At 41.9% G+C, this 258663-nt stretch overlaps 9 protein-coding genes across 9 annotated transcripts in view; 5 read left to right on the top strand and 4 right to left on the bottom strand.

Moving 5' to 3' along the window:
- Positions 1 to 28399: 28399 nt before the first annotated feature.
- Positions 28400 to 36578, bottom strand: pwwp2b (PWWP domain containing 2B). Its single transcript, XM_083922932.1, has 3 exons — positions 36424 to 36578; positions 32446 to 34174; positions 28400 to 29343 (listed from the first exon to the last, which is right to left on the bottom strand). The coding sequence occupies exons 1-2, from the start codon at positions 36561 to 36563 to the stop codon at positions 32446 to 32448; spliced, it is 1869 nt and encodes a 622-aa protein (XP_083779058.1). The 5' UTR covers positions 36564 to 36578; the 3' UTR covers positions 28400 to 29343.
- Positions 36579 to 37573: 995 nt separating this feature from the next.
- On the bottom strand, positions 37574 to 44168 carry LOC310953938 (leucine-rich repeat-containing protein 27-like; the record flags this gene model as incomplete). The annotated part of the gene is made up of 11 exons (XM_083923203.1): positions 44099 to 44168; positions 43676 to 43991; positions 43401 to 43531; positions 43070 to 43128; positions 41592 to 41744; positions 40524 to 40725; positions 39712 to 39852; positions 39300 to 39405; positions 38611 to 38708; positions 37781 to 37901; positions 37574 to 37687 (listed from the first exon to the last, which is right to left on the bottom strand). The coding sequence occupies exons 2-11, from the start codon at positions 43898 to 43900 to the stop codon at positions 37574 to 37576; spliced, it is 1350 nt and encodes a 449-aa protein (XP_083779329.1). The 5' UTR covers positions 43901 to 43991; positions 44099 to 44168.
- Positions 44169 to 45906: 1738 nt separating this feature from the next.
- On the top strand, positions 45907 to 124771 carry stk32c (serine/threonine kinase 32C; the record flags this gene model as incomplete). The annotated part of the gene is made up of 12 exons (XM_083922646.1): positions 45907 to 46005; positions 74430 to 74485; positions 96063 to 96214; positions 106084 to 106257; positions 113315 to 113352; positions 114389 to 114478; positions 115048 to 115151; positions 115246 to 115362; positions 118887 to 119012; positions 119360 to 119488; positions 122824 to 122891; positions 124582 to 124771. The coding sequence occupies exons 1-12, from the start codon at positions 45924 to 45926 to the stop codon at positions 124769 to 124771; spliced, it is 1326 nt and encodes a 441-aa protein (XP_083778772.1). The 5' UTR covers positions 45907 to 45923.
- Positions 124772 to 129282: 4511 nt separating this feature from the next.
- Positions 129283 to 136976, bottom strand: LOC310953573 (placenta-specific protein 9-like). Its single transcript, XM_083922647.1, is given in 5 exon segments — positions 129283 to 129578; positions 129580 to 129585; positions 129989 to 130080; positions 136691 to 136789; positions 136889 to 136976. Coding segments are annotated over 5 exon segments (414 nt in total). The 5' UTR covers positions 136968 to 136976; the 3' UTR covers positions 129283 to 129440.
- Positions 136977 to 143255: 6279 nt separating this feature from the next.
- On the top strand, positions 143256 to 158475 carry LOC310954134 (L-threonine ammonia-lyase; the record flags this gene model as incomplete). The annotated part of the gene is made up of 11 exons (XM_083923454.1): positions 143256 to 143371; positions 149027 to 149354; positions 150548 to 150664; positions 152046 to 152287; positions 153932 to 154097; positions 155355 to 155454; positions 155604 to 155679; positions 155908 to 156033; positions 156374 to 156541; positions 156671 to 156728; positions 158364 to 158475. 11 exons carry the CDS (start codon positions 143256 to 143258, stop codon positions 158460 to 158462), a joined length of 1596 nt encoding a protein of 531 aa, XP_083779580.1. The 3' UTR covers positions 158463 to 158475.
- A 2105-nt stretch (positions 158476 to 160580) lies between these two features.
- tmem254 (transmembrane protein 254) lies at positions 160581 to 166266 on the bottom strand. Its single transcript, XM_083923580.1, has 4 exons — positions 166126 to 166266; positions 162913 to 163016; positions 162194 to 162253; positions 160581 to 161314 (listed from the first exon to the last, which is right to left on the bottom strand). The coding sequence occupies exons 1-4, from the start codon at positions 166210 to 166212 to the stop codon at positions 161194 to 161196; spliced, it is 372 nt and encodes a 123-aa protein (XP_083779706.1). The 5' UTR covers positions 166213 to 166266; the 3' UTR covers positions 160581 to 161193.
- A 17531-nt stretch (positions 166267 to 183797) lies between these two features.
- LOC310953801 (rho-related GTP-binding protein RhoQ) lies at positions 183798 to 203191 on the top strand. Its single transcript, XM_083923005.1, has 5 exons — positions 183798 to 184333; positions 184703 to 184761; positions 194282 to 194446; positions 197418 to 197513; positions 199325 to 203191. Exons 1-5 carry the CDS (start codon positions 184192 to 184194, stop codon positions 199484 to 199486), a joined length of 624 nt encoding a protein of 207 aa, XP_083779131.1. The 5' UTR covers positions 183798 to 184191; the 3' UTR covers positions 199487 to 203191.
- A 6610-nt stretch (positions 203192 to 209801) lies between these two features.
- On the top strand, positions 209802 to 228072 carry socs5b (suppressor of cytokine signaling 5b). The gene is made up of 2 exons (XM_083923480.1): positions 209802 to 210045; positions 222214 to 228072. Exon 2 carries the CDS (start codon positions 222233 to 222235, stop codon positions 223922 to 223924), a length of 1692 nt encoding a protein of 563 aa, XP_083779606.1. The 5' UTR covers positions 209802 to 210045; positions 222214 to 222232; the 3' UTR covers positions 223925 to 228072.
- Positions 228073 to 258488: 30416 nt separating this feature from the next.
- Positions 258489 to 258663, top strand: part of prop1 (PROP paired-like homeobox 1) — a gene marked incomplete at its 3' end in the record, with an annotated part of 3352 nt that continues 3177 nt past the window's right edge. The window contains exon 1 of the mRNA XM_083922809.1: positions 258489 to 258591. Coding sequence (XP_083778935.1) covers positions 258498 to 258591 — 94 coding nt within the window. The 5' untranslated portion in view covers positions 258489 to 258497. The remainder of the gene's footprint in view (positions 258592 to 258663) is intronic.

Below are 258663 nucleotides of genomic sequence, written 5' to 3'. Positions count from 1 at the left end.
GTTTTATCACAGCTAAAAAGTTGGCGAATAGTAGCACAAAATGAATGCTATTGTTGCTCCGTGTTTGCTGAATGTGTAAATAATAATTTTTAGTGGTAATAGTCTGTCAGCGATGTGTTTACAGCTTGCTCACAAGAACGATTGCGTCTTCAACTGATGGTGTTTTCTGTATGACCTTTCTTAACATTGGTTGGCTTCCCTTCTGTTTAGCTGTGTAATACTACGTGGGTTGTTTATTAAGTTAGTTAGCTCTGAATAATGGTTTATTTCTCCATTTCAACTGACTGCGTAACTGAACCTCTCTTTCCTCGCCTTTATTTGCAATTTAAATCTTATCTGCCCTTTCCACCAATCAAATGATGTCACACGCTGATGTGACATGTTAGACCCAAATCTGTCAACCCTGGAACCATTATTACAGGATGATTCTGTCTGTAACTGCCATCTACAGGTGACTCACTGAGCCTACACAAAGTTTCATACTGTGTCTTTCTTTTACTAACTAGCAAAACTTCAAAAAACTACAAAGGAGCTTTGTATCAAAGCCAGGCGTTTTCAGGTCTACTCAGAAATAGTTGTGCGTCACAGGCCTGAAGCCCTTTACCCAACCAGAAACAACAGCCATTTCAGCAACAGCAGCCCATCCAAAACACATGAGGTTGTCCTGCTCAGTGCTAAGAGCACCTCTCCCACTCATTCCTCCATTCATTCAAACCATATCTGGCAATATGTCAAGCCAACGACCCCAAGATTCAGACTACTTGTACTAAATATAAACCGGGGGGGGGGGGGGGATTAGGCCCTTTTTTTATGCTGCTTGTCAAACACAAAGCTCCTGAAGGTGCTGAAAACAGGCCTGTGTGTATCTAGGAAACGGCCGCTGCCAAAATGGGAAACAAACCACGCTCTGTGCTGCTCTCCGGAGCCTTATGTAAATGTCCCGGCAGAGCGGGGCTTAATTGACATCAACTGGTGCCCCTGGCCGGTCTAGAAATGATGAGATTGTTCCACCTTGTGAACAGCAGATGTTTCCTTTCAAGATCATAACTGAGCTTCCTTGTCTAAGCCTTTCACCCAGTCGAGTAATGTCAACTATTTATGGGAAACGAAGATTTCTGTTGAGTAGCAACACACTTCCACTGCTCCTATATAATATCCAGAGAGGGAGCTGAAATGATTAAATCCTCCTTTTAAATGCAGAAACATGGGAACATGATGACGATAGAAGAAAGACAAGGAATAACAATATCAATGCAACGCTCGCATTCTCGTATTCTTCCAGGAGATGGCAGCAGAGAACAACGCTTTTAAAACAGTTCGTCGCATTGATCCAACTCCAAAATGTACATCTTGAAAGCGGATGTGGGAAAATAAATGTGTCAGTGTTTCAATCCCTGCCATCGGTACATTAAACAGATACCTGTAACAGAGGGAAATGGCACTATTAAGAACTATTAAAGGACACTACATGTTGTACGGGATGTGTGCCTACAATGTTACCTGTCATTCTATTTACAGATAGCCTTGTGTCATTTTTGTTTTGTCTACCTTTTCTTTTGTGGAGTAATATGGTACTCATCCCCAGAGATGTGACTTGGACTTGGGTTGACTCACTGTTTTGATGCGTGCAACTTCACTTGACACAAAACTTAAATGACATGATATTCAATTTAAACTTGGAATTTAAAGACTTGTGACTTGACTTGACCTGACGATGACCCGATTGATGTTAGCTTACATTAGCCTGACAACAACTGATATCACTAATCGACCCAATGACTAGGATAAAACGTTGGCATTTCGCTTGAGAAGAAATTATTAAATAAATAGGCTAATGTTTTTTTTTTTTTATTACACTGTAGACTAGCTGTCAGTATTTCACAGTTTAAAAGTCATGGGGGGGGGGGGGTCATTGAGACTAATCAAATCAAATCTGGACACAAAAGGTGGCTAATACAAATGAAATACAACTAGTAAACATAATAAAAGTGCACATAAAATAAAATCTTATTTCCCATTACATTTTGTACTTTACATTAAAAAAAATAATAATAATAAAAAAAGGATATCCCTTATTATTTATCCTTACAATCCGAGATAAAAGCAACAAGCAAACAAAAAAAATACTTTTTTAAAACTCCGGGTGTGTCTGACTCTTCCAATCCTTGTCAATCCAAGTGCTAATCCATGTTTTGATATATCCGTTGGTAGGAGAGATCTTTTTCAATTATAGACAGCTAAGGAGATTCTGGCAGTGGTTTTTGCATCACTCTCGTATACCCCAATACGTGTAACAGTCCACACGTCTCATTTTTTTAAGCTTAACATGTTTTTTAATAACAGTGTGTCATTTTGCAGTTTGTAAATGTGCTCACTGCATTTCTAAGTGACCACCAGACATCACCCACCTTCCCATATATCCCCTCTAAAGTGTGAGATAAGATCCATTTCAAGATCTTTATTACTTTACAGACTATTTGCTATAATTCCGTAAAATACTGAGTGTGCGCTCCGAGGCATATTAAAGGGATAGTTCAGAATTTTTGAAGTACGGCTGTATGAGATACTTGTCCTCACTCAGTGTATTTTCTACAGTGGATGCCGACTGCAGTTTGGAGAAACAGACATAAGTTTTGACACAGAAGCTAAGAAATGTACCGCTGTAAACAGGAGCAGCTGCTTAACATACCTTTGACACCTAAAAATTTCACCTCATCTTTTGTCCATCCTCACGTTTCATGTTTTGCGTTTACTGGTTTATTTGAGTCACTGGTGTTGTCTGGTTTCAGGTTCCTTCACTTCCTGCCTTCCTGTGTTTCCTGCCTGTGTAATAACCTGCCCGGCCCTAACCTATTACACCTGTGTCTTATTGTCTCCCCTTCCCTATTTAGTCTCTGTGCTCCCCTCCCTCAATGTTGTTTCGATCCTACAGCTGTCCAGTCATTCGCTTTGTGCACCTTTTGCCTAGAGAATTTTGTTATCGACCTTAAGACAACAAGTGCTTCTTGCAAGTACTTCCTGGTTTTAAGGCCTTACAAGCCGACTTAAAGGGAGGCTGCAAACAGCACAGAATACATTAACGAGAGTCATTCTGAACTTGGGCCATAGGTCTCGTATAGGGAGGTCAAAATTTGCTGAGCTCAACTGGCTCCCTGCTGAGTCTTGTGTTATTATATCAAGGCTGAATATGATCCATAAAATTAGTTTGGTAGTGTCCAACATGTTTTTGTCGTGTCTTATTACTAAGGTAAAGGACACACCCAATACTTGCACTCGTGGCAGTATATCAGATCTGTGTCCTAAACTTAAGACGTCGTCAGGGAAAGGAACCTTTGGGGCAGTTCAGTGGAACAATTAAGATGGGCAAATTAAAGTTATTTACGGCCTGAACTCTTTTTAAAAGAGAATCAAGTCCTGGTTACTAGAGAGAGGAGCTGAATAGAGCATGGGGCCAGTTCCGGTTTCCATTTTTATTTTATTATTTAAGATAAACGTCTCATTTTTTATTGATTACCATACACTCTGTGAGTGTCTTGTCTGTCTTGTCTGGATGTTTTGTGTTGAGGACCACAATGGAAATAAGTCCCGGACTTTATCGTGTTTTTTATCCTCAGTTGTATTTTATGTTTTTTCATGTGTGAGACATTTGTGATACAATTTAATAAATCAAATCAAACCAAACCTTAGCCTGTGTTTGACCTGCCTTGCCTGCTGCTTTCTACCTCTTCCTTATCTGGTTGCCTGCCAGTGTTCCTACTCAGCTTTATTAAACCCACAACGTTTTGAACTGCATCTGTGTGTTGACTCTGCATTAGATTCCTCATCCTGGTATGGCAGAAATCATTAATATTAGTGAATAGATTAAGTCATTTTCTTATCAAAGCCACCAGACTCCCTTTACAAAAACGGTAATTTTAGGGAGTTACTCATCTAACGCTGCCTCGACCGGTTAGTTGTTTGTGGTATTGTGTGACGTTGGTGTTTTAAAGGGTTAGGAACTAACAAACTAACAGATTTATTAGTAGTTACACACTGAAACATGGGGTAAATGAACATCAGAATCAGAATCAGAAATACTTCGTTGTGTGTATGTTTTGTGTCATGTTTTTATTATTTTGGTGTTCATCCCAAAGTCTCATAAAATCAAACAACAAAGCAGCTTAAAACCCTTCACAGTAACACCCTTGAGCCCTCCTGAACCTTTTGTTTGACTACATTTCACTGATGAAGTTGGCTGATCATGTTAAAGTGCTTTGTGGAATCAGGTCAGTTACCTCTGAAGTACCACTGGGTGGCAGTGTTGGACCTATTTTGCCTTTGTTCGTTGGACAATAAAGGACTTTTATGTTGTAACTGTGAAGCCACTCATTTAATCAAATGCTACTGTGCCAGCTTGTGTTGTTTGGATAACTTAGCCAGCCATGCATTATTTGACCTTGTAATCCAACAATCAGGACAGACGCACTATCAAGTGTTGAAAATCATTCACTTGTCTATGAATCACAAATTAATCCCAAAACACCTCCAATCTGTAGTATTTGGTGAATTTTGGCGCAATCTAAGCCAAACAGCCATTAAAGGCCGTTTCTTCAGAGTTGTGGGTGGTATCCAGGAGTCACTGTGGAGATGTCCGGCTAATGCCCACACTGACCAGAAGCCCGTTATCCAGTCCAGATGAGGGGGCACGATAACATCCTGAGTGACAGGTCTGTGGCAGCTGTGTGGTGAGGGAGGTATCCCCCACCCCACCCCTCATCTCAGAGTGTCCGTTCACAGAGGGAGGCGTTTGTTACTGTGAGACAGCTGTCACGGCCCCCTCTCGCCCTCACCCCTTCCTCCAGCACAGCTTTCCACATCATTACCCCTTCACCATAACCTGCAGTCCCTTCAAACATGTCAATAAAAGGAGAAATCCATGCATGTGAAGAAGGGATTCAGTGCAGTGATTAAAGTCAGTCAGTTTGTGTCCCTGTAATAAATTGAAGCTTTCAAATTTAAAACACTTTGTTTGGGGTAAACGGTAAAGGAGCAAGCATGAATTGTAATGGGTGCCAGAGAGACAAAGAAAAAAGCAACACATACAGAAGTTCAAAGCTTTTCAACGGGAAAATCCAAGAAACAAGATGTCACTTTGCACACACTTAGACGGTTAGACTGACAGGTGGCATTTGGGGAGTGGAGTGCGAAAAGACCCCAGCAACGAGCACTTAGCAGCAAACATGTGGCAAAAAAAAACCCTTAAAGCATGGAGGTGTGCAGAAAAAACAAAATAGGTTTATGTGGATATCAAAAAGTACACGTTCCTACAGAGCTTTGAATAAGAAAAACAGTGAGCGGTGCTTCCAAACCGTACTCTCAATGATTAATAAGTCTACAGCCATGTTAGCAGCTCTGTGGTGCTTTGTGCTAAATGCTAACTTTAGCGAGGTGAAAATGACAACTTTATCATAATGTTTACCAGGTATAATGTTTTTTTTCATGTGCTGGTGTCGCTACATGGAAAACCAAGGAATCAACAAAGTCATATATAAGTATTCATCCTCTACAATCGTCATTGCAATCCATCAAATATTTTTGTATATATTTCAGTGTGGACCAAAGTGGCCGACCGACATTGCTAACCCCAGAGCAACAACCCATTTTTACCTTTCAACTCACATATGACCTCTTGATCAGGACATATTGGCATCATGATTTTGGGAGCGTACCTCTGTTCCCCAGGTCCCTTGTACCCGGGGTCCTATGTTCCTTGCTTTTTACAGAAAGGGTCCCACATTCCCCCGGTCTGTTGTTTTTCCACAATCAGTGCCGAATTTCATGCCAAATAGGCCTATGTCGACCCTAACACTACCCCCTAACCCTGACCCTAAACGTAACAAAATGCTAAACTAAATCAGCGAAGGCATAGGCTAATGCGACCGGGAAACATAGGACCCGGGGACCGTAGGGATGACCCCATGGTTTTAATTCTCTGGGTACCCCTTTTGCGATATTTAATGTGCAGGGTAGAGTTAGGCAACAATACTACCTGGTTGGGTTTAGAAAAAAGTTCTGTGGTTTGGGTTGAAATAAGTGTTTGTTACGTAACTTATGTACAGTATGTGACATTTAAGTACGATAGATGACTTACATATGTTATGTACATTATGTAAGTTAAAATAAGTCAAGGTTAACCGGAGGCTTCACACAGGACATAAGCAGCAGCCTCCTGGGTGAAAGTCCTGCGTCTGATCCATCCATCCACCATAACCCCCTCCCTATGCAGACTTGACACTTTTTATAATATGTTGTATGTCATCTCACCACGCCAAGGCTGAGCAGTTGAAACCACGGTGCATCTAATACAGATGGTAAAGGATGCCTGGTTCTTGTTGGGAGTGAGAATAGGTTGGATATAACTAGCATGGCTAAGATACTGTATTTTTTGAACCTCTTCAGGCTGCTAAACTCTGCAGGCTCCTCCGTAAGGCTAATCTGTGGTTAGGGGTCATAAGTACATGTACACATTGCTAAATTCTAAGATGTCACAAGCCAGAAAAGTTAGAAAACCACTGCTAAAGGTTTGAGTTGTATTGTCATGTATTCTTTACACAGTTGGGCAGCTAAATACTTAACCTATGAGAAGGCATGGTCATCCTTGAGGCCTTATCTGAAGAATGTATTAAATTGCATCCATGTGGAGTTTTGTGGAGACATCTGCAGAGAAGAAGATCACTGAGGTGGTGTTGAGGAAGGGTTGAGCTGGCAACTTTCAAAGAACGCAGATGGGTTTTTTTTTATTACAGGATGAGTCATAAACAAGCTCATAGACATTCTGCATACAAAGAGCATTGCACCATGGCTAGATTTCATAACGGGCTATTCAGGGTTGGGCAGTATTGGCCTGGACTTCAATCCCAAACTGAACATCTTCTTTTTATTGTCATACCCACAATGTGATGATTATGAAACAGCAGGGTTTTGTAACATTGGAACCAGTTCACTTTATCTGGATTGGTTCTATTGTCCAGATTGTTCTAAAGCCAATTCAATAATGAATAGGAGCATAAAAATACCCTATTTGTAATTAAATGCGCGGAATGGTTTAATCTTTAATTTGAATGAAGTCAGCACTGAGATAGTAACAGTAATAGTCGCCACCCAAGGTTGTAAATGCTGTGTGGGATTCGTTGCTGTAAAGGTATGCAATAACTTTCTGATTGCTAACAGAGACTGCACTGTGCTTCACCGCTCTATTGTACTGTACAATGCCGGACAATACTGTACTGTATACTACGGAATAGACTGTGAATCACAACCTTGATTCAGTGATTCAGCACAGAACATCATATAATCAGATATAGAAGCTGCAAAACGCTGTGCCTCCCCTTTAATAACCATGTCAGCTATGCCAACTCATGACATAAGTTCAGTTATACGCGCTATATGAGAACCGTAGCCTGCAAAACTCCACGGTGGACTTGGTTCTCTGTTTGCGCGAAACCCTGAGCAGATTCATCACTGACTGTACGAAGGAGGATTTAAAGCTTTTAAAAGTTTTTGATTAATTCTATCTTGAATAGTAGAGAAGAATTCAGCCCATCTGTCGGATGAGTCACAGGTTGAGTGATGACGATGACACAGAACTTCCTGTCCGTACCACCGTCCTGTTGATTCATGGCCTGCTTTCCACTAAGTCCCTGGAACCTTTTAACACAAACACACACACGCACACACACACACACACACACACACACACACACACACACACACACACACACACACACACACACACACACACACACACACACACACACACACACACACACACACACACACGTAAAACTGTGCTGAGTCTCAGATTACTATATGGACAAAAATGTAGGTCCACTGTATTTTATGTTCTGTCAAAAGAATTTCAGGAATCGACTTCTAAAAAATGTGTTAAATCACTACTGAATCAGACAAAAAGAAAACTCACAAATGTAGCTTAGTTAACATTAACCAAAAAGCCATCTATCAAGCTAGCCTTCTTGCGTTTGTCAAGGTCAAGCTAGTTTTTTAAACTAAAAAAAAACTAATTACACAGATATTAATTTTTAGAAATACTTGAGCTCCACTCAACTTTTACTTGAAAGGACTTCAGCAAGAGTCATTGTGTTTCCACATTACACCACTACATAAGGAATATTTGTTGTCTTTATCCCTCACCCGCAAGCTAATTGTTAGCTTACATAGCCAAATGTCACTCTAGAGCACTTTCCTTGTTCTTTTTACTTGTCAGGAACATTACCTTAGACTAAACAAAGACACACACTTCCTTAGAAAACAATTTTATGTGGGTTCATTTAAAGATAGAAGTGAAAATAGGAACAGTGAAAGATAAAAGGGTAGATGACAGTAGCCTACAGAGAGGTCATATAGTTGAGTTTCTCTCTTTTCCTCCCGCACCGATAAGTCCACGCATGACTCACCAAGATGGCATAAAGGTAGTCAGGCTCTGATTCTGTCCAAAAGGTCACACCATTGTGATTCAGAGTGTGTGTATGTGTGTACACATTCTTTGTGTATTGTGAGAGCAGCAGCCCGCGCACCAAGGGGCATTATATTAAGGTATTCTATTTCACCTCAGCTGTGGAGGGAAAACATGGATGATAATTATTTCAGATCTGATATCAAATTAAACCCAAATTGTGCCAGATTGAATTGGGGGGTAATTAATTGCTGCTCTGACTAAGGGTGAATCACAGTTACATTCATTCTGGCTTATTCATTTAAACAGTCGAATGGTCTTACTGGATGGCTTTAGCAGAGATGCAGTGCAGTGCTCTTTTCCTTCAGAGAGCCATTGATTTCTTCCCCACTGATAACTCTGTGGTGTATGTGTCTGTGTATGTGTATGTGAGTCATTCATCTCATCTCTGCTGGAGCTAGGAGCTATAGATGAGATGAGTGGGAAACCTGTCAAAGAGTGAGGTGGCAGTTAGATACCACCACAGCCCAGGGGAATTGTGGGATAGAAATGTGTTGCCTCTCTTCTGGTTTTCACCGTCCTCCTCCAACCACAATGAAGTGTAAAAGGCCGGTTTATATTTGTTCGAGCTGATTTCTGTTACACTCAGCTTCATTCATGTATTTTACTATAGGTTATATTATTTCTGAGAAGTGGAAACATGATAGTCGTTTTTTTCTCTCCATTAAGTTAAATGTGTATTCAGTGCTGGATATTAACCAACCAAGAGAAAACAACCACCACAGCCTCCTAGCTACACACGCTATCAAAACCCCAACAGTGCTGTAGGCTAGCTGTTGAATGTCAGTAAAAGTTTTACTTAAAATATCACATATCAAGTATCATAGTGGTATTTCAGGTTATTGACTACTGAAAGGAACCCTGCATGACAAAAACAAAAGGCCAAAGCTAGCAGAACAGAGAAGCTAGCTTAGAGCGTGGATTGGCTTTCTATAAGCCAGTGTTGCTCCAGACTCTGTAGCTCATATATTCTGTTTCAAGAAGAGAAATAGTTTCTATATTAACACTGCAAAAGTTCATACTTACATTCTGTCACATATATTATTTTGATAGGTGTTACCAAAAATGCTACCTTCGTAGTATTTACTTGCCACAAATATTGCTAGCTGTGATAGCATAACGGTTTTATTTATAGTGCAACACCTCAACACTCAACAATATTAGATTTTTTCAGACAGTTGATTCTCTCTAGTGTCACAGTCAGAATCTAATGCGTCACAGATTTCGACATGTTGAAATTCAATTTTTCTTATCCTATTTGCTGTGGCTACATTGCTGAAATTCCTAATCAGTTCACAGATTCCAGAGATTGATGGTGCTTGGTTTAGGCGAGGGGTAGCTTCTTGGTAAAGCAGACGTGGCCACGCAGCAGCTTTGTAATTTGGCCATAAACACCAGAGTCTCTTGCTTTTCTTTGAATTTGTCTGATGATTTCAGTGTTTGCCCTTAACGACGGAAGTTTCTGAATCTCATCATCTCCCCAGTTAGATATTTATGTTGCCATATTTGTGTAAATGACCATTCAGTCGGACATTACTGAGACTTTGTACTAGGGAGCTGGCAGGATTCGGTCAGACTGATTCAGACATTTGCGTTCTCATACGTCCTTTAATGTGACCTAATGTGATTCTATCTAAGCTTGCCCGTGTATTTGAAGGCCGTAATTGTGAGTACCCATGGATGCAACTGAATTTCAAGAATTATGTATGTGATTTAATGCAAAGTATTTCTCACCTTTTTCTGCAAATTGACTGCACATAGTTAGTTTCATTGCTGTAATATCACACCTGACTTTCATCCAAAGTGACTGTAAACATTCCTAGAATGCACCAGGGGGAACTGAAAACCTAAAATTAACTTAATCTGACGCCCTGAGGCACAGAGCAGCAATTACAGTAGTACACTTCGCCTTTCCTTTGCCTTGATTTATGTTGATGTTTCACACAAATGAGAGAGTTCTTGATGAGGCAGTGATACAGAACCCTCTCTAAAATGCCTGTGCGTTTCACATGGAGAGGCAGAGATAATCACTGTACAGCTATGGCTATGAACGCACCCATAGGCATTTCCTCCCTCCGGAAACAGCCAGCAATCAAGGCCTAAAACACTGACTCATCAAGACACATACTGCAGGGAGACAGGAAAGAACCGAAGAGACAGAACTTGTAATTTGTTCTGCACATTTATCAATTTGTCAGTGTCAGATGTTACCGTAATGAGAGCGTGTGGAACATTTCTAGATGTTTAACGTGATCCCTGGTGCAGATGTCAGCATGCTTTTCCAGCTGTGGGACCCAATCCAAATGAGAGTAGTGGAATGATATGAGCGGCTTCTTTCACCCACTGTGGAGAGGGCAGTGGTGTACAGGAGACTTAGCTAGCTGCAGTTATTATTCTCCTCTGGAGCGCCAGCTGATGCTGATCTGCCATACAAGGCCAAAGAATGTCAAATATGAGGGAGGGAAGGGGGTGTATGAAGCAAGCTCGCTCGCTTTCACATCTCAGGATGCACGCGTTTACTTTACGTGCACGGTCATGAGACTGCACGGAGGCAAACGCAGAAAACCACATGTGCACACGCACACAGAAATATTGAAGAATCAACAGTTCTCAGGCCTCAGAGGTGAAATCTATGCAAACTCAGCTGCTCTGACTTACAGTAAGCAAGTAAGCTCCTTGGCTTAACCACAACCTGAGTACAGATCTGTTTTCTTTTCTTCCGCGGAGCTGAGCTAAGGCCGTTTGCACAGACCCCCAAGCACTGGAGGAAAATTCTCTTGTGCTTGTATAATGTCTTATGATGTGATTTTTATCTACATGGACTATTTGTGTGTGCACCAAGGCCGTAGTCATACCACAGGTCTTTAGGGGAAGCTGTTCATACCAACACCAATATAAAGTGAGATCCCTAGGAGAACAGTGGATGCAGAATGAAGGGTTTGTTTTTTTGTCTGAACTTTGACATGCCCATTGTGTGACCATTTGGAAAACGCTTTGGCGGTGCAGACCTCTGAGGAATCCACGAGACCTTGAGAGTCAAAATATGAAGGAAGCTATCATATGTGCTGTGTCACACAATCCATTTTTAGATGACCCTGTTCTGCTGCAGTATAAACCGCTCCAGAAACTGATGCGTCATGGTTTGTGACCGTGAGAAAAGACAACTATGTTCCCTTGAATTAAAGGGCAGGTCCACATTTTTTCAAGTTCATCTTAATACAACACTAACATGCCCATATGTACATTGCAACAAATTTTGGTTGCTGTAGTGAGTCTTCCTGCCACAGCTGGCCATGAAGAGACCCCTCTAAAATGAAGTGGGTATCTTCTAAAGTTGTTTGTTTATTCTCCTTTGTGTCCCCAGAAACTTTTTTGCCAGTCCAATCTGATTTGACTGTTCAATACTAATATTAGACCATTAGTTCTGTGGCATATATCTGTTTTATTTGACAGTTAACCTAAAAGATGTTGACAAATCTCGTTGTTTCTCCAGTTAAACATTTTCATTGGTGTCCCGTTGTTAACATAAAGTGTAAAGTGTGTGACTGCAGTCGATGTTGGAAGGGAACAAAAAGAGAACTTGGACATTTGGTGATCCAGGCTGTGGCCATTTTTATTTTGGCACCTGTAGGCAGCTCAGCCTCACCCCATTATCAGAAGCCACTAATCCACTGGATCCCGTTAACCACAAACACACACTCGCGCACACACACACACACACACACACACACACTAGAACCCTTCACTCCCCTCCTCCTCTTCCGAGTTAATTAGATTGCAGTCTGTTCAGAGGAGAGAGTTTTGGGAGCCATCCGGAGCTCCAGTAAGCGCCTGTTGTGGTGCTGCAATGTTAATAGTCCTGGATTAGTGAGACAATGGAGGTGGTGTTGGGATCAAGCTGTGAGGAGGCAGGGTTCACAGATGGGATCAGCATAGCTGCCGGGTCGGCCTGCAGACACACACACACACACACACACACACACACACACACACACACACACAAGTGCGACAAGGGAGTCAGTGCAAGTGTGCAAAAATCTACAAAAGAACACATGTACACACTGCTGTTTTGCACATTTACGCCACCGTTAAGGATCACATTATCACATCGAGTCACAGATCAACACATCCCAGCCTCAAGTTCGAACAGACACACACACAAATGACCTAATCCATTTTTTACAGACATCATCTACTTTGTCACGTATCACATTATCACATTGAACCAATCACAGAGACATTTCTGATTTAAGATCCGTAAGTGAAACAGATTCCAATCGCTAATCTGAGTTTAGGGTTCACAGAGGAGTACACAATCTTTGTGTGTTTGTGTGTTTGACTCACTGTAAGTGAGTCGACGATCTTGGAATGTCCTTTTCCATTGTGCCTGGCGCTTTTGATGTTTTTCAAATCATAGGCAGATAAAGAAGTAAGAGAGCAGCCAGAGGCTGGAGGATAACTTTGAAAAGCCAAACAGAAGATACCAGCAGATAAGCAATGTAGTAAACACCACCATATGAAAGGAATGCATGTGTGTGTGTGTGTGTGTGTGTGTGTGTGTGTGTGTGTGTGTGTGTGTGTGTGTGTGTGTGTGTGTGTGTGTGTGACTGTAGATGGAGAGAATTCCAGCAAGACGAGACATGTGAGATGACAGATGGTGTGAAAGGTTACATATTAAGATAGTAACACACCCTGATCAGAGCGTGTGCCAAGAACACCCCCCCGCCCAATGTACACAGCAGACACTTTTCTGGTTAATATGTGTCAATCGAGTACAAAGCTGATAGATCTCCAGAGAACCGTTTGATTGGCAAACACACATCTGAGAAGGTTTGGGGGAATATTAAATGTCACCTTATTAAGACGTGAATGCATAATCAACTGTTGACCTGGGTTAAAATGTGTTTACATGTGCTGCCCACATTGGGTGGATTAGGGGTTAGGTTTAGCTCATTACAAAATGCCACAAAAGGAAGAGCTGAAAAGAGCAATTTTACTTGTTATTTCTGTGATTGGCACCTCACATTTTATTTCAAATAAAGTATTGTCAGTGACGGAGGTAGACTAAAGTCCATTCCACCTAGAAAGTGTTTATGGAACGGATACACTTCCATTGTATCAACTGTATCCACAGGAGTCACCCCAGGACCCCCTTTCATAGTTGCAAGAACACAGTTCTAAGAGCCCCCCTTTTATTGTATACACACCGCAACAACCACAGCACGAATGTAGTTCTTAGATCGTCATTTTTAGCTCCTACTTCAGAGTTTGTATCTTTCAGCACGAGAGGAGCTACGAGCTAGCTGACCGTTCTATAGGCAGATTCACCACAGGCAGGTGTTCGGCTGTATAAAATAAATCAGCCTGCTCAATGAATAAAAACCACGCTGATTTAAGATTAAAATGTTCTGCCAAAGTCTGTTAATGCTTTAAAAGCTCATCGTCTCACAGAATTCCCATGTCTCCACTTAGCAGTTGAGCGTCAAAGAAGGGTATTTGCTTGTTGGCTTGCTTCCTAAATGTTAAAAAAGGTGAAGTAGTAAAACAAAAGGTGTTTTTGTTAATCGATTAAATATTAATCGATTAAAGATTAAGATTCTGAAGTTCAGTGGAGTCAGTATGGACTGGCCTCTCTCTACGTTTCAATAGTGCTTACATCTCGTGCTACTTTGAGTTCATGCAAATAGTACAGAATTTCACGGCACTATAGACCCTTAACACCACCCCCTAACCCTGACCATAACCGTAACCCCTAACCCTAACAAAATGCTGAACATAGGACCCCTTTTTCCCCAAAAGGGTCCTGTGTTCCCCGTTTGCAATGACAAGGCTAACATACTGATGTTTAGCACTTATAATGTTTACCATTTCAGTTTAGCATGTTAGCATGCTAACGTTTGCTTACAAAGATTACAGCGGACACGTTTTCATTCTGAAATGGCGTTTCCAAACTAAAACCATCTTCATAAACACAAGCCTTTTTGCTCCGTATTAGGAATAATCTCTGTCCGTATTAACACACCTCAAAATGGACATTACATGACCATTCACGTGACATGTCACTCAAAACCACAAACCTGTGGCGCTAGAGGAAAATTCAGGGGATTACTCAGTAGTCAGTAGTCGTCCGCTAGGGAAGATGAATGTCTACACAAAATTTCATGGCAATCCAAATCGTTGCTGATATATTTCCCACATAGTGCCACGCCACAAAAAACACAAAATGTTTTTTCAAGGTAATTTACAACTTGTTTGAACAATCTCACGTAGCATTGTGTTTACAATGAGCCACAAAATGAGCCACCCAACCGTCACGTGTGTATAATCAGTGTTGAATAAAAACATTATTCCGCGGTGATATGACTCTCTTTATTACTCCCTCAGTGAGACAGTTATGGCTCTTGGCGACATGGGAGCTGAGCAAACACAGAGGTGCGGTAAATTATGTCTCCTTTAATTTCCTGTTCTGAGAACACACTCATGTAACGTTCAAGTGTGTTTCTATGTCGACCATGGCGAAACCACATGATTTACGAGAGAACAAATGGCAAGAAATTGTCACACTGGCAGAGGTTTTATATACTGTAATTAGAATTTTAATAGAAGCAGTCTGGTGGCTCTGTATTTCATATATGTGCATCTTCAGTAAGGCTTTAGATTTCTTACAGTGTAAATCCGAGGAGAGGCTTAGGCAATAAACTACACTGTGAGTATTAGTACATATTTCATGATTAAAGGCTAACCCAATATGTCATTTTATATTATCTATGGCATGAAGAAGTTAAACTGTATGCACTGGTGGAATGTAGTTACTCCAGTACAAATTTGAGGTTCTTGTACTCACAAATACTACTCCACCCCAATTCAGTAGAACACAATGTTCTTTTCACTCCCTCATAATTATTTGACAGCTTTAGTTACCATTATCACTTTACAAGTTAAGATTTTGCATACAAAACATCCGAGGGGCTCATAAAATATGATGCTTCGTTTAAATTAACTGGCAACTATTTTGATAATTAAGTCATATTTTCATATAGAGAGGCACCATTTGTGTGGTTCCAGCTTCTCAGATTAAAGGAGTTTCTGTTTTTCCTTTGATTTATTTTTACATATTTAAATTTTCAAAAAACAATTTAGAGGTTTGATTGTCAGATAGATCTTGATTTGATCAGACTTTAAATACATTTTAAAAACCATAACCATAGCTGTTTTATAGCTGCAGCTGTACAGGTACACTCTGCTCCCCAGGCCTAATGACACATTGTATTCTCCAGCAATAATAACTTAGACTTTATCATCTATTATAATCGTGTCACAATGTATTTTTCCCAAAGCATATTTTGCAAGCATTATATATATATATATATATATATATATATATATATATATATATATATATATATATATATATATATATATTTCTAGCTGTACCAAGTTTGTTTTTTTACATTCAGTTAAAGCTTTGGATGTCTGTTGTCATATTATAGGACATCATCATCATCTTAAAAAAATAAAATAAAATCCTCAAACAAAATCCTCAATTTAAATAAAGTGATTCATCTAATTTCATCTTTTAAAAAAAATATTCAATCAACTTTCTCCTAATGGATAGGCCTCATCTGTTTTTTTGACATGAATACATGTAGGCAGGTTCATCAGGGTCCGTTCCCTCAACTTGATCCAATCGTCCTCACCTACGGGAGTCGCCATCTTGTCAGACTTTTGACTCCGCCTCATTTCCTCTGACCAAAAAAGGGCATGTATGTGACGTTGGGGGGAGGGAGATACATCCATCTGGCTGACGTTTACCTCCAAGGAGCAGTGAGGGTCAGCAGCTAGCTGCACTCAAGAGGCCACGCCCCTAATTATTCATAAACTTTAACCTCCAATAAATAAAAACTAGCCTGGTATAAAAAATGTCACCCCCCTCAGTGTTGTCATGGAGATATGACCGATGTTTTTTGTACCAGACCTTAAATAGGTTTAATGATGCTGTGAAAACGGCCTTTTTAACATGGGAACTGCTCTATTATGACACCTACCCCTATTGGACACTCAGAGAACTACAGTTTTTAGCACTCCCTTATCAGATCTTTTAGGAAGTCGCTGTGGTGGGGGCTTGGTTTCAATAAGGGCATAAAATAATAAGCAACATTATGCTACAACAGAAAGAATAGACATGCAAAGCTAAAGCTATTTAGAATTTGAATGTCAACATTATGAATGTAGCTTCAAACTATTAGTATTTGGCAGTTTTCCAGGCCTTTATTTTATAGGACAGACAGGTCGGAGTCGAACCTGCGGCCGCTGCCTAGAGGACCTTCAGCCTCTTTACATAGGGCAACTGCTCCAACCCCTGTGCCGCCCCATGGCCTGATATGTTTAATTTTAATATATTAGTATTTTTACCCCATTTTACCCACGTATTCAGTCTGTCTAACAGTAACAACAATATGACTGTACCCTATACATTTCTAGGTAAAATAGGTGCTCAGTAATTTAAATAATAAATAATGACAGTGTCAAAGTTGTTACTCCCTTATTTGCAAACCTCTTGGCTTCTTTCCTTATACTCATTTGCCCCAGTGCCCAGTAGGTTATTTATCCATACCCCATATGCACTGGATACATTTACACTGTAATATGTGGGTGTTACTGTGTCTTCACTTCAGATGTGACTCATTACCACCTCTTTCCTCACCTTGTTCCACCTTTTCCCGGTCTCGTCACCTCGGCTTCTCTCTAACAAAGCCGACCTTATGAAAAGCAGCCTTAAATAAACAAATCCTACACAGACAGATTTGCCAAGGACCATTTAGAGCGGCAAACACAAAGACTTTCAATAAAAAAGATTTCAGGTGGAAGCTTCTAAAGTCATTGATAGTACATTCTTATTTCTGCTAGTTATCCAAGGTCAAACTTCCCTCGAGCGTTTTAACATTTAAGATGCGGCCAGCTCTCTATAAATCCAGCATGACCTTTTCACTTCTCCGCTTTTTCATACTGCATTTCTTTGACAAAATACGCGAGCCTTCTCAGTGGATGCAGCTGCCACAATGGCGCTGTTAGGCAATCATTAGTCGGCCTGGTCTACATTATCCTGTCATTTTGTTTTTCTTTAACACAGACACCACAGACTCTCTCACTTCCTATGGTAACACTGGCACACTGCTGGTTTAAAACCCTGGAGGATGTCTCGCCTGGCTGTGGCCAGCGGACAATGGCGGAGGTGGTAAACAGGAGGTTGAGAAAGAGAAGGCCAGATGGGAAGACGCATAGGACTGAGACAAAGGCTTTAATGAAACATCTCCTGTTCAATCCGTTTGTGAAAAGACAATAAATCATCACTATGATACATAGTCCGATGTCCACATCTTTAAAACTCATTTCACAAGGAGATGCTGAGAATCCGCTCATGATTTTTCCATGTTATATGTCTCTGTATGAGCGCCCATCCCCCTTTAGTCCCTGCAGTGAGAACAGGCAGGCTGGTAAAGTTGGGGGCAGGGCGACTCTCTCTCTCTCTCTCTCTCTCTCCTCTCTCTCTCTCTCTCTCTCTCTCTCTCTCTCTCTCTCTCTCTCTCTCTCTCTCTCTCTCTCTCTTTCTTTCAGTCTCTAGAGCCTGCTGACAGCTGTTCGGTGAGGCCTGGGGCTGCTGCGTTCTGCCGGGTAGAACCACGGCCACATCCTGGAAGATTCCATGAAGAGCTCATGCGTGCTCACGGCCGCGACCGGCCACAAACCGGAGCGGCTTGAAATAAAGACGGCCTTGACAAAGAAATCCTAATGTTTACTCAATCTGTCCACTTGTGTTAATATTTGAGGAATCCCTGTGTGGCTGCACGGACTGGGAGAGAGACATGAAACGCAAACACACTGTTTAAAGGCTTAAAGTCCATCATAACTGACTGCTGCTTCCTGTCAGAGCTCAGACTGTGATTACCCAGGTCACGTAGCTTGACCTGTAGGCTGTCATGTAAACTGTCAAGCGGAACCGCGCCCAGATCCTTGAGAAATGTATCTAGTCTTTTCCTGGAATCGCGTGGGGTAAGTTTGGAAAAGGCTGCCTATTTGGCAACCAGATGAGAAGAGAAATTCAAAAATTGCGCAATGTGGCTTTTGCTAAGGAACATCTTAATGCTGTAATGTCCTTAATCAGATTTAGAATCACCTCGATGGCTGGCATGGACATTTCCAATACTTCTTCTTCTTCTTTTCACCATCAAGATAAAACAATTAAATAAATGAAAAAAAATGACCCATAAATTAACTGTTTATCGTCCTTATTACATTGTTAAGGCAAAGATAAAGAGGGGGAAGCAAGATGCTATTGGATGTAAATGAGAAACTGAAGTGATCAACCCCCAATGATTAACTTGGATCAATAATCGACCTGATTTAAAAAAAAAAAAAAAAAGCCTGGCCAGCAAACTGAGATTGTCAATACAAATGACGGGTGATAAATGATTCTGAGGCATCAAGGACAAAGGAGGAGGAAGCTTTCCCATGCACGGCTCTGGACATGCGCCATGGCATTTGCCTGGAACTCTAGTGACAGGTGGAACACGTCGAATAAACAAAAACACGTCCGGCTGAATGGTTTTCATTTCCCCCATGAAAATAAAGCTTAGAGGAGCACATTTTACTAAGAGCAAAGGAATCCTCTGTGCTATATTAACCATGTCCTTGTGTGTGCAATTCAGGTTTTTTCATGTCTAATTAGTCCGGGTGACGCGTGTATTGTGCATCATTGTTTCTGTAGGTCTCTTCTGCAGAAACCCATTAATAAGTAATAATTTTCACAATAAAATAAGTCCTCTTGTGCTGGCTGCCTGCACATACAGTACCTAGGAGGTTTGTTCCTTTGGTTCCTGTGACCAACCCTGCATTCACACCAAAAGTGATGGAGGCGATGAAAGCGTCAAGCCGCCATTCAAAACCAATGTAAATGACGAGATGACGCTCCTGGTGACGTGATTCTGCAGATAAGAGTGACGCGACAAAGCGTTCATCGCATCCATCGCATCCATCGCATCCTTCGCATCCTTCGCATCCATCGCATCCATAGCATCCATCGCCTTATCGCGTAGGCCACTTGAAGTTGAAAAATTTGACCTTTAAAGCGATATCGTGTGACTCTGTGCCACAACAGCCAATCAGCGTTGAGATTGCGGTAAGTGTCATCGAAAATGACATAATGACTGTTTTTGTTAAAGCAGTCTGGTGGCTTTGAAGAGAACATATATAACATCTTTAGTTCACTGTCATGAAGGGCAGTCTGACGGCAAGGTAACGTTCTTTTCTTAGACGCAGAGTGATGGGGAATTAGATGTCATGATTATACCAGTGCTATGAAACAGTCAGATTTCTCCACTACCTGTTTTATGTCAAATATTCTCATGCTGAGTCAAAAATTGGACTAATTATTTAGACGTCATGATGAAAGATATTCCGCTTCATGGTCGAAGTTATAAAATAAGTGTACATTGTGACTTATTATTTCATAACTTTGCCTTTACGAAAAGATGTTTTCTTACTATATAGTATATTTTATGATGACTCAGTTTTGCTAACATTTTTTTTTTACTTTTCCTGGCAGAATTGGGCTTCCATACGTTGGAACTATATCCAGGTATACAGTAACTTGCTGACCTTCAGTTCAGCCAGCCTGCTTCACCACACCTTCTTGAGTAAAACCCAACTTTTAACTATGTTGTATTACCATCTGCATCATGTTACTCTTAACACAGGACCACCCAAAGGGCCTAATCTGGGGCAGCAGACATGTCGTCTGAACATTGTCAAGGCAGGTTTGCTTTCTTAGCCTTGGCTCCCAGTTCTGTGCCTGTTCCTGTGAGCATCCCCTCACACAGGCAGGACAGGCTTCCTCCAAAGTTAATTACGGCCACAGCTTGCATGGAGGCATATCATTAGCAGTAATTGCACACAGCATCCCACTGCCATGTGCCTCCCTTTTTTGTCCCAGATTTACGCTGCACTGATCCATGAAGGAGCAGTGCACCCCTCCACACGCTGCGAATGGGAGTGTGGTGGATGGAAGGGAAGGAGTGATGCAACTCCAAGCCCTCAGTATGCGAGCACATGCTCACATCTATCAATCTAAGTCTGGGTTTCAGAGGGTGGGGTAAAAAAAACGGCACTTGTGTATGGTGCGGTTCTATGTTAATTTAAGGAAATACAGGGATTACTGGGAGTCAAAGCGTGTTTGTTGTGTAAGCATGTGCGTGTGTATAGGTGCATGTGTTTTCATGTCAACAGAGGGACGGTTGTTCCCTCCTGCTTGGTTGTGGAACTGGTTGGTACACGTTGAACTGAGAACTGTACATTTTCAAATCTAAATGCAATTAGCCTGCTTCCTGTCAACAGCCTGGGCAGGCAGATGGCTGAGGCCCACTTGTAAAGTAGGCTGCTGCAGTGCGCCACCACACTCCACCTGTATGGAGATGGAGCTCTTGACTTACATAACATCTAGTGGGTAAAGAATTACGCAGGGTACTCTACGGGGGCCCTGAGAGCTGCGTGCACCCCCATTTAAGAAACCATTTGCAAATAGACAAAAGCCAAGCAAATGAGGAAAATATCTTCAACATCTTGACAACACCATGTGCAGCTTTTAGAAAAATACACAGCAAAGACAAACTGAGAGCAAATACAGAAAGACATTCAGCAATATGCTTGCCGCATACACAGAACACAACCAAATACAGAAACACGTTGACTGCCTGTCAACAGAGTTGGAAAAGGAGTGAATCATTTTATCGTTTTTGGTTTTAACATTCATTCAAATGTTTATTCAAATACACGCCTAATGAACAAAGTGTACACATGTGCTTAGTCATAGAGTGAGTAACTGTATGAATCCCCAACCCTGTTCCCAAAAAAATGACATTCTCATACGACAAAACTGCATTTGGAGACAGGACTTTCACCCAGGAGGCCTGCTTTTCAGGTCCCGCGTGAAACATACTCAACTTACGTACGTAACTTAAATGACATATTATAACCCAAACAATATCTTTTCCTAAACCTTAAGTATTTTTGTTTCAATTCACGACATTAACCACATATTTAAAACGTCTGTCTCACAACGTGCTGCGGACACTGACAATGCGTTACCCTCGGAAACGTAATTGAGATTGTAATTTGGTTATATTGGAATCAGAAGCATGGTTAAGACTGCACGCCTGGGCACATTTTGTTAGGCTGCATATGTGTTTTCTTCATATGACTGCGTGACGTATATTTGCATGGTTGTTTTGTTTTTGTTGCATTGCGCTGAGTTTTCAGGATGGAAGCTCACAATTAAGTTAAGATCATATGTTGGAGGAAGGGTTTGTATGCATGCACTTTCATAAATATTCAAATGAATAATTAATAACAATGGAATCTGGTCTCAGATCATTTTGAGATGAATGCCAGCATGCTTGTTGTGAATAAATTGGAGCAGTCACCGCCGCTAGCTGGGGGGATCCGCAGTGGAAGGCCATGTTGGCTCCACTTCAGTGAAAACGGCCCCCAGCATGATAAATCTCTCCACAGGTCACTGCTGTCCTGCCTGCGGCTCTCCCAGCAAACACAGTTGCTTTGTTTCACACACCTTGTCCATAAGTGTATGTGTTTACTTGTGTGTGGCACAGTTATGTTTAAAAATGCGGCGTGCCTGCCTGCCTGCCTCCCGCAGCCTCACCTGCACAGCGTGGCGGATCGACACTAAGCAACAGCGTGGCTGAGCCAAACACAGACACACAGACTCAGATGGCGAGGACTTGCCTGCAGGAAGAAGAGACTTATCACACAGTAGAAAAACCAACATAGCTGTAATAAACCTAGAGACAAAACCAGATGGGTTTATCCAAACAGTAAATCAGCGTTCTATTTCCACTGGGCCCACGCTAACCTTTTATATGTGAATGTGTAAACGTGAAAATACAATCAGCTATGATATGAGGGAGGTTCTTTCACAGCTAGCGAGTGTTGTACATAATAATATCAATGCTCTCTTAAGCTGGGACCCAACAGGGCTTCAGATCGGATGAAGTCCAGTATTACTGCGCTCCCTTTCCTTCATGTGGCTAAATTAAGCTGTCATCTCTTACAATTTCTGGAGAATCAGGTGCGGATAATGGCTTAGTTTCCCTTTCACATATGTAGCACGCAACAGGAGACATGTCAGACACGTTCTCCCTCACTGGAAATACTAGACAGTTTGTATGAGGCGAGGGGTGGCTCCTAGGTAGAGCATGTAGGAGGCAGGATAGTTCATAACCTGGTCATAAACAACAGGGTGTCTTGCCGTTCCTTGATTTCAGCGTCGGCCCTCGCTCCAGTCCAACAGACTCACCCTCCTCCTTCACTCTCAGGTGTTTTCTTCTGGTTTCGCATCAGCCTCACGATAGAAACGTCATCAGCACGCCCACTCGCTCGCTTTGAATTCTCCCCGTTTAATGTCCGAGTCAACCGTGTCATTCAGCTCCACAAGGTTATGTCTACATAATTTCAATGTTTTTCGCAGTGCATGTATAAATGTGAGAGGGCTTTCATTCTCTTTTTGTTAAACAATGGACCATCAATGCAACAGCTTCTAATTAGGGCTTCAGACCTCCAAAGGGCTGTGAAAAAGACAATACAGTTGTGATCCAAAGGTGTGATCCTTTGAAGGGGAATTATCGCTGACTTTCAACCTGAAAAGTGCACTCATTGTGATCAGTAATCCTGGTTTGCAGATATACAGTATTGATCATTTTGTGGATCGGCATGACTCAAAGCATAGATTCACTAGCATTGTCAAGGCAGACTGCATTACAACGTTGTTTCCTATCATTATTCATAACAGTCCCGATTGTACAGTCTCACTGATAACTTCAAGTTAGCAGCCTCACTAAAACTGGCACAATTGTCACTCCCACACATATGAACGCTTGGTCAGGACCCATTTGGCGTGCGTGGTATGGTTAGGATTAGGCACAAAAACCACTTGGTCAGGTTTAGAAAAAGATTGTGGTTTGGGTTAAAATATATACAGTAGTTAAGTATATTATGTAAGTTATAGTGTAATTCTGGCGCAAAATCATCCCATGGTCTTTTTCTGCACATCAAATTAGCCACGGAGACAGTTTTTTTTGTGTATGAACTATTATCGGAGAAATCCATTAGAGTTTCTAACGGTCGGACGTGGCTAACATTGATGAGCCTGCATCATTACGGTGAAGGCATTAAACTTGTTTTTTTAACCACTAATACTGCTCAAAATAACACCAAACGCCTGCAGTAGCATGAGAAGAGTCCTTACACAGAAAACGAAGCATCAACAACGTAGTTAGTGAACCCAGAGTTTATTAAAAGAGTGTTTTAAGGACTTACCAACTGGCCCCTGTACCAGCTCCTCTCATAGTAAAGTCCATTCAGTTAAAAAGGAAGGAGCCCATTGGTGCTTTGTTTTCTGTGTAGGGACTCTTCTCATGCTGCTGCAGAGGTTTGGTGTTATTTTAAGCAGTATTAGTGGTTAAAAAAAGACGTTTGAATGCCCTCACCGTATTGCCCCGAGCTAAAACTGTCAACATGGCTTATTTGATGTATGTAAATGCCAAAAAAGACTGTGGGATGATTTTGCCCGGAATTACACTTTAATATGCATAACACAAGTCAGCGCTGACTTCTGCTCACACATGGTATACGAACAGCGGTCTCCTGGTTTATAGTCCTGTTATTTATTTAATCCATCCATCCACCGTGGCCTCCTCCATATGCAGACTTGCCGCTCTTTATACAACTACATCATGTCACAAGGTGTGGGCAGGGCCCAGTGCAAAGGGTGCATTGTACGTTGGTATCAGATGCTGAGGGCCACTGACCAAGATGACGCATTTGACGATGTCGGACTGAGAACGAGTTGCTAAAACTCAGTCCAGCTTGTCATATAGGCCTTCAAAAACCATGGGAAATGCCCTAGTCAGACATGTGTTCTTACATTTTAAGGAAAAGGGTCACAAAGCACAAGTTCAAGACTTGTTTGACTTTATTAGCCAATCATAGTTCGAATGTAAGAGCGATGTCACTCTCAGATCTGTACGCTACATTTGAAGCTACAGCCAGGAGACGGATAACTTAGCTGTGTGTAACTGAAGATACAGCTTCTTTAGACGTGCTGGTAGGAAACCAACAGAGCCAGGCCAGCTGTCTCCCCCTGCTCCCAGTCTTTATGCTGAGCTTAGCTAACCATTTCCTGGCAGAAGCACTGTATTTAAAGGACACGTGGGAGACTCTTATTCTGCTCCTCTAAGGATGTATCTGAGAGAGCCAGAGTCAATAAAAGTAAATAAGTATAGAGTCATAGAGCGTGGTCTTTACCTACTGAGATAGCTCTTGTTATGAATTGGCACCGTAAATTAAACTGAATAGAATTGAAAATCATGTTTGTGACGCTCACTTTATCAGAGAGCAGAGGCATGTCTGGTGATTGTGTGAAGTGTCCATTTCTTTAAAGGACTGAACTCCTTTTCAGAGCTGATTCCTTGTCGTGAAATTCTGCAGCAGAATGCTAAATCATCTAAAAACTGGATCTATCGGTGCAGCTGTGCTAGTATTGAACTCTTCAGGTACCGCCGGCCTTCATCATCCAAACTAGTTTATTTCTAGAGTATCTGTTCAATTTCACACACTCTTTTTTTTGTCATACCCCTGTTGAATCAGTCAATTTACTTTGGGACAGCTGTGGTTTAAGGGAAACAGAGTGGAGAGTTATGAAATGTGTGACAGCAGACGAAGTCAGGTCAGTGGTATGAAATGAGATCAGAAGGAGGGGGGGGGGGGGGGGGGGGGGCATACAGCTGAGCCTCTATAGCGAAATTATCTGATCAGGAGATAGCCAGACGAGGGTCACCTCACCTTGACCGGCCTATCCACTCAGTTATGCAACAGACATACTGAACCACTCCTATTGGCCACAAGTCAACACACATGGCCACGGCTGAAGGAAGAGCCTGAAGGATGGGTGAGGAGGGCTGAAGGGAAGGTAGACACAGGGAGAGTCTATCGTGCAAGAAACTACATAATGGATTTTTTTTTTGAGAGCATGTGCCAATAACCTCGCTATATTTAGCTCGATTTCCACTCAAAGACGCAGAGGTGCAGCCATAGCACTGTAGGGTTCGTCTGATAAAAGCCTCCAAACTTTTAGGGTCTAAATGGCTTTTAAAATGGTCCTTACTTGAAATAAGAACAGAAAGGACAAAAAGCAGCAGCACCATTTTAGCAGTACGGATCCCCCCCGAAGGTCCAGGTTGTTACCGAACCCAAGCGCATGAAACAGGATGACAGTAAGCATGTGACCACAGAGAAATCCAGGACCGGCGGTTGAGTTGCAACCTGAAACGACCACGTCTACACACAACTTAAGGCTTGGAGAGATTAAAGAAATAGTTTAAGATTTTTGGAAATATTCGCTTCTAGCAGAGACTTTGATGAGAAGACAGAAACCTCTCTCACCCCTGTTCCTTAAATGTGGATTTACAGCCATGAGGGGGTTAGCTTAGCTTAGCAAAAGGACTTTAAGCAGGTGGGAACAGCTTGTATGTCGCCTAGCTGACGTGACCATGTGCTGGGTGTAGTATTCACCATACAGATATGAGAGTGGTATTGATCTTCTCATCTAAGGGCTGTTAATCAGGCTCCTGGGATATTGATAGATAAAAGAAACACATTCATCAAACCCCTTTCAAAGTGGTAATGACATGGAAAATCTGTATTTTCTATATTATTATAATATTAAAGGACTACTCCAGCTATTTCAGATTACACTTCAAGAAAGCTGGAGGACTTATGAGAGACAGATTAAAAAAGAAAAAGAATCAACACTGAAGCAACAGAGGCCGAGATATCCTGAATTTTAGTCCCCAGTGTGAGGTCAAATCCCAACACGTCAGATACTACATTCCCCATAATGCAACTGTTAATCTTCCTGGGATGGTGCATTAGATTCCTCCACATTTCTTTAAAACTCCACACCGAAGGTTTTCACACTTTCAGTAAAATATATATAAATAAATAACCCTGATGACATCACAATGGTGATGGTATTTTTTCCCCCTAGTTTTGGAAAAGCTCCCTCCAGAGTCGCAGATGACATTATAAAACAGCTAGTTAAAATCAAGCAATCTGATTGGTTCATAGCCGTGAAGCGTCTATAAGAGCTATGATGTGAAAATTCCTTTGCACAATAAGCAGAATCCCAGATTAAAAAAAAAAAGTATTTGTTTTTTACTTTTGTTTTGAAAGTGTGTCGTTTTCTTTTGCTATGTGGACAGAAAATATAAAACTTAACTAGCTTCAGTGGCACATAGACTTGAAATTATATATAGCACCTTTTTAATCTTCTGACCACACCCATGGCAGGATGCTTCAGTATGGCTCAAGGACACTTGGAGCCTGGCGTCGAACCGCCAACCTTCTTAACTATGGGACGAGCGATTATACGACAGCCAAGAGGGTCGTGTCGGGCCGAACAACGCTTCTTTAATGCAATATCATCACAGCGTACCACTGTGTCATTAATTATTGCTTAATCACACAACTGGCTGAACAGTACGCCTCATGGTGAGTAAACTGAAGTATCAGTTACAGGGGCATTTTGCTAACTTTACAAATGTTGATTCATGTGTAACATTGGTAACAAACTCCAGCGTTTCAACTTCAAACAACAATCCATAAACGAATCCTGATACCTCTCTCTCTTCTCGTCCTCTGTGACAAAGTGACCCATCCACAACAGCACATGTATTGCTTTATATTTTATTTTATGTACAGTACATGTAAAAAAGAAAACAAAAAAAAAGTAGCCAATAACATTGACCGACGTGGGCAACAGTAGATAGCCATGTTGCTCATACACGGGAAAATCCTGACGACCGTTTCCCCTCTCAGGCATACATACATTTAGACTCTCCCACTGCTCGTTGTGTAAGGCTGCCTGGAAACTAGCGGGGCTTGACAGCAAACACTCAAACCACAGATTATCAAGGTGGGAGGAGCGTGTTACCTGCTCTGCTAATAAACGCGCTCCTCTCTCTGACAATCGGTGAGCTCGTTTTTCAGCCTCGATGTGAACAAAGTGTTCCCAGACAGGCAGGAGGGAGACGGGCTGGTTGGCTGAGTGTGACTGTGTGCAATCTTCGGTAAGTTTCTGATACAGACGGGGCTGTGCTCGACAGCCGCAGTCTCTTGCCTTCGCTGCCCCCTCCCCTCCCTATTCCAACTGTGCTGCTTTCAACACAAAGGTCGCTAAAGGTCAGCGTTGCAGTCTGCTTCTGCCAGATGACTCAATAACTGCAGGCCCTGACCGGTAGAGAGCTTTTCTTCAGCACACTCAGCAGTTGAATTCACAGTATTCTTACAGCATGTTATTATTTTTCTATATTCCCAAAGTCACTCATAAAGCTTTAACTGATTATGCATAGGGGGCTTTGACACATCTGTTCACCCATGTTTCTCCAGTGGAAATGTTAAAACGTGGATGTTTGTTGTGTGTGTGTGTGTGTGTGTGTGTGTGTGTGTGTGTGTGTGTGTGTGTGTGTGTGTGTGTGTGTGTGTGTGTGTGTGTGTGTGTGTGTGTGTGTGTGTGTGTGTGTGTGTGTGTGTGTGTGTGTGTGTGTGTGTGTGTGTGTGTGTGTGTGTGTGTGTGTGTGTGTGTGGCAGATAAGCTGAGAGAAACGCGCCCAAGTCAAAAGCAAGAATACAGTGTACACAACCAATTCATGTCTGGTGTCCCCAAAATCGTACGCTAAAATAAAATAATAAAAAAAAGGATTTCGTTGTTTTTTTTTGTATCTCCAAGGCCATGGATAGTCAACCACAAAGACTCCTGCTGCCTCTCAGGGCTGTATCTTGCAATAGTGTCACTGTCTGAGAAGTGAGCTTACAGCAGGCCACCAAGGTACAGATAAAGTGCTTTTTTTTTTCTTAAACATGACGCTTTAAATAATTAAAGTGATGTAAAAATGGTTCTCGGGAACAGCGAGTTTGGAGGGGGACGTTTGCTGACACTTCTAAAGTTATAAATGAAATGGAAGGGAGACACGACATGATTCTGGAGAGGGAGAAAAATAAGAGTACAGCATAAATACATCCACAAATCCAACTAATGTGGCAGAAGGCTACGAGGATGGAACATCGATCGCTAGAAGAGCTGGAACAGTCACTACTGTCTCTGGATGGAGCCGTTCACATTTTCAGAAGTAGAAGGAGGATTCGAGGGAGGGGTAAGACTTTGTAAACCGTGCTCAAACAGCTCGTCGTGGTGTGTGTGTGTGTGTGTGGGGGGGGGTTCCTTTGAAGACGCCGCAGGCTTCCTCTGGCCGGACGAGTTGGACCTCGCAGTGAACACATCAGCGGCGAGGGCCGTGATAATGACAGCAGCAGACTGGGAGGTTTTTTTCCGCGAGATCAGAGTAGAAGGGTGGATCATAATAAAACATTACAGATAATAAATACATTTTGGGTCCTTGTAGTGTCGTTTTTCGGCTCTATCGGAAAAATGATTAAATCTAGAAAATAACAAAAAAAGGAGGAATAGTTCATAGTGGACCATGAGATGCCTTATTTTGTTTGCATCCTTATCCAGTCTTAACAACACTCCACTTTGGCGGCCATTTTTCAACCAGCCTGATGAGTAGAAAGAAAAAAAAAAAAACCAAAAAGAACCCGGCATATAAATAGTAGCCGTGGCAACCGCACGTATTCCCTCCTGGGTCTTGATGACACAGTCTGAGAATTCAGAAAAAAAACCTTGGAGACCTCTCTTCAGTCCTCAGCCTCTACACAAGAGAAAAAGAAGGGAGAAGGAGAGAGAGAGCACAAAAGAAAGACAATGAGCAAACACGGCAGGTCGTATAACCGGTGCGAAGAATTCTTAACACAGTACGCAAGGCTCAGCGGTGGGAGACATGTGGTTCTCGACATGTCACGTTAGTCATCTGAAGATTATGGAGCGCTGTGAAGTGAACATGAGCTACTTTCTGACCTGCTGAAACCTCCGTGTCACTGGCGGGGCAAGAAAAAACTTTTATGAGCTCTGGGGAACAAAAAGTACCAAATAAAGGCTTGTCTCAACTCCTTACTGTGTATATTGTCAACGATCTCTTCTTGAGCCAATAACAGAGTAGACAAAGGGTTGGAAGTAGCCTGTCCGTCTCTCATATCACTCAAAAGACAATATTTAACCTTGAGAGTGTGTGTGTGTGTGTGTGTGTGTGTGTGTGTGTGTGTGTGTGTGTGTGTGTGTGTGTGTGTGTGTGTGTGTGTGTGTGTGTGTGTGTGTGTGAGCGCTTGTGTGTTATACACATGCAGGGAACATGCACTAGAGAAGCAGGGGAACAATCCTGGTATAGCTACAGATGACAGCATGCCTTTAAGATCTAATAGAAAGCCTATTTTGATGCACTTGCAGCAATACCTTTGCATTACTTTCACTGAATTACAAAAGCGGTACCTTCTATATTGTGCGGACCCAAAAGTCATTTTAACAGGTTCTTCCTGTCGCAGCCTTTGCCTGCATTAAAGCTGCTATGAATGTTTGTTATGCTGCTTTGAGCACAGCAACTCATTCATGACATTAATGTGGCTGGTGTCCCCGGGCTGGCACGGCACAACTAAATATTTGTTCAAATAAGCAGGTTGCTGCAGAATCACTCGGCTTACACCCCCCCCCCCCCCCCCCCCCCTTAAAGAAGATTTAAGGATGAGGCCTGGGCAATATGACCTGAAATGTATTCACAATTCATTTATGATAATGACACCTTTACAAATACTGTCGTCCTTGAAGTTAATGTCTTACTGAAGCTTTGCAGTGAGGATTAGGACTCTTTGCGTCTGCTGAAGTGAGGAGCATTTTGAATACAAGTGAATGACACCTTAAGGGCGTCTCATTACATCTGCAGGATATTTTAGGGTGTGGACCGTCATCAGGATAACAGCGTTCTACAGTGCAAATATCTCAACTCTGTAACTCTGACTTCTGACACCGAGGCTGGCGAAATACAGATTCACTAAAGTCAAATGTTAGAGCCTGGTCTCCCAAAAACTACGTTCTCAACTAGACTGCATCTGCAAACTTTCTTCTCTCGGATCACGTTTGTTTTTGGACGTATTACAGGAACGTTTCAAGTCCACACGCTGAGGAGGTCGAGATGGACGGGTCGCAAAACCATCACTGTTCTAGTCTAGTCTAGTTATATTTTCTCATATTACAAAAGAACGTATTTGAACACAAAGCAAGATCTTCCCTAAACCCAAGTAGTAGTTTTATAGTAATTCACATTAAAGCTAAAATTCACAACTTTCTGTATAAAATGTTTTTTTCCCCATGATTGTTGAAACTGTCACTATATCCTGACAGCACAATGACAGAGGAGATCTGCCATGTATCTCTACCTCTCTCTGTGTGCTCATCATGGCATCTGCGCCTGACAGACAACCAATCGGAGCCCAGGAGTCTCTGACGCAGTGTCAACGACTGCTCATGACCTCCAATCAAACTGAGAAGAGTCTGTACTGCATATGTGGCTTATTTTTACATTTTGGCTTGCTATTTTACAGCTAAGCAGTAAACTAAAATACAGTATGTTCCTGAAGGACTTTATTGCGAGAAATAAGCAATACAGTAACAGAATATTGATTCATATTTGATCAGGGCTGCCTAGTTTCACAGTTTGATCGGGGTTCGGAGCAGTCATTGACAGAGAGTCCTCGGCTCTGAATGGTTGTTGCAGGTCGGGCCTATTTGAATCTAACAGGTGCCATTAGGAGCAGACAGGGAGGACCCTGGGAGACTGACAAGAACAGAAGATGGAGGGAGAGATACAAATGACTTTTTCCACAGATCTCATTATGTTGTCAGGATATAGTGACAGTCTCAGCAAAAATGAACAAAAATAAATAAATGCATGGTAAGTTACCGACTTTAGCTTTAACAAGGGGTTTCAAAATATAATGGAGAATGCAGGTTAGTTGTCAGTGTTATGTGTTCAATCTTTTTTTCCCCCTCTCTGCTTACTCTTATTAGCAAAGATAAGTGTATAAACATTCAGGTAGCAGCTTCTCATTTGTGGCTGGCTTTATCACTTTCACTGGTTAAAATGAAAAACGGTGGTATGACCAGCTGCCTTATTAATGTTCATTCAGTGAGTAACTTGATAACAGGACATAATGAAACTTGTGTGTAGTGTGATTAGAGGGCCGGTGATGTAAAACGATCAGGAGTCAGAATCTCCCAGTTAAACGTTCAGTCACATCATCATTGAAGCTGATCGACGACATAGTTTCAGTAGCTCCATATGCTCTTTATATACAATGTTATTTCAATGTATGTACTGCTACATCGAAAAAGATTCACTCGTGGGATTTGAATAGAATCAGATTCAAAAAGCTGATTTGATACTGGGTTCAGAATGAATAACATGCGGTCAAATCTCAACCCCAACTGCAAGCCTCAAAAGAATTAGCAGCTCATCCTTTGTTAGCTTCAAAGTACATCCTAATTTGCAGAACTCTGTAGAAATCTCTTAGTTAAGTCACTTTGACACTTATGCATACTGTATGTTCAAAGATTATTGGCACGCACAGAATATATATATATATATATTATTCTTAAAAGGGGATTTTTTAACCTTAAAATGAATGCAAGTATAGCCCTCTGCAAATGCCTTTCTGTCTTTCAGTTGATGGAACAAATTGCTAGTGCTTTCCTTTGTCCTTTTGTGCCAGCTCTTTGATATATGACCTGTTTCAATTTTTTCCAACATTTGAGTAGTTTTCTCTGAGTTAGATTGGGCACTCATTGTTAACAGTTTTACAAAGCACTTAGCTAATAAAGTAGAAGTGATACAAACACATGTAACATCTAGGTGTTGTTAACTCACCTACGTGTCACCGTGGGAAAGCAGCGACGTAATCTCTGGGCTCATGTGGCCCACGGCCTTGGCTGCCTCCAGGATGGCTCTCCGGTACATCCCTTTCTTCTTGCGGTTGAAGCGGGACCTAAAGAGCTCCCTGAAGGGCGACAGTTTGGCAACGGACAGCTGGGAGGTGGTGGGTGAACCAAACCACGCCACCTTTGCCTGGGGCCACTGGGCCTCGCAATTGGCCGTCTCCTGTTTGCGGGTGCCGCTGATGCTGAGGACACGTGCTGGCCACCAGGGGAAGCCGTGAATCTTCCCCCACACGATGTCGCCCACCGCCACGGCGTGACCCTCTTCTGTTACGCACTTTGTCATGCTGCGGGTGTGAAGCCGCACCGTGAGCGGCGGCACAGTCTTGCAGTCTTCCCGTGAGGGTACGGAAGATGAGGTTACAGACAGGTCTTCGCCTGGGGCCAGATCACACAGCTCTGGTGAGGTGCCGTCAGAGCTGAAAGACTTGGACTCGTCTAGACTGTCGCTGCTGCAGACTGACAGGCTAGACGAATCCGCTTTACGCTTACGGAAATTGATGAGAAGAGTGAGGTCGCTGTGGCCGCGCTCGGCCTCCTCTCCCGAACTCCCGGACCACAACTCCAGAGAGTTTTTACCTTCCCCCGAGTCTTCAGAGTGGGGGAGGCAGGGACCGGGCATTCTGGGACTTCGTCTCCTGGGGCCTCCTACAAGTTCTGCCTCATACTCGACCACGCTCTCCTCACCCTCCCTCTGAGGGGGTCTCAAGTGGATCTTTGGGGAAGGCAAGTCCTGACCCACGGTTGTAAAAGGCCTGGTCAGTTTGAGTTTGGGAATGGACACGGTGAGGCCAGACCTTGTGGCATCTAAAATGTGCCGTTGCTCCTTGGTGGGATCAGAAGGCGCCTTACCATTTTCTCCTACGCCATTCTGCACGAGCTGTTTGGGACAGAATGGCTTGACTGAACCGTGGACTCTAGCGGGGATCTTCATGACCTCCCCCTTACCCTGAGGAGTGCTGTAGGAGATCTTTATGACAGGACTGTGGGGAATAACGTCACCTCCAGGGAACTTCTCCCCTTCGGCTTCCCCCCTTTTGTCCTTCCTGAGACGCTTGTTGTCAAGGCTGGTGCCGTTTTCACGTCTCTTAGTGTCCTTGGTTGCAACTACATCCTCTTTTCTCTGCAGCTTAGAGGGGATGTCCTTGTCATCTCCATCATCGTCGCTCTGTAGTGAATTCTCTTTTCTAGAAGTCTTAGTGTTGCTCATGCCATCTTTGCTGTCCTCGTCACTATTAAGCGTGTTCTTGCACTTTTCACACAGTACCTGCCGTGGCCGCAGACGGATAGTACTCATGGTCATACGTCCAGGCTCTCGCGTTCGCCTCTTCTTTCTCTTGATTGGTCGCGGTGGGGGTTGAGGTACCCATTGGCTGTAGCTGTGGCGCACCCATAAGGGCTGAGGGAAGGGGGCTCCTTCAAAATAAGGAGGGTAAGGAGTCTGTCCAGCTGGCACTGGTGTCGGTATAGGGCAGGGAAGAGGTGCAGTAGTTGTGCTGCTTTCTGGGAGAGTGTTTTCATCCTTTGGTCTGTGTGAAGCCTGGCTGGGAGATTTGGAAACCGGCTCCTCACTCAGAACTTCTGGGACTTCACAAGCCGGTGTAGATATCGGGCAGTCCCCAGGTTTTGCCGTGAAATCTGGTAGACCGAATAGCCCAGTCCTACAATGAAGAAGAGAAGAAAACAAATGAATGCATCTTATGGAGTTCATTAGATTGCTACAGTGAAGTTAATGCGAGCCAACACGAATATTCTTGTTGCCAATGACAAGCATTTCTGGAATTTTTCTAGTTAAGCAATTTCCTCCACAAGAGCGATACTGTAATGTCGTGCTTGTATTTCACCACGTCAGATAACGGAAGGCAAGTGGGACAGCACAAATCTAATACCTTGAGCCAAAAGAAAAAAAAAAACTCACCCAAATGTGTTTAAAGCCTGCACTATAAGTGGCCTACCATAGGCTTAAGGTAGAAAACCCCATTTTACCATTTTGTTTAGCTTTGTCTGGACACACTGACACTACTCTCCCTGTCACCTGTATGCTGAAAATTCTTTGCATGTGGGGGTTGGGGTCCGCAAACAACCAGGCGGTTGTCTGTCCTGCTGCCTTAAGCCACAGAAATGGAGCAAGAGTATCACTGACTCTATTTGAGTGATTTTATGTGTTCTTTTTCATACTCCAGCACCAGCAAACATGTCCAAAGAAGGCCCAACTGCCAAGAAGTCTTGAGAGGTGGCTGGCAGGCAACAGTAACATGGCTGTGCTGCTTTAGTCAGGAGACAGCAGACAAAGAGACTACAGGATGCCCAGGAACCCCCCCTCCCCAACATCTGACTGAACAAAAACAATCCCATGAATCACTCGGGATTCAGGGATGTAGGGAAGGAGCCAGGAGATTTCAGTTTGTTTTTGCATTTGTGTCTATTTGGGGCTTATGTGTGTTGAGATTATTAATTAGTGCACATTTGGGGAGCCTGTTTTCTTCCCCAGGAGAAGTAACTGGCAGGCATTTCCGAATAACAGTCTCTCGGTGCAGCTTGTTCCTCTCACCTTTGTATATGCTCCCCTAAGCAGTCGAATATTAGCCTTCACAGTGATTGACACGGCACAAACAGGGCGGCCTGTGACAGGGAACAGGCAGTGCTGGTTAAGCACAGTACAAGGACGCAGCATATGACCAGCCATGATTCACTGCGCTGTTGCCATTTCATGTTGTGTACAGTGTAACTAGATGCTGAGATCTGCCTGAATAATAGGCCTAGATGATGACATAAAAAAAATGGTGGGGGACAATGACAGGAAATGTATTTCCATGAGCTGAAAAGGAAGAAGAAGTCAAATTTTGTCAGTGACAAGGCCTGAAATACAGGCCTATTTTAAGTTATTCCAAGGCCTGCCTTTTCCCATTTGGGTGGGTTATTTTCAGGACAGCTTGAGCTCTCACATGAAAAACCATCTAAGCATACTAAAGGGGCAAAGCTGGTCAGATTCTGATTCTGCTAGACTATAAATAGTCTAAAGCCAGTGGCTTTTGAGGTGCACAGAACCTAGAGCAACACAAGGCTTATACATGTGACACAAAAAACCAAGAGAGGCAGATAAGACATGACACTGATACCCGTCAATTGTTATTTTGACCTATAAGGTTTTCTCATTTGAACAGCATTGTGTTTTCTTGATAACTGGTAAGAGTGGGCCTTTTATTCAAGAACAGAGCCTCATATGGTCACTGGATCTTATCAGAACCAGTTTGAGAGAAAAGGCATCACAGATCCATCAAATCCCACTTGTGTCTTTATTGCCATTTTCCATTGTTTCTGCAGATCCAAAGTGACTGGTTATGAAGAGCTATTTCTCAGAAGAGCAACTGTATTTCACATTATTGTATACTTATATCACTCCAGAAAACTATCACACAATGCAATGCCATCTGTATGTATGAACACAGCAAAACACTACTGAAATAGTACAGAATAGTGTTAAGCCAGGGCCTACCCTTTTACTGGAACCGTTTGAGCTGCTCTGTGTTTGATGGGGCTAACAATAAGCTACAGTTGAAGCCATTGACTTTAGTTATTGTTTAAAACAAGTAATGAACAATGTCTGTGGATGGGGACACTTTCTTCACATACAGCATTTGACCGCAGTCAATGAATGTATGTGACCGTGTCATTATGAGCTGAAATTAAAGGAGTTTGCCATTAGCCGAGCAGCTAGCATTTAGCTCCCCCATCAGCTACAATAACCTGCGAGCCTTACGTATAGAGGCCCAGTTAGCTCACAGCTAGCTCACAGCTAATGTGCTAGCCCTGACCCGTTAGCACCGAAGCTACATTAGCCGTTACCTGAGTTCAGCAAATCAATTTCAAAGATAAATGTATGAGAAAGAATAAACGAAACAACACTCACTTTTTGTTGCAGTCAAGTAATATCCCCGTATAGATCCTTTCTCGGTAAGTCAGCGTCACCACCAATGTGTCGTTAACTATTTGATCGATAGTGACAGGTACCCGAGAGCCGGCCCGCAGCTCCTCGGCCACAGCCTCCATGTTTCCCGGCGTCAAGTGTCCGGCTCGGCGGTGCTCGATCCCGGCCAAGGGAGCCACGGTCGCGTCGGCTAAAGATCCGTCTCCCCTTCACTGTTTGGAGCAGGAGGCTACACCAGGGCATAAAATGACGCCATCACCCCCACCAAGTCAATTACAACAGTGCTGCCACCGCTGACATCACGCTCCCTGTGCTGGAGGAGCAGAAATCTCTCCAGACGAGGCCTCCCCTCTCTCCCTGTCTCACTTTGACTTGTTTCATGCCATTCTCAAGTACGGACTTTTACCAAGGGGATGCCTCCTGTTTTCATAGCGAGATGCTAATGGCGTTTTGCTCCAACCCTATCACAGTACAAGCACATAGTGGGGAAAGGATCAAACATGGATGCATTGTTGTAAGCGATAGCGTGGTGATATTGGACAATTGCGAGAGAAACATGACCTCTAAATATAAATCACAACACACAGCCATCATTTTAAACTAGGATCAGTTCCAGGGGACTTGGATACACACAGCAGCATTACATGTGCCATCTGCTGAAATGCCCTTTAAATCTTTTAACTGGAAGCTTGAAATGTACCCTGCAAATCTACCCACTCTTGATTCAAATCCTATCATTTATGATAAGGTTTGAATGAAAATAAATCATTGGGGAATTGATGTCAGGTCTCTCTAGTTCTAGTGCCTTGTTTCATTTACACTGTGTGGTGGTATTTCAGTTTTCCTTTCAATAATTGACAGGAAATATGATGCCTATGCCGTTATGCCTGGCAATTCAATGTATATTTAATAACTGAATAGCTTCTAGTGATGATAATATGGTGTGGTAAATAGGAAACATGACTAGTTTGTATGATGTTGCATAAATCGAAGAGAAAGAACATTATATAACACTGACTCACATGCCCAGTGTAGCTCTGTGGTCTTTATTTTTACGATATGAGCGTTACAAAGGCCGTTTATAAAGGTATTACTCTTTACAATGCATTGTGAAAGACATTATAATCCCTGTTTAATTGTCGATGAAAGTTGGCAAGCTGTCTCCGGTGAAGATGGTGAAACAATTTTTAAGATCTTTCCCCAGAATCCTCTTCCTCTCCAGAAGCCGAGCCTGCAGCTTCCTCATCTGTCATTCAAAGTGGGGTGAAACAAATCAGGATCAATAACCTATAAATTCAATATAGATGAGTTGTGTGAATAATGAAGTAATTTGTCTGACCTCCTCCACATCTTGCTCTGCCGCTGCCATCTGCTCGCTGGTTGTGCCCCTGGGGTTCCTGCGTCTCTCCTGCATCTTCTCAACACAGGAGCGGATCTGCCGCTCCAGTTTACGGACAGATCTAGAGGAGAATACAGGTCAAAGGTCAACATTTCATACTGAAACACTGAATATTTAGATGCCAAAGCATGGCTAGTGGTATCATGGACTTTCTATCTGGTAGACAACTGATTGTGAGTTGTGTTGTATTATATCAATGAAAACAGAAAAGTCTAAAGTGTACTATCTGATCTGGTTGAACTGTTTTTGGGGCATAATGTTGCTCAAGAAGAACAAAAGAAACTGCTGATGTCCTGTGGTGGGTGTACAGTCTCTCTTTGTCCACCAGGTGTCGCTAACCTTCCACCTGCATCTGCGTGGCCCACCAATGGAGACAATGCAAAGTGCCATTTGGTGGATTGTTTAAGACCTGTTGTCCCTGTATCCCTATGGCTCAGGGTGCTCTGTATCACAGTTTAAGTCGTATACCCTAAATGTCACAAATACGACAAATACAATATGCACAGTAGTCTTTTCATCAGGTACAGTAATGAGAGGAACCTATTTTGCCTGATTGATCCCCTTTATTGTATCTGTGCCCACCACTGTGGAGATTTAGCATTTAGGATTTTAAAACCTTGAGATATTGATTGCTCAAACAAGGCCGCGACTGAAAACTTTGCTGGCCAAAGCGGCAGGTCTGATTCTGATTCTTATAATGTCTAAGGTTTAAGGTTGTCAAGTACTACATTTTTGTTCTGGAGCAGAGAGTCTTTTGCTCATCCATTTACCTGGACTCCTCATACTCTGTGATGGACATGCAGGACGTCTGACTCTGACGAGTATCCCTGCTGTCCTCCACACCAGGTTTTGAATCTGTTTCTGCTTCCTGTAACAGAGAGAGGCGCTGTTCATTATCATGTACACCAGTATTTATGCAGTAGAGTGCAGAGCTTGTTTACACATAGGATGATGCAGCTGTTGCGACGCATCCTACAAACACAATCTACAGCTACAGTTGCTTAACGGCCTCATTGTGTAAAACATTACCCTCCAAATATTCTCCAATGAATATTTACTGTACACTGATGTTGCTGGTTGAACGCAAACGTTCACTGCTACACTTTAGCTGTATACATGGAAATGCAGCAGACAATCACATGACTCAAAACCATCTATCTGCATCGTCTGCTGTTCCTGCACGCCTGCATGTATACATCAGTTCTGATACGTAGCTGTATGCTGCTGCTGTGGGATCACTGATGCAGCACCCTCCATCACAGGCACTGCCATCCGTTGCTGCCTTTCAACAGCAAAACCCTCAATACCATCATTCGGGATCACTGACTTTGACTTTGATTGTGCTACTACCTGAAAACTCATTCATGTTATAGTCCTCCACCCAGTATGACAGAGGTGGCGCTCTATTGCCCCCCTGTGGTTGACAGGTGGACGTTTGGGGGATTTATTCCACTCATACCTCTTGGTTTCTTTGTTCTGCATGCTTCTTCTGCTTGTGCTCAGACAGTTTCTTCTTCTGTGTGATCCTGGCTTGTGTACGCCACTTCTGAAGAGCCTCTTGGCTTCTGTGAGAGAGCCAGATAACAATGCACGAATATAGATCTGTGTCAAGGAAAATTAATCCCAAGTTGCTGTTTCTATATAGTTGCAAAGGTGATTATTCTTTCTGTCTTAACATTGTGGATATAGTATGGATTTCCTACTGCTGGTCACTGGGGCAAACGCCAATTAGGGACACTATAGCCCTTCTTTATGAAACAGTATTCTGTCTTATCTTTGGTATTACCAGGCCTGGATATTCTGTGCAATTCATCCAATGTGGATGGTCAAAGTCTAGTGCAGTAGGATACTTTACATAGAGATAGACATACTTTTTTCTCTGCTCAAGAATTGCCTGTTTCTCCTTCAGCTCTTTCATCGCAGCCTGTCTCCTCTCCTCCGGTCTCTTCCAATGCTGAGAATCAAACAGCGGGAGCTCGGGAACTAAGCCGGTCTTGGTAGTTGCCTTTTTTCTGACAAATAAATTGAAACAAAATGCTTTATTTTTTATTGCTCTCTTGAGGTCCGAATCCCAGCGGAGACAGCCCGAGATATTGTTATCACTTGGTCTCCTCTGCAGAGAATGTCATTAAGAAGTGTTGTCCTATCATTTTCCAAGGCACCATGCCATACACAACTCCAAAACTCAGCAAAGAAAGTTCTGCTTCTCATCTACTGAAACAAAACAATCTCACCTCCTGTGTCCTACTATCAGATAATAACACTTTCAAATTTCATCGCACAGTAAATGTGAACCGATGGAAAAAGAGTGAATGTATTGCTGCCTGGATACATGGCACCACAACAAAGGCAGAAACATTTAAATAAGTAATTGTTTTGTTCACTCCTTAACCAGTAAAAATATTCTACATGTATTCGGCTACTGTGTAGCCTTTTCTTGATTTTAAAGGAATCGTTTGGCATTTTGGGAATATACTTATTGGCTTTCCGGCAGAGACAAGAGGATCAATACTACTCTCATATCTGCCCCGTAAATGTGAAGCCACAACGTACGGATAAGAGTGCTGTCAGTTTCTCCTCTAACTCTTGTGAGAAAAAAAAGAAGCTCATGAGCATATATACTTGAATGTTACACTGTAACAGGGATTTCACTTCTAAAATCTCTCTAAGTACCTTTACTTACCTTTTGATGACAGGTAGAAGGTGTAACTTTGTCTCTCTATCACCTTGTGCTACTGAGCCCAGCTCAGCTTTGTCCAGAAGGATCATCTTGTCTTTGAGTTCCCTGAACCTCTGCAGCTCGTCCTCATCCACTGACTCATCCTGCTCCTCCATACTGGACCCCATCAGCTCTGACAGCTGGAGCTTCTCCACCACTGGCAACTCTACCAATGAAACAACCATGGCAGCTACTAAAAGTTTATTGTGGGGGCAGCCAATACTGGCAACATACATTGCTGGCTTCGGCTTTAGTGGCTGGTAGAATTACTGATGGAAAACAAGAGTTCTTTTTCCAACTGCAGCAAAGATATTCCAGCTTTTTACCAATTATTTCACATGACTAGTAATAACAGGTACAACTTTACCTTCTTATTGCGTAACAGCAGATACGGCATGCACATTTGTTTTATGTTTTTTTAACTGTTACCCACATTTTTTTACTTTTACCTACATGTAGGATGATTAGACTGAGGCTACATATGTCATGTTAGCACAGCTGAAAAGGGTTGATGACTGCAGTATTAAAATGAATTGTGTACATCCATATTTGATGAACTTAAACTCTGAACCTATTAACTGAAAGGAGATTTACCCTGGCAACCTGGAGCCCTGTCTTCATTAATAACCTTGCAGGCAGGGACATAAATCGAATGATTGAAGGGTTTGGTTCTGCTCATTGTGCAGCAGCAGCCTCTCCTGTGGGGGGCTGTCTTGGGCTTCTCACAGTGATTACCTCCAGACACTGCTTAGTGACAGAGAGCTCCTGTTTAGAGCCCAAAGGTTATCGATCATTTTCATCTGGCTAAAAATATTTCAGAGATGGAGCGGGGTGGGGGGGTGGGAGTCAGCCGAGTGGCACAGGCCGTCTCCAAGGGAACAGAAGTCACACCAGTGAATTGGTACCAGGGCAAGGAGCTATTTTTGTGATCGGTCGTCCTATCTTTGACAAAAAGAGCAGATGGCTAGAATGCATGTGCATACTGAACACCTTGCTGCTGCATTGTTCAAAGTTAAGGTGCCTTTGATTCACCTGGGGGACTCTTTCTCATGCTAACTGGCCGCTTAGCCATAGCACTCCTGAGGTACTGGAGGATGCTCTGGAGCCCCTGGTTCACAATATCTTGTGGAGGGAAACTGATGGGGCAGTTTCTCAGGTTCAGACCTTTGAGGGTAATCACATTTCCTGGGAAAAATGGACAAATAAAGAATCCCTTAAAACCATGTTTACAGATAGTTGACATTCTAATCAAGATTAATTTGCAATGAGAACATCAATGGAAAAATCTTATATACTGTATATTCATGATTACCAACATTGATTAACATGGAATTTACATGGAAGCAACAGTGTATTTGCAGCAGTTTTAAATTGAAATTCTGGCGTAAAATCATCCCAGGATCTTTTTTGGCAAATACACTCATCAAATAAGCCATTGACAAAGTTTTTTTTCACGCAACAACTGTTAACGGAGAAATCCCAGAGAGTATCTAACAGCCGAATGCGGCTTACAGTGATTAGCTCGGGGCAGCGCGGTGAAGGCATTAAAACAGCTTTTCAACCACTAATACTGCTCAAAATAACAGCAAACCTCTGCAGTAGCATGAGAAGAGTCCCTACACAGAAAACGAAGAACCAACAACGTAGTTAGTGAACACAGAGTTTATTAAAAGAGTGTTTTAAAGACTTACCAACTGGACCTGGTAACAGCTCCTCTCATAGTAAAGTCCATTCAAGTCAATTACCAAAGTCAATCCAAAAGGAAGGAGCCCATTGGTGCTTTGTTTTCTGTGTAAGGACTCTTCTCATGCTGCTGCAGAGGTCTGGTGTTATTTTGAGCAGTGTTAATGGTTAAGAAAGACGTTTGAATGCCTTCACTGTACTGCCCCGGGCTTATCAGTGTTAGCTGCATTCGGCTTTTAGCGACTCTCCCGAATTTCTCTGTTAATAGTTGTTACACGAAAAAAATTGTCTCAATGGCTTATTTGATGAGTGTATTTGCTGAAAAAGACCCTGGGATGATTTTATGCCAGAATTTCAATTTAATGACAACAGCGGAAACAAGAGGAAACTCTATTGTGTATAATTTAGAGCCAGACCATTATATCCAGCAGCCGATAAATATTATATTACAGACATATCAATATTATAGTATCGGTAACCGTTTGCATCTTTTTCTCCGATGTGAGCGATATGAAAACCTTTTAAACAGAATATATAATGCAGAAAACCAATGTATGGTCTATTTCCATTCCAGCGAAAACATTACTAAACCAGGCTCCATATCAGTAATCAGTGAATATTTCCTCTCTACAGTTGGTCTCAAAAATCCCATATCAGTGGAGCCCTAGTATTTATCTGTTAATAACAACTAGTTATTCCTTGCATGTAAGCTAGCTCTACATATGCTTCCAGTGAGGCTCCTTGAAACTGATGAAAAAGGACGACAGATCATTATTTCAAAGACCAGAGACATTGTTTGCTAGAAAAGCTTAATGGGCTAAACTCACCCAACTCTAGTGGTAGTTCTGAGATGGGGTTTCCTTCCAGAAGAACTGTTTTCAGAGATCTACATGGACAGAATCACAGATCGTGGGTTGATTGACACGTGTTTATGCCTAAACTGAACACGAGGAAGTTGAACAAAATAATAAATCACAAAGAATCTAACAGTGAAACACTTTTGGAATATGCTGCTGAACATAACTCTAAAATAGAAAAAAACCTATCTAAGAAACGCTCTGAAATGTGACAAAGAAACATACTGTACTCCCATAGTCGCCGAGGGGCTTGGAATCTATCTGCATATATTTCAAAGAGCAGGTTGCATAAGTAACCTACCTGTGCGAGCCAATTCCAGCAGGGAGCGATGGGATTTGGTTATTTCTGAGGTCCAGCCACAGAAGGTTAGGCAAGCTGATGAACATGGAATCTGGAATACTGGATATCTGGTTGCCTTCAAGATATAAGTACTGAAGGTGGTACAATGAGTAGTTAGAATTAATGCAGAAAAAAACAAATTATACCGAGACGTGGAATTGTTGGTTGAAAACCACTGTGGCATTTGTAGCCACATGGTTAGAGGTTGACAAATGCACAGTGAAGTGCAAACTGACCTTTAGTGTGCTATTTCTCAAAATACTTTCTGCGACATGTTTCAGCTGAGTTCTGCTGAGACTTAATGTCTCTGCTGAAAGATGCTCGGGGAGCTCCTGTGCCCCTGCGTCCCGGGGCGGATTGCGTGGGGTCTGTGGTTTCACGACACCGTTCCCAAAGACAAAACTCAGCTGCCGGTCAGGCCCTTCCTCCTCCTCCTCCTCCCTCTCTGGGGAAGAAGACATTGTAGAAGAGATGCTGGGGTGTTTAGGATACAGACACCATTGTCACGGGGCGTTCAAGTGCCGTTATGCATTTGCATTGCCCTCCCGGTGTCTGGAAAATGAGAATGCTCACGTGAGTTTAGGTTTAACGTTAGAGAACAAGTTTCGTCTACACACAAGGCTGTACCGCCGCCATGTTTACTAATGCTGTTCACTTACCGGGGACTTCAATAAACATACTCGTAGCCTATAAAGCGCCTTCTTTACAATAAACACTTTATGAAACGCGGGGAAGTGTCACGCTAACTTTTAGATAGCGCCTCATGAGTTCGACGTTGTAACCATGGCAACGACATCAACACAGACTACGGCAGCCGTTCACGTGCAAACAAGGCGAACTCACGGACCGTATAGAAAAGGGCGAACTGTGTTCATACTACAGATACGTACATTAAGACTTTGTTAATGTGAACAGGCCACAGACCGAAGCTACATTAAACAGTATTAGAAATACTTGCTAATGCGCGGCGTAATAGATAATATGAACCGAGTGTGTGTGAAGAGAAAGCGTTAAATCCTTTTTTCCCCCTCATTGGTCCGGCACCACCCATCCATCTCCTAATGAGATTGTGGACTAATTTACTGGTGTTTATTTGGGCTGAAGGATAGAAGCAGTTTTTGTTGGTAAAGGAACGACGGGAGAGCCCCAGTTTGTGCTTAACTCTGCTGGCTTCTCCCACGGAGGCTGGTTCTTAAGTTAATATGCACAACAGTCTGTGATACAGGGCTACGTCGACTACAGTCACTGTCACACACTACTCTCACACGCGTCAAGGTAATCAGAGCATTAGTGGGTGACTTCTGGTTAGGACTTTCACAATAAAGGTCATTATAACGTCTTCAATAAAGGTCCCCTAGGCGTTTGATTACAGTAAAAGATAAGAAAGGCAGTAGTACTTTTAATGCTATTGTGTCCATAGTGGAAAACATTTGTACATACCATTACTCAGTACGTTACTTCTTAACACCTCATTGTGTATATTCTACATATTCATATATGTATCTTGATTTTCATTTTTTTATATTTTTGCTATTCATACTGTCAAGGCTTGAAAGCTGCTAAACTGTGTTTTGTTGTCCTAAAAACAACAAAACACAGATTTAGCAGATCGAAAAGATTTCCGATTTACTTGCTTTGCATATATATATATATATATATATATATATATAGAGAGAGAGAGAGAGAGAGAGAGAGAGAGAGAGAGAGAGAGAGAGAGAGAGAGAGACATTTTTTTACATACAGTTTTTTGGTCAAGCTGGCATTTTTATCACTGATAAATTAATTTTGTATATCAGATTGGTTCGATGTAGATTTACGATCTCAATTGACTGAACTGGATTTCTTTAATGTCATTTATGAACCTAAATGTATCCATTTATAGTTTATATATAGCCGCACTTACGGTGGCCCTGAAGGGCAGAAGCAGGGTAATTCACAAAACACAACCATTGACGATTGAACACATGTAACACGTTCTGTATACACTTTAAGTTCACAAATAAAAACCGTTTGAGGCGGCGGAGGTGCCTCTGCAATATTTATTTACAAAGCTTTTATTTTTGAGGCAACACCGCTTGACTTCCTGTTTCCCTTCATCCAACCGTGTGTAACTCGACGTAGCTCTCCCTCTCAGCCCCGACCAAACACAAGTGTCTTGGTGTGGCTGGCATGCTACGGAAGACAACCGAACACTACCAGTGGCGTTACCGAGTGGTTGTATTCACCTCCAACTGTAACTAAGCTGACAGGCTTTTTAAAAAAACACCTTTCACACTCCGTCGGCACTTGCTCCACTCTCATTTAAAGACACTTTAAAGTCGCGGCGCTCACATTTTCGGTAGAATAAATACCGGATAACATTAAATAAAGCGAAATAACGGACCCGGTTTTTGGGGTGAAATGTACGGTTAGTATCGCTGTCTTTTGAGGAGGGTGTGCGCTGTAGTTTCTCCTCAAGAGGCGAGGAATGCAAGCTGAGCATCAATGTTTCACTGGGGCAAGTGGAAGAAGAGGATGGGAGCCAACAGTTCTTCAAAGAGACCCGTTTTCGATGAGAAGGAAGATGGTAAGTGATGGAAAAGTAACCCCCCCCCCCACACACAAAGAGCACTACTTTAGAAGTAAGGGTCACGGTTGTGTTTGTCATTATCTGATGTACAGTGTCATTCTACGGTATCGTTCAAGTCGGTAGGTGCCCGTGATATTGACAGAGTTGGGCTGTGATAGAGAAGTTGTCAAAGTTTCTACTGGGGATGTAAATGGGAACCGAAGAGGACTGTTGCTGTTGCTCTGCCGGAGGGGACGGAAATGACCATGGATAGGATAACAAAGGCTGTTTTTGTCTTTTGGAAATGCTGGAGGCGTAAAGTCTAAATATGTACAACACAGCTTTTTATTATTCACTTTGTTGGAGCTATGCCGGGAAATGTAGGGCTTCAGTGTCTTGGTCAAGGAGGAGCCGAGAATCGAACCTCCAACCTTGCGGTCCAAAGTAGGGATGTACGTCAATATTGGCAATATCGGTATCGTCCGATATTCAATTCAATTCAATTCATCTTCAACCGCTTATCCCGGGGTCGGGGTCGCGGGGGCGCTGGAGCCGATCCCAGCTGACATCGGGCGTGAGGCGGGGTACACCCTGGACAGGACGCCAGTCTATTACAGGGCACATAGAGACGAACAGAGACAGACAACCATTCACACCTACGGGCAATTTTAGACTCATCAATTAAATTAAAGTCAATAAGAAATTATAATTTGGATATCGGATAACAGGATGATATAATAATAAGAAGATAAATAAATAGGTCGCCACCTCCTTGGTTAAAACAGGTGAAATACCCCAGCGGTGCAGCACGACGTGACACGTTTTAAGTAGGGTGTATCTTTCTTGTTTTGTTTAAAAGCAATTGTCATAAATAAATACGTATAGCATGTTTTACATAACGTCAGTCCAAGTACTTTTTCTTATTTTGAACAAGGAATGAACGTGTCATAGAGACTTGACGATCCCTGCAAATAAAATAGAATAAAAAGACGAGTATATTTTTATACATTTTTGGATCGATATTGGTTATCGGCCAAATAAGTTCTAATATATCGGCATATCGGATGTCTGCGAAAAAAATCCAATATTGTGCATCCTTAGTCTTAAGCACGGCCGCTCTTCCTCCTGCGCCACAGTTGCTCCCATTACACTATGTGTCAGTGTTTTTATCCAATAACAAAAGATGCTAAAGTAAGCTTAAATTTGTATTTTCATCACACACAATAACGCCCACGTAACGTACACCGACAGCATGAAAAGTTTCCACTTCAAATGTGCAGATAAACGAGAGGCAGAAAGTGTAGCTGGTACCACTCCGTCACAGGAGAAATAGCTGCTGCTCAGACTGTGAGAAAAATATGTTCATGCCCGAGTGAACTCTTTGAAATATGGACTGTTTGAAGACACACAGTTAATTGCATAATTAAGACAAGATTAGTGTCATGCATGTAAGTAATGTTAATTCACGATCGCTTGTCAGTGTATGGGAAATAAGCTTGTGGAAAGTGCGCCCAATAAGCCCAGCACAGATTCCCTGCATCTCTACCATTAGACTAGAGAAATCCACTGTTGCTGCAGAGCTATCATCAATGTGCTGGCCAAGATACAGGCACAACTTGACGAAATTAGGTCATTTCACTGCAGGATATGGTCATATGGTGTGTGTGTGTGTGTATGTGTGTGTGTGTGAGTGTGTGTGCATCCCTATATACAAGGATAACCCAAATAAGGTTCGGGCTTTTAGTCAACAGCCTTCTAAAGAAAGTGACCATCTCTAATTCGTATAACTATCAAAGGAGTGGTTGTTGAAAATAATACTAGTGGCCCTTTGTTGTCACTCTTACAGTAGTTGATCGGTGGCCACGTCAGTTAATAACTAAAGGTTCAGAGTGACGTTTGTGAAAGCTGTTCTGTGTGGAGCAACCTTGAGGCACAGGACTGAACCCATCAAGGCTGAGATGGTGTGTTTCTCCACTTTGTTTGTTGCTGAGAGAGAGAGAGGAGAGAGAGAGAGAGAGAGAGAGAGGAGAGAGAGAGGAGAGGAGAGAGAAGAGATGAGGAGAGAGAGAGAGAGAGAGAGAGAGAGAGAGAGAGAAGAGAGAGAGAGAGAGAGAGAGAGAGAGAGAGAGAGAGAGAGAGAGAGAGAGAGAGAGAGAGAGAGAGAGAGAGAGAGAGAGAGAGAGAGAGAGTGAGAGAGAGAGAGAGAGAGAGAGATGAGAGAGAGAGAGAGGGAGAGAGAGAGAGAGAGAGAGAGAGACCTCTATTATCGGACAGAAGTCAGTTTCTTACTCCTGTCATCAATAAGCAGCTGGGGCTCAGAAGGTAGATTACAAGTTCAGCGGTTCGATCCTGCCTGCACGCTGAAGTGTCCTTGAGCTACACACTGAACCCCTTGTTGCACAGAATGGCCAGTGCTTTTGCTAGCTCAACACCCATTTGAAGAAATGTCCAAATTCTCTGTTTTCAGCTTCCCAAATGTGAGTATTTCCTCATTTCTTTGGTCTTGTAGGACTTAATTGAATATCTTTAACTTTGGGAAAACACTGATCGACTTTTTTCACCATTTTCTGATATTTTATGGACCAAACATCAATCGATTAAACGAGAAAAAGACAGATGAATTAATAATGAAAATAATCGCTGGCTGCAACCCTTATATTAATGCAGCCCATTTACCATTTATCACCCCATGACCCACAAAAAACTAATACCGCTTCAATTTCAATTTCGGTCTGCTGTGTCAAGAGCCAGTGTAGTTGCATCATCAGCATCAGCATGGCGTCATACCTGCCTTTGTCATAACCACTATCATGCTGCATAGATGCATAGATTGAGTCTCTGTTCTTTGGTATTGGTTATGATATAATGTTGCTTATTGCAAGGATGCACGCTCAAGTGTATCCCTTTATGCAGCAATAAAACACTGCTGCTGAACATGGCGAACAGTATGTGAGGTGAAGTGGATGGATGGCACATACGCGTTAAAAAGAAGCCACTGTTAATGGCCATTTGATCACCTTGAACACTTGTGAAGAAAAGATTTGTTCGCAGTCTTAAAGCAGCTCTTGTACCCTGTTCATCTTTCAAAGTGCTGCTGGCTCTGATAGTCGTAGCAAACCGTGGCGCAGTGCATTGTGGATGCTGACTTAGACTCTGGATGTCTCTTACTGCCTGTCAGGTCTCTTAGAAACAGTATCTCTTGGCTTCTTGGAAAACAGCATACAGTATGGCCTACATTAGGCGGTAATATTAGAGCGAGGTTTGGCTCAAAAGGCTGCAGACCTAATCAGGCGGTCAGGTTGATGTCCAAGCGTAGCTGCCTAAAGGGCTTTTTTGGCAGATAGTTTGATTAGCAAAGGAAGGCTGTGGAATTGATTGAGGGGCACATCCTGCTAGTTTCTGCATTGTTTTTCTCACTGAAACTATTTGAGAACAGCACTCATGCCAGTCTTCTGAGTCTGTTATCATTTGAGAGAAGTCTCTTCTTATTCTCTTTTCCCTGCTATATAGCATAGTTTATTTAGTTTCAGATGTGTTGGATTGTTTCTTGTAGGGATCGACCAATAAGGATTTTTAGGGGCGATTCAGATTTTTTTCATCAGCCTCAGCCGATGATGGACATGGACTGCCGATTTTCTTGATCCAATATTGTTTAGTGCATGATAAATGTTAACACGAATTAATATTCAACTACGTATAAAACATCTCATTGTTAAAGCTCTTATGATATCACTGCGATGGCAAGGGAACTCTGCCTTGCTCCAAGTAGGGAGAGAAACACACACACACCCGGGTCCAAACCTCCAGTCAAGTGGAAGAATAAAACTCCCACAACACCGCGGAACAACGTCAGCATTACTTAATGCTGTGACCAGTGTTCGTAACAGCTACCGTATGAATACAGTACATATAGCAGCAATGGCAAGCAGTTTTATAGATGAGGCATTCTCCTTTACCATTTGGACCCAAAAACTTGCTTAGCTATAGTTTCTAGCAAAACACATATATAGAGCATGCATTTGACATTCGTGTTTCCACTTTAAAAGTGCACGGCAATATTTCATCCAAATTAAACAGTCATAAGATGCTTTGAAAGTTTAAAACTAACTATTGTCATGAAGAGCAGGGGTAATGTCCCTACCACTTTAGGCCCCCTGGCCCGATTTGGGGTTTTGGCTTCATCCCATTGCAAGATAGTCTCTAGTTTATACAATTTTGTACAGATAAGAAAACGAGCTATATTGTGATATCAGTGAACCTTAGAGGGCACTTGTTGATAGATTTTTATCAGAGCCAGGCTAGCAGTTTCTCCCGGATTATATGCTTGGTTCAAGCTAAGCTAATTGGCCGCTGGTGGCAGCTTCATATTTACTCCACAGACATGAGAGTAGTTTGAACAGTGTTTGGATCAAGCCTCCCTCCTCTTGCTCCCCTTCTGCTGTCTGCATGTATCTTTGCCCAAGACGACTGTGATTGGTTTCAAGAAATCCAAACTGGAACCCTGTGACAGCAGGTTGTCCAGATGAAGGCCAAAGGGATGACCCTCTCAGCCATCAGAGAGAGGTTGGGCGTTCACAGTCTGTTATTTCAAGAATATTGAAACTTTACAAGGACACAGATTCATTAAAGTCCCTCAAAAAGGCCGCTCGTCCACGCAAAACAAGTGCACGAGAGGACAGGATTATGAGAAGACTCTCAATGTGGAATTGGTTCAACACTGCAGCTGGAGTATCTCGCCAGTTCAGTGCTGAACAGGGCAAGGATCTGTCTCGGCACACAGTGTTTCGTCGTTGAAGACAAATTGGTATGAAAGCCATTCTGTGGTGACCAAACCTCTCATCAGCAGAAACAATAAAAAGGCAAAACTTTGCTGAGGAGCATGTTGTGTGGAAGAGACTGAGTCAGAATGGACCAAGATCAAACCAGAGCAGAGTGAGGAACTAGTGATGTCCTGTGGGTGCAGATGTGCTGAAGTCATTCAAAGCTGTCTCCTCTACACTTCCTATTTGTCTTTGAATCCTATAGAAGAAATTATTGTTGAAATCTTCTCTTCTGACACAATGAACACTGTTCTCTAATTTTTTCAAAATAAAGGTTTTTGTTGAAGAGCCTCGGTTATTTAAAAAACAACAACATGCTAGTACAGCAGTACCACAGTGGATATTCTATCAAATTCTGAACCATAAAAAATAGCCTAGCATGACCCTACTCTAGTGTTGTATTAGGGCGTGAGAAAGCAAGAATAACATAAGACTGATCTTGATCTTCTCATCTATTTCTTAGCAAGAAAGTGAGTACCCAAAATGTTGAATTAATTCAAAATGATGCAATGGATAGTTGGGGTCTTTCATCATCAGTTGTATATGTTAATGAACTTAAAGACTTAAAAGTGAACATACTCCCCTTTAAGATGATTTAAAATGTATGACATTTCAAAAACCTTTGAAGAAATAAATTTAATCTTGAGTAGCAGTTTTATTTTTCTCGTTGTCCCTCACATGACGCCTCAGATTTAGGTTTAGGTTGATCTTAGTGAATAATAATGAATAAGTACGAGCAGCTGTGTGTCCAGAATCCAACTGTGGATTCAGAATTTAACTGTTTGCTTAAGACATTTCTCAAGCAGAAATGTCAAACAGCAGCTCCCTTCTTAAATGGAAAATTTGGATTCCTGGCTGCTGGTCGAAGTACAATCAGAAGCAAACACATGTGGGGTTTGGTAATGTCTAGTCAATATTTTTTTCAATTTTGTAGACAGAATCGGTAGTGGGTACGATCAGTAAATTAATTTGTACAGAAAACAATCATTAATTGCAGCCCTCGTGTAAATAAGTTTCACTGCACAAAGTTGTTAGCACAGTCGGAGCTGACTAAATGAGTGCAGTTGCTTTAGTTTAACTATTAACCAGGCTCCAAACAAAGCAGCGCTTCACTCTCTCCAAGTCTTCCTCCAAACTTGGAACAGCACCAGCTCGTCGTTTTTTGAAGGAGGGCACTTGTTGTGAATGTGCTACAGTGTTCAGGAGAGAGGGCAGAATTGACAAATGTCTGCGTTAATGAAGGCCATCTCATGTTTGGTGTACTTGTTATTTTTGCTCCAAACGATTTACAAAGTATTCAGAATGTGAGTGATTGTGTATGCCGACGATGCTGTTAATTGTGTCGTCTGTTTATTGTGTTGTATGCATTTGATCATCCTTGTTAAGCCAAAGGCAAATTTCCACTTCTGTGAACGATAAACTTCTATTCTGCGCGTAGGCGTGTGTGTATCTGCCTTAATGTCTGAGTGTGTACTCTTCCCGTCAAGGATAAGTGTGTGAGGCATTGAAAGCAGATTTGGTTGAGGATAAAGATAGACGCAGAGAGAGATAGCTGATTACTTGCACTGAATACTGAGGCGCTCACTTTCTTTCATCTCTGTTACAGACTCTCAATTTCTTTCACTGTCTTTATTCATTTTAACTTCATGGCTGCCTGCAGCTACTGGCCTCTTGACACAGCAGAGGGCCGCCATAATATGCCATAGCAGTGATGCTCAGTAGGTGGCGAATACCATATTGCAGTCAACTGATCACAGTTCAGATGTGTGCAGTTCAGTATTTTCATTGGAGAAATGCTTGCACTCATTAAACAGTTTTTTTCCAAAGTACCAAATTATGAGATATCTAATTTCTCCATGTCTAAAATAAGATAAATTTAGATTTTCTAAAGACACGTTGCAGTTGAACAGCTGAACGTCGTAACTGCTGAAATATTGAACAAGTTGTGGTCGAAGGGGCATTTAAATTAGAATTACTGAAAGGAGGAATTGAAGTGTCACTTCGAACGTCCAACGTTGAAGTATCGGTTGAAGCTGTGAGCACTCTTCAGTTCATTTCAGCCCTCAAGACTGATGGGAATTTAAGAGCACACACAGCTCCTCATCTAGTTGAAGACCCAGAACTAATATGGGCTCGCACGCCAAAAAAAAAACAAACATCAAATCTTTTGCATCCAAAAGTTGTTGCAGCACTTGGATGTGAAACTTTGAATTAGGGCTGTCGCTGTAACCGCAATTTTGCCATACCATGCTATTAACAAGCCAACCACAGGGAATGACAATCAACCAACACAACTGCTCTGTTCCCATTTTTTGTCTTGTTTTCATAAAGCCCTTCTTGTTTTGTGTGCACTGAATGTTAAATAAATTCATAATCAACAAGAGTTAAGAGTGATATGTATGAGCCATGGTGTCGGGTGAACAAAGGGGCCAATTAACAAACAAATGAATCACTCCATCTAATCATCTAATCCAATGTGCATTTACATGTTGGATGCGTTTCCATTCACGTACCCAACAACAGTGGAGCATCGGCAACACGCCATCCTCGTCTTATACACAGCTCTCTCTCTGTTGCTGCCGTAGCTGACCGAGAACCTTCCAGCTCCAACGTTATATTTGCGCTCACCATAGTGTGACCGACTCGCCGATGTGCTTGTTGTACTATCCTCATCACCTGTCGCTAACGGCCAACAGCTAAACGTTTCTGACTCTGAGGAGCGGCTCATCATTACAATGTGACTAAAGTGGCGTTTAACAAAAGTCGGAGGAGCGGTTCACTCAATTGAAAATAGCCCTTACATAAAAAAGGTTGGCCCATCATAGTGAGCTTAAGCTGAAGTTGTTGTTAGCTTTGGGGCTAACTCCCTTCACTTTAATCAGTACGTAGTAAGAAAATAAGCATGGACTCAATAAACTGTACACACACTGCTCTGCTACGTACATTTATCATCACCACGTATAAAGTAACTTACTACTTTCCGTCACATACATGATTGTTGTTGCTGATAGTGTGTGTGTGTGTGTGTTTGTGTGTGTCTGAGTGTGAGCATGTAACTCCGACAAAGACCAAGAGAGGACAGTTAGGTAGTGCAAGCAGATATGACAGCAAAACTTTTCTCAGCATGTTTTTTTCTCTCTCTCACAAATAATAAAAGAGTTATTCCTTAAAGGAGTTCTTCTCAGACCTTTGTCAAAAAAAGAACCCTGGCATGAACAACAGGTTGAGCATAAACGTCTGTACATGCTCGTAGCTCGCACACCGTCTGCCGTGTCTCGATCAAAGCTTTACGTGCCACTCTTGCTCCCTGCTTACGTCTCCCTTCCAGTGGTGATTCCCAGTGAGTCAAGTGTGTTACTTACAGCGTTTCCCTCCAAGGTAAACTCGTTTCCTACACAAATTTGAATGTTCTTATTTAGCTCGCATTCAGACATGTTACATTTAAACTTGAAATTTCTGAAAAATATTCCATTGGACTATTTCATTTAAAAGTGGTGTTGTATGTATATTCAACCGCTGCATAATTGGTAGCTTATGATAATAACCAATTCCTGGTAACTCAGATCTGACAGTGATTTTACATCTGAATGACTGCACCTTCTGCTAGCAGCAGCTTTTCTGTTGGCTCTATTTCAGAGTAGACATTTTGACTTGTGATTGTAAGAGATGCGCAGGTGTTGCTAATAACATCAGCGACGGCTCTGTATATTCAGTTGTCCCAGTAAGCCATGATGATGTGACAGTGAGCCAGCATGGCAGGATCCTGACACTGAAGTAGCTAAACAGAATTCATCTTTTATTCATCTGATTATTTACACCTGTGCTTTTTCTACTGTTGCATGTCAAAGCGGCCTCCGTGAAGAAGCCCTTCTGTCTCATCAATCATAGTGTACCGGTTGCCTTTTCAGTTTGGAACAATTCCTTTCCTTCAACAACAAGCTACAACGCCTCATAAAAGCCGTTGACAGTCCCTCATGTACTTTCCGTCCATTTCTCAAGTCTTATGTAACCTTGTTTGCTTCAGGTGATGTACAGGTGATGAGAGTCGTTGCACCTCTAGTGTCAGAGCGTCTTCAAAGACAAAAGCTCAGCTTGATGCCGAGGTGACAACAGAGGGAAGAAAGGTCACTCCTACTTGTTGAGGTGTGTGCCTCTGTGCCTGTTTCTGTGCAGGGAGGAATGGATTAAGACAAGGGCAATGCCATTAAAATGGGGTTATATGGTGGAGGAGTATCTGTGTGGATTCTCTCACACCTGCTGATTGTTTTGTCTTTTCTTTCTGCTGTTTGTGTCACTGCGTTCACACTTTTCCAACCTTTCCAGACGATTATTGTTGACCATAAATCTGCTTGACTTTTTCATGGCAACTTAAAGACCATTATTGACTAGAGGAGCATTTAATAAAGGAAACACATCTGTTATCTTTAGTCAGCCTTGCAGAAGAAGTCAGGTTAGTTCAATATTTGGCTCTCGGGTCGTGCAGTTCTTTTATTGAGAAACACATTCAGCCTGCATTCAGTTAATTCCCACTGCTTCGATTACTGAACTAGATTCATGACAGAGGGAAGAAGAGAAGCAGCGCTCTCGCCTTGCCAATTCCTGCGGGAAACGTGAATGAAACTTTAAGTACTTTTTCACTGTGCCCGTTTATATGCTCAGGCAACCTCGTAGCAAATGAGGAGGATAAAGACTAGGGTCGCAAACCACAAAGTCGAATGAAGTTACTTGACAGACTGACAGATGTAAACTCTCTGTAGTTTGTAATCCCATTTATTACGGTGTGTTTGTGTGTGTTTGTGTGTGTAGTATCTGTTTGTGCAGAGGCCTTTGTGCAGTGTTGTGAGAAACCCTCAGCTCCTGCATTGAATATAGCAGCCAACCCAGACATTATATCCCATGGAAACCAATTAAAACCAGCCCTGCATTGTTCCTTTATCAAAATTGTTTACATTTTTAAAGACTACCTCCCATGAATAGCAGGTTTTTAAACTCTTTTTTTTTAACAGGTCCATATGGTGTTTTTTATGTGCAACAAGATATATCGAAATTAGCAGTCAATGCCATGGCTGAGCACTGATAAAGTTAGAGGAGGACTGACCATTCATTCTCAATAACAATTGCTATGCCTGTCAAGATTTTTACGCATGGCATAAATACAGTTTACATGATATACAGTGGAAGATTTAACCCTCAAAATTCAGTAAGCCCTTGATTTCGGAAAGACGCAGACATTTTACCGGCTTAAATGACAAGAGATGATGGCAGATCTCATCAGCTGTAGCTGGCTAATTAATTAAGCTAACGTTAGCTCCATGAATTTGGTAACAATGTAATCTTTGCTGACTTGTTAGTGTTTCAAGCTCAAACTAAACTTCCAAAACCTTACTGTATGGACTTGCTGACTGCATGACATCCACATGACATTGAAATAAAGAAACAGTTGAAATCATTCCTTACACTTTTACTTCTTTTGGTTTTAGAAGAATGCAGAGAAATCTTGACAGACTTGTTGTGCCTAGTTACAGTTGCTGTGCTATGATTGGACAACCAACAGTTAATTCCAATAATTTATTGATCTATGATGTTGTGGTGTAGTGACAACTCCTTCAAATGGTAAAATCCATAGTAATATATTCTTAACTTAACAAAAGCAACATAGTAAACTGTCTCACAATTTTACATTTATGTGTCTATGATCGTGGCAATAGGCAAACTTTTAAACTGCTAATGAAATTATATTTTTTTATGGCCATCCATCTGAGATTAGATCTTTTCAGGGGGCTGTTTCTAACAGAGAGAATGAGGTCAGAGGAAGGTGACTCCCACCCCCACTGCACATCTTTATGTAGGGCTTTGAGCTCACTTGTGTTGCCAGAGGGTTCGTCACACATAATGGTGACATGCTCACAAGAAACAAGATTATTAGGATAAATGGGGTTACGGTTGGAATTCAGAGCGTGTTACTGTAAAACCCCTGTTTACATGCAATTGGTCAGTAATCTGATTTCTCCCCTACCCCCAACCATATTTTTTTTAACCAAGGGCTTTTGGATTTAATTATTTTGGACAGTAGGATGCACCACTACAAGTAATAATCTCCTCTTTCATCCAGCTGCACAAAACATCCCATCTGAAGTCTACGTCATGCATAAGTGCTTTTGTAAAAACCCAGTAAGAAACCCAGTCAATGTTAAATGTACACATGGCTTAATCCTTTACTCCTAATTAAGGAAACTGAGTTTCTAATTAACATGACCTTCAAGATCTCAGATTACTGTAGACAGCCAACAGTAACCCGTTTACTTCTGCTCATGCAAACACACTGACTAACTGGTGGCACACAAACGCAAACACACACATCCATATTGTCATTCTTGAAATGCTCTACAGTGAATGGCCACAGAAATGTGACACTATTAAATCTGACAGAAGCTCCTCCTTTCCAGCTGCCCGTTACACCCCGGGGGAGTGTGTATGCAAACAAGCCTCTTTCACTCCATAGATCGGAGGACTATAAAAACACTCGCACTGCTACTTACAGGTGTCGAAAGAGATGTGTCTCAGTCGATTTTAGAAGAGTTCTAAAAAGGTGTTGTGTAATATTTTAAAGGAATTGAAAGGTAGGTTTGGGCTGAGGCATCATGTGAGCACACATCTGACTGCTGGACTGAATATACAGCTATGGTGCTTGTCCTAAATACCTGTGAGGACTAACAGGAGTCATGCGTATCTGGGCCAGAACACATTGTTTCCTGCCTGTGCTTTAACTTGGTACTGCTAAGGGGAAAGAACTAGGCCACAGTTTTTTCTCACCTTAAATACACTCCTAAAGGAAGTGTCGGACATGCCAGGCTTCAGCTTTTTAGCGCATTCTGTCTCTTCCTAAGCTGTTTTCTCAGATGAACTGCGGGCAATGCCCAACGGATCAGGTCCGGACATTGTCCGAAGTTGACTTGTCACACATGTAGCACGCAACGGGAGATTGTTTGTTTTAGGCGAGGGTTGGCGCCTGGGTAGAGCGTGCAGGGGGTAGGACCTGATTCTCATTACAATGTGTTCAGGTAGATGGTTCAATTTGTTCATAAACAACCAAGTCTCTTGCCATTTTCTGAATTTGCATGACAATTACAGCATTTGTCATCTCTCCCCTTTTGTTGGCATTTTCGTGTAAATCACCCTTCTTCTTCCAGTTTCACGTGTGCTGCATGACTGAATCATCATTAACACTCTGCTCCCTAGCTGTCATTTCTCTCTCTTTGGGCTCAATCGGACTTTACACAGACTTTGTACTAGGGCGCTGGCAGGGTAAATGTCTGTTTAATGTCCGATCCAGCACCTCCACGTAATGCTTTTCAGAAAACTATGGTGTTGTCTCTGTCACTCCTGTTCAGGAAAATATCACAACAAAGACAGAAAAGCCCATTTGTGGGAGCCGATCGGCCGAACGCTGAATGTTGCTGGTGAGTGTTGTGCTTTTATCACCGCAGGAGTTGTAAGCTGTTGTTAGCTGTAGTGAACCCACAGGCAGTGCTTCAAAACGCCCTGCCAGTGCCTTTCTGCCAGAGAAAAAGGCTTTATGAACACAGGACCTAAATGAAGCTTTTTGTCTTGCACTTAAAAAACATCGTCTTTGTTCTGATTAATGCATGGAACAACATACTGAATGTTTGTACATTTCCCTGAAAATGATGAGGTGAATAACTTGTGTTACATCAGCACCATCCCGCTGAAGCACACACTGCCCTTTTGTGTTCTGTGTTCATCTGAGGACAGCTGGTGTTGGAAGTGAAGATGCATTATTTAGCCCTCAGTGTAATTTTCACCTTTGAGGCGCTGAAAATAGAGTTTTCCAAAACTCATTACCTGAGCAGTATATACATTGAGAGTAAAGAATTCTTTTTACAGTTTGCTATCACAATCTTTCTTTTCTATAAGACTGTTTGTGACCACTACTCCTCCTCCTCCTGTCCCTCTACTGCATTCCCTCCCACCACCTCTCACCAGGCTCTAAATAGATCCCTAATGTATCCCTCTGTGAACAGTCGAAAGGTTACTATGACATTTTAACCCTGTAGCGTGGTCTATTTCTTCACCTCAGTGTGTAGCGGCCCAGTGGTTTGTGAAGCCAGGTCCTGGAGATGCACAAGGATAGTGTGAGCAGTTACGGTTGGGTGTTGGGATTCAGTTTTTAATTAGAAGAACAGGTTTGAAACATATTTGAGGAAGAACATTTGGATCCACTGAACAGCTGTCTACGTACTGTAAGTGGTTATGCATGAGTCAGTGTGTAGTGTTAACCATACGGTGGAAGGTTTAACCAAACTTCACATTTCCTGCATCATTTTATAAGAATCCAATATATTTCATAATGCACTAGAATAAAGCTAGGCAATTAAAAAATAAGCATATAACAGGGAACCCTGTCAGTACCCCCAAATAATAAGCTACATATTTCCCTCTTACCTGTGGTTCTATTTATGACTCTAGATTGTTTTAGTGTGAGTTGTGCTGATTGGAGATACCAGCCGTACAGATGTCTGTCTTCTCTCCAATATACTGGAACAAGATGGCTTGCGGTGCTCAAAGCTGCTAAAAAATACATTTGAAAAACTCAAGAGCAACGTCTTTTTCCAGAAATCATGGCCTGTTTACTCAAAATAATCCACAGATGTGGAGGTGAACAGTTTCATGTATGCATAGGACCCAGAAGGAAGCCTGCTCATGGACGAGAGGCTCATCCTCCTCCAGCTCAGCTGAGGAGGACGCCAGTTATGTTTACATCTCTTTATCACTTTAAATAATTATGCAGGGGCTGACTTGGTTTCAGGGTGCTGGTGTGGGATGATGACCTTCGAGGAGTCACGCTGGGCTGTCCAATAAGTCCATTGCTTATTCACTGGAGATCACACTGTGCTGCAGGAGTAACTTAAACTAACATTGGCTTGCAGTGTAGACTGTCCATCTGTATGTATCATCTGACTTCAGATATGATTATAAAACATAGGTAGTTCACCTTAAGTCCAGCACAATGCCTTGCCCGGGAATGAATACACAATGTGCCGGTGCTGGCCCAGCAGTTGTGAATCACAGTGAATTAATTATGCCAATGCAGGGACTAGGAGATGCTGTGGCAGCTCTGTAACATAACATAGAGAGAATTACACACACACACACACACATTGCTATGGTAACCTCAGAAGTTTTCACACGGTCCAGATGATGTTTCTTTGTGACAGTGCTGTGCATGCGAGAGTCCCCATGCTGCAGTGCAGAATTATCCTCTGAAGTGCTCTCGTCTTGCTCCCCCTCCGTCTTGACAGCCTTTAGATGTACGATACAGCCTCCCGTAGTGATTTCTCTGTGTGCAGAGGTCCAATTTCACATCTCCTCTTTCATTCTCAGTGACACGGCACCCTGTTTGTGAAGATTTACCTGACATCTGTGCAGCCTCTTCATACCTCATCCCACTTTACAACTACACAGTACAGTGCATACACATATCATACACATATTGTACACACTTGTTTTTGTCTAAATGCATGAGGGGAATGTTTTCAAAACATACATATAAATATAGTTATCACTTTGTTATCTTTTTTTGTTTCCTTTGTATTGTGTTATTGATTGGAATACGTCATACTGTTTTTGCATAGGGAGTGTTGGAAAAATTGATTCATGAAAGAATCAAAATTCTTCCCTTCTAAGAATCTGAATCGATTTAACACTGTTGTTACCATGTTACAGTGAAAATCATTTATACCATACCGCAGCCATACTCCATCCATTTTCCTCACCAAAATGTACATTGGCGAGGAAAATTTAGCGTAGTGATAGCCGATTAGGAGTTAGCTTTAGCCTAGCCAGTAACCCTTCTCCCTTCACCCGTCTTTGTATACGCTCTTGACCCGGCCTGATAGCACTTCTGTGTCGGTAGCCTCCTGTCAGTGTTGTAGTACTCATTTTTACTTGGTCTTGTCCTCCTGCACGCACTACCCAGCACCACCCCTTGCCCAAACCAAACAGAGTATTTACAAGAAGTGAGAACTTACTGTATCTCACACGGACAACCTCCTGACTCCAAACAATGCCTGCATGACCTGTTTCTCTTGTAATTGTCCAGAGTTCGTATGAGAAAACGGCTTCAGAGAGCAGAATTAAACAGACAAGGGAAAGAGAGTCCGTGGTGAAGTGCTAGGTGAATGATTGATGTTAAAATAAACAGGCATTACTGGTCAAGGAGAAAATCAGTAATTGATATCGGTTGGCAATGAAACATCCAATAAAACTTTGACAGTTGATTTGTGCATCCCCGATCTATACCCTCTATTGATCTGTAGGAGCACCGGTTGTTCAAGTTCATTCTAATTTGGTGAGTAACCTTAGCAACAAGGTATGGTGTATGAATCACATGCCCCACTAGTTGTTTTTGAATAGAGTTTCATCACATTAGCGAGGCACACAAACAGCCAGGGGAGAAAAAAAACCCATCCAGATCAAGCCTTAATGGCTGCTTTTAATTTTCCAGCGGTATGACTCTTTTGTGTCATCATAAAAGCTGTCCAGCAGATGAAGATCAAAAAAACACTCTCAGGGTAATTAATGCACATGCTAGCAAACTCAAAGACAGTGTGACCACATGAAAGTCCGCCCGTGGGGATCGTCTCACCACTGGAATTGAAGACGGAGTTGCACGGGCACACCCTCTGTGCGCATCTCCCTATCCTTGTCCAATTATCAGTTGAGATCCATAGCTGAAATCGTCACGCCTGTAAAGACAATGAGCTCTGTAGTGTTCATGAATATTCAAGAGATGCTCTGTTTAGAGACTGCAATTAGGCTGTATTAGCGCTCTAGTGTACACAGATGAAGATGATGATGATGGCTGCTCAATGATGATAGTGATTTAAGTAAACAGATTCATCAAATGTGTCCTTCAGAGGCGCTCTGCTTTTGTGACGGTTTGAAATAGAAGACAGTGAGCATTTGCTCTTTGTTATAGAATAAACCATGGTCTAGCTCCACCACCTTTACAAAAATATATTAAAAGGAACATAAACAGCCCAACCAGAGCAGGCTCCAGAGGCAACTGCACTGTTCCCTTCAGGAGAATTTCTGTTGGCTAAGCAATTTTTTCCTACAGAGCAACCAATACCTGGAACTCTATACCAAGTGCAAAACGCGATCTACTCATTTTCCAAACATCTTAAAACAAACATCTTTGTCCACTGCTGCTGATCTGTTGTAGTTTGGTATTATCTATTGTGTCTATTATAATGTTTTACTCTGATTTGTTTTATTGTATTATCTACCTGGAAATTAGCCTTTGGCTATAATCCTGTATATTTACATTTTTTAATTTTTTTAAATTTTTCATCAATATACTTTGTCCCTTTAGGAAAATAAATATACCTCAAACTTCATAGCTCCATACAAATCTCTTAGGTAAACAGGGAAGCACCGTGTTTCAACGAGGCAGTAGTTCTGTCTCTGCCATAAACAAGCAATGCATTTGTTCATTTGTGCAAGAAGTACCTCCTCCAAGAGCATGGTCTTAAACGTGAACTACTTGATATGAAACGCCCTGCTAACACAAGATAACTCAAGCCACCATATTCTCTTTATTGCCGTCCAAGGCACATGCAGCCTTCCTTATGCTGATCAAAAGCACATGTGAGTATTTTCCACCATGTTGTAATGAAATTCCCATCAATAAAGATCGAAGATGATCAGGGCAAGGTAGAGATCATCGTGGCCCTAAGCAGGGCTCACTCTCTATGATGGCTTGAGAGATGGGGAATGCCAATAGCAAAATGTCTTGGATTTACAACTAGTTTAATCGCACAGTAAGCCTTCCTGCATCGGCCTCTCAATGCATTCAATTGGATGCTCAATATCAAAGACCCTAGTGTGTCCCAGTAGCAGCTCGACTACTACAGACCGTGAAATATGGCTTTACTACTGCAATAAAATATTCAGTAATCACGTGGGAGAAGAAGCCGCTGTAAAGCAAACAGTTTTTTTAGAGCACTTCTTACACGGTGTAGTGTCACATGCACATTCAAGTGTCACATGCACTCAGACTCTGATCCCTCTGCCAGCGTCTGTGTAGAGATATTAAACTTCCGCCACTAGAACTTGAGCAAAGTGCGTCGCCCTCATCATATCCAGCATTGCCTGATGGCAAAAAGCTTCCACGCATATGGCACAGCGGCGACGTGCACAAATGGAAACCTGTCAGCAAAATCTGAGAAATGGCTCGTACACAGGCTGATCACACAGTACAGAGGCAGACAGCATTGGATCGGATTAGAAGCAGAGGCGTATTCTCCAAAGACAGAGCAGGAAGGGATCGATGCTAGGAGGTTTTTTGATCCCTGTCCAGTGGGCTTATCCACACAGGGTGCAGTCACTCAGTGTGATTTGATGGCCGGGTCGTACTCTAAATGTACTCTGCATTAACATTTCAGAGTCCACTTTCTGTGTTCCGTGTCAAACTACTTTACATTTAGAAAGGATTGTCTTACTTAAATATTCATCAATTATTACATTTCAATATTCAGATAGTTATTTTACCATTACTGAAATAATGATTCATTGGGGGCCAGTTTTGATGGGCTTTGTGCAAACTGTGTATCTATGTACCACATTATCATAGGTAGAAACTATATATAGTGCAAAAGCACTGTTAAAGCCAGCAGTCAATAATCAGGACAGTCAGTGTTACTCCTGTTTACGTCTCTGCCATTGTGTACATTGGGTTTTTGGATTCATTTATATTAATTATTATTATTATATTGTTTATATTTGGTTTATCTGCACTCTATATATGTGCACTCTTCCCCACTTTGTATATCAGACAGAATTATCAACTAGTTAAACTCCATTTCCATCTTCAGCACTGTAAGATTTCCAACCCTGTCCACGTTGGATAACTTGAAAAGAGTTAATATAATTCATTTGAAAAGCACTTCTAGACTTTTCCAAATCTAGAAACCAAATGAGCATGTTTTTCTGACAGTTCTGTTTGGGAATGTTCAAATGGAAGGCGTATATTTACATATCTTTATTTTTCATGTACGATGTATTCCTACGCCTCAGTGAAACGAATCAATCACCCCCATCTTCTATGACAGTGCACCAGCTATTCAGCCTTTTGGCAAGTGCAGTCCAGACTTTACTGCACGTGTGTTATACCTTAATAAGTCACATCTCCTCATTTTACCCTCCTTGCTTGAAACATTTTGGCTTCAATTTTGTAAAGTGGGAGGAAGTCCATCTTAAAATGCAGTCTATGGTTTAAATATGTACATGTATATATTTGTAATGGAGCCTTAATCATACAAAGTAAGCTGTTTGTGTTTTCGCTCAAAATAAGTATCCATAAAGAGCATTTTAAGTAAATAATATATGCATTTTCAGTGTTTGCTAATACTCAAGATTACCCTTTAAACCGAGCGTAAACAGTCAAGTGTGAGGAGATCAGTCACTCAGGTTTTTAAATGCAGGCGTTTCTCCATGTTATGGTGACAGAACTTCAATCTCTGGCTTCCGTAATTCTGCCCTCTCAGCACAACGCTTTGTGAATGGAATGTGGCGTGAACCATGGCTCCGTCGTATTAAGCGGTATCTGAATGATCAATGTACTCAAGCTTTACTGATTTCAAAAGTATTAGCCCCTCGCCCCATTAGCATAGTGCTTTGCCTCCTCCTCGTTCCTCGGCAGCATCCTCACCTAGATGCATTGATTTCAGCCGACAGACGAACAGTATCATTGGTCCAGTTTATTGATTGGGTTGGGATTCTCTTTCAGTCAGGTATAGCCTCTTTGGGGAACCCAGGGTGAAACTGGACGCTGCATAGTAAAGAACGAGATGTTGCATATGGTGTCTTGATTTTCCGAGGGAATGCATCAATACTTAATCTTCCGCTCTCTGAGTGGTTTTTAAATTAAACCCAATTGAAGTTATTTTCTCTACCAGATAACTGTGGTGTGTTCTCAAAGGACGTTTTGGGGTTGGAAGGAAAATGGGAGAATGATGTATCTCGAAAATGACAGAATAGAAATGAGGGAGCTTCGTCAGATGTTTACTCATCCATTAAAATGACGCTAATTATTTAAAAAGGGCGCTACAGTAAAAAGTCAAAACAAAGGTTGACGTATGAATGCACATCCTGCTTGTAATTTGTGTGCTTGATCCCCATTGCATCTACTGTCTTGCGTCACATCTCACAAAAGCATAAAACAGTGAGTCCGTCGAACTTTTCTCAAGCGAGGGACATTGCATAAATAACATAACCTCTCAACCTTGACGCGCCGAGCATGTGTTTGTCGTGAATCATACCAGAGCTATCAAAGCTGTAGGTACTTGTAACTCCTAATTCGTCAGCATCTGCGCTCTTGATACACTGCCACTCCTCCTCCCCTCACACAACCCTCTCTGTGCCGCGAGCTCTGACTGATGGTGATTAATAAAGAACGTCTCATGAAAGTTGCATTATCTTAGGATTCATAATTAATGCCAAAATATGACTATAGAAACTGACGCACACTAAATTCACATTCATTTTCATACGTTTATTGTCTGTGTGTGTGTGTGTGTGTGTGTGTGTGTGTGCGTGTGTGCGTGCGTGTGCGTGTGCGTGTATGTGCGCGCCATTATGTCCTACCTCTGTGTGGTCCCAGCTGCTAATTGCAGTCTTCTTGTTACGTTGACTCTGGCGTATAATACTGCAGTTTCCTTACATCTTTTTTTTTTTACAGGCTTACAGATTTGTTTTGTCTTTGTTTTTTAAAACTCATCATGTTGAGAGTTGCTTTGAAAGGTTGTCTCTCTGGACCACTCTGCAATGCTGTATTTCCCAGGGTCTAATTAGCAAGGTTGATGATCTCGATGCATAATGTATGTATTGTTCATGGTCTTGAAGGTGTCCTCCACATGGTTCACCTTGTCTTGCCTCTGTTCTCTTTTATCATATAAATTACAATTCATTGTACTATTTCTTACCTTTCATGATCCCATACTATGCTATTATATTATGGTATGCTGTAATGTGTCACTACATTATATTTCTATTATATTGCTAAATTAATGCACACAATTGTGCCATTATTTAATAACATTGTCTTTAGTTTTAGTGTAATTGCTGATTGTGCTATTAATCAAATGATTGTCACTTTACTTCACTTTTAAACATTTCTCCCTGGGATTATTAAAGTATTCCTGATTTCACATTCTGATTATCTTGTAACTTTGTCTTGCTCTTACTTCTATTGTTATTTTACCTTTATATACCTCTTGTTTATTTTTTTGACTTTCTCTATTCATCCGTATTTATCTGTCTTTGTGCTGCTGCAACAACTGAATTTCTTCATATAAACTGCGATCATCACAGCATAAGCTGTGCTTCTCATCAGTTTGTATGCACTGTACCACCACCAAGGTTATTGTCTTGTTGTTGCTGTTGTTAAGCTGCTCCTGAACTAGAGAGATATGAGATATATAACGGGTCCATCTCCCTTTGTACCACACCTATAGCCCCTATAGCGAGTAGGGCTGAGACAAGTAGTCAGTTTATAAATGATAGAACATTAATCAACTCTGTCAACTATTAAATTTAATTAAGTTCTTTATCAGGAAAAATGCCAGACTGACATAACAAGTTTTTTTTTCTGATAATGAAAATAATAGTTAATTGCAGCCCTACCCCTCCAGAGCATTGTGCTGCAAAGCTGTCTCTCGTGCTCGTGACACTGTGAGCAGCCCTCAGATATTGTTACAATCAGACATATCTGGATTGAAATATTTACAATAGTGACGTGGTAGGAGTTATTTGGGTCACCCCTTGTTTATTTGTCCATAGACAATTTGAGGTGACAGTTGGAGAGCTTTCAGAGCTTTGATGAAGCCCTGTTCCCACAGACCAAAAAAACACCCGCTAGCATCTGGCTTTTGTCTTCAGTGAGAAAGGTTACCTGTCAGGTTATTGGCATTCATTACCTGGACAAATGACCCCGCAGTCTTGATCAGGCCTACTCACAGACTGGCAATTGGAAAAAGAAAATCTTATCTTATTTTTAGCCTGTCTTTAAAAAAACACATGCATATATACACAACACGGATATTAGTGAGGGCTGAATTGTGACTTTGGCTCCTGAAAGTTTTTAAGCGCTTGGACACACACATACAGAGCCTCTCCATGCCCCTTGACATGGGCGTTGTGCCAATATAAGCTCCTCCACAGGACCCAATCACCCGTTGAGGACCCCTGTAGAGCCTACTCAGCATATCACCCTGGTGTGTCAGCAGCTTCCAGCCCGTACAGGGGAAAAGATATTGTCGTTTCCCCCACTGTCTCCATGGTAGATCAAATTCACACACACACACACACACACACACACACTACTTGGTGCACTTGACTGGAGTGTTTGGCCATAGTCTTTTTTTTTTTTTTGCAGCATCCACTGAAACCTGAGAGCTGAGGGAGCCAGCAATGACTGCAGTATAGACACTTTTTTTCACCATCCAACCTCACTTACCATCAATGTGCTGGTTTTCACGGGTACCGCTTGACAGTGAAACGACACAAATTACAAACACCATCAGCAGCATCATTTGTTGACTGTAGTTTATCCAATGGATGCCCACTGTCCCTTAATCATTTGACTCAACAATGGCCGCAGCAACTGTGTAGAAACCACTAAAAAGCTGGAAAAGAAAAGGGCTCATTTTCAGCACTGGAAAAATATTCTTGAAATGCTGAGGAATAGGAAGATGTGTTATTAGAGGTAAAGAGTACTAACATCAGCTCTCAAATGATAACTGTCAAGGCCCGGACGAAACAATAAACCATTTTATGCTGCTGTGAACCCATTGATTGACTGAACGGCAAACACTTCACCTCTGCTGCTTGACTTTACTGGTCTGCTAGTGCACAATTCTTCCTCCCAGCACGGGGAGGGGTGCGCTCTGATGCTGAAGCGATGGCTACAGGAAACACAGCTTACGCTCTAATTATCCCCTCAGAATGGAACAAGGCCCAAATCTCTTTTACCCCTGATTGTAAAGAGCGGCTCCTTTCACCAGGCCAGTTAAAAAGGGAGGGGAGGGCTTTTGTTTTGCTTCCCATTACCCGATGACTCATACTTCGCGGAAGCACTGTGGGGACATCGATCGATGGGTTTAAAAAAAAAAGTTGCGGTGGATGTTGGATCGTGCTTTCTGACATGTAGAATCATATTCCAAGTCTTTAGTGGACCATTTACATTTACATACCTTTTTTAATATCCGCGTAGGCCTAGATTTATACCATCTGACACATCTGCAGTGACTGTCTGTGCTGTTTGTGCACATTCAAGTCAGATTCGGGGAGTTCAAGTCTTTGTGAAAACCTTATAAGTACTAAACCCTGTCAGAAATGTAACCATAAGGATATATATATATACATTTTTTTTTATACAATCCTGCTGATTAATATAAGGTATTCTTGCTTCCTATTTAGGCTTAATCTATAACATATATCTTTCACAATTGGTTAAAAAAGACACTTAATGAAGTGAGACACCATAGTCACAGTGTGCACTTATTCTTATTTTTAAGAGGATCGATTGAGTGTTTCTCCTTTTTTGTCTGGGGGTTGAGTGTTTCTGCTGCACAATGGGATTTCTAAATGTTTGAACACTCGTGAAACGTGTCCCGCATGTCAGAAGTGGCAAAAAGTCTTGCAATGTTCTGCAGTGATTAGGCTCGGTCGTGGCCAGCAGGCTCCATATCGCCAGCAAAAGAAGCACCTTTGATGTTCAGGAATTTGGTTCAGCCATCTTGGATTTTGTGCGTTAATCAGGACTCCAGGATGTACGAAATCTCACTACACTTTGCACCCATGTTCAATCTAGTAATTATTTTGATGTGATCGCAATTTTCCTTGGGCATAGCACATAGCCTCTATAGAGTCCCCAATTACTTTTAGTCTTAAATGCGTTTTTAATGGACTTGGTATATTCAAAAACGTATGAAATGTGGTGCACACATCACAGCCTGTGAACATTGCGAGAATATACCACGATTGGGTTCATATGTGTTTAGCAGGCTCCATATTGCCCCCTAATGCGTGGAAGGACTTAGTTGTGACAAAGTTGCTTTTACTAAATTTACTAAGAAAAACCCACATAGCTATCCTCCTCTCATCCGCCCAACGGGGAGTTGTTAATTTTGAATTTTGTGTGTTTATGCAAACTTTTCAAACTCCTCTGAGAGTGTTTATTTGACTTTTTTCATATTTGGCTGGAGTGCGTTCCATTTACCTCGGAACTGGGAATGACGTCACACCCGAGTTATCAACATTAGGCGTAGCTGTGGCTCAGAGCCAGATCGGGTCGTCTTCCATTCGAGAGATTGGCGGTTCGATCCTCCTGCGGTCTGCATGTCGAAGTGTCCTTGGGCAAGACACTGAAGCTTGAATTGCTCGCCGTGCTGTGCATGGGTGTGTGAATGTGATGTGAATGGTTAGATTAGATGGTATGTAGATCCACTACCATCAGTGTGAATCTCTCTGTGAATGGGTGAATGTGACAAGTAGTGTGAAAGCGCCTTGAGTAGTCAGAAGACTAGAAAGGTGCTAGATAAGTACAAGTCCATTTACCATTTACTATCATATCAGCGTTATAGTTCCATTCGGAAAAAAGTAGCCAACAGCCAAAAAAAGGAAGAGGAAACAAGATGGATACATCTACAAGAGGTCATTCACTACATCGCAGGCTACTATTTATAACCCTTCTCGCATAAACAGGTCACTGAAAAAACAAAATAAAAAAAAACACCAGCTGAATCTACCAGGCTATGGTTAGCCGTATTACAGGGGCTTCTACGTACTGTTTACAACCAGGGCAGCCATCTTGAAATGTCAACTCGGTGGTTGTGTGGATCATCTGAATTTTCCAAGTCGGCAAGAAGATCCAACTCAGAGCTCAGAAATTTGAAATGTCTCCAAACTTAACAATTCCAAATTGTGAAGTTTTTGAGTTTTTGTTGAACAGCATTGCTGTGGTGAAGCGGACACAGTTGTAACTTGACTTTAAATAGTAAAATCTGTCCCAAATTTTACAGGCTGGATAAGTGAAGGCCTGAAGACATCTAGATGCCCGCATTAAGTCGTACTCTTTGCACCACATACTGCTAACCGGATGTCAGCCTTATGTGACAAACATCATCTGATTTATATGAAATTTACATGGTGGGGTCTACACATGATGCAGCAACATAACATATAATCATTGTGTATTCTCAAGTGTATATATAATAGTGGACACAGAAAGTGGTACAAAATGTGCAATATGTAATTTTCACTGCCACGCACTCCACATAGTTGCTGAAATGTCAAGTGGTGTCCTGCCACTACCTGTCACAGTGCTGTTTGCGGTTTGAATTTGTTTTATTATTAGTTCCACTTTTTCACTCTTGCTCCTGTTGGCTTTGCACGTACCACTGCTGGTCTTAAAGCTAGCACATGCTGCCGTCTAATCTTAAATAGGAACCACTGAATCTATGAACCCACACTACTGTATAGAATTGCTCTTCACATTTCTCTTCAACCCTTTTTTTGTACAGCACAGACCGCTATATTCATGGTACAGTGTCTGTATGTTGGCACCGGGTTGCAGTCAGAGCAATGCCATATGAGAGGATTACGCATGTTCAAAAGACTGAGAAGGGAGAATCCACACTGGATTAATCTATCTTCCAGACAAAACATGCAAGCCGCACCTTGTGTCTTTAGCCTGGAAGCAAAAACCATCATTCAGCCGGGCGTGCATAGGTCAGCTGGCAGTGGGTCTGCCTGGAGGAGCCCAGCATGTGCTGTCATCTCTTTTGATCGCTCCTTGTATACACAGACAGGGGGCCAGGCGGATCAGGATGTGAGCTTTAGGAGCTGACTGACTTTTAAGGAGGAGCTGCATAAGTTACCGTTGTGTCTGCTGTGCTCACATCTGCCTGTGCCTAACCATTGACACAGAGCACTAGGACGAGGTCGATCATCAGCTCATCAGTCCACATTCGTACATGCAGTAAATAGTGACATGGTTACTGGTTGTCTGGCTTAAATCAGTAAGAATTCGCAAAAAAATACTTTATCATATCAATCTTAACATTTGCACACACTGGGAAATAAAATATTACAAAACAACATACTTCCTCTGCAATTTTAATTATAACGTATGGAATTAACAGTGCCTTAAACCATTAATTGTAGATTGCACCAACTATGATGACAGCTACTTTACTCAGCTGTAGCTAATCACAGTGGGCTATGTCTTTTAGTTGTTGTAGGAGACTAAAGAGATTGGAAAGCCTTTTATTTCTTCCAGGGCTGTGTCCAAAATCATTCATTACTCTTACCGACCAACAGGTTTCTCTATAATAGTGAACAGTAAGTTAAGATTTACTGAAGACTAACTATTCATCATCATTTTGGATTAGGCTTGCTCAAGGGTAGATCATTTTACATGCAAAGAGTTCTGACACTAAAATAAAACAGTCAATGTAGTGCACTAAAATAGTAAATAGGGAGTGATTTCAGACTGGTAGCGAGCAGCTAATTACCTTGAAATTCATTTAGTGTCTGTCGGAATTTCGCGGAAAAACTTTTCAGCTCATAATATAAAAATAACATTGGAAAAAAAGTGCGCTGAGTTTGCCTCCATTTAGCTCTCACCCCATTACGTTAAATAACAAAAACTTTCCATAGCCACATGCACTAATAGCCACGGTGGGACGGTCTATCACCGACAGAGAAGCTCACATTACAACACACACAGACGGAGAGTGACCTCATTCTCTGCTCAGGACGCCAATACTCCACTATTTCTCTCCATTGAAGAACTACATTGGTTGTTTGCTGCTATATTTATGTTCTAAATATAGAATGCAACTCCTTTAAGGATATAGTCTAAAACTTTAACCCTAAGCTGTCAGTCTGTGAAGCTAATGCTAGCTAACGCCAGCAGCTACAGTGCAGAGCTTAACAGTTGTTGCACTTTTAAATTTAATAATAATATTTACATATTACTGATTAATATTAAGTTTACAAGTAATAATACATGTAATACAATGCAATAGCATTATTTTGTGTGATTCTATTAATATAGAAACCAGATAAATATGTGGTAATGTAAACTTATCTTCTGTTATCTTGTTTGGTATTATGCACAGCACAAGACACAGGCCTGTATTATTATTATTTTACATTAGAATCAATTGCATTTTAAATTGGAGTCGCAGGGTTAGGGTCAGAAAAATTACAATTTGATGTTTTCCTCTAATTATTCAGTTGACTTAACACAAAAATAAAACTGATTGTAAAATCTGTTACATTACATTACACAGGGCTTTTCCCTCTTTACAAGGACTTTTCTCCTGACTCCTCCCATCCAACAAACACCGAGTTTAAACTCTGTACCACACACAGGACAATCTATCAGTCAGCAGAACACACATCCACCGAAGGAGGCAATGAGCCAAAACATCTAAGTGCACCATTACACATATTGATATAACAAAATAAAGTAAGATAAATGATTGCAGTGCAGTGAGCTGGGTGCTTTTCTGGAATGAGACTCCTGACTTTGCCTTCGCTCTGATGTTCCCGCTAGATACACTGGAAATCCAAATGGAACATTTTCCTTAACAGATGTTTTTTTATTAACTTTATTTGGACAAATTAAAGCATGCAGTCGTTGTTCCTGATCAGAATATCCGTGTCTTTATTAAAAGTGTCCAATTATCTGTGACACAGCTATAAGAAGTTTGAATAATCTTCTACACGCTGAATGTTTTTGTGTTTTTATGTTCTGATGTAAAGATAAGACAGAGATTGTCTCCTCCAAAAGTTTTTCAAATGTCATTAGTTCAACAGAGCCTTTATAAAGTTATGAGAAGACAGAACCATGCGGCAGGCATGATCAGAAAAACAAAATCTGTTGCAATTCCCTTGCTGAGACATGGTAGTGTGTTGAAGCTACACTATTCCGATCTTGATAGAAAATACATGCTTCATGTTGTGACTGTTCAAAATGTCATTGTTTTTCAATTCTTCAGACTTTCCACAATCCAGTTTTTCTCCCTCCCACAGTGTTCATTCTGATGGAAAATAGCCTTTATGTTCTATTGATTGCAAAGCTACGACTTGGCAGTACCAATCCAATATACAGTACAGCCAGAAAGTATTAGGACAGTAATTTGTTTTTTATTGATATGGCTCTGTACTCCAGCCCATTGGATTTAAAATGAAACAGTCCATTGGGTTGAATACGTGCTGACTTTCGGCTCGACAAGGACTCAAATCTGTCTGTGAGCACTATTTGACTCACTTTTGGACCATGTTAGCGACATGGCTCTAAAGATGGCAATGACAATTTTTTTGGTGCACCACTTTGGTCTGACTATCGGATAGATCGTTGTTACATTTTCGTTCAGACATTCAAAGTCCAGTGATCCCTCGACTCCATGAGGATGACATTTGTGGTTTTAAGCAAAATGTGTCATCATCTATTGGATGGATTGTCATGAAATCAGCAACAGACATTCATATTACGCTGAAGATGAATTGTCATAACTTAGGTTTCATCTTGCGCCATCATTGTGTTAAATAGTTTTTTTGGTCCAATTTAGGTAATGACCAAAAACCTTCAAAACTAATGACACTCATTGGCGTCAGCTGTGCTTTGTTTCGTGGTAAGTAGCAAATGTTAACATTATTAGTAGTAGACATACTATCGCAATATCATGTTGGCATTGGCATTGTGAGCATGTTAGCATTTGTGTACAGTACGTCAGTATATTTTTTTGTTATGTTTGAGTGCTTTCACACAGCAACGCAAGTATTATGCAGCGATAAAGGGATCTTAGTTTTTTTCCGGGACAAGGTCAATTTCAAGCTTTTGCACCTCGAACAAAGGCATCAACCATGAGGATTATAAAACAACATAGAAGCTCTGTAGACAGAACTAAAACAGCATTCTTTACACCTTTCAACCTTGACAAAGGAAGCACATACTAGATCCTCTCCTTACGTTCCTACCTTTCACAATAAAAGCCCTAGCCCCTGCTGTTTGAAGGCCTTTGTTCCTGTTATTTAGGACTACGCAGAAGGAAAGCATTCATATACCTCCAGACAAGACGAGGACTGTTTTGAGTACACACATAATGTTCTTAACTCTGACCTCAATCAAAATGAGCATGTGTTGCTAAGACAAAAAGCCCTCAGAGCAAGAAGTAAAGATGTTGCCTTATGTTGCCTTGCCGGGCAGAGCATCACTAGGGAATCGTCTAAAATGTTTATGTTAACTTGTCCAATTACTTTCTGTCCCCTAAGAGTGGGGGACTGTGCAGATTCAATTCCTCCATCTTTTATCTGATGTAGACGTGAACACATTCAAATTCATGCTTGAAGTCAGCACTTTGACCTCATTATGATTTGAAATCGAATGTGCTGGTGTACAGAGCCGCAACAACAGCTAAGGTGTCCCTGCGCTAAGACTTTATGATTGTACACCATGTCCTTCTCCGTTTTGTAGCTGAACTCATGCTGATGAATTATATCTTTCTCATCCTCTCCTTTTCTTCACAGTGAACTTTGACCACTTCCAGATATTGCGGGCCATTGGCAAAGGCAGCTTTGGAAAGGTAATGTAATCAACATTTTTCATTCAGTGGATGTGTGTGTTCTGTACTTTCACTTACCCGGCACCGGTCGTTATCACCGCTAAACAATCAGAGAAGGCCAGGCAGTGAGAGATTAGACCTAAACTCTCATGATATTATGGTGCTTAAAAGATAAATAATGGTTTATTAATCATAGTTATAAACACGCCGTATTGTTCCTGTAAAGTCACCAAGAGCCAATTTACTTTTCATCTCACGCCCGCCAACCTGTTGGGAGTTTTGACCCCAAGTCTCCATTTAATTACAGAGTTGCACAATTGCGTGGTTGCATTTGTCATGGTGCTCAATGGTTGGACAGAATACAGCAGGGAGGAATACTTGGTGTGTATGTGTGTGTGTGTGTGTGTGTGCTGCATGTTGTGAAACCAAATTACCGCAGTTCTTTGCAACCCTGTTTCAGGTGCCAATACCATTATTGGTGGTCATTGTTGATAAAACAAGACATTTTGGATTAAGTTTTTGACATTTGTTGAACAATTCCTTTGTGTTCGTATTAAAGATCCGCATGAGACTTCAGTAATGAATTCAGGGCATAGCGGGTGTGTGTCTGTGTGTGTGTCGACACACAGTTGGGCTCCAGAGATCGGAATAGTTTCTCTTCATTTTAAATCTCAAATATTACGCCTAATATTTGTTCATTATACTCATGTGTGTGCAAATTCTTCCTGCTTTGCTCTTCTGAAAACACAATCTTTTTTCAAAAACATGTCCCTCTGTTATAGGGAAAGTCATTGCCCAATGCTGAATACATTACCATGTGAATTTATGTAAATTTTTACTTATTGCTTTGTTCCCTCAAGCTGCTGCCACTTCCCTTATGATACAGAAGGGAATCTGCAGTAAGCCGGGAAATACTCTGCATGCAGGCCTAGTTTTAGAGACTGTAGCAGGCCAACCCAGTTTTTTTTACACATTAGATTATTTACACAACATTTAACTTTTTTTTTTTTAGATAATTGCCACATGGAAATAAGTGTTCATTCATGTTTTTGGCTGTTAAATTATGCACAACAACAAACACGCTTGAAATAAGCCGCTCTACTGGCTAAGATAGATGCCCTAAAAATGTCACAGTGACAGGTCTTTTTGGACACTTCCCCCTCTTTTGCATCAGACAAGAGAAGTCAAGAAGCTCTCTTGTCTAAGAGCTGGCCTTCACAGAGTCAAGTTCGCCCACCCTTTTATGGAGACATGTGCGTGCACACACAGACAACCTACACTCACACAGTCAGACAGATGCTCACGGAGTCATCCAGATAAAGTTTGTCCTTGTTGGAGGTCATACTGTCTGTTTTTTGGCCCACTGTGGCCACACTCTGTGTTCCTGCTGCTTCTGAATACTTAACAGCATGAGTCTTTTGCTCTTCACTGAACACAACTGAGGCCAGTGTTGGTATGTGTAAGCGGGGATGTAGTAAAGAGTATGAGTAAACCATCAGTTCCAGATGGCATTAAGATGAGACAAAATAAACTATAATTAGAAAAGATAATACATATTTTAACGTTTGCATTCATTTTGACTTTTTTCACCAAAACATGTAGCATCAACTTTATATTATAATATTGTTTACTCAATCAAATGAGACTTGAGGTTTATTTTAGTTTAAATTGGTGTGTAAACAAACTAAACCACAGCATAAAGACATTGGTGTGTGTGAGATTTAAAGAGAGAAGGACACAATCAGGCACAAACATAGAGAGAGTATTTACCTCACACTGTAGCACTGTGAAACATAATCTGTATATTCCATCTTGCGTAGGTGCTCCAGGAAAATGGGGTTTTTGGTGTGCAGTACTGTCGTTGAGCCTCTGTGTATGTCACATTTGTGAGAGTGAGAGAATGCGTGTTGCGTGGTTTGTTTTTGCGTAGTGGGGACTTGTGAGGCAGGTTGGAGCTGAGAAAGAAGAGGCTGTCAGAGGGGAAACCTCTTCCAAAAGCCATCTGCTTTTCAATCCTCATATGCAACTGTCCCTTACAATACGCCAATTTGGGCTGTCCCATAAACCAGTTACATTTCCAGTTTATTATTACAGGTGGTGTTTCAGCTACAACTCCACCATATGACATGCCTCAAAGTCAGACCCATCTCATAGTATGACATACAATGTGAGATTATTGTTTTGACACAGTGTATAGGCACATTCAGTAGGCCTGTCGCAATAAGCAATAAATCAATAAATCAATAAATCAATGAATCACATGATAACTTTGAATGAGCTCGATAACTAACTTTTAATGAGCTCTATAACTTTACCATTTCCATTTCTCGTTTTTTCTGATGTCCCTCTATCAAAGAGACCGGAGGACAAGAGGACCCCTGGCGTTACCCAGAGTGCAGCAGGAGAGCCCTGTGAGGAGCAAGTTAGAGGACGTGCTAGTTGAGATTTGGAGGTATAGAAACAAAGATGGTTGGTTTCAAAGCCGAACGCCATAGCTGCCATGTAGAAGCACTTCTGGTTCAAACCGAATGAGCGCGGTGGACAACTTCACTTGAGCGAGCCGCTGTGTCGCATTTGTTGTATAACAGTAGGAACTAAACCACCAATGTGTTAAAACAGACGATTTTATTTATTGTGTTTGGTTGTTTTGTTTATTTTTTTGGGATATGTCTTCCACTTCTAGTGTTAAATATTCTTTAGAAATAAACGTTTATTGATCTTTGAAAAGGTGTACTTGCATTAGTATGCCATTATCATTATATCAGTTCAAAATGGTCTCAAAACGGCTAAATTATCGCTTATCGCAATTATTTCTGGGACAATTTGTCGCCCAGAAAAAATTTGTTATCGTGACAGGCCTAGCATTCAGATAAATTGTACTGATTACAGGATTATTGCAGGTGGAGTTTCCCCCAGTTGCCACTCCCATTGCATGCTGCTCATCCCCTGTATCTGCATATGTCTGAGACAGATCATCTCAAGGTCCTGACAAATCTCAACATCACTCGAACTAGATGGCCTGTGACAGGTGGAAGCCTTCCGACTCAAGGATTTTTGTATTAGAAATACAAAATCTGCCCAAAAAGAGAACTCATGGTGGTGAAAGTTATGTAGACTGCCCTAGGCTTTACACATTCTCCTTTGCCTAGAATCGTTTTCTATTTCCCCCTTGTCTTGGGGGAAATCATTCCTCCCGTTCCTTCTTCTATAATATATATGCACAGGTACCTCTCTTCCTCCTTCCCTCTCATTTTAATATATCCGATTCAAGCCTAGTTTTTCTCTCTATCCCCAACCGTTCCTCTCATAATTCAATTCAAGGGTGTTTTATGGGCTTGACGGTAAAGAAACCTGTGTTGGCAAAGCAATATAGTATTATTAAGTATAAAATATGGCATTAATATGGTTTCAATTCCCACTCTAAGCGCAGTCTCTCTTTACTTCTCCCTTTAATGTTTTGGAGCATCTGTCCTCTACCAGGTGGGGGTAAAGAGTTATGGTGGCTGGGTGTGATTATTTCCACAGCGGTGGAGGATATAGCTCATTTGTAACGTGTCTGCTCGGGGGCTGGATGGCCATATACAGCACCAGAGTCGGGATAATTGCTTGCTCCCCTGTTGCTCTCTCCTCACCACAAGCTTTTCCCCGGGAGCGTCACACTTTTGCCCCCCTTTGTCATTCCATCTTGCCGTTTTCGCCACAGGGCTCATTAAGGCATGCGCCGAGAGAGCTCGAGGGGGGAGTTGACACTTGAAACAGAAATGACAGTCATTGGCACTGACAGTAGTTTAGTGACAGCGCCTTATTGCCAACTGTTGGATGGACAGGTGAACATCTGAACAGAGAGAAGACAGAGGGAAGGGAGGCGGATAGAGAGAGACAAGGAAGGTCAGAGGTAGTGCAGGAGCTCAGCTGGTGGGCTCTATATCCTCATACCATTTACCACACACACACTTCAGGGCGAAGAAACCCTCATTAGGAGTGTGATGGAAGTAGACAAACAGACATAAACAGAGACAGGCGCTTGAAATAAGTGGAAGACAGGAGAGGATACAGCGAGGGGAAAGGACAGCAAGAGAGGCTGTGACACCCTCATCATATCGTGGAAGGTATCAATGTCTGTGGAAAGGTCAGAATATAATAATGCCTTTGTTACAGTTTTCTCTCCATCAGAGCTGCAGGCCTCCCAGGCAGCACACTGACAGGTGAATCCACACAAGGGTTGTGTGGCTTTTGTCACAAAAGAAACTGTTTAATTCTCGACCCACAAAGGGTAAAATGCGTCTTGAGGCTCCTTTGCTATTTGTACGTATTTAAATTAGGTAATATGCATAAATTTGACTCAAAATTGGCCCCTTTCCATGCAAAGGAACCTTGATGCGAAAACCATTAAATTCACAAAAATCAGCGCTAACAGACACACACAGTTACAGTCAAATTATTAGCATCTTCAGAGAGTTAGTGCTAATGAAGTGCATTTATATGGAGAGTCCTCAACTTCAAATCTCGCCATCTTCTTTTAAGGTCTGAGTGGGGATATTAAATTCCCACAACAGTTTCTCTCTGTCATGTTTAAATTCTGTGCCTGAAGCTGTGAGGAATGCCTCTGCACCTCAGTGGTAAGGACCTGTAGCTCGTCTTTCTTTTTCTCTCTGCAATTGTTCTGCCTACTGTGTTCTTGGTGCAAAGGCAGCATTTATACTTTGCCACATGGATAATTGCAATCAGATGCAAAAAAAAAAAAGTAAATTGCACTGGGCTGCAAAACTTTACGTGTGTTTGCACTGTTATATCGTAAGCACAATATCTTTCGCGCATTGGACCTTGAGACGGGTGCAGATAGTGGTTGCAAGTGATGCGCAATTCATGGTGCTATCGGCGTCCAGTGTCAGAGTCCTGCCTATAAAGAAGGACAGTTGAACCTCATCCCTCCTCTTAACAGTCTAGCTGCAGGTGTGAAAAGCTCAGATGAGAGATGGCTTTGCAGATTGCAGCTTTGCAGCATGACCCAGCTGCAGTGTAGCCCTCGGCAACCTATTAGCCTAGAAATGTATGCTCTTCTTAACACTACACTCGGGCTTCACAGTGCAAAGCTCGACTGCATAGCAGGCTGTATGGATAAAATGGCTTCAGGACTCAAAAAGCTGCTTGAACGCAAAATATACAGAGAGCTCTGAAATGTAGAGATGTTCTCTGTTCCGTTGTTGTGTTTTAATGTATAATTTTATCCATCTCTTCTTGTTCATTGACAAAATGCCTGGGCAAATTCAGAATCCAGAAAAAGCAGGGCATTCGGAGGCGTTGATATTAACATGTGTGCCAACAAAATTAAAATGTACATGGTAGAAAATGAGAATGGTAGTGTGAGCCAGAGAGCTGTCATGACCTCTGAAACTTTTCACTGCAGTCTGCGTCTTATCAGCATCCAAGTATGCCACAGAACATCTTTGTACATTTACTACACACATTAATAAGCTATGCATCCACAATACAGTATCGTAGCTTTCAATACTAATAATAATAGGGTTAACGTCTTGTTTGTATTCATTATCATTCCAACCATTCTTACCCAGAGAATACCACAGAATGTCAGGCTTAGTCTACATGTGCTGTGTCATTATTTAACTTCACTGCCTGTGTAAGCCAGAAACGGGACAGTTTTGTTCCACCTCCACATTTTTTATATCTGCTCAGCTCCATGGAGAATGAATTGCAAAAGTGTGACAGTACCCAGCATTTTTCTAAGGATACTGTTACATTTTCCGATTAAAATCTGATACAGAAATGCCTCTCATTTAGCTTTAAAAGTTCAGATAAGAATTCCATCAACCTGCAGAACCAATCATTAATTAATGCAACCGCTCTAGATATCAGGGTTGATCAGAGACTTTAAGATATTTGATTTATCCTTTGAAGATACTATAGCTACATTTCACCAGCATTATTAACTGCTGTCCGATAGAAAGGAGGCAACAGTCCATTAGCAACATTTGTCCTACAGCAATTGTCCAGCCATAGCTTACCTAACTGAAGCAGTGTGCGTAGGGTTGTTGTAAGAGCACAACTCGTTTGGAGGGTGGTGTTTTTCCTTGAGAATTTCCCCAAAACAAATTCAAGAGCAAGATTTAGAGCAAAATAGGAATGATTAAAAAGTGTGCTTCACTAAGCTGCACTTCTTGCATTTGCATGTCTGGCTTACTAGCTAACTACCTATAGTAAGGTAGCATTACTTCCTAGGCTAAGAGTTAGCATATATCAACTAACTACATCAGTTTGTGTGGTTACAAGGTTACGTCACATCAAGCGCATCTACTGTGTAGTATTTCTGTGTGTAAGCTGGTCCAGGATGCTCAAAGAGTTTGTAGATTTGTCCTTCTCTTAACTGAATTTGGGAAAGTTTACACTCCAGCAAACCCAGCCAACTTTACCTGAGTTAGCATGACATTTGCCAAATACATCAGTTAGTCCTCATCCTGAAATAGAAGAAGAATGTTGTTTATTTCCATGTCTCCTATGGATCATGGACTGGTCAGGATGCTCACTTTTTGCCTGATACATGTAGTTTTAGCCTCAGTTGCTTAGTATGATATTATGTATGTAGCCATCAAGTGAATAGTTCTCATTTTAATACGAATCAGCATGACATTAAAAAGTCAGTCAGGTGGTCAGTAAGCTACCGCTGATAAAATTGACGGCCACCAACTAAAAAAGAAGCTGTTTGTGTCTACCTCTAATGGAAATCAAGGAACCAGGTTTAAACAAATTCCAAGAAATTTGGTAAATCTTCTACCCTTTATACATGTACTGTACGAGAACAGAAAGCTCAGCAATAACTACTGGGGGTAGGGCTTAGGGTCTTTCACACCAAACACGTCAACCAAACCAGTCTGAAACTCATTATTTCGGAACTTCGATCCTGAAAGGCGCAACAGTGAATCAATCAATCAGCCGTTATAGTTAGTGTGTTCTTACGGAGCGGTTCTTACGGATGTAGCAAATATACATAACTGTCAGTATTATGGTCAGTCCCACAGGTATATGAATGGTGAACTGAGTGATGTTTCATTTAACGGAGAGCTCAAAGAATGAAACCTCTAAGCAGAAAAAGGAGCAAGCTGTCAGACACGTGAACTAAAACACCGTGTCAAATCTGTGTAGTTAACAAGACAGGGATCAAGGTAACAGGCAGGGTGTCAATCATTCAGTCAGTTCTATCCCTCACTGATTCGTTTTGCAAGATGACATGCTATATTATACAGTATCTGTTATCAAACAGCATGTATCTCCATCATGGGGATATGGGAATAGGTATCTATCATGTTGATGAATATGCATGAGATATCCCACCTTTAATGAAACATGCTCTGACACCTCCAAGTCCTTCTGTAAACTAAAGAGAATATACTTGAGATAAGCCTCCAGGCGCTTTTTGTGCATCTTGAGTCTCCTTTACATTCTGTGATGCATGTAATCCTCATTATGCCGTCCTTATATTTTCCAACCTTCATCCACAAACAACTTCAAAGGTTGTTTGGTTTTGAGTGTGTGTTTTATATAAACTGGAGGTAAGTGCACACTTGAGGCGAGCTTGAACAATTTTCTGCAATTTGTGTATTTTCCCAAGGGGCATTTTACATCAGTCGAAATCACGTGTCAGTTTTTCTTTTGTTGACAATTTTATGCGGACATAGCAAACAATAGTTCAAATTGAAAATCAATTATGTAATATTAATAAGGGATGCACCAATCGGATACACTGGATCAGCACCAGGGTCCACACTGACCCTATGCATTAAATAGCTTGGTTATCAGCCATGACATGACATTGAATATGGTTTCTTTGCCAATGATAAATTCAATGTTTTACCATTACATTACGTTCATTTAGCTGATGCTTTTATCCAATGAGACTTGCAATAAGTGCATCAAACCATGGAGATACTACTCAAAAAGTGTTAGAATCATGCAAGTACATACAAATGATCAAAATGGCTTCAAGTGCTCCATTTCAGAAAGTTTTTCTGCTTTTTTACATGTGTTTTAATGATTCATGGACCAAGGTGCAGTCTGAACAGCTGAAGGTATATAAAATATACAAGATTTCAGCTGTCCTGAAATCAGTCACAGTAGTCTGCAATAATCACCAACAATTTTCAAGCAAATAAGCCTGGCTCTCAGATGTGAGGATTTGCTGCTGTTTCTTTGTCATATATGACAGTTAACTGAACATCTTCAGTTTTTGGACTGTTGGTTGGACAAAGTAAAACATTTGAAGATGTCACCTTGTACTCGACAGGTATTTGAAACTATTTTATAGACAAAATAAGTAATTTATCAAGAAAATGATTGTAAAACTGCTATACCATGAAAATACGTGTTGCTGCTCCAGTAACATCAATACCGGGCATTATGTTACCTGACAAACGTATGACCCCGTTGAGTTTAATACAGTGAAGACTACATATTCTAAATTTTGGAAAAAGAGATTATTGGTTTGGCTCGATACTCCTAGTTAAGGTATCTGAATGGGTATTGACAGAAGATAAAGTTGGATTGGTGCATCCTTACTATTAGTTATTTTATTTTGAAATGTTTAAACATGGAATCATCCCTCATACTCGTTTGGCTTTTCCCATAGTGACATCAAATCCCTGTATGATTTTCATTGATTTTCAGAGGAGACTGCTTCAAAGACTGAAGCACTCCCAGGCTGTTAGAGGAATGTCTATTGGAGGTCCTGACGTGCTTGCTTTTTGTGCCTGCATGTAATGTAGTCTAACGTCATTTGTATTCATCTGTACTCAAAAGAAGTCTCATTCTTTTTCTGATGTACTACAAAGCATCACTTTGCTCAGTCTCAGAGAATTCTGATCCATGACTGCTTATTAATGGTCCTGCTTTAATGGTGCATCCTGGAGCTGTGGGAAAGGGATGGCCAAGCTTAGTCAACACTTTAATTTCCTGCAGGCTGACAGCAGCAGCTTTGGAGCAGAAGGCATCCAGTGGAATGAACCAAATGAAAGAGCAAATTATTCCTTCTTCTCCCTGGATGACATGTTCATCAGACCCTGAAAGTGCGTTTGCCTCGCTTGCCTCTCTCAAAGCACTCTTGCCCAAATGCAACGTTGGCAAGAGAGTGTATGTGTGCGTGCAGGGTGCGTGCTTGCATGTTTTCAGGTTATCCTGCACTTGTATAACTCTTTTACAATCAGTGCTCGCAGACGGTGCGTGTTATATCATCGTACCGACAACAAACACAAGCTGAAAGTTAGTCTGAGGAACTGATGGATGTCAGCACTTAATGCACATTATATTTCTGCTAACTTTAAGAGACACAAGATGCCCTCCCTCTGTCTCCCCTCAGGCAGTGGTCTTCTATCTGTTCATTTTTCCCCATGTGTCCCAGTCAGATGCTTCTGGCCGACATGGCACATACCTGACCTAGAAAACAGAAAATCTGCAGCTTCCATCCTAACTGAGTCCACTATATTTAACACCCAACCCCTTTCTCCTCTCCTCGCAAGCCTTGTTGTCCCAGGAGTTTTAGACCTTCTGACAACAATTAATAGGGCTGCTAACTGTAGCAGGGCAGTGGAGTGGATGGGGAGTAAGAAAGAAGAGTTATTCTAAAGACAAACAACATGCAGCCATCCCTGGGATGTCACAGCAATGCTCCGCTTTGAAGCACAACATGAGAGAGCTTTTTAATACGTGTGAGTGATAGGTTCAGCTCATAAGCATTTAAAACTAGCATTTGTTCAAGGAGGGGGTAACATTGAGATTAACCGAAGGGGGGTCTGGGTAGATAAAGAAGAGGTGGAGGCTGAGGCAAAGTTCTGTGGTGCAGACTTAGATCACTTTCTTTCCAGATATGAAAGATTTAGAGCAGCAGAAAGGGAATTTAGACTTGTTGAGATTCTCCCCCGCCCAGAGGCCGGGCACACAAGGACAGACTGTGATACCTAATAGAAGTAGGATTCCTAGAGATCTATCAACACACTACCTGATACCACATGAAGGCTGCCCAAGTGGTAAGAGAGTCTCTACCAAGACCTTATGTCAACCTTTTGATCTCAATCATTGTCTAAGTGGGGTACTCTAAATACGCAACATAGGAGTTTGTGACCATTTGAGGTGTTTGGCTAGTGGACCTTTATCACAGCAAACAATTTGACTTGTCACAGCAGAAAAAGCATAGGTGTTGCTACTAACATTAATGATTGCTCTGTTCTATTCACTTGTCCCAGTGAACCATGACAGGGCTTCCCCCAATTAGTCGACCAAGCACTGGTCCACCAAAAAATCATTAGCGTTCCTCTGTTCTTGTCAAATTTAAGTGAAAATCTGTGACTGGCAGCCAGCCTTAAAGGCTTTTAATTTGAAGGGCCAGATACAGGAAGTAGTGACACTCACTCACTGTCAGTTTTTTTTTTTTTTAACACGGTAGGCAGGTCCCTACAGGACATCGTGGTAAGACAGTTAATAATTAATAGCCAATCATGTTGAGAAAAACGTCTAAAATATGAGATCACTTTACAAAAGAACAAGGATGACCCCCAAGAAAGTCACATGCAAACTTTGCAATTAAAACTTTGCCTATCACTTGTCCACGGCAAACATGACCTGCCAACTTAAACATGTAAATAACGTTAGCTTAGCTACCTGCCCATGGCGGGCCGAAGTTTGAAATCAGAGATAAATACATTTTATTATTGTCTGAAATAATTTGGCAGTGTCATTAACAGACGGCAGACTGATAGCGCACAGCTGTGCGCACTTGTAAAATAATGGTTACTAATTATGTTGATCAGTCGCTGAGGCTATTCTGGAGGGGGGTATATATATTTATATATGCGGCGATTAGTCGATTAATCGCTCTAAATGACGACCACTGGTTAACCAAGGAAATCCTTGGTTGGGGGCAGATCTACAAAACACAAGTATGTTTTTTTTTTTCATCTACACTTTTGGTCACACACAACCTTCCTGCGTTGATTTGAATTGTCTTTACCAGTTATAGCACGCCAAGCCACACCCGAGATAGGCCTTCGCCGAAGTAGTCAGGCCACTAGTTTTTCCGTAATCTTGCTGACGGACAGTTCCTTGGCGGAGGTAATAATGTATGGTCGGTCACCCAGCTCTGTTATTAGATACCATGAATACTCTTTCAGTGCCTCTCAAATCATCATGAGCCCCTGTGGGTGTTGGTGCCATATATTAGGTGCACTTGTTATGATATGTCGCATCAAAGTGTCCTTTGACAAGCATTGCACTTTGACCCATTATCTTATCATAAGATCTATTGTCTAACTGTGAGATTAATGGAAATGGGACTTGTACTTATATAGTGCCTTTTTAGACTACGCAAGGCGTTCACTCAAGCATTCATACAATGATGGCATCATCTAATCTAATCATTTAAACAGACATTTAAACACCGATGGCACAGCCTCTGGAAGCAATTTGATGTTCAGTGAATTGCAAAAGGACACTTCACTTCAACATGAAGACTGGAGGAGCCGGGAATTGAACTTCCGATCAGCCGATTAAAGGACGACCTCCTCTACCTCTGATCCAATATCTAAAATATATATATATATATATATTGTAAAGGCAGGAGTGAGATTGTAGTGGTACTTTAGATAGGATTTAATACCTCTTCTGTGATGGATGAAACACTTCAATAAAATCCTGTAATGAACTTAATGGCTTCCTATTCTGAGTGTAGTTTAAGGCTCTTGCCCATAGGCCTGTCACTCTGCTCCAATATTTTCCACTCTTCTTCTTTTCATAACTCTGGAAGCATAATAACCAATTGTTGCAGTCGGTGTCCCTCCGTTAAGAAAGGGGTATTGAAGTAGCTGTTCATCTTTTTTTCGCATTAGAACCATTGGCCCCTCAAGTCCAGATAAAGTTTAAATAAAAGTAACGGAGAAAGCTCCTCTGGGGTTTAATTGCGCTGAGCTAAAATATTACCTGCATGACTTAATGGCATGCTTTTTTTTTTTTTAATCACTATGCTTCAGTCGTATTGGTCAATTTCAGAAACAATTTCTCTTACCCCAACTAAATAGGATTATTTTTAGTCAAGAGAATGCATTCCCTGTGGAATCATTATCCACTGAACTCCAATATTAACCTCATCTGTTGGCTGGAGTCAGAGCAGGAGTCAGAGCAGGAGTCAGAGCAGGAGTCAGAGCAGGAGTCAGAGCAGGAGTCAGAGCAGGAGTCAGAGCTGGAGTCAGAGCAGGAGTCAGAGCTGGAGTCAGAGCTGGAGTCAGAGCTGGAGTCAGAGCAGGAGACAGAGCTGGAGTCAGAGCAGGAGTCAGAGCTGGAGTCAGAGCTGGAGTCAGAGCTGGAGTCAGAGCAGGAGTCAGAGCTGGAGTCAGAGCAGGAGACAGAGCTGGAGTCAGAGCAGGAGTCAGAGCTGGAGTCAGAGCAGGAGTCAGAGCAGGAGTCAGAGCTGGAGTCAGAGCAGGAGTCAGAGCAGGAGTCAGAGCAGGAGTCAGAGCTGGAGTCAGAGCAGGAGACAGAGCTGGAGTCAGAGCAGGAGTCAGAGCTGGAGTCAGAGCTGGAGTCAGAGCAGGAGACAGAGCAGGAGTCAGAGCAGGAGTCAGAGCAGGAGTCAGAGCTGGAGTCAGAGCTAGAGTCAGAGCAGGAGACATAGCAGGAGTCAGAGCAGGAGTCAGAGCTGGAGTCAGAGCTGGAGTCAGAGCTGGAGTCAGAGCTGGAGTCAGAGCAGGAGTCAGAGCTGGAGTCAGAGCTGGAGTCAGAGCTGGAGTCAGAGCTGGAGTCAGAGCTGGAGTCAGAGCTGTAGTCAGAGCAGGAGTCAGAGCTGGAGTCAGAGCAGGAGTCAGAGCAGGAGTCAGAGCAGGAGTCAGAGCAGGAGACAGAGCAGGAGTCAGAGCAGGAGTCAGAGCTGGAGTCAGAGCAGGAGTCAGAGCTGTAGTCAGAGCAGGAGTCAGAGCTGGAGTCAGAGCAGGAGTCAGAGCAGGAGTCAGAGCAGGAGTCAGAGCTGGAGTCAGAGCTGGAGTCAGAGCAGGAGACAGAGCTGGAGTCAGAGCTGGAGTCAGAGCAGGAGTCAGAGCTGGAGTCAGAGCAGGAGTCAGAGCTGGAGTCAGAGCTGGAGTCAGAGCAGGAGTCAGAGCAGGAGTCAGAGCTGGAGTCAGAGCAGGAGTCAGAGCTGGAGTCAGAGCGGGAGTCAGAGCAGGAGACAGAGCAGGAGTCAGAGCTGGAGTCAGAGCAGGAGTCAGAGCAGGAGTCAGAGCAGGAGTCAGAGCAGGAGTCAGAGCAGGAGTCAGAGCGTATTGGTGGAATATATAATTAGTCTCATGATCTTCACTAGATAGGTCATATAAACAAATAGGTCACACTGAGCCTCAGTGGAACTTTTCAAGCAAATTTAGAAAGACTCATGCTTTATGAAGGCTGTTGTTTGAAACATTATATACCGTATTATGGTGGTTACATACATTTGGACAATAATATAGCTCCTGGATCGCTGCTTTTTTTTGCAACAATATAGATTAAAGTATAATTGTCTTTACCCTTTCATCAGGCTGTATGCAATCTGCATGGTTTACCATGCAATCTCTGATGGCCCGTTGAATATGACTCACTGAATTATTAATGAATTACTGGTGCTTTTTTTAATGGAGTTACTGTTGCTTTCAAACCTGAGTTTACAAGTAGCTACTCTGATCCCAAGCCATGGAATACTTACCATTGTTATCCTGTAATTGCTGTTCGTATTGCCTCATTAGTGAAGTTTTTAGAACATATGGGTGAATGAATGTGGTGGCTTTATTTAGAATGGTGGATCTTTTAGTGTGTTGTTCAATCGCAGAAACGTGTTTCTGTGCCTGCCAGGCGCCCCCGGCTGACCCAATGGAGATCAACTCCAGGAAGCAGCCTGCCGAGCTCCTCCTTATTAGTGCCGTTCTCTTTCTTAGCACAGATTAAATAATGATTGTGCTGCAGAAAAAACAAAGTCAGTTTCATGCTCCAGAGCTCAAAACAATTTAAAGTGGAGCATCAAATGCAAAGGATGTGTCACCGAGGAGGGTATCTATGGGCGTCTGACTGTCTTTGAGGATGAGACGGGCAGGTGCTCTCATCCGTAGCGTCCCTCCTCGTACGTAGTCCTTGCCTTTGAATCACTCCACATCAAATGACTCCACACTTCTAACACTGTCCACAGAGAAACGTCGTGTGTGTGTGTGTGTGTGTGTGTGTGTGTGTGTGTGTGTGTGTGTGTGTGTGTGTGTGTGTGTGTGTGTGTGTGTGTGTGTGTGTGTGTGTGTGTGTGTGTGTGTGTGTGTGTGTGTGTGTGTGTGTGTGTGTGTGTGTGTGTGTGTGTGTGTGTGTGTGTGTGTGTGTGTGTGTGTGTGTGTGTGTGTGTGTGTGTGTGTGTGTCCACCTCTAAAACGCTCTCTTCAGGAGAGATAAACAGGTGCTATGCGCAGGTGGTGGTCAGAGATTACAGCCAACGTAGGGACAGCATCTCACCCAGCGCCAGCCCTGTCGTCCATCCCGCTGCTTGGAGACGTTTAATCTGGACATAGCCCATGTGAATGGCCTGTTTTCCTCCTTCAAATGTATTTGCTCATTAACCGCGACACCATTCAAGTTCCCTGTTGCACGAGACTAGGGCGGCCTGACAGCTGCCTTTCTGAATTCACTGTCCCCTGGACTGTGACAGCAAGTTTTACTCAAGCGCTGTATGTAAATACAGCTGGTCAAAACACTGGTGTACATTCAGTGTAAAGTAAGGCCCCTTTTGAATTCAGTTTGTTGTAAGCAAGTGAAAAGTCAGAGCAGCACAGTAAAGGATATGTCTGGTGATAATCAAATGTATGTTACTGGCAAATATTGTCCTTGTGTCGACACTGTTGCACTGGGTGACGTGTTCTGTCATGAACACAGGCAATGAAGTGTGTTCCACTTCCACATACACTGTCTTGCTGCCCCAAATTCTCACTGGCCCATCAAATTTATGGCTGGAAATAGTTCCCAAAAAAATAAACTATTTACTCCTGTCTGGATAAAGCCGATTAGATGGGTTTTTGAGTGTTAAACGCCTAATTAATAATACCTAAAGATTATAAGCTTAATTAGTCCTAAACGTATAATGTTGTAAAGAAACGTTTATTTAGTATGATTTGTAGCCATGTTGTCCAGTGGACAGAGCCTCTTGTTGGATGACTGATGGTGGCTCTAGGCTAGAAAATCCAGAGCCTGGTCTTGTGAATGTGCCAGTTCTTTAGCCAGCTTCTGGCTCAGACAGCCGGCGGAGACATTTGGCACCATCCTTGGACTCACCTCTTGCTTCCACCCTGCCTTTTCGAAAACAAAATGACCTTTATCTGTGACAAAATTCAAAGGCAATCTAAATAGCAGGTGTTCCTAAATTAGAATTGAACAGTGAAACGGTCAGTCTGATATCAGGTTGGCTCATGCTGACCATTAGCATTTTGGAGATAATGTTGCAGAATTAATTAGGAACACTTTAGTGTCCATTACTGCTTGGAGAGAAATGGTCTCTGTAGCCATCACTCTGTCGGTGCCTCAGTCCTGAACCGTCATGTCACAGCCATAGCTGGAATCTTCCATCTCAACGGATTTCAGTCTAGGTGAAAATGTCTCCATTCATATGCAAATAGCTTGCAAAACATTCCGCCTCACACCTTTCGCCTCAAAATTGTTACTTTCATCTGCTCCACACTAAACTGGTCTAATGCATTGAATTGCTAATATGCCCAATGAATATATGAATAAATCCTTTTAAAAGTCATCATTTCACTCCACTGACCGACTCCTGAGGATTCCAGATAAGATTGGGCTGGTGGGAGATAACTGATTGGTTGAGAAACTCTGGGTTTTACATTCTACACAGCTGTAACAATAGAGAAAATCTAAAAATAGCTGTACGTAATGCCATGGTCTTTACTTAGCAACAGAGAATATGGTCAACACAGAAAACTATATGATCAGGAAAACATGAAACCATGGAAAATGGAAAGGGGTTTCATGTATAAAGTCTGACAAAATACAGTAAATAACGTACTGAGGTACACTTGAACTGGGACATGCACAGACTTTTGAGGTGTAGTGGCAGTAATTCCAAACAAAGAAATAATAGGGCTGGGCAAAGCCGAGCAAATTGAGTCCTGTTCAAGACCATAATAGGCAATTTTGTCTTTCCGATGCTAATCTAGTAAGATTGATCTACCTTTTAACATCAAACTAATCAATGCATAGCATTTAGGCATTGATCTGTACAACTGATCCTGAATTAGCAGCCAGGAACAACTTGACTCAAGTTCTCAATAGCCGAGTTCAAGACAATTCTGAGTCCAACAAGGTACGAGGCCAAGACGAGTGGGAGACTCCAAAAAATTGGTCTCAAGACGAACTCAAGTACTACATTCCTGATCTTTGGTAACCACAGTCAACAATTAGCCTTTAACAGTGCTAAGCAACAAGCTTAAAGCTCCAAGATATCTAATGCTACACAATCAAGTCAGTAACATGCAGTCTCTCTAGCATTCGGCACCTGCAATAATCGGAAACAAAATGGCTGAACCTTAGATTTTAAGGCAAAAAGAGGCCTGTTCACGATACTGCAGCAGGACCATGCGTGAATACGTACATTTGTTGATGACTGGAACATGGAACTTCCATGGGTGCAGCATAAAGTAGAAGATGGTGTTTTCCTGTGCAAAGTTTGCAGTACATGTTGGTTTAATGTGGTCAGGATGAGACTGGTAAGGAGTGTTTAAGTGTAAGAGACATCTCTTGAAGGTATAATTCAATTATACTCATTGTTTAACTGGCTTTTGTTTTTATTCGGGCAATTGAACATGACATTCGGGCAAATAGATTATGCCCGAAGGGCAATGTATTCTGAAGTTAGTTCCAACATGACATGGCTGTTTCTTACTTGCACAAGGTATTTTGAAGTTACATGTAAAGATCAAAGTGGAGGTCTATTGTGATCGACTCACTGGTCTATCAGAGAATATTACTGCTTTTACTCCCAACAGAGCTGTAAGCCAAATTGGTCCTGAGCCAGAGAATGTCTCTGATTCTTGTTCCCAGATGATGCAGACATGGAAAATTACTTTTAATATAAATGGGTTAAGGTGCATATGGGAAAGACGCTTATTTGCCTTGACAATAGAATGATGAAAATGTGGAGGTAACCATTTGGATTCTTGTTTGTGGGATTTCAAGGAGTTTATTTAGTCTACCTTCTAGCATAGTGCAGATGGTACAGACTGGCCTGGCTAAGAGTAAAAAGAAACTGGGTCTGTGCTGTGCTCAGTGAGGGAGATGCAAAAAAAGAAGGGCTTGGGGCTATGTGTTATTATGCTGAGGGCTAAAAGAAAATGTCTAAAAGGAGCAATAGGGTATGGTTGAAATGATAGTGAGACATGAAATCCAATAGTAGGATTTTAAAATTTAAACTGACAATAAGCAATAATTTAAGCATTTTAAAATGTTTAAATGTTTGGCTTTTCCCCAGAATTATATCTTTCCTCTACAGGGATAAATGGAAGTGCTCTGTATCAGTATATAAATGATCAAAAGTCAGCAGTGATCGATAATGACATCAATATTGATAACCTATGCATGTTTATTTATTGATACAGTGTCTATCTACTCTAATGGGGGTCATCCCTATGTTCACTTTTTCCCCAAAAGTGTCCGATGTTCCCCGGTCGCAAAAGTCTATAACTTTGCTGATTTAGCTCAGCATTTTGTAAGGGTTAGGGGTTACAGTTAGGGTCAGGGTTAGGCTCAGGGTTAGAGGGTAGTGTCACATACAAAGGGGGGAACATAGGACCCGGGGAACATAGGTACACTCCCTTCTAATGTTAGCAGCAATAGATAGCATATCCAGCTACCTAGCTTACCAACCGTAAGTACTAATTGAGCGTTACTTCCAAGTCAAAGGAGCACAACTTAAACTACCTTCATTAGTTTGGTATGCAGTTAGGTTTAAAAATGCCCTTTATATGACTTGTACATGTGTATTATTTCCCCGCTGTGCGGTAAAGTTGTCTTGGATACTATCAGAGTTTAGGCTAACGTTAGCAGCTCTGCTCTGTTTTTACTTCCGAGTTTACACGGCAGCAACCCCAGCAATGTTACGTACTGTAAAATTGCGTTAATGCATCTTGTAACATTAAAAGCATAAACTACTGGCTGTACTGAAACTTAACAGTCTGTTGTTACATTTTGTATTAGCATAATAATACTAGGTCTAACCAGATCTACACTCCAGTGTAAAAACAGTGCCATTTCTTTATTTCCATATCTTCTACATGTATTATCAACTGGTGAGGGTGCTGACTTTTTGCCTGAGACATGCAGCTTTAGCTGTTATGTCTTTAAAACTATCATGTATAAAGGTCATATTTAGGACTTTTACAAGATTCTCCTTTGAAACAAGTCAGCTGAAAACATTAGACAGTCAACAGGGCATATAGTTTTCATTGAGCTAACGTCAGCTTAATTAGCTAGCTGACTAAATCTAGTGACTGTTGCCATTTTAGCCCATAAAATCAACGGCCAAGAGAAACTGCTTTCAATGAAGCGAAAATGACTAATTAATATTAATTTACAGTGTTAAATCTGCACTTGTCAGGGTAAACTGCATATCTAATAGAAACAATCTTCTTTAGTATAATCTGACACTTTCTGAAGGAGGATGAACAGGTTTGATGAAATTCCGCTGTGATGAGCTAATGAATGTGACAGAAGTACTGTGGGGGGAATCTGGGCTTGGAGGAGATCCAGATGGAGGAAACAGGAGAGACAGCCGAGTCAGACCTGGCACTCATTTTGAGCTGCGAGGTGAGGGGAAACCATGAGCATAATTAAATAAATGGTACTTTACACAGTAATATATTTCCTCCTGTCCCCACATGGAACATGTTCATTTTAACACCTCGTTTACTTTGGTATTCATTCTTAAAAACCTTCTTTTTCCCCATTCAATCAAGTGAATAAAATCCACCAGTGCAATGGGAAATCTGTCACCAACGCATTTTCCGATTTTCACGAATCCTTGCGATTTGTTTGTAATGCAGAGGTAATTTGAATATAGGAGGCAACTTCAAAGCAACTCATAGCTAGATGAAAGATGTTAAACCATGCATAATCACAGCTGCACAAACATCCATCTGCATGGAAGCAAGGGGGATTTCCTCTCCCTATTGGCATATTTCCCTCTTTTGTAAGACTTAAAGATCAAACAAATGGGAAAAAGACAAGCAAAGATTGGTGATTTGCAGTGCATCAGGGTCAGAGTGCTGCGTAAAACAGCCATCTGTCTGGCTCACACTGTGATGATGAGACCTGTGTCTTGGTGGACAATTTAATCCAGCTAAGACCTTCTGTCCATAACAGAAACAGCAGGGGGCTATTTAGCTTTTAATGCTTCACAGGATGGTCAAGTGCTACACTCTGGGCACTGGGGGCACTTTTTTAATGGCCAAAACAGCTCCTTAGGATTTATTACTTAAATGCTTTGACTGTGAATAATGATGTGAACTTCTTGTCTCATGTGAGGGTTTCACAATAACTTTGTTTACACAAACACGCACACAGGAAGCCAGGTTATTGTCAGAAATTAAATCAGAGAGTGCGTTTACATGCAGGTGGTCGGTAATCAGATTCCACCCCGACCCCCTCCCAGAGCTTTAAACCAAGGCTGACATATTTTAAGTGTGTTACAAGGATGAGTAATGGTGTAGCCTGCCGCACTGCTGCCACGGTGTTACTTTCACACTCCAGCTTTTCTAATGCACATATACAGTACACTGTTGTAGAAATCAGACAAAGAAATCATCTGTCTCTGTTCGAATTCTAACTTCATTTTTCTTAATCCGTTCCCCAGTCAAGGAAACAAGGCTTCTTGTTTATTTGCCGCTTAAAAAAAAGATCTAACACTATTTTTTGCGTCTTGTTCATTTTTCATTTGAGGCCACTGTTAATGTGTTTTCCCTCCGGCCTCCTTCAGCATTTTACTGACAGTATTGAGCGTTGGTGGTAACCCTGCTCAACAGTCATGCAAAATAGATCTTAGTACCCTTTGGAGACTGCTTTAAAGCCACATTAAAGGATGGATTCAGATTTTTTCAAGTTTATTTTAATACAACACACATGCACTGAATGCTGGTTGCTGTATTCATTCCTTCTTTTTATATTTGCCATAAAGCGATCCCCTTGTAGCGCCAATAACTCCCTCAACGTACATTTGACGTTTGGAGTTTTGTATTAATCCAAACCTATCCTATCCTCAGTTTTATGTTATCTATTAAAATGTATACCTAGACTGTATGAAAAATGTGCTTAGTTTCAGAAGACATCCCCCATAGGTATCTGTAGAGCCACAGTGCTCAGGTTGGGTGGCTCTGGCCATCGCCATCTTGGCAGTGCTTGACTCTGTCTAGTCTCACATAGCCAGACCTCCACACGCTGTGTCAGTGCTGGAGTATAGTCTGCGTGCATGAGTTAACATTTTGGTATGGGAAGAGGGGGAAACACTCTTGGCTGTTTGTATTTTTTATAAACAATCATAATTGTCTTGAGCGGCGCTAAGCCCCTGATGCAGCATCGGTGCCCTTCAAAAACAGATAGCAGGAGGGGCCCGACATCCGGCGCTCCACTTGACTACATCTGGTAATCCAGACTAGACCCTGCTTAACTCGCCCATCCAAAAACAAGCAAAGAGGTAGAGCATGGATGGAGCTATGGCGAGCAGAATGAAGCCTACAGTCTCTGCTAGTCACCTGTGACAACACCCACCTGCCCTTAATTACGCAGAACTTAAAGCCTTAATATCATTTAAACGGGTAAGTTATATAGTAATCCACCCAGTGTAAAATAAGCTTTACAGATCAAAACTGTTTGTTTTTTGTACCAGCTGTAAACGTGCATAAGAATCTGGTCTTAAGGTAAATCAAAAGATGAATTTCCTTATTTGCCTGCGGGACAGGATTTGCAGCGGACACATGATCTGTTTAATGACTGTGGTTGCCACAGTAATGCTACCGTAATGACTCTGACCTCTCTGGAGTCCAGTTCTGCTCCTGACCTTTCACAGCCACTTCCTGACAAAACCACAAAACTTCTGATACATAAATAATGAGGTGATTTGATTGGAAGTGGTGTCTGCAACAAACTTCTGTTTTGGAAGTGAAGTTTATTAGAGTTGCTCAGCAGGTCAGCATTGAATTCATTATTATAGGGCATCTATCTTAACAATTATTCATTAATCAACAGCTGAAAGATGCTGTGGGTTATTTTCATTCTGATTAAAACATATTTCATTTGAATAGCGGCGTGGCCGGGTTTGTGGAGCTGAAACTTGGCTTCAACACCAGGAGTGATGTAATTCTCTCTCCCTGCCAATACAATTCTGCAATTGAGCTTGTTGTTTTGTATATTCACATGCAGATTTTGCATGCAAACTGTCCAAATACATGTTGATCTTGTACTGTTCTGCTTCATTCTGTCTTTCTGTCTTCCCCATTTCTCTCTCTTACTCTCCCCCTCTTGTTCTTCCTTCTGTCCTTACTTGCTGCAGGTATGCATTGTGCAAAAGAGGGACACCGAGAAGATGTACGCCATGAAGTACATGAACAAACAGCAGTGCATAGAGAGAGATGAGGTCCGAAACGTCTTTAGAGAGCTTGAGATCCTACAGGAAATTGAACATGTTTTTTTAGTAAATCTCTGGTGACTATCCTATGTTTTTACACTTTCAATGTGGTCTGCACTGCCTGTGTCGCCTGCTTCGTCTGTCTGTGTATTTTGTGTATTTACCCTCCCAATGGATGAGTGCATGCTCACTTGAAAATCTGTTGCAGCCCCAAAATAGATGTACTCTTAGTGAATATTGTGTTCTCAGTGTTGCATGCACTTTATTTTCTGCATTTTGGTAGTTAGTTTTCATTAAGAGTTAAAATAACAGTTTCCTCCAGAAACCAACAGCCATTAACTCAAGAAACAATTTAAACAGCAGAGATATTTTGGGATATTAATTTTGACTCTGAGCCCATGAAGCACACATTTGGTAATTACTGTGGTTTGAAATGACCTTACTCTTCCCTTGAGTCTGATATGTGGGTGAACGGAGGCTGCTTTCATTATTCAACGCTCATCTCCGAGAGGGACACATTTCTAAATGTAATTGGGGACCTGGCACGGCATTCACGGCATATTACACAAAGCACTTTACTCCACTGTAATTGGTAGAATGATATTGCACGTGCCTATCTTCTCTGAGCAATTGCTGGCAGAATATTATATTTTTCACGCATTCCATGGTGGATTGATTATTTGTAGATAGTGAGTAGATAAGCCAAGACAAAGTCAAGCTCATTCCCTCATCAAGTTGTAAATTATTTATGTTTAATCTATGGGATATTTTTGCCTGCAAGAGAAGCCACTCTACTAGAACAAACTGAGGGCATATTAATGAGCGTACAGTAGTAGGTCTGTGTATTTTTTATAGTATAATTCCCTGCAGGAGTATATGGCTGCCAGAGCCTTCTGTGTTCTAGTTTTCCATGTGTTGCTCTGCTCTCGCTCTCTTTCTCATACCAGCACTTCTTCAAATGCCCATTAGTGACAAAGATGCTATATTGTATTATTGCAGCTATGTGGGAAAGAGAAGTTTCACACTTCACACCTCCTCTCTGTGCTTTGTAAATTGGCTTCACAGAGATGCTACAGAAAGGGCCTGTCCGTCTCACTGGGAACATGTAAAAAACATGAGCTCAGCCAGCTTCCCTCGTACAGAAGTTAGTTAAGAGTCACATACTCACCAAACAGACTTACTTGCTGTGGAAAATCCACATAATCTAATTAACATCCATAAGCATGACAATGAGGATAAAAAATGTCATAAACATTTAAGGGTCAGTTAGAAAAAACTAAAATCGATTTAAAGATGTACCTCTTTCAGGGATGTCACAATTTCAATTCTAAATCGAAAAATGATCAAAAAGAGCTTTCAATTTCAATTAGGATCTGCGATTCTCCCGTTTTAAATAAATTATTTGAATTTGGCCATATGGCCTAAGCGTGCTAGGCTGACTCCACCAGATGGATTGATTCGCATGATTCTCATTTGCTCAGCATATCCATCTGGGAAGATCTTTTTGGAAGGGGGCGAAAATACTGGTTGCTGATTGGATAAACCAAATGTCTATCACCAACATACGGGTCAAATCAACCAATCAGATCCACGAAGCATATTATGACGTACGAACAGAGCGTCAGGGCAAAGCTCAGAAAGTAAACAACATGTTAGTAAAGAATATTTGCTGTTTGTGTAACGTGAATTTACTGATAAAAAGCACAATTACAGGTGCGATTCTAACAGAATTGGGGCTACCACTGACTGCAAATGTGTCTAGATCAGGTCACATTTGCATGCAGTGGGTCTCACTGAAACCCGCCTCAAAACCAACGCTGATTGGACGTTTGCTTGGCTTTATGATCTTTAGGAATCAAGACTCGCCAGTCTAAAAATGGCATAGGTGTCTGTGCTGCAAAAGGAGTTTAAATAGTAACGTTTCATCACCTCAAAATCGAAAGTTTAATCGAATCATAGATTTGGAGAATCCTGACATCCAGAAAGTAATGTTTTATTTACCAAAAATTTGGATTTCTTCCTCCACTCTAATACAATAGGGGGGCGTTCATTTTGTCACTGGTGCTCACATCATTGAAAAAAAAAAAAAAATCACCAGCAACGGGTCTTAGTTTCTTTCAATTATCCCTTGGAGGGAGAACTGTCAGTGGTTTATAGTGACAGTTCCTTTGGTGAAAAGTAGTTCCAGCGACCACTGTTTGTTGTGAGGACTGTGAAATATATAATAGAAAGTGACAAGGACATGGTTTCTGTAAGATAAACATTGTGTTACATTTTTAAATATATTCCAATTTTCCATTCCATTTCATTCACTTCCATTGTATCACGTGGTGACAGAAATCTCCTGGACAAATAAAACCAAAGCTAGAGATTACCAGAGGTACACTAAGGGCGTACTCACACTGTCCTTCTGGCCGGGGCCAAAACCGGTTTTTCAGCTAAAGCCTAGTACCTTTAAGCAGTGTGAGTGCACCCGTTCCGCGCATAACTGCGGCCAGCGGGCCGTGAGCGGCCCGCTTGAAAGAGGTGGGCTTTAGCGGAGCCGTTTGCACATGTACGAGCACGAGCGTGCGCACGTGTGTGAGCACGAGCACGAGCCCTACGGCAGTAGCGTTATGTCCGCCTGTTTGGACATGTAAATAGAAGGACGGACCATGCGCGGACATTTAACAACAACAACAATGGCGGTGAAAGGTTCACGTTGATGTGATGCGGAGGTGGAGTGTTTACTGCAGATTTGGTCGGATGAAAATATTCAAAAACAGTCGACAAGACGCACAAAAACTCCGAGGTCTGTGGAAAGATTTGTAAACAAAGCCACACACACGCGATCAACGCATGTGACGTGTTACGGCGTGATGCCGTATGGACAGCAAGAAACATTGGCCGGCCCTGGCAGTGTGAGTACAAACGGGGCTGGGGCGCGGGGGTAGAGGGAGGGGGGGACAAGTACCCTAAAGCCCGTGTCGCGGTACGGAAGAACAGTGTGAGATACTAAGTATGCAAAACAAATGTGTATTAAACCACCACATTCAAGCTTTGCTGCCTTATTCAGCTTCGATTTTGAATGACACAAGGTGCTTGAACCCCCTTATTCTTACTCGAAAATCTATTAAGTTTTAATTGGGATGAAGCGACCCTTCAAAGTGCCTTTAGACGGGTCCTTTTAACAGCAGTGTCCCTCTTACGTCATCTTGCTCAGAGATTGCCTGCTTGCATTTGGCTGCCACTCTTGAAAAGCATAGGGAAGCTGTCAAATCTGCACAACAAACAAAGCATCATAGTGAGGGCTGCAGAGAGCAAAGGCACATCCTCAACCGGCTGTTGTCACTGCCATCACATTGTGTGATAAGAGAGGGACGGCATGTAAAAACAGCTGTGTGATCAAGTCTGGATGCAGCTGTTGCTATGTGACTACAGAACGCACAGACCATGAACTTTAGCAGCTGTGTTGATGCTGATGTTAGTAATAGTATCACCAGACTGGTCCCACGCAAAGCCTCCGGAGAGAGTGACTATGAATGTCTAGAATAGAATACCCTCGCTGCGCAGACCTACAGTCAGAAGACGACTGGAAATACAGTTTGCATTGGTTCCAACCAGGACTGCTGTTAAGATCCCCTTCTGCTTTCTCAGTGTAAAAAATGTATCATTGAAGGAAAGTTGTGCTTTTCCTCCTTACGCTAGAGAGAGGAGAACACAGTGAAACATAAAGGAAATCATAAGACAATCTAGTTTGAGTCTATATTAAAGTTATTGGCTGCCCCAGTTTGTGCAGACACTCTGAGCATCTGTGCATGACAGCATTATGTGCTGCACCTGTATGCATCGCATAAGCTGTCATTCATTTAGATGTTTCTTGAGACGGCATCTCAGCCGGGCAGGTAATGAGATAGGACTGATGAGAGCGCCGCTTCATCTTCCCCTCGTCTCCCTTACTGTATAACAACTAGGAACCTAATTGGTTCACCACGTGGTCATGTTGTTTAACCAATTCCCTGTAGATCAGACAGTTGCCAGTATCCATAGGCTTATCAAACAGAATGTTGCGATTTCTGTCACTTGGCAATTGGACGCTTCACTACATTATTAATGGATGTGCGATAGACCAGCTGGGGTTTTTGGGAACTGCCTATTCTCAAAAGCAAACAGAAAAAAAAAGGATGGAAGTCATGAGAAACGGCAGCTTTGATAACCCTTCATAGGAGTGTTTTTTTTTGTTACAATGCCAGAAGGGAGCAAAAGAGACACTCAGCCACAGTCAGAGAGAATGTGGGAAAACTCACAAAACAGCTGTCAGAGGAAGTTGTGCGTAGAGAGGAGGGATGCACAAGACGGCACTATGGATGTGTTTGGCATTGATTTGTTATGTCAGAAAAAGATATGTGCAGGCTAAGAGGATTTGTAAGGTTTTCCTCCAGCTCATACCTACACACAAAGACGCACTTTTTGTCTTGGAGCAGGGTTTTGCTTTCATTGAGACATCCGGAATTGCGATGCGCTTCTAAACAGCTCCATCCGTAGCTTCAGAGAAAATTCATTAGGAAGCAACCTTGTGAAAGCCCACACTGAATCCCATCAGCCGGGTGAAGGCTGCCTTAAGCTGGGTGGATGTCAAGTTTACTGCCCACAATAATTGCTGCGACCATTCCCACGCTGCATAGATATGATGTGTAGGAGTCGAGGGTACACTGAATGGATTACCTCGGAGGAGGAAAAATTAACTATCATCTACTGCACACACCAAATCCACAAAAATCCTTGTATGGATTTGTGACACATGAGAAGACGCTGACTTGTTCTTTCCCTCACATATGTTTAAAACCTCAAAGAGCAAGGGGTCATCCGTCCACACCCAGAGGCAGAGAATAACCAGCATCCGGGCGTAGCAATGAATTTGATCCCCTAGTCTACGGAGTATAGTGCATCATTATAAAAGCAAGGTTTCGCCTCGAGCGTTACATCACAACGGATCACTCTCAAACAGCATCACTCGTTCTCCCTGAGGGTCCAGAGAGGCAGCAGTGAATCATGACCAAATGGACGCTGCCACGGTGCTGTTGAAAAACGAGGCGCAGAGCGACGATAGTAGCTAGGGTTGTTGTAGCGGCTTTTATCGAAGAGTTAGAGCTTTAAGCGCAGTCCCTCGGGAGCGTCTTAAAGGATTTTAAAGGTTTCAAAACAGAAACAGTGGTGAGTCATCTGAAGGAGTATAAGGATATGGCTTTCCTCTTACTGTCCATCCCTTCATCAGAGTCAGAAATCGAGCAAGAGGAGTGGTCAGGATGGATGTGCTGTGTCCTGTTCAGCCTCCATTAGGAATATTGATTTCAGGCCTGCACGGAACAAGGCCTTAGGAGACTGTGGAACAAATTAGCTTCTACACCCCTGGTCAGCAGTTATAACAAGCCCTTTGAGGGGGATTAAATCATCCTCATAAAAGGCAAAATATGGGATCATATCCAAAGCACAGGAGCTTTCGCTTATATAGCATTATGTATCCGCATTTTGCCCTGGATTTGCAGCCTCGGAGGACTTTTCCTGAAACTGCTACTTTTAAAGACAAACTTTTTGTAGGACATGGCTTTTTAAAGTGCACCGTGTGAAAACAGGCCAGCGGAGGTGTTGTGTCCCAAGCCGACCGGTTGAAGGCCGCTGAGAGGAGCGGCAGAGTTCACTCACACCATTGTTGCCAGAGGATCATGTGAGTGTCTTGGGTTTGAGTTATGCAGCCAGTTCCAGCCAGCCCATCTCTATCATCAACTTTATGTAGGCCATTGAAACTTTGCAGACCAACTCGAGCCAACAGAATCACAAGCCCCTGTTTCTCTGTCGCTTTTTCCTCAAAACTGCTCTCCTTTTCTTCTTCCCCTCTCTCCTCCCTGCCTCCCTGGGCTCATTTGTCATCATGGCCTGATTATTTCAGCCTGTTCCTTGTTCTCCTTCCAGCCAGCTAACCTTCCTCTTTTAGTCACTGTGACTGTCGCAGCCCAGTCCTATTCTGGCCTTTCCACATGGCCTCCTCTTGGTTTTGGACAGTAACCGCTCTCCCCAGATGAAGATTACTGCCAGGCATTCACTCACACTGAATGATTTGACCCTCAGCTCCTGTGTTCTCTTCGTGCAGTACCACTCGATAAATTGTGCAAATTTTTCAGTACGAGGAGCAGCACAAGGCACATGAAATGAAATTAGTGGTTAAACATTATTCTAACCCTTACAGTGTCCCAGTGTGTGAAGCTCTATACCATAGATACAACACAGTTAAAGCTGCATTGGCCAATGCTTTTTATATTGACAATAGAGAGAAAACCATCACTTGACTCTGCAGTTCCCCTCAGCTCTATGAAGGGTATTAACTGTCAGGGCACTTCTTTTGGTTTATAGACAAACTTTATTGTTTGGTTCAGTTTCAGGAGTCGGTGAAAACAAACAGAAGTGAAGGGGAAGAAAATGTTGGACTGACCTCTGCTCAAGACTGTATATTGCATCATATGGTACAAACTAGATTCAAAGTAACAAGCAAGCAGAAATAATGATGTATGTTAGCTAACTTTAGCTAGTTCAAGATCTCCTCACATGAGATCCAGAGCTACATTCTGCTTCCAACAAACATGTTACAGAAGTAGCCATAATCAAATCTCTTTTTCCATGATTGACAGATGATTGCTGGGATTGCAAAAGGCTGCTCTATGCAAATGTGTTCTCATTGTCTCTGCCAAATGCTCACAAAATCATCAGTCTGAATGTAGATCACAACCTGTCACATTTAATCTCACATCCCCGATGTAGCCTTTACTTTCACCTTACCGAAGATTTGATCAGCGTCTGGAAAGATTTTTCCTTAACGCCTTTACCTTTCCTAAGAAGAAAGATAAGGAGCCCAGAAATATGGAAAGAGAGTTGGACTGTTGTTACTTTGTATCAAAAGGAGCCATTTGAAGTAAGGTTCTGGCATCTGATTAGAATTCTTCTGTGACACCTCCCTGTGGAGGGCATGTCAATCTGGGAGGAGTCCCTGAGCACGCTGGGCACATTGTATATCTTATCTGGCCTAGGAACACCTTAGGATCCCCCAGGAACATGCCGGAGGAAGTGGCAATAGTGTGGGAAGGCTTGACTACTTTGCTTGTATGTATGCAAGCAAAGTATGAACTAACCAGTTCATAAAACATGTAGTCCAACCTTGTCAAACGGCAAAATAATGATGGGGTGAAAAGCTTGCTGTCATAGAGAGAAATGAGACGAAAGGACCCCCACAAATGGGAATAAGGAAAAACACTTTCTCCCCTCAAATACATTATACAAATAATGTGGCACTTGGTTGTACACATGAAAAGTGATGAAAGTATTTGCTTAAAGAAAAACATGGAGTTTGGGAGAAACATTCAAACCCATGCGAGTCAGATTTTCACTTTTGGAAAGTTGCAAAAATTGTCAGAAGCATACTAACCCCTTTAACCCGCCGCTATCACGAGCCAAGTGAGAACCTCCAGTGCTAAAAAGCAGAAGTGCCAGAAACTGCAGATCCTCGAGTGGTTGACTCCATAAGCGAAACCCCATTCACCCCCGTGTTAAAATGCTCAACTTTACAGCAGAAACAAACATGTTTACAGCCTTGTAGAATTTTTTTTATTTAGCTAAGTTCTCTGTTCATAACAACTGTATGGATGTGGACCAACCTTAAATTGTATCAAGACTTAAAGTTTTGCATGGTTAAGAGTATACCGCTTTTCGTGACAGGTGGTTGCCATCACAGGACACTGTAGGCTTCATTCGCCCCCTCAGCTTCATCTACGCTCCACCTCTTTGCCCATTTCTGGATTAGCTAGGAGTTAGGCAACATCAGGCACTGCCAAGATGGTAATGGCCGGAGTCGCCAACTTTGAGCTTCATTTTGGCTCTTCACCTTTGGGTGATGTCACAGAGACCGCATCCATATTTTATACAGTCTCTGCCACGACCTGAATAAGTGCAAGAAAACAGAGAGAGAGACGGATGAATGCCTTAAAATAAGCTTTGAAGTGAAGTGAAGTGCCCTTCGACTACTCTGCTTTTCACTTTACCTTCCTTTATTGTTTAACCGGTATTCCATTCCCGGACAACAGAAGAGTCCTTTATTTGATTTTTAAAACTAGGCTTTAAATTGTGTTTATTTGGAGCGAAGTGAAAAAAGGGGTATGCAATTGTGTGTGTTCCCTGTCTGTACTGTACCATTCTTGGCAAGTCTTAAAGAGTCAGTGCCAGGGTTTTCATATGCTCCGGTTGTCTGCCCATATCTGACATCTTCTTGTCACCTCAGTGAAAGCAGGCAGCTGAAGTCTTTTTCTTAGGAGCCCATATATTTTGGCAGAGGATTGGGAAGACCGATTTGTGGAACACTGAGATAGCGAGTGCCGCCTCAGAGGAAGCTCATCTGTCAACTGGATATTGGGAATCAGACTGTGACAATGAGGTGATAAAAAGGTGACAGTGAGGAATCCCTGCCCACGGCAACAACATCCTGGGGCCGGCCATCTGCTAAGACTGCTCTGGATTTTAATAGCGAGGCCAATCTTTAAAGGGTTAGGGCAGGTTGGTTTAGTGTGTCTGATGTAAGTGGCTCTACTGTCATTTCCTATTGAATGCATGCTCCAGGAATATCTTTCCACAGTGTTGGCAGGGTGTCTGAGAAAGAGGAAATGTGGGAGTATTGTTCCCAAAACTTTTTTTGATGCTAATACAAAGCTGTACGTATTGTCTCTTTCAGTCAGTCAGTCAGTAGATTGTGCTTTCCGCCAATTATCTATCCCATCACATTAAAGTCGAGGCAATTTCATCAATTAATCTACGCTTTTTTTAGGAGAACAGAAAGACCCAGCAGTACTGCAAATGTTTTTTTCTTCTTTGGCAGAACCACCAATCTGTGGAAGAGATGGAACGATTTTCGCTCTGCAGCAAACGCTGGACCCATTTCTCACTTATAGAGAGGCAGGAAATTGCACCTGAATAGAACCAATCAGAATGTCCCCCTGAGTGTTCAGGGCCAAGCCTGAAGATACAGAGGGAACCTGCAGCTATAAAAAATAAGTCATATCGGCACAGTATCAGAGCTTTAATGGGAAAATAAAGAATAGGCTTGATGGAAGAACCCACTGAGGCTCAGTTTGTTTACCCTCCTCCTCTGCAAATTGACACGGGGGGCCTATTAAGATATTATTCTGCCTTTTCTTAGATGAGAAATTAGGTTCTGTTGTACAAAAACAGTTTGTTCACCCGTGTAGCTTCATGTTTTGTTCAGTGTCTCGGGCAGAAATTGTGGAGTGGAGTGTTACAAATCCCCACCCAGATCACTGAGAGGCTGTGTTTTAATTTGATGTGCATGATTAGTAAGCCTGATTGACAAAAATGCTTAGCGGACCACAAGCAACCTTCAATTAAGTCACATCATGCAAAGATGGGCTGTTTTCAAGCTTTAATTTGACCAGCTTTTTCCTCTCTTTTTTGCATTTCCTTCAAAAAAGTGACACGTTAGGATAACAATAAATGTCCTACTGCTGTCCAACGTGCATGTTCAGAGCCTGTCATCTATAAAAGAACCAACTCAAGCATACATTGACATTATATACAGTAAATATTCATTATGTATAAAGGTTTATGATTCACAGGCATTAAGGTACAAGTTTTAGTCATTATTTGGTATAAGACAGAGATAGATGCATAAAGATGGCATGTTTTCCTGTGGTTGCTCATAGATATGGCCTTATGTGGGTTTCTATAAACATGCATGTATGTCTGCAGATGTTTACTGTGTAACCTCTGCACATGTAATGTACTTTGTGTACTGCTTGCAAGAGTACATAAGGTTATACTGTTTGTTTGTGTGTGCTCAGTCTTTGCCTTGCAGAATTAGTTTTCTCTCCATACTGGACAGTGAGTGAGCACTGTGTCCTCTTCCTGGTCCCAGGTACTCATTCCAGGATGAGGAGGACATGTTCATGGTGGTGGACCTCCTGCTGGGAGGAGATCTACGCTACCACCTGCAGCAGAGCGTCCAGTACAGCGAGGATGCGGTCAAACTCTACCTCTGTGAGATGACGCTGGCGCTCGACTACCTGCAGAACCAGCACATCATCCATAGGTACACATTCATCTCTTTTGTTTAAATTCAAGGTCTAAAACAACATACATGCCTTTTTTTCCGGATAAAGAAACACGTCTTAAGTCTTTCCTATCCTCACTGTCAACTACCTTAAGGGAAATTTAAAAACGCTAACTTCAAACATGGACAAACTGCAAACTTTTATTAACTTTAGCATTCCCTGAAACTACAAAACACCCTTCATATTGTTCACCAGCTAGTTGCTTAATTTGTCTGCCTGCTGTTTGGTGCAGTATAGGTAATATACATTGAGTTTTTGAACTTTTTGGTAGAAAACAGAACGACCGTTCTTATTCCCAGGGCGGCACATCGACACACAAGGCACCCTTGAGCTTCTGTTTAAATGTGCCATGCTTTCAACTTTAAACCATTATGTGACACAATTAGAAGCTCAGATGAAGTGCCCCAGAATTAAGCTTGGAAAAAGTCCACACAAACAAAGGACTTTCACACCCAGGAGACAGCTGTTCACATCCCCTGCGTCACTGTCGTTACGTTACAAACACATTGATTAGAACAACATTCGCAATCTTTTCCCAACTCTAACCATGTAGTTTTGTTGAAATCCACAATATTAACCACTTGTTCCACTGTGACTGTAGTGGAGCGTCACAGTTTGACATGCAGGGCTACCCAGTGCATCGACAAGTGACGCCAAAGGGACCTGTTAAAACGACTGTATGTGCCAAGTTGGGATGAGAATGGGTTAATGAGTTGAATTTGCTAAAACAGTATGCAGAGCTGAGATAAACTGTAGAGTCGAGTGATCTCTTTGGGTTTCTTAGCCTGAGCAATTGGTTTCACATTGCGTCCAAAAAATACAGATTTTGCCATGAACGTCAACAATCCTGTCACATTGATCTGTTTCGTAGACATAAGTAATGGCACCATGGCTTATTTTGGGTCCTTGGTGTTTTACACTGGACAAAATGACTTACACATTAAATACAATCACATTCCCAACGTGGGACCAGGCGTCTTATTTTCTGGGTTTTGATTCAGTCTTCAAAACACCAGATCAGAGAGAGACACATTACACTCCTCAATACACCCCATAAGGTGTTTGTATCCACAATATCTACGGCGCTTTCCCGATACACCCCAAGCACCAGTGTCAGCCCATTACATCATTATATTTAGTTTCTTCAAATGTACTGAAGTTCACTTTCAGTTCAAAGCATCTAATTTTCCTGAACTCAAAGAACTCTGAAGATCAACTCAAGGTTAGGTCTCTGACTTTTAGTACGCACAAGGTTTTCTTCATTGTTAGCTGCTTCTCTATTTTGCAGCATTCTTATCGGTCATTTGTGAATGTAATGATTTACTCTTCAGATCGGAACTCAAACGCTAAAAAATAACAAACAAAATAAGGTGAAAGTCAAGTGTCTTTTCTTCGCATCATGACTTGTGCAAGTGTATCAGAAACTCAGTCACAGTGCCCTTCCAACAAGCTTTACATTCATTTTTTAGGCTTTAAAAATAACTGAAGTGTCTCAGTATACAGTATATTTAAACCCTTCTTTATCGTGTCCTGTTGACTAATAATGCCTGCTTTCACTTTGACCTCATTGGTTAAGACCACGTCTGCTCAAATGACACCACATTATTCTTCCAGAGGATTGTTTGGTCAGCTCCCTTGAAATAATGGTAGAAAGAGGTAGCCATATTTTTATTTTAAAAAGACTGCTCTCTGTTTTTTCTCTATTTTGCAGCATTTTTAACCTACTCTTACTTTTTACCATGCACGGATAACAGACCAAGATGAATGTGCTCCTCGTCCTCTCTGGAAGTCCAAAATGTGGTTGTTGTGCAAAACAAAACATAGCATTTCCATATCTCCATCCCCCGACTCACCAAAAGTGTTATTGAGAATGATTTAGATGTAACATAATGGAAACATAAAAGTCCAGTTATACCCATATCGGTATCAGAAATGCCTCATATACATCCTAAAATCCTGGATCGGGTCTCAGGTATGCAAGTTCATGCATCGATCTGATATCACATAATTTATTAGTCTGAAAAAACATCAACTTTGATGAAACAGGGTGAGACAACTTCTTCGCTGATCTATGACAGTAGCCTTAACAGCAAGTTGCACTGTGCTGCCACACTGGCAACTACTGTTTCTAGGGTGGCGAAGAACAATACATTTCCAGGAACTTGTCACTTGGTGATAGCTCATTTACGCAACACAGGCAAACAACAACACGAGCGGCGCTAATGGAGAGTAAAACATTAGTCAGAGATAACAAAATGTCAGCAATTTGGCAATATGTTACACTGAAAAACCCCATCAGTAAAACGACGATGTGTACAGTATGCAAGGCTTTAGTTTTAACACACTGGTATGGGCATATGTGCAAGTTGAGGTATCGGAATCAGTATCAGGAAGGAAACGGTGGTATCAGAAAATCTTGCGTTAAAAAAGTAGAGATAACAAAAGTATCTGACTTAAAAATACCTCCCCCCCAAGCAAAAGGAGCCTTATGCAAGCACACACACTGAGGGCTTTTTTCACTGAGCTTTGGGTTGGGCTGAAGGGACCTTATCTAGGCATTTGGGTATCCCTGTTTTTATTACTGTTACTTTCCTTAAGATTAAGATAGCCCTAATGTTTGTTCTTGTAATTATGACCATCCATCATCTTCAACCAGGGTGGGATTAGCTGTCCGCAGCGTTTTGTCCAAATATGCTGAGCGCAGCAGTATGTGTCTGTGCAGTCCAGTAGAGTAAATGAAAGAGCCGGATCCCTGCAGACTGCAGATTTAGTGCTACAGATGGCTGCAAAACAGTTTGAACGCTGTTCAAAACCTCGTTTGGGCTACTGTTCTTCCTTCAAACAACAAAGTACTGTTTGTGTGCGTGTTTGTGTGTATGTGCGTGTGCGTGTGTGTGTGTGTGTGTGTGTGTGTGTGTTTACCTTTGTTTCCTGATATACCTTCCCATTCAGCACAGTAACAATAAAAGCACCATGCCTTGAAATGTGTTAATCAAAGTGCTTTAGAGAATAAAAACAAACAGTGAAGAGAAGAAATTGAAAATACATAAACGAGCATAATATAATTATTTTTTGGAAAATACAGTATACTTATTAATTTTTTGCCAAGGGTCAAATGAGAAGACCAATTTGTCTGTGGGTTAACAAGATGATTAGCTTAGCATAAAGACAGGAACCAAGGGGAGCCTGGTGCTAGCCTGGTCTATCTAAAGGTAAGGAATCCACCTACCCGTACCTCTAAAGCTCACTAGTTAGCATGTTATATCTGCTTTGTTATCTCATCTCATCTCATCTTCAGCCTCTTATCCGGGGTCGGGTCGCGGGGGCAGCAGCTTTAGCAGGGGACCCCAAACTTCCCTTTCCCGGGCCACATTAACCAGCTCTAACTGGGGGATCCCGAGGCGTTCCCAGGCCAGTGTGGAGATATAATCTCTCCATCTGGTCCTGGGTCTTCCCCGAGGCCTCCTCCCAGCTGGACGTGCCTGGAACACCTCCTTAGGGAGGTGCCCAGGGGGCATCCTTAATAGATGCCCGGACCACCTCAACTGGCTCCTTATGAAAACAGGAACAAAAGTGTCAAAAACAAAAAACTTGACCTTGCTGCTGAGCTATTTCTCAGCTGTGATCAGTAACTTCCTGGAATCTCCATTGGTTGGACTGATTATTTTCACAGAATCAGTTACTTCGGGTTGATACATACTTTTATATGGCGTGGCGCCCTTTTCATGCACTTTTCGTTCATATAACAAACTTATCATCAATGCCTTACCAGTCATCATATATGTTGTAAAGATTAAATTTTAATTTGAATGCATTGATTCAGCATCCTTTGTATGTAGGTAAGCTATTTCAACTTGAATTGATGTTACACAAATGTCACTGACCAAATATCTGTCCTTCTTTTTGAGGGGCAAGTAGCAGATGCCCCAGTCTGGACCGCACCACTATAGCAGGCAGTGTCAGCCGTACACTACCATGACAGCGAGAGTATGGGCAGTATGGATGGGAAAAGTCTGGCGTTCATGTGCAAGTGTGCACATTGCAACGACGAGACCCCATCAAAACACATTGATTGTTAGTGCATTTAATCTTCTCATGTAAAAAGAAAGCCAATACAGTTAGTGTTTGTCCTAAAATATACCAAAATTATTACTCTACCTAGCTCCGCCCAAGACGATTGTGACTGGTTTAAAGAAATACAAACAAGCAAATATCCTTATCCAATGTATATCCTATCCCTTATCCAAATATGATAAGCGGATGTAGCCAGACCATAGTGTGTCCAGTGACACAGGCCTACAACATACCTCTGCCTAGGCAAGACTAGTACATGAGTAATATACACATTAGGAATCATACACACAACATATACTGTTTTTATGTGTGCATTTATGTTCTACAAATGTACACCCACATAGGTGTAGTTACAGTAAGGTGTTTGTTTCTGTGTGCACCTACGTGAGTTGCTGCACAGCTTCATATATCATGTCATAATTCTCACGAGTCCCATATGCATTATGTAACATCACAAGCGTGTGTAGTGTTCATTTCAGAGTGTCAGTCACTCTTCCACATTTCACTACATGAAAGGTAGTCAGTGTCTTTTTTTTCTTCCTAGTCTAGTTGGCAAAGACGTCAGACTTCAGAAGTGCCATTAGCAAAGTTGACAGACAGTGCTTATCTGTGCTATCTGTTTTTTCACATCGACTTCTCTGCCTTTGACACAATTGTGTCTGCTCTCAGAGCCGTAATCCAATCCCTGGGTATCCATGGCCGTCCCAAGCTCTACAATTTTGTTCCACCCTGTAAGTTTTTGACAGGAGAATACTATACAATTATTTTGTTGCACCAACTGAATGAATTAGGGTCTCTGCTCTGGTCTCCTAGCAACAGTCGGGCTGCCACCATGCCCAAGGAGGTAAAATTGGTCCTATGAGAAGAAGGGAAGTAAAAGTGGGGAGTCCCTTTCCTCTTCTCTTCTCTTCTCTTCTTTCCTCTTCACAGACCAGTTGGCCTTCATCATACCCTTGACATGTTAAAACTGCTCAGACAGGAAGTTTGTTGTTTCTGTACAAAATAGCAATTTACGTTCCATGCTGTTTCATGTCGGATTGGTGTTTCTGTGCTTGCCGCAAAATGAATGAAATGTTAAGTGAATTTTGTACATCAAACAAAATGGCACAGTGCTGTGGCTGGCACTTGTATCAGGAGTCCTCCTGTGAACATGTAAGCATTTCCCTCCAGCCCTGTACTGCTGGATCAGATCCCCCCTCCACCACTCCCCTCTAAGAATTTTGGCAGCTGATATTAGCATCAGTTTAGTGTTGCATAGCCATAGTGAGCAAATGCGTCCTATGGGAAGTGTAGATGCTCTCTGCAGCCCCTGTGTATTCTCCACACCAGTGTGACGTGTAACATGATTAAATAAGCCGCGCGCTCTCACGGGTGTGAGTGTGTGCCTCGATGTGTCCGTCGGTTGCATGGGTGCCCGGTGTAATAAGCGTGTGCAGACAAACCTGCGAGAGCCTCCAGGGAGTTTGGTGATGGTTGTGTTATGGTGTGCTAATTCACACATGCATCAGCCTGCAAACACCTCCCACAGACTTTCACATCCACACATACTGTACACATCTAATCCCGGTCTCTCCTACCTGACCACAAACTATAGGACTTGAGGCACAGTGATTTTTAGCAAACGCTCTGAATCTTAAACCGCAACAATTCAAAGTGTTTCCATTCACCTGTCTTTTAACTCAGGCTTAATTCAAATTAATCACAAACTAGATTTTATACTTGACTTAGTCAATAAATTATGAAATACATAAAGTAGCTTAAATGTCCACTGGGGGCATCCGGTGGCTAAGTGGTTAGAGCAGTCACCCCCATGTAAAGAGGCTGAAGGTCCTCCAGGGAGCGGCCTCGGGTTCGACTCCGACCTGCAGCCCTTTGCTGCATGTCTCCCACTATCTCTCTCCCCATTTCCTGTCTGTTCTATACGACAAAGGCTTGAAAAACTGCCAAAAAAATGTCCACTGAAATTTCTGCTCAAGAGACGAATAATAGCGACAAATGAAAACATCCAAACTGTGTGGACCCATTTCCATCACGTTTTCTACATCGTTTTTCGCTGTGCCTTTTCAATCGTAATTTTGTTGCCACTTCCTGTTCTGGTACCTCACTGGGGAATAAGCAGCACCAGCTGTATGTACCTTGATGGGGCCAAATACTAATATTCTTATTACAGTAGTAATTTGGTTCCAATTTGCACATTTGAATGGAAATCTGACTAATGTTTCTGATGTATATGACTGACAAGTGCATAAAATGAGTCGGTTTTTCTGAATTAAGAGGTGTTTTTGGCTATTTACTGGAGATACTTATCCATAATCAGTGTGTTACCAACAGTCGACGATGGTTAACACGACAGTACGGAGTACCAACACAGAAGCTAAGCAATGTACTGCTGTGGATGGGGGCAACACTCTTTAAAACCACCTAAAAAAGGCACGCCCAAAATAATGTATTTCAGCTCAAATGTAAGCTTTTACCTTGCTGTCACACAATGCTCTCTCCAGTTTCCACAGAAGTTCCTCCTCTCTTTCTCGGCTCCTAAAGGGATCCTCTTGTCTCCACAGTGAACAACATTTTGTCGTCGGTTTCATAATAATCACTCTCTCTCTCTCTCTATATATATATATATATATATATATATATATATATCATTTTCTTGTATTTGTTTATTCCATTAATCGCAGAAAGTCTGACTCAAACAGCTGGTCTGTGGCATGATACGCAGTACGCAGTTGTTTTTATTCTCAATACGCAGTTGTGCTTATGTGTCGGAATACATTGAGAAAATCTATTGCCAAAGGAAAGGGCTGTCTGATGGCAAGGTAAGGCAGTGAATATATTCTAAATTTAGCGCACACTTAAACCGATTTTTTAGATGGGCCTTTTTTTAAGGTTTCAACCTTTAAGGTTATTTATGTGGCCAAACTTTTCTGATGTGTGTGTGTCTGTTATTGTCTCCTTCAGAGATGTCAAGCCAGACAATATCCTGTTGGATGAGCAAGGTAAGGATGGACTGTTTCCTTTTAATATCCACATGGTTCTGTTCCCAGTCCATTATTATGTGGAGTCTACATAAGTAACAACAATATCATTACTCAAACAAAGACTTAAAATATCCACTTTTATGCAAATGATACAATCTTGTGTAGATTACAGTGGTTTTAACATTCTTCAGCCATCCTTAAACTTGTAGCGAATGTCGATGAAACAAAATCGGGTTTTATTCTCAAGAACCCATAATTCCTTCCTTCTATCCATACACAATCTAACTTAAAACAACTTGAAGCAGTTTACCACTGTGTCATTCAGTCATCATTACTATCTTGTACCAAAGCTGCCTCATTACATCTCTCCTCCAAAAAAACTACTCCTCATCAGAGGCAGTTCCCAGAATGAGTAAACTGCTGACACCCTACCAGTAAATACTTGACTTTAAAAAAAAATTAATAACCAAGGACTTTAAAACTTAACCCACTGGATGCATTTTAACTTGCAACTGTGGCACTTTTTGTTTTAGAAATGTCTGTTTCTGATGCTGTTTGACTGTGCTTGTGTGTGTGTGACCAGCTCTCTGTCCTATCTCTGTTCTCATTCCTTCTGCTCTATTCCAGTTTTCTTGCAAAACAGATCTTTATCTAAATTAGATTAGATAAAGGTTATATATAAACACGTCCATAATGCATTAGCGTCCGTCTAAAACATTCTTCTAGAATTCTGATAACTGCCTGTTCATGTGTAGTCATGTTTTTGTGATAAGGGAAAAGTGGAAATGAATTAAAACAACTTTTAAGCGCCCAGAGTCCATCGTGACAAGTAGGACACAAAAACTACCCTGTAGGCTGTTAATGAGTCACAACGTTAACAAGGCCAGATGAGTCAGGGATGTGTGCCTGACACTCAAAACAACTCAAATGTCATTGTATTTGTCATTCATTTCCTTTTCTTTTTCTTTTTTTTACACGTTAAAATGTTTTGGGTTTTTCTAATTACCGACATTTGGATGGATTTAGTGTTGGTGGATTTTGTGGTTCTTCTCAGGTCACGCTCATCTGACGGACTTCAACATAGCGACGATAATAAAGGATGGAGAGAGAGCCACGGCCCTAGCTGGAACCAAGCCCTACATGGGTAACGTAGCTTTTGGAGCTGCATCACAACCATCTTGTCAGCCGTGTTATAATGTCTGATTACTTTGTGCAAATATACATCAAAAAGAAGGTGGAAAAAGGTTGAATTCTGGGCATAGGAGAATTTCGTTATTCGTCTGTAGTCGCAAATGCTAATGTAGAGACAAACTGTTTCTGACATTTTTAGGTGGATTCCACCCTCAGTAAAATGAGACTAGTTAACTGAGAGTATGTGACAGGCTTAAAGTACAGTAGATACACTGTGATAAAGGTAGATACTGCTGCCAGAAGGTGCTAGACTGCTGATTTCCACACATATTTCTTGCTCATCACCGCTCAAAAGGCACTTGAGTAATTTAAGTGGTAAAAATTAAAGATCTCGTGTTTACTTGTGAAAAGCTGAGGCACAAAACGGCCCATTTTGTCCTGTGATTACACTGCACGGCTGCAGGGAAGTGTTTCTGTTTACAGTTTGCGAAAGGAACACTTTTTTTTTTTTTTTCACATGTACAGGCAGCGGTTTGAAAAGCTTCTTCTGCTCCTGAAGTGATTCTCTGTTTGTGCTTTCAGCCCCAGAGATCTTCCAGTCTTTTGTAAGCGGGGGGACGGGTTACGCCTTTGATGTAGACTGGTGGTCACTAGGGGTGACAATCTTCGAAGTGCTACGCGGATGGGTAAGTCATCATGGGAATTTGAGTTTTTAGGGTTGCAGAAACTGAACTTGTCTCCATTCATCCTTCCCTTTTTGTCATCCTCTTTCCGTACCAGAGGCCCTATGACATCCATGCCAGTAACTCTGTGGAGTCCCTGATTCAGCTCTTCAGTACGATCAGTGTCCAGTACAGCCCGGCCTGGCCCAAGGACCTGGTTGCCCTCTTGAGAAAGGTGAGCCGGATCCAACAAGGTTACATTTGCTTTCAGCTCCTTCATTTAAATAGTTGGATTGATCTCGGTTTTAAACACCTTAATGACTTTGTTTTACGTTGCCATGCTGGGTTAATGTCTCTTAAATTTAAGGAACTGCTTAGAATTAAAGAAAGCAACTGGGGATGCATCTGAACATTTAAAGGTGCTGTTATGATCAGAGCACTGATATAGCAGGATGCAAATATTTTCTATGTAGCAGAGAGTTAGGTCACTCTCCCTATGTGTGTGTGTGTGTGTGTGTGTGTTTGTGTGTGTGTGTGTGTGTGTGTGTGTGTGTGTGTGTATGTGTGTGTGTGTGTGTGTGTGTGTGTGTGTGTGTGTGTGTGTGTGTGTGTGTGTGTGTGTGTGTGTGTGTGTGTGTGTGTGTGTGTGTGTGTGTGTGTGTGTGTGTGTGTGTGTGTGTGTGTGTGTGTGTGTGTGTGTGTGTGTGTGTGTGTGTGTGTGTGTGTTGTAATCCCTGTTCCTCTGTTGTTTGTTCTTATAGCTGGTATTTCATGTATTGGAGGATGGTCTGTGAGAGCAGTGTGGAGGCAATCCCATCCCACGTTTTTTTTTCTCAGTATAAATAGAAGAGCTTCTTTAACTTGTCACTTTTTTTCCTACTAATCGGGTTATAGGATTTCTTTTAGGATGTTGCAGCTGCGTAGACGTTTTACTACAGTTTTTTTTTGCATCCAGTACTTTCTTGAATTGTGGAAGTGTGCGCTATAACTCCACAAATAACTTATTAGTAATAGTAATTTGACAAATGCGCATGTTGTTAGGTGGCTAAAGTGGACTTATTTTACTCTATAATAACAACATGAAATCACATTTTTTAGAGGTGAAAAAAATAGCTCATTAATTGACTTGACAGCAAAATGATCACAGCTATTTTGTTAATTGATTAGTGGTTTTTAATGTATGAGCAAAAATTCCAAACTTCCAAGCTTTTAGTCTTTTGTAAAAGTAAATTTTATATCTTTACAGTTACAGAACTATTGATCAGACAAAACAAGCAATTTGAAGACATCAGCTCGGACTTTAGGAAATTGTGATCAGCATTTGTTTCACTTTTGTGATATGTTATATAGAAAACGATTCATTAAATCAATCACGAAAAGAATCTTGCTCTGCAGTTTCATAATGTGGATGTAAATTGCAGTAAAGCCTATCCCTATTCAGTGAGATTCAGGTTACACTTTTGTTTAAGCAAATGAACCCTGACACAGATGGTCTTCACTGGAAAAAGGAGAAGGATGAGGAGAGCAGGGATATAGAGGATGTATTGGGGCACGCACTGAGGTAAAAAGCACTGAAGCCACAAGTAAAGAGGATACAGGTACTGTAGGGGGAATGCAACTGTAGGGAGGGAGGATGAGCCGAGACCCTCAGGGCAAAGGAGAAGAAAAATGACAGATGGGAATCTGAGGGATGGATGCAGAAACAGAGCAAGTGGGTGAAATAAGAGTGTGTGCGTGTGCGTGTGCGTGTGCGTGTGCGTGTGCGTGTGAACCAGTGTATTGCTGCTGATAATATTCATCGTAGCAAGTAATTTAACCTCATATTGAGACTCAAAACGCTCTTTTCTGAAAAATTAAAATCTGCCAGTGAGAATAGATAATTCCCTGTGTTTCAAATGGATATAAATTAATGCATTTCCTTGAGTCAGACTCATTTATCCGTAATATCAGTCAACCTTATGCTTTCTGTCAACATCTTTTCATCTGATCAAGTGAAACTGTGATGGAAACAAATGATCGTATCCCCTCTGGCAGTTATTCTTTAGTCATTTTTAACACAGTATGAAAAAGCGTGTAAGCATGAGTGCCCGCATGTGTTCTGTGACTGAGTGCCCTGGATGGAGGATTGGTCTCTTCTGCTCTGCCGCTGATCGATGACCGTGTCTGGACTCCACCGAGACGCATGTAGCTGGCCCTGCAGGAGAAACCGGAATCAACCTGTGACGGAAGGAAGAAAATAAAGCACAGGGAGAGAGTTAACAATGACAACAAAAGCCACATCCCATTATTGTTTCCCGTGTTTACCCTGAGGACAAAAAATGAATCATATGCTATTCCATTAAAAAACAGTTTTTATTTCCTCTCCTGAGTAAGTGCCTCCACTGGTGTGGAGTTCGTCTGTCTTGATTGCACTACAAACCTGATGCGCGGCTGATTTGATAAACAGTGCCACCTGTTGGTCACTACATCAGTAAGGATTTTAATGTATCTGGTATTCCTGAAGATTCAAGTTTGGTAAAAAAAGACATAATTATAAAGATATAAATAAATAATATAATAAGTAATCACATGAATACATTGTATATGATACATAAATGTAATGTGAATTGGTAAAATAATTAAAGGTTTACTGGATTTCATTATTTTTCATTACGCACATTTATAAGTGGCCTACTTTTTCCAAAAGCCTGTTTTTATTTTGTCGTGTCAATTTTCCCAATGACAGTGTCCCCTGCCTCTCAAGCTAGCAAGTACAGCAACGACTGCTAACGTATATTTAGCCGCTAAGCTCTTGTTAGCTAGTGTGTCAGCAAAGTCAAATTCAAAATGAATCAACTAGAGTGTAAAAAATCAATTTGACCAACTACAGCAGCTGCTGCGGTAAACACACAGTACACAGACACAATAAATAAACCACATCACACCAAATATTTTTAGAGTTACAGTAACCTTACAAGGCGGCACATGCTACCTAACTAGCTAGGTGAGGTTGTGAGCGTGTTTTTTTTACTCAGCGTCAAATAGTAGAGCCAGTTTTAGCAGCAGCCCCTAACTGCTTTTCTTACTTTCTTTCTTTGCAGTGTTTTTTTTATTATAAAGAAACACAACTTTCTGTAGACTGTGGTCGTTCTAGCCAATAGGAGCTAGCTAACAAAGCTAACATTAGCTCTTCACCTTGATGCTGAGTAAACCAAGCACGCGACCCCACCTAGCTAGTTAGCTTGCCAAGTAACTAAGTCCGTAGTGTATTATGTATTATGTAGATAAATAAAAGGAAATTTAACTAATGTGTGTGACAGCAGCCTTACGACGGTTGAGTCACTTTTCTAATGTTGAACACTTAGGGCTCCATGTTATTGTGCATGCTTTTAATAAACAATAAAAAACAATGAAAATAATTGTCCAAAAAATATCCAGTTCCCAAAGAAAATATGGTGGACGGAATAGCACAAAGTACGATTTCATAAAGTGTTTGTCGTTGTGATTCTTAAATATCTAATGTGAACGTTTTTTTTTTATAGCAGCCAAACACACTGGCTACATTTTTGTGAACGGCTCTTTGAAAGGGACAATAAAAAGGAAAGAAACAAATAGATTTTTGTTTTTCACATGCAATTTGTGCAATTTTTATTTCACCTTCCAGAGAGAATCCTGGCTGTGAGTGGTGAGATGTTGTGAAGGTGATATTGTTGACATGATGTAGGTGACATTGCTCTGTGTGTGTGTGTGTGTGTGTGTGTGTGTGTGTGTCCCTTCCAGCTACTGACAGTGAACCCAGAGCATCGTTTCTCCAGCCTGTCTGACATGCAGACATCTCCCTACCTCGCTGACGTCAACTGGGATGCTGTGTACGAGAAGAAGATGGAGGCTGGATTTGTTCCTAATGTTAGTGTGAAAGGATCCGATATCAACACGCACGCACACATGCGCATGCATGCACACACAATGAACACACAGTGTCACTCTTTCATGTTTGCTTTCATAATGAGCATGTGTAGCAACTAAATAATGCAAAGGAAACTGAACGCAGTCTCTTGATGGTATTTCACTTTAGTGTGTATAATGACATTAATGTGTGCATGGGAGTGCATTCATGTGGGTTATACAGAACGTTCTGTTCAGGGTGCACTATGCATTTGTGCACTCTGTGGTTTCCACTCTGCAGCTGATTTATTACCCTGAGTGCGAGTGTTTGTGTTTCTAATGATCTTGTGCGCATCTCCCTCTTACAGAAAGGTCGCCTCCACTGCGACCCTACCTTTGAGCTGGAAGAGATGATACTGGAGTCACGTCCCCTTCACAAGAAGAAGAAGAGGCTGGCCAAGAACCGGTCTCGAGACAACAGCAAGGATTCACAGTCTGTGAGTGACATCGTTCTCTGCACGAAGCTGCTGATTACACTGGAGCTGTCTAAGTGTAATCACAGTGCCTACCTGAAATGCCTCTGAGCTCAACGTCTTTTGGGTTGGCTTACTTTGCTGACAGTCGACAACACTTTCAAAATACATTATCAGTGGTGGTTAGCACTGTCGCCTCATTGCGAGAGGGTTCCTGGTTCGAATCCCGACTGGGGCCCTTCTGTGTGGAGTTTGCATGTTCTCCCCGTGTCTGCGTGGGTTTTCTCCGGGTTCTCCGGCTTCCTCCCACAGTCCAGAGACACGCAAGTGTTGGGTTCATTGATGACTCTAAATTGCCCGTAGGTGTGTATGTGAGAGTGAATGGTTGTCTGTCTCTGTTTGTCTCTATGTGCCCCCCCCTCCTTCTCAATCCAGCAACCTTTACCAAGATTGAGGCAGGTATTCTATGTCGGACTTAAGAAATATCGGAAACAAAGAACATTGAAAAGAATAATCACAATTAAATTAGACAGTAAAAGAGAAACAAAATGAAAACTAGGTAGGATGTATTCTAGATAACCTAAACTACAGGAGCACTCTCTGTGTATGTGCATGTGTGTCTCTTTAAAGAAAACCCTAAAAAAGAGGTCACATTCCTCAGATTAGCGAATAAACTGCAGCATCTTTAATATTTTATCTCTTCAAACAAGAGATAAAACCATGAAATGTTGCAACACTGAAGGCATTCTGTTCTGTTGAGGAGGAGGATTCAGGAGCTGTGAGGATGAAGGTGGAATCCAAGGTGTCACTGCATCTGTTATAATGCCTTTATTCCCTCTGATGAGAGAAAGGGTTATTTTTAGCATCTGTCACATTTAAAATGGTTATTTGCCATTATACAACGCTTTCATTTTCTTCCTTCCAGTTAATCTTTGTAGCCTTGTGCCGATCAGTGTTATTTTCAGTATGTAGGTGCTAAAAGCAAACGACACAGCAGCGCATTTGTCTGAGGAGATTATAACCTTCTAGATAGGAGCGTTACCCATAGAGACTGTAAACATGAAGAGGCGGGGCCAGTCATGGATAACAATGCTGCTCAGGTTTCCCTTGGTTTCCGGTCTGTCAATCCCTGTCAAAGCTGCATATTTTTAGATTGGAGGTAGGCCAAATCCCAGGATCTATTTTTCCTCAGCTCAACTCAGCAGACAAAACAAATGACTAATTGTGCTGGTGATCATAAAACAAGACTTACTGTTGCATTCTAGGTGCTGTCAGTTTGCTGATTATTTGCATCTTTTGAGATCATATATTCCCAAACAGACAATAGTCTCTCCTTTACTGTCACACTGTGTATTTTGCTCCTGTTTTTAAAAAAGACTGTACCCTGAACAGGGGGAAATATATCACGCAAAAACTCAAAAATCTAAATGACTATACCAAAACAAAAGGATTTTTGAAATTGAAGAAATAGCTGGCCATTTTTGGAAATGGCTTATGGCTTTTCTTTTTATTGCCTAGAGTTGGATGAGAAGTCCGATACCACCCTCGTGTCTGTCCGTTTAATATGTAGCAGGAGCAGCAGCCTGTTAGCCTAGCCTCTTGTTAAAGCCTGTAGAAAACAAACATTAGGAAGAGCAATTAACCCTTTTACAGGGGGTTATGTACCAGAATATGTCGTGGCTTGGAGAAGTACGTTTCTAACCAGTAAGAGTTTTTGTCAGTTGCCTGGCAACAGCTTAGTGAATAAATGTTAAATTTTCTTTTTTACACTTAAGATATAAAAAAAGCACGATACCCTGTAGGTAAATCCTTCTTTTGAGCTTTATGGGTGCTAGTAGGTGCTGCTGGAACATGTCCGATTGTGTAGTTCTTGGTTTAGAAGCCTTAATTGGTGATTTTTTTGATAGCAGATATACAAGGTTACTCCACAGTAGTCCATGCTAAACGCACAAACTGAAGCTACATGCTAACCACGGGGGAAGCTGTAATCTTTAGAAAACTGTGTAGATGTCGACACATCCAGCAGGTGTGATCTAGTGTCTACCTTTGGACTGAGCCAGGCTAGTTGTTTCCCACTTTGTTCAGTCTTTATGCTAAGCTAGACGTCAACTACTACTACTACTACTACTGCTTTACCATATGCACGTGAGTGGTGTCTCTCATCTAACCCTCGGCAAGAAAGGGAATAGGGATGTTTCTAAAGACTTCCAACTTTTTCTTACTTATTGAGCACAGGTATTTGTTGGTTCTAGCTTCTGATATTGTATAGCCTACTAATGTTAATGAAAATAATTGTTAGCTTCAGCCCTAACAGAATGTACTCCACGTACTGAACAATGGGTAAAGTGATGTAACAGTAGGACACACCAGTGAAAAGGGTTCTAAAGCAAAAGAAGTAAAGATGTCTTCACATTAAAAATGACACATTTTGTGTAGAACTGGCTGACATAATTAAAGCATAATAAAGTCCTGATGTTCTCTGTGTATACTAAGATCAGAATTATATACTGCACCGGAGTCTCTTTGTCTCTTCTGCTTTGTTATATTTGATTGAGACATTATTTACCACAGACAAGAGATATCCTCTCTGTATTTATGAGAAACAGCCTGTTCCCATCAGACAGTCTTCATGACATCAACGTTATTAACATCAGTCCTGTGTGTGTGCGTGTGTGTGTGTGTGTGTGTGCGTGTGTGTGTGTGTGTGTGTGTGTGTGTGTGTGTGTGTTCGTGTTCGTGCGTGCGTCTCTGTGTGTCATGTGTTATCAGCGCTGATCACCATGTGAAAGGAGTGTGTACCTCTAACAATAGAAGGGGTTAGGAGACTTGGTGTCTGTGTGTGTGTGTGTGTGTGTGTGTGTGTGTGTGCGTGTGTGTGCGTGTGTGTGCGTGTGTGTGTGTGTGTGTGTGTGTGTGTGTGTGTGTGTGTGTGTGTGTGTGTGTGTGTGTGTGTGTGTGTGTGTGTGTGTGTGTGTGTGTGTGTGTGTGTGTGTGTGTGTGTGTGTGTGTGTGTGTGTGTGTGTGTGTGTGACTGCTTATGTGTGCCCATACTCTGTTATTACCAAGATTATTAAATTATGAAGCCTTCACTGCTGTTGTCATGGCCTCAAGTGCTTTCGGAAATATGAGCTTCTATTTTTGTCTCGGGCCAAACATCCAATTTGAGGAGGGCTCACAAACAATTCATGACTTGTTTAAAAAGAGCAACGAGGGATAGAAAAAGGAAATGAGGGAAAAGCGATTTTCACCCGAGAGGTCATGCAGTTGACGTAAAGTTTTATCCGCAGTTCTTAATGATGATGACGAGGTTGATGTTGACGATGTACGTCGGTGATGTTTTGTCTGATGCCTGCCCACAGGAGAACGACTACCTACAGGAGTGCCTTGAAGTGGTGCAGCAAGAGTTCATGATCTTCAACCGTGAGAAGTAAGAGAACACAAGAGCAGCAGACCATCAGTAACACGAGCTAAAAGCAGAGTTTTCCGTTTCGTTATTCAACAGCGATGCACCAACACACACAGGAAGTTATCCTGCTGGACCAGCTGCAAAAGGCACAATTTAATGAGAATTACACCAAATTTTCACTTTCAACAAAAACATTTATTCTTCTTTGCCATCCATAGTTTGTTCCATAGTTTTAAAAGAAAATCAGGAAAAAATGTTTGACTTTTATAGCTGTGGCATTTGGTTGTATTAGGTATGCTGACATGGTACTCACGCAAACACAGCTGGAAGCTGTTTGCCACAGTTGCTTTCATTTTATACGGTGGTAAAAATGCGTACAATGGCTATTTCGCTAATTATCCTTTCTTGCACAGCATACATGTATGAGACGTGTCCCAATTCCATACTGCATATTAATTATATACAGTATATACCTACCTTTATAGTATACTGTTTGTTGTTAGTATACAAGAAGTCTTTTTACCTCCAAACCTTTTCCCCCCAAATATTGTAATGGTTATTTTTTAGTGAGATGTTGCTGGAGCTGGTTCTCCACCATCCACAATCAGGGTTTTTTTTTTTCCAGCTGTAAGAAGCTCCTGCATTGCATTACAGTGTGGATGAATAGTGTACATCAACAGGGCAAGGATTTGAAAGGACTTTTTTGAGTTGACTTTATTTTGTTAGTTTCCCAGTATGATCAAACTACTGTACACAATCAAAACTGGCTTAGAATTCAACTTTAACCAGGACGTTGAAAGTGGATGTGGATATCAAACAACGTAGTTAATAATATTACCTTTTACATCGTTTTCTCCTAAATGTGGCTAATCTGGGAGATTGATTACACTCTTTATGATCAGACGACCACTTCTTTCTTGTCCCATTAGACTTTGTCCACTTCACTACTTGACCTCAGCCATTCCTTTGGGAAGTACATTGCTCTCCTAACTGTTCCAAATAATGCTCAGATCTCTGAAAGAAACCCTAGTTTTCCTTTGAAAAACAAAGCTTCACAAATAATGAAGAGCTTGGAGTAAACACCTGCATTACAGTTCCTGGTGTGGGAAGGCTTACAGGAGCGGATGGTGTATTATTCCAAACCTGTATCACAGCCAAGCCTCTTTAATGATAATGGCTATGTAAATCATAGATGACAGAAGGTTTTTGAGAGCCCACTCTGCTGTGACTTAATATTTTGCATTTAATATTTTTGTATCTGTCAGTAAAATATACACAGAGCATCATAAATATAGACTATAATGTCTATAGAATTGAACGTGTGTCCTCATGCTATGCAAAGGGAAGAATATTAGTTCAGTGCTACTCTAAGTTATTGCCTCATTTATTATTGACCAGATCCTGCCACTGCAGTCGCACTGAAATCCGTCTGTTTGGCGAATGTCTTATTATATCCTTTTTGCTCTAATTAATTGCAATATACTTCTATTTATAGAAGTATATTGCAACAGAGGGCATAATATCTAGAGTTCCGCACAGCAGAGATGAGTAGACTCAATGTCTCTCATTACATTCAATTACTAGCTGTTTCTCTCTGTCTGTGTTTTACTACTTTTCTGAGGACCACATGTGCTCAATGCCTGTTCTTCCAGAAGGGGTTCAAATTTGAAAACTATATTAATATCATTATTTCTTTCTGCATGTATCTCAGGTTGAAAAGGCGTCCGGAGGAGGGTCAGTCAGAGGCTGGAGGCGATGATGCCAGTGGAGACGGGGACGGAGAGGCCGAAACCGGGGCCACTGACGATGACGCGCCGGAGCCGGAGCCGGAGCCAGAGCCTGAGTCCTCCTCCAAACTGAGCATGTGCGGCTCAGTCTGCTCCTCCCCCGGCAGCTGCTAGCACCACATCGCCTCACAGTGACGATCACAGGTCTCTCTGGCCGCTGCAGTGTTTGTGCCATGCCAATAGATACATTCTCACCTCTGTCCTCTGTTGTAGCCAGGAGCGGAGAAAGAGCACAGCAGGCCGACTGACTGAGGCACAGCAGGACCCCAAAATGGCTCCCACCATTTTCCTTTCTTCTTTTTCCAGTAGCATCCTTCCGGTAGGGCATGAACAAAGCCGATCTCCAGAGAGTCCCCCACCTACTGTACCCATCCGCCCTTGAGTAAACTTCTATGCAATGTTACAGTATAGCATGACAAATAAGATATCACTTACTAGGAGGTGTTGTTCACGAGCATAAAAGCTCCACGAGCATGATGACATCCCCAGCAATAGCAGTTCACGGTTTTTGGGGAGTTGGTGGTTTTGTTGGAGATGCCTCCCCTCTCAGCCTTCCTGTTCAAAATCTGATGGGGCCGACTGAATTATTCAGCACACGCAGGCACTCAGTTAAAGTTATTGCCTGTGTCTTCAGTTCACTCTTCCCCCCCAGCCTCTTTCATCTACTGTGTGCCCTAATTCAGAACAATTGTTTCTCCTGATGCACCTTCCTCCTGTTGCGACACCTTCGCGAGACACATTTACAGTAAGTGTTCATGGCTGTCAAGTCGGCCAAGTGTGGCCGGTCTCATGTTGTAAACCTGTTTAAAGTGGTGCCTGTTGATGATAATCAGTATCTGTTAATCACATTGTAGCCATGGATGCATTATAGGTCAGAAAGTTAGTTTGATTCTCCTCTTTAAGTGTTCGAACTCTATTATTTTCCCAAGCTTTATTTTAGGTACTGTCATTAATGGGGAATCAGTACAGCGATCGAAATGAAAGGTTTTGCTTGTCTGTCACTGTGTCTTTAAAGGTAACCAAGATGTAGTATTGTAGCCCTGCACCATGCTCTGACTCAGAGAGCGTTCAGAAACTGCTCTGGGGAATTCTGTAAATGCCAATTACCAACCATCACATCTTTTAAGTATCTGTTAGAAAGCTCTGTTAATTTCACTAGACATCATCTCTTTAAGTGCTTGGTTAGTATAAAGATCATCTCCCCGTAGAGCTTGTTTCAGGGCTGTACTTAAACGTGTAGCTGTGCCCTGTTGGTACTTCAAAATGTATAGATGAACTAGCCTATTACTGTCATAGTGAAGGTGGCACCATTAATCTCAGTCTGAACACCTGAGAACATGTAGCAAAGGTTCATCTTTAAAACCCTAAGGCCTAATAAAATGAAAAACGTATGTAAATAACATAAAGTATAGGTAATTCAACTCACCACAGTTTTATGTGGGATTGCGAACTCAACATATAAACTAAAGGAAGAGCCGCGTGAAGCTTCATACTGCTTCATCCTGCTCTTCTTTCCAAGTGTGCAGGCACAACTTGTAGGCAGAATATGCCAAAGCTTTTCTACCATTTGCATAACCATTTCTAAGGAACTTTGAATGTGTGAGTGTATGTCTTTATTCCCCATATAAGATAAAGTCAATGTTCCTTCTGCAAGTAAGTTCTGAAAATACTATCATTTATACAATCATATTGTGATTATGTATAAGGTATCAATTTCAGGTAAGGGGGAACCTTAAATTGGGAAACACATTTTGGGAAATACGCCTATTGGCTTACAAGAATATATAAGATGCCACTCTCACGGCTTTAAGAGCTGGGACATAAAGGCGATTAGTGTAGCTTAAAGTCGCAGTCGGCAACATTTGTTTGATCATATTCACTGAAGCTGACACTATGTTACGATAGAACAATATAAATCGTCCGGTTTTCGGAAAAAAAACGGGCCTCTACGTGCACCTTGAGCTTGTTGATTGTTTTGAAAAAATCAACAGCGCCCGTGTCATCCTGTCCACTCAGTACACTTCACAGTTCGTGCACACGCCACAGATCCCTCCTCCCCCCTCGTGCATGTTACAAAATCACATGCACGCGCCTCAAGCTAGGCTGAATGACGTTAGAAGTTGCTTTCTATGAGTAAGTTAGCCAGCCTACCTCTGTGTAGCGTGTACTCCATTCTGTTTATCGATGAGAGAAAGAGACGGGCGCGTTCACAGGAATCTGGTGCACGCGCACTGACGAGCACTCGATTGTTGAGAGCGAAGGAGCCCGGTGGTGGGAGGGTGGGGGAAGGGCATGACCGTAGTAGACATTAGAAATTTCAAGTCAAGTCGATCTGCCATTTTCTGCAGCTTGAAAATAAAGACTGGAACTTGGGGAAAGCAGCCAGCCTGGTTCTGTACAAAGTTTAAAAAAGATCAAGCATCAACCTCCAGGCTTGAAACGTGAAGCCAATGCTGAGGTGCCTGCATTCTCTCTGAGTGGCTCCAAAAAGAAGTGTGATTGTATAGAAGTTAATGAGCCTACTTCTCACTTCCTCAGTAAAGATTTTCCAATCGAGTTTGTGGTCACAGTCAATAGTGTCAAGTCTTCTTCAATCCAGCATGGTGTTCATTTTGTAAATAATTTTTGTTAGAGAAAAATAGACTATAAAACAGGGTATGTGTTAGGACATGACCACCCTGTGATTGACAGGTTGATACCATGGCCTTGGCTTCTCAGTCAGATCCAACACAAATGGATGATGCCATGTTGCTACATCAACTTCTTTTACACAGTCTATGTAAAAACAAATACAAAGAATAAAAATACATAAAGTTCTCACTAGCTGGGCTACACATATTGTGAAAGTTTATACTGTTTTGAAAACCACAGTTAACACTTGGCCGTAGGAACTATTATTACCAGTGCTGGGCAAATTATATGAAATGTAATCAAACCGGACGGGGAGGGACTTCGCGTCTCAATGGAAGAGCAGATTAGCTGGCTAGCATTAGTGTTAGCTAGGCCTCCTCCTCCTTTCAGCCATGTGATCCTGGTCATTCAGGTTGCAGCGGTCACTCTCCTTCCAGTCTTTATGCTAAGCTAGGCTAATCGCCTCCTTGCCACAGCTTCATACTTCACGCACAGACACGAGTGGTACCCATCTTCCCACCTCACTCTGAGAAAGAAAGCCAAAATCAAGGCATATTTCCCAAAATGTTTAAGTATTTCTTTAAACACTATTATGATTAGATTAAGAAGCTTCTTTAAAGAGATATAAAGTGGCATCTTCCGAGTCCACCAAAATGATGAATTTATTAGTCTTGAGCCCTTTGCTTTTTTCTGCATGTACCTTTACAGTATAAGCCTGTTTTTGCCAAAGCTTGGCGCTTGAGCCTTACTGGCTGATTTGTGCATGCACAAGCTTTTGGTAATAGCTCACCTGATGACACAGTCCAAATCAGAGTATACCTGGCCTGCCTGACTGTCTCTGGACAGTGAGTGTTGTGAACTTTAAACTGTACAAAATCATATAATCCCAGTGTTATATGGACGGCATGGTAACTTTAGATGATATGCAGTACCTTTTGGCATCCTGTAGGTTGTCTTAATGCTTTGTTCAAGTATACAGGCTCGTACCCTTGCTGGATGAGTGGAATGAGGTCAGCAGTTGTGTTTGATGCTCCGTTGTGGCTTAAGTCTTGCGTTATTGACTGCAGCAAAGGAAGAAGATTTGGAACTGGGGCAGGTTTTAACTTCACCCCCACTTTGCTGCATTCTTAAAACACTGAATGTCTCCATCGGTGGAAAAGCTAAGTTATTTCTAAGACTCACTGAATCTGTCTCACGCCATCCGAATCAACATAAAGTGGATGTGTAATTATATGTTAATCATTTGTAAATGGATAATAACTGATTTTGACAGTCCATTTAAGTGTAGTTTTTCTCTAAGTTACAATACTAATCACAGTTTTGGCATTTGTTCCTCGATATCGGTGATCATTCCCAATTGGACCGTGCTTGCAAACCCTCTCGACATGTTTCTTTATGTGTTAATGTTCTGGATGCTGTTAGGTGTTTCCAAAAAAGGCATTGTGCTAGTGTTTGACCAGCAACAGCATGTCTCCTTTTCAGCCGTTTTTTCTGATGGATGCTCTCGAGGCGTACCATACTGTAGATGTCTTAACTCTGTGGATACAGTTTGAAACTCAGTGCCCTGTTGAGAAAACAAATCGATAAGAAGAAAAATGTGATTTACGCCACTCTTTTCCTCTCTCCTGATCCTATTTTGCATAATGTCCTTGTGCTGCAAGGATTTTTACAGGGAATCAGTGAAAAGCCTTCTTACTGTACCAACTGAAACTGCTCTGTGTGTTTAAAAAAAAAATGCTGCTTTAATTGCTTTGATAAAGAATAAATCTCCTTATGGTAATTTGGTGTCTTCGTCATTTGTCTGCAGACAGTAGAGGGCGATGAAGGGCAGGGGTAAAAGGTAAAAATTGAGTGAGCAGAGGTGACCAAAGTGAATGCATCTCTTTGTAAAGCATTGGAAGACTCTAGGAAGGAAGGCTTTGAGTGGAAAAGAGAGGAGACTGTCACAGGATTAGTATGAGTAAATAATGCAGAAAAGCTTGGCCTTGTGCCTCCTCGTTAAGATCAAAACTTCATTTTGATACAAATAACAGTATATGAATATACAGGAATTTTAAAAAAGTTTTCATTTAAGTCATGGAAATTGATTTAATGCTTTATGTCCAGGTTCAAAAGGCATCTTGGGTCCCTCCTCCAACGATGTCAGGTCAGTTTAAGACCTCTGCAATGGGTCTTCCAAGATATCCACTGCTGTCTTTCCTGTATTGTCCAACAGGGGGTGCCACTTTGGGTCTCCAATGGCATCCAGCAGAGCAGCTAGCTCAACCTCCAACTTCTCAACTGTGTCGTCCCACTTTCTGCAGGAGACACAAGGCATAGTTGTGTGGTTGACCATATGAATAATACATTAATAAGTTGTAGTATGAATAATAGAATCAGCACCCATGAATAATACAATCACTTATTCATATGAATAATACAGTTTCTCAAAACAGCTACTAAGGTAAGGTCAGAGTGAATGTGGGGTCATCAGCTTTTGTGGGGAAATCAGGAGCTTTTTGCACAGTTAGTGATTGTGGATGTGGCAGCGAGCCGTGGCTCTGTCGACATCTTATCCCTGAAAGGAAATGCTGAGGACTTTTTTGGCAGCTTAAGATGGAGAGAAAGCTGACATTTAATAATGAAGCTGACAACACCAGAGGAAAAAGCATCACGAACCCTGAATTGCTGCTGAATGTGAGGTTGGGTTGGGAACAGTACCTTCTCCACTACATCCAGACGGTTGTGAAGGTTTGTGTGCTCCTGACAGGCACTTGAACGCACCGCTCGAGGCCGCAGCTCAGGTTCAGGTCCTGCAAACAGAACAGATGCATATCTGAGTGGCTTACAGTGTATAATGTAAGCAAAAAACAGCTGCTTCACTTTACCCCTAAATTTAAATGGATACTAGGAACAGGAATGAGGAGAGCAATTGTTTTCTTAGACAATAGGAGATTACACTTAAGGAAAACACAGTTTCCACACACCAAACAAACATGGCTGCCCAGTAGAAAACCACCACAAAGACATAAACTCTAATATTGGATGCTAAAAGAATCGGCTGGTTCAACATTTTAAGAAATATACTAAATTATATTCTTGCCATGAGTAAGATTGAAAGAACAATACTACTCTCACGTCTGTATGCTAAACATTCAAGCTTCAGTCCGTTAGCTTAGCTTAGCAGAGCTTGACTGGATAGCCAACTGGAGGAAACAGCTAGCCTGGCTCTGCCCAAAGGTAAAACATTCTTCTTTTAAAGCTGACTGATTAATAGCTATCTTGTTTGTTTAGCAGGCTTCATACAGAACTGAAATATAAAAAACTATTCCAGGTCACAAGAAATACCGTGTTAAATGGTGAGTTTAAGATGTCCAGGGCAGCGCAATGTGATGCGAAACAAACAGCTGACATGTCTAATAGCTAGCTTAGAGCTAACGTTTGTACAGTGCAGTATCTGTGGGAGAATAAGCTAGGCTGCCCAAACGGTTAAGTGGTCAAAGGTGCGTGAATGACTTGAGACGACGGCACGCTCTTCCCTGCTTCCTGTCTTTATGCTAAGCTAACCTGTTGCTGCCGGCTGTGACTACATATATAGCGTGCGGACATCTTCTTTTCTTGCTCTCAGCAAAGAAGCGTTTCCCCCAAAATATCCAACTATTCCTTATTTTAGTCTCTGGTGCTTTAATACAAGGCATATATGAGAAATAAACAGCTGAAAACATTTGTTTCCACTGTTGTCAATGAATGTAGCGTCAAACATCAAATCAAACAGAGAAAAATGTACTCTTGGGATCATTTTGCTTGGTACCAAATCAAATAATCGTTTCATGTGTTTAACTGTGTGCCTTTTAACTCATAATATCAGGAGAATGAGAATAAATACAGATCAGATGAATATAAAAGCTGTGCAGCAGTCAGAACACAGAGGAAGACCTTAAAGCTCTTGGTGTGAATTCACTTGAGCGGGGTGTGGAGGGCCACATGCGGCGCTCCAGCCGGTTTCCCCCCACAGTTATGTTTCCAATTATCTGTTTCTCTTTGAAGCCGACATGTTTGAGGGGAAGCCTGGTTTCCCTGCCAGGAGTCTGCATCCATTTCCCAGCACCTTCTTAGCAGCTGCGGGCCAAGCTCCTATATTGATAGCCCTTATACTTTATAAATGAGTTAACTTCTCACACATTGACTGATGCTGGCAGCTGTGCAGTCGTTGTTATATTTAGTGGAAACATTTGTATTGTACGTGGACGGATAATATGCCTGAGTGTGTGTTGTTGTTGAACATCGTAGGCAGTGTTAGGTTGCCTCTGCAGAGCGGTTGTCTCAATGTTATTCCTTTATCGTGGCTGCATGCCAGTGACCAAACAAGGATGTTCTTTCCCCTTTTCTCCTGGAAAAATATCTTAAGAGCTCTTTCCATGAAAAAAACACTTTAGGTCCAATTGTGAAGTGTATAACCAACAAGCAATACAATATGAGAAAGATTGCTCAGCTTTTAAGCTTTGTGGGTTAAATAAACTCTTGTCCTTCCTTTTCCCACCTTCATATTACTCATTCTGTCCTCTCTGGAAACCAGAGCTTCACATGTGCACACTTGGAAGAAAGAATTTTAGAACAAAAACAGACAAAGTCTACTGTCACACAAACACAGACTGTGGCTTTGTTCAGGTTTCCGTCTTCTTAGCTCTTCAGCAGCAGCTACGGACGTTAATTTCACCAAATTCACACCCGGCATGAACTAAAGCAGCTGAAGACAAAATGCTTAAATGAGTGGACATTTAAAGTCCCTATTTAAGCCCTGTCTCCTAAAAATCCCATTCCCATACAACAAAACTGAATTCTCAATCATGTTTCAAGGGAAACATATTTCGGTTTCAGGTTATGTTTGTTTTTGACGTCTCAAAAACATGTTTCGAATCGAAATCCATGAAAGGCACATTGGGAGGAGGTCAAACAAAAGCAGGACTTTCACCCAGGAGACCGCTGCTGGTGCCCTACGTGAAACCAAAAGTCAATGTTTACTTGTTTATGTAGCATACTCAACTTACGTACGTTTGTAAAAAAAACGTGACAAAAGCACTTATCTTAACCCACACCAACATCTTTTTCTAAAAGTTTTGTTTCAATTCTCGCGTTAATCATGTGTTTAGGCCGGCAATCATTCCACGGCGTGCGTCTGCCGCTTGAAAATACGTTTCTCTCTGAACCTCATTGAGAATGCAGGTTTGTTGTATGGGAATGCAATTTTCTGGCTGACAGGGTTGCTTATGTTTTTTATCTTTGGTCGGCCTGAAATGATTCCCACATCTTATTCTGCACATTGTCCTCTCATGTACGGGCGTGACTTTGCATCAGACTGCCCTCATTTAACAGAGATATCCTGTGGAAACAGTTTACAAGCTCCATTACGCCGACCGGGGTTCAGTAAATGCAGGCAGAGCGTTGGATGGATGGATGGATGGATGGTACAGTAAGTTGATTTTCTCACTGAGCGAGCAGATGTCTGCCCGGGTGTGTGTCCTCCATGATGGAGTTTAACTGACTCAGGGGCATGAAGAATTGGCAAACCTCACTTGCTTTGGTTTGTCAATGAGCGATGAGTTACATCAGCACCCTACTAAAGACCTGAAGATTTCTTACGCAGCATCTGTAGGTTGAAGTTTTTAACGTGGTGTTTTTTTTGTTGTTGTTATTGCATTTCGAAACAACCACAGTCTTCAGCTGTAGCTGAATGTGCTGCTGGTTTACCGACCACAGCTGTGCCTCCCTCTACGTGTCAGTGTGCGTTTGAGTGATCAGTGTGTACACAGCAGCACAGCCTGCTCTTCGGGATGGGGGGACATGCAACCGAGAGCTACATGCTTTTATTAATGATTGAAGAGTTAGGAAAAGGCAGAAGTGTCTGTGTTGTATGCAATACACAGAGGCGATTGATGTGGCTGATGTGGCTGATGTGAAATAGCTGACTGGTTGAGATGTTATATTACCACTACTCTATGTTTCCCAACAGCAAGAAGGCATTTGTTCCCGTCTGTGTGGACTCTTGCTTTTGTCCAGCTCTAATGAAGACTTTTTGTCCCTGCCAGAACAGTTGCAGGAGGTTGAGAAATCATATAATAACCCTGCACACTCCAAAGAAACACACCACAGGAAAAGAGATGATGATCTAACTCACTGACTCCACCCGAGGACAAAGGTGAATGACCGTGTGTGTGTGTGTGTGTGTGTGTGTGTGTGTGCGTGTGTGTGTGTGTGTGTGTGTGTGTGTGTGCAGTGAGGGTTTGTGCGCTGACATGGCTCTCTACAGGAGAGATGGAGTTCAGCCAAGTGCAAAATTGAGAAGTCAGAGTGTAATTTCACAACAACAATGTTCAGAGACGGCCATAGAAAACAGAAAGGCAGTTTACAACCGCGATCGATAGAGAATAAAATCCTGTCCTCAGATGTGTGCACTGCATACCAGCCGATCTGGATTTGTGAGGAGAAAAAAAAAAGCATAAGGTGTGCAATAACCAATGATGTGCCCTGACACTTTCATGAGCATGAGCTGATTTTTGATTTCAAATGCCACCTTTTACTTTAACTGTCAGCTGCCTTAAATGCTTACACTTTAGCTGCTTTCAGAGCTTACACTGACACAACTGTTTTTTATTTCCATTGAACTTAAAGGAATACTTCAGCAATGGAAACAGTTATCTGTATTGAAAGTGGATCATATATGTAGTCGAAATGTAACATAAATTTCTAATTTGGTGCCTTCTAGAAGGAGAAAAGGTAGAGAGTGACCTTATGGCGTTTGTGGATTGAAAACAACAACTCCCATAATGCACCTCATCAGTGACAGGCACGTCTTCTGTCTGTAGCAGCCGCAGTAGATGCCTCCCGTTCCCCCCATCAGCTTCAGCTGCTCGTTGCTACATTGCTCCTCTTAAGGGTAGCCTCGAACACCCCTTCTTCCATATAAGACTGAGTACCTTTCACCAGCTTTCTCCACAGCGCCTGCTATCTTAGCTTAGTTTAGCTTAGCTTAGCTTAGCTTCCAAGTAAGATGGCGAAGGTTAGTATCGACAAGTAAAGGCCCACCCACTGATCTGTAAAAGGTGTGTAGCGTCAGTTGGTCCCACTCCTGATGAAAAGATGTTTGAAAAATGTTGAACTAGCGCTTGTAGTTGCACCAGAGCCCGTCTCTCTAACACTTCCTGCTTTAAATGACACAAAATAATGATTGTGACGGCATTTAAAGCAGAAAGTGTTAGAGGCAGATACAGCTCTCTCCCGTCTCAGGGGAAATAAGAGGAATGATGCACGACCATTCAAAAATATGACTGGGTTTCTAAAGCTTCATGCAAATGGGTGAAGCCTTCCTTTAAGTAGTTCTGTTTCATAATGTGAACAACATGTTTAAAGCATAGACTGAATATAGAGATGGACGCGGAGTCTCTATTTTCTCCCTCTGTACAAAAGTGAAGCTAAAATATCCCAAATATGGGCGCCACCATGTTGTAACTTTGCAACCAGAGACTGTGATTGGCTGGTAGAGTCACGTCATCATAGAGGCGTCCATACACCCGCCCGACCTATTCAGCTGCCAATCATGAGGTTTCACCCTGTCTTTTATCAAAAAACTAATTAAAACCAAGCATCTCATAAAAACAAACACCACCTATTGACAGAAACCATCTTTGGGAAAAATGTATTTGAGGTGTACTTTGACTTTGTTTTTTGGCCCATGTCCCATCTGCTAACATACTGCAGCCAGCCGCCAGGGGGGGGGGGCGATCGTGATGTTTTGGCTTCACTTTCAGGGAGTTGTCAAGCCGTCCATCTTTATATACAGTCTATAGTCTAAAACTGGGACCACTTCACATCGTTAAATAGAAGCATCACCTGTCAAGTCACGTAATCACATCAGGCATCGCGGTCATATGTTTAAAAGGGCCACCATGGTTTTGGAAGTCATTGGCAAACCATAGTCATTTTCAATGAGGATGTGTTGGGCAATTCAACTGCTCTCAGTGCATGCTGCTCAACTGACACTACAGCTGATTTTTTTCCTTTAATAGATCAACTACTTTCAGCTCTTAAAATCATAATCCGTGAGATTTGAGATCTTGTTTCTTAGCAGTAAGATGTAACTGCGGGAGAGCCTGTTCTTTCAGAGCCCTCTATCTTGTCCAGGTCACTATAGCTGTGTTGGAAATCATTCCATATCATAGAAGTAGTGCACTGTCTAGTGTGTGTACGCCATATTGTAGTAGTGTTCGAATTCTCTGTCGTCAATTCCGCTTACTATATGGTCCATATGTTTTCAAACATAGCTTATGTGTGTTGACATTTTTTGTGCTCTTTTGTAAACTTAACAACTTAACAATTAACTACATGAAAATCTTACAGATTATATCTTTAAGGCTGCGACACACCAAGAGGAGTGGGCCGAAGTTGGGCTTATAGTGAGCATGTGTTAGTTTTTGCAGTGTGTCCTGCACCATTGGCATTAGTTGGCCCTCGTCGGCCCTAATTTTCTGTTGGAGATCTGAGCACGTCAGTGAGAGAAATCCCTCTGATTGGCAGTTTAGTCAGTGCACGAGAAGAAAAACAGAAGTGAGGGAACTTAAAAAAACGACTTAAATCAAGAGTTTGTGAGAAGAACTATTACAGCACGTTCACTTCTTTTCATATCTTAGCTGTCAAGATGAGATCATATGGTTTGTGCGTGTGTGTGTGTGTGTGTGTGTGTGTGTGTGTGTGTGTGTGTGTGTGTGTGTGTGTGTGTGTGTGTGTGTGTGTGTGTGTGTGTGTGTGTGTGTGTGTGTGTGTGTGTGTGCTTGCTTGTTGCATACGATGAGTGTTCTTTTCGCTCCTTGCAGTTTGGCCATTCTTGCAGTATGAAGTCAGTGTAATTCACACTTGAGGCTGTCACTCACAGATTTGGCTCTGGAGGATTGGCCCACATTTTTGTGAATTTCCGTTGGATTTTAGTAACACTGGTAAACAAAGCTCAGCACACTGGTTAGAAGCAGGCAGATGAACATAGCTGATGAAGGAAAGAGGGATTGTCTGAAACTATGCTGACACAATATTGGATTAAGTTTAGCCAGAGCTCCGGTGAAATTAGTAACAGATGTGCTGGCACTCCCTGCACACACAGACTCACAAGTGTGTGTATGAACACACATGATGTCATGGTGCTCATCCAGCCATGGTTTACACACACATATCTGTGAAATATATATAAAATGTATTGCAACAAGGCATAAGATATGAAACGATCAGCATCAGATAATGTATTTCCATTGCACTCCATAAGGGATGAAAATCCATTCTAGTCAATCAACACTCTGAACACTGATCTGCTCCTCCCCTGTCTGACCTGTGACCCCTCCCCCCTCCCTCCTTCCAACTGCACCCAGCTACACCTCTTACCTGCAGCAGCGTAGCCAATCAGAAGAAAGATGAGTCCAACTGAGGAGGTGGAGGGACAGGTCATGGTGAAACTTGGCGAGCAGCTGGTGACGACGAGTGCTTGAGAAAAAGACACAAACAGCTTCTGAATTCCCTCAAATTTTAGAACAGGACTAAACCCAAAAAGATTTCTACTCCTCCACAACTCTCCCCCTCTACCTCGTTGCCCCGCGCTCGCTCTCTTGCTCTTATCCTTCCCTCGTTCACTTGGTTGCGCCCAGTTTCCTAATGAAAACATTAGATGCAGAAGAAAAAGCTCAGTATCTGGGAAGGGGCGGGAGGGATTTACTGGGGAGGGGACTCCGATCTCAGTTCAGCCCCAGACTGACTGGCTGTTAAAGAGTGCTTGTGTTTCATGTTCACTTGAATTAATAAAAAAGCATGATCAGTATTTTTTTTACATAGTTTATGAAGAAAACATGATATAACAGGAACCTTTTCAGAAGTAAGATTGCAATGTTATGTTCCCTGGTCCGCCAGTGCATTACACTGTATTACACACACACACACACACACACACACACACACACACACACACACACACACAAATGTAAAGAAATGCATCAAAAAAGGCGGATTCTAGCAACAGTCAAGGTAAGATATCAGATATCAACTGATTTTTACTTTGTTTATGATTAATAATTAAAAAATTCATTTTAAAAATATAAGCGGGGGTAGGACCAGAAAGGTTTCTATCTTCCTATCCCTTTTGAACATGAACTATATTATGTGAGTTATGTATTTATTGCTTAGGATTCTGAGGATCCCATGTGCTTGTTTTTCTCTTTTTGCTTCCCTTTTAACTGCTCATTTGCTTCATTTATTCATTTATTTACTTTGTATTGTTTTTTTTAACATGTTCAATAAAGATAATTAAAAAAAAGATTGAAATGGCCAAGCACTTATTTGTTTTATTATTTAAATGCTATTATTATGCTGCCGGTGCCGAGCTCTTTCTGAGAAAATCAGTCGGTGTTTCCGTTCAGCAGGAAGTCAAAGAAATCCAAGTCAATGCAGCAGCAGAGAATGCCCTTTATAATCACATTGATTGGTTCCTGTTATTCTCACTGAATTGACTTCTCTCTCTCTCTCTCTCTCTCTCTCTCTCTCTCTCTCTCTCTCTCTCTCTCTCTCTCTCTCTCTCTCTCTCTCTCTCCCTCTCTCTCTTTCGCTGTCTGTGTGACTCACACACCTTCCCACACACACACACACACACACAAACGTCCAGCCAAGACTGTTACGTAGTAAACGCGGTTATCTTCATTAAGCCAGGCTGTCTTCAGCCTTCAGGCTCGGCTCTCTCGTCTGGCCTCTTAAGCAGATCTACAGGTTAAGCATCAGAAAACAAAACTGGAGGAAAAGTGAGCTACAGGGATCAAAGGAAAGAAGAGAGTCAGAGGACATTTCTGTCTGTCAGTAGATAAGAAGCAGAGATACCGACCAAGGGCATGAGGAAAGAAACAGTTATATGTCAAGAACAAGCATGAGCATTTCTACGACAGTTTTAACTCGTACGTCCACTTAGGGAAAGAGAAAAAGGATTAGAAATCACATTTGAAAGGACACAAGTAAACGAATATTAACTTCATAATGTCAGAATGAATTGGATAAACTAAACATCACACATGGAAGAAAGGTCTTTCTAATGCGGCACATTCAATTTACATTTTTAGCATTTAATAGAAGAATTATGATGTTAGGTTTTTCTCAGCGGATCACCTCAAAAGACAAATTATTTTAATCTGACATTTATTTCAGAAATGATTCAGAAAACCGTATTTATTTATTCGTTTATTTAACAGGGTCAGTGTGCAGTTAAGACTGTGTAACATAACTTTTGGGATTTACGTAGCATAACTTACATTGAGCAATTTTTTTATTTTCCTGTTTGTTTTTTAACAATAGTGATGCTATCTATATTATTGATATTAGGGATATTAGCGATGTTATCCATATTAGCGATGTTAGCAGTGTTATCGATATTAGCGATATTATCCATATTAGCGACAGCGTCAGCATTGATAAGTTGTCACATAAAGGAGCATGCTAACATATTTGTTGGATCATAGAAATTATCATATATTTCTAATTTACTTGTTTTTCATATGAATCAAAGAAAAAATATCATATGAATGTGTAGAGAAATGAACGATTCTTCTAAACACATGATATTAAATGTATGTCAAAGTTCATCTTGGGAACCTACATTCAGGTAATGGACACATGGTGAAGCGCAGAGCGTCTACACGGACACAGAGCCAGAGGATCATGGCAAGAAGTGGGCCGGCGTCAAGCTGATCTGTGGTTTGACAGACTGCTGGAGGCGGGGTCACCTTCCCTCTGTCTATTTCTGTTCACTCCTTCTCTTTGTGCTGTCTATATGTCTGTTCATTTTGGTCGATGTAATGCCTGCCTGTTGTTGTGATGGCCAAATGTCCTCAAAAGAATGAGGAGAAGAAGGAAGGAGAGCCTCATTGTGGCCTTCATCCTTTTATCCATTCAGACAGTTTCTTCACCTGAACATGGACCTCACTAAACCTGGTTGTTGCCAAGAAGTGAGCTCAGCTCTCTGTACACTGTCTTCCTGCTACTTTTCAAGCTAAATCTAATTTGGGTGAAGTGTGTGGTTGTGTCTGAAGTCTGTGACTCCATCAAAAGAAACAAAGCTCCACCCATTGCTTTTAACACAAGTCATTAGTTGACCCCTGGTTTCCCTTGGCTGCGTCCTAATCCTATTGTAGATTTGCTGTATTTACTTACAGCTTGACTGAGGCCGCTGCCTCAAGGAGCTTCAGCCTCTTTACATGGGGCGACTGCTCGAACCACTGACTGGATATTTCAAACTGTCACAAAAAAAAACCTTGTAGTTTAATTCTCTGCAATCTCAGAACCCATTAGCTATTCTGCGGTTAACCTCTGGGGGCTAATATTTCAGGCTTTCTGGTGTAGCCAGCAGATATTCGGGCCAAGACTTCCTCTTCCGTGCAGCGGTCACTGTTTACTGCCCGATTATCAACTAGAGAATGAAGTTGGGATTAGGAGATGAAGTTTAAAATCATAAAATAAAAAAATAAAAATAATTGAAAGATAAGTTCCGTAATTGCATTTCAGACAATGCGTTCTGCCTTGTTTACTCTCCACACAGACTTTTTACCTGCATGCAACCAATACCCAGATCTTTCCCGTTGCCAGCATTCTACGTTCCAATGCAGCTTCTAGAGATTACCTTCTCTGTGACTGACACTTTACTTGACACAAGTTGCCCTATGATGAGGGTGTAGGAAATAGAGAAAAGGAGTGGTCCCAAAGACAAACCTTGCGGGACCCCTTTCTCAACAATTAAGGAGTTGGACTGACTTCCATTAAAGGTTACACATTGGCATCTGTTATGAAGGTATGAGTTAAACCACAGTAGATCGCTTTGAGAAAGACCAACAGAACGAAGTTTATCAAGCAGTAGGTAGTGATCAACAACATCAAAGGCCTTGGTTAGGTCAAGAAAGATGGTGAGTTTACCATCCTCAGAAGCCGTGAACACATCGCTGGTGAGTTTTAACAGAGCTGTATTTGTGGAATGAGTAGGTCTGAACCCAAACTGGGTTCGAAGATTTTAGCCACTGAGTTGATAATTGAGATGGGGCGGTATTTATTAATGTCATGTGAGTTGCCTCCATTATGCAGTGGTGTAACATTGGCACACTTCCATGTAGAGGGGAGGGACAAGATGAGAAAGTCAGAATAAACAGGTCGCAAAGTGGGTGCATTAGAATATTAGCTCCTAGCTTAATGAATTTGGTCACAATACCAGCTGGTACAGAGCTAAAATCATCCTTGAGCTCATTATTAACATGTTGAACGTCAACAGGTGTTATTTTTTGAAAAGAAAAGAGTTACTAATATATGGGTCAAATACAGTAGCGCTACATAGAGTGGAGAAGTGCTGGTTGAATGCGTTAGATAAAACAGTAGGGTCCTGAATGATGTCATCATTGACCCGAATCTGAGTGCTGATATTTTGATTTCATTTTTAAGAACATTATTCAATCTTTTACAGAACTTTTTGGGATTTTGCATGTCTTCAGAAAGATGTTTTTTAAAATAACTTGATTTTGCATTATGTGTTTTGTCGTACATTGATTCCTTAGGGCCCAAATTGTTTCTAAATCAGCAGGGTCCTTTGTTATCCTGGCACTTTTCCACACTTTATCCCGCTCATTGAAAAAGCTTATTAAATCAGCACTAATCCATGGTAAATGTTTTCCCTTGACTTTTATTTCCCTCCAGGGGGCATGCTTGTCAATACCTTTTGTGACTTCAATGTATAAATGATTCCAAGCATCCTCTTGAAACCTGTCCCAGTTAATTTCAGGTCATTAATATAGTTGTCATAGTTGAATTTCCTACACTGTCTAACACAAATGTGTTTTGGAGGGAGATGGGAAGGTTTAATCTTCCACACACAGAAAATAGCAGAATGTTAAGATTCGGTTGGGGTGGGTAACAAGAATCCAGTCTAATAGCGATGTAGAATTGCCATGCACTCTGGTAGGATCGTCGATTTAATGGGTTAGGTTTATACTTTTAAGCAAGTTTTTATCGAAGAACGATCAAGCCAGTTTCTATTGAAGTCACCAAGAAGCACTAATTCACATGGTTGTTTAATAGAGGTGAGAGGGGAAATTAGGGACTGAGTTGAGTCAGGATGCAAGGGGGGGGGGGGGGGGGGGGGGGGTCGATAGATAGTGCCAATAATGAAATGTTTATTCTTATGAAGTTTGAAGCTAATGAAAAGGGTTTCAAAGAGAGATGAGGTTACTTTAGGGATGACAGGTTCAGATATAAAGCGAGTTGACACATAACAGGCCACACCTCCAGCTCTCGTAGGCCTATCTGCTCTATCTAATGCAAAGGTATCAATATAAATATCATTATCACGAATTTCATTATGAAACCATGTTTCAGAAAATGTTATTATATCAGGTTTGTTCTGTGCAATCCAGACTCTAATTAAGTCTATCTTTGGGAGAAGACTCCTAATGTTCTGATGGATAATTTTAGGCCTTTAGCTGTATAATTTGTGGAACAATTGGGTGTAGATAAGGTTGGGGGAGTGGGAAAGGGAAATAGCATGAGGGCGGGGATGACAGAGCCACATACATAGATTGACATCAAGGACAAAGAAAACACAAACACACTCAAACCGAAGACAGCACAGACAAAGCACACAAGATTGGGCTGCGCCATTTAGAGAGATAGAAAAAAATAAATAAAAATAAAATGAGCATACACAGCTCAGTCAGCATAGCTCATATTTATACAAATGGATCAAAGTTTGGGGTCCTGAACCATTTAAGTTAATTACGACACTCCATTCTGCCCTAAGATAAACTGGCGTCCTGTCCAGGGTGGACCCTGCCCAATGTAAGCTGGGATTGGCTCCAGCCCCTCCGTGACAACGGCAGGGACAAGCGGTTGAAGATGAATGAATGAATGAATGACACATGACAATTCTCTACACTCCGATTTACCTACAAATACAGTTTGAGCCATGTCTGCTGAAGGGATTATCTCTGATTTTACACATTCATGTAGTGATTTGAGTTGGGAGCATACTCATATCTGCAAGGTGTCTGTCCAGTCAACACTGGCATCCCTGTTGCTCCTCAGTTAAGATTGAAGGGACACGTTGCACATCCGATCAAAGCTGAATAGGATCTGGACATCCTGCTGAGTGCTGGCAGCAGACAGTTTACCTCGTCTCCACTTTCCCTAAAGTCTCTGTTATCTGTCTGTCTGGCAGCCTGACTCTCTCTACAGTTATACTACATGTGCTGTTTTATCATGGGAAGACTTGCTCTTCTGCAGCAACAACCTTCTTCAGTTTCTTTCAGATGCAAGCACTGACAGCTCACAGCTGAACAAAAAAGTGTCTTCTTTTGCCCTCTATATATCTCATAGAGAGCAGTTTGAGATGCTTCCGGATTCTAGGTTCGGAAATTTTAGATATGGGAGTTACTTATGGTTGCTTTAAACTGTTTCCAGATGGCTCATGCAATTATCTAGACACAAACCTGCATCTCTACCCTTTTAAGCACCCACCACCCCACTTTCTTTCATTTCTGATCCTCCATCTGTAGCGTTGTCTCCTCTTTGTGGTTGAGCCTCCAGATCACTGCTCCCTAGATAAACCCTAAGTCTGCATCTATCTCCTTAGACCGTCTGATTAGCACTACGTCATAGAATAGGGTAGTAATCCCGGTCTGGGCCCGGGAATAGAGTCATGGGAGGTACCAGGCCACTGGAAAGACACTGCAGAGCCATCATGCATGTGACACTGGGTAATCCCTTCATAAATAGCACCTGGGCAGGGAAAGGGGGAGGGAGCTAGGGCAGCGGACGTTACACCGTGGGAGCAGCTCCAGTCAGTGTCCACTTATCCCATAGGACACACCACAGCAGCCGAAGGAGGAGAGGGATTTGGTTGCAGAAACTTGTTGGACTGTAAGAGGACAGTTCTTCTACCAGGATGAACTTTGCAGCCCAATTATTCTACTCGAGCTACTTGAGTGAGCGACTTGAGCGCTTGTACTCACCCAGGCCTGCACTTACAGACGGCGAGGAGAAGGACCCCTTCTGGCAGAGGTGGGAAATAACAACATGTAGCCTCCTGGATCCTCCAGACCCCTCCCCTAACCATCTCGCAGTGACAGATTTAGCCTCTGCCCAGAGCTTAGAGATAGCTTCTACCTCCACAACCTCAATGCCTCTTTCTTCAGTTGCTTCCATTCCTCCTCCTCCTCCTCCTCTACTTTGTGTGCAGCCTCTACTGACGAACAAGCCCTCAAATCTCCAATCTCTTCCACTGCCACCTCCTCCTCACCCCAATCACAAAAGGAAATCAACACAACCATCCGTTTGTCCTCTAAATCCATGTGAGGCTGCTGAGATCCCCAAGTCAAGGTTTTACAAACTCCCTTCCAACAATCAATCTCTTCAGATGGTTCCCCGCAGACCTTCTCCTGCTCCATCCAGATCTATGGACAGCTCCTCTTCCATCCCCACACATTCACCTTCCTCCTCTCCCTCACTTCCTGCTCATTTTAGGGGAGGGTTACCTCCAACCTTCCAAGCCCTGATAGACCTGCTCCTTCGCCTGGTCCTCTACCTTCTTCTCCTCCTCCTTGTCCCCAGGTAATTCTCATAGCTGGAGAGCAAGACAGAGGGAAATCAAAGAGTGGCATTGAATCAAAGAAGTAGGCTGTTCACGAATCCCTTTCGTGCAATACTGTGCCACTGCTTTGTGCAATATATGACATCACATCTAGGATCGAAACAGAGTTTACAGGGTTGTCTTAGCCTTAACATGATTGATAGGATTTAGTACATACTTTGGTATGGAACTATTTTAGACATATGTGTCTTCAATCATAGAAAAACTAATTAAAACCAACATTCAAACAAGTACTTTGGTGTGAATCCAAACCTTCCAGGCCTGTATTCACAAAACATTTGATCTTACCACTGGGAGGACTCCTAAATAGCAACATAGCTAAGAGGGTAAAACCTATCCACAAAGCTGCTGAGACCAACTTTAATTAAGAAACTGGAAGAAGTTTAAAGCTAAGAGAAGGGGTGGGGTTGACTCTGTTGTTACAGATGATGTCATGATTCATGAAACTGTGATTGGCTGGTTTGTGTCTTGGGCTGTTTTGGGGTCTCTGTCAGTGAATTCTTGATAGAAATACTGTAGGAGGTATGGTTTCTTATTATTATTATTATTAAAGAGTAATATAGGCAACTGTTTAGTCAATATTTGTGCAACTAATTGTCAGCCTCTTACATGTCTGTCAACTCGGTAACAATTAGCAGGTATCCACGTAAAAAGCCTCGTAATGATCAGACTACATTAACCATGACTCATAGTGGGAGGTGCAAACCAAAACCATACTGGACGCAAATACAGTTTTTACTGGTATATTTGACCTTGTGCATGAACGGAAGAACACTTTTAAAGGAAAATTCAGTCAGGATAAATGCAAAAGCTAAAAAAAAAAGAAGCGTAGTAATATGCCTGGAAATAAATGTGGCTTTCCCACTTATCATTACAAATTTTCTAAAAAGTTGCCTCAATTACATCACAGATTGTTGACAGCAGCCATTTTAGAATTGTCTCGTCTTGACTACTTCTAACTTTCCCCAGATTTATAAGCAGCCTAATGCTTTGAAACACCTAAAATGTAGGATTCCTAAAATTAGGACTGACATGCTATTTTTTGGAAGAGTTACGCCTAAATAAGCAAGTTAGTAGCTACTTTTAGCTTCAAGATTTTTGTGTGGATACAACTGGCCCTGGTGCTACTTCAGGTACCTCAGAAGACTAAAATGAACCAGACAGAATCCAAGAAAGTAGTCATACCCATATCAGAAAGATGCAGAAGAGCACTTGAGACATCAACAATCAGGGCCACATAGCGCTTAGAGGCATTTTCTCCTCTCAAGTTGTTCAAGTCGGAAAAGGAAGCGGTGGAGCAGCCAGCTAGGGTGTTCAGTCGTTAAAAGGACATTAGAAAGCTGAGATAGTGCAATGATGAAAGCCTTGTGGGCTGAAATGTCTCCTTTTCTTTTCGCTGTGTCCTCTCTTTTCACTTCTTTGTGCCATTTTGAATTAAAAGAACCTTTTTTTACCCTGTCAGCTCTTCATCCTTTTTTGAGGCTTTATACTGGCCCGCTGCTCTTTCCCCCCTTTGATGTTGTTTTTGAACTCTGCTTTTGAACCAAAGCCACCCTAATCACAGGTGCAGCCTTGGACTTGTCAATTCACAGTTGTGTTAAGAGCATGAATAACAGACTGAACGTGACAAATGGGACAGAGGGCAGTAATGGAAGGGACCAGGGACTAGGTAAAAGGTCACATCATTGTTTATGGCAGACCACTGTGATACAAATAGAGTGGTCTGTTCTCTGAAGAGTGGTGGCACATTCAGTTATTTGGGGAAACTGCTCCACCTGGTGGCCTCTTGGTCTTTAACACACCAAAAGTTCTCCTTAAAGCACTTTCATCGCTAGATTCTTTTTATTTGGACTCTTCCTCAGTTACTCAGCTCTATCTGGACTCCCGTGATGCAACAAACCCTAGCCATCTGGCAGGTTAAAAAAAATGTAAGGCTACCATTACTTTTTGCTCATACTGTAGATCTGAATACGATTGGCATGGCTCCACTGCACAACCTTATTCAAATGTAGCTATTGATCATTTGTGAACTGCTTTAGTGGCTAAGTGACAGGGTTAATCTCTAAAGGGTGTAATCCTGTTATTGGGTTGATTGGACGCCTGATTACCTACGTGGTTAGGGAAACGTCCACAATCAAGTCTGAAGTTCGGTGTTTTTGTGCAATGTCGCTGGAGAAATTAAAGTAGAGTCAGTAGATTTAGGATGGAATTTAATAATTCAAATGAGTTACAATGTTTTTTTAAGAGTACTCTTTAGGCATTTATCCCTTTATTTGACGGAGGACAGTGAAGAATTGTATGGCTATATTCACACTGCCGTTACAAATGACCTGATTCCGATTTTTCCGCTCATATGTGACCCATATCGGATTTGCTTTTGACAGTGTGAACAGCACAAGTCACATTGAATCTGACATTTTTCGAATCAGAATTAGGCCACTTTCAAATGTGCTACTGAATCGGATAAGTATCGGATTTTATTGAATGCGACCGCAATCTGAACAGCCAGATCGCATTTAGTGTGACTTTGATGTTGTTCTGACCCGCGCTGCACTGTTTTGGAAATTAATGACAGATAAAGTTGATTTAAAAAAAAAAAGTGTGCCACACGTGGGAACCAGGAACAGGATCAAAACAAACATGGAGGACAGCAGTGAAGCAGGTGGCCAGTGGAGGGATAGTCAAGTTTGGGGTGACACTTCGGTGCAAGCCACATACTGTTTTTAGCATTAAGCCATAAAGTCCTACAATACCGGTTGCTGTTGCCATGTTCGCTTCCGTAAAAAAAAATTTGTGGCATGATGTCATCAATGATCAACTGCACATGCAGGTCACTCAGTTGTTCAGACAGACAGGCCACATTTAAAGATGTAATGTGAACAGCCAAAGAAAAAATTGGATCTGAGCAACAAATCGGAAGTGTTCATTAAGACCTGCAGTGTGAATGTAGCCTAAGAGAGGGGTTATGACATGCAGCTTAAGTCCCCCAATGGAACCAGAGATTTTGCTGTTACATGCGACCGCTGTCACCACTTAGTTATAGAGAGGCTTTCGAGTTTGATTATATTCAAATGTCATTTACTGAGCTTTTATAAATCAAACTGTCCTGTCTTTGGCCATAAATTGACAGTTAAATCATTTGTGTGTCTCCAAAAAAGAAGAGCTGAATGTCCCAATGAATCATAAATTGACTTCTAGATGTAATGCGTCACAGTGAGTGGAAGCTGGGTTGACATCAGGTTGACATGAAAGGTGAATAGATTTATCTTAGACTGAGGGATTAGTGTACGTGTGTGTGGTGTGTGTGTGTGTGTGTGTGTGTGTGTGTGTGTGTGTGTGTGTGTGTGTGTGTGTGTGTGTGTGTGTGTGTGTGTGTGTGTGTGTGTGTGTGTGTGTGTGTGATCCTTTGGTGCCTTCATGCCATGGTCAGTTTTTTTTCATTCGAGTCAGTTCAGGAATTTGCTTACAAAGGTGTCACTTATCTTGAATGTTAATAGGAGTGGTAGCTGTAACAGGGATAACTGAATTACAGGTTCAGTGTATAATGTGCATTTGGTGAATTAAGGTGTGTGGGGGTATACAAGTTAATAGATCAAGGGATCCTGTAGCTCTAACACCGTATACTGACGATACTAGATGTTATCATCTAAAACTGTTTTCTCAAAAACAGGTTCAGAAAATGGAATAGAAAATGTATCGTCTACTTTTTGCAAGCAAAAGCCTTAGTTTTTCTTTAGTTTGCATTTGCAAAAATTGCAATTAAAAAGCAACAGGTGTCTGATAAATATAAAGCGCTGTGTGCTGGGGTAGCAAGCTGGCTCCAAAAAGTACTTAGTGATTAAAATAGGCCTATTTCATGGCAACAGGGACAAACGATTTTCTATGGATGTTTTTCTTTGCACAGTGGACTCTGCACCTTTGCCCTGAGGGCAGTAGCTGAAAGTGATGATTTAAGGGATGGCTGTAGTCGTCTGGGATTTTCACGTTCACTGATATTATCTGCTGAGGCCACACATAGACATCAGTACTTTCTGTTCTGGTTCATATACAAGCGAGACTCTAATTTGTAAGTTGACAGATATTAACTCTTTTACCATCTGCAATAGCAACGCTGGCATTGTTTTCACCTTTTGAGTCTGTGTTTCCTCATGGCAAAATATGGTCTGTCTGTCTATCTGTGTCCAGATTTTGTCATGATAGCGTCGCAATCGTGTATGATGCAGTCGCAAAACATTGCCTCTGTGTTGTTAAGATCAAAATGAAGCTAGAGTTTGAAAATGGATGTGATTCGAGCAAGGGGGTCAGAAGTAGGTAGGTAGAAAGTAGTAAAGGGGCCATTGCCCCACCACCTAACACCCCAGGCCTGATTTGACGTTGCAGCTGGTGTGATCCCTTCAAAAGTTGGTCTTTAGTTGATTGTGATTTTTTCTTTCACTCTGTCCTGTCTTAGGTCTACCTTTGCTTCAATTTTCCTACTTAACTCCTTAGATCCTTGAATCTTGTCTGAGATCTAGATCATTGTGATGAACATTATGTGCTGTTTTTTTGTCAGTGGTTGTTGTTATTGCTAGCTAAGTCACAGACAACTCTGGTTAATTCGTGGCCAGAAGACTGCCAGCGCTCAGTTCATGAAGTAGGAGATTCTCCATAACACATGAATGCACGGCCCTGGAAGACTCCTGATCAACTGTTTGCTTTCAACTGTAACTATGTAGTGATGAAAACAAATTGGAATATGGTATACTTTGGTTGGCAGGTATGTAAAGCCGATTTGCTTTCTTGTAAACAACTACATAGACTAAATAAAAATGAGTAAAGTTTGAGAATGTACAAGTAAAACCTTTCTTATCCTTGTGTTTCTAAACAGAGAGGATACACTTTCTATCATTTGAGTTTAAGACTTAATCAACAACCTCAAAAAGGGCCTCATGAAACAAAATAATGAAGAAAAGTAGATTAAACCCCAAACTAGCACCCACCTCATTCCTTTTGCAAAAGTACAGGTCAGGTTTCTCAAATGCAGGATAAAATTAAACATATCGTCTGTCTATTGTCTTCTTTCCCAGAGATGAGTTGCGTCTTGGACCCAGTCAGCCTGGCGTCCCTTATAAATGTGGTCCTGTCAGTAATGGCACTGCAGGCCGGAGACCCACCCTCATTGAACCAGAGCGGCTGAAGGACTTTGGTGAGGAGGAACTTCTCAACGGGGATGTGAAGGTCTATGACACAAAGGTGGTTGGGGGTCCCGAGATCATGCTCATGGAGCCTCCCAAAACCAGACGCCTCAGCGAGTTCAGGATCATCTCAAGACCTGTTATCCAGTATCTCCGCTTTGAGGACATCAGCGCCGCAGCCTTCAGGATCCAGTCAGGGATACAGAAGACACCATGCTCGGTACACAAGTCAAGCATGACCTTACATAGTGTGAAGTTATGCGTTGGGAATGAAAGGGGTTGGTCCCAGAATATTTGAATGTCTCAGAAAACCAATTTATAGAAACAATCTAAAAGTAAGGGCCTCAAGGATTGGACAAATGGGACAACATTACAAGTGATATACACCGATCCATTCTAGTGCAATCCAGTTCAACAGCTCTGACAATATTATACCTTTACAGAGTTACAATTTGGAATGATAAAGTCGATAAGAATATCTAAATATGTTGACTTACGCTGACAAGCATAAATTATTTGTGATATTTACAGACAACAATTACTACTTTAAAGGTCCCATATTGTGAAATGTGAGATTTCCATGTCTTTATTTAAAATTATAAAGTATATATAAATAATGAAAATGTATCAAAACGCTTAATCCACAGAGACATACACACAGCCTGTATTCAGAAACTGTGTCTTTAAACGAGCCGTCAGGACTTGTGATGTCACAACTGTATATAGGCAGAACATGCTGCTACAGTGCTGTCGGAAGACCCAGAAGCACTGACCAATCAGAGCGGACTGGGCTTTTTCAGGAGGGGCTTTTAAAGAGACAGGCGCTAAAACAGCATTTCAGACAGAGGGTGAATACAGGTATATTCAGACAGACAGGATGAGAAAAAGAATGTGTTTTTAATCATTAAAGCATGTAAGCCAGGGTGCAAACTACAAGGGAGCCGCGGGAGCTTAACTGAAATCTGTTAAATTTGGAGGGTCTTTAAAATATTGACAACATGCCATGCCTTTCTAATTTTCTGTATCTTCATTTTCAAGGACAACGCATACAATGAGACTATTATTGATGTATGACTCATGCAATCATCTTGCGCTCATCTGTGTGTGATGGGTTACCTTGTAGGCAGCCTGGAGTGGCTGGTTTTGATTTAATGCTCATACATTTGTGTCTGTAGCCTGTTTTACTATCTGACCCATCCATGCTTTTTTGTGCTGATAAACTATAAAATATTGTACATCACTTCGCAGAGTTCCCTGTGCCCTGCTTTAGTTGGCCATATTGTATCATACACTGATGTACAAGAAAACTCAAATACAAGTATGAAGCTGAAAATGAGCATATGATGGGCAGTTTTTACAACACAATTGAACATAGAGTTGCTTTTGAAATGCTGCTTCTTTTTTTGTGTGCAGTACTCCAGACTTTCCAAACAGTACGGGATGGAGATCTACCTGAAGAAGGAGCACCTGCACTACACAGGCTCTGTGAAAGAGAGAGGAGTCCTGTATCTGCTCTCCTCCCTCACACAGGTGAGACAAGGCAGGGAGAGAGAGAGCGAGAGAGACAGAGAGAGAGAGAGAGAGAGAGAGAGAGAGAGAGAGAGAGAGAGAGAGAGAGAGAGAGAGAGAGAGAGAGAGAGATAGGGTAGTTGTGATTTTGATTAATAAGTAACACAATACAGGCTTGTTCTTCACTCTTCCATTTTAAAACGACAGAAGGAACCCCCCCCCCCTCTCTCTCTCTCTCTCTCTCTCTCTCTCCCTGTCTGTCTCTCTCTCTCTCTGACTTGTCCTAGCTCACTTTCCCCACCAGTGTTGTGAAGGGTAATTTTATCAAAAAGACAGAAAAAGTGGTAACCTACTCTATAGTTTGGCTTTTATTCATACAGCTTTTGAATGTATGTGTCCCACACATGTCCCTGCACTATAAATGGAGGTGAAAGGATTACAGCCAGTGTGATCTGTGTGCGTGCAGACACACACGTGTTTACTGAACATTACTGACCTGTAGGGACAAAAGTAGTCTGAGTGCAGCGTTATTGTACGGTGGCTTGGAAACTTTGCCTCTTTGCAAGTGAATCTGATTTCTCTGAGACAAGCAGGAGAACTCAAATGAATTGCAATCCTTATGAACAGTATGAATGGACAACCAGCAAAGTCTTGTTTCTGAGTTTCTTAAAAAAGTACAGGGTAATCTAGTTTGAGCTTCTGGCTGGGATAGCCATGTTGATGGATTGAGCACACACACAAAAAATGACTTGATCCTTGTCAAGCCGAGCAAAGATGTTCTTTGTGACAGGAAGGATCAGGGATTATGGGAAACAAAGACAGACGTTGTATCACATGGACGGCCTTATTTGGTTGATGATGACTTCTTGTATGGATGCGTCATGTAACGCATTTACGGCTAGAAATCAACCTAAACAACAAAGTGTGGGAATGTAATATCTATTTTGCATTACTCTTAAGCTTTTTGAAGGTATAGTTTGCCACTTTAAGAAAAAAATATGCTCATTCCCTTTCTGGTGGAGAGTTAAATGAGAGGATTAATGTTAAACTTAGTTTAGCTTAGCTAAGCATAAAGACTGCAAATGGGAAAACAGCTAGACTGGCTCTGACCGAATTAGGCACCACAATCAACCTAATCCACCTCTCTCAAAGCTCACTCATTAACCTTATATCCTGTTTTTTTTATCGGTCCAAAAGTGTAAAAAAATAATTTGCAAAGAAATAGTCCCTCACATAACCCCCTGTAAAAACAGAGCTCTCATTTTTACACTGAAAATGCAAATTTCAGTACACACTGCAAATGATTCTTCATTGACTTCCACTGAATCTATTGATGTTTGCCGCGTTTCCATATTTATGATATATAAATATATATGTCAAGCATGTGTTTTCGTCCCTCCAGGCGCAGCAGAGGAAGGGTGTGATCGTGGCTACTGACTGTAACTTCTCCATGGCCGTGGCTCACCATGCAGTGGAGCAGAAGATCCCAGTGTTTGTCATCATGCCGTCATGCTGCTCCTCGCCTCGCATCAGGATTTACAGAGACTACGGCGCTATGGTCATCTCCTACGGCAGCACCAGCCACGACTCACAGAACCATGCCCGCCATCTGGCCACAGAGAACGGATACCTTTACCTGGAAGAGTCAGTCCTACTCATACTCTATTTACCATTTCACTGTAGTGTTGAATTTCTGTTGAGAGATAGTAACAGTTTTACACAGTTACAAAATACTACAAAATGCAAGCAGGTAAATTAAAGAATGGTTTGCCGTTTTGAGCCAAGCAGCAACCTTTGGGCTTGAACAGTGGAACCATGAAAAAGTAAATGAGAAAATTAGCCAACTTCTCACTTGATTTATTGCCTCACTAAACATTTTCCTAATGAGTTTATAGTTTCACTCGATAGTTTCAAGTCTTCTCCAAAACAGCCTGATGTTCATTTAGAAAATGATGTCTCGAATGTCCCATTCAGAGTCAAATAAACGATAAAGTGGGGTGTGCTTTAGGGTGTTGCTACCACAGTGTTTAAAAGGTTGCTACCACAGTGTTGTACAGTTAGGGTGTCGTCCATGTTTTTGTCGTCGACACTTTCAGTGTGTTTTTATTTCCTGAAAGTTAATTATCACATTTTGGTCACCTAAAATGTCTTTATCAGCTTTCAGTTGTACTAAAAGACACTCTAAGTCAGATGGTCATTTTTGCACCTTGCTATCCAAGCTAGCGAATAACTAACTTGGATTACTTAGCTCTGAAAACCAATTGGTGATGTCCAGGTGGATCCGACCACTTCTTTAAAGGCATGCTCACATGTGTGAATACAGGTGACAGACTATCACCTGCTGAGGTCATATTTCACGCTGGTCAGAGTTCACCAAAGTTAAACTCCCCACAAAATTCGCTTGAACAGAATGGAAGTGAATGGGAAGTGAATGTCTCAATCGCCCCTTCGCTCAAACAGAATGGAAGTGAATGGGAGGTGAATGTTTATCTCTTGCGTGTGTGACCGCGGCTTCAGTCTGTAGTCAGAGCAGGGAGAGCACAGGGTAACTAATAACTAACTCTGCTCCCACTCACTCTACTGTGCCCTCTATACACAATACAAGGACAATGGTAATGTTGTTATTATTATTTAATACACCTGTGATTTTACAGTTATGACATCTCAATTTGTAGAGTCAGGGTTTCTAGCCTAAGTTCACTTCCTTGCAAGATGCATGAAAAAAAGGGTCTCAAGGGTCAAGACTCCAGCAACACTTAACAATATTAAAGTTGAACTTTATGTTAGACCAACACGTACACAACACAAGGGAATCACATATAATAATTCCCCCCACATATTTCTTGCAGCAGCTGGAGCGTTGCTGCAAACTATAAACACTGTAGGCGGTGGTTAATGGAAGGCATTTCATGTGTCTGGGAAAGGGGAACTCCATCAATATTACACATCAAAGTCTGTTTACAGGCCGTTGAGCTTTCCAGACCTCTGCAGCTCGCTCTTCATCCCCCTGAGGCCAGCTGAACCAGGCTACATTAGCTGCTACTAGCATAACACACCCGAATCTCCGACTGATTTGTGGGCAGTTGAGTTGCATCGTAGATAATGTAGGACTCGACAGTTAAGAAGAATGTGTAACTTCTTTTGTATGTTGAAACAACGCCTGCTATCTTTGTGCACAGTGGCATAACAAAGGAAACCTATGAAGTCTGCTGATCGTCAGGATAGAGTGTGCAGAGCCACTGAGCTGAAGCATTCTTTTTCTTTCTATCTCTGTTTTCTGATGTCTAGAGATGAAAGTGAAGCCTACCTGGCAGGACTGGGCACCGTGGGCATGGAGATCTATGAGCAAGTGTCCAAACTGGATGCAGTGGTTGTTCCGGCAGCTGGACAGTATGGTCTTCTGGCTGGTACAGCTGCAGCAATCAAACACCTTAACCCACAAATTACTGTCATAGTAAGTAGCCAAGCAGAAGTCAGATTATAGGGTTTTTAACATCTGTGTGTTACTGTCAATTTAACTACAACAATGTACAGTATAAGGGGAGTTGTCTCTATCGCACACCAGTGGTATTGTTTTGCTGTTTCTTGAGACAAGGTCACATTTCCAATAAACCCACTTATTATTGAAAGACGAGGCTCCTCTTACATCCCCCTTGTGTTGATCCATGTGTGTTCTTTATTCTACTTGGGTTTCCTTGACAAGATGAATGTATTTGAAGTGTTACCCTGGTTCCACCATCTGCCCACAGCTGACATTCTGACAGCTTCGGATCTGTTTACACTGGAGGAACAGAACAGCCATGTCCTTCTATTTTCAATCATACAGAAATAGGAAGCAATCAATCAAATGTACTGCCAAGTGTATCCCAGTAGTGAATATTATTTTAAAAAATGCAACATAGAGGGTGATTAAGGCTGCCAATCTTACCGTAGATGGCCCTGTTTCGATTATAGTAATCATACCGTTTTTCACATTTCATTTATGTCAGTCTTGAAGATGTAGTACATGTAATTACAGTGGGCAGCATGAATGCATGAGCAATCTTATTTTGAAATGCAATCTGTCTGACTACATGTTTCAGGCGAATTCAAGATAAGATGTTTTGCATTTAGTGCCCTGGATTCCACTCCTGACATAAAAGAGAAAATGTAGATGAGAATAGGCATAATGAATTATGGGATTGAAACATCCTTTTAAAAAATCACACTAGAACCTCTATAGATGGCAGTTTGAGTGGGTCTGTCAGCTGATCCCCCACTTTGGTCTGGACTGAAAAGTCTCCACAATTATTCCATGAATTGCCATGAAATTTGGTAGAGACAGTCATGCCCCTCTTATAATGGATTGTAACTTTGATGATCTTTAACACCATCAGGTCAAAATGTATTTTTCCAATCTTGTGGTTTATAATGAAATATCTGCAAAACTAATGATGTTTTCATCAGCCTTAGCTGATTTGTTGTGTTTGATGCTAATTACCAAATATTAGCATGCTAACATGCTACACTAACACGGTGACCATAATAAACAACAAACATGCTAAATACCAGTGTGTTAGCATTGAAATTGTTAGCATGCTAAGCACCATTGTGTTGTACAGTCTCACAGAGCCTAGCATGGATTTAGTCTAGTGTAAACATGGTAACGACACACAAATAGTATAATCATAAAAACTTAGACAATTATAAATGAATGGACTTTATTCAACAGGGAATTGAACCAGAAGGTTTCCCTCTGCTGCTACAATCTCTGAAAACCGACGGTCCAATCAAAGACATGCACAGCAACCCCAATAAGAAACTCTACGGAGGTAAATCAGTTCATAATTATTCATCTCTGGTTCCAGAAATGTAGTAGACAACTGCCACATGAACGCTGGATAAACTTCCTCATTATCTGCACATTCTTCTGTTAGAAGCTCTTATCACTTCATCATTTGGATCCTCTGTCTGTTCTCAGATCTTATGGAGCGTTCGCTGGGTGTTAACACCTTCCAGCTGGCAAAGAAATTTGTAGATAAAGTCATCTCTGTCAGGTACTACATCTCCACAGCACATTTACACTTTTAAGCTTCATTTAAAGGGTTTTACTATTCAGTGTGTGAAAAATATGTGTTAAGATTCGGATTATGGTTCACTGTTATGAGCCATTTTGCCATTTGAACTACTACTGTAACTGTGGATATCCTCTCATTGTCAACTAATTGTGGAATTTAACCGAGAAGACTGTTGTAACGTTTCCTTTCGTTGCCTCTGCCTCACAGTGAGGAGGACTCTCTGGTGGCGATGCTGCGGTTTCAGGAGTTTGAACGCTCCACTGTGGACACAGAGGGAGCCATGGGACTGGCCGCCATCTTGGCCGGACAACTACCAGAGCTGAGAGGCAAAAAGTGGGTCAGACTTGTCAATATTATTGAACCTGACTGAGCCCAGTGGGGGAAATTCTCTGTCAGAGGTCAGGAGCAGACAGCAGCATTAACTTATTGCTTTTAATGGGTGAAAAACCTGTGACTTAAGTTTACTATGTTTACAGAAGAACCATGTGGTATATTTTTTAACCAGTGTAGAAGCATTTGTATCATATTGAATATAGTTCTAAGTGTGAGGGCTGAGACATGTTCCTTCATGCCTGAGAAGCTGACATTTTGGCAATACAGTGATTTCAGCAGAGCTAATCCGTTTGGCTGAAGATGACACGAGACTTGCTCTGTGTGCGTCTGTCTGGTGTAGGGTCGCTGTAGTGGTGAGCAGCGCTAACATGGAGCTGGAGCTGGTGAGGCAGTGTGTGGACCGAGCCCTGGTGCTGGACGACCGGGTCAGTAAGTTCTCAGTGCAGCTGGGAGAATGGCCAGGAGACATGGCTAAGCTGCTGGACGTCCTGTCCAGAGAGGACATCAGGTAGGGCACCTGTCCATTTAAAGATCTTTTACTGTGTGGCACCATGTTGAGGTCCAATCTGTTTTGGGTTTAATGTCCCTTGATTCCACCTTTAATTCTCGGCGCTCTCTCTGTTCTTTTTCCTCCCAGGTTGTTGGACGTCTGCCATCGGAGACAAAGTAACAAGTCAGACCTCTTCAAGGCAAAGGTAAGCAACAAGTCCCTCTTCACTTCGTTCTACATTTTGTCTACATCTACATTTTTGTCACTGCCATGGAACTAATGGCCTTGAGTTGACGAAATCGTGTAACTCAGAGGGCCAAATGTACAAATCAGGTAAAATAGAAAGAGATATCCATGCCGCTTTTTGTGTATCTGGGAAGAAATTACACATAGACTGCAAGAAATACTGCTACCACTTTCTAATAAGGCATCATTAATGAATCATGGATTAACAATTACCAATTACATGAATTACCATTAATGACTACATTATTACCAAAGAGAAATATAAACACCAACAATAAATAACAATAAATAATGTACTTGTATTTAACATTAATAAAGACATTAGTTACAGCTCATAATGCCTACAAATATAAAGGGTGCTGCATTACAGTATCCATTGTACCAAACATTTCAGTAATTGAAATCGACTACTTAACTGAAATAAGGGTTGAAAGTGAGATAACTCATTCTTCATGTTGAATTCATAGTCATTAAAACACGCACTCAGAGGTGTTACTGTCACAGCCTTACTTGGTCTGGTGTGAGCGGTAGCTTACGCTATGGTAATGTTAGCTAGTGTAGCCCTCCCCCTGGGTATCCCCAATGGGACCAGAGAAATGTACGGTGCTCATTGATTTATCCCATTTCAATTGTGCCATGACAAGGTAGTTTTGCAAGAAATTTGCCGTCTGTCATAGGTCTGTCGTAGTAATATTTAATTTTGTGTGAAACTGTTCAGCAAACTACATCTCTCACACAATAAACCTTGTCCAGCTTGCTATGTTAGCTTAGCATTAGCCAAACACACACATAACGTCATCTTATTAGCTTTTTTATTAGCTTGGAAGTGAAAGAACGAGCAAAACCTGTTGCTTGTGCGAGTATCGTTACATCCTGGTATGATACACACAGGCATTGTAGCTTCAGCGAGAGAGAAAGTTATGATGTACATTACACGACTCTGGGGTGTGTAGTCTAATACATATTTTCAATTTTTTTTTTTTATACTTCAACAGTTTAAAAATTGCGAACTTTCTTGCCTTGAAAATCATCTTCATGGCACAATTCAAATGGTATTAAAAAATAGTTGTTTCTTGCCATAGAGTACTGTACATACTCTTTCTGAAATAAGGTCCCAAGATGGTCAGCCAGAAGGGGAGGGGCTTTGCCTCTCTATAGATACCTATTGCTGTGTTACTGCCAGTGCTGAGTAAGTTTGCAGTTTGCTTTAGCATTAGCATTTTAGCGTTGGGCCCTGTGACATAGTCTCACTTTAAAATCTTATTTCCCTCGGAACAATTGAAGAAAACAAGCTGCCACTGGAGAGGATCCCCTCCAGTGCAGCGAACATGATTCATGAATCTTCTTGAACCAATTGTTTCCTCTTTATACGAGAATTGCCTCTTTCTATCTTGTTCAACGTAATAAAACTGTTAAATTGCTCCTGGTTCTTCACGATAGCCTCTGCAGTCTACACCGACAAATTGGCAGCGCGCTGTTAAGTCACCAGCCGTGTCAAAAGGTGAAAGGTGTTGCTTAATAAACCTGTAACCTGCTCTCTGCCCTAATTCTAGTGTGTGTGGTGTCAGAGGGCTAACTGTGTGTGTGTTGACAGGTGGAGTGTGTGGTGGAAACCAGGGATAAGACACAGAGCACTCAGCTGCGCAAGACGCTGAGTGAGCGCTACCCCTCTATATGCTGGCTGGACCGGTGATCACAACAACATGAACACAAACTATATCTACACAGGAAAAACAGACAAAAAAGAAGAGGAAATGACACATTCATAAAATGTGAGAGGACGTGCAAACACATCCTGTAACACACACTACTATGATATATGAACCCTGTTATAGGAATCTCATTAAGACAATGGCTGTTAAGCAAACCTAAGTGTATACAGAAAAGCCTTGAGATTATGTAGAGGATATAATTGATAGAACTTCTATTACTTATGCTGCTATTGTTCTTTAATCAGTGCACCCTGTAATTACGGTAAAGTGGTTCGGCTGCTTTCACAAGATGAATGTAGTTCTTGTAGTTTAATCACAGAGCATGAATCATGCGCTGCAGACGCAGGCTAACTCCTATAGTGACCACCAGCGTGAGATATTTCTTTTTCAATCCATATTGTTTTTAAATTGCTGTATATATTTCTGTATTTATACTGTCCAAGATGGTAGAGTCCAATCCGAGTGTTCTCCAAATAAAAACCGGCTAGCTCCATGGCTTTCTCTTGATGCTTGGTGTCATTTTTCAAGTGAGACAGGACGTAAGAGAAAGTTGTCTCTGTGCTGTCCATCTCTGATTAACGGCTGGAGACAGCTCTAGTGGAGACTGGGCTTTTTAAGACGGGCTAATGCTCTTAAGTTCATAAGCAGAGGACACCGTGACCCTGTGCTACTGGTTCAGCCTCATTTGGACAGCGTCACACTGTTTACATTTCAAACGAAACTTCAAACCAATGCTAATGTTGCTCTGTGTCTGCTGGGTGTGTAAGTAACATTTGCAACCGTATCAACATAAACTGTGTGAATCTATCAGTGTTGAGTTAAAGGTATATGTAACTTTACGCATTAAAAAATGTCTAAAAACCACTAGATGTGTGTTATATATTTGGTTGTGCTGTGTGGTTACTGTTGATTTTGCTGAATGTTTCCAACACTGTTCGAACCCGGAGAAAGCCGTCATGTTAATCAGGTAACGGTCTGTTACGTTTGGTCACCGGTCAGCGGCGTCATGTGGGAAGCTCTCATAAAATGATCTTTGTCTCTTAAACCACATTTTTATGATACACTTTCTTGGATGAAGGGTTTAAGTCATCGCATGTCTAAAGGATTTTAAGATCAGAGAAATAAGCTGAGCTAATATTAGCAACAGCTAGGCTTGCAGGCCCTCTGCCGAGAAACCTGGAATCCTCAAAGAAACACAGATTTTGAACATGAAACTGCTTCTTTCAGTGTTATAACCACCAGGTCCACTCGTTTTGGAGAGACGGAGACCTTTGCTGATAATTTGGCTCCCAGTAAAAACCTCCTTAATGCCTGGAACTGATATGATCAGTTTGCATGCCGATGCTAGCATTTCGCTCAAAGCCCTGCTGTGCCTTACGACATTGTCACATAGCTGCTGGCGTGGCTGTAGACTTCATTTAGTTATAACATGTTATATATATATTTATATATATATATATATATATATATATATATATATATATATATATATATATATATATATATATATATTTATATATAGGAAGAAGTCTATGACCGCGTATTGGGGCCAAGTATGAAAAAAACCCAAACAATTTATGAGATTAAAGTTGCAAATCTACGAGAAAATAAAGTCGCAGGTTAACGAGATTGGCGCCACAGAGAAGTCTCTCATCCACTGCGTATTATACATGTCATCACCTCGCAACATCCTTCATTCCTTCTAATCTTCGAAACACAGTATTTTTCCGAGTTTGCTGCAGATATAGTAGCCTGCAGCGCATGCAGCAGCACCTGTGTTGATCCTGAAGCGATGCACTTTAACAGGGAGTGTAACACAGAAAAGTTCAACATTATTTTTCTGACTTTGAATCTAATAACTCTGGGACTTTTTCTTCGTAGATTTGCCACTTTAATCTCGTAAATCTGTGACATTTTTCTCAAAATATCACCCCCCTCCCCCGGATCAGTAGCAGCAGAACAAATGTCATGCAGTTTGTCAGGCACTCTTTATTTTGCAATTGCAGCATAAACCATTTCCAGTCTCTTGTTCAAAAAGATGAACTCAAAGCACTTAAGTAAATGAAAGGCAAATGTGAACCTTTCATACAGTAGCCCTCTTTATCTTATCCTGGAGAAAACTTTCGAGGCTGACGGCAGCGTACCATCTGCAGCCGTAACGACTGCCGTCATCCACGCTGATGTAAACGCTGAATTTAAACATTAAGAGCATGCAGATTTATTTATTGGTTATTTCATAAAAGCTTCCCCTTGTATTGCACCAAATATTCAGCACAGGGCAGATGCATCAGGAGAACTCTGATGCTGAAATAATCCCCGTTAATATCAATAAAAAACTTCTACGTCTTATTGATGGAAAATGCATGGAAAGAGATGGAGGTGCATGTCCATCATAGGAACGCAAGAGGTAATGTAAACTATTGAAATACTGTAGTATTCCCTTTAATACTTCTATGTTAAAAGAAACAGGCTCAGGTGTTTCCCTCCACGTTTCCTTCAGCAGGATTTCATATCAAAGAGAAAGACAGAGGAAGAGAGAGCCAAACAAAGGACTTATCGCTACCAAGAATTCTACCAAGTATTAACCAATCAGATATCGCCCCTGTGGATCAATAAAGTTCATTCTATTCTAAGAAGAAGAGGCACATAGAGGTGACTGATTTTCTGACGTAAGCTTATGCAGTGCTGTTCTGTGGGCTTCCCCTGCTGGAGTCACTGCTGCTTGGGGCGCTCGGGATTGTACTTGAGGAGCAGGCCGAGGGAGGCGAAGCCGAACAGGAAGGTCTGGAAGAACCACAGGCAGCGAGTGGCTGTGTTGGTGATGCCTTTCTCACTGCAGGGGCACAGAGGAGAGACAATGAATTAAAGTCAAAGCTAGCAGCTGTTTCATTGTGTCCTGATTCGGTGCTTGCACATCCCCATGACCCTTCATCTAGTTTCATCTATCAGTAAAACCTTGAAACCCTGATTATGGACAAATGAGTCAATAAGTGATGAATGAAGAAAGGTTCCATTTTTTTTTATTATAAAGGAGGTTGAGGTTATATATAAATACTTTGAAAGTATCAAAACTCTCAATCCACAGAGAAATGCACACAGCCTGTATTCAGAAACTGTCTGGTAGCCGCCAGGACTTCTGTACGGTTGTGATGTTACAGCTGTACTATATATAGTCAAAGTTATAGTTATATAGGTAGAAAGTGCTGTTACAGTCATTCACCGGCTGCAAAAGAATGTGTTTTTTAAACACGTGGTAGTATAAACCCAAATTACAAGTATGAATCTGGAAGTGAGCATATATCCCCTTTAAATAAAATGTCAGGTCAACAAAATGTAATGAATGCCTATTTGACGTGTTTCTGGCTTTAAAAGACTCTTCCGGTACGTTTTGGTTGATATTTACTCTCCGTATGATAAAAATACAAGATCAAAACTGGACACATGCCATTCAAGAATAGCTCATTTCTAAAAAATAATAATGTCCTTGTTGACAAGTTGAGGCGGTTGGTGAAGTGAAAATGTGAGAGGTGCAGCTTTTGGATATTGGATATTAATACTGACATGTAGTGTGTTTGAGGGGAGTTTTGAGGCTTTTGGGGGATATGACACTAGTGAGAAGGCCTGGTTTCATAATAGAAGTCAAGGGAACAGGTTTGTAGGAATGTGGTTACATCCCCATCTAGTGGACAGTCAGGTTCTTGTCATTTCTTACCCGCACTCCCTCAATGCAACGTAGGCCTCAAAGGCATGGATAGCCCAGGTAATCCACCACCTGCAACAGACAGAAAGTGTTATCCTCCACAGACTTTCTATTCTATTATTCATCTTTCTCGATGCTGGATACATAATTACAGACTTTACTTCTAAATCCAGCGTCTGAACTGCACTTTATGTATTGCTTTTCCTAACGCAAAGTTGATAACACCCGGGTGCCACTGGATGGGAGTCACATGCCAACCTAAAAACACTTGGACGAATATCAAAGCACCAAAGAGTGAATAGTGGCCTCAGGCTCAACAGCTCACATGACTAAAACAACAAAACATTACCTTTTGATTGCTGTCTTAATACTTTTCTGCCACTAATAGTACTCATGTGACTGTAACGACTAATTAGCAGAGTGGAAGTGGTGGTAACGACGTGTCAACGGGGGGAAATCACTGAGGCTGTTGTTGATTAAACAGTGTATTTCAGCACTGTGAGGGTACTTTGCACATCATTTGATTGTCATTGATTCTGCTCTGCTGTGAAGAAAGTCTGATGATAGCCTTTCCTTCTAATGAAAGCTAAATCTCAACACTTATGGAGCTTGTGAGAAGTGTTTAAACTGTGGGGACATGTCAGCGTATGCCCCGTTGACTCTGAGGAAGTCATTAACAGGAACATTTCTCATGTCAACAAGAGGCACAGTGTTCACTTCTAACCACTCACCCTTTGTACATGATGTCAGCATAGTTATCCACGAGGTGTCTGCAGAAGGTGCCGAACAGGCCGAGGTACTGAAATGGGATCGTTTCTGGCACAAACACGATCCACTGTGGAACACAGACGGAGTAGGTCAACATTAACCCATACAAACCATGTAGACACGTGTTGTTTATTTAGAGAGAAAGTGAAAAAAGGCACCTGGGTCATTCCTTCCATTGGGAACGTGTGACTTTACACACAAAATTGTTCTAGAAATAAGTCCACATTAACATTTTGGCATCTCGAAATGGCAAAAATATATACTGTATGTGGGGCTTGTATGGCCAAAATATCTCCTCCTCGGTAACAATATATAACAATATAGCATGTTTTCTAAATATATATATATATATATATATATATATATATATATATATATATATATATATATATAGTCTATATGAAGTAACCCTGTGCTAAAGCCTATTTTTGTGTACTCTTGTGTTGATTGAATATGTGACAAATAAATAATATTTTCTCTTTTCATCAAGAACTTTAGTGCAAAATATAATCTCAAATTATTTCACGTCAGAAATTTGAGATACCACCTGCATAATAACGTTATTATCAATTAAGATGATGTAATTATGTGTACAATATCCTGCTATAGGACTTCATCATGATACAATGAGGATAAATGATCATAATGTATTATCGCCCAGTTTTAACAGTGTGTATGTAGTTGGGAGACAGCCTGGGGCCCCAAAACCACCCATTTTGCACGTTTTCCCTATTTTGAAGAGCCAGTTATGAAAGCTCTGACATCTGCTCATGCTTTTCAGTCATGTGGATCTGTTGTATGCCATCATATCTGTGCCTCTGCCAGATGTCATGGTTCTAAGAGAAATATGTCTGTAGATATTGAACCCTAAAAATGTCTTGACGTGACATGATATAAGGGTAAAACATTTTCAAAACTCAGCAAAACTAGTCTACAGAATGTATTTTTTGGTGTTAAATAGCATGAACATAAAGTCTAAACAAATTCTATATCATTAACAAAAACCTCTTTGTGATGTAACCCTAATATAACCCATTTAAAACTCACAAACCCGACCTTTTCATTAGCCCAAGACACATCCCTTTCAATTTCAGGGATCCCTGAATATGACATTTATGTCAAAGGACTGATTATGTGGATGATAACTGTACAATTATCCTACATACAGCTGAGTCTGTGCCTCTGAGTGTTCTAGTACGTTTACTGAAAACTCTTTTCAGATACAGTGACAATGATAAAGTGTATGAAATCCTCTTTACTGTTTGAATGTCTCTGTGCAGTAGTTTGGCTCATGACTGTAAATGCTGTATGTACCACAAAGGCAAGCCTTGTTGAGACATATGCCCCTGAAATCAAATTTGACTCAGTTCTGGAGAAGCAGTTCTGCCTCATCTTGGGTTTTTTCTAGCGGGTTAGTTTTTTTCATGGGAAACCAAGTGAGCAAATGTGTTTTTAGTCTCTGAATCTGACTCCCTAGGTTATATGTTACCATCACAATCAGGTATTTCTCCACCTGTACACAAACTGATAACTGCTCACAACCAGTTAACCTGATGAAACAAATAGAAATGACATTTTAATCAGTTATTCATTTCAAATGCAGTCAACAGTATCTACAATAATAACCATTTACCCCAATAATATCAGTGAAATTAACAGTCTAATGACATTAACGATATCCTAAAGTAATTAAAGATAACAACATAAAAGAATTAAACATGAATCTACAGTGTTAGTAATATATTTTGTCTTAGCATATGCATGTATTCTGTGTAACATACCAAAAGTTACACGACATAGCTGAATTTTCAGGCCAAACCTTGGATATAAGCTTTTTTCCCCCCAAATTACACATCTACGCCCCTCACATGGATAAAATAATTTAAAATGAATACTAAACATATGAAAGAATGAAGTACAAAAACAACGAATGAGCCGAGTTTGAACAACATACAACAAATCCCAGTGAAATGTAAATAACACACTAGCATTGTGTCATGCTGCTATTGTCCTTTTCTGTCCACATGTCAGGTATGTGTCCATCCAAGCGCTGTGACAAAGGGATATTGTTGGAAGGGCCCCTCTCCAGAGGCTGCAGCACATTTACTACTTGGATGTGAGACTCACACCTGATGCATTCCTGATTATGAAATAACTTACAATCAGTACATCTAATATATCTGTCCTTTTCTAACTACAGTGAGGTGCCTGACTTCTACGTGACTGTGTATGTGTACGCAGAGGCAACTGTTTGGAGCCCTACACTAGTAGGAAACTACAGCACGTGACAATTTTTTTTACATTTTTTTTTAAGGTTTTCATTTAAATGTTTCGTTGGTTGCAGATTATTTATAACATATCATATATTATGGTGATGAACGCTGACTCAAGGGGCCCCCTGTGAATGTTTGCCCTGGGCCCCAGCAGACTCTAAAGTCGCCTCTGCGTGTAAGTGCTGGTAAACAAAATGTGAGCATTTATACTGAGAGTTACCGTTACGCCGAAGTCCCTTTAAAAAGGTTACATGTTGATACATTTGACCTTTCCGCCCAGCGCAGCGGATAACAACTCTTTATACAATTTAATTTTTACAAATATGTTTTCTTATTACACAATTCGGCATATATTGTATTGACTCAGAACTAACGTGAATACATGAACTACGACAAACCCCAGACGCTGCTCTCCCCGCGGTCTCAGTTTACCATCGAAGTGTTCATTCATTACACTGTCGTTAATCGTTAGCATCTTGCCACAGCAGCTTTGTCACGTTACTGCTTATTTTTTTAAAGGGCAGCGGACGGTTTAGCTTTAGCTTTTAGCAAACCTTAGCTAGAGTCCCCCTCTACAGTGGACTAAGGTGTCCCATGGACTTTGGACAAAAGTTTATTTGACTGAATGGAGCCGATAAGATTACCCGTCGAGTAAACGGTGACTCGACAATGACCTAGAAGGCCTTTATATTTACAACAAAACATTTTTATTTTCACAGAAATACCAAGTGTATAAAAGCAAAGCACACGAAGCAGAATTTCCACGGTGTTCATGATAGTAAGTTTTTTTTGAAAACTCACGACCCGGAGGATATTTAACGCGACACATCGCCGTGGCATTCCTCTGCAGTGCAGGGATAAATAATGTGACACCCTTGGGTTACGGCTGTTTAATGAACTCACGGTGAAATATCCTATCCCCAGCGTCACGGAGACGATCCAAAACAGGCTGGTTCTTTTAAAGTAATCGCATCCATCACTTTTAGCCATAGCTGCTGCTGCCGCCGCTGCTGCTGTTCTGCGTTGGTCCCGCTGTCAAATACGACCGTGCGGTAACAACAGCGCTGAGAGGAGGACTGACGGAGGCAGGGCAGGCTGCTCCGGGTTTCTACGTCCATGGGCGTTATTACATAAATGGAAAGTATTGTGAAAAAATATACAATAAATCTTTTATATAAACGTATCGGGTGTTGTCACTATGGAGTTTTGTTATTGCTGTATGTAAATTGAAAACGTAGGCGCAACTAACTGAAACATACAGATTGGTAACATTTCACTGCAGTGTCGCCCCCTTGTGGCTCATTGTTGATCATTTTATGTACAATATGTCATCAATGTACAATACATGTTTGAAAGATTATTGTAATACTTTCAGTTGCCAGAAAATATTTTTGTATTTTTTTAATTGCTATCTTTTTTCATAAAAATGTAAAATTGATCAGCAATTTCAGTGAACATACTTTTATGTAGCCACGTCTTAGTTCCCTTCTATATAATGCGGGATGCTACTGTACATATAGTGCTTCATGATAGACTCTAATACTTTAATATTTATAACATCCATATACAACTATACATTGGCTACTAGTCCAAATATTAGGCTACAGTGTGCATGTGTATGTAGACAAATAGGCTAAACAACAAATAAACTTTTACATAATGTAGGACATTCTTCTGCAGAAGGTGATTCTTACATAAATACTTACATCTGAGTCCTTTTTTATGAACATACTGCATGGATGAATGGCTGTAAGACACCATGTGAGGAGATGCATTAAGTATCAACCCCTGTCTTTTAAGACTTTGTCCTAATGCCCCTGAGGAGCTGTTAATTGTCAGATAGCCTATAATGTAGAGCAGAAATTATACCGGGGCAGTGTCCAATGCTTCCTATATTTATCAGAACATAAAAATGAAACTTTTAACCCCAGTAGTGTTTTAGACTTCTGTGTTTGACCACTCTCAAACAAGTGATGACAATAATGTCATTTTGGATAATGAAGCAGGCATCTGCAAGGACAACACAGGCATGTCTTTAACTGCTACCTGAGGCACTACTATGTATATTATTGATAGCAAATCTTCTAATATTCAGTCATGTTTTAACCATGCCTCTCGCTACTCAGGATCCAGCTGTTATTAACTACTATTAAAATAAAAAAATGTCATAATAGCAGAATCATTATTTTTTTAAAAGGTCATACTTCTCTTCACCTTGTAGTTTTACATGGCTTTCAACAAATTCAAAAGTAGCAAATGATTATATAATGCATTTGAAATGCATCCCCAAATATGAAAATAATAATAACAATGACACCACAGAACAGTGATGTGTGCGCTGTTTAAACATTTCCCCCCTGGGATTATGAAAGTATTTCTGATTCTGTTTGTTTATGTATGCCACGTACCTGCAGCATGGCAGCTGTCCTGTTTGGAGGATTATGCTTTGTGATTTACATGAAGAGATAAGCTGATCAGCTGACTTTTTGCTTTTTTTCGAATATGCAGATCTCTAAACAAAACAAAGCTCTTTCTAGTGTTTTTGTGTTAACTGAATAGCTGAACCACCGCTTAATCATCCGATCATTGTGTGTAAACTTGGTTACAGCAAGTATTTAATCTGCTGGGATGGTTTATTGATGAGACTCTTTCCCATTTTACTATTTTATCAGGCTAATTCCAGATAATGAAATACATAGTACATGTTTTTTAATATAAATAACCCCAAATCATTGAAATGATTATTTAAAATGGATGAATTCGCCTCCACAGTTGCCAAAGAGTTGCGTGTGACGTCTGACAGGATTTGGAAAGAACACAGAGAGAGTCGGTGGGACTCCCAGGAGCCGTCTCTACACATGGAGACATTGATTCTGCGAGTTGTCCAGATAAAGATGAAACCATGCTCTTAGCTTGTTTTGTTGCTTTAGATAACTGATAAACTTCAAGCTGCATTGTTTTCTAATACACCTCCAACTACTGTAAGTCTGTTTTTGCACTTTGCCCTTTGGTACTATTTGACTTTCGATATGTTACATTTTCAATGCATTTGACATGCGGCGGAAATTAGTAATGCAACCGGTAGGAAAGAGGTGGTGAAGACTCCAAGTGAAAAGGCATAGAAAGAGACATACAGCATATACAAAGCAAGAGTAAATATACTTAAAACATGATGTCAGAGCGCAGAAGGCAGACTTGACATACTGACGAGGTTAAAGGTCACTGCATCTGCATACAGCTCAGTCAAGGCCTGGACATGTTAAACCATCTGACAATCTCCCCACTCACTTTGATGCACCCATTCAGTGAACTGAGGCTGCTGTGTAACTGTGCAATTCATCACTGCTTTGTTTTTTCCTCTTGTGATAGCAGGGAGCTGCTCTGCATGTGAAAGGAAAACAGGAGCCACTGATAGGCTTCAGCTCAGAATGCTGTTTTCTATTTAGCTAAGGCCTGTCAGGTAAATATACCTTTAATACTGCTGTTGGTTGATCAGTGTTCAACAGTTTGCAAAGCTGCCCATGTTTGTGCTCAACACTAATCAGTTGACTCTCAGTAGCTACATTTGAATTAAAGAGCAGCCTTAAAATATTAAGAAAGAAAGGGTTAGATCTTTGGGTTATAAATCTATCTATCTATCTATCTATCTATCTATCTATCTATCTATATATATATATATATATATATATATATATATATATATATATATATATATATATATTTATCTATCCATCTATCTATATGTATATCTATCTATCTATATATCTATCCATATATCTATCTATATGTATATCTATCTATCTATATATCTATCCATATATCTATCTATATGTATATCTATCTATATATATATATATCCATATATCTATCTATATGTATATCTATCTATTTATGTACTGTATGTATCTATGTATATCTATCTATCTATCTATATGTATATCTATCTATCTGTATATCTATATATATATAGATATATATAGATATTTATCCATATATCTATCTATATGTATATCTATCTATATATATATATATCCATATATCTATCTATATGTATATCTATCTATTTATGTACTGTATGTATCTATGTATATCTATATCCATAGATATAAATATGTATGTATGTATATAATAAACATATAAAAATAAATGTGAATACATTTGCATTTTTTCTCACCCGAGGACTCCTTACATGATAGAGAATATACTGAAGATCTCTTCGTATGTGCTTTGGAATTATTTGAATAATTAGACGTACAGGCTACTTTTTTACACCTCTGTAGTCTTAGTTATGTGAAGGAGCAACACAACAGAAATGTATTAGAAATATATTAGACATGTATTAAAAAAGTTGCACCGTCTCAGCACAGAATACCCATAAGACATCAAAATGTATATACATTAAATTAGCTGCAAGTAACACAATATAGGGTGTTGTCTCAAGGATAAGTCAATAGAAAATGGCTTTTTAAATGTGTAATTCAGAACACACAAACACACACACACACACACATGCACGCACACACGCACGCACGCACACACACACACACACACACACACACACGCACACACACACATATATCAAGAGAAGTGTAAAGTGTTCACTCTTAGTGCATAAATATAGCACAAATAAACAACAAGGTATTACAAAATGCTAGTTAAAGGCATTGGGGAAAACACACCTAAAAGTTCATTTAAAACATATAAAACATTATTACAGTTACAGAAGTTACAGCAGGAAAAAACAGTAAAGTGGTTAGATTAGAACAAGAGCTATGAACTGTTTTAGATTTAAAAGCATATTATTTGTTAAACTAAGAAGCTGTTATTAAAAAATATAAAATAAATTGATTATTTCAATGAATAAATCTGAAAACATGCTTGGATTTTCTTTTTGCCATCATTAAAGTAGTAGCAAAAAGCACAAATCATGAAAAAAATGTAAAAAATGTAAAATGTCATTAAAAAAGATAAATAATAAGGTAAGTTCTGTCCTTGGTCCCTGCTTTGATATGCCACATATTCAGCACAAGCCAACACGATCACCTGAAGGTTGTCCTTTAGTGAAGTGGTTTCGACGAGGCTAACAATCACAGAAAGACTTTCTTTTGTTTCGCCCCAAATCATTCTGCAGTATGTAATAATTGCTAATGACCTTGGCACCACTTTGATAGGGATTAGGTGATAACGGGGGATGGAAGGGTCAGAGTACCTCTGTTAACCACCCATCCTCAAAGTACAACGCCACCCCCACCCGTACACTCTTCCTCTGGCTCTACCGTGTCCTTCTGGGGCCTCAGGTGATCAATATAAAAGGTACCCTGACACAAGCAGGAGACACAGTCAGAAGGCACACAGTGACATACTGAACTCTGTCAGATCACAAGTCCTGTAGAAATCCATTTGTTTCCCGAACTTCATTCATTTAACTGCCGCTATGTGGAAGGACTCCAACAATGGTAAGAAATGCTTTGGGATCTGTTACGTTTGCTTGTTGAGAACATCAGGGGCAACCTTTGTGTAGTCGGCTTTGCTGCATTTAGTCATCATCTGCAGCTATGTCTTACCTGTTGTAAAGTGTTTGTGTGATGTAGCCCTAGATGAAATGTAGCAGTGCCAGGGGAATGGGTTTTACTGCACCAGGATGGCTCAGACAGGTAGTGTCAGGCAGCGGGTCAATAACGGAGAAGCCTCCTTAAAATAGTTTCTGAATTTTCTATTAGGTCGGTGCTCATTGCATGTGCTGTCAGGCAACTCTGAAGCTAAAACTCAAACTTCTTCATGAATAAGCACACTTTAAAACCCGGTTTGATATAAATAGTGGGGGGAAATCACAGTGGCAAATGATTTGATAACCAGAAATGATGCATTTACAAACCTGAATTTGACTGTATATATTTGTTTAGATTCCATGCAAGCAGAAAACAGTTAATTACATGTATCACTGTCCATATTCAACAGTCTCTATCTGTGCATTGAATTAGTGACTGTTGCGTAACCAAACTAAACTTTAGTCACAGATTTAAAAGGAAGCCTGTGGAGTAACTAAACAGCCTGGTTCACAACTTAAAGATAAATAAGAACAGAACAGCTATTCTGGATCCTGTCTGATGTGGAACCTTCTCTCTCTCTCTTCCTTCAGATGATGCCACACCCATGGTCTCCAGCGGCGGCTCCTCTCGCAGCGCCAGTCGCAGGAAGAGAACAAGCTTCTCCAAAGAACACGTGGAGCTCCTACGCGCCACCTTCGAGACCGACCCGTACCCTGGCATCAGCCTCAGAGAGAGTCTATCCCAGACCACCGGCCTGCCAGAGTCCCGCATCCAGGTAATCAGTCGCCCACGCTGCCTTATATAGCAGAATCCTTGTATCTGGAATATCTATGATGACGATATGCATTAAACCGAGCTGTTTAGAGTCAGTGAAATCATCAGTTCAGATAAGTTTAGGAACTATCTTTATTTGGGGAATTGGAAATTGGTGTTGTTCCAAGATTAAATGCACACACGCGTGCTTTTCACATAAGCACATACAGTAGGTAGGGAGACAGAGAGATATAAGTGTGGTGTAAGGCCTTTGGCACTGTGGTTTCTTATCATAAAAAGGCTCTGTGTTCAAATGCATCCTGCATAGAGTTGTAGATACTGTTATCCCTCTATCACTTTATTTCTTTATCTTTAGAGATGACACAAGCTGTTTTTATCAGGATCTTGTTTGAGCTGACAGATAGACTGTACTACATGGCTCTGACAGCTGACCACTATTAGATCTGCTGTCCTCATACTCCACCGGTGCCTGTTTGCACAGAAAATGATTAACAGAACAGAATGTGTTGATTATCCGTCTGGATTTCAATCTAAGTTCCTTTTTTCTTTCTTTCTTGTCCAGGTGTGGTTTCAGAACAGAAGAGCTCGCACCCTGAAGTGCAAAGGAGCCAAGAAAGCACTGTGGCAGTCTGATAGCCCCGTCCATGATGCTCCACCTCCACCTCATGCTGTAGCCACCCGGGGCCCGCAGGTTGGCACAGTCCATCTGCCGCCTCAGGGCCCTCCACCAGCCTACCCCACCCAGGTGAAGGAGGAAATGAAGGAAGCCTGCTACTATGGACAACGTCCTCCAGCCTACTCCGCCATTGAGGAGCATGGCTATGGCTCGGTGTATGGGCTCCAGCAGGGCAGACAGCTGGGAGGCAACTCCAGCACACCCATGAGGGGCTTCTGGTCCCAGCCAGGCAGCCAAACATCCCCTGTCCCGCCTCAGTGGTGCCACTCTCCCCTGGAGATGAGAAACTACGGCTCAAACTCCAGTCAGGCAGCCCTCATGTATGCAGCATCAGCAGAGCAGCAGATGTGTATGCCCTTCTCCACCTCTCACTCCTCAACTCCAGACACCCCGGATTCGGGATACTGGGATGCCGGTCTGGAGAGCAGCCCAACAGTAGAAAGTCACTATGAGGATTCGTGGAGCAGAGCGGCTCTGGAAGGCTGCGGGAAGTCTGGACATCCGGCGACGGTCCAGCACGCCCCTCTGCCTGAGCTGTCCCTGCAGGAGATTCTGGGGGAGCTGGATGAGGACTGGATGGGAGGAGAGGGACTAGACAGCCACGCCACTGGGGATAAAATGGCTTTCTGCTAATGACTAATGGATCATATGTATTCTTTTAACTGCAGATAATGTTGTATTGCTTTATAAGAAGTCCAGAAACTGTTGGTGGTGATCCGCATTTTCAAAATCCTGCATGACCTTTATTTATTCTACACTGACGATAGTTTCTTTTGTTTTACATATTTATTCATTTATTCACCTCTATTTATGACCTCTATGTATGGGTTTCTGCACTTTTATACAAATAAATCATTAGTAATGAAATATCAAATAGTGTTTGTTTTGATCTCATAATTTGCTTTGGGTTCATTTACAACCGATATGATCCGACTCTGTTAATGTCAAGAGAGACAAATCAATGACTTGAATTCCTCTGGTATCCAGATGATGATGGTGACAAATTTGCCATTTAGCTGGGAGGAAAAGTAGGTCACGCAGTACAACCAGCAGATGGGGCCTGTGAGTTTGGAAAGAGATTAGAAGGATCTGACCTAAACCACTTCTGTGGTAATACAAAGCCCCAAAATGTTTGTTCCAAATACATTATCTTTATCAGTTAAAAAGACATTTCTTCTTCTTTTTTCAGAGGATTTATGACATACACCATATGTTATACACTGGCATAACACGTGCAAAGTTCTCACTTGCATCTCTTTCCACATCAACAGAAACATTTAAAGTACATATTTAAATCTGAATATTAGATATTATATAGTATTTTTTCTCTAAGAGCAAAATAATTGCATTGCTTTCATGTATGTTGAGAGCAGACCTTTATACCCTGAGAAAATGCAGTAAAATGTTATTAGACAAGTACAAAATTCAGCTATAAACCCAAAAATAAGACTTCAGTTAACTTGGAACTTGGAAAAGTTGGTGCTCAGCATGTTTAGCCCATGGTTTAGCCACCAGCGTTTTGTTTTCAGTTAGGCTAACTAGCTAGGCTACACAGTCCGCTCAGTTTGCTCCACTGATGAAAACTGGAAATGAGGAAAAGAAAATGTTTTGTAGGGAAAGTAGGGAATAGATAAATGTGTGTAGACCAAGCGGCAACCTTTGGGTCTGAGAAATGAAGCCAGCATGGAAGTACCAAAAAACTGCAGTTCATCGAGTGGCCAATATGAGTAAGGTGACCAGGGGAGGTGATCAGAGGGTGACCAGACGTCCCCGGTTTCAGTGACCTGTCCCCGGTTACTACTGTCCCCGGAAATGTCCCTGGTTTTCACTGTGACTGAATGATCCTAAAATGGAATATAGGTAAAAAATGAAAAAATGTAAATGTTGAACAAATGACACGTATAGTTGCTCACCCTACTACTCACAGACTAAAGCCAAAGTGGTTTGACATCTCCAGGCCAAAAGATAAGGAAGCATAATAGATATAGAAAAAAATATATATATTATTCAAAAACAAGCCTTGTGATACATGAGGAAATAATTCAGTGAAATGGTTTAAATGCATAATAGTTTTTCATTCTGAATATCAAATGCATGTTGAATATCAAACTGACTTGGTCATGTTTAGGAGGTTTTTACGCCTCTGAACCAAAAATGCCCCTTGATTTTGTCTCGGAAATCTGGAAATCCATCCAGAGGGTGGATGGAGCCCTTCAGTTCAGGCAGCACAAACTGCAGTGTCGGGGTCAGGCGTTATACCCCGGACTGGCCCGACTTGTTGCTGCTGTACACAGGTTAGACCAGAGCTGTGGCTGGTCTCCGGCCTGTGCCTGGTCTCAGGTCTCCGGCCTGCGGCTGGTCTCCGGCCTGCGGCTCCGGCCTGCGGCGACCCCTATGTGGTTTGCACTGCCTGATTATGAGTTGCTACTGTCGCAAAGTAACTCCATCTCCAGACCCCTCTGAAGTAGTCTAGCTAGCTTCTTATCCCACTTTTTAGCCCTTGCTAGCTTGCTAGCTTCGAGCCAGGCTTCATTCGGCCTGCTTCAACTCCACAGTGCTCCACCCCACTTTGAGCTCCATTTGGGCTCTTCAGAAACCTATGGGTGATGTCATAGAGACGACGTCCATATTCCATAAAGTCTAGGTACAGGCAACACAAAAGAATAAAAGGAAAATGATGATATTAAAAACATAAAATTATCCAGGGAAAGATAAATAAAAGTACAATCGAATAAGGTTGGATTTATCAACTGGATTGGAGATTTTTATTTCATTTCATATTTTAGAGGTTAAAGGAAATGTGTAGCCTTAAGCTTTACATTTCTTTTTACACTCTTTTTATAAAGAAATATCATTAAGTATTAACATTATTGATGTATTCAGTCATATCAGTGCCTTATCTTATACTTTACTACATTTTCCAGCATCAGGGCTGCATAAACATAACCGGTGGTGCTTTATTTCAATAACCTAGTATCTGTTCAATAGCCAGAGTCATCATGTAATTTTACACTTTCCCTTTCTGAACCTAAGTCAGTCCCCCATCTGGTACTGAGGGTTAAATTGTCAGGTCAACATGAAAGAAAGCTCATCTTTTTACCATCTGCCAACAGCCCCCATGTGTATCAGCGCTGTGTTTTCCTATGACCTGATGACCACAACATATTTCTTTATCAAACATGAAATGGAAAAAGCCTAAGACCGGTCACAGGATGTTGGTCTTGAGGCTTGACACTCTTCCCGCAACAGCGAAATGTGCTTATATTGTTTGGACGTGTTTGGCCTCCTGCCTTCATCCTCAATATGAGAGGAAGGGTGTTGTCTTTTTGTTTGTGTCTGGTGTGGGTTCCTGTCCCCAGAACAAACACACAAAAAGCTGTGACGCAGTATGGGACGTGGATCTTTAGTCTCCTGTACTCACTAAAGATAGATGAGCAGCGGAAATGTCGCAGACGGGTGGCGTCTGACGTGTGTCTGGCAGGTGTTCTCCAGAACACGATGCTTAAAAAACAATGCAGACAGCTGGGTGTAAGGAACTCTAACAGTAAACCAAAGTAGTTTTAATAATTCGATTGATTTAGATTTAAAACCACCAATAGCTGACATGTAGTTCTTTATTTAACAAGTCGTGCCCTCAAGTGTAGCCTGCTCCTATTTGGCTCAAGCTGCTGCCATCCTCTCTGACATATTTGTAAGAGTTCTGTACCAAGTCTTCAACAAGTCTTGTTACTAAAATTGGATGCAGACCACAACAGAGCTATTGGTGGATATTGGACTTACATTCATCAGGAGGAAGCAAACACAAGTCCAAATGAACACTGCTCCATATCTGCTGAAGGTTGAGGCCAAACAATTGTAGTCATGAACACGCTAGCTGCTCTGCGAGGCTGTATTTAAGCACTGTGAACTGTGATTCACACTTAATGCTAACACCAGCATGCTAACATGCTCATAATGACAATGCTAACATGCTGATGTTTAGATATATTGTTAACCATGTTTACCGTCTTAGTTCTGCATGTTTAGCATGCTAAAATTAGCTAATTATCAGTATAAACAAAGGGCAGTTGAGTGTCATTAGTTTCACAGGTTAATTGATCCTGAACCAATAGACCTTTGGACAAATTGACATTTTGAGCTAATGATGGGGCTAGATGAAAAGTCAGAGGGTCAATAAAGTCAACAGAAATTGTAAATATCACTAAATTCCAAGTCAGTCCATTCAGTTTACATCTAAAATGCTCATTTCCATTTTGTCACAGTACAAGCGATTATTTTGTTTTCACATTCAGGCACTTTGAAAGGGTTTATGTTAAAGACAGTGGAAGACAGGCTTTAACTAATACCCTGGTAAAACACACAAACACACACACACACACACACACACACACACACACACACACACACACACACACACACACACACACACACACACACACACACACACACACACACACACACACACACACACACACACACACACATTGAAGCTGTCAACAACTCTTGTAAAAATGCTGTGAATAATCTTTCCTACAGCTGGAACCATGTAATGGGTGCCATTATGTTCATTTTAAACAAGTGGGACGATTGTTGATGTGTATATACATTTTCGAGAAAACCAAGCCAAGTATGACGTGATCCCAGCTCCCACGCTGAACACACCCATTCAACCTTGAAAAACATTATTATCCACCAGCCCTTTAGATGCTAGTGTAAATGGGACCTGTTTGCTGTAAATCTCTCCTCGTCTTGACTTGTTATGGTCAGCAGTGATTACATAACAGAAAGATTTCCTCACACTCAGTTACGGCGAATCTGTTATTCAACATGTAGTGTGTAACACCATGCGCTTTATCATGTGTTTCATTGTTACTAAATAATAATAATAATACACCCATTAACCTACTTTTAGACATGTTGTGGTCCACTTGTAATCAGCTGAGTATTTCATGTGTCTGTCTGTCTGTGTGTGTGTGTGTGTGTGTGTGTGTGTGTATGTGTGTGTGTGTGTGTGTGTGTGTGTGTGTGTGTGTGTGTGTGTGTGTGTGTGTGTGTGTGTGTGTGTGTGTGTGTGTGTGTGTGTGTGTGTGTGTGTGTGTGTGTGTGTGTGTGTGTGTGTGTGTGTAAGTTTGTGTTTAGAGGTGTCTAGTGATGTTTTGGCATGACTAGCATGTCTGGCATGACCTGAAGACAATGTCTACATACTCGCCTTTCTGCCCATCAGCTTGTCTGTGTCTGCCTCACACACACACACACACACACACACACACACACACACACACACCCACACACACACACACACACACACACACACACACACACACACACACACACACACACACACACACACACACACACACACACACACACACACACACACACACACACACACACACACACACACACAGTGTTACAAGTTCTAGTGTTGAACAAACTGGGGGCAGACAGGCTTGTGAGTGATGGTCCTCAGCTGCTGGCAGTTCCAGGGATGAAGCCTAGCCTTCACTAAAAATATGGCCTGTAATTTAACCAAACCCTCCTGGGGAGTCCATGCTGGCCACACGCTCTAATTTAGGAGCTCATCTGAGCGCTTTGTGATTGCACTGTGCCACTCTCACCCGTCTAACAGCCTCATCCTCAGTTCGAACGCCTAGAGACTATGATTGATGTTGGTCTGTGACAGGGAGGAAGTCTGCGTGCGCGCCTGCGTGCTCATACGTGAGTACTATACGATCTAGAAGATAGTATCTGGAAATTGGATAGGAGACATGGGAGTGAAGAGCTCTTGCATTTGTTTGCCTTTCCTTAAATAGAACGGCAAAGCACTTGGTGGTCAGACTGCAGTCCTCTGAAAATAGACTGATGTAATACTATACTATTGAATATCTTTCTATTCATTCACATTCATTTAAAGTGCATGAAATACTGTACATGTAAACACAATTTCACTTCCATTCAGACATAACAGTCTCTGTTGAGAACTAGCGATCAGGCGTGACTTGTGTTTGTTTACAGGTGAATATGCTGAGATGCAGAATCTTGCAGACAAATATATTTCATTGCAGCCTCCACCTTTAAACTTAGCTCCATACAGAAATAGACAGTTGATATTAAATATCATCCACATGGGAAATAAGGTCAGCAGCTCAGGAAAGAAGTCCTGGGCAGCAGGACCTCGTAGTTCCCGTCAGCACTAACCTACACTATAGCAACCTAATAAACTGGATACACTTCATAAACACAATATGTGCCCTTCAAAGAATGTCCTTTAAAATAATTGCACTTCTATACGGATAACTCCCTACAGGACTATAATAGAACAGTTTCTGTGACATGTGGATGGGTAAGGTAACAACAGGAAGTCAGGACCACGGATACACTAAAGGAAACTTAACACAGAAGGATTAAAAAATATATTGTGTCACTAAAAGGAAGAAGAAAGCTTTTGGCGCTCCGTAGAGTACTTCTTGACTGGAAGTCTCCTATCCCGCCAGCTCGGTCCGTCTCGTTAACAGATGTGATGTTGTCAGAAATTGTAATGATCATTTCACTAAGAAATGGCAACTTTTTTTTTCCTATTTTAATAATCTGTCCGTGTAGTCTCCTGAATGAGACCCACCTGTCTGGCCTATTGTCTGCCTGGTTCCCTTGTCTGCCTTATTAGTTCCACACTATCCTTTTTCATCTTGTCTTATCTCTTTTTTTTCTTCTTCCATTGTGACTTTTTGAACATGAAAATATGTAAATACTGGAATTGTTGAACCTGTTTATACCACACAATATTTTTCCACTAATAAAATGTGTTTAAAAAGACATGTCAGGGGGAGGGCCTGCCCATGGACAGGTGCCCCGAGCAGTTCGAGGTTTGGTCCCTGGGCAGTGCACAGGAGGCAGACTGGCATCCCTGCAGCTGCCAGTCTGCTCTCCAAAAACAGCTACAGTGTAGAGCCTCATGTAAAGAGGAATTTAACCACAGATGAAAAAGATCTCACAGCACAAAGAGCACAGTTACGTTTAGGAACACCACCACCACAAACAGGTAGGTTTAACGGTCTCCCTAAAGAGAGAGGTTATGTGATTTAGGTGAGATTGAAGACAAAATCCATTTAATGCTCAAACAGGACTTATACACTACAGCCCTGCAGGTCTGCAAGGCTGCAGTACGAAGGAAAAACAAGTTTAAAGATGTAATCCCTAAGATTTTCATCTATTTAATTGTCAGTTAAGTTACTCTAATCTATTATAGAGTAAGTTAAAACAATGGTGATTGATCATATGACCCACTATTGAAAGCACTTGTACTTGCCTCTTTGAGGAGTTTCTAATCTGCGTGTCTGTGGCGACATTCCCTCCAGATGCACTGCTTTAGTCAGCAGCCGTTGGTCTGCCAAGCTGGAGCTAGTCACTGTCGGTTATGCTGCGTTCACTTGTAATCTGACAAATAAAAGTACAATGACAAGGAACATTAAAGTCTGAATTCCATGTCAGGATCACTCTAATGTGTCCCAGAAGCTCGCCTACTTAGAGCGTGATCACACTGTCCTTTTGGCCGCGGCCAAAACCGGTTTTTCAGCTAAAGCCTAGTACCTTTAAGCCATGTGAGTGCACCCGCTCCGCGCTCAACTGCGGCCAGCGGACCGTCCGGCCCGCTTGAAAGAGGTGGGCTTTAGCGGAGCCGTTTGCACATGTACGAGCACGAGCGTGCGCACGTGTACGAGCACGAGCACGAGCCCTACGGCAGTAGCGTTATGTCCGCCTGTTCGGACATGTAAATAGAAGGACGGACCATGCGCGGACGTTTAACAACAACAACAATCGCGGTGAAAGGTTCATGTTGATGTGATGCGGAGGTGGAGTGTTTACTGCAGATTTGGTCGGATGAAAATATTCAAAAACAGTCGACAAGACGCACAAAAACTCCGAGGTCTGTGGAAAGATTTGTAAAAAAAAGCCACACACACGCGATCAATGCGTGTGACGTGTTACGGCGTGATGACGTATGGACAGCAAGAAGCATTGGCCGAGGCCCAGGCAGTGTGAGTACAAACGGGGCTGGGGCGCGGGGGGGAGAGGGAGGGGGGACAAGTACCCTAAAGTCCGGGTCTCGGTCCGGGAGGACAGTGTGAGTCCGCCCTTACTTACTGCCATAGTGGCCGCTAGAAACAACTTTCTAAGTTCTTAAGGATTATTTACAAATTCCAATTCTGACCCAATGACGCTAGCATGAAGAGTCACAAAGACCATATTTGTCTGCACCAAATTAACATGCAGGAAATGAATCAGACAGTTTTTGAGATATATAAACATCAAAATCATCCTCATGGTGGCGCTAGAGGAAAGGTCAGAGGATCACCAAGGTCATTAGGATTAATCCTCTGGGGACCCTGATACCCTGTACCAAAAGTTGTGCCAATCCATCCAATAGATGTTGAGATATCCGGAGTATAGCAGGGGAACGACCTATGTCTCACACATCACAGCGAATGAACTATTAAAATTCCAGATACATTTCCCTCACATCAGATGACAAATACCGATGTCTCTTATAAAATCATAATTCCACAGGGAGATCAAATGTATCTATGGGACTGTTATATAACTTTAAAATAAAGCTTTTTTAGGTTTGCATGACACCTTTTCACACTGTATGAGTGAGCAGTGATGCACATGTCCAACAGACTCATATACACCAGAATAAGAGTACATTGTATGAAACTTATGTGCATGTTATGATGGGCAGTAAAATAGTACTATATATAAAGTCTGTTTTTGTGAGGATATACAGCTGCTATTCTTTTCCTTGTGATCCAAACTAACTGGAATTTATAGCTCACACCTTTTTATTTAACAACACATGAAGTATTATCACAGTGATTGATGTTCGGACTCTTAAAGTGGGCTATCAGGGTAAAGTGCATCCATCAGAGATCATCCCAGCAGGCTGACTCTTGCCATCTGAGCTGGAAGCCCCCTTGTCGCTCGCCTGCCCAGCCCAGTGCAGGGGATGCAACACCTTCAGCAGGAGTACTACATGTATGAGGTAATTGTTGTTTGGTCATGTGAGCTGCTGCAGCAGCTGTCAAATGTGATGATAGCAGGAGAATCGTCAGCCCCGCCCCCTTGCAGCTGATTGGACAGCTCACAGACGTCTAGGGACCATCAACCAAGAGATCAGCCTATTGATGCGCTCAGAATTTAACTTCAACCAGGAAACAGGAATAAAGGGTGAAAAAGGAGAAGCAGAGTATTAGTATTGTGACTATGCTCAAATTGTACAGTCAGCTGCTATTGTGTTTAAGTTCAATAGCTGTTATTTGACTATTTTCATGTGCTCTCAGTTGCTGTTACTGCTTTCTTTTGATTTCACAGAATCACTTATCAGGAATCAGAAGAAGCCCAGTTTCCTGTCAATCGACTCACTAGATTATCATGTAGTTTGTGTGTCAGTGAATGTGTCGTCATCAATACATGTGGCTGATTAGGACAGCTGTGTGATTAAAACACAGTGACTGATTTAGGATTAGAAAAATGCAAACAGGATAGAAATTATCAAAGAAAGTGTGTTTGGTTCGCTTCTGTCTCCAGCTGAGGCACATTGCTCAAATCTGGCCCATTGTGTCCTCAGCTGAGATAGCAATAATTACTTATGTTTTTATTTCCTCCTGTCTTGACAACTGCATTTCTCTTTTAACCTGCCTAAGCAAGGCTTCCCCGGAATCACTGCTGTCAAGCTTTTGACCAAGTCTTCTCAAAGGTGTCACGCTACTAGTGTCCTTACACTGGTTTCCTGTCAAATTTAGAATCAAGATTCTTGTGATAAAGTTTAGAGCCTTGTGTGGTCAGACTTCTGCAGCCCTTTGAACTCTCTCCCACTGGACCTGAGATCTGTGGACACTGTTTTCTAGTTTATGTTTCAAGCTTTATGTCTGCTTTTGCTGTCTGTTGTTTTGTCTTTTATTTGCTATTTTCCCTTGTGAAGCACTTTCTGGCACCTGCTCTTCAAATACATGTATTTGTGATGTTTAAAAAAAAGAAAAGAAGATAAAGCAGAAGTTAAAGACTCCCTGTTGCTTCACTGATTGAGATAGAATAAGCCAATCATTTCAGAGCTCATTTAAGTGAAAACAAGCCCAAATCTCCTGAACAGGCTGGAAATGTCGTGTAAACGCACCTCTGAAGCCATTAAGTTTGCATCTCAAGAAACGGTGGATGTCCCTGGTGATGCATTTGTTCCTCAGACGTAATTACACACACATCTGTGTCTAAGTTTTAATAGTTGAGATTTATTTAAAACAGGCGTGTGGGGAACGAGTATCAATGATGAAGTAACAGATCCCGTCCTTTGTGCAGTGTACATTTTCTGTAGAGGACATAAGAAGAGACGTGTAGGACAATGACTCAGCTTCTGACACAGTCCTGTAAAATGGTGTCATCTGTTATCTTACTTTGCACATTTCTTAAGGCCCCTGGATGTGTGTGTGTGTGAATACGTATTCCTTTCCATAGAGATGCATGCTTTATGAAGATGGTTTAGGAGTGTATGATGGCCCTGATTCGAGGAGACAGCCCCACACCTGGCCAACTGCACCACAGAGGTCAAATCTCTGTATCCCCCCTCCTTTCTCAAACACATACCTCCTCCTGTGGTGTCACCATCTGCAGCTCCCCGGTCCAGTCTCACATATCCCATCCATCCTTAACGCGGTAGCACAGCATGTGTCTATTTCTGTCTATCCATCTCCTCGACCACAAAGTCATGTGAAAAACGTGCACTTCCCTAAATTTAGAAATGTTTAAGAGTTCAGTTACCGCATTCCAGTACCTTAGGACTGTCCCGAATGTCTCTGTTAATAGTTGTTACACGAAAAAAATTGTCTCGATGGCTAATTTGATGAGTGTATTTGACTTGTATTTGAAAAAGACCCTGGGATTCTTTGCGCCGGAATTTGTGGTGTGTGTTACATGGTATTGTCTGGTAGGACAGATGCATGTCTAGCCAAAGTGAAATCACTATAACATGAGTGATACTTGCAGTAGTTTTAGGGTGATGCAGGCTTGAAATACACACATATACTCAAAATGGATCTATACGAGTGCACTAATGAAGAGATGTCAGGAGGAGGGCATGCGCATGGACAGGTGCCCCGGGCAGTTCCAGGTTTGGTCCCTGGGCAGTGCACAGGAGGTGGACTGGCATCTCTGCAAAGACATGTTTTCAATATGACACCCTTACAAGAATATTCCTGTATGGATTAATTGAATGGAGCCTACCAGCTGTTGAATATTGCATCAGAATAGACTAATGGTCCCACAGAGCTATATGGTGTGTGTTGCAGTCCAACTCAGGGGCATCTCATACTTTATTATTTTATTTTTTTAGGAACCAAAAGAATGCATGCTTGTATGACATCTTCCAAACATTTATGATCTAACTTCTTACAGTCCTTGGTCCACACATCCCCACCAGGCGGAGTGTACTTTATCCGGAGCCCCTTGCTTTTAAACCCAAGCTCCGCCTCTTCGGCAAGCGCACCCACCTTGTCTACCAGCAGCACAGTGCGCCAGGCAGCGAGAGCACAGGCGTGGAGCACACCGGGGAGCGGGCACGACAGACCGGCAGCAGCAGCGGCGCGGAGTGGCAGCCGCGGTACTTCTCGGAGATAAAACAGTCGTTTCTCGGTTAGGGATCACCCGCGTTAGGACTCCTTAGGACCGAGGGGTCTAGTTAATTTTGTCAACCGTGGAAAGGGAACTCTTTCACGGCCAAATTTGGGAGTACCGCGTTTGTGGGGAGAAAGATGCAGTTCCAGTCCGACTCCGTGCGCCGCGCGGTCCGCCTCAGACGCTGGTGATGCCCGCCGTGCCCAGCAGCAGCAGCAGCAGCAACAGCAGCAGGAGGAGGAGGAGGAGGAGGGGGTCGGGACAACAGTGCGCCGGGGGGCCAATGGTGATGATGGTAAGGTCGGGATCATGGCCAACGGAACCGGTACTATCATGTTAAAATGCGTCGTGGTCGGAGACGGTGCGGTGGGAAAAACGTGTCTTCTGATGAGCTATGCCAATGACGCCTTTCCTGAGGAGTATGTGCCCACAGTCTTTGATCATTATGCAGGTAGGAATACAAGGTTTCTATTACTCTGTCCATCATGGGCGTCTAACAATCATAACACCAGGACACGTTGGTGCTAAACTGCTGCTATTCTGTGTTTTCTTTGAATCCCATGAACATGTCACAAGAGTGGATGTGTATTGTTTGCCAGAGTGAATCCCCTGATTCCTCTGCCACTCTTTCTCCAACTGCATTGGCTTGCATCTGTTGCTATAATCAAAACCACTTGTTTGCCTTCTTCATAGCAGAGAGGGGTTGGGGACCCTGAGCCACCTCCCTGCCTCCCCTCCCCTCCCTCCCTTTCTGCTCCCCACCCTCACCCTCTCCCTCTCTCCTTCCTCCTCTCAACTGCTCTTTGTCATCTCCTTGCAGTGAGTGTCAACGTTGGTGGAAAGCAGTACTTGCTGGGACTGTATGACACAGCTGGTCAGGTACAGTTTCTTTTTTATTTTCTTTCTCTGGCCACGTGCCAAGCATGTCAAGGACACACTCATACATGTTCACTCTGTCTCTATCTATATCGTGGTGTTCCCTCGCGCTCCTGGGACCAATAGCTATCTGAAGGAGCCTCCAACACGCCCACAGGCTTCATATTCAGGCCAGACACTAAGCTGCAACAGGTGATGGTTTTTGCACATGGGTGTACTGCCAGAGTCTGGTGTGCAATGGACAGTGATGGTAGTGAGGGGGTTTCAATAGTTCTATTATGTGGAGAACAGGGCTCCTATGTCCAGAAGTGATGTCACAGGTTTGTTAATAGGGCCGCCTAATGCCTAGGCTTTTACTTTACAATGTGCCATTCAGCCGGCAACAGTTAAAACTGTACTGAAAATGCACTAGCCTACACACACGCACACGCACACACACACGCACACGCACACGCACACGCACACACACACACACACACACACACACACACACACACACACACACACATACACATACACATACACACACACACACACACACAATAATGTTTCCACTCAGCAGAAGAGCCAGTGTAAACACAGAAAGACAGAGGAAACCATGTTAACACATGACAGACAGGCTTATTGAAGGCATCAGCACGAGATGTGGTTATGGCGTTATTTTCCACCAGAACTTCCAGACTAAAATGATTATTCATTTGGTCTGTGTGATAACTTAGATGATTAAACTAGAGACAATTTTGATAATAAATTCATTGTTGAAATCAATTAAAAAATGAAAAATATTTGTTAGTTGCAGCTGCAGATCATAATTTTACACATTTTAGAGTGCACAGTAATCCTGGTATTTTAAAGTTAATAGCATAAATATTAAAGGTATCCTGCAGAGTTTTGACCACAAGAAGCACCATGGAGCGATGTTTTTGAAAGTCCTGTATTGTCTGTAGAGGAGGGTGTTGACCGTAGCCTGTATAAAATACGGACGTAGCCTCTGTGACGTTACTCAGCTTTCAGGAGAGACCAAATGAAGCTCAATGTGAGTGGCTCCGTCTGCCGGCATCTTAGCAGTGCCTGACGGCACCTAACTCCTGGTTAACCCAATAATGGGCTAAGAGGTGGAGTGTGGATGAAGCCTACAGTCTATGCTACCCACCTGAGACGGCACCCACCTGTCACTCAAAGATGCAAATCCTTAAGAATTGACATACGTGGTCTCTAGGGGGCACTTTGGCGGTGAGATGTAACTATGGCTGCAGTTATTAAATCTTTTTGTAATCGAGTATTCTACCAATTATTCCATCGATTAATCGAGTAATCGGATTTAAAAAAATTATAATTATGCGTAAAATTTATTATAAGTTGTGTTATTTTGCAAAAAAATGTATCAAGTCTGGGGTAGGCTAATTTGGTGTGGTAGGTTTCAAAGACAAATAGACTAATGTAGAAAAAAATTAATTAGAGATAGATATTATCAGGAAGAGCAACTCGCTCACTTCCAACAAAATGTATCTTCCAACAACAACAAGCAATGTACAAAACTCCACTGATACATTTACTCAAACAAAACTATAAAGACTGTCCAGGGAGGTAACGTTATGTTTAACGTTCATGAAAAACAAAACATAGAGGACAGCTAACGTTACGCATCACTTTGGCAACGGCTCTCCTTAAACCGAAACAGCGGCGCTCGGTGAAGTGGCGTTAATAACGAGCTGCTTTCAGCTCAGACGCTGAGACATTGATGTCGTGCTGTTGTGGTAGAACAGTTCTAGTTAATCATCTTTTGAGGATGTAGTGGTGTGCATCCGCAAAAACAGTCTGTGTGGAACAATGATCCCTGCGCTGAACAGGCCGCACAACGCACCAGAATTAAACGAATCATTGAGGCAGACATTTTGCCTTGATGCATTTTTGTAAACGAGTCACTCGAGTTACTCGAGTAATTGTTTCGGCCCTAGATGTAACTGCCGGCGAGCCTCTCATCTCCCAGAGTTCCTTTAGAAACAGAACAGTGTTGACTATATGACATCATTAAATTGACAGCACTCACCTCCACAATGTGACATGATGCCTTGACATGCTCCACACTGATAGGGTGTCCGAAAAGAGAAGGGGAACGACGTAAAAAGCGCCACTAACTATACGCCGCATTTGATTTTAGCGCAGGAAAGTCACCACAGACACTCTGGTCGTATTTCTCAGCTAAGAGACAAGTACAAGCACTTTCATTAGTGGGTCATATGACCAGTCACTATTGTTTTAACTCACTCTTTAAAAGATAGTAACTTAAAAGACAATTAACTAGATGAAAATTAGTCTACAACTTTATTTATCTTGTATAGATGTCATGAACGATGATATTAGCTATGGAGTCTATTTCTGTTGTAAAGTTGGGCATTTTAGCATGGAGGTCTTTGGGGATTAAGGAACCTCTGGGGCCACCCTCCAGTGGAAGCTTCACGGAGCACCTTCAAGTTTGGACGCCCTTCAGCTATGCTGCAAGACTTGTCAACAGTGGTGCACCCATTCTCTGCCCCAACACCTTTCACCTCCTGTCTTTCCAGCAACCTAAAAGTGTACACACGTCAGACGTTGAGTAGTTAACGCCTTCCTCAGGGCCAGATTTAACTGTGTGAAGTCAGAATGAGTCGCAATCTGAAATCTGATCCGTTCATCGGAAAGACAAAAACTAGGCACTGAAAAGTCCACCGGGGGAATATTCAGCCGTCTCTCTGTTCTGTTCATTCATGAATACTAAATGCACAAGTCCATGAATATCTAATCAGAGCCGCCCTAACTCCTCCTGTCCACCCAAACAGCTACCTGTGGCTGCGTTATATTTCTGTCCTCGAGAAAACAGATGGTAGAAGTGTTACTACTACGTTGTAAAAAGAGGAACACGACCTTATTGTCTATTCTGGCGTGTTTGATATGGTGAGTGTGTGTGTCAGAGGAGGGTTTGTTTTTAGCTGATTCAGAGTGTCTCTGAAATGGAGAACTTCTCCCAGATGTCAGCCGTGGGTGCTGCCGGCCACTGGGAGTAGAGTTACCGCTCTTGGAAACGCAGCCCCCTCAGCCCCCGACTCTGCTGACCTCTTTATGTGGATCACAAGGCCAGCTGGTAATGTTTATAGCTTCAGCATCTGATCAAAGACCCGGCGCCCCAAAGAGAGAGGGAGAGAGAGTGAAAAAAAGACAGAAAGAGGAAGAGAAGGAGAGAGAGACAGATGGGGGTGGAATTGCTCAGTAAGTGGATAAATTCAGTCCTCTCAGTTTCATTTTCCCTTCCCTTTCTCTCTTTCATTTCAAACCCTCCCTTCATCATCTCAACCTCTGGCCTGTGTCACACATGTTCAGCTGGCTTCCAGCTCCCTGTAATATCTATATCCCTGGCATGGCTGGAGCTCCCACAATGCTTTACTGTTCCACCGGGGTATCGGCAGCATTACAAGCCGCCGCGGTGTGCTCATCAGATGTGAATCCCCGCTGTCACGTCGCTGTTACATTGAGCCGAGTGCGACTGTGCTCAGTGTGCTGTTGATACTGTTGCCCTGCCTGCTGATGTGTGTGCGCTGCCACGTCTCTCTCCCAAGTTGCTGCCTATTGAATTATTCCATATGGAAGGTCTGCGAAGTCTGTTTTGCTGAATGTGACGAGGGAACAGAGGGGAAAGCCTTTTACTTATTCATTCATTCTCCTGCCGCTGCTGCTGCACACAAGAAATCTAGCATCGCTGCCTGAGGAGGAGCAGGAGGAAACAGGAAGTGGATGCTAAGTGCTGTGGTACCCATGGAAACACTTTAGGGAGAGAAACTCAAGGGAAGCAACCCTGTGGAACCCATGCCCCGCTGGCCCAATAACCCACACTTTGTTGTTGGACTGTTTCTCACATCCTCAGCCCTTCAACTGCCCTCACACTCAACTGCACATCCTGTGATGACTTTTAACACTTCGCTTCACTCATTACCCCTCCTTACTGTTTGTTACAGTCTGATGAGTCTTTTTTTGACTCAGCAACCTAAAGTGGCCCAGTGACCCCCAGACATCCTTGTGGGATTGGGGGTGGGGGATGGGGGTGGGGGGTGGGGGGGGGGGGTAGATGGGGATGGGGCTGAGGGTTAGAAGGGGGAGACTGGAAATGGTATTCCCTAGCTGGAAGCCTGTCACCACTCAGCTCCTTCGACACAGAGAAACAGGAGTACAACAGACATGCCTCAGTTCCCACTTTCAACTGCAATTTTACACTTCAGAGTAGCTCTACTGCTTGCTATTCTCCTGCGGGGGGGGGGGGGGGGACTACAACTCTTTCAGAGAAACAATTAGGGCAACAACTGTTTCCATACATGAGTAACTTTTTCAATCAATAGATTCATTTGTCTGACAGAGCATGTTTTCTGGTAATTCAAGAAATAAATATTCCTTATGAAATAGCCACATGGTAAAGCTTATTTGTGTATACTCCCCTGTGGATTAAGTACTTAAGAAATGAAAAGTATTGAGTATTCTCTCAATGTATTAGTAACTTCAGTGTAAAATGAACATAACATGCAAGGATCATAATGTAGAGTGTAGTCAAAATTATGTAAATATTGCTGTAACTCCATCAACATTGCGATGGTTGGCGTTGTGGAAAATCGGAGAGGTTTCCTTAGATCCTAGTAGCATCTGAATCGTGGTTGCAGTTCTTGAGATCTGATGTCTCAATCAAGGAGAATGAGGATTAAGCAGTCTCCCACAGTATAGCGACGTGTTGTGCCATCACAACCCAGACAGTTCCTGTCTTCTGCGGCTTTTGTGGAAGCATGAGCTAGCTAGCTAACTAGTCAGCCAACCACCGAATGAGTAAAATTCATAGAAAAAATGGACATAGCATAACCGTCGGGGTCCGTTCTCTGAACTTGATCCAATCGTACTCGCCTACGGGAGTCGCCATCTTGTCAAACTTTGACCCCGCCCAAAAAAGGGCATGTATGTGACGTTGGGGGGGAGGGAGATACGTCCATCTGGCTGAAATATGCCTCCAAGGAGTAGTGAGGGCCAAAAGCTTACTGTCACTCAAGAGGCCGCGTCCCTAATTATTCATAAACTTTAACCTCCAATAAAATAAAAGCTAGTCTGGTAGAAAAAAATTCACCTCCTTCAGTGTTGTCATGGAGATATGTTCTAAACATAAAGACTAGAATGTTTTTTTGTACCAGGCCTTAAACAGGTTTAATTATGCTGTGAAAACGGCCTGTTTAACATGGGGGTCAATGAGAAACGGCTTAATTATGAAACCTCTCCCTAGTGGACACTCGGAGAATGGCAGTTTTTGGCACTTCCTGATTGGATCAACCAGGTAAGCTCTGTGGTGGGGGCTTGGTAAAATTGAACCACTAAATGTTTCATCCACAAACTTGTCACAGCACAATGCTTTGGCTAGATGAGTGACAACTTTGATCTGAACATTTTCTGTAAAGTTAAGAGGTGTGACATAAAAGCATGGTGGAATTAGCAAGGTAGTCAACTGCTAGCTGCCCACTAGTTAGCAGCCAGGAAATGAGCTGAACAAGTTCTCAATCCTCGGATCAGCTTTATCAAACGTTAGCTTTAAAATTGCTTGATTGTTGGACCGGTAAAATTGATCCGTCACAAAACAGAGAGAAAACAGATGAAAGGCATTATTGTCTGATACATTTTGGTGCATTTGTCCATGAGGTCAGAGGCGATATACTGTGTATGACGAAAACACACGAGCCAATCGCCGCACTAATCACATTTTTCCTGCGGCAGAGAGATGTGTTCATGGGTTTCAAGCAGAAAAAATATCATAGGAGTCACATTATGTATTATCTGGCCACACTCGCTGATGCTTTCCATAGACATTGCATGGCAGGTCGACCCACTGGTGTGTTTTCGGCATAACTCTGAAAAAGAATTTACCAAAGAGGATAACTAATAACCTAGACTAAAACTAACATGTATGATGCTGTGCATCATAGTATAGACCCAACTAAGCAATGGTGAAATTCATTGCCAACTATTTTTGGAATTGATCTTTATTAATTTAATTGAATAGTTTTAGGTTTTCATAGCCCCTGTTTCCAAGTCATTGTTTCCGATGGTCTCATTACAACTTGCTGTTTGCTCATCGGGGAATCTGAGATAACTTCTGTTATGATTTGACACTGAAAATAAAATTGAATTGAATTGAACTGAACTGAATAAGAAAAATATAGTATATCACCGGCCTTTGTCCTGTAATGATGTTGTAGCTCCAAGCTGAGTGCTGAGAGAAGCCCTGATGACATCATAAGGGACTTGGACAAAGCTCCTCCAGAGTCTCAGAAGACATTATACATGTTTCCACACGAGTACTTGCCATGGTGAGGAAACCAACCCGTTTATATGTAAAAATAAGTGGAATCGGCCTTTAAATATTTGATTTGATTACAGGTTTATCAGAAATAATTTTAGCATGAATGAAATTATCCAGCATCCTTTTCCACCTAAAGTAGTTTACTTTATAAGATTTTAGGGAAACGTGTTAAAGGGGTGTAGGCCTACATGACAAGATTTACTCAGAATTACAATAAAATAGCTTAATTTATATTGAACTATGCATAGTTTATGTGTGACTGCCATTAAAATGTTCTTAAGGCAGCATTAAACTGTCAGATCTTTGAATGGAGTATGACAGGATGTTCTCACCATCAAAACATGAATAGACGTAGAGTGCATAACACTCAAGCTCTGATTAATGATCATTAATCACCATTAAAGGGCCAGTAAAATAGAAATGAGCATTAATAGCCTTTTTTTTATTCCCGAGGTTAAATCTAGATCTGCAAAATGTGCAGATTTGCTGATCAGAAGCAGACCTTTTCATATGAAAGTGTTTGGGCTTGCGTTCCCTCCCGGCGGCCATGTTAGAGCCGGCGTCTCTGACTCTGTTGACATTGCCAGTTTATAGAGCCCTGAGGAGGCGATAGGAGTAGAAAAGAGAGAGTGGTAGGAGCAGGGAAGAAGAGGGAATGACTCACTGATATCATTGCACTCATATGTCACTGAGTCAACAGAGCACAGTCACAGAGTGACGCTCACACGCTGGCCAAATGAAGACACAGAGCCTGGCCCTGATGGAAATGTATGGACATGTATGGACTTAGTGTTAAGCCCCTCTGGCATTACACTCTTCCCTTTCCACTGTTCATAATATTTACTGCACCTTGGAAAGACTGTTATACAATGTCTCAGTGATATACTCATGAACTGCTGAACTGTACTAATAAAACTGTATGACATACTTCTGATGGAAACTTTTATCCAAAGCACCTTCACACCAGCGGGAGTGTAAACATTTCTGAACCGAGCACTGATCAAACATGATATTGAGCGTTGGAGCTACGTAGGAGTACACTCGGAGTGGCAAGCGAGCACGCTTTCTTTGGTAATGTGTCAGGGGCGTTCTCAGGAAACAGTGTGAGAGGCAGGGACGGGTCTCAGAGAAGCTCCAGGCCTGTTTACTAGTGGCTATACTGTGTTCCTTTATGTCTGTGGCTCACCGGGGATTGGAGGGTTCGCCTGTGCAAGCAAAGGTCTCTCTCTCTCTCTCTCTCTCTCTCTCTCTCTCTCTCTCTCTCTCTCTCTCTCTCTCTCTCTCTCTCTCTCTCTCTCTCTCTCTCTCTCTCTCTCTCTCTCTCTCTCTCTCTCTCTCTCTCTCTCTCTCTCTCTCTCTCTCTCTCTCTCTCTCTCTCTCTCTCTCTCTCTCTCTCTCTCTCTCCTCTCTCTCTCTCTCTCTCTCACACACACACTCGATCCCAATGGAAAACAGTATGTGCTGTTACATGTTCTCCCAAAGAGGGTAAAATGGTCGGGATGTTAGTATCTGATAGAATTGGGCACTATGTATGCAAGTGTCGAAAAAGACCATGGGATGGTTTTACACTGTGAAGGAATAGACACCAGGGTATAAACGGTCTAGGGGAATATGCGACAGTCAACAAATTTAGGTTAGCTCACTTTATATGTCATTATATTGCCCACTTTTGTCCGATGACAAAGGTGTGTATCAGTAAATGTTGAACTTCCATCATATTTCAAACTATACAACTAAAAATCAGAGATGGCACAGCGTTTGTGAATCATCTTCATGGTTTGTCTCAGCGTGCGCGGAGCTCCAGATGGTTTGCATTCATAGCTGATTTATCACATAAGGAAATTCAGATTGTGTCAGGTAAGCTGTCAGTCACAACTTAATTGAATGAATGTGATTGTCAAAACAGTCATCTTGTGACGGTCCCCAACCCCTCAAAGTTTCAAACAGCTTGCATGAGCCAGGTCTGTGAAAACCTGTGAAATACTGTACTCATTTAGAAGTAAGAGGATGAACAACTCACAAGTATTTGAATCATATCCACTTGACCCAGTCCAGTGGAACGTAGTTGAGTCATCTGAAATATGAGCACAGCGTTAAGATTTGTACACACCATCTACTCCGCTGGAATATGAATTTAGTATTAAATTCATTACACGGGCAACAAAGGATGACATACTCTCCGGACTGATTTACTGCTCTTGGGGCATCTTCTTACACTCAGTTCACATTAAAGGGCTGCAAATGTGAAAACGCCATATCTCTTAAGGCATTTGCGTGACTTGTTTCTGGGGTTATAGCGGTGTGATTGTATTGGACTGTGCCGTTTGTGTTTGGCACAGAATGGGACTTGCTGAGGGCATCAGAATGAAACTCATGCCAGCGCTTGTCCCATTCCAACTATCTCTGGCATGGTGGGACGTGGCGTCCAATTTGATTTCAGGGATGTGGACAATAAATTTCCCAGACAAGAGAGTGAGATTGATTCGCTTGGTCTGAGTTGGTCGGGTTGAGTCATATCTTATTACTAGAGATCCATTGATCGCCCGTGTCTTCAAGCTAGCAGCAGAAAACCATCCCGATGTGTGCCATCAGAAGAAGAAGGGAGATGAGTCATAAAGACTGATACGTGTGCAAGTCGGACACTCTGTCAAAAGGGTTTATCTTTGGTGAGGACAAAAGGGCGCTTCGAAGCACAAAGGACAGTCTTGCGTCTGTGAATTATCCATTTATGTCACACAAAGATGGGAGATGGCAGTTTGTCTGGTTTTCAGTGTCTTCTGTGCTCAGCTCACATTAAAGAACTGCAAATGCAAAATAATGTCTCCGTCAGCTCTCACGTGAAGGTCGTCCTCTCCACATTCTTTTCATAATTCAAGTCCAAGTGCGGTTCTTTGCGCATATCATCCCTGTCATAACATTTGACATCATTCCTATAAAACAGCTGAGCTCAGCCCAGTGGAAAGGCAGCTCTCCTGGCTCCAGTGAGGAGTCTTTACTCCTCTTGTCTGTCTGTTCGGAGCTCATTTTTCACATACTTTAATAATTCATGAGTAGTAATTCCTCAGATGTTAAGAAACGTAAATGAATCATGTCTGCTCACCATCCTGACCTCTCATCCTCCCCTGACCCCAAAATGTTAACTATTCCCGTCCTGTCTTCTTCCAGGAGGACTACGACCGCCTAAGGCCCTTGTCTTACCCAATGACTGATGTCTTCCTCATCTGCTTCTCCGTGGTAAACCCTGCCAGTTTCCAGAATGTGCGTGAGGAATGGGTGCCTGAGTTGCAGGAGTATGCACCCAGTGTCCCGTACCTGCTCATTGGCACCCAGGTCAGTCCTCAAAACACCATTCATGATAGAGACTTTCACGCTCAGCTTCAAATTACTGCTTATATGTGATTTTTATTCACGTATACATACAGCCTGGATACCTGAGGATACCATGACAACATTTGTCCCACCTGAACCTTCACTGTATCAACATGATGTGATATGAACTGTCAGGTTTAAGGCCACTTTTTATAGCCGACTTCCTGTTGGGTTTACGATATACTTTCAAGAGGCTTTCATTGATTGTCTGGAAGAGTTCTACATGCCTACCTATTTTGGTAAATGTACATCAATCGTAGAGTCTGGGCTGGTTCTAAGGGGTGCTAGAGAGTCAACTTGCCACGCGAGTCAGAGTTGAATCTCGTGTGAAGTTTGGTGAGTTTTTGAATAAAAGAAAGGCCCAGAAAAGGCAATTCATTTTTTTTAATAATATTAATAAGAAGAAACAGAGAAAATTCAATAGGTCCCTCTCCGACGACTTCATCGGTGCTCAGGCCCTAAATATGCTTTGAATCCACCTTGGTTATGTTACCACTGGCATGTTTACAAACCCTGAAGGAGTTTTGCATAAAGCACAGAAGACATACATGTACGTGTAGTGCATAGAGTATCACTAAGGAAGATTTTTAGAGTGTATTTTACTATATAAACCGCAAACTGTTAGATGTCACAACATTAATCATTTAGTTATTTCTCAAGCAAAAACTTGTTGGTACAAACTGTAGGATTTGATGCTTTTCTTCGTCATTATAAATGGAATAACAAGGCAGCCGCATGTCTTCTTCCTCTAATATCTTTGCTTTATGGACTGTTGGTCAGACAAAACAAGACATGAAAATATGAAATATTCTTAGCTTCAAGGGACTGCTTAACCAGTTTTGCAGTGTGACAGCAACAATCTGTAAACTCTTTTATATCAGCATATATAGTTGTTATAGGTAGCATGTTAGCTATTTACCCTTCCAGCAGATGGAGCAGGATTAGTATTTATTTGCAGTCGTCTTCGGTGCCCCCTGATTAATCTGAATCTGACATTCACTCTCCTTTCAGCTTTGTTTTGGTCTCCACCACAGACTATATCCAGTCTTTAAGTCATGATGTAACACCCTTTCGGTCCAAGCCTCATATTTATATTCCAAAGTGATGTGTCTCCCATTATCTGAACAGTTTTTTAAAAATGATGGAACTGTCATTTTACCGCTCTCTAATCGATGAAAGGGTGTCTCACTGAAGAAAGAAGCGATCGTAAAAGTTTCACAAGTTTGGCCGTTTGTGTTTGTTTAGTTCATAGGAGCATTTGGACCCAGAAACAGTATTTCGAAAGGGTGTTACGTCAGACTTGAAGACTAGATAAAAATATGGCTGTATTCTCCGTGTCACCAGAGCCAAAATGGAGCTCAAGTTATGGCCGTCATCATTTTGGCAGTGCCTGATTGCTCCCAGCAGCTCATCCAAAAATGGTGCACCGTGTACGCTAAATGAAACCTACAGTCCCCTGTGACGGCACCCACTTATCACTCAAAACAGCATTTCCTTAATTATGCATAACTTTGAGCCTTAATTTAATTTAATTTTTTTGTACTAGACTGTAAACATGTTTATTGCTGCTGTAAAGTTGGGCACTTTAACATGGGGCTCTGTAGGGATTGAGTGGCGTTTGAAGCCAGGAACTGCAGTTTTTGGCCCTTCTGCATTCACTTTTCAGCCTTGGACTCCCCCAAATCCTGAGTGAAATATCTGTCTTTTTGGCTGCTGAAAGCTCAACAGTGTTCACCTTCTTGCCATTAACCTTGTCTGTTATTTTATGCTGAGCAGGTAGGATAAAGTGGGTTTAATGAGAGCGGTGAATTGAAACGGTAAAGTTCTGGGCTGAACAATGAGCTGAAAGTACGCAGTCACGTTTGCCATTGTTAGTATAAAACTGTTCATTAGTAAAGCTTGAAGTAGAAGTGATCACAAGAAAAGATTCTCATTGCAGCCTGGGAACCCTGAACCCTGAAGAAGAGTTCATTTATTCAGCTCAATCACTCGGTGCAAACCTGTCTGTGGACCTCAGGCAAATCTGGCTCATTAAAGGTCTGAGGCTTCGCTTGGTACAGGAGTCCTCTCGACAATAATCACTGAATCAGAAATTAACTCTGACAGAAATGTTTAAACAAGTCATTTATGTATGCAAAGACGCTAAAGCTGGGCTGCTTTCTTGTGATCTTCAATAGAAGCATCCGGAAACTCATTAAGACATTAAGAGATGTAACTTATACATACTATAAAGTATTAGCTTTACAGTATATATAGCTTATTTCTTAAGACTCAAAACCTACTGCCAATACCATATGTCCAAAAATGAGTGCAGACCTGTGGGGGATTTTTTGGTCTGTGTTCCCTGGCAACCAAATGCCAGTGCAGCCAAAGCCCAGTAGTGATGAGGGGGATGGAGTGGGTGTCTGATTTATCTTGTGTCAGCTGATGTTCACTGCCCTTTTATCAGTTCCTGTCATAACTCACTCGCTGCTCTTCGGCCGGATGCTGATATGTACGCACGAGCTCCGCCACAGTGAGCCACGCTGCCACAAATAACAACAATCGGGCAGCGGGTTCATTTTGTTGCAGTTGCAGAGATGGTGCAGGTGGATGCATTTATCATACATTAACGGGTTATTACTGAGATGGGGATGAGCTGTGTGTGCCGAGCATTGCAATGAATAAAAGAGGAGTGAGGAACCTTGTGGTTGGCTGTGAAATCGCTTTGCACAAGAGCAGGAAGTGTGGGCCAACAAACATGGCTTTGTTTCAAAATGAGAAAACACACTGTCAGTAATACAGTTATGTTTAGAAGTGAAGAAGTGCTGCAATACTTGATATGATGTTGTCAAATCAGACAAGAGCTGAATCCACTATTGCCAAAGTATTTGATTGATATTCATGTTATAACAGAAACTTAGCTCAGAGGAAGTCTCCTTATCTCTTTCAGATTGACCTTCGTGATGACCCCAAGACTATTGCCAAACTGAATGACATGAAGGAGAAGCCCATACCCACCGAGCAAGGACAGAAACTCGCGAAGGAGGTCTGTATGTCTGTTCCTACTGAAGAAGGGAAGTAACAAGTAACTGGCAAAAGAGACTAGAAGCTTACATTTTCACATTCAGTGTTGCAGAAGTTAGCTGTCAGGTCCAGTCAGATTCCTGTGTCATGTCCCCACAGGGTTGTCATTTCCTCAGTGAAATGCCTGGAATCAGACCGCTGTATATTCTTTGCCTTGAAATGAATCCAAGAATACAATCTGGGTCAACTCACCGTCCAGAGGAGTTCCAGGCTGTAGGACGTAGATACCAAATGTGGTCTGTGATTAATCGCTCCTGTCAAGCAGAAACTGAGAATAAAAGTCAAATCATAATAAAATTACAATCTAGGCTCATTTAAAAGTTAATATCCATGCAGATCTTGCAGCCTTAGATTTGAGTTGGGTGGTTTTCATGTCTTGTGGGTGTCATGAAGTTTTCTGAAGCTCAGTGTGTCACCCAAATTAGAGCTAATTCCTTCAATGAGAGCAAGCAAGCAATGTGCTGTCATCATATATGACCTGCCTTCCATAGAAATCCATGTAAAGATTAGAAATCCTTTAAAAACTGCTCCAAATGCATAGAATAGAGTTTTGTTGTACATTTTCTAGATTTTAATCATGAAATGAAACCGTCTATTACCATTATATTGGAGTCACAGAGCTAAGCATCCATTTTTATGAAACCTACACTACGTAAATACCTGTTAACCTTTGAAAAACACAGAAGGTTGTTTAACAAAACTTACTGTACTGCTGTTCTCACAGTATTTGCAGAACATTCAAACACAGTTCTAACTAGAGACCATCTTGTGATGGGACCACACCAGCCAAATCGGGCCAAGGGTGTAAAGTGAAGGGGCAATGGCCACTTCCCTACTTTCCAGCCCTCTACTTTAGGCGCCCTTGCTTGGACCACACCCATTTTCAAACGTGGCCTTAATTTTTATATGAACTACAAACCTGTAAAGATTGGTGACTGTATCTTGCAGGGTTACAACACTATCGCCGACATCAAAGTGACTCAGGCACTTATTCAGACATGAGATCACCATGTGAAATTGCCATCATGCTTACGTAATGAGGTGCATGTCTGAAAGGGGCTAAAGGCATGCATCATTTCTACTAGTATTATAGATAGAAAGGGGCATTTCAGGTACAGCGACTTAACAACGGCTAGGCTGCTAAATAGAGTACATCGGCAAGTAGTCTAAAGCTCACCAATTACCCAGATATTTTTATTTGATCTTATTTTTATATTATATTGTATTGTATCATATTCAGTTGTACCAGATTGCTGCAACAAAATAATTTCCCTTCGGGGATGAATAAAGTAATTATCTACCTATCTATCTCTATCAATTCTCTCATTAAATATGGTTTGTTTCATTGGTACAAAGTGTAAAAGCGGCTGGTTACCATTTTACAGGGTGTTATGTGCCAGACTATTTCTTGGCAGTGACCAGTAACTCCCTGGAGTCTCTGTTAGTTGCCTGACAACTTCTCCCAGACAAGAAATTGTCCGGCAATCATTATACCCCCACCCCTCCCCCCAAAATGGCGTATAGACGTTTTTACTTCAGTTTTTAAACAATTTACACAAAAAAAAAATGTGTTAGTTAGTGAGCTGCACAGGGGATGGGGGGTGGATTCTGTTACCTTTGGACAGAGCATAGCAGGTTAGCTGTTTACTTCCGTTTCCAGTTTTTATGCTTAGCTAAGCTAAGCTAAGCAGCTATTGAGTTATACTGATCTTCTTGTAACTCAAAAAACACATATCCCTTTCAATGGTCCGTCCTTTCTTTCCTTCTCGTCAGATTGGTGCATGTTGCTACGTGGAATGTTCAGCTTTGACCCAGAAGGGCCTAAAGACGGTGTTTGACGAGGCCATCATCGCAATTCTGACTCCCAAGAAAAAGAAGGGCGCTCTGAAGAGAAGACTTGGACCCCGCTGCATCAACTGCTGTCTGATCACGTGATAAATAAACCCCAAGATCATTCAGCAACCAACCATAAACCAAACCTGGACTGGAGGCAAAAGACAAAGACAAAGGGGAAATGCACAGGCAGCAGAGTGAGGCAAAAGAGAGGACTGAAAAGGACAAAACAAGAGCTACTTTTAAGCTGCAGGGCTCTTGAAAGGCCATAACTCTCTCCTGCTGTCCCACACAGGTTGAGGATGCAGTTTACTACCAAAGGAGCACAAAATTCAAGTCAGTCTCTTCTTCTTAAATACTTTTTGCCTCAAAAGTACCTTCTTTTATAACCATTTTTAATCATGTTTCCTGTACAAACTTGTTGTAAGCTTGTCATGCAAAAAAACAACAAAACAAAAAAAAATCAGTTTTAAGAGAAACGCTACATTTGAAGGAGTTTATATTATTTCTGTGGTTTTGAAAGCTACATTATTGATTTGTGCAGTTAAAAAAAAGCCTGCAGCTGATAAATAATGAGACTGACTTAAGTGACACTGTGACAGGGGCCAGGACACATTTATGGACACAAGGGCCAAGTTTGTTTCGATTTAAAACTTGTGCTACAAAGACTTTGTAGGCCCACAAAGTCTGTCTCCAAATATTTGCCAATTGAGGACCTGTAATGAAACGCACAAGAACGATGTGTGGGTAATAACACAAATCAACAATGAGTGTAAGGTGGTTCAGACATCAATTTTTGGACCTAGAACTGTATTATTTTAAAGCTTTAGAGTCTTGCTTTTGCCTTATGAAAACCCCATTATTTTATAGTGTGGCATGCCAAAACATACCGCAAGTTAGGGGCGGAGGTCTTCATCAGGAACTGAAGAGGTCTATCATCCATTTTTAAAACATATATTATCCAGAGTTTATGATTCTAGATCTCTAAAATTGAGATGATCTAGTCCGTGCAAATATTATTTTGTGAGCTTACTTTTTTCTTTTGATTTTTGCTATCTTGCAATAATGTGTTATCTTTTATTCAGAAGGTTTAGGAGAAGACGAAGAAGAAGAAGACGGATCTCATTTTAGAAATGAAACTCTGATTCACATTCAACATCCAAAGAAACAAATGCACACTTTGATCAAAATCAGGTGGCTAAGGTGACCCAATACTGTATGCACAACATGAAGCACAGTCAGCGCCACTTCATTTCTCGGCACAACAAAGCACATTCCTCTGCTTTTGAACGCTCCTCTCCCAGAAATGGTTGATTGAAGCACAGGCGATGCACACTGTTTGATCAGGCACAAGGATGAGCATAGCACACTATGGCTGTGTACAAAATCGCAGACTCACATACTATCTATACCAAGTATGATAGAATACTGAGTGTGTAGTAATGTAGTAGTATGCAAGGAAAGCCTGGATGTGTAGATTCAAGATTTTCTGGCTATGAGCCTTGAGCTAACTGGACATACTCAACCGACCCATAATTAACTGCAGCTCTTGAGACTGTCCAATGGCGGATTGTGAGGCAATTAATTAACCGTTAAAATAAATGCGAATGAGGGCGAGTGACGTTAAGTAACAGTTGAGAGGAAAACGGTGGGAGTTCGCACACACATAATGTAGACTATAGAAAACATATTTAGCAATAAAATATTTAATCATTTTAATTGACCTTAAAATTATACTGGAACATATTAAATTGAGCAGAAGAGGTTTTCATTCAATGGTAACTCAGTGGTAATGTGTTACAGAGACATATTGCTTGAGTTTACGTCAGGCTGCTGAATGGCATACTTATTCAATAATTTAGTACGCAGTGTGCGGTACATACACACTACATACGCAGTGCGTTAGTACGTGATTAGTACACAGCCTATCCTACCACGCACAATAATAGGCCATCAAGTCTCTAAAATGCTTTTCAGGCAAAACGGGAAAAATACGAAATCCGACTCAAGAAGGGTTGCAGCAGCTGTTCAGAAGTTTAAACTTGGCGTGTTTTAGTGAAAGTGTTAACTAAGTGGAGATTAACACATCACTAAAACAGGTTGCACCACAGAAACTAGTTCTTATTTTGAGATTAGTAACTAACTGTCGGTCACTGTCAGGGGTAGCTGTTGCATAGCATTAGCCAATTTAAGATGTTAGCTTGCATTAGGACTGGTTTCAAATGAAGAGTAAAAGAGGTTATAATAGAACCTGTTTTACACATCTGACCTGACACTTCAAAAATCAGTTTATTAATTATGTAAAGTGTCCATTAAAAAGTCTATTTTACCAAAACAACTCAATATACCTCAAATTACAACATGTTATGGCAATTTTGCTAGCTTAAATGGCTAGCTAACATTAAATAACAGTGGTTAGGTTAGCATAATGTGGTATTTCCTAATCATTCTGAATTGTATGAATAATGCTAACTAACAGTTTTTCTCCCTTTATAGCTACATTTACTAAGTATCACACCGTATCTATCTACACGCTAATATATGTTTAGCCCTATGTAAATCACTGTAAAACTTTTAAACTAGCTTGTAGTCACTAAGAACTAATAAAGGACTTTGCACACAAACTTAGCAATGGATTTACGAATAGCTGGTGCAACCCAGTCGGTAGAAGTCAATCCTTTAATAGAGCTTGAATCAAAATAATCACCAAATTCAATGTAATGAGGTCCTCACATAACTGTGAAAGGTTTTATATACACCAATATATGGAAACCACCCATGTACCAACCCATCTTCTAGCAACACTGTAGAAGCAGATACTATCCCATATATCAGCTGTATGCAACAAAGGTTTCAAGCCTGCGGACACGTCAAAGTTGAGGTTGTGACTGAACTTTTCTTGCAAGCCAAACAACCTGAATATAAGCTCTTCTTATTTGTTATTGGCTTTTTCTAACTTTTTTCTTTTTTCAAAGATATTTATCAAATGTGCCAACTCTTGCTAAATGACTTCTGCTAATTTTGTGTTGAGAGTCATGATGATTGATTAAAGCTTTAATGTAAATGGTGCTCCTCTCTGTCCCAGCCTGCGTCGTATAACTGTCACTTTGAGCAGCGGAGGACAGTTTTGCTTGCTTACGTTGTGTGAAGGTCCGCCCTCAGGATCTGGGACCTAAGTGCCGCAGCCACCAATGCATTCTCCCGTTGATGCTCCTCTATTCTCAATAAATGTGTTTACTGTGTTAATAAGCCGGCTTGGAGGGTTTGACTTGGACAGCATCAGATGTGTTGTGAAATGAACTTTTGCAGCGTTGATTTTTGGAGAAGGGTATTCAATTTAATCCAATTTTATTCACAGTGCCAAATCATAACAAAAGTTATCTCAGGACACTTTACAGAGTAGGTAAAGACCACACTCTATGACTTATTTATGATTTACATAGACCCAACAATTCCCCCGTAGACTAAGGTGGCAACGAAAACCTTCCCTATAACAGACAGGAACGTCAGACAGACCCAGCTCTGTGGAGGACGGACATCTGTCTGCACCGGTTGGGGAGGAAGAAAAGGAGACAGAAAAGACGGACAGATGGACAGAGAGAGAGACAAAGACAGCGACAGACACACTTCCAGTAACTATAATAATATCTATAGTAATGTGAATATGACTTATATGTTATGGCAGTTAATACAGCAGAATAGTAGAAACAAGCACAGCTGAGGTTATAGATTATAATAGTAGCAGGAAGCGTCATGCAGGACCACGGCAGCAGGCACCACCGCGATCAGCAGAGACCTGCGAGACGCCAAAGCACAAACAGCTCCGGGGAAGAAGCTGAATTAGTAACATGCATGGATGAGACATGAATGATACAGACAGAGAGGAGTATTGATGTTATTGTGGGTCAGACATCACTGGGATGACTTGATAAGCAGGTCTGATGTGTGTTTGATGAATCCATTCAAACCCTTTATGTTCATCTTGGATATGCTTTGTTTGGAAAGTTTCCTTTTTCTTGTCAGCCTTTTAAAGTTGGAGACATTTCATCAATTTACTCTTTGTGCCACTACTCAGTCTGTGCAAGGATGAGTTGTGTTGTATTTCTGGAGCATGAGCGCCACTTGCTGGCTACTATTTTGTAAGGAATTTCCCTCACATTTCTGCTTTTTACTCACATTAGAGGATACTTTAACATGCACACTACTCTTTTACTACTACTCTGTTTCACATGTAAAGTTTCCTATTTGAGAGTTACTAAAACCATTGGACACTCGCTGTTGGGTGACTTTTGTCTAGGTGAGTTATATTTTCAGTAATGTCTGCGTGGGTTTTCTCCGGGTTCTCTGGTTTCCTCCCACAATCCAAAGACATGCACGTGTTAGGTTAATTGATGACTCTAAAATTGCCCGTAGGTGTGAAAGGTTGTCTGTCTCTATTCGTCTCTATGTGCCCTGCGATAGACTGGCGTCCTGTCCAGGGTGTACCCCGCCTCACGCCCGATGTCAGCTGGGATCGGCTCCAGCACCCCCGCGACCCCGACCCGGGGATAAGCGGTTGAAGATGAATGAATGAATGAATCATTTTTAATAAGGGATGAGTAATAGCATGAAATTTGTTTTTGATCCTATACCAAATAATACCAGCGCCAGAGTTACCCGTACCAGTACTTTATATCAAAGTAAAGGCGGTTAACTAAACTACAGTGGCCAATGCAAACACACAAAAGGCCCTCCCTAGAGCCAGTGTTTGTTTTGTCCTTTCTGGGCTACCGTAGGAACATAGTGGTGCAACATGGTGAGACCATGGGAGAGGACCCGCTCCTTATGTAGCTATAAACGGCCAATTCTAAGCTAACAATTCTCTTTTTCAGGTGATTATAAACTAAGAAAACATGTAACACTAATATTATGTACCGTTTCTGCCAATAAATTCCTGTAAATCTTACACACTCAAATATATTCGGTTGTGTATGGAAGACTTGTGTTTGTCATGATTCATAAGGTCAATAGCCTACTTAAATGCATTTTTAAGTAACACTAAACAATTTGGAAAACATTAAGTTGTTTTTACTATTGGTATGCATGACAATTCATTAGATGCGTGTTAAAATACAGGATTTGTAAAATCTATACCAAGAAAAAAATATATATATATTTTTTTATTATTATTATTATTTAAAAAACAAAAGAAAGGTAACAAAATGGGTATCAACTGAAGTAAGACCACACCTATCCCCAAATGGAGACAGAGGAAACAGCTTGTGGACATTTTCTTGCTGAAACATTAGTGAGAGAGATGCGTGGACGCCTTAATAACATGCTCTCTGGGACATGCCGAAAAAGTTATTTTTTGTATATTTGGATAACACTCTGATCTCTTAGTCCCAAACCATGATTCTAGGCACGACATGACGTCCTGTTGTGCCCTGATTTCTGTCTTATATGAACGCTAATAAAAGAAGCATCAGATCACACAATGAGCTGAATTTAATTTTGGGCTTTGACTTTCAGAGGCTATCCAATGTTCATTACTTGTGATTGTAATTATGATGTTCACAGTTAGTGTCTCTTTTCATGCCCCCCCCCTGCCCTTATAAATGCATAATCTGTAAGCTTGTTCTGTATATTTATTATTCAAACATGAAAATTTATGCAAATTAAATGTCATATTATAATTTTAGAAAATTAAAATGACGTTTAATGATAAATTCTGACATAAATTGTATGATCCTGTCTGTCAAAATGAAGGTGTCATCTTGGGTTCACACCAGCCTTGACACCAAATTGGGCCACGGGCATAAAGTGGTGGGCCAATAGCACCTTCCCTACTTTTTATCCCCCCTACTTCCGCTGCCGTTGCGCGGACCACATCCATCTTTGAACTCCTGTAAAGTTTTGTGACTACATCTTACACAGTTGTGACACTATCTTGGTGACAAAATCTGTCCGCAGATGGACAGACAGAATTATAAACACCTACTAAAATACTCAAAACCATCTCTGTGGTAGTTCCCACAACAGAGGGTGACTTCAGGACCATGATGAAAAACCACACAGATTCACAAGGTGGAAGCAATACCAGCATCGCTGTTGCGGCTGGTAAGTAGTGCCGAAAGCACACCAAGCAGCGGGCGAAATGGCACTTGGTACATTAACTACACATTAACTACATTGTTCAAAATTTGATAGAATATCAGCTGTGGCTTTTTTAAATAACCAAGGCACTTCAACAAAAACATTTATTTTGTGAAAAAAGCAGTGATCAAAATTAGAGAACACTTTCAGATCCCTCCCAGGTGTTGTTGTTAATCTGGCACTTGGTGACAATTGACTTCATTGTTGGACACCCCCGTTTATCTGCAGCTCTCATGGTTACTTTGTAAGAAGTCAGCTGCTCTAAGGAGACTGAAACCCTGAGACAGCAGGTTGTCCAGATGAAGGCTTAAGGGATGACCCTCTTAGCCATCAGAGAGAGGTTTGGGCGTTCACAGTCTGTGATTTCAAGAATATTGAAACTTTACAAGGAAACAGATTATGTCCCCTCAAAAGGCTGGTCAAGAGGACAGGAATGGGGAATCGGTTCAACACTGCAGCTGGAGTTGCTCACCAGTTCAGTTTTTGAACAGAGCAAGGATCTGTCTCTGCACATAGTGTATTGCTGTTTAAGACTTTTTGGCCTGAAAGCCCACTCTGCAGTGACCAAACCTTTCATCAGCAGAAAGAATAAAACGGTGAGACTTTGCTGAGGAGCATGTTGTGTGGACAGATGAGAACTGGTCCAGAGTGACTTCAGTGATGAGAGGACGTTCAATTTATCGGATGGAAACATTATGTTCAGTGTAGGACTGGGGAAAGACTGAACCCAAAGTTTGTAAAGAAGTCAGTTAAATTTGGAGGAGCAAGTGTCATGGTTTGGGGATGTTCTCTGTAGCAGGAGTTGGGCCTCTCTTACAGCTACATGGCAGGTGAATGCAAATGTTTATGTGAACCTTCTTTGGCAACATGCAATACCTTCACTGCAATTGTTTCCCAATCAGCTGCAATGTCCATGCAAAACAATGCCCCCTGTCACACTGTAAAACAGGTTCAGCAGTGCACTGAAGCTAAGATTATTGAAACAATGAAATGGCCAGCCCAGAGTCCAGATCTAAACCCCATAGAGAATCTCTGCAAAATCCTCTGTGACAAAGTAATTTCTCAGAAACCCACTACAGTTAGTGAACTGTGGAAGACACTGAGTCAGAATGGATCAAGATCAAACCAGAACAGTGTGAGAAACTAGTGATGTCCTGTGGGCGCAGATGTGCTGAAGTCATTCAAAGCTGTGGCCTCTACACTTCCTGTTCATTTTTTAATCCTAGAGAAGAAAACATTGTTGAAATCTTCTTTTCTGACACAGTGGCTACTGTTCTCTAGATTTGCTCACTGCTTTTTTCCCCACAAAATGGAGGTTTTTGTTGCAGTGCCCTGGTTATTTAAAACATGCTAGTACAGCAGTAGCCACAGTGGCTGTTATATCAAATTATGAACAGTAAAAAATGAGAGCGAGATCAGGAAATTATATTTCATTTGATGTTATTTTGTTTCCAACTTAGTGCCACAAGATGGCAGCCTTACCTTTGCCCCTACGTAACTGCTGGATACTGTACAATTAGATTTATACAATACATTCAAAACAGAACTACCTCCATTTTTTACACAAGTTTGTATGCAATCCTTTATTTTTTATTTGATGTCTCTCTTTATATGTACTATGAATGAATTAAAAAAACACCACTACTGAATAATATCATCAGTATTGTTGGAATTCATATTGATATTGTAATATTCAAACAAAACAACAAAATGGAAAAGGACAAAGAAAATTGAATATGAACAAGTCTCGCAATAATTCAGGATGAGGTCAGATCAAAATGTGATGAATTATTATCATCAAAATTATAATGAGAAGATATGACATGTTACTGTAAATAAACTGTCAATTATTTTATACCTTATACCTTCAGTTTCAGTGAATCCACCTGTAGTCCAACATCATTTGCTAAGGAATAGATATGCACTGTAAAGTTCAATTTTGACGTAGAAGTTGTTAAGTTGAATAATAATTTGATTGGGAATTGTGATCTTTAAACCATATAAAATAATCCTATCTATTCGATATCACAGCTGATCTGTATCCAAATCTATTTGTGTACTCAGTGGCTGCCCATGCCCAAACGTTATCTGTCAGCACTCATGATTTGCTTTAGTTCCTTGGATGTCTGTCTAGTAGCTTGCTGCAATAAATCATAAAAGTTTACTACACAAACTTACATATTCTTATCTTCTTCTTTGAAACCTCTAGAATATCCTGATGTAAAATCCATCACTTGCTGCTTTATTCATTTTCAAATTAGCAGTTTATAAGTAGTCGAATTGTATACAAATGCAACCGATCCTTATTATAAATAGTCAGGCGTGAAGGCTGGGACACTTAACCTCTTAACTCTCACTAAAGACATGTTTCTCATGTATAGCCGAACTGACTGGATACTAAGGTAATGTTATCAGACCTTTGTCTTTCAGGTCCAAGTGAGTCACGCTCAGTCATCCTTGACACAGTAGTAAGTTATCATCTCCTCACTGAGGATTGTTTGCAGATGACACAGCAAAGACCTGGTGGGAGAGGTCCATGTCGACTAAAATAGTGTGAATCACTCCTGGCAGAAGAATCAGTGCTAATACAATTCTTTTTCATTTCCTCTCATAAGAACAAATTAGATCAGCAGCATGGAGATGTAAAAGCTAATGTGTTCGGACTGCTGGTGATTTCCCCTGAACTCAGCCTCAGCTCGGGCTAACTACTACATTACTCACACCACTTCCACTTCCCATTACGCCTCGTGTCATGTGCTCATGAATGATCTGACTCCAGGAGATGACCTCATGTGTGGGTGCGAATGACTCTGAATGCTACTATGAGACGTTTTAATTGTTCCAAAATTGACTTTGGTACAAGCAATGACACATATGACACTCTGGTTTTGGCTATACAATGCCTCATCCAATACTACAGCATGTGAGGCCTTAAGTGTGTATGAATTGTTTGATTATGTTTCATTTGAGGGGACACTAGTTGCCATCCACCTGAATGCGTGAATGTGTCCTGTAGTGTAAAAATGCCTTGAGTAGTCGGAAAACTAGAAAGGTGCTGTGTAATTACAAGTCAATTTACCATTTTCCATCCTACTATTACCACAAATAAATGCCTCCATTACTTGTTTATTTTTTTCTGCTTGGATTAACAACATTGCTCTGTAGGCCTATTGAAATTAAACTGTCATAGCCAGGAAATGTTGCAGGTAGGCCTATAATCATGGCCAGATTAACCTGCTAGGAGGCACTGGGGGGATAATTAGCGGTGCCCTTGGATCACGATCCAATCTTAACCCCCTTTTTCCCATTGTTTGTGTGTACAGTTTTTCAATGCTGGGATAAAGCTGTGCCCCAAGTGTGCTGAGTCGTAATTTGATCAAATTTAAATGACTTTGGGGCAGCCGGTGGCTGAGTTGTTAGAGCCCTTTGCTGCATGTCTCCCCCCCCTCTCTCTCACCCCATTTCCTGTCCGTCCTATACAACAAAGGCTTTAAAAAACTTCTCAAAACATTATCTTGAAAAAAAAATTCAATGACTTTAGGAATATGAAACACTGAAGCACACAACTGAAAAATATGGTTTCAAAACTACAATGATGTCAGTTAATAGTGTTCTTTAGTGGTGTAAAGTCCTAAACACATTTGTAATTAAATGAGTAGACTAGAAACTGCTGGGATAAGCCTGGGGCATTTAAGGGGCCCCAGAGTTTTGGAGACCCAGAGCAGCTGCCTGTCTTGTCCAATTGGTATTAATCTAGCCTTTGATATGATGATAATAGGAGGGCGGGTGGCATTTAGTGAGAATAATGTGATTATTGTAGCCATTCTTATAGCCTATACGCTTTACGCTTGAATCTACTAATCTAAATAGGCTAATTATAAAATTAACCTGCGTTTTCCTCGTGCGGGGGTTCCCCTCAGTCCTAACGGGCAGCCTTGCTCCTGGTTCTCCTTGATGACATCAGTAGTCCGGCCTGGCCCTAACACCACCAGCATCACTTCACCTCTCCACGTTTCCAAGTAGCTGCCAGTGGAGAGCACCGTCCTCCTCTCTCGCTCATTGGTGACCCGAGACGCCCATCACGCGGAGCCAGCTCCAGGGCATTCCCTATCCGCGTGCTCCGTCGGAAACGGTAGTCTTTTCCCTTCCCTCCATTGGACCGAGCCGCTGTCACTCGGCCTCTCCACGCTCAACACTGTCCGCCTCTCCGGCTCTCTGTCTGCTGAGACCGCCGTCATATTGGCTGCTAGAAGCGGCAGCGACCACGGCAGAGAAGAAGACCCCCACCATGGTGAAGAACGGGTTTTCAAGGCGCCCAAAGAAATATTTAGCTTTTTAAGTCAGTTTGATTGGTATTTAACTAATTAATTTTAAAATATTCGGGATGATACCGTCAAGTATCCGCGTACCTTTAGTGCTTTCATCCGACACTGTGGTCCGCGAGGGGGATGTATGCCTGACTTCTCTTACTAGCCATTTTCTGCAGACAAAGAGAGCTGTTGAATAGGCTTTCAGAAGACACAAGGGTAAGAAATGAACTCGAGAAACAAACCCCTACTTGTCAAGCATGTTCTGTTTGTTTACTCACTATCTGTAAGCCACACAGCGCCACTTCATTTATTTGTGTGAATTTTTGTGTCGCTTTTTCACCAGCTAACAGGCTAACTCCGCTAGCTGGCTGGTTAGCCGAAGCTAACTGAAACCATAGAAACTCCCGTTCTAGGAAATGCTAACAGTTAGCATTTTTGACAGCTCGTACGCCTGAACAGCAAGTTAGTGAACATCATTCAGCGTTAAAATAGCTTATATCTTTAGCTAAACAACATAAGGTAGTTTTAAATTAGCGTCTGACTAAAGTAACCAAGCCAGGTTGTCAAATATGAGCCTAGCTTACGCTCTCTTATCGACGGTAGCTTCATTTAGCGGTGTATTAATGCCTGTGGATGGTTAACGTGTTAGCAAGTCCGCTAACTCGGCTGGGACCAGGGACAAGTGGGGCCTCCACAAACCTAAAGGCCTTCCAACCATAACGTTAAAACTCTGTAGTCGTGTGTCTTCTATTGACATTAGGTTAGTGGTAAAACACATGCATACACACATACACACACACACACACACACACACACACACATATATATATATATCGGTCAAGGTAGCCAACGTTAACCATAGTAGTATAATAAAACTTTACTGCCCACGTCAATCTGTGTAACAAGACCATATTCAATTGGTGGACAGTTTTGGTTTTGTAGGGATGACTTACTGTACATTTGGCTAACTCTCAACAGCTTTAATTCACTGCTAAACAACAATGCAAAGCACTCATGTAACGCCTATTTTAAAATACGTTTTGTTTTGTTTTTTTAAGCCAAAAAATGCATTATGTGGAGGGAAAAAAATATAAATATCTAATGAAACTTTTAATATTTACTGAGATTTGAATGATAGGAAGAATTGGTGTGATTTACATCTCATTTACAGACCCCGTGTGGCTTTCTGCCATCCCACATCTTACAGAATACAAAACGCTGGAAATATCTCATTAAGTCTGGTCTGGTCTGAGCAGGGTAGGCGTCCTCCCTTAATCTTGTCTTCTCTACAGCCCTCTCTTAGATCAGTATGGTCCCAGGAGAAAGGGTGTGTTGGGCTGCCAGAGTGCAGAAGTAGCCTAGTTTTCTTTCAGGGTGGCTTTAAATTGTTGTGGACTGGATTGTACTATTGGTGTGGCCATTGTTATCAGTGGCAACAGTCGTAGAGAATCGTATGGGACGACTGTAGTTTTAAATAATCAATCTTGAATTTGCTCTGAGCAGAGTTCATTTTAGGTGGAAGTCTGCAACACGAGATGCCCTGTGTCGTGACAAACCTGATTACTACATTGTCATCTGTCTGGATCCAAGAATTTTTCATGTATCTAAAAATAATTTAATCAAGCTAACAAGGACACTGGGCAGGTTAGCAAACTAACACACCGACAGAGTTTCCAGTTGTCAGTGGTCATTCTCTCACATAATTCGATTCATATATTTGTATTCTATTTTCATGGTACACCTCAGAGCATTCTGTCATTTTTGCTTGTCAAGTTAATCTATGGAATCCTTGACATGTATTATCAGCTGACAGTGAAGCCATCTAAATCTGATAAAAATGGAGTGGACATGGCCGAAACAGTGTAGCATATTCATGTGTTTTTTTTCTAGTGTGATCCAGCATGCAGTAGATAGGGGTATGTTGGCTAGCGTGTTTTTCTAGTAAAAAAAAAATCACATTTTTTTACATTGATTTGAAACTATTTTGCAAGTTACTAAACAGTGCAACCAAAGTATTTCCCTATGTAAAAACGGAGCCCTAAAAGAAAAAAAATATAATACAAATAAAATAATAAATAAACTCATTAAGGCCAAATAACCTTTCTGAAAATTTTTGAATCATTGTGCAATTTTGCCAGCATGTGCCAAATACAATGGACATTTAACAAAAAGCTACCTAAAGTTACCCGTTGCCTCTTTTAGCTGTGGTGTGGCTGGTCTCCTCGCTGTTTCACTCTCAGCATACAGTTTAGGATGCTCTCTCTTTAAGGCCCTGTTTGGACAAAGACAATCTAGAAAGGAAACGCAAAAGAGGCGCTGCGTTCTCACGTTTTCTCACCTCCACGTTTAGACAAGACGGTGACGCAAAAGTGTGTGAAATTTGATGTAGTATGCACGTCAGGTGGCTAGGTGGTGCTGTGAACACAACACCACCCAGAGGCCTCTGCGAAGTGACGGAGCCCGATCCTTCTTAATCACATTAGGAGTCCACTGGTGCACAGACATTTAACAGTTTATCAGAGGCTTAATTTACAGCTTGTTTGACAAATTCTATGAATAAGTGTGGACAGACGGCGTCGATGAACCTGATAGTCTGACGCTCGCAGTCAAGTTTAGTTTAAATTTTATTACTCTCTGAACCAAACAGGATGTGGAATAAGAAATCCTTGTCACTGCCTGTAGTCCGCTATGATTGGTTGATCAGCATGTCTTAAGGGCGGGCACGAGGTGGACTAGCAAAAGGCGGTACTTGGCTAAAAAAAACAACTGATGGAGAACAATGGATAGCATGTGCCCTATAGACGATACTGCGATCTCTCTGATTTGGCAGATCGGATTAGTTTGTGATGATGTATTAGTTGAACTTTTCACCCCTAGGTCAAACAACTTAATTTGCTTCTCATTGTCTCTTAAATAAATGCCTACATGCAAGTAAACACACATGCATTTGTCTGGTTTAAGTTCTGTAACAGCAACATTTCAGTATTACTAATGCACTAAATATATTAAAAAAACGCAATTAAAGTCTTCGCCACTGATGACAACAAACGCCAAAGATTGTTGCCAATTTCTCAAAATGGTTGCAAATAGCAACCTGGCCACTGTTACTGTCAATTCCTGAACCTGGCCCCATTTTTAGACTTGTAGTCATGTTGGTCACTGGAACCATTCATTGTTAAGTATTTTTGAGGTGATAAGCAATCTGAGGGGTAAAACAATCCAACCCTGAAGGAAAATCTGGCATCTCAAGATGTAGCTGATAAAACATTAGCCTCACAATTCCAGATAATCTTGGAGGAAAGACAGCAGGGTGTGAACATGCAGTTTTAGTTCATAAATCATTGTTTTTATGTTGGCACTTACAGAATCAAGATAAATGCTGGCAAATTTAGGTTGTGGTGTGCTCCAACAATAACTTTGACGAACGAGAGACAGCTGTTTTCATGTTTGGCTTTTTAAAATCGAATTGGCTGGACAAATAGTTCAAGTACATTTTTTGCCATGTTGCTCATTTGATGAAACCTTTGATTGCTTGTCTAAGTTAGGTCGTTTAGGCCCAAAGGATTTTATAAGGAATTGTCGACTATTACTATGCCGCCATACCGAAATCATACTCAAATAACTTGAGTAACATTACAGGTAACCAGTGTTTCCCCCATGTTTACAGCGTTGGGGGGGACAAAGACTAAAAAACTTAAATCAACTTGAATCATGGTTGTCATGTGTTTCCAACGCAATGTAGCAGGTTGCCTGAATGTTCTTTTATTGGCGTGCCAGTCGGTGTTTAATCAGACAATTTAATGATGAGGTTCATAATAAAGGTCAACCCCCACATGGATAAATGAATCTGCATTAACGCATTCATGAACACACTTCAACACAAAATCACCAGGATCACAATTATACAAGCAATAATCAGAGCCATAATGCAAACTCATTTCAGTTTAAATCGGTGTATTGCACAATGAGCTACACTCGGCATTAGAAAATGTCTTTTGAATAATAACAAAAAGCACAAAAAGATCTTTGAACAAGTGAATCACCAACGCTCTCTGAGTTTTCTGAGAATTGTAAACACACAACAGTGTAGAGACAGAATTTACATGCTGTTGTGTAAATAAGAAAAATAACATAAGGCTGTTTAGATGTTTACTAAAAGGACAAAGGTATAGAGCTGTTCTATAGGAAAGGGATCCTTAAATGACTCCTGTTGTGATCTGACGCTATTCAGAAAATACAATAAAATAAAATTAACTTGACTTGCAGCACCCCCCTAGTATAATGGGAGGGGAAACACTGAGGTGCACTAACATGCATCGTGTGGTGATGAGGTGTAGAGATGCACTGCTTTAGTTTAGCAGATTTTAATTTGATTATTATAGATTGTTTATAAAATTGTGTTGGTACACACAACTTATAACAATAACTAAGACGCATATTGGACTTGTGGATATAAGAATATATTTTAAGAATTTTACATATCATGTTTACTGCCTGGTGGCTGTAATAAGAGCCTTTGGACCGAACCCTTAAAATATTTAATAACTTGAAGCTAACTAGGAATGGTAGAGATCACTGCTACAATGATTCTTTTTTTGTGCTTTGGTTACAGTGCCAGTTGTTCTCCAACAACAGGACTGGCACAATAAAAAGGTGTTGATTACCTTGATGACGTGTTGCAGGTTTGAGTTCACCCAAACTAGTGTTGGCTCTTCTTACCTGCAGCCTCTTTTCTTCAGTTCATGGTGATTGCTGCATTTACAAATGTTCCTCCTTTTATTTGACGTGAGCAATGCGAGAATGCCTGGCATCATTAATTATTTTTTCCGGTGTAGTTGAAGTAGCTGTAGTAGCTATGGTCGCACAGCGTTGCTGCGCCGCATGCATAACTGCATACCTCAGTCTCACAAATACAAGTGGTAGTAAAAATAAAACAAGCAATAATCGTTATTTATATTGCCATTTTCAAATCTAAGCAACAACGTGCTTTACAAGAGAAAAATAAAAATGCCAGTCTGAAGCTAGACTATGCCTACAGGAGAACTTCATAACTTCATGTAGAAAAAGTAGACTCACTCATAACAAGTATTTGCTGACATTGTTCACCCAAGTTTCTTAATCCTTTTGTTTGGGCTGATGGTCCATTTACCATCATGGCGTTTGTAGCAACAACCCCCAAACACTGTGCTGTCATTAGATTCACTAACACACCTATGGTATCACTGTAAAAGAAAGAAAAGACAAAAATTTCACTTTCCAATTTTCACTATTTAAACTGAGATTACACATTGTGCTGTCTGCACAGTCATGGTATTTTAATCTTAAAGGACATGCAGATGTTATATCCTGAGCGAATCAGCGACTTTGTTCAGTCATACACATATGACACAGAATCATGACCCACAGCACATGAAAAATGGCAACTTTAAAATGATGTCCAGTTTCAATACCAACGGCCAACTGAAGAACGCAAACCAACATAGTCTAACAACTGATAACCGCATGCATTTATTCTCAAATTAGAAATAAATTAAATTGGGGTTATCTGTAATTATGGAAATTAAATGTGTACTTTATATAGAATACTCAGCAAATATACGTAGATATACGGTTGTATCTGGAAATATATTGTATCTTATAAAGAATAACAGCTAAGCAAAATACTACACTATTAGCGATGAATTATTGAGTAATTAATTAATCGATAGTTGTTTCATCTTATCGATCAATTAATTGATAAGCGGCAATTCCTCTGAGAAGCTGAATTTCCCTCTGAATAGGTAAACTGTAGAGACCTTTATAATGAAATTCCATTGCTAGGCAACAGCCTTGGTACTTAACTTCCTGTCAGTTGATGTCGTTCACATTCACTGTATCAGGAATCAAACTTGGACATATTTATAATGTTTATGTTTACAACTGTGAAAAGGTCTATACACAACATAAAATGCAAATCATATTCCTTAATCACTTACTTGAGGGCAGGGAGTAACATTTTGGTAGCATACCAGACCTATTCTGAATAGAAAGTATCAAAATATTACACAGGCTGCTTAACATGTAAATAAATTAGGCATTCTCTCATCTGCAACATTGGAAACATTAAAAAAAGAAAGATTCCTTATTAGAAGAATACAATACTATGCCAATGAGGCCGTATGCCTCAGTGACATGCTCTCTGTGAGTAGGACTGCTGTCATTACCTGCCAGTCCGGTTCAACGTAGTGGCATGGAACTGTGATGTAGCTTTCTGTAGTCAAGGAGGTTCAGCAGTCTTGTAAGTTGTGTTCTAGAGGGGGATATTGTACCCTGGCTTGATGTACTTTATTATCCCTGTCCGTCAACGACATTTATGATCAGCATGTCTGTAGTAACCATGTTATTTATCCGCTGGGTAATGCCCTCTGCTTTCGTGGAGTGACATACCCTTCATCCCAACCACTCTCTGCTTGTAGCACAGCTGAATGTGACATATTTAGGTGGTAATTCAACAAAGTTGTACTTTAAAATACTTCCACATATTGTTCATTTGCCGTCTTTGTCATCAACTAACTATGCTGTCTGTGTACCGCTTGTCGTTTGTATTGTTGTTGTCGCCAGAGAACTTGTGTTCCTGCGTGTGCGTCAAGTACGTCTGGCGTCAAGCGCGCCCTCACGTGGACTGGTGGGGAATACGGGTTCAAAAGTAATTTCGTATCGCCACTTAATCTATAATCGAGTAATTATTTGCATCCCTGTACACTTCTTTTTGACTTTCTGATTAAAATTGATTTTCGTTTGAATGATCTGATAGTGATCCATAAAATCCCAAGATCAATCTTTAAATCTAAAGAGACCCGGAGGACAGCTCCTTTTTGAAGCCAGTGTAAAGATATTGGTATCATATGAAAGTAGATAACTTAAGGCACGGTACCAACTAATGTCATGCCAGCTTGCCAGGAAGCTAAAAAGTTAGGCAAAATCTTGGCGAGAGGAAAACCATATTCAAAAGGGTCCCTCGACCTGTCTCCACAGGATATTTGACTAAAAATGAGTTATGTGGGTACCCATGAGTGTCCCCTTTACATGCCTGCTTTATGCTAATCCTATGCAGCTTTTGAAAAAAATGATCCAGTTATTTGCATGTGGTATATTGTGTATTCTAGAAACAAAATGTGTTTGAATATTTCTGCATACTGGGGTCCTAAACAGTCTTGATTGCATACATCGTGTATGACTGGAAAGCTGAGACTCTTGTGAATTCAATGAACCCCATTGTATTCATTTGTGATGATGTAAAAAAAAAAAAATAGTGAGACTATTTTTTTGAAAGTTGACCGCACTGTATACAATGAGTTGTTCTGACCTCCAGGATAACCACAGAGAACCACAAACTAGAGACCTAGGTCATTCAGAGGAGCTATGGCTTTAGGCGTACCGTCTCTGCAGCACCTCCCTCCATACTAAAGAAAGCACTTTTTTTCTGATCACTCAATACTGTAGACGCTGTAGAGTTGCACATTATTGTGAAGACTGGTAGTGTGTTCATGTTAAATAAAAGCTACATTAATGTAACTGCTTTGGGGTTCATTCTTAAACATTAATATTTTTCATAATTCACAAGGTTAGACGGTTACTTGTATAATTTACACCGTTAGTTGAGAATCTTTTTTATATTCTTGCAAATTTGGAATTGTAACTGAATCTTAATCTCCCTAATCAAATGTATCAAACGTGAAACCAGGGCTCCAGACTGCAACCAATGGTCGCATTTTGTGACCAAAATTTGCAACTGAATTTTACATCTAGTAGCACATGCGCAACCAAATGTCTCGCCATGTCAGTATGTAAGAGGCTAAACCGCAACAGAGTGACAGATAAGACGGGAACAATTTGTAAGCAGTGTAAGAAGATGGTGCCGTCAGCACGTTACACCAACACCTAACACCTGAGCTCCCGCAGCTAGTCACAACGTCGGGACTTGACGGACCTGAAGCCTCCGTATGTGACAAGCTGGGACAGTCGACACCTCCCGAGCCGAGTGACAGCAGAAATATAATAAACCAAAATAGTTTTCATGTCAGCTATGGGAAGAAATCAACCGTTTTTAACTCATTGACTTTATTTCCCCGCCCAGCACAGCGAGTGAGGCGAGGAAGAGTTGATTGACTCAATAAATTGGAAATCTCTTCTGTGAGATGAACAAGTGACTGTCGTCACGCCGCTTCTTATCTTGCTCTCCTTGAAGCAGTGCCTGTATGTTGACAGGTGCAGGGTGGGGCCCTTTTTAGATGGCGAGGCCCCCTGCACTTTACCGTAGGCTACACCGTGGCTAGCACAAGTACTACGCAAACTAAGGCACCTGCAGCACCACCAAAGCTCTCTGCTAAAATCAACCCCCCTGTAAAGAAAATATTAGGGCTGGGACTTTAACGCATTAATTACGCTTAATTATTTACAGAAAAAATGCAATTAATCGTAATTTATTTTTGCACAGTGCGGAACATTGCTCATTGCACGAGTTCCCGCCCGGCCTGTAATACTGAAGCACAGGACACAACACGAAAGAAATTAGCTTCTTAAGTCAAATATTGATATGCGATTAATCGCGATTAATTGATTGCAAAGCCTCTAATTAATTAGAATATTTTTCGTAATCAAAATATTTTTAATGTACATGGCCACATGTAAAAGGATCTGCGGAAGCAAGAGTAGCAATTTTGACAGCATTATGTCATTCAAGTTATTACTTTCATGTTTGGTATTTAAATAGATTAATTTATTTAAATCTGCGTGCCAAGTAAAAAGCCCATATCATTTTTTTAATTGAGGCTTCAATAATAATGCACATTTTGCACTTTTGATCTATGAAAATGACCAACGATTTATTAATAAGTCTTCCAACTAAAGCTCTGCAACTGCTATGGTTATCACTAGGGCTGAGCAATTTTATTGATTCTGCGACATAAATCGATATTTTGTTTCCACAGAAAGTATCGATATTTTGGCCGCAAGTATAGATACATTAAGTCCCATTCGAATCCACTTCCTCCCCCGTTCGCTTTGCAGGAAGAGCCTTTAGGTCCGACAGCCGCTAGTGTCGCTGTCAAGCCCCCACCACAGCGACTTCCTGGTTGATCCAATACGGAAGTGCCAAAAACTGCAGTTCTCCAAGTGTCCACTGGGAGTAGTTTACACAATAAAGCAGTTTCTCATTGGTCCCAATGTTAAACACCCCGATTTTCACAGCATAATTAAACCTCCTTGTTTACAAAAAAACATTCTAGTCTGCATGTCTGAGTCATATCTCCATGACAAATCTTAGGAGGGTGAATCATTTTGTAACAGGCTACGTTTTATTTTATTGGAGGTTAAAGTTTATGAATAATTAGGGGCAGGGCCTCTTCACTGACAGCCCCTGGCTCTCTCTTCTCCTAGGAGGCTAGTTGTGAGAGGCTGGAGGATTTTTTATTTATTTCACAGAAAGAGTGCCTTGAGACAGGCGGCAGCACGACTGTACAAAATACATGACTATAATACAATACAAATATATGAAATAACAAGTAACGTCAACATCGAGCATAATCACAAATATAAAACGCAGAATATCTACAACCAGATCAGGGTTTTCTATGGAAGCTTAGTGGCAATGTTTTAAATCAACCAGCAGAAGGGGTGCGTTTGAGTTTAGCTCCAGGCCGCAAAATGATGTTGACGCGCTGCTTGTGTCGTTGTTGATGGCAAAAGTACAGATACTTTTGTCCTCAACAGTCCAGTTAGTATCTAATCAAATACTAATTTTTAGTATGGATTATTTTCTGATTTTATGAGTACCGTTTCTTTTTTGACAGCAATCGAGACAGCACACCGTCATTGCAAACATGACTTTTACCCAATGTTGTAGACCTTCGAGATGAGATTTAGCAAACCGTCACTATGACACTACAAGCGACAGCAACAGCAATGCCAACACAACTAAATTAAGGAGTTTAAAGTGTAAGAAAATTGATCTGACATTTTTCATTCAATAGGTGAAAATCTAACTTGTGTGCTAAAATTATATATATTTATATATTTATATAAGTGTAGTTAACTTTAAGTTGCAGCATACAGATGTTACTATGATGGAATGTATTGGGGAAATGAGTCTTAACATTTAAGTGTTGAAAACCTTTTGGGTGCTATGCTTTGGATGTTGTTTGTTAAAAGTCTAGTTCATCACCGGAGCTCTATCTAAAACCAGAGGGAATCAGATTGGGAGTATAGTCAAATGCTGCAGATTTTTGTACTGGTACTACCCCTTCAGAGAATGAAAGGAAGACATTTAACTGTCCAGACAATGCACAACACCTACTCCGGCTTATTGGAGTACAGAACATGAGATAAACCACAGTCACATCACATTTGGTGAGTTCACTATGTAGATAAGAATATGATGTTCTTTTCATTACAACACATTTCTTGCAGATTGTTTTAGTAGATGTATGTATCGCAAACATCAAATGACTCTTAAGTGGATAAAAGTGATCTTTTGTGAGTAAAAAGCCATGAGTTTGTTATTGATAGCCTTCAAACTGCTCTCAGCAAATCAACTTAATCAGTCATGTGCTAAAGACCAATCGGGTTTCCTGTGCATCACAGAACCCTCGTATATCCCAGCTGACTGTGTGAAGCCATTATGTTATGAGGCAAACTTCACTCTGTAGGCAGATTGATGTGATGCCTGGTAGTTTGATAGGTGCGTATAACCCAGAGGCAGATGGAAAACAAAAGAAGTGGGAGAGAGCGGAGGAGAAAGCTAAAGAGGGTCCACCATACTTTGTTGTATTCATGTAGCTTAGTAAATCGCACATGCATTCTGAATACACAGATTGTTAAATTCTGGACCAATGCCAACGATTAAAGTGACAAATGACACAGATGTGGTGGGGTTGTTCTTTTTGTTATTTATTCCCCCTTAACAAAGAAATCATCATTTATAGATTATTTGAACTGTTTTGAAGTCACTGTCCCTACATTACACTATCTTTGATTCAGCACAAAATGTATGTCACACAAATGTATGAATTTTTTTTAAAAATATCCTTATTTCACATGCAATATACATTAACTACTTCAGAAGCCCCTTTAGCTGCTATATAACAAATGTTACCTACTCAAAGACAGCACTTTTTCAGTAGCTTGCTTACTTAAGTAACCCGACAAAAACATTTTGTGAAACATGAATGTAAAAGTCATTACCAGGCCTTAAATTTCTCAGGCAGCATGCCTGGTTTTAAAGCAGTTTTAAAGTTGATATAATACTTAATTCAATAGATTGTACACATTTCCTTCCGTACAACTTTTCAGGCTCAAAAATATTTTTGTTTGCTTTAACCTCTACCTTACAAACGCAATAAAATATTAATGTATTATCATGGGACTGTAGCACTGCTTTGATCAAGTTCAAATCTTTGTCAATCCACTGTGCCGTGAGGCTTAGCGTACACACAGGGCTAGCATACGGACTTCATATATATCCAGTAACATTAGCTTATGAATGTGTGTGGCCACAAGGTTGTAGAGTTTGGGGGGCACAAGTGGGTAGGCTTCAAAACCGCCCATCCTCCACAATAGATCTGGGAATGGCTTTTTATTTACTGATAGGCTGATGACAGGCAACAAGGCGGATAGCGGCCGATACCGACGATCTCCTGGTAAATCAGTGCATCCCTACATGCAGTTAATGCTGACAGTGTTGGGGATTTGAATTTCTCACAAGAACTCTCATAACTGGAGTGCATTCTTATAAATACTGAATAATGCGTTGCTTCTACTCATGAATAATCAATGTTTGATAATGTAACAGTATAATTCAACTGATAATTCAACTGTTTAAATGCAGTGTTGTTAATTCACTTTTTAGGAACATCTGTAGGACACTGTAAAATTTGCCCCATTAGATGCGGTTTGATGCTACTACTTCCAAATCCCTGTCAAATTCTAGTAGTGATGAATCAATGGCATATGTGAGTGTGTATGTGCATGTACATGTCCCCTGTCTGCTGATGTTACAGGGAAAGTTTTTGGTCAGGTCTAGACTGGCTCTGTAATACAGTACATACCAGCAGATCAGCTGTGAGCAGATCCTTGGTTCATTTATAGCTGTGGCCTTGTGTCCCTGCACGTCTGCCTGGCAACTCCTAACTCTGCTGTTCCAACTACTCAAGCTCACCCACCTCTCAGACACTTTGGCCCCGTTATACTTTCACCATGTCAAATTACTAGATACACAGTAGTCTGGGGAATTTTAAATGTAGGACATTCTTTATGTAGCTGGTGCCTCAGTGTTAAAAGTAAGCGCCACTGCTGTTGCAAGATTTCTCCACCTGTGACTTAATCGGTTTTGTCTCCTGTTATCTTCAGGTCCCAGGGGCTCCTATTGATGAAGAAAGTGGGCAACATGTGGAGCAACCTGAAGAGCAAATGCCAGACACTCTTTCACAACAACAGTTCAGGACCCAGTGAAAGCAGGGTTGAGGCCGATGCCGTCCACTGTGTGGTGGATCTTGGCCAAGGAGGTAGCTCAGGTGAGGCTCAGGCATCAGGAGCCTCCAGCCCATCACGGAGCCTCCTGCCAGTACCAATGGTAACATCAGGACGCCGCCATCATAACTGTGTGTCGGACATCCCTCAGATAGTGGAGATTACCATCGACAAGGACACTGAGGATGTGCGGGGTGGGTCAGGGGGTCTTCCCCTGGCTCGGAGAGACTCCTATTCCCGTCATGCTCCATGGGGGGGCAAGAAAAAACACTCATGTTCCACCAAAACCCAGAGCTCTCTAGAGGCAGATAGGCGCTCTGGGCGCTTACGGGGGAGTGGCAACCGTAGAGATAGGCGTTATGGAGTCAGCTCCATCCAGGAGATGAGTGACTCTGTATCTGGAGGACACAGTCGGAATGCTCGATCATTACGCCAACGGCTAAGTGATACAGTAGGACTGTGCTTACCTTTGCCCGCTCGCAGACGCTCCCGTTCTTCTAAGAACCCGGTAACCTCCAAACGTAAGATTCATCTAACAGAGCTCATGCTGGAGACCTGCCCCTTCCCACCAGGCTCAGACCTTGCTCACAAGTGGCACTTGATCAAGCAACACACAGCGCCAGTCAGCCCGCATTCCTCCACTGCCCTGCTGGATGCCTTTGATCCAGCCCACCCCTCTCCTGAGGATGAAGAGGAACGTCTGCGTGAGCGCCGCAGACTTAGCATCGAGGAAGGTGTGGACCCACCACCTAATGCACAGATCCATACCCTGGAGGCCTCAGTGCCGGGCTCCTCTCTCTACAAACTGGGACCAAAGATGGCTCCTGGCATTGGAGAGGCCTCTGGGGAAGGTCGAGCCTCAGGTGCTGGCAGCTCTGTGGGTGCTGGATCATCAGGGGCCCTTGGGCAGGTGTTGGGGGCTGCAGCAGCAGCCCAGGACTGTGACTCTGAGGAGGATTCGACCACCCTCTGTCTGCAGGCTAGGAGACCCAAGCAGAGACACGCCTCTGGGGACGGACACCTGAGCCGGCAGCAACCTGGGCCCTGGAAAGTTCACACTCAGATAGACTATATCCACTGCCTGGTGCCAGACCTATTGCAGATCACAGCGCTGCCCTGCTACTGGGGTGTGATGGACCGCTATGAGGCTGAGGCTCTGCTGGATGGACGGCCAGAGGGTACCTTTCTGCTACGTGACTCAGCCCAGGAGGACTACCTCTTCTCCGTTAGCTTCCGCCGTTACAACCGCTCACTGCATGCCCGCATCGAGCAGTGGAATCACAACTTCAGCTTTGATGCTCATGACCCTTGTGTTTTCCACTCTTCCACTGTCACAGGACTGCTAGAGCACTACAAGGATCCCAGCGCCTGCATGTTTTTTGAACCTCTGCTTACAGCACCTCTCCATCGGACCTTTCCCTTTGGCCTGCAGCACCTGGCACGAGCTGCCATCTGCCGCTGGACCACTTACGATGGTATAGGCTCTCTGCCGCTGCCCCCTGCCCTGCAGGACTTCCTCAAGGAGTATCACTATAAACAGAAAGTACGAGTTCGCTGGCTGGAGAGGGAACCGCCACTCAAGGTCAAATAGGGTGGGCTTCCCCATTGCCTGTACACACACTGCAGGAGGATTACAGAACTTAAGAAATTCCTCATTAGCCAATTAGAGGCCGTACTGACACGGCTCTCTTTCTGGTGGGGGATGGAATTTAAATGTAACAAGCTATACAAGATTCATTCTAATTTTTGTTTTAGTTATTACTTACATCACAGAAAATACATATGATTATATTCAGTATAACGCTGTCTGTCAAGCACATGTTTTGTGTTGAACAGGTTGTTTTGACAGGGAGGGAAGGCACAACTATCAGTGCTTTGTGTCTTTTCTCTCCTGCTGTGTGCTAAATGTCTGCCTGATCCCACAACTTCACCCTGCCTGTAGACCTGCCTGCATGCCTCCCTTATTCACCCCAAATGGGCCCACGTGGCTACATTGTACAGTTCACTTTGTGCTTTCTTTAATTTTTTTTTCTCCCTTAGCTTGTCAAAGCACCTAGTGGAGCACCTTCCCAAAAGGGTTTTAAGTTGTGTGCGCGTGTGTGTGTGTGTGCGTGCGTGCGTGTGTGTGTGTGTGGGGGTTGAGAGGGCATCTGGAGATGCTATTGTTATATTGCAGTCAGAGCTTGTCCCATGGATAGAGCTACAAACGGCACATTCTTTGCCATCGCTTTGCACGCATATAAGCATCAGCTAAGCCAGGGACAGGGGCAGATTCTGAGAGGGTCCATAGAGTTCAGGACAGCACATCAGGGAAATGAAGTGCTTTCTAAGGACTATAGATTAGTCCTTACAAAAACAGTAGTTCCTACTTAAGCAGTTTGGTGCATGATGAATCTATCTACTGTGTCCTGCTATACTTGTCAACTTTATTTACTTCCCACTGTGCAGTCCTTCATTGGCCACAGACACTTTAGCTTTGTGCACACTATTGTGCATATACTGTATGCACACAGTTAATTTAGTCCTGTATGAAATTGAGCTCCTAGAAGAACATTTGAGCAGCCTTGTCTTTATGGATTTGTGTTATGCTTTATAGTGTAAAGATTTACACCTGCTTCCCTCAGTTAGTATTTTTTTGTGGCATTTGGTACACAGAAAGCTTTGACCGGTTTCATCTCAGATGGTTATTTTGCACTTGTTTCTCTTGTAACATACGTGCAGATAACTTAGAAAATTGGTTACAGTAAGGGATGCTAACAAAAAGAAGACAAAGAATGGAAATTCAAAATGCTACATGACTGAATTGATCTGCTTGTTTTGGAATGGGCTGTTTCATGGGAGACCCTGTATAATCGAAGATCAGAAATGGGGTGGACAGCTAACCTCATGATACTTCAAAGGCTTAACAAGAATCTGTCTGTTAAAACTACAACTCCCATGATTACATTGCAATACCCCTCTCCTCCCAAATGTATATTTCTATTATGAAACCATGGCAAATGGTGTTACGCTGTTTTTATGAAGAACGCTGTCACTAACAGGAAAGATATGATGTAGCCTTTTCTTGGGAGTTGGTGTTCCCAACTTAACAATTTATAACAACAAGATCTCAACCACAACAAATCCCCTCATTGCCCGTGGCTTTTATAGTCGTAGTGAAAGCACTGAGTGCAGGCAACACTCAACTCTCGAGAGGTTTGGCATATCTTTGAGAGTGTTAGTTATGTAAACTAAATGATTTTAGTTGTGTTACTTAGGACAAAAACACTACATCATTTCGCTTTTATTCTCATTGTGACAAAAAAACAAGTGTAACCTATGTGCCTTTCAGATAACCATTTATCTTGTTCATAATCAGTTGCTTTGTAGTCCAAACCTGCAACAGGAGGTGCTTCAAGACAGTCTCCTCTGATGCCATCAAATGAGACTGAGGAGAACAATAATGAAGAGGTGCATGAGCTGTAAGCTCACTCATTGTGGTGCACGTTCAAGTTTTTGTAACGGATAAAATTTCAGTGGTGCTATGTTGGTTAAGCTATGACAGATTATTGAAGTAAGTTGTACATTAGATACATCTGTTCTCACTCACTAATGCATGCATTAGTCTCTCGCCACATTATAGCCTGTTTGGTAGTATTAGGTTGTTAGTGGGTCCAATGCCAGCCCTATTGTAGCATATTTCAGTGCAGGATATCCATGTCCAGCCCTTATGTGTAGGTTGCAGTCTGCAGCTTGACATTCAGATCCCAATGAGAGGACAGGCTAACTCTTTGCACGCAACCTCTGATGACATTTCCCATGTTAGCCAACAAATAATCTGTTTAAACTTATTCATGAGGAACAGTGTTTGTTCTAACTCTTAGTGGTAGTAATAAATAAAAATAACACACATTACCTGGCTTTTAAAAAAATACCTTAGTTGAACTTTTAACTAAACAAATGTGACTTACTGAGAATAAAATGGGTGGCTAAAAGCGGGGTTCCTCTATGGTAGGGGTGTACGGTATACATGGTAGCACTGTAGGAATTTGCGCTACGGTGTGGATTTTGACTCTTATCGTGTAACCGGCGGAGCAGTCTGACATAACCACACAATGCATGCGGATCCAGCCCGCAAGGGGGGAATATTAACTGGCCCACATGAAAAAGGAATTTGTGGCCGATGTTGACTGCTGTCCTTTCTCGCATCTCAGCGCAACTGTCAGCGCGTCAAATACCCACGTGCTGGGAGACTAACTCCATGCGCTTCCTGAAGGCACACGGCCCCAATGCTCCGTGCTCCCGTTTAGCTCTTCTTCGTGTGCTTCTGCATCACTCCTCTCCACAACCGCTTACTTTGTGCCTGTTGTTGTTCTTGCAATCGCTTCGGCCTCTTTAATCCATGGTTAAACCACCACCACCACAATGTCTCTTTCTACATTGAAAAAAAACAAAAGGTTGACACAGAAAACCGGCATTTCACCAGCGAATGTACAGAGAAGTATTTGTTTATAACAGTCACTGTGAAGCCTGTGTGTTTACTCTGCAACGAGTATATATCAGTAAGACGAAAAAATCTCAATTGGTAAAGTAACTAGCGACGTTAATGATCAGAGACATGAAGTGGAGTAAAAAGTAGAATATTTTTCCCACTGAATTGTGGTGGAGTAGAAGTAAAAAGTAGCAGGAAAAGAAAATACTCAAGAAAAAAGACAAGAGCCTCAAACTTGTACTTAAAGATAAATATACTGTGATATAATACAGTTACCGTCTATGCTTCAAATTATACCCTGATCAATTTTAGACTATACTGTTGGGCCCTACCTTACGGCATGTTTTCTATAAGTAACTGGAAAGTATGTAGACAAAACCCTAAAATAATGTGTAAAACTAAGATATATTAAAGCTGAAACACACGTGACATCATAATCACTGGATAGCTTCAACTTAAAGATGTAATCCTTAAGGTTTTCATCTATTTAATTGTATTTTAAGTTACTATCTATCAAAGAGTGGGTTAAAACAAAGGTGATTGATCACTAATGAAAGCACTTCTACTTGCCCCTTCGCTGAGTTTCCAATCTGTGGGTCCGTGGCGACATTCCCCCCTAAAAGCAAATGCACTGCTTTAGTCGTTCAGCCGTTGGTCTGCCCAGCTGGAGCTCATCACTGTCGCTTTTGCGGCATTCAGTGGTACTCTGAAAGCTGGAACTTCCAACTTCTGACAAGTGCAATGAAAGGGAGCGTTCAAGTCTGGATTCCGAGTCAGGCTCAATCTTATGTGTGTGGGACATGAGGGTCCCGGAGGCTCGCCTGCAGTTACATCTTACTGCCAAAGTGACCGCTAGAAACAACTTTCTCAATTCTTACGGATTAAAACTTTCTCAAATGAGTTCATATTTTAGTTTGTGCGTATGTATCAGCCCGTTGAAGGTTATTGTAGTTGTCATCAGTGAAGATGAGTGCTGAACAAATTTCAGTGTGTTTCTTTGCCCATGAATATCTGAGCCTGTGACCAAAGCTCTTGCACACAGCTATGTGTAATAACTAGTAGGCTAAGCTTATTGATGTGCTCAGTGGTGTTAAAATTATACTTCATTATATTTCAGATTTACAAACCAGTGAAAGTTAGTCCTAGGGCTGTCCTCTATTAAATAAATTCTTTTTTCGGCTAAGACTCGTATGATTTTGGTCTACTAATCCCCCACAGTTCCCCTACAAAGATTCACGCCCAAGCACCACTTTAAAGCGTGTGTGTACCAGAGACGTGCTCACACGTTTCTTGGAAATAAGTCATTCATAATGGGGGGGGGGGGGGCATTAAAAATAATAATTGACTAAGACCAAAACTACCAAAGAGGGGGCAGCCCTATTTAGGTCCATCCTCTACCACGGTTGGTTACACTGCTTTGTTAATATATTCATAGGGGAGAAGTTATTACAAGCCATGATCATAATGTCACTTATTTATCAGGCAGGAAACAGGACATTTTTAATGCAGGTGGTAAATCTACTTGGTGAAGGTATAGAGTTTAACATTTCTCATATCTCACCAACCCATTTTTACTTTCTCTACTATGTTGTGAATTGATCAGCATTGACTGAACATTTCTTCACATTAGTCCCAAACATTTTCCACTGCCCTGCACTTTGTTCCCAGAAAGCTTGAATATGGCATGTGTATCACCTTTGATGTGTTAAGAGTGGCAGGAGTGAATGTGAAGCTGAGGGAAATAAGGCTGGCATTTTAGTTGCTTGTATGTGCACTTTCATGTTTTAGGATTTTTAGCATCCACACTGTCCAATAGAAGAAATGTATATCTATTTGAAACCCCACACACATCACGCTATCTTGCTCACTGTCACCTGTCTAGCATGCTACTGCATAGCAATAGCACACAACTTCTTGCTGTGCCCCACCCTACTTGCCTAATCACAGGCTAATTTTACCATGTTGGGATATAAATTTACTGGGTACTAAAAGGGCCACTCTGTGTTGCCTTATGGCTGCTGTGTGGCTGAGGGAGGCCTTTTTTTTATTATTATTATATCCAACTGCTCTCTCACCATCTGGCCACATCCCTAACATCAGTGTGCTGATGTGGAGGTGACTGTGGTGTAGAGTGAACTAAGGCCCGTTTGTCCTGCCCTCTACTCTGTCCAACCCTGGTAGGGCCACGTTAGGCTGAAGTTAACATTAAGGAGACAGAAAGAGTAGAGATGGAGCTGGATGGATTCCTCATGTGGCAACCGTTTGCTCACAGAGAGGGCTAGGGATTTGCTGAAGTAAATAGCACTTTAATTGTGTATTTTTGTTCTACGGTGCAGACTGCAAGTATTAGGACAGTGACCTTGTTTCCGCTGTGTTGGCCTTTTTACTCCAGCATATTTGATTTGAAATGACAGTTGGGCGCAGCAAAAACGTATTTTTGCATCATTACTGGGTATACATAATAAGAATTTACAGCTGTTTGTACAAATTCCCCCTCTTAAACATAAGTGATCCTAATAATATTTGGTTGAACAATGCAATAAGTCACTGCTGAATTCTGACACACACAAGTGGACATTTGGTGTCTATGGTGGTTCTGAGAGGTCTTTATACTTGCTTGTTTTGGTCATTTCTATTTGCCAGTCTGGTCTCAAGCAAGTAAAACATCCTCAGTTGGACTGAGGTCAAGTGACTTCATGCTCAACCCACACTAAACGCTGAGAGTTGGCACTTTAACCTCATAGTTGTCGTTTCATTACCGATATGCTGCACTACAGAGCAAGAACTGAAAACTTCCTACTGTCCAAATATTTACGGACAGCACTTTTTGTGTTTTAGCTCAAAATGGCCAGAGTTGTGTGGGTGTTTAAGAAAAAGCCTGCGGTCCTGAACTATTTCACTTATATTCAGGCATTGTAAGTGGTGTCGATGGAGTTCTATTCTCCACCATGCTGCAGATTAGGTGCACACGTGTGTTGTGTGGGAGTATTTTAGTGTATGGACAGAGCCACGCGGAGGGTTCCAGTGTAGGGGTTGCAGAGTAAACTGTGAGGGGTGATGACAGTGACTCCTATGAACAATGCCTCTTTGCCCCTGACACCCCCCACCCCCCACCCCCCATTCTCAGGCAGGCCAATTGCAAGGAGAGTCCCAGGACCCTCTCAACCCAGTTTTCCCCATGGGAAATATCTGACATTAACCGTAGCACATGTTTGCCATATAACCCATAGATTTAGGAGGAAAAAAAACATTGTATGTATGATGAATTATGGAGTTATGTAATAGGAGCCTGATGAAAAGACGTTTTCTTCTTCTGTGGTGCATTAACCGTCTGGAACACATACATTTGCACACACTTGCTATCACACTTCTTCTGACACCTGCACTACCCCAGGTATTGACACACATCCACACCCTCCCACCACCCCACCCTAAGCCAGGGGATGTGTAAACATGGACCACATTTAGCCAGCACCACCTTTCTGTGTTCCTCGCCCCAAAAGAAGGGAGAGCAGAGATCGGTGTTTGTGTATATTCTATGTTCTTAAGAAATACAAAATGCCGTGAATTGAACTATTTTGACCTTATATTGTCATTAGTATGACACTATTTAGCTGCACTATGAGAGCCTCGTTTGTGGCATGAAACCACTGGGTCTCGTCTGGATGAGAGACAGGCTGGTTGTGTCGCTAGCTGTCCCACTAAACCACAGCAACAGCCCTGCATGAAGGACTCCTACCCCCACCTCGGTACGACTCATGGTTTCAGCTCGAACAGGACAAAGTCAAAAAGATATTTTAAACTTTTTTTTTTTCATGTTCCCATATATATTTTAGAAAGCTGGGTTAAGTGCTATATGCAAAACAGAAAAAGATGTATGAAAGAATTATTATTTTTCATCATTACTTCTCCCTAATATGCAATGGAGTGTAGTGTAACAATGGTTGCAATCCTCTGTCACTTTAATGCTGTATGTGCACATTGGTTGCTGTGTGGATGTGGGTGCTGAGGCAACAGGACTTGACAATGATGGGAACTAATGGTTGTCACTCTGCAGCACCGCCGTGTTCCCAGACTGCTTTATTCGTTCTGACCAATCACAAGAGCCCTTTAAGTCCCGGGCTGCAGCCACTGCCACAGGCTGAGCGAGCTGTCGTCAGACGAATATCGCTGTTCCATTTTCTTCTGCTTTTCCTCGCCTTTTATTTTCTTTCCTTTTTTTTTGTTTTTCTTCTGCTGTCAGGTAGGATTTGGAGCGTGTAAATGGCATAATCATGTTCACATTTCACTGTCTGTTCTGTGTATCTGCTTCACCATTCAAAGAGAAAAAAAAACAGTTGTTTTCCAGTATAACCTGTTCATTTTTAAGAGCCGTATGATGCGACACTTGTAGCTGTCACTCTTGGTGCTTGGCTTATGCTTCATTGTCTTAATATTCCAAATAAAACTGTTAAGTGTAATCCACACTGGCCCATGATATAATATTGAGTTGTTTGTCTTTTCTTTATCACGCCGTAATACACTCCTTATAGTGTAGAGTCGGGGTTTAGAATGACGTGTGGGCGTTTTGATTTTAATGTTCAAGAAACAATGGCGCTGGATCGCTTTAAACCAAAACCTTCAGCGTTCAGTACATACCAGATATCTTTTTGCCTACCCAACCAGTGTATTCCAGTGACTAAAATTACACTTAAATCATCATTTAATTGAGTTGGGGCTGCAAAACATTAAAACGGCAACAAACTCCTGTCCCTTTTGGGTATTTTCAAAGAGCGATATAACTATAAGATCACAGGAAACGATACAACATGCTTTCAATGAATGAAATGAAACGTACATGTCAGCACATACTGTATATTCTCCTTTAATTTAAATAGCAAAATGATATATATAAATCATAAACGGTCATTTAAGTCTCGTGATGTCCTGCAAAATGTGACATTAACAAGCAAATTCAATAAGCACAAGAAACAAAAACTTCTCTCCCATTGGGTGGCTTCTATCTGACAGCTGTATTAAGCCCTCGTGTCAGTTTGTAAGGTGCTGATCCAGAGGACGGTGGGATGGCCCCAAGCCTCCTGCTTTAATCAAGGCCATGGGCAAATCCAGAACAAATGAAGCGATACTCCACATCGCAACTTAAAGACATAAAAAATCCACTACTAATCCTTCTTATTGGCTAATTTTATTATTGGCGACACGGTGGTGTGGTGGTTAGCACTGTTTTCTCCGGGTTCTCTGGCTTCTTGACACAGTCCAAGGACGTGCACGTGTTCGGTTCATTGATGACTCTAAATTGTCTGTAGGTGTGAATGGTTGTCTGTCTCTGTCTGTCTCTATGTGCCCTGCGATAGACTGGCGTCCTGTCCAGGGTGGACCCCGCCTCACGCCCGATGTCAGCTGAGATCGGCTCCAGCCCCCCGCGTCCCCAATAGGGACAAGCGGTTGAAGATGAATGAATGAATCCTTTTTATTTATTCTCTGCTAGAGTATAATTGATTTGGATGATCCAAGTCAAGTCTAACAGGAATCAGAAAACAAACAAGGGAATCAAGCAAAAAGGTTGGTATGAAATAAACATCTGTCGTTATGAGTGAGTTTGTACAATATCTCGTGAGGTCTGTCTTGTCGTCTCACCGTTAGTATACAGTTGCTGGTTCAGCCTTTCTCCCAAATGGACAGATGACCCCCGCACTCCTCCCAACCACCCGCTCAGCCATACAGTACCCACAGTCTAACTCCCTCACTGTGCCCAGCAGCTACGCAGACAGACACGACCAAGCTGCCTGGAACTTCACAGTTAAGTATTTGTTCATTTGAAATGAAGTATAAATAGCATGTGGGTTATCGGTTTCAAGTTAGCTACCCAAGGCTTATGAATAATTGACGCTCACCCAGAAGGAGGGTGAGGGTGAGGGTGAGCTATACGGGGCAGGAAACTTTCTGCGGGCTCAAAGAGAGGACAAGAAACCGACAAAACTGAGTAACAAACTCATAAACTTTCTACAGCCCGCAGCACTCGCACCCATGCTCTCAAAACGTACCCTCGGTTCCCCTGTTAAACCCTCCGGGCTCGCACGCCGTAATAGAAACCAAGCAATAACTCTCCGGCAATAAGTTGTGGAATCTCGAGTTGGATGTGGGTCACTGACGGGATGAGGATGAAGGTGCAGATGATGAAGTTCTTGTCAGTTTATCAGCAGGCCAAACCCTCCAGATTTCATCTCGGTGTGGCCCAGTGAGCTCTGTCTGAGACGCCTCCTTATCAGCCCGGCGCACTGGCCTCCACTGTACGCTCGACTCTATCTCTGTTGGCACATTGAGTCGCAACAAGCAGTTGTTGTTGGCAGCAGCATCAAGAGACACGGCGAGGGTGAGAACTATCACACCGCTATCAAGATGAAAGGGTGCTTTTGTCTGTTGCTCCATGCCAAGAATGTTATATAGTGTTTTTAGATTTGATAATGAGGGTTCAAACACAAAAATACAGTGTATTTTGGTAAGACGCACTTATCCAACACACTTAAATTGCCGGGATCCCCTAAGTGTTCTCACATGCAATGTACTCTCCATGTGTTGTTTTTTTGACTAAGTGTGGGAATTAAAGTGCAAAATGTTTTGGTGCGGTAAAATATTTCATGAATGTGAAATGCTGTAGTTAAGAAATCGCTAAAGAGTTAGAAGAGAAGATCAATAGCACAGTAGCCTTTTAGCTTAGCTTAGCACAAAGACTATTAACGGGGGGAATGAGCCACCTTGGTTCTGTCCAAAACCAACAAGATCTGCCGGTCTGCAGCTCTAAAGCTCACTCATACGACTTCCATGGGGAAAAATATTCAAAATCCTCCTGACATTTGTATTATCGTAAATAAAATCCCACCGGTGAGACATAAGCCTTCTCATGTGGTTCGCTCCTTATGTCCAGATAAGGATGATAACTTAAAAAAGCAGCTTTATATTTTTTAGTCAATATTTCCACTTTTTAGCAGCCTGTAAAAAAAAGAAAGAAACACCAATATCTCCCATAAGCTAAAGAGACCATCACGGGTAAAGCATGACAAAAGAGGTGAGTCATTATGGGCTGGGTCTTAGCGTAGGTGGCTAAACCCCAGAAACACTTGAATTTTTTCAGAAAGAAAAAAGAAGAAAGAAAAATGCTCATTGACAAATCATGTTGAGTTACAGAATCTGAAGGAACGGAGGCATGTCTGGACATGAAGTCATGAATTTGGCTCTATATAAAGCCAGAGCCAGCCGCTGATTAGCTTAGCTTAGCTTAACTTAGCTTAGTTTAGTACAAAGACTGGAAAAAAGGTGAAACAGCTAGCCTAGCTCTGCCTGAAATAACAAAATCCACCAACTCACACCTGTGGAGCTCACTAACCTAACGAACACTAACACTATAAACTGAAGTGAAGACTGTTTTGTGTAGCGTTTTGTATCGATTCAATAAGGAATGTGCAGTGTTAATAAGTGAGAGGAGAGTTAGTGAGGGTTTAGATGTGCTGGAAGTACCTTCGGACAGAGCCAAGCTAGGTGTTTCCAGTCTTAATGCTAAGCTAACTAGCCACTGGCTAAAGCGTCATGTTCAAAGGCGTATTTCCAAAAATAATACAGAACTATTTGGTCAAGTTGCAACACATTTGGTAATCAGGTCAGTGTTATTTTGTATTTTGAGCATACCAGTAATACCTGGGAGGCCAGCTTTACAGCCCCGTTTTCTGAAAACGTTGGCAGCGTGTGGGGAAAACTTCCCTCCCGTTCCATTTTCTTGGGCTCATCTGAGTCCTGTCTCACTTGTGAACTAGTTAGGCCTTTAATTTCCTTCACTTCTCCTGCTCTGAGCCCAGGTTTCTCCACACACCCACGGTGCTAAGCCCAGAGCTCAAGACAGATACACACCACATGGCTCCCTGCATGTCATCTGCACGCAAACTACAGTAACACCGGCAAGAAGAAGACAAGGAGGAAGAGTACAAAGAGAGGGATAGGACAGAGAGCGAGTAAGAGACACTGCTGTTGCTTTGCTAATGTTGGAGTGCCGCCAAGTCTGTGGCGGCAAAGTGAGCGTTGACCTCCGGTTAACCTTACACCAATGCACACACACACAGGCGTGTAGGCGTGCGCTCACACAAGGCTTACATCCATATTTCATTGCAGAAATATATCCGCCCGACAGTATTTTACACCCACTACGGAGCTCACCTCCCACTGGTTGAAAGGGCTTTGGAGGGCCAGGCCTGGAGGCTGCTCCTCTTCCACCGACTGAGCCAAGAGCAACAGGGCCAATCGCACAATCATCTGGAGCACAAGAGGAATACCCGGGAATCCATTTTCCAGATTTGTCTTGTCAAATTTATGGATCAATAACTCAGCTCTGACTGGATCTGATACAGCTGGATCTTTATCAGGGGAGCTTCTCAACGGGTTACAGCGAGCGGTAGCTTCACTCCATGACCTCTGACCCCTACAGACCTCCTGGAAAGTTGACTGACTCCCCACCTGTCCAACATCTGCTAGCCAAGTAGAGTCCAGGTTCTGCTACACATAATCAGATTAAAGTCGAACCCCCATTTATAACCCGCCCCCCGTCCTTCTTCGGCACCATTTTTTTCGTCAATCTTCCCTCCGCTCCAGGGAAGTTGGACCACATGTGAACAGTCAGTGAACAGCATCTGGACTGACCTCTCTTTTTTTTTTTGTTGTTCTCTGGCAGAGTCACTGGAAAGTTTCAGTGGGCATGTCTTTATAATTCCTCTGCCTCCCCTCCTTCACTCTTTTTCATTCTCCGTTACTGTCTCCCTCTCTGATCTCAGTCTCTTTCTGTATGTACACACGTACATGTCAGGGGGGATGTGTATCCTCTTAGCCTACCCAGTTCAGATTGCAGGTTTTTAGTATGTCTAATCTATCCTCTTCTCTCCCTTTCATTCTGGTTCTCTGCTCCCATTTCTACCACTTTTTCCTTCTCCCATTCCCCTGTGTCTTTCTCCTCCAGTGCAGTGTATCATTGCTGCTTGGCTGGCCTCTGCGTAAACCCTGGGCTCGCTCAGCAGCCCTGCTTACTCTCACCCTCTGCCTCCCCGTCGCTCAGCGAGCCTCAGGAAAGTTCTCCTCGCTCTGAGCGCTGGCATCGGGAACCAAATCCATGTATGTGTTTATGGAGTTCTGACAAATTCCTTCCTCCTCGCTCCCTCTCTTGCGTTGCAGACTTGACATGCAAGCATTATATTTAATCCCTCGTTCCCCGTGCAGGCAGAGACAGTGTGGTGGAGGAGCTATGGGGCCTGGAGCTGCAGCTATGGCCTCTGCGGTGGCTGGTGCACCATTATGGAGGCAGCAGGACAGGCTAGTGATTGGTTCAGATAGGCCCTGTGGTAGAGCTATGGGATATGTGGCGACGCTGTATTTTCTTACGGCGGGGTACTGCCTGGGTCATTGGCACTGGGAATACTGGTCACTCTTTAATTAATTGAATTATGAATAAACTGCTCCCATCCACTGGGTATTAGGTTCTCCAGCAGATATTGAAAAAACAACTGGGGCTGTGCCTGCTTTTGTGTTAACTAGACCCAGTGGTACCAAGCCACATTACTGCTAAAGTTAAAAAAGAAAAATGCATAGTAAACTTACCACACATAATGGTATACCACATATGTAGCTATAATTATAAATGAGCCCCATAACAACCCTGTGAGTAAGGTCGGATTACAGCTGCAAAAAAATCACTTTGAGCACTGCATCAATAGTTTACCATATTGAGTCGATCCAGAGGTGTCACATGACTTCTAAAAGGAACAAAATAAATGTTATTGACTTTTAAAGGGGACATTTCGTGCTCATTTTCAGGTTCATACTTGTATTTTGGGTTTCTTCTAGAACATGTTCACATGCTTTAATGTTCAAAAAATACATTATGTTTCTCACCCTGTCTGTCTGAATATACCTGTATTCACCCTCTGTCTGAAACGCGCCCTTTTAGCAGCGCCTGTCTCTTTAAGACTCCTTCCTTAAAAAAAAAAAGCCGTGTTCAAAACCAAATATATGTGACAAGACAAAACCGTTTTAGAGCTTCTCATCTTGACTCAAACCGACTGATGTTGTCGCCTGCGACTCCATTTGCCAGGCCGCCAAAAGCTGCTGTTAGCATGTAAGGCACATCACATGTTTCAACAGCCAGTTAGCTTGTAGCAAAGTCTGCTGGACAAGTAAATAAGGGGAGGGAGCGTCATAATCGAGGACAAAGCAATACATCAGAGAAATTGAATAAATATGTGTTGTTGCCGTTCTGCCACTACTAGAAATGTAGCTGTAGCAAGTATCTCATTATCTCTATCCTCGTGTATATTTTAAGGGTGCACTCACACTGTCGTTCTGTCCCGGGCCAAAACCGGTTTTTCAGCTAAAGCCTAGTACCTTTAAGCAGTGTGAGTGCACCCGTTCTGCGCATAACTGCGGCCAGCGGGCCGTCCACAGCCCGCTTGAAAGAGGTGGGCTTTAGCGGAGCCGTTTGCACATGTACGAGCATGAGCATGCGCACGTGTACGAGCACGAGCACGAGCCCTACGGCGGTAGCAGTATGTGCACCTGTTGGGACATAGAAAATAGAAGGACGGACCATGCGCGGACATTTAACAATAACAACAATGGTGGTGAAAGGTTCACGTTGGTGTGATGCGGAGGTGGAGTGTTTACTGCAGATTTGGTCGGATGAAAAGATTCAAAAACAGTTGACAAGACGCACAAAAACTCCGAGGTCTGTGGAAAGATCTGGAAACAAAGCCACACACACGCGATCAATGCGTGTGACGTGTTACGGCGTGATGGCGTATGGACAGCAAGAAGCATTGGCCGGCCCTGGCAGTGTGAGTACAAACGGGGCTGGGGCGCGGGGGGGAGAGGGAGAGGGGACAAGTACCCTAAAGTCCGGGTCGCGGTGCGGAAGGACAGTGTGAGTACGCCCTAAGTTGCTAAAAATTAAATCCAGCTTTGAAAAAAAACCTAGAAAAACCTGAATTTTAAACACAAGTACAGAGATTTGTTGTTATAGAGATGATACACCCTCTCGTTTAGTTGCATTGGTGTGGACTGGCAGGCTTCAGAACGTTGCACACCTGCACATTGCAAGTTGTTGCAAGTTTCAACTCGTCTCCTGGCGAATCTTTGTTCAGAACTGTGCAGAAAATGCCCAGTCGGCTCCGACTGATCAGGTCTTCCACTCCTGAGCGCTCAGCTTTTCTTCACCGTTATTGCAGCCGGGGACTTTCTATCTATATATAGTATAGTTGTGACATCTCGACAGTACAGAAGTCCTGACGGCTCGTTTAAAGGCACAGTTTCTGAATGCAGGCTGTGAACATTTCTCTGTGGATTGAGCGTTTTGATACTTTCACAGTATTTTTATAGCACCTCCAGCTGCTTTATAATAAAAACAAGACGGGGAAATCTTACCTTCTGCAATACAGGACCTCTAAAACAAGCCTCAGTATGTTTTAAGAAAGTGTTTTCCCATTCTCAAAAGCATCCAAAACCGCATTTCAGAAGGTTTAATCAAATGGAGCTGCGTCCGAAATGTAACTTTCCCAAAGTGTTACATAGCTGACAAGCACTTTTTAAAATTCCTCACACTACCTCCATCGCATTTCATGTGGACGACGTGGAACACCCTGGATGCTTTCAAGGAAAAACTGTGTGAAAGCACGCGCTGTTATCCTCATTTGTAGGATTCATCACTTCCAGACTACTGTACAAATCCACACAAAAGGCAGAATGTGATGCAGCCAGGATGCTGATAACAATGAGCTGAAAGAGACTGCAAAGCTCTGTAGAGTCTTTGGATTCATCACTGTGACACATTATAAAGATACTTTTCAGCTAACTGAAAAAACAAATGACTATCATTTTAAAGCATTGCGTTTGTGGCAGTACTAAAAAAAAATGTGATTAATAATTTGTTCATAACCCCAGTGATGAAATGCAAAAACCTCTTGTATAACCTGAACAATGAAAGGCATCAGCTATGTCTCTGTACTGCCATGGTGCCTGCAAGGCGTCGAGCAAAACGACAAGAAAGAAATATGACAAAGGGGAAGGAGAGGGGGTCAAGACAGTGAAAGACGAGGCTGTTTGGTGGTTTTCTTTCAGAGCCAGATTTCCCAGAAGAGTGAATCAACTAAGGGCGACCGCAAAGGAGCCCAGAGGCTCTTCATCCAGGCCCCAGGGTCTCTTCTAGGACGAGCAGGGGAGGAGAGCTGAACCACCTAGCACTTAAGTGTCACACTGGCCCCTCTCTCCGGTTCCCAGTGACTCACACAGCTGTTGTCACACCACTGGGCACGCCACCCAGGCTGTGGAAGGTTCACTTGTTTTGTTAATGTGTTGACATAGTTTCTCTGGCAGATCTGGTCATATAAGTTCTTTACATGCTGCTGACATGTTTTATTTTCTCTGGCAACTACGACACATGGAACTCTGCTCCGGGGAGAGCAACATTATATAGGAGCTTCTGTGATGTTGAATGATCTTCTTTTGCCGTCCTATACACGTTGAAGGGATGATGTAAAGGAATGTTTACATTGCTTTAAGTCAAGCGCTGTTTCTAACTTTTAGGGAATATTTTCACTTTGACTCCGCACGGAATCTTCCAGGATGCTTTGCAGGATACATTCTGTAATGTCGCTTCACACAGAACCTTTTATTATCAAGTGTGGCAATTGTTTCAGTTTCTGTGGAAGCAGAGTCATTTTAGCTGCTGTTTCTTGTAATCTTTATTTCCCTTGAAAAGGTTCTTGGAGCGCCCCGCTCTTTTCTCGGCAAGGCTCGGCTTCATATCCTGCATGGGAGCTGCCCAAATCAACCACAGGTCATTGAGCAACTTCACTGGAGCTGTTGGGTAACTTGCTCAAGGGCATCTGCGGATCTGAACCTATGACTTCATAACTTGTCATATGTTTTCTGTTATACCAAGGTAATCTGCCTCAAGCATGTGCTCGGCTCGATATTGTAAGCACATTTTCAGGCTTATCATAAATGATCAATGAATGTATCCTACTAACAAGTATTCAGGTGTTCAAGCCTTATATTTTATTATTCCTCTGTGCCATAGAGCTGCATTGTTGTCCAAGACGATCAGGGATCCACATTGTTACACTGGGTGACATGTTCCTTTATTACTATGAACACACACACACACTCTAGTTTATTTTGAGTCAATCCCACACACCGTCCTGCTGCTCCAAATACTCACTAGAGCACCAAATGTGTATTAATACACAGCTGAAAATAGACCCCAACAAATGCACTATTTACTCCTGTTTCAGTAACATTTGCTAAAAACTACAGCGTCCAGCTGTTTTAAGAAATGATTTAGCCTTTTTAAAACATGAAACTGGTGTTTTCAGGATTTGAGTCTTCAGTAGGAATGAATGGGCTCGGGGGCTGAGAGCCATAAACAGGCTGGAAAATGGGAAAGTATTGAGACATGGACCATCGCACTATTGGTTTAGGTCGTGGATTCGTAGGATTTTTTGACCGTAAAAGACATGTCCCCAGCCTTATCCTTTAAACAAAGCCCACATAAAATGTGCCTGGCTAAATGTGCACACAATAAAATGATACCAAACTGTCCATTTTAAGCATTCATCACAGTTTACTGACTTCGTGTTTCAACTTTAACCTTCCATACTCACTGTAATTGTGAAAATGTGCTCAAGTTCAGTTTTACCTTCTAATGAAGTTCTTTGCATAATCAAAGCTCATTGTGGCAATGCCACCATGTTGTCTCAGCAATTACTTTGATGGGCACAATGCTATATAAAAGGTCCCGTATTGTGCTCATTTTCATACTTGTACTTTGGGTTTCTAGAAAATGTTTACATGCCGTAAAGTTCAAAAAACACATTATTTTTCTACTCCTGTCCGTCTGAATATACCTGTATTCACCCACTATCGGAAACGCTCTGTTTTAGCTCCTGTCTCTTTAAGAGCCCCTCCTAAAAAAGCCCAGTCTGCTCTGATTGGTCAGTGTTTCTGGGTCTTCGGAATCTCTGCCCGGCATTGCAGGCAGAGAATGACTGTAACATCACCGTAGCAGCACTTTCTACCTAAAGTATAGCACAAATATACTATATATAAGTAGAAAGTGCTGTTAAAGTTTTGCTTTAGTTGTAATCACTTGTCAATCTGACAGTGTGACCAGTTCTGACTTAATTCACTTGAATGTTCTTCTTAAGTTTATTTTTTGTGCTCTTTCTTGGTTTGTGGCTCATCATTGCTAACCACCCGTTAGTTATTCTGTCTATTTCACACAAAACATTACACGATTACTTCCTGTCCGGCAGACTCGTGTACTTACCAACACTCCTCATGTATTTACTGCATTGTATTGGCCCTTGATGACCCGATGGATGGGTGCACAGGTCAGCCAGTCTCTGCACTTCCCCCTGCAGCTGCAGCCATGCTGTGAGCCACACTGCCTGAATGCACACAGCCATTCTGCTGCCTGTTGAATGTATATTTGTGGAGTGATCTGTATAGTCTACTGTTCAAACTTTGCCTTGCACTGTCTCTATTTGCACTCCATGTGAGGTCCTCATGTATTGTAGCACCTGGGTCAGGATCTTGCACGACAGGTTCTGTCTCTGCACCAGTGTCAAGTTCTGTGCGTTTTCATCAATAGATTTTGAATCTAATATGACTTCTAGATGAAGGCAAAGAAGTGTGTAATTTGCTTTTTGAGTATTTTTTTGAACTGGTTGTAGACTTTGAAGAGCACGGTTTTTATTTATTTTTCTCAAAACAGTGTTGCTATGTAGGCTGATTTGCATTCGGATCACATGAAATTATTTAATCGGCTTGTTTGACGAGACGGTTCCAGGAGTCAGTTCTGAATTTAACACAGTGCTGAATCTTAGCCAAAGTGTCATATGGTTTATCTCTGCGGTGGATGGGAAGACAGACAGTTCACCAGGGACCTGTCGTGCTCGGGTGTGTGAGGAATGGTGTGACGGTGGAAGCAAAGCACAGAATGTTTGAGTCTGCTTGTGGTCGAAAGCTCAGCGAGCCCTGCAACAGGAAATGACAGAACTAGGCACGGAGGCTAAAAATAATGCCCGTTGTTAAGGGAGAATAGAGCCGGGGAGGCAGCGGAGTACAGCAAATATTATTTCAATTAAACCGCAGGCCCAAAACCACGGCCCTCTTTTCAGAGAAAAACCCAGGTGGGTGCCAGTGGAAAAATTAAAGTAAGGAGAGGGTGAGGTGAGGAGTTGAAGCTCTCACACGGAGTCAAAGGTTGGGTGTTGGTGATGGTGGTGGTGGTGGTGGTGGTGATGGGCCGGGTGAGGGGGTTTCTCAGTATAATCCCTGTGAAGTTGTGCCACGGTGCACTGACTCACAGAGGACAACATGCATTTTTTGGGTCTTTTCGCAATGACTCCCAGCACCTCCTCCCCTGACCTCACTATTGTTACCAAGAGAGGGAGGAAGAAGGAGGAGGGGGCGTCGAGGGCTGTAACGTTGGCATCAAACTGACACCAGCACCACTCCTGTTCACCTCCCCCCTTTCCTAACCCGCCCTCGCACACACATGCACACAGGCGAGCTCAACACACCCTGGCACTCGGCGGTGCCGAGCTAAGAATGGAGCACTCCTTCGGCTCACGCAATGTGGTGTGCTGAAATTTCCTGCAATAAAAACATGATTGGGAAGATACCCATTAAAACGTGTGAGGAAAGAGGAAAAAGACGAGAGCCTGCCAACCAGCAAAGAATGAGAAAGCAGAGAAGAAAAAGAGGAGGGCAGGAGAGGTTGATGGAAAGGGGGGAGCCTTCTAGAGAAAAGAGAGAGGAGGAAAAGGATCAGCGAGGGGAGGCTGAGGGATATTCTCCTTGCTGACCACTGGATACCCTGAAAAAGAGAGCACATTTTGGCTTCTTTTGTGTTCTCTCGCACTCCTCTCTTTCTCCATTTTCTTCTCTTTTTTTTCAAATCCTGTTTTCATTTAGCACATGGCAGCGCTCCCTCAAACTCTTGAGTTTCCCAAACCAAAAGCTATTTCCTGATTCACTCCCTCGCTCATATAATTATTCTGCTGGACCGTGTTCATCACATCTTTTTTCAGAGCTTCTTTTCCAGCACTGCCTGTTCTGTACTCGGGGTGACATCACAGCCTCAATGGGGCAAAGGCGGCCCTGCTCGTACTCTATAGGTCAGAGGTCAGGGCTGCTCCCACTCCTTCACACATACTTAATCCCTGTTTGTGTTAGCATTACGTGTAGACCTGATGTCATTGTATGAAACACTTTTGCACGGAATCATTCAATTGGCTGTATGTCCATGAACACAGTCATTTAAGGTTAAGAACTTGATTTTAAGGAAGAATATCTTAAAGTAGAAAAAAAATACAGGGTTGTATTAACTGTACTCTGTATCTTTTTGGGTGTAGGGGTGTACAAAAAGAGAGGGGGCTCTCAAGACATTTTCTGAGCTCAAGCGGGTCACATGGTTAATATGTTAAGGGCCCTTGTTAAAGGTTGTGGCATTCACCTCATAAATGGCCTCATTGTTCCCCTTCATACACACACACACACACACACAGACACACACACACACACACTGGCGCATACACTGAGGCTTTTTTATGCCGTTACTATTCTGAATCACTGGTAATGTGCCCTCAAATCTGCTGTTAAAAGTGCACACTCAGTTGCACATGGCATTAGCGGTGCATTTTAGCTACTCAACCTGTGTACTGTATATGTTTCCTAACACCCTCTCCCAGTCTCTCTGCTGTTGGTATTAGCAGTGTTTAGCTTTCTCTCTCTCTCTCTCTCTCTCTCTCTCTCTCTCTCTCTCTCTCTCTCTCTCTCTCTCTCTCTCCCTCACTCTCTCTCACTCTCACTCCCAGCTGTGTGCTTCTGTCCTCGTTCCAGCTGTTCGGGTGTGGCTGCTGCTGGCACCATGAAAAAACTTCCATGAACTCTGGGAAGTTGTGCTCATTAATTGACTGCCGGAGATGAGGCCGCAAGAGGAGAGGAGGGCTGCAGATAGACATACAGGCGTACTCATACGTCCGTGGTATTGTGTGCGTGTGAAGGATTAGGTCAGGGAACTCTTAGATCGTAATCTAATGCTGCAAGGTAGATAACATACAATTAAAGTCCGGTAACAGATTCAAACAACATGCAATTAAATAAGGATGATGGTATTTAAAACTGCACTAATCAATATTTTTATACAAAAAATTGGTTAAACTTAGCGTTTTTAAGGTCATGTTGCGTTCTCATTAACCTTGTTCCAAGCAACAGCTTCAGCTAAACCATCCGCTCAGTGCCCAGCAGACAGACAAAATTAGTGACAAGCTGGTGAACATACTATGGTGAACAAAACACAGCTAAAGGAGAGTGAATGTTGGACTTAAATTCATCAGGAGGACACAAACCTGACTCCAAACCTATGCTAATGTTGCTGAGTGTCTCCTGGATCTGGTTTTACGGCCTAATCTCTCCACACCCACCTGCGCGTGTTCGGAGAGAAAAAAACACAACACAACACACACCGGTGGTAGCATGCAGTTAAAGACACAGAGCAGAGGACTAGCGTAACGAAAATGTAAAACGTTACGCTAGTCCTCTGCTCTTTTTCCGCTCGCCAACAGTTATATGTAAATGGAGTCTGCTAGTGTCAACAAATGAACCACACATGCTGTTCTTCCATTATGCATTCTGCAGCAATGTCCCAGAGATGGACCTAAGGCTGGCAGCTGTCTTGTGTAACGGCAGCACAGCATGTGATAAAAAAGCAGAAGAAACACTAACGTGAAATATTGTGGTTTTAGCTGGCTAATGTTAGCTGATGTTAGCTTGCTTGCTAATGTGGCGGAATTGCTAGCTAGCTGACGTAGCAAATTACTGCCTTGAGTGGACAACGTCAGCGGCATGAATCAACCGTCAGTTGTTTCATGGCGCTGGCTGATGGAATGATTTGCAAACAGCAAGCTAATGTTATTTTAAATATGATTGTAATTCATTTTACAGCATTATACCAACATGATCCAAGTCAATGACGTTCAGTCTCACTGTTCTGACCAGTGCTCGCTCGCGACTATGGAATGGGCGAGCATGCGGCATGCGCCAGCAAAAGGATGCTGACTGTTAGCTAAAGGGTTTACTGAATGTTGCCCTGACAACCTTTAAACCAAGGGTCCCGACCAAGCAGCCGTTTCTGACGAGCTGGGGGTGAGAATGTGTCGGAATGTGTTTCAGGAAACTCTTTGCCAATACGTTTGGGAAACACACTTAAAAAAACACTTAAAAGGCATTGTTTGTCTCTGAAATTGCTGAAAAATACAGTCTAACACCGACACAAGTCCGACTTTGCCAAATATTTGTACTTGACAGTTTTTCATACTCAGAAAAACACATTTGGTTTGTATCTAAAAAGTATTGAGGCTCATTAGCCAGCCCTACATGTGATTGTATGTGATTGTAAATCATTATTCATGCACATGGACGCCAAACATAGCAGTAGCTGCAGGGTAACATGGGCACAGCGGAGTGTATAGGCCCCATTATACTAGTTTTTATGACAGCAATGTTTCTTCAACTGCAGTACTGCCTTCATGTCGAATTCAACTTTGGTGAACTTCTTATATGTATGCTGTGGACCGATAGCAAAGCTTCTTTGTTAACCACGTAGTGGGTGGCCAAATCAGAATTCAAATTGAGTCCAAATGCTACAGGGCATCCAACTCATTCTGTTTATATGATTCTCCTTTGCAATGTAAAAAGAAAAGTGGCATGGTTTACAGTCGGCTTTGATACAGGGTCAGACAAATGGTATTAATGGGCGCTCTTTTTACTGTTACTGTGTTCTTTTTTCATTTCTGGATTTTCCCCTATGTGTCCCAGCTTAGAAATGACATGAAATCCTTCATACTGCACACTTACTTACTTACTGCATGTTTTTAACAGGGGTTTGATGTGAATGATGTAACTAGTTTGAGAGACATAGCTTCTTGTGCTATAATGACAGTAAATTAGGCTATTCGTTGGCAGAAAAAAAGTTATATCTGCCATTGACTTGGAATTACTTCAGTCAAAAGGTGCAAACCCTCAGTGTCTTCAACAAAAACAAGCGTACTCAGAATAAGACAGCGTAAGAATATTTATTTCTTGGTCTATCAGATGTTTAAGTTGATGATTTGTTGAAGTATGAGAAAGGAAAGACTTTAAAAACCTTCCAGCTTTCCTCCTCGTGTTTTCACTTATGATGGTGCTAAGAATAGCCCGCAGACCAGACTACGATATGCACTGTAATAGCAGGAGAAATGCTATACCCGTCTAGAGGTCATACAGTGTGAATCCAAGCGCTGATTGGAATTAAAAAAGTACATAAAAGTTTGCGAGGTCAAATACAGTTTGCATGTGTGTCCGGAAGCATGCATGTCTACATGAGTATCTATATGTGTGTGTGTGTGTGTGCACTTCCAACTTCTGGGTCAGGCTTGAAGTAAGGGCAGAAGTGTAACAGGGACAAGCGTGTGTGTGTGTGTGTGTGTGTGTGTGTGTGTGTGTGTGTGTGTGTGTGTGTGTGTGTGTGTGTGTGTGTGTGGCCTTGCAGTATAAGATTGGCTGGTGAGGTCAGTGTAGCGTGCAGGGGGTCAGAGCAGGGCTTAGCACAGATGGCCATGATATAACGGCAAGAGTGTAGTACAGCCATGCAGGAGAGGCAACAAGCTGCCGTCACCATGGTTACAACCACCAAGATGCTGACACACCCCGTCTGTGAAAAGCAAGTTGTTGCACAAGAGGAAGGGCTTAACAATCAATGCAAATAGATGCACTTCAACAAAGTTGCACAAGCAAAACAGACATAAGCAGAGGGTTGTGGAGAACTGTTATTCGGGATGCGGTGAGTCCAAAATAATCGTGTAAGTAATAACTTAAAGGAGATCTCGTTGACTGTCCCCAGCAAATATCCCCAGCTCTGCTCTGAGCTAGGTTCACATTTTAGAGAGTGTAATTAACTTTTACTCATGAATTATGTATTATTTCACCAACATGCAACACATCCGCTAAAATATATACAAATATACATTTTTATGACCAGACCCTATTAGCAGACAAACCTTTGGGACGGGGAGAAAACCGCAGTATACACATCACTACACACCTACCCCCTAAATTAGCCATACTCATTGCACCATTTCACAGCACAGAGACCCACTTGTTTAGCTGTGGGGCATATGTACAATGTAATCTTGTTCCAAAAATAAGATAAACACCAAAGAGCATTCCACCACTTGCCATCATAAAGGCCATGATGACGATTCATAAAAAGTCTTGAATTCATACTTCCGGACGCTAGTCAATAAGCGAACAAAAACGCTTATATTCTGAATGGAGTTCAGATCGATCCGAGCTATGCTGACTGCAGCTACTACAGCAATATGAACCCAAAATAAACTGATTTGCTCTGATTTCATTGTAATAAATGCATAAAAAGCCAAAATCGTGTTGACAATTTGTAAAAAGTCTCGACTCATACTTCGTCAGATCTGTCTGCAAGATGACAAGCAAACAACTTTTTAAAAGTTTATTGTGAAACATCAAAAAAATCAGCAGTGACTGTTTTTTTTGACCAACTCATTGAGCTAACGTTAGCATAATCAGCTGATATAACCTGCTAGTGACAGTGGTCATTTTCGTCGGCAAAATCAAGTGACGCCAGCTAGAAATGACCTGTGTCCGAAAGGGCCCATTCAAGAAATCACTAATAATATTGAGCAACAAGAAAAGCACAGGTGCTGCAACTGTAGCTAAGGCTTAGAAAATAATAACAGCAACTAAGTAATAATATCCTGTCAATCATTGCTTTAATTTGCCTGTGCATAATTTGATATAAGCAGATCTGGCAGTGACAAATTACATTACATCTTTGCCATAGCTTAGAGTTGAGTGAACTGAGCCTGTGTTAGGTATACTGACCCCGTTTGAAGTGCAAAGTTGAGCCATAGAGGTGTCATGGGGGGTGTTATGAGGAAACCAAGGTGAGGAGAGAGATGTATAAAGAAGATAATTATACCGTGCCACTCTCTAGCCCCTTAGGCCATTTCCTCCCCTGTGGCAGCATATAAGGGTAGGGGTGGGGTGGCAGGGTCAGAGTATCATGATTGAGTTTGGAGAGTGCCCTTGAGGACCACAGGAGGCCTGAGGAGCCAATAAAAGGCTGTCGGCAAGGAAAGAGGACACCACCAAGGGAGTCTGGAGCTGGAGGAGGCATCCAGACAACAGCTCTGCAAATCCACCGGCCCTCCCTGCCAAACAGCTGAACCTCGGAAACCTCACGCAGGGCAAGCTGCCACTCGCCACCATTATCTCAATCCCTCAACAATAAAGCTAACATTTTCATGGAAGTGCAACAGAAACAACAACAACAACAAAAAAAAAAAATGGAATTAAATTCAAGACTACTTCATTTTTCAAATATTTGTGGTTGTAGGTTTCAAAGCGGAACAGGACGTCTTTGCAGTGCCCGGGACAACCTGTCCCGTTCAAACCTGGCATTCTTGGCTTTCCTTGGGAAAGATGAGATTCCCCCAGCGCAGGGTAATATGACGGCCTAGATGTGTTAAATACCATTAGAGCACACAGAATACTGCTGCAGGCACATGGGCACTGAGAGGGTGGTGCTGCATACCTCATCGTCTGCTGAGTCATAATGGGCGCAGTGGTTCCCGCTGCACTCTGCAGACTGAACCAGTGGTCAGAAAGACAGATCTATAACCAGAAGGATTCAGACTGAAACTGTGTTGGGATGAATAGCTATATTTTGTGCATGTCCAAGTGTAACCAACTTAGACAATTTAAAGCTTTCAAAGAAATATCTCAGTCAAATCATATGTATTTTGTCAGCCTCATGGTACTTATGATGCATTCGCTAACGGATCAGGCCCAGTTCACATCCAGGACATGATTAAACCTTACACCCCAGCCTGCACTCCCTCACTGAGAGGAACGTTGAGTCACTCGACTAAGTCACAACTGTTTGCTGTCCTGGCTCCCAAATGGTGGAACAAGCTCCCCATCAACATTCGGACAGCAGGAAATCTACACATCTTCCGCTGCAGGCTAAAAACGCATCTCCTTTGACTGCACCTCGGCTAAGGAGTAGCCTCCATTGTATTTTACTCGCAGATCAGTCTGGTGACGTGCGGCAGAGAAAATCTGGAGAAGCTTGGCAAGCGACCGAACCAATCAGCGTTGGTTTTGAGGCGGGTCAAAGTGTGAAGAAGCGAGAAGCGACTGTTCAGTGTAAACAACATGGCGGCTTCCATGGATGAGATGCTAACGCTTTTCTCTCTTGGATCATTCTGTTGGAATATGGACCGGGTGCCTGAAATTGTGCCTTTTATCCATAAATATGTGTCACACAAACGGAAAATATCCTTTACCAACATGTTGTTTACTTTCTGAGCTTTGCCTCAACGCTGTTAGTACGTCATACGCTTTGTTGACCTGATTGGTTGATTTGGCCCGTATGTTGGGGATAGACAGATGGTTTATCCAATCAGCAACCAGCATTTTCACCCCTTTCCAAAAGATCTCCAAATGAGAGTTCCCAGATGGATATGCTGAACAAATGATCTGGTGGATTCAGGTTAGCTAAGGAGATGATTTATTTTAAAAAACACAAAACACCTATCTGTAGCACTCTATAGGGCAGGTTTGAGGAGGTTAAAGTGAGTGGACGTGGTCAAAAGTCGTACAGAGAAGACCGCAAGACTGCCTCCTCTAACGGGGCAGACTGGGAACAAACCTCCATCATCGTGTTTGTGGAGACATTTTCTCACAGAGAACACATCTGTGTCACCAGTTTCTGGCTAAATTCTATCAAACTTTCTGTTTAACCTACGAATATAAATTATGGTGTAATGTTTAGAGTTCATTTAATGGTGTTAAACTAAAGTCTAACTTCTTATCTTTGTAACCAAATATCGTTTTAACGGCCTAATCTATTTTTATGGTTACAGTGGTCAAAAGGACGCTAACACCGGTGAATTAGCCGTGTGCTCTTCTCGGCCCTAGTGGGACGCCCCGATCTCCTCGCCGTAAACACCTGGAGCTGCTGGTCATCCACATTAACATCGATGATGTTAAAACATCAGGGACCACACTTCAGTCCTTCACAATAAAATGACATACTTTAACAATTCCATTTAACAACTCCAAAATATACTGTAAAGTCTTAAAGTCATTTTTAATGTAAACCACCAACAACGTTCTTACAGCTTTCTCTCATCAACGTCAATTCCTTATACTAATTTGACATGTAAATACCCATGAGGCTTCACTTGTAGATTCTTAGAAGTGTGTAAATAAATTCTACTTCCACCTCAGTGCAGATCACCCAGTCATTCAAACCATTTACTCTGGTCAAATGACATGGAAGGGCTTGTTTACAAGTGGTGCCATCGGAGAACGTTTCAGCAAGAACAAATGTTATTGCTGTGACGTCATGGTGAACTGTCGTATAGATCGGCTTATTTGAAGCTACTGCACTTACTTAATAACTTGCTCTTCTGGTTTCTACCCTAATTGTTGAAGGCACTTATTGGAAGTTAATTAAATGTAATATAATGTGTGAAGAGAAGTAATGATGAGAACCAATAATGGAAAGCATTCATGTTAGTATGTAAAAAGCATGTATGTAAAAAAAATGTACACTATACTACATTACAAGAATATATGGAAACATAGAGGTAAAAATATGTTTATTACAATATACTGTGTATTAGTTGTAAATAATAATACTAATGGAAAATGGGTGATTAGATGTGTCAAAATGCAAGAACAGTATGCATAAATAAGAATATGATTTTAAATGTGAATAGTATTAATGCGGTACACATTAATATCAGAGTATTGCACAGTGAATTATGAATAAATGATGGGGTTATAGCTGCTGACGGGGGTGAAATAAACCCAAGGGCCACGCCGACTCAGTGTGTGACACTCTGAGAGCGGAGTTGAAAAGTTGGATGGTCACAGGCAGGAATGACTTCCTGTGGCGCTCTGCGTCGCATCTCGGTGGGATGAGTCTTGCAAACGGATCATTTCTGGCAGCCTTGACAGCTGGGTCCCGATGCAGCCGAGTGCTGTAGATGTTGGTGGTAACGCACTTCATGAATAGCATTCACCTATGACAGAGTCAGTCATGTATTGGTAGAAAAAGTGTCCATCTCAAATGAGTGCAGTGCCTGTTCAAAACGTGTCTGTCTGGAACGGAGACGGACACTTGGCCTCCGGTGTTGCTGCTTCCAGCTTTCTCGACTGCTCGTCCAAACGACTCCTGAACCCTGACTGAGCAAAACGCCTGCCATGATGTAGTTGCTTCCCCTCGCAATGCTAGAGTATAAGCATCATTGGCTGACAGCAAGCTATTTGGATCCTGACTATTTCAAGGGACAAAAGCGTTCATTCCGAAAGATACATCACTGACTGCTTTTATTTAAGTTTCTTCTATTTAACTGTCTTTTAAGTTAATATCTATCAAAGAGTGAGTTAAAACTATTGTGATTGGTCATATGACCCACTAATGGAAGCACTTCTACTTTCCTTTTTGCAGAGTATTCCAATATCCATGTCTGTGGAGACATTCCCGGGCTGGATGTAAATACGCCGTCATGTTAGTGACGCTGCTGACAGCGGTTGGTCTGATCGTCACTAACGGTTATGCTGCATTCACTTGTAATCAGAAATTGGGAACTTCCAACTTCTGGGTCAGGCTTGAAGTAAGGGCAGAAGTGTAACAGGGACAAGCGTGTGTGTGTGTGTGTGTGTGTGTGTGTGATTGTGTGTGTGTGTGTGTGTGTGTGTGTGTGTGTGTGTGTGTGTGTGTGTGTGTGTGTGTGTTTGTGTGCATGTATTTAAGAGGTTAACATACAGTATATGGGACGGACTTGAAGTAGAGAGGTGGATGTGTTTCAATAAAGTTTACAAAAGAGCAAAAATAAATAAAAATAAAATAAATAGCCAACACACACAGTGACCGTGAATGTGACAAGATGGAGGCTCTGAAAGAACAGGCTCATTTGCAGTTACACCGTACGACCAAAGAGGCCGCTAGAAACAACATATTTCAATTCTTATGGAGTACAACTTTACAGCTAGTGCGACTTGTTGCTTCTCATGGGGGAATTTTTGGGTCTAAGTCATAGAGTGTGGTCTTTGCCTACTCTTTATGTTAAGTGTCTTGAGATAGCTTTTGTTATGATTTGGTACTATAAATAAAATCTAAATGAATTGTCTGCGTGGGTTTCCTCCGTGTTCTCCGGCTTCCTCCCACAGTCCAAAGACATGCACGTGTTTGGTTCATTGATGACTCTATAAAATTGCCCGTAGGTGTGAATGGTTGTCTGTCTCTGTTCGTCTCTATGTGCCCTGTGATAGACTGGCGTCCTGTCCAGGATGTACCCCGCCTCACGCCCGATGTCAGCTGGGATCGGCTCCAGTCCCCCCGCGACCCCGACCCCTGGATAAGCGGTTGAAGATGAATGAATGAATGAATTTATCCTTGAAAAGTTTGAGTTTGAAACAATGAAACATCTCCGGTCTCTCTGTCTTCATGTGTTCTTGAATGTACTGTAGTGAGTGACAGAGGGTGAGCTGTACCCAGCATGCCAGTGTAGTAAGTTTAGCTTCAAACCAGGGCATTGGTACCTCATTTAGAGCTCATTAAAGCTATATTTCCAGTCATAATGACCACTTGGACCATGATGTGAGCTGTATTCATTAGTCAAACGGTTTATAACCTTCATTTGACGTGAACATTAGGCTTTAACATTACCATTAGCTTTGTTTTGAGCTCAGTGCTAAACTCTACATGCTATTTCTGTGTCTGTTTCCACTGTTGTTTATTGGTGTAAGGAGTATTGAATGATCATGTGGTGGCTTTTGTTTCTCTTTGTTTCCGCTGTTCTTGTTGTGGAGTTTCTTTTCTTGCTCTTTTTTATTCTCGTCTGTGTTTTCACTTTTCCAACTCTTGTTGCTGCTTTTGCTCTGTTGTTGCTGCTGTAATTGTTGCTACTCAATGTTATTGTTTTGGTGGGACTGGACGCATTTTTCTGAGTTGCATAAGAAAGAATAAAGTATATGACTGTCTGTTCTTTTACACAATGAACACTTACAGGACTCTGCAAAGATGAATATTCACCACAGTGAGGACTTTCATGAATTAAGTAATAGATAAAAGACATCATTCTCTCTCTCTCTGTCCTAACACAGCTGGGGCCAGCAGACTGCTGGATGGATGGAGGGGGTGTTGAGGGTGAGGCGGGGGGAGTTGAGTTACATTCCTTCCATCGGGGCTGTGTGTCTGCCAACCAGGTCACTCCCAGTTCAGTCCCGGGAAATTGGGAGGGAAGAATTTCCTCTATGTGTCCATACTGGACACGGCCGCAACCACACAGAGGCCTGTGTGCACCCGGGGCACATGTGTGTGTTCGTGTATATTTATGTGTGTATGATGCTCAAAACTGAGCACCCAGTGTAATATGACTTGCATGTAAGTGGTATATTGTAGGAGAGGTGGGGTCGTATGTGGTGTGTATGTGTGTGAGTGTGTGTGTGTGTGTGTGTGCCTGCGTGTGTGTGTGTGTGTGTCTGTGTGTGCGTGCATGCGTGTGTGTGTGCATGTGTGTGCGTGTGCATGTGTGTGCGTGCGTGCGTGCGTGTGCATGCATGTGTGTGTCTGTGTGTGCGTGCATGCATGTGTGTGTGTGCATGCGTGCGTGCGTGTGCGTGTGTGTGTGTGTGTCGCAGAAAATTAAACTGTGATGGAGAGAGATAAGAAAGTTCTTCCCTCCAAAGTTCTACATCTACAACATTTTCTTTAATTAATTTCAAATTGTCTTTGAATGACAGATTGAATGACTATGTTGAAGAATATATCAGTTCATGTCAGTCATGGTTGGTCATGCCGGCTGCAGCACTGATCTAACGTGTGACCTCTTGTGATCTCTGTAATGACATGGTTTCATTGTCACTGATGAAACCAGGATAAATTGCTGTGTATGTATTGTTTTTTCCTAAGAAAAGAAATCAGATCCACATACATAGAGCGATGCTTAAGCACCCTCCAGACATCTCTGCATCTCCTGTCCTGTTCGCCACTGACACACCATGCACACACACATGACAGATGCTTCCTGAAGATTCCATGTCCTCTGGCCCTCGCTGCAGCCTAATGATGGAACGATAGAAAGAGAAACTTACGTGAACAGAAAAGGGCAGGAGCTTATTAGTTGTGTGCTCTTGGTTTGTGCTGCAGTCAGGCCCCCACCCCAGCGACTTCCTGGTTGATCCAATAAGTGCCAAAAACTGCAGTTCTCCAGGTGTCCACAAGGGGCAGGTTTCATAATAGAGCGGTTTCTCATTGACCCCCATGTTAAACAGGCCGTTTTCACAGCATCATTAAACCTGTTTAAGGCCTGGTACAAAAACATTTCAGTCTGTATGTTTAGGTCATATCTCCATCACAATACTGGGGGGGGGGGGGGGTTTTATACCATGCTAGTTTCTATTTATTGGAGGTTAAAGTTTATGAATAATTAGGGGTGCGGCCTCTTCACTGACTGTTAGCCCCTGGCCCTCTAGTTGTCAGGATTAGCATGCTAACTCCATCATCTCAACCTGGACTGTGGTCATTCGTGTGGTGGTGTTTCAATCAGTGAAAAGATGGTTTGCCCTTCGATCAACTGTACCAACAGATGGTTTAGGAACACAATGTGTTAGCTCTGTTATGCTAAATAAAAAGCCGCTCTTGCACCATGACGTGTAATATAACGTTAGGTGAAAAGTGTTCATCTTATGCTCGTCGTACCGTCAACCAAATTCCTGTGCACATCTGGAGCGAAGAAGAGGACATAATGGTAACATCGTCTTTGAGACAGGAAGACTGCGGCTTCTATGAAATATGGTCTGGATTTTAATACAGAAAAATGATATACACTGAATGAACCTTACAGCCCAGTGAGGTGAGATGACTTCTATTCCACCTCCTTAAAAAGTTTGTAGTAAAGATGAATAAGAAGATAATACATTTTAAGACTAAATTATGGACTTTTGCTGTATGTGGTATTTATTAGGGAGACAGAAATGGAGGTACAGACAGCAAACACAGACAGGCTCAGTGTGCTTTGCTGGGGGGCAGGGGGGGGGGGGGGTGGGGTTGTGGCTGAGTTGTCTAGGACAGGAAGCATGTGATGGGATCAGTAGAGGACTTGGCAGCACACACACACACACACAGACACACAGACAAACACACACACACACACACACACAGTGCAGAAAAGATGGCAGCTCTTCCAGGACACACAGGAATTGGCCCTCGCAGACGACGTGTCACAAGGAATCAAATTAGATGTTGCTGCACAGAGCGGCCACAACAGGGCCAGGGATTTTCTCATGGAATCTACAGTAAAGTTTTTTCAATCTCAAAGGAACTTTTGCCAATTAAACTCCATAATACATATGTAAAAGACGCTCATGCAGCCTCTACAGCATCATTCAGACCCTGCAGTTGTCTATTACACCTTCCTGGCAAGAATCCTAGGTCGGAGGGGAGGTGTGTGTGTGTTTGGGGGGGGGGGGGGCTCTACTGTATCAGTGTGACACATCTCCAATCTGCGTTTGAACTTCTGATTTACTGGTTCCTGGGACTTGGCTTACTCAGAATCACACACACACACACACACACACACACACACACACACACACACACACACGCACACACACACACACACACACACACACACACACACACACACACACACCATTATTAGAAATTTGATCAACTTACACATCTAATATCTAGACGCTGTGTATACCCAACACAGCTTTCCAGTACACAGTACTGCCACTATATGGATAGACACTCACAAGCAAATAGCATTGTTCAACAAATATAGTCCATGATGCATTACTGTCTTGTTTGAGCCCTCGTAAAAGAGCCAGCTCTCTAACTATGTGAGCTGCTTTCCCCGCTGTCCTGTCATGACTCAGTGCAGTGCGGTGCGTGGGACATTCGAGTGTCCCTTCCCAGTATCCAGCCCAGTGTGAGATGGCCATTCCTCTCTGCACCGGCTCTGGACTGAGTTGAGTATCATGGGAACTGCTGATAGCAACCGAGGTCCCGAGAGTTCACACAGGAGTTCAGCTGAGGTAATCCAGCCGACAGGGCGCCCTGTCACTCAAGGTACAGTGAACAGAGTGTAGGGACTGACTGAAAGGGTTTGTGGAGTATACTCAGCTGGGTGGTCTCCACACTCACCCCTGTGACAAAATATAGACGGATGAGGATTCTGCCTGCAAGGTTTTGTCATTCAATATTCAGTTCTCTGACTGATGTAACAGAGCCACCTTGTGGCCACATAGGCAGTTGCATCGCACCAAAAACAATGTAGCCTATTGAACACAAATGTAAACGTACGATCAATTTATGAGTTCCAACACAAATAAAATGTTCATTCAGGTATTGTTTTCTGTGAAAGGTAGCCTACACAAAGCTGCCTCACCTCAATGACCTCAGTTAATGCTACCTGTGTTTATAGAAGCAAAAATGTATTCAGTTTACACTGTACAGTAAAACTCCCATTTCCACCAAACCCACAAATACGATTAGGGCTAAAAGTAACTGTTGGATAAATGGTTGAAATATAAGATTAAAGTAATAGTTGAAACAGTTAGCTAAAAGCTTAAAGTAATGGATAAGTGGTTAAACAGAAACATTAACAATACATTTGTATATGATAAATGATGGTATAGTACATTTGGAACATACATTGGGAAGTGATGACAGAACTTTTACAGTTCTGTGAGAAAAGCAGACCTGAGACAATATATATCATAAAATACTGAAGAATCAATAATGTACTTTGAGACCACGGTAATAGTTTTTCTCACCCATCATATGTTTTTGACTAATGTGATGAATGAATCTGATGAAAGGTGCTGAATCTTTCTCATTTAAATGATCTGGAAATCCTCTGATCTGACAGTGGAGGTGTGTGTTTGTATATGATGTGTGGAGCGAATGTAGTGACTTGACACATTTTCTGTCTGTCTGTGTGCAAAGACACAGAAACCAATGAAGTCACAGCCATGAAGATCTTCAATAGGTAGGGCCGATGGTTCCCAGAAACCCAACAGAGAACAAGAGTCAATCTAAGTGAAGCAGACCTCTGAGCTGTTTGTACGAAAGTGGTATGATGACAACAGTTTACTTACTCAGAGTTTGTATAATCTGTGGAGAGTTTTTATCAGGAGATATATGGTTCATCACCTCTGATACAAAAGTTAACATGTGGTGTTAATATGTTGAAAATATCTAAATAAATGTAATCATTTATTTAATAATATAATCATTTCACTGACTAAATCTGCCAGTGTGTGCTTTTACACTTCATACTTTTAGTACATTTTGCAAATTATACTTCTTTTTTTTTTACTTTTACAGAAGTAAACATTTGAACCACTGTCCTTTGTTTGTTACTGGTGTCATGATGTGAATCATTGCTTCTTCCCCTGCATTAAGTCTCTGTTTTCTTAAAACACAATGAGAATTTAAATGGTTTCATATTCAAATGAGTTATGAACACATACATGTGAATATTACATACACTCTGTTACAAATACCAGGTGCATTTGTCTTTGCCAAAGCAGGCATATACTTTACATCAGTGGAGCAGGAAGTCAGCTAACATGGTCCTTTACTGAGGTAAAGTACTACTACCAAATGTGAAAATACTCGATTACAAGTAAAAGTCCTGCTCTCACAAGCTCTGGTGACCAGGAGATGACATATTTCACTCGCAAGCCACAATAACGGGACCTAATGACAGTCCTTAGCAGAGCGGGGTTTTCTTCTTGACCATACACTTCCACACAGACTACCCCTTCAAACCGCCAAAGGTTGCATTTACCACAAGAATCTACACGGGAACAGGAGGCGAAGATTGGTCCCTGTTGAATAAACAACTGCAAAAGTAGAATAGATATCTCTACATCTATATCACAAGATACATATCTTTAAAAAATGTTTTAAATAGAAGCTATTCATGTCATGTCTGAGTCTATTTTGTTACATTTCCAATTTATATGGAAAATGGATTGAACAAAGATCCTGGGCAGACATCCTGTCTTATTAAACAATCTCTCAGGGAGAAATAGAGGAAGCAGAGGGTGAAATTTACACCGGCAGCAGCAGAAACTAAACCTGGAAAGCAAGGTGAGGTTTGCAGCTGAGATCACCATCACAGTCCAAAATATTTCATAGACTTGTCCAGGTATGTATTTCTGTGTGTATAGTCCCAGCGTGGTTCGGGTTCCTTCTCTTAGTATTTGAAAAAGGCATTCTGCAAAACGTAGGAAATGTAGTCAAAGTATGGTTTCTGACACAGGCACTCACACAGGTACAGGTAAACACGGTAGGTGGGACATGGGCATGGTGTGTGTGTGTGTGTGTGTGTGTGTGTGTGTGTGTGTGTGTGTGTGTGTGTGTGTGTGTGTGTGTGTGTGTGTGTGTGTGTGTGTGTGTGTGTGTGTGTGTGTGTGTGTGTGTGTGTGTGTGTGTGTGTATGGGGGGGGGGGGCAGACGGTGCAGATGGTCTCATCAGTGAGCAGAGCTGCAGTGATGGCCCAGGTAAAGGTAGCAGGAGACGCAGTGAGGAGCCCTCAGGACTCTGCAGACGTCTACTCTGATATGGCTACTGTCAGCTCCAGTGCAGGTGAGTCCCATAAAACATTATAGGTTTAATAGTCTGTTTAATATTGTTACGCCATTCACAAATGGTAGAATT

This window comes from Echiichthys vipera, assembly GCF_963691815.1.
Source record: "Echiichthys vipera genome assembly, chromosome: 11".
NCBI lineage: Eukaryota > Metazoa > Chordata > Actinopteri > Perciformes > Trachinidae > Echiichthys > Echiichthys vipera.
The sequence above is the reverse complement of the archived record's forward strand: the minus strand, read 5'-3'. Positions and strand labels throughout refer to the sequence as shown.

What these genes read in the sequence shown, in the direction of transcription:
- tmem254 (XM_083923580.1), bottom strand. Translation starts at nt 166,212, where the DNA reads ATGGCTAAAAGTGATGGATGCGATTACTTTAAAAGAACCAGCCTGTTT. An exon ending in TGGGGATAGGATATTTCACC is followed by an intron (nt 163,017 to 166,125) that starts GTGAGTTCATTA and finishes TGTGTTCCACAG; the next exon opens with TGGATCGTGTTTGTGCCAGA. An exon ending in GCTGACATCATGTACAAAGG is followed by an intron (nt 162,254 to 162,912) that starts GTGAGTGGTTAG and finishes TGTCTGTTGCAG; the next exon opens with GTGGTGGATTACCTGGGCTA.
- pwwp2b (XM_083922932.1), bottom strand. Translation starts at nt 36,563, where the DNA reads ATGGAGGCTGTGGCCGAGGAGCTGCGGGCCGGCTCTCGGGTACCTGTC. An exon ending in TTACTTGACTGCAACAAAAA is followed by an intron (nt 34,175 to 36,423) that starts GTGAGTGTTGTT and finishes TCTTCATTGTAG; the next exon opens with GACTGGGCTATTCGGTCTAC.
- socs5b (XM_083923480.1), top strand. Translation starts at nt 222,233, where the DNA reads ATGAAGAAAGTGGGCAACATGTGGAGCAACCTGAAGAGCAAATGCCAG.
- LOC310953801 (XM_083923005.1), top strand. Translation starts at nt 184,192, where the DNA reads ATGGCCAACGGAACCGGTACTATCATGTTAAAATGCGTCGTGGTCGGA. An exon ending in AGTCTTTGATCATTATGCAG is followed by an intron (nt 184,334 to 184,702) that starts GTAGGAATACAA and finishes ATCTCCTTGCAG; the next exon opens with TGAGTGTCAACGTTGGTGGA. An exon ending in ACCTGCTCATTGGCACCCAG is followed by an intron (nt 194,447 to 197,417) that starts GTCAGTCCTCAA and finishes TATCTCTTTCAG; the next exon opens with ATTGACCTTCGTGATGACCC.